Below are 288,358 nucleotides of genomic sequence, written 5' to 3'. Positions count from 1 at the left end.
AGCTCCAGCAGTGCCAAGGAAGGTGCGGTGACCTGTGCCAGGTATTGGATATTGGCCATACCTACATTTTCTGGGGGATTTACGGTCTTCGCCTCACTTGTACTGGCTTTTCTAGATGTTTTCTTCAGTGCTGCAGGAGGACCCACAAGTCTTTGGATGTCCTAATGCATCCATGCTATTGCGCTCCCAATTTCTGCCTTCAAATTGCCTCTATCTCTGCCATCAGTATGAGTGACATTTCTTCCACCGCCACCAATGCCTCTAGCTTTATTGGTCCAGCCCTTGCCACTTAGTTCCTCTCAGGAATGGCTAGTAATTACATTTTCTCAAACGCATTCTGAGTTCCCGGTACAATGAGCATTTATGCTTGTCGTTTATGACATCCCCTTTTTTCCGTCTTCAGCAAGGAACACTAAGTCAGCTGGTGAAATGCGATGCTGGGTGTTTCACCTGGCTGTGGCAGAAGCTGTATTTTTAATGATTCATAGAAATACTAAAGAGTTGTCTTGGATTAGCCTGCTACAGAATCAGTTGTTGTGTTCAGAGGGGCAGCAGATGCATTAGTCTAATTAGCAGTCTCCTTGAATAATACATTCATCAGTACTAATAGAACTCATTCAGTGCTATATGATTTTGTCTTTGTGTCATCTTCCATGAAAATGTTCAGGTATAGAATATTTAGGTTTCTTTGGCATTAATAAATAAATTTCTTAGGTCATATCAAAGCTCAGACCAATTAATAATGTTTTTCACAGAATTTCATAGGTGTAGCACATGCACTAGTAATATTTAGATGCATTTGAAAAACTGAGCTATATTCTCTATCTCCCAGGCAAACAGTGCTTGTTCTTTGACCCTACCATGTGTCCAAATCTGAGAGAAATTTTGCAAAAAGGAAGAAGAGAGAACCCTGTTTCACAGTCCTTAATAGTTGTCCTTGTTATATCAGAAAGTATTTCATCTTCCTTCTAAAAAATACCAATTTTGACTATATTGTTATGTTTTTATAAGTGGTAATTATTTCACTGGCTACTTGTGTTGTATTTAGAAATCTTGATGAGGCAGGGAATTTTCAAAACAAAAAAGATCAGGATTCTGCTTCTGGGCCATGATGTTTTTTTCATATATATACTGTTGTTTTACTAGTGAATTATTCCTTAAAAACTTGATTCAGAACTGTTTGAGTTTTGTGAGGTAATACATCCTTGAAACTATTTGTAATTCCTACATTTTTCTGATGTCTCTTGTCTCTCAAACTTCTCTGTTACCCAGCTGCAGGTATAGAAAACCTTCCTTCCCAGTTGGAGAACAAACTAGCAAGAAAGCAATAAATACTGTGTAGTTCCTATAAGTTCTTTTCTGTTAGGATGAACAGGAATATATGGGCACAAAACCATTTCTCTCTTTTTCCTTGTAGGTCACCTTTTGAGAAAAATAATAATAATAATAATAATAAATGGGTGCACCGAGTGACAGGCTTGTCTAACATAAGACTCAGCAGCTGTCAAGATTAGCCTGAAGGCCTGGAGGATATGGCCTGACATATGGGTTTCCCAAAACTCTAGCTGTACCTATTTCACCATAGCAGCAACAATAAATAAAATGCTGATGGGAAGAGTAAAGCACTAATGACTTGAGTTCTGAACTTTACTCCTTTACAGCCAAAACTTTACTTTCCATTTCTAGTAAGAAGTCATCATTCAATGAACCTTCAAAATGTTTTTCAGGTGTCTAAAGCAAGCCTTTACTGAGTTTAAATGTAACATGGGAAAAAAGCTGGAATGTGAAAGGTCCCATCCATGTGTGTGTGGTGAGTCACATGGCAGCACTTTTGTATTTTGATATGAGTGCACACTGGGAACTTGTAGCTAGCACCATGGTCTAACAAGAGGGGAATTTTTAGACATCATTTGTTGTGGACTCAGTGGTACCAATGGTATCTGTCCACAGGGGACAGGAGAAATTTCTCACTGGAGCTATTAATCTGAGGGGCCCAGTACCTTCAAAAGTTTACTGTAGCAAGCTCCAAAGGAAAGGGAATTTTACATTTACTAAAAGTAAAATGTCCTCCTGTCCCCTTCTTTCCTTTCTTTCAGTTCCTGTGAGCACCTGGATTTCTGGGGCTGGGCATTTATTTCTTTATTTCTGGGCAGGAAGTAAACACTCTGAAAGCAATACAGAAAACAAACGAACAAACAAACAAACAAAAAAAGAACACAGTTTGCATTGCATAAAATGCCTCTGGTAGTGCAGAATCATTTTCTTTCTTTTCCTAGTAAAGAAAAAAAATATATTTTTTTGCATACTCTAGTTATCTTGAAGCCCTTCCTTTCTTGAAGAGATGAAACTCTGCTGACCACGGTCTCCACAAAATTATATTTACCTCCTTTCCCCCCCCCCCCCCTTTTTTTTTAATTTTGCTTTTCTCTGAATTTCCACTCTTGTCTGCTCCTGTGTTCTCTTGTCCTGCCTCTTTCACCTTTTACTTCTTGAAGTAAATTCAGAGGGGCAGTGAAGACATCAGTAAGGGCAGATACAGATTGGGGACAGTGACTTCACTCATGTTAACACACACTCAGATCTCTGTCAGATTGAACATTAGCAGCCACAGAGGAATTTCTGAAGGACTGCAAAATCTGACACTGCCCATGCCTAGATAGTTCAAATTTAATTTGACATAAAAGAAAAATATGCACAGCTTTCAAGTAGAAATTCACACTTGATTTGGAGAGAGAAAGAAAGAAAAAGGAAGGAAAAAAAAAAAAAAAGAATCATAATCAGAAATCCATCTTGATAGCTCAACTTCATTTCATTCAGACTGAGAGAAGCAATTGTGTCCTTTCCTTGTTTACAATGCAGTGGAAGGAAACCAATCACCCACAATGATGTGAACTGCAATTAACAGATCAATAGCAACTTCCCCTTAATAAAAGCCACAGTTCTGTGCTGGCCTGATGTTTTATTCCTCTATGGCAATCAGCACGATGGATCTTTCTTTAATCACTGCATGTATGTCTTGCTAGGTACATACTTATGTAGCAATAATAGGTGTGAGTCAGACCTTTTGAAACAGGCAGACGGACTTCCCGCAGCCGCGCTCTCAGCACACCCTCACCTCCTTACAACAGTCTGTCTTTCTGCACCAGTGTGTAATTACTCACCACATTCCACTTCACTGCCATATGTATATTCCTAATGATTTACCATATTAATAAATAAGTAGAACAAATCTCCAATGACACAAAATACAAAATGTACATTTTAATCAGGATAATATTTAGAAATCTACTTGGTGTATGTTTATGAGAAAGTTATTTATTTCTAATGACTGAGAGGTGCTCTAGTGGAACTAATTGTGATAGATTATTTTCTTGGCTCTAACAATTTATCTGATTAACTTAGTCTACATTTTTTCTTTGTAAATTGTCTAAAGCACTTGGACTTCTCTAAATATACGTATTATTTGTAATTGTTTGCTAAATTGCTTTACCAGTGGTTCTTGGTCTTTAGATAATTTGCAAGCTGTTTGCAGCCAGTACTTGCTCCTGAATATGAGAGCTGTGTAATTTTATTTGGATTAGTCACATGGGTATTTAACTGTATGAACAGGAATCCTGATGTGATCTACAGCCCTTATGAATTCAGATTTTACTTCTTATGGCTACTTCTTGATTCACTTGTACTTAGTGGCTGCCTATTTTTTTTCCTGCCAATATCATAACTAATATACTTATTTATGGAAAGTAAGCATAAAGTGGACAGGAATACGCAAAGCATATTCCAGACTTGGTTAGTTTTGTTCGTTTGTTTTGTTGATTTTTGTTTGGTTGGTTTTAGTGAAAAAAAAATATTAAGGGTTATTAAAAATAAATGATAGGCAAATACTTAGTCTCCAGAAATCCCTCACTCCTGCTGAAGTATATGCACTGTTGATATGTATTACTCTCTAAATATGATGGTATGGTACCTAGTGCTCTTACATGCAGAATACTCATTGACTTCAACTATCTGGAAAGTGGCTGAAGGTTAAGTGTTTAGGTAAAAGGTCACCAGTAGCCACAAAGTAAGCCAAAACTATTATGACTTTTCATTTAACAACTTGAGAAACATTAAAGTAATGAATTCTCTATTATCCTTTCCTAGTAAATGCATTCTTGTCATGATAAGAGCATCAAGCAATAGTCAAATGTATGAATATAATCCAGATAAGAAAAACAGCTGACACCTGAGCACTGGAAAATGAAAAGCTAACTTTTCCTATAATGCAATTAATTCTTGAAACTGTTAAGCTGTAATTGAATAGGAAAGCATCACAAGAAAACTTTATTCTTGTCATTGGGTCATTTTTACCTTTGTATGAGAGGTGCCATGCTTGATAGAAACCAATTAGAACTGAATTTAATTTTGCAAATTATTCATTTAATCTTTAGTTCTCATTTATCAGTCTAGAAAATAAGGTAATTGAAATGCATACTGAACATGAATCAAAGGAAATAAGTTGTAAGAACATTTTAAATTAGTTTAAGAACTTTTGCATCTTCTGTGCCATCAGGAAGTATCTCCAAAGACCCTGACAGCTGCCATTATTTGATATATATATTTCAAAATCCTGTTTATTCAGAAATTTATTCAACTGCAAAACCTATGTCTTTGTGCTGGTCTTCATACCTGTAAACCAAAGACTTTCCTTGCTTTTACAGAATATAATAATGGTGTAGTCATAATGGTCAGGGATATATGAGAAGTAATTACAGAAGTCTAGATGAATGTCAGTGGATTAAGAGTTTAAAATATTGTCAAGGCATTATGATGCAGTGTTGCATGATAGCAATGCAATGAAAACAAAGTTAACAAAGTAATGGGAGTTTGGGGTAGTGTTTTCTGGAGGGGGGAATTTCAAAGATCACTTGAGGCTAGGCAACTACTTTTCAAATGAGACTGTGGCAACATTGCCCAGAGCTTTGATGGGCCCATGCAAGAGTTCAAAAGATTCCAGGCTGAGCGTTTGCACGTTTCTCCTGCTGGAGAAGTTACACTGAATACAGCCCAGACAAGCAGGATTTTAATAGTCCAAAGACTTCAGGCATGTTGTATTCCTTGTGATTTCCCCAGTGCTCTGGTGTGATAGGTTCATATATGACAATCGGTTTTCTTCTCAGTACTCATACTGGAGTTCTGGCATGAATCTGAGCTCCTTCATGGATAGGGTGTTCTGTCCTGCACCACACGGTGGGTGTATTTATGTGATTATATGTTTTTCCACTTAGGAATACGCCTAAGAAATACCTTGATAATACTAGGAAGCCCTAACCAGGGTAAAATTACAGCTCTATTCAGATGACAATGGCATCCGGTGGTTACTAGAAGCAGAGTTTATGCACTTCCTTAGTTATCATGACACTACCAATATATTACCAGGGTGGGACGGTGATATATCAATAGCCAAACTTCTCTTCAAGCCAGGCAACAACAGAAGGTGAGCTTAGTTGATTTTGTATGTCAGGATACATTCACCTTTCAAAACACAAACCTAGCACTGTTTTAGCATTCTGAAAAACTGCATTGGTTGTGGCAAAGTAAACTAAGTACTTCAGGTTCTCTGAATTTTGAAATGAAACAAGTATTAATTTTGCATTTTGTTATATGTATAATTTTTCATATCATGGTTTGTTTAGGTTTTATATTGTGGAATATCGGCATGCATTTTCTCAATGCTTTCTGTAATACGAATCATGGATAGAAGCCATATCAACAAAGAAAACTCATTTTCCTCTTATTTGCATTTTTATCCTGGAAGAGTAGAAATAGGCTTGAGAGATTCACGTATAATGTTCGTAAGATCTTAATGAAAGTGTGAAGTGATTCCATCACATATGTATACTTATAAGTTCTGCACAAGGTCAGACTTTGTCAGTAGCAATTGGAAACAGAATTAAAATGCCAGAAGTTGTCCAGTTTATTATCAAGCTACTGAAGCCATCTCTTCTCTGATATTTCAACAAAGGAGCCTGAGGCAATCACAGTAATTATTCAGAAAAGCAAATCTCAACTACTTTTAAATGCAAAATTCTCTGTCCTAACCAAATGATTGTTAGCACCAGATTACAACATTATAGAAGACACTTTGCCCTTCCTTATGCGTAAATCAATCTTGTTTACATCTTGCCAAGCAGCAAAGACAAAAATTCAGTCAACAAATTCTAGAGATCAGACTGGGATGCACAGCAGATGATGTCAATAAATATGAAAGAGTGAAAGACTGTTCAGTAATATCCAGTTTTTAGCTGATATCTGAATATGAAGCATCTGTGAGAAATCCATACACTCCAGCAAGACCTGAGTGTATACTACAATAAACTAAGTTATTGATCTTTTCAAATAGGAAAAAAAATCCCTCACATAAAAAAAATTCTCCTATCAGGTTATAGACTTTTCTGTTTTTGTTTTGTTTTATTCAAATTAAAAGAGTCTTGTTTGAAAGAACGTAAATGTATAAAAATTTAATATGGACTCTGACTTTTACAATTAGGTGAAGAAAGTCTTCTTACATGTTAATGGTCCGTAGACTTCAGGTGTGTTGTATTCCTTGTGGAATATGTGGACCATGAATAAAAAATGACAGTGCAAAGAAAAAACATGTTACACATAGCTTGTTCAATGATAGAAAAAAAGGCAAAGAGGAATGAACTGCCTGGCAGCTGAGAAATTCTGGAGGGCCAGGTTCAATAACAATCAAAAGTTAAGAAGGGTTATCCTGCCCATTTTTTAAAAAGGTCTTGCCTGCCTATCTGCAAGGAAGGACTTAGGAGATCTTACTGAAACTGAAATACTAGAGCTGTAGCGAGGAACAAGCTATACAGATTTAAGACATGTGGTCTGTCCTTAGCTCAAGGTGAATTCCCCATCTGAATACATTACATGACACTTTCAGGCTCTTGGAGATCATATTCTGCCTAAAACAAGGTCTGAGCTGTGTTCTTTGGTCAGAGTGTGTTGCACAGGGAAGTTGTGCGCTGCAGCACCCAAGTGCTCTATGCCATGGATGGCCTGCTGTAGTTTTCCTCCTGTAATGAGGCCAGATCTTCTACCTGATAGCACTCTACATCACTCAAGTGACTAGTTCATTTAGGTTTAAATGGCCCTTCTGCCTGAAGAGAAGTGTTGACTGCTGTCTTCATCTGTCATGGCCATCTGCTCCACTCTTTTTGTCTTCTCAGCATGACTAAAGTAACTTACATATAAGAACAGATTGCAGGACACACATTAACCTCTTTAGAGACCATAAATGATCCCCAAGGAGTGTAGAGTTTACTCTTTAACTCTGATTCCTCTTTTCTTGCAAGCACACAAGCGATCTTATACTACTATTCCTACATCTGAATGTCTCAGGCATCTCCGAGTAACTGTCTCTCTAAATTTCTCTTTAGGGCACATTATGCCTTTAGTTTTTAAAGACTTCCTATTGACGTCAGAGAAGGCTATGTGCGTATATTAAGGACAACATATGTCACAGAATCAATACTTATTCTTTTTTTTTGTACTGTCTCTTCTCTAATAGTAGAATACCACTTTGAATCAAATGTGTCATTAAAAGGTAATAATGTGCTAAGACTCTTTGAGCTCTGTCATTGCATTCACTGAATTAACTTGGAAATACACGAAATAGTCATCTCATATACATAGTTCCTTTAAACACAAGGTTGTTTGGAGTGTTAGTTGAATAGGCTTTTAATCTTACTATCAGTGATTCCTAAAATCAGGTTTCATATTTAAGGATGCAAGTGGAAATATTTCCATGTATTAGTATTTAAAAATACAGCATATATTTGGACATCGATCTGTTCCATATGTCTAGATCATAAGATTGTCATGCCAAAAGGATGTTACTTCTTATCAATCCCCTCTTAATCAATGAGTTTATGGTACTAGCAACATGCACCTTTGAAATTTTTCATTTATTAGGTAAAAGCTACGCATTAGTGACCACATATTTCAAGTGTTTGAATCTTATTAATATCACACAGATTACAATGAATTTAGGTGCAACTTTTTAAAAGTCTCTACATGGATCATTTGACAGTTGTGATTTCTTTTAATTTTGGAAAGGCATTTCTGTTAACAAGCAAAACTTAAAATCACACAGGTATCATTCTGGTGCTAAATAAGAAAGTGGTACTTCACTAGATCTCAGATCACCAGAATAACCTCATTTCCTATTAAGACCTAAAATCCTCCCCCAAAAATCACCAAAAGATATCCAAATCTGATTTTGTCCATCACCATTGTTTCTGAAAAGAGAAAACCTTTGCTAGAAATAGCACATTTCAAAATAACCAATTAGTTCATGCAACATTATAAACCGAAACTACTGTAGAATAATGTTTAGTCCTTCACTGGCATTTGCAAGTAATGTAATATCTTTACGAAAGGCTAATTTTTTTTTAATTATTTTTATTTTTGCACTTACACCAAATATTAGCATTCAGAAAAGGGTAGTAGATGTGCCTTCTTTGAAAACCTTTGAAACTTCACTGGAAGTCCTACACAGCTATAAAGGCTTCCACACACACAGAATCACACAGAATTTCTAGGTTGGAAGAGACCTCAAGATCATCGAGTCCAACCTCTGACCTAACACTAACAAGTCCTCCACTAAACCATATCACTAAGCTCTACATCTAAACGTCTTTTAAAGACTTCCAGGGATGGTGACTCCACCACCTTCCTGGGCAGCCCATTCCAATCCCTAACAACCCTTTCGGTAAAGAAGTTCTTCCTAACATCCAACCTAAAACTCCCCTGGCGCAACTTTAGCCCATTCCCCCTCGTCCTGTCACCAGGCACGTGGGAGAATAGACCAACCCCCACCTCGCTACAGCCTCCTTTAAGGTCCCTGTAGAGAGCGATTACAGTCACCCCTGAGCCTCCTCTTCCCCAGGCTGAACAAACCCAGCTCCCTCAGTCGCTCCTCATAAGATTTGTTCTCCAGACCCCTCACCAGCTTGGTTTCCCTTCTCTGGATCCGCTCAAGCACCTCGATGTCCTTCTTGTAGCGAGGGGCACAAACTGAACACAGTACTCGAGGTGCGGCCTCACCAGAGCCGAGTACAGGGGGACGATCACCTCCCTAGCCCTGCTGGTCACACTGTTTCTGACACAAGCCAGGATGCCGTTGGCCTTCTTGGCCACCTGAGCACACTGCTGGCTCATATTCAGCCGACTGTCCACCATCACTCCCAGGTCCTTCTCTGCCTGGCAGCTCTCCAACCACTCATCTCCCAGCCTGTAGCTCCGCTTGCGGTTATTGCGCCCCAGGTGCAGGACCCGGCACTTGGCCTTGTTGGACTTCATACAGTTGACCTCAGCCCATTGGTCCAGCCTATCCAGATCCTCCTGCAGAGCCTTCCTGCCCTCAAGCAGATCAACACACGCACCTAACTTGGTGTTGTCTGCAAACTTACTGAGGGTGCACTCAATGCCTTCATCCAGATCATCGATAAAGGTATTAAAGAGTACTGGCCCCAGTACAGATGCCACTAGTGACTGGCCTCCAACTGGATTTGACTCCATTCACCACAGCTCTTTGGGCCCGGCTATCCAACCAGTTTCTAACCCAATGAAGCATACGCCAGTCCAAGTGAAGACCAGCCAGTTTCTTGAAGAGAATGTTGTGGGAAAAGCCTTACTGAAGTCAAGGTAGAGCACATCCACAGCCTTTCCCTCATCCACCAAATGCGTCACTTTGTCACAGAAGGAGATCAGGTTCGTCAAGCAGGACCTGCCTTCCATAAACCCATGCTGACTGGGCCTGATTGTCTGCTTGCCCTGCAAGTGCCGCATGATGACTCTCAAGATAATCTGCTCCATGAGCTTCCCTGGTACTGAGGTCAAACTGACAGGCCTATAGTTCCCCGGGTCTGCCCTCCGGCCCTTCCTGTAGATGGGTGTCACGTTTGCTAGCCACCAGTCAACTGGGACCTCCCCCAGCATCCAGGACTGCCAATGAATGATAGAAAGCGACTTGGCCAGCTCCTCTGCCAGTTCTCGCAGTATCCATGGGTGGATCCCATCCGGCCCCATCGACTTGTGCACATCCAAGTGCCATAGCTGGTTGCCAACCATTTCCTCATGGATAGTGAATGCCAAATTCTGCTCCCCATTCCCTTCCACCAGCTCAGGGTACTGGGTGTCCAGAGAACAACCGGTATTGCCGCTAAAGACTGAAGCAAAGAAGGCATTAAGCACCTCCACCTTTTCTTCATCTCTTGTAACTAGGTTTCCCCTGCATCCAGTAAAGGATGGAAATTCTCCTTAGTCCTCTGTTTTGTGTTGATGTATTTGTAAAAACTTTTTTTGTTATCTTTAACGGAAGTAGCCAGACTGAGCTCCAGATGAGCTTTGGCCTTTCTAATTTTGTCCCTGCACAGCCTCGCAACATCCTTATAGTCCTCCTCAGTGGCCCACCCTTTTTTCCAAAGATTATAAACCCTCTTTTTTCTCCTAAGCTCAAGCTGCAACTCTCTGTTGAGCCAGGCTGGTCTTCTTCCACACCGACTCGTCTTTGGGCATGTGGGGATGGACTGCTCCTGTGCCATTAAGAGTTCCTTCTTGAAGAGTGCCCAGCCTTCCAGGACTCCTCTGCCCTTCAGAACCACCTCCCAGGGGACTCGGCCAAACAGTGTCCTGAGCAGCTCAAAGTCAGCCCTCCGGAAGTCCAATATAGCAGTTTTACTGGTCCCCTTCCTGGCCTCACCAAGAATAGAGAACTCCACCATTTTGTGGTCACTCTGCCCAAGACAGCTTCTGACCACCACATCTCCCACCAGTCCTTCTCTGTTTGTGAACAGGGCTAGCGGGGCACTGCCCCTGCTAGGCTCACTAACCAGCTGCGTCTGGAAGCTATCTTCCATGCTCTCCGGAAACCTCCTAGATTGCTTTCTCTGGGCTGTGTTGTGTTTCCAGGATATGTCTGGGAAATTGAAGTCCCCCATGAGAACAAGCACCGATGATTTTGCAACTTCTGTCAGCTGCCTGTAGAACTCCTCTTCCATCTCCTCATCCTGGTTCGGCGGTCTATAACAGACCCTGACCAGGATGCTAGCCTTGTTGGCCTTTCCACCGATCCTAACCCACAGGGACTCAACCTTGTCATTCCCAGCCTCGAGTTCCACAACATCAAAAGATTCTCTAATATAGAGAGCCACACTACCACCCCTTCTGTGCTGCCTGTCCCTTCTGAAGAGCTTATAGACAGTCATTGCAGCACTCCAGTTGTGAGAGTGGTCCCACCACATCTCCGTGATGGCAACCAAGTCATAGCCTGACTGCTGCACGACGGCTTCCAGCTCCTCCTGTTTGTTACCCACGCTGAGTGCTTTAGTGTGGATGCACTTCAGCTGGGCCATTGCCTTATCCCCCGGCCTTGCCATTGTTCCCCCTGGCACAGCTCCAACAAGCCTTGTTTCAGCCCCATCCCCCTTCTTACCTAATTTAAAACCCTCTCAATGAGCCCCGCCAGCTCCTGGCCCAGGATCCATTTTCCCCTTAGAGATAAGGACCCATCTGCAGCCGTCAGGCTGGGTGCCGAGTAAAGTGGCCCATGGTCAAAAAAAACAAAATTTCTGTGCTGGCACCAGCCTCTGAGCAACATGTTTATCAGGTGGGCTTTCTGTGTCCTCTCTGTACCCCTCCCTGCTACCATAGGGATGGACGAAAACACCACCTATACTCCCGCTCCCTCCACTAATCGTCCCAGCCCCCTAAAGTCCTGTTTGATAGCTTTGAGGCTTCTCTCTTCAACGTTGTTACTGTCAGCCTGGACTATCAAAAGAGGATAATAGTCAGAGGGGTGAACCAGGTTGGGAAGTTTCCTGTCAACGTCCCTGACCATGGCCCCAGGGAGGCAGCAGACTTCCCTACAGGTAGGGTCAGGACAACAAATAGGGCCCTCTGTTCCCCTGAGAAGAGAGTTGCCTACGACAATCATCCTTCTTTCTGTCCTGGTGGAGGCAGTCCTGAGGCGTGGAGTCGACTTCCTCGCCCTAGGCATCCTCCTGGGTACACTTGCTACCTCATCCTCACCACCAAGCTCCAGGGCCTCAAACCTGTTGCGTAAGGGCACCTGGGAAGGCGGGGCCGGAAGGGGAGGGACCTGTCGATGTCGAGCCTGCGATGTCGAGCAGGGGCCTGTCTCCGACAGCGACAGGGCAGGGGGTCCACCCCCATTTGGGGTGTCTCACCCCAGCACCTCTCCTTGAGGCCCTGCAGGGAGTTGCTCCACCAGTCTATCTCCCACTCACACTCCCTGATAGCCCTCAACCTTTCCACCTCCTCCTTGAGTTCTGCCACCATGTGGACCAGGTCGTCCACCTGCTCGCACCTCACACACACAGTCTCTCTGCCTCCTGCCGATGGCAGCAACAGGCTCAGACACTCCCTGCATCCAGTGACCTGAACTGCTGCACTTTTGGACAGGCAGTTGGTCTGGGTGTGTACTGACTTCCTGGAGAGAGCACCTTGTCTTTATCTTCTTCATTTCTTTCTTTAATTGTTGTTGTCGTTTATGTTTGTATTTGGAGATGGAGCTCCAAGGAACAATATAGTTAGAAAATATTCTTTCCTAATCGGGTCACTCATTGAGTAATCAAACTGAAAGAATATATTTTCTTTACTGCTTTATGGTCTGACTCACAACCCTTGCTCCCATTAAGTGGTGCTTACCACTTACAACCTACTGAATCCTTCACAGCCACCTTGAGTGAATTTCCCAGCGCTACTCAGGAAAATTGAAGGCTGCCAAATAAGACCCACTGTTAACATTTTACCATCATTTTCAGTTTACTATCTGAAGTCCTACTTTTATGTCACAGGGGAAGTCTAGTATTCTTCACAATGTGACAGTTTGTCAGACGCCTACAAATCAACATCATACAGAGGCAATGAAGGTCTTCTTCGTTTGCCTGAAACAGCTTCCAGATGTAGTGCAGGTTAATAGCCCTGTTTGAAGCTGACTAGTTGTTTCAATGTGTATCTGTTTTTATTGAGGATTTATAAGGTCTGCAGATTTTGTGTGGTTTGCTTAGAAATTTAATGTCTCTGCCACTGATAAACCTTAGCAATATTTTTTTTCCCCTTGAAAAGCAGACACACAAGAAATTCATAAAACAAGAACAACAAAGGTGAATGACAGAAAGTTGTTAACACATGGCTGGGGAGCCAATAGTTCTGTTTGTAGAATCAAGACCAACATGAATTTGTCCCTGCCTGAGCCTGCTGATTTATTCTGATTAAAGCACTCAGCCTCTGTGTGTTGTGGCATCCTGATGTGATTGATGAGGTCTCACTTGTTATAACTTGATGTTACCTTTGCTGATCCAGCAGGACTGCACCTAGCAGGGTACCCAAAGCCTGAGAGCTTAGGAGAGCAAGTTCCAATCTGGTTTGGTGATCATTCAGGGTGTTTAGGACAGCTGATGTTAAGCTTGGTTTGTAAAGTATTTAGAAATATTGTGATGAAATATCTGACTGCTTCGCTACTCCTCCCCAGGGCCCAGAGGCTTTGGAGCCAATACAGGCAGTACCAATGCCTACAATGGCATAGGTTAAGCCTCAGATCTGATTTCTGTTCTTGCCTTTTTGTGTGAAAAGCCTGCGTGACTTGTGGGTGCTCTTTTCATTAGTCCACCAGAGTCTGTAGAGCTCACTTTGTTCTTGGCCAGAATATTTTAAATGTAGTTTAAATATTAATGGAGAAACAAAAGAATCTGTGTGATACAGTTGGGAAAAAAAAAAAAAAAAACACAGAGGGAAGAAAATATGAATCAGTAGAAAGGTCTGACACTACCTGTCTCTCTCCCAGCTTGAGTACTCCAGCCCAGAGAACAGGGTACCAATTCCTGGTAGCCACAGGAAAGAAAGAAATGCTCAGGGCTCTCAGGTAATAAAAGCTTTTCCCACATTGTCACTGAATTCAGTGAATGCAAGAGCATGCAGCCTGGCCTTGGGCCAAGCTAGCCCAGCAGCTAATGCTGTGCTGAATTGTGAATCTTCTGCAGAAGTGTGAGAAGAAATTCTGCCTTTCAGGCACAGCCTCAGCTCCAGCACCCTGCTGTGAGATAGAGTTACCAGGATTTGTTTGTACATCCATCAGAGAAGGGAGGAAATCAAATTGTCTGAGATTGAGGTGAGGGCACCATACAAGTTAGTAATAAGTGTAAAAACCTTTAGTGTAAGCATGGGATAATATATTCTTACGAAGACCTCACTTTGTTCTCTATCTGGATATCAGTTTAGTTCCTAAAGCATGAGAATTTTATGTTCCTTGCAAGGTTTGCTTATGTTAACTATTCTAATGCCAGATATTCTTGACACCCCTATACTGCGATTCAGCCTTGGATTCTGGTAAATTTGTGAAAATAAATTTACCTTTATCTCTGCTCCATCTGCCAGTCCTATCTCTGCTCTTAGTGGTGTCCAAGACTACAGTTTGAACTGAAAGTTGTGCTGGCCTGTTGACCTCTCCCACAGCTTCCATGCTGATGGCTTCCATCTCTATTTGCAGTTTCTACATTCCCAGTTATTCCTATTTTATAAATGACACATTACAGCCTTTTAAATAATGTAAAGGTTTTAGATGTAAATATTTCTTTCACCATCTGTACCTGTTTAAATTAACATGTTTGTTTATGTGCTTTTAAATTGCTTTTTCCATACCAGTAATTTACAAATTGATATCCTTGGCATGTAGCTTTGTGTAACAATATTGGTCAGCCCTTAATTAGTGCCTCACAACCACGTGCAAATCCCGTTAACACAGTAAGATAATATGTGCCCTATATGTCTTGTTATTCCTGGTCTGATGAAAAGGAAGCCGTAATAAACATGTTTTATAAATATTATTCAAATGCAAAGAGGCTTGGAACCTATCTTCTAGATAGAGGTGTTGTAGGAACGATAAATAATACTTATGTAAGTTTTCTAAGCCATCAAAATGCAGCCATCCCTAAGCATGTGCTAGAGTAAGTATGTCCAAGGTCAGGACAAAATGTCCTTACTGAGCCTCTCTTTAGCTCTATTACATGCAGCTGTATCTTGAAAACACTTCGGGCCAGACACTGTATTTTTCCATTTGTTTTTGGAGAGCCTGTAGGAGCACTGCAAGCTAAATGATAACTACTTCAAATAAATTTACTGATTTTATTGCAGTCTCATGGGATTTTCCTACCATCTCATGCTGAAGGTGTTGCCCTATTTATTTATTGATTTGGGGAGATCTGCCTTTTGGATATGGCTCAAGGACCATTTTGGAACCCAAGTCAAACTTCAAACCATGACATTATGTAAACTGTTTTATAGGAACTCCAAAAACATGTGTGTTATCTGTACATACACAATGCAGCAGAATTGACAAAAAAACAGTCTGTTGACTTCTTTATGCCATGCACAGGTAGTGAGTCATTTTTTATTCAGGATTAAGTCCATTTTTATGGGAAGCTATTGAATAAATCCTGAAGTAAACCCCTATTGCCATAGCAAAAAAATCCGTTTATTTTTCCCTTTGGTACTCAGTCCCACAGATGCCAGGACAACCATTGCACTGCCCCTGGTCTTAGTGCTGTAGACTACACTTCTCTGTAGGCGTGCAGCTTTTCTGGAAACTTGTCACCCTGTAGCACAAAAAAAAAATAACCTTCAGATGCAGAAAGCATGCGAGGTGCACCTCTGGGTTTGGCCACAGTAGCTTGGGTGTATCTGTGCATTGTCTGTAGGTGCCTTAGGGTGACTGTGCCTGCACTCACTGGGTCACCATTCCACTGTGCTGTCACCACTCTGCAGGATCCCAGCGATGCTCTGACAGGCCCTATGCAGTCAGACTTCCCACAGCACACTCTCATAAAAATTGGTTAACAAGCAGTTCAGTGTGGACTGCCAAACACCTTGAAGTTCATAACGCAAGATTTAAAATGTGATGATTTAGGCAACACCACAGACTAGTGAGAGTCACCTGCAAGCCTCCTTGGTTTAGATAAATTTGGGGAAAGGATTAAGTAGTGGTTCCATTAAGCCATATACATATTCATGCAAGATTTGTTATTTGTATAGTCATTATTTTTTCTGTCATAAGTATTTAAAAAGCTACACCTTTTTTATGCAAATTTCTGCCTAATAATACTTGCCAGGCTTCAAATTAATGAATTGCAAGTATAAATTTGCCCATTACTTTGAATCACAGAATGAATTAAAATTCAGTCACAAAGATGCTATTTATCTTCAGTTTTGCAGTAGATGCTTCTTAGTCCTCCGTGCGTCAGCGTGTAAATATTCGGGATGGAGATGCACAGACTTGTACAAAGAGATTAGTGAAAACTTAAATTACACATAGCACTTATATTCTTGTGTTTACATATACTTCCAGTAACTGTCAATGTGCTGAATATTTTCAACAGATGAATGGGTGTATATATATGTACTGCATTGACAGGGCATCTTGTTAGCACAATGAACAGTATGTAAAATTCCTCCTCCTCACAGATACATAAGGGTTATATAAAGATTGTTGTGACTTAGATGTACCTACAGATATTGGCCAAATCATAGCAAAATCTAAATTTTGCACTTCCTAATATAATAGGCAAAATATGAAAATTCGTGACAAAATTCCCAGTAACTGTGGAAGGCTTTTTCTCAAATCTTCCTTTCCTTTCTAGTCCCCTCTAGCCTAGCTGACAGGTCATTTCCTTGGAATTACATGGAACCTGTTTCTCATTGTCTAATTGCCAGTTAACGCATCCATCAAATAACCTTGGGGCTTGATGCTAATACAATTGAAGTCAGAAGTGTAAGGGAGAGACTGGGTAAGATATGCCTTGTTGCTTGCTGTAAGAGCAATGCATTTGTGCATGCCCTCTTGGCCATGAGGGCACACTGCTGGCTCATGGTCAACCTGTCATCCACCAGGACCTTCAGGTCCTTCAACCAGGAGACGCAACATTTAAAATGTAATGAAGTATATCAATATTACTGGATGTTACACGTTTCTAAATGAAACAATGCTAGTATTGAAGACAGTTCATTATGTACTTGAGGACAGGTTTCAGGCAGGTCATTCTTTCAGTTTCTCAGCTTTAGTTAGTGCTTTGTTGGTAAAGAGTAAAAAAATGATGAAATTGCACTACAATTAATCTTTAATAAGTCATGTGCAATTATTACTCACAGTGAAAAGCAATTTACTAATTCATCCAAAAATAGCATAGGAAAAACCTTATCTGTAAGAAGTTATCATCTTATGCATTATTCCATTTATGCATTAGATCACAACAGCTACTCATTAATTCTGGAAATTGTTAGGCATTTCCATAAAGTGTGTGTCTTGGTAGGATTTTCCACAGTTTGCATTTTCCATTGGTATAAACGTGTTTTTAAGGAAATATTTCTTGCCTGCATCCATTCATTTTCCTACTTTTTCAGTTTTAATCATCTGCTTCAGAAAGCTTTTTGAAATCATTCACATTCTCTTCTGTTTTCCTTCTTTTCAAAATAGTGGTGTTTTCAGAAAATGCGTTCCACTCAGAACCATGGAGACAAAGATTTCAGAATGTTTTTTTCTTAACCTGCAGGATGTTTAAGAGTTTGGCCCCATCTCTGCTTTTCAGAGGTACTTGGGCAGTGTAGGCAGTCCCTTGTAATAGTTTTCTGCAGACAGAGATACTGAAGAGATTTTATTGCATTACAGTAAAGTTCTTGTCTTGCTGCCACAGTAATAAGCTCCAGTAATCTTTCCTCTCCATTGTTATTTAAATAATCAATAGCAGCACCACTTAGTGTCCCCAGTAATAGAGTAGCATCAACTGTTTGAGGTTGATACCAAACCTGTATTGAAGGGCATTTCTATGAGCAATTTATCTTGTATTATACCCATGAGTGTGAAGAAGAATCACAGCAGAGAAATAATCAGCAAAATACTTTGCTTTTGCCTATTTGTCATTGTGTTTGGTGCATCACTGTCACGGACATGGTGTAGTTTCCATCCAGTTAGACTGCATTTGGTGCTGGCTAAACTTTTGCTCTTCAGTCTTGTTCCGGAGCAGTCTGCAATGCATGTGCTGTATGACACAGTGGTAGTTGAGGTGAGTGCAGGTATGATCTACGCATACCTTCTTGCTCTAGTTTGTTTTTTCTCATTCAGACTACTATAATCTTAAAGTCTCATTCTAGTGTTATAACTGTGGATGTTCATACAAAATTAATATAGGAAGCATATATTCCTTTGTAGAGTGTAGGCGAAGGAATTCCATCCATTCCTGGTATGACCTTAAAAATAAGGTCAGGGAGATAGTACTTAAGGTTAATGAGGTAATGAGGTAACGAGGTAAAGGTTATTGTTGTAAAAGACAGCAGTCACAATGACTGTTTTCCTCCTTCTTATTACATACATAAATTGATATTGGAGTTGGAGAAGTAGTGGAGTGCTGTACACCAGCAAAAATTACTTGCTGGAGATAATTACCCATTAAGTTTGTGATTCAATACATGCATTTTCTTGGGTTACATTGGCTCTTAAGCATAGCATATAGAAGCTGTATTTTTAAGTTCTGAATCAAATTTAGAGTAAATTGTAGTAATGTGAATTCCATTAAGTTCCCCAGGGCTCCCTGATCTGTTTGCTTAGTCACATACAGGTGAAAACTTGAGTATCTTACATGCTGAGGCACAGAAAGAATGTATCAGTTGTGGTAGGGAATGACCCTTTTACATGATGTAGTTTTGTGGTGAAATGCTAGTTTTGTTCAGGTTTTTTTCTTGTCTATAACTTGTAAATCTACACTTAAGTTTTTTCTTGAGTTACAACTTTATTGTTGCTTAGACTGCAAAGTTAATAGCTCTTCTGAAAACATTCTCCATTTTGGATGGTAAATCTCCCAGTCACATCTGAGAAGAGTATTTTCAGCTCTCCCACCCTACCATCTATGTTTCCACATTTAATCCTTACTGAGATACTTTGAATTGCCCACTGTGCAGTGGAGTGTAGACTATACAGACTCTATAGACTATGGTATTTTTTTTTCTTTATACTGTTTCCTTTAGTAGGCAACTGAACTCTTCTGGGTCATATTTGGACTGTTTTTGTAGTATTTCAGAACATCACTTAAGTGACTCTTTCCATTGATGCTACTTTTCTTTGTGTACTTTTTTATTTATTTTGGCATGGTCTCTTGAGTTTACACCATCTGTGGTACCAGCTCTCCATCTCTTAGGTATAACATGCATCAGTGATCAGACTTAAGCTGGCCTTTATTCAAAGAAGCTGATTGATGATGAGCTCCCTCAGCAAGCAGCAACTAATAATAAAAATGACCTTACAGGGTGATTTGAGTTACTGCAAGCAACTACTTACCACCTGCAAGCAAGCAGGAGAGAGGGCATAATTTATAAACAAACTGAAATGGAGAAGATGGTAAAGGTGGTGCTATTGTACCTGCTACCTGCAGCTCACCTTCTTTTAGCTTCAAATATGTATTGCAGGGAGAAAGAAACCCCACTAAAGCAGAGAGAACGAAAAAGATCACATGCTCAGATATGTTAATCTTCGTTTATCATTTCCCTGTTCTCAATTTGTTTATTTGACCAAAAACTTATGTTAAATGCACTTCTCTGGTTCCCAGTTAATCAAAACCAATGTTGTACTCACTTTCCGGTTTGTCAAAGACAGGATCTAACCAGTTTGGTAAAATGTTGTGTACAGTAGAATTTTATTCCATGATGATGATTCTGGAAACTGTCCATGCATATCTAAAATTGTTACTTTTTTTTTTTTTTTTCTGCACACCTCAGCTCCTTCATTCACTCTCTAGGAATTACTACTTTTTTATGATCACTTGATAAAGTTTTCACTAGAACAGACACAGCTCTGCCTTCATGTAGTGCCCTCAAGCCTTTAGCCCTCATCTTTGCTGCATGCAATAGTAGTTTGCTAAGTACAAAGCAGTTTTCATTTGCTTTTAATAATAAAAACAAACAAACAAACAACAAAAAAAAAACTATAAGAATAAGGAAGGTGACACTATTGAGGGGTATTTTTGCAGCATTGAGAAAGCTTAAATTACCATTTGTGAGTGATATTCCTAGAGTTTCACACCACACAGATCTGCTTTCTTCAATCACCATCCAAATTATCATACTAAAATGTTAATGATACAGTCAGCGAGTCATATAGAGATGCTGATTTATCAAGTCAGCAGAAAAAATACAGATAATTCAAAAAAGATAACTTTGGAAAGTTAGTTTGTCACTGCCTGTTGAGGAAAAAGAACAGTGAAACAGTGAAACAGAGGCAGAAATAGGTTAATTTTGTAATAACTACAGATGTTCATTACAATTTGTATCATGAGAATTTTGTTCAAACCCTATTAGCATCGCAGCTAAAAGATTGTTATCAGAATTTTATAAGCATTATTCTTTTTTTTTGTTCTCCTTTTTAATCTTTGTAAGTTATGAGTCACCACAGAATTTCAGTGTTCAGTATATTGCCAGTTTAAAACCAAGTCCAAATGCATAACAAAAAGAAAAACTGTGCAAGTTGAATCCATTTTTGTGAAAATTTTAAAGAGTAAATGATCTACTTGTGATAAATTGTGTTTCTGGGGCTCTTCCTGATGCACAATTTTGTAGATTGTGAGGCAGATTGTCACAGGATTCAATACAGAGGATGTGTGAAATATCATTAAAGGTTTATAACGTGTATAATAAGTTATATCATCCATTAAATGCACGCTTGTTAAAGCATCATGATGGATAAATTACCACTTTATTCATGGTAATTGAAATCACACATGCAACTTCAATAATATAGGTTCTGTTTCTGGACTTTAAGGGGCAAAATTACACAAATAATCAAAACTACACACTTCTCTTGGGCACAAAGGACCTGGCAATATGTGAAGGGTCCATATAGATCACAGATCAACCATCCTGGAGGCATCAGAATGCCCACTGGGGAAAAAAAAAAAAAAAAAAAAAAGGCCAGTATTATACCAGAGATAAAGTTGGCCATAACAGGACAAATCACATCTACTCAGTAGGATAGTTATGCATTTGGCAAAACAAGGTGTCCATTTCCATATCAGAGTAACAATGATTTATTTTTACTCTTGATATATTGCATTGACCTCAGAGTGATGATATTCAATATGTGTAATTGTATTTGTCTCTTGGAGGATGGGTTAACAAAAAACATTCTTATGATAAATACATTCAGTCCAATTTGTCGTTATCAGATGATGTGACAACTGTCAACTTTGCAAAGGAAGTGTAAAATGATGACTGCTCAGAACAGCATGTGAACTCACTTTGCACAGGCTTAAGTGCTAAGTCAGGATACAAGGCCATGTGAGTTAGGATCAATATGCTCCTAGGCATTTCAGCTACTTCTATTGTTTCTCTTATTTTATACTTTGCATAGCACAGAATCTGTTATTTAATTTCATAAACAATAAGAAACTATTTATAGCAACCACAAATGTTCTATAATGAAATAATTTCATCCTTAAATTTAAAAGTACAAGAGGTTTATAGAAGCATTTTAGCATTAACTCTTTTATTTTAAATGTACCCTAAATGAGGTTTAGTCATTTGAGTTTGAGAATGCCCTCTAAATTTGGACATCATGAAAAATAGCTATTCTTGGGCAGCTTTTGCAAACAAAAGCAAGAGTGAGAAATGACATAGCAGTCAGCTTAGGAAGTACAAGCAGCATTTGTATCTGAACTGCTCTAACATTTTCTTTTCTTGAGGCTTGCAATCAGGACCAAATCTGAAACTTGTGTTTGATATTCTTTTCAGTATGGAGTCAATCAGGAAACTGCTGAGCACTCAGAATTTAGGCCAAGGAAGTTTAGAAAATTTAACTGCTTCCCACTTAAAAATCCTACTGGCTCCTTCTGTACAATCTACAAAAACTGCTTGCTTTGTTTCTAGCTGAAGACCCCTGGTTTTGTAGAAATTGTATTAGTGACAATATTTTTAAGAGGTCAGGATCAGTCCGCACTGAATGTTATCTCTCTTTCCATCATTATAGTGTGTGCTGTCTTTTCATTTAGTTTTCCTATATCCTTTCTCTGCTGCTGGTTGGTGACATTTGCCTGCTTTGTGTAGTGACATGCTAAGGTCCTCAAGTGTAGCAGTAAATTTTCTATACTATTTTATTAAATCCTTCTGTTATAGACACTAACTACTATCTATGAAATGTTTTTCGTCTCCTCCACTTTTAGAAGGTGAAAGTACTTAAGGAATTGCAGAACAGTAATCCATGGAATTTTTTCAGATTTGCATATACCTTGCACATCAGTTTCATCATGGAAACACTTTCACACTTCTCTGAGTGGTTATGGCCTAACATAAAGGCAAAAATCTACATGCCATCACCACTAATAAGAACTGTTATCATTTTATATTAGCACCCAAAGATTCAGATGAAGATTGAAGCTTGATATAATACAGGTCCACAAGAAGCCCCAGACCTTACTTCAACCTCTAGGCAAAGATCAGATTTTGCTTCTGTTACTCATAGTGAAGAATCAGGAAATAACCTATAAAGGATGATATTTCACAGCCTGAAGGCAAACAAAGAGAATTCTCTTTTCTGTCCTTCAAAATTCCAAAAAGGACACTCCATATTATCATACAATCAGGGCTGACTGTTTCAGGTAATGTAAGCTAGTTCATGAAGAGACCTGCAGATTTCATACTGTTGGTTTAAGTGTTAATGGATACCTATATTTAAGTTCCTTGATTATAGGAAGAAATTCAGTCTCATAAAAAACATAAGGCAAAATTTACTACCCATATTAACATGAATTTAAGGTCATTGCTCTCAGTTACTGTGGAGTATATAAAGAAAAGAGGAGATGTTTTTTTTCAGTGCTGGCACAGCTTATCAACAGCATGTGTCTGCAATAGCAAGGGGAGCCTGCTGTACCCATCAAAGGCTGGGACAGTGTATAAAAACATTCAAGGAACTGGGAGAAGCAGCGGACTCCGTTCCAGCTGAGACAGCAGCTGTGTGCAAGGATGTCATACTTCCTGCTGTAACAAGTAACAATAACAAGCATAAATTGAGGAGGTGGAATGGGAAGCGATTGAGTAACTGAACAACTTAGAGACAGTAATTTACAAATTGTTTAGCTGTTTGGCATACCCTGGTGCCAGCAGGGCTGGATCCAGCCTTGAACATCCCTTCCTGAATATTGCCACTGTTCTGCTGTTGTTTTGGATGAGGGGATGGTGACAGACAAACAGTACTGGGAAGTTGAGCCTGTATAGAAATGGACACAGATGAGACACCTCACACAGGACAGTGCTCATTTCAAGGACTATTCATTGTTTCTGGATAGTCCTCTCTCCACTTGAGACATGGACTGAAACCAAAGATGCATTTCACATAGGTCAGCTGAGAGCCAGCAGATAGAGGTGACCTTCAGGTGTTCTCAATTTGGTTCAGCCCTGTGGGCTAGAATTGAACAGCCTTGCATGGTGCTGCCAGTTCTCTGACTAATACAGTTCTCTGCTGGCCTTTTTTTCTGTTCAAGACCTCATGCTTTTATTCTGGAAAATCTCTGCAGTTCCATCCAGGGAGGGGAAAAAATATATTTTTAAAATATATATTTATTAATAAAAAATAAAATAAAAATAAATATTAAAATAAAAAATATATTTAGTTATATGTATTCAGCAAAGTTCAGAAGGGGAGTCATTCTTCTCTAAGTTATCTGTACCTTCCAGCCAGCAATGAGGCCTCCAAAGGAGCAACTGCTTGAAAGGTAGGCAGCGATGCTGAGAGAGAGAGTGACAGGAATATCAACACCTAAGTTTACAGGTCACCCAAAAGGTTCACCACTCAGGGTAGCCCAGCCTCTATTTAAAGTTAGCCTCACATAATTATGCCCACCTAGAGGAAAACAGGGCAAACAACAGCCCTGTTTCTTGAATGTCTACCTTTTTAAACTTGACAAGAACGTTATATGTCTAATAAATATTTCTCTCATTCTTTGGAGGAAGGAAGAATGCTTGTCACTCAGGACCCAGATATCAGGTCCTCACATTAAATCCCATGGCCTCCTGCAATATACTACAGAGCTTAGAGGCTTGCTCCCAAAGGATCTGTGTTCCCAAACAGCATTTGTTTCCAGAATACTTTCTGTTTTGCCAGATGACATTTCAGCTCCTTTAATTTCCTCCTCTTGTCTTCACAGCATCTTTATGGCTACCGCATTACCTTTTCAGCACAGCAATCTATCAGCCTCACAGAGAATATTTTGATGTATTTGGCCTCCCACAGTTGCACAGAATTCCCTAGTAAATCCCCTCCTCTTTTAGAAGAATGTATAATTGTGCTTTTTTTTTTTTTTTCCTTTTTCAAAACTGAGTTGGATTTACAATAAAGTAGAGCATCAAAGGAAATAAAACCTATTTGTTAGTTTTATGCTAGCAAAAGAGAAGAAGCAGTCTACCTTATCCATGTGGGTGTTCTCGGTCTGTTCCAACAAGGTGCATGCTTTAAAATAAGATTGGGACAATAAAGCTTGGGAATCATTCATCTGAAATCATCAGCCTGCATACACTTGGCAGACTAAAACTCTGGAAAATATCAGGCTGACATTTAGAATGGAGTGAAATTGTTTAAATTACATTTAACAGTAACTTTTCCATAGCCTTCATCTCTTTGTCTTCCTAGCATGAAACCAATGGGCAATTTGCTTGGCAGTCTGCAATATGTGTAGCTGAGATGGTGCCAATCTCACTTGATAATGTATGTTGCATATGTGCTGTGGTGATTCAGTGGGCTGTATTAGACACACGAAAGAAACTTTGCAGAGGCAAGGCATCTTAACCTTTGAAACCCTATTTGGAAGGTATTTTGCAGTATTTTGTGCTCGCTGCTGGAAAACCACCTCAGTTACCCGACTGAGAACCACTGGGTTAACCCCTGGCTGCTGCTGAACATAATGGTGCTGCACTGAAAACTGCCCAGTTATGCTGCATTTAGTATAAACCTTAGCTGGTGCTCAGAAGGCAAGCTTTTCAATCACTATTAGAATGACAAATCAGCTCTTCAGGTTTTCAGAGTAGATGTATCACACAAACAGCTGCTTTTGGCATGGGGCTCCTGAGCAGCCTTAAATGCTAAGATCTTGTTTTCTGTGATTTGAAAGGACTTTGTGCAGTAGCAGTAATTCATGCAGCTCTAATTAAAATTTTGCTTCTTTCCCCATTTTATGCTTGTTATGTCCAAACTTTATAGTTTCAGTGTTGTGTGCCATTTAGAAAGTGGCACTGTAAGGTTCCTTTTCTCATCTTGGCAATAGGTTTCAATCCCAATCTCAAACTCTAACTTCTATGGTTGAAAAGTTCTCGCTTCATTTCCTAACACCGGTGCTAATTTTTCGTGTGTGTGTTGTTTTGTATCTTGTGCTGTAGGTCTGATTAAGGCACATGTGATATTATACAGTTACTGTGATATTACACAGTTCACTAACCCCAGAAACCATGGAAACAAAGCTCAAAGGGACCTCTGGAGATTATTTATTCCAAACTCCTATTCAAAGTAGGGTTAATTTCAAAGTTAGATCAGGTTGTTTATGGCTTTGTCTATTCAAATTTTGAAATTCTTTAAGGAGGGAGATGCATATAATATGATATTATGGTCTTTCTTCCTATTTCTGTAAAGATAGACAGTCAAGGCATAGGCTCATTTTGGCAAAGTGCACTGCAAGGTTTGCTAATTCTTGCATACAACCCCAGAAGGGTATGGAGACTAGTTCTATCCATGAAACAAAGATTATCATTCTTTTATTACAGATTTTATTTTTTAACAAACGGAAACTGTGCCTCATTCCTAGCACGTAAAGAAGCCAGCCTCCATTTCTGTGATTTCTAGAGAAGCATGCCACCTTATGACAAGTGGCTTTGTTAATCCCTACTCCAGACCAGCTAGGAATTGTACAGTTTGTATTATTTTACACTCTCTGCCTCAAATTCCTGGGCTTCTGCACTTGTTCTATTGGGCATTTATACTCTAGGTTTTTAGGCCACTTAAATTTTCAGACAAGAAAAGCTTTAAGGAGTAAAATTTATTGTGTTTGGACAATACCTAGCCAAGATTGTGGTGCCTACCTTGTAGATTTTAAATGGGAGTGAAGAACAAATGTTAAATAATAAATGTCCATTGCGCTCAGAAAAGCAACTATATTAAAAGTATTCATTCTTCAGCTCTCCTCTCCATGTATTCAAGTGGTTTTCCAGTGCAGAAATGTCTCTGTGGTGGATGATTGTCTAATGCTCCCTATAAGCTGTCTAAGGAAGGGCAGTATTGCCTTCTTAAGAGTCTGTTCTCTCTTCCTTGATTAAATTGGTAGAAAGATGCTTAAAGACGTGGAAACAATTAGTGCTGGTTGAAGTATACTGTAGTGGCAGCAGGAGAAAATGTGGAGATTCGTTTACAAAGAATAGCCTTAACAATACATGGAGAATATTAGTATTTAATCACTTGCTTGTTGTGCAGTATTCTACAAGTTGGAACCAGCCTTGCTGCCTTATGCAGCATTACTTTTCACTTAAGGATTTTGTGCCATGCAAATGTTTTCATTTCTGTGGTGGGCAGAACCCAGAGATGGGATGGGAAGCAAGTACTACCTGGCCTTGTGTAGCACAGTTGTCACAGGAATGGCAAAACCTGTTCAGAGGATGCTGCATAATTAGCATTCTCCTCCCAGCCACAGACAGAGAATTGCCAAGAGCTGAAAGCAACTGATAGCCTGAGAGGGAATGAGTGTGCTGCTGTGACTCTTGGGCCGGTCTTGCTCTCCATCACCTAACTCAGGTGACAGCAGGGCACTCAGGCCGTGGTGAAAAGTCATGATGGGACAGTCGTGGAGAGGCTCTGGCTTTCTGGCTGAAGAGGAGCTTAGTAGTTTGCCTAAGGTTTGTGTGCCTCTAACAGGGCAGCTTGCCTTTCTGGCTTCACAGCCATGTTAGTTTGCCTCTGGAAAAAAAAAAAATAATAATAATAATAATAATAATAATAATAACAATAACAATAATAATAATAATAATAATAATAATAATAATAAAAAAAAGAGGCTTTTAGTTATCTAATGGAATCGTTCCTGTGTCATCTTCAAAACCACTCTTCGGTGTATTTCAGTGTTTCACCATATGTCACGTTACTTCTGTTCACCACATGAACAACATTGACTTGAATCCACTAAACAGAATGAAATGAAATCTCATCTATTAACTGTAATGGGCTGGAGTTTATTTTTAGGAGCTTGGAGTACTTGGTGTAGGAGAGCTCTGTTGTTCTAGCAATGTTGTTCTAGCAACTGCATGTGTACCTACCCTCAATGGTAAATCACTGTACTCGAGACTTTCAAGTATCAATAATTCGTTTTATTTCCTGCTATTATAACATGCATAAAATAGTACTTACCTACTTTCAGAAATATAACTATATAATCCTTCATTCAGTCTTTGTTCTTGGTAGTCAGACTTTAGTGAATTTCTTTAACTACAGGCATTTTTGCAGCTCAGAGAAAATGTCAGATAAATAAAAGCATAGCTCACACTCCGCTAAACCTGTAGAAAGACACCTATTGACATCAGTAGGAATAGTACAAAGGTTTAAATGTTTCATCCTTTCTTACTCCCTTTTTACCTTGTACTGTTATCTGTAATCTCCATTAAATACAGTTCACCTCTTACATGATGATGATGAATCCTCAAATAACGGTAAGAGGTATCTATTAATGGACACAAACTAGTTGATGACAGAATCCCATTATAGTTTCATAGCATTATGGTGACATAAAAATCAGCAGATATTCCCCAGAAAAGAGAATTTGCAAGGTGATTTTCTTCCACTTCAAGCCAGAATAGTGTTCTCCTTAAAGATGGAAGAAACACTGGGAGACCTTGCTTCTTTCAAGAACTTTATGACGAACCAGTTAAGTGAATTTGTTTCTTGAAAAGCTTACTGCGTTCTTTTTTTGCCTCTCACATGCTTTCTGTAAAATTTCACATGGAAATGATCAGAGAAGGGATCTTTGGAACCCTTGTTCACCTGAGATATAAGAAAGCATCACACTAAGTATGAGCTGGCATGCATGCTTAAAAAATGTGTAATATTTACATGAATGCATAGTTCAATTCTGATGTCATTTTCAGAAAGATAAAGGCTGTCTCTTTCCTACCAGACTGTGTACAGCAAAAGAAGAAAACCTGCAGCATGTCTTAACTTTAGAAATGGGAATCTGGTGCTTTTCTCTGATTATCTCCAGCTTCTCTTATTTTAGTTTTTTCTCTAGCCATCTGCAGCCCCTCTGAGATCTTTGCCTTCAAAAGCCTTGTAAATTCACATTTGATTAAGAAAAAAAAAAAAAAAAGAGCACGTAGGCTGGGAATCAAAGCTTCAGTAGGGGCCTTTGCTATGCTTTCTCTTGCAACAAAGCAACATTAAATAATTCTCATGCTGTCTTATCTCCCGTTCCACTATGCTTCTTACTCTTCTATCTCCCCAACATCCCATCAGATGTGATGAGTCAACTGCATGTAGAGCCTTGCCTGTAGGACTTCAAAATCAAGATTTAGAATGAAATATTACAGAAATTCATTTTGTGAGTTTGTTTTTTTTTTTGTTTGGTTGTGGTTTTGTGGGTTGTTTTTTTTTTTTCATAATCTGTATCTGGGATCAAGTTTATAGCTTGTTCCCTGAAGGTTAGAATAGTCCCACTTAGAGCTTAGTGCCACAGATAGTTGCGTCTGCCCAGCAAAAGGGAGCAGTAAAGGACAATGGTGAGCAGCAGTGGCCAAGACAGGCTAGACACTTCCAGAGCTGTCCTTTGCTACCTGTGAAATCCTGATGTATGACACTGCAGATAAAAGCATGGGTCCAAAGACAATTAACAGCTGAGTAAATTAGCTGTGACCTTGCAGTTTGTGGCATGTCCCACGGGATCCACTGAAGGGCATGTCCCATGCTACAGTAAATATAAGTCTGCTTACCACATTTCATTAGGAAGGATATCACCCTGTGGTGCTTAGTCCTAGCTAATGGCAAATGTGCCTTACTATCGGGTAACTTACATGCTGTAAGTCAGAAGCTATACTTGTCCTGTTCATCTGCCATATCCCAAGCTCTATTTAAATCAGTGTAAAACCTGATAAGGATCCAGCCATTCCTTTTTAACTCAAATTATTTTTGTCTTTTAAATTAACTTTTCTTGTGTCCTATTTAAAATCCTCCACACATTTTCTCCAGCTCTTCATTCAGTATACTTATCTGCTGCACACATTCTCCAGTGATTGAAAGTGCTGTGCTTTTCACTCTCAGTGCAGCCAAGTCAAGCTGATAAACATGCTTCCCCTTCTGCTGTTTGTCAGTTTGCAGTGTGCTGGACTTACATTTTCATTAACTTGACTTTAACAAAACTTTTCACAATCCTCCAGGGACAACATCTCCCCAGTGTAAATGCTCAGACCTCCACTGAAGTCAGACAACTTATGACAAATTTTGCCAGCTGAGGTCCTGCCTACAAACATTGGGTTGAATCTGAATTCTTTATTCCTCATGAAGCTTGATTTACTCTGCACTCCTGCCCTTCCTGGGGATGAGCTTTCTGCAGGAGGGGGACTGCATTATTTTACCAAATGGAAGTGTGTGAGATTGTTTCTCAGCAGAAGTTTCTGCAGCCATTTCTGTTGCCGAAATGCTGCAGAAAGGTCTTTGAACGAGATTTCAATTGGGAAGGGGAAAGGGAAAGACACCCTCACTGTTTTGAAATGTAATTTTCTTGTTGAATTATTTATCGCCCCTTCTGCTTCTGTTGCCTCAGGTATTCTTTCAGGTGAAATGCCCTTAAAGCTGATCACATCAATGCCACTCTGTCTCTTGCTTTCACTTCTCCATGGTACTGTGTTTCCTTTTTTCTTGCATCTGTGAAGAGAACTATTGCATATCAACTGCAGAGTCTACAGCTTCACAGAGATACCATGCTGGACAGCTCTGAGTTTTGGGAATGTGTCAAGGGTCTTTTCCTTCATTTATGTCTTTTCACAGCACAGAATGCACACAAAGATACCAGTCTTTTTTCCTTTTAGTTACATTACATGATTCTGGTTATCAGATATATTTATGGTCTCATTACCCTCCCCCACCAGCTTGGTCACTTTCAATTTGGTGAATGTCATGTTGTTTGACCCATGACTTGCCAGCCTGCTTGCATATTATAATTAAAAGTCAAGCTCAGAAACCACCACTATACTTTATACTAAATATTTAACTTGTGTCCTTGGCAGGGAGACAAAGCCCTAACCATAGATTTTAAAATGGCCTTCAAAATCAGAAACCATTATCTACAAAAAAGGCTTATTCTCAGTTCAGCCATCTATAATTACGGTACAATATCGAGCATCTGTCTGTCCTATTTATATTGCCAAGATGAAATTATAACCATGGTTTTATTCTCTTTATTTTTATACTGAGAACTAGCATAATCCACATTCTTTGCAAAAATAATCACCCTTGTCATTTAATGCTATTAGCTTTTCAGTTTCACTGAGACTTCAAAAAATCTCTCTCCGTATTAAATTCATTAAGAATTCTCAAACAGAAGTATTTTTAATCTCTAATTATCTGTTGTTCTTACTTTGTATAAATGTAGCAGCAAGAGGAATACTATTTGATTTCCAGCCGTAGCATTAACACTAGGTTTGCTATGCTGGGAGAGATGGGGATAAAGCTCCTGGTGACGAGTATAATTAGCAGGGTCCTACCGAGCAGTGAGGGTGACAGTGCTTAGCTCAGCTGCTAACTAGGAGCTGGTCACTGCCTGCTGGCTCAGGCTGCAGACCGCAGCATAGATTCCTCACATGCGTGCTTCCATTGTCATTGGTGAGATAATTTATATAAATAACATTCACACATAGCTGTATGTTTTCAGGATCTTGCCCGGTAAAATCATCTAAGTGTATCTGCAGAAATGAAAGGAAATTCTAGTTTCTGGTCATGAGGTAACTCTGTCTCCTTTTCCAAAATCTCCAGTTCCTCTCTAACCATATTCTTCTGATTTTATTGACCTTTAATCCAAGCCTTACATCCGTTTCCCTGTGACTTTCATTTCTGATGTTATGCCTTTCCCCCCTCCGTCCATCCCCTAAGCCTGACTAGCAGCAAACTGGAAGTTAACTCTTTGACATCTTCATTTTTTTGATGCTGTGAAGACACAAAATCTGCTTGGACTCTCCTGACCTGCCTTTCCCAGAAAAATCCTTTTTCAAGTACTGTGAATCTCAGTGAGCAGACATCTCATAGAATTTGTCATTTGCAAGCAGGCTGGCTGAGAGTAGATGGGGTCACAGTGAGCTGTTTCAAAATTAGGGATGTTTTTTCACTCTGCGTATGGAGAGAGGTGTAACACTCACTGCCAGCATCAAAAAGACATGCTAGCAACTATAATACTTCTTATAAGCTATTTTTTGTTTTGTTTTGTGTTGTGTGTGTTTTGTTTTTTAATTTTTCCTTCTGAGCTGACCAACTACTTTTGTGAGGATATTAAAATCCAGAGTTTATAAGTGCAACAGCATCAGAGGAACTGGTGACAGAAGCTGTCTGATGTCTGACATAAGCTGTCTGACAGAAACTGTCACCAGCAGACTGATGACTATTGGGATCAGGATTCTCCATGTGAAATCCAACCAAGCCACTGCAATTTATTCCCTTTTGAATATAAACATTCTCAGTGCATTCTCAGTTTTCCCATTTCATGGTTGAAAGTAAGGAATCACCATGCGTAAATGAAAATGTAGACAAATAATTGAAAAATCCAGTTTTAAAACCTGAACTAATTTTTGTTCTAATGCCCTGGCTTGAAAAAAATAAATAATAATAATACAAGTACATTGTATTGTTTCTGCTCCTCTGCTGACATTCATGGGAATATTTTCAACATAGCATAGCTAATCTTAGACAGGGAAACATGAAACTGTATAAGCAAAATTCAGGCTAAAACTCTTGAGAAATTCTTAACAGTGAGGCTGTTAATATCTCCTGAGTTACAGTATTCTCAGTATAGGAGACTACCAATAGAAGCAGAATTTTACTGTGATTTTATTAAATTACAGTACTTTTAACCATGCTAGCATGGTAGTTTGAATTAAAGTTAAGGAAACATTTGAAATATAAATATTAAAATAAGGAGCAACAAAGAAAGGTTAAATACTTTGTTGATGTGTATGGGCCTATAAGATTTGGGAGGGGAAGCAGAGGTTATTTAGCAGCTCATTTTCTTTTATTAGTTTTAGGCTTTCATTCTTTCCAAACATTAGGGGAGAGCAGATGGTATTGATATCTTGCCCACTTTTATCATTGCTAACTGTTCAGTTTGGAATGTGTTTATGTACCCCCATTGTCATGGAAATGCACAGACAAGAAGCCTTAAATCAGTTCAGCCATGTATGTGCTTTTGCAAAAGCACATACCTTTTTTCCTTATTCAGCTATGAATTAACTGGTGTTTTGTTGTTGTTGTTGTTTGGTTGTTTCCTGAACATATATAGTTTTAATATCTGATATTTAAAGAAAACCTGGAGAGGGTGTGGTGACTATATCCCATGAACTGTAGTAATTTCATAAGCACTTCTTGTGCTATTTGGATCAATGTTTAAGTCACAGCAGGAAAGCAACAGAGGCCCTGTTGTGTGCTGATTTTGAGCAGTGTTTCCGATATCACATCTTCTGTTATCACAATATTAAAACCACAGTCTGAATAGTCCTAAACCTTAATTTCATTTGAAGTCATCTTTTTAAAGTTAAAATACTTTAAAAAAAAAAAAAAAAAGCTGTTTATATTAACTGGCAAACCTTCATGCTTCTATACCAGACGGCAACTGTCACTTTGAAATTAGCAAAGAGTAATTTAAAGGTACACATTGAATGATATATGGAGTTTCCCTTTTTGTTTCAGTGCTACTACAACCTCACTTGAGATTATTGCTGTAATTTTGATGAATGTTATGAAGTTATTTGACAAACAAGAGTCTGGACTTTGTAATTACATTTTGTGGAAGCATCCTTAAGTATTATTTTGACGAAACCTTAAGCCAACCTATGGCTGTGAAATTATGAAGTAGCTACTTGGGGCTCATCAAGCAAGCTGCATGATGCAAGGTTGATCCCCTTTTTCTTTTATTTATTGTCTCAGTAAATGCTCTAGAACAAATATCAGCTTGACTTAATGAATTGTGGTAATGTGAGGTCATCTATGACGTGTTAGAATACAGAGAAAATGGGTCTATGTACCTATGGCATGCTTGCTTTGGTCTGCTAATAAGTGCACTGTAATGTTCTAGCCAGACAATGTACAAATACTTTTTTATTTATTTTCTTAAATTTCTGTATTCCTGGACTACCTGATCTTGCTTGATTCATTTCTGAAATACACACAGAATCACACAGAATTTCTAGGTTGGAAGAGACCTCAAGATCATCGAGTCCAACCTCTGACCTAACGCTAACAGTCCCCACTAAACCATATCCCTAAGCTCTACATCTAAACGTCTTTTAAAGACTTCCAGGGATGGTGACTCCATCACCTCCCTGGGCAGCCTGTTCCAGTGTCTAACAACCCTTTCAGTAAAGAAGTTTTTCCTAACATCTAACCTAAAACTCCCCTGGCGCAACTTAAGCCCATTCCCCCTCGTCCTGTCACCAGGCACGTGGGAGAACAGGCCAACCCCCACCTCACTACAGCCTCCTTTAAGGTATCTGTAGAGAGCAATAAGGTCGCCCCTGAGCCTCCTCGTCTCCAGGCTGAACAAGCCCAGCTCCTTCAGCCGCTCCTCGTAGGACTTGTTCTCCAGGGCCCTCACCAGCTTCGTCGCCCTTCTTTGGACCCGCTCAAGCACCTCGATGTCCTTCTTGTAGCGAGGGGCCCAAAACTGAACACAGTACTCGAGGTGCGGCCTCACCAGAGCCGAGTACAGGGGGACGATCACCTCCCTAGCCCTGCTGGCCACACTGTTTCTGATACAAGCCAGGATGCCGTTGGCCTTCTTGGCCACCTGAGCACACTGCTGGCTCATATTCAGCCGACTATCAACCATCACTCCCAGGTCCTTCTCTGCCTGGCAGCTCTCCAACCACTCATCTCCCAGCCTGTAGCTCCGCTTGCGGTTATTGCGCCCCAGGTGCAGGACCCGGCACTTGGCCTTGTTGAACTTCATACAGTTGACCTCAGCCCATCGGTGCAGCCTATCCAGATCCTCCTGCAGAGCTTTCCTACCCTCGAGCAGATTGACATACGCGCCTAACTTGGTGTCATCTGCAAACTTACTGAGGGTGCACTCAATGCCCTCGTCCAGATCATTGATGAAGATATTAAAGAGGACCGGCCCCAGCACTGAGCCCTGGGGGATGCCACTAGTGACTGGCCTCCAACTGGACTTGACTCCATTTACCACGACTCTTTGGGCCCGGCTATCCAGCCAGTTTCTAACCCAACAAAGCGTGCGCCAGTCCAAGTCAAGAGCAGCCAGTTTCTTGAGGAGAATGCTGGGGGAGACGGTATCAAATGCCTTGCTGAAGTCAAGGTAGACCACATCCACAGCCTTTCCCTCATCCACCAAATGCGTCACTTTGTCATAGAAGGAGATCAGGTTCGTCAAGCAGGACCTGCCTTCCATAAACCCATGCTGACTGGGCCTGATCGCCTGCTTGCCCTGCAAGTGCCGCATGATGACTCTCAAGAGGATCTGCTCCATGAGCTTCCCTGGTACTGAGGTCAAACTGACAGGCCTGTAGTTTCCCGGGTCTGCCCTCTGGCCCTTCTTGTAGATGGGCGTCACGTTTGCTAGCCGCCAGTCAACTGGGACCTCCCCCGATAGCCAGGACTGCTGATAAATGATGGATAGAGGCTTGGCCAGCTCCTCTGCCAGTTCTCTCAGTACCCTTGGGTGGATCCCATCTGGCCCCATCGATTTGTGCACATCCAAGTGCCGTAGCAGGTCACCAACCATTTCTTCATGGATAGTGAGGGCCACATCCTGCTCCCCATCCCCTTCCACCAGCTCAGGGTACTGGGTATCCAGAGAACAACCGGTATTGCCGCTAAAGACTGAGGTGAAGAAGGCATTAAGCACCGCCACCTTTTCCTCATCTCTTGTAACTAGGTTTCCCCCCACATCCAGTAAAGCATGGAGATTCTCCTTAGTCCTCCTTTTTGTGTTGACGTATTTATAAAAACGTTTTTTGTTATCTTTAACGGCAGTAGCCAGACTGAGCTCCAGATGAGCTTTGGCCTTTCTAATTTTGTCCCTGCACAGCCTCGCAACATCCTTATAGTCCTCCCTAGTGGCCTGCCCACTTTTCCAAAGATTATAAACCCTCTTTTTTCTCCTAAGCTCAAGCCACAGTTCTCTGTTGAGCCAGGCTGGCCTTCTTCCCTGCTGGCTTGTCTTTGGGCTCGTGGGGACAGACCGCTCCTGCACCATTAAGATTTCCCTCTTGAAGAGCGCCCAGCCTTCCTGGACCCCTCTGCCCTTCAGAACCGCCTCCCAAGGGACTCCACCAACTAGTGTCCTGAGCAGCCCAAAGTCAGCCCTCCGGAAGTCCAATACAGCGGTTTTACTGGTCCCCTTCCTGGCCTCGCCAAAAATAGTGAACTCCACCATTTTGTGGTCACTCTGCCCAAGACAGCTCCCGACAATCACATCCTCCACCAGTCCTTCTCTGTTTGTGAAGAGAAGGTCTAGCTGTTCTTATGCATGCTGTTCTTACTGCAGCTAGAAGTACTAGTTCAGTTTGTACTCAAGAAAGTTGTTTCTGCTTTCTTTCTGCATATCCACTTTGTAAATTAAAAAGAATGATTTCGGTTTGCATTTTTTTTTTAAGAAGTGCACATGAAAGTTCTTTTTGGAACCTTGCTATAGCATTTAAACAGGAGCTAATACAATTACTGGAAATCACTTGGGCATGAATTTGTGTGCACATTAGTTAGTCCTCTTAAGCTCCCCTCAAATCTTAGCCAACTTGAGAAATTTCGGGCACATTACTGAGACTGTAGTTTTAGAAAAAATATATTTTCTTTTCAGAACTCTCCAATTACTATGAATGAGCACCAGCATTGTAACATTGCCTATCCTCTGTGCTTTTTTTTACTGCTAATTCTTAAAAGCTGAATACCTAAGGAAATAGAATATTTCTGCAAAATGTCAAATAACTTCCTCAACTATAAAAAGTGCTTTTGAAAAAGTACTTTTGAAAAATGGTTTTGATCCAATACTTCATTTTAGTGTAGTTGTAACTTCCTGGTACTTAGTAGTCTAACAAGCAGAGAATGAAAAAAGGTCAACAGTTGAACCTAGGTCAGCTTCATGACAAAGGAAACTTCTGCTCTTTTTTCTTCAATTAGAGGACAGATTCCTAGATCTGTGGAGTTTAATTCTTTCATTATTGCAATATAAGTGTGATTACGTGGTTTACATTTCTGTGAGGCCATCTTATTTCTAGTTTTAAAAATTCTTTTACACATACCAGTCAATTGAGATATGTCTCCTCCTGTCCTATGTTCTCTTCCCTTTTTTTCCAGATCATAACTACTTTCAGGTATAATTGGAAGACCTCTCCACCTCCCTATTCCTCTAGAAAAAAAAAAAATATATAGTAAGAATAAATCTGTCAAAACTCGCATCAGATGAAATGATTTTGATCATTTACTTTTTGGAACCTGTACTTAGAATAGGGCACAGGATATGTTGCATAATACCTCCTGGAGACAGATCATTGGAATTATATTAGCAATACTACTCCATCATTTTTGATCTCATGCATACAAATATACAATTAAATGTATAAAAGATGTGTAATCAAAAAAAAAGATGCATAAAAGAAAAAAAAATATATCAAAATGCAACCTTCTAAATGAGTTTCGCTGGGTCCCAGTCATTGCTGCGTTAAAACTGCAGAACTTCCACAAAAATGTACTTTTTAATTATATTTTTTTAAGGGAATAGGTATGGATGTGATAAAGGAAAAGACTTTGTGTCACCCCTGAGTTTTTCTTCTTTCTTCCCATGCACCTTAAGCAGGGGTAGGATGGCTCTCTGTAGAGCCTGGAGTACAGAGCAGCCAACATGACTTGTGGGAAGGCTCACAGATGTCTTTTTCTCAAGAGGAGAGATGGTGCCAGGCATCAGCCAGTGTGTGCGTTGGGACCGTCTGGGATGTGATCAGGGCCCTGCTGTAATCCCCATGTCCCTGCTAAGGGGGTGAGGGGGAAGGTTGGTCACTGTCAATGTGAGGGAGCCTGAGACGCAGGAGTAGCTGGGGAGACTAAGTGGACTAAGTGTTGCCTCCTTTCTTCCTCCATTGCTCAAAACAGGGCCAGTACAGAGCACAGCCACATCCCTGTGCCCCACAAAAATCATCAGATTTGACAGCAAACTCACTAAACGTGCAGATTTTCAAACACCTGAAGAAAGAATCTCCAGCTTTCACCATAGCACAGCTAACATTGTCTCGTATGTATACTGGTACATCAGGGGAGTCGTTTCCTTTCCCCAGATTAACAAAAATGGGAACAACCCCATCTGTGTAACATATCTGTCATGGGTGGAGATCAAATTGCAGCTGCCTACAGAGCTGACAAATGTAACTAGACAGGAGCAGAGATGGTTGAGATCCACTTTGGCTGCCTACAAATGCAATCGTGGCTACAAGCCACACCTAGGACAGCTGAGCTGATGTAAAGGCACCTATATTCCAGGCATAAAGTTTTACACAATTGCAGGTATTCAACACTAATTGAAGCTTTTTTAACACACTTTTTTTTTTTTTTTTTCATGTTGTAAACAAAGCATCAGCAATCACTGTTACTGCTGTATGATAGGCAGTAACTATCAACCCATAAACTAATTTTCTTGAGAAGTGACAGCTCTGCTGAACTACAGAATTTGTCTGGTGTGTTCAGTGAGAACCTCAGGAAGAACAAGGATGCAGTTTTACCCAGCTTGCTGATTTCAGGAGAAGCCAGGACTCAAAATCAATTAAATCAATAGAAGCCCTTCCTTTGATAGCAATATTTTTCACTGTAGAACATCAGTGATATTTCAAATATGTCTGTATTATTGAGATGTTTTTATTTTTATTTTCTGTGCATGTTTACTAGACATGTGATCTCCTTATTAGCCTAAACAAGCTTATAATGCTCCTCTGAGAGAAAGGAAGAAAATGAAAAGGAAGGAAAAAGAAAGATCAAAGGCCAGGAAACTTGCAGCTGCACTGTTGAATGGGATAAGCATTTAAGTACACAATTATATGTAAAAGGTAACAAAGATATGTAAGGGTAATAAAGTCATCAAACTTCTGCCATTATAAGGGAAATATTTTTACAATTAGACAGAAAGACCGATCTACTTATTTTGCTATAATTACAAATATGTTAGGCTGAACCAAAACAAATTCCAGGAGTGTGCAATGGTATCACCAAACAGAAAAAAAAAAAAAAAAAAAAAAAAAAACACAAAACAACAGCAGTGTAAGTGCATTACTATGCTCAGTAGTCTTAGTGCATTACTACACTTTATAGTTCTCTTGTAGTGATCAGACTATTATTTAGTAAAGCATGCAAAGAAATAAAGCAACATGTTAGATGCACAATGGCCAGTGAAATCTCCCCAGTACACAAGCCAGAATGCAAAATACTCCTATTTTAATGTTAATGACAGTCATTTCAACTATGTAATGCATAAAGCAGTAGATCTTATTCAGTAAGATACATCTATTTCCACCAGATCTTTATCTTCCCATTCATGTATATCCAGCACAATAAAACTCAGGCTGTGAAACCTTAATTATAGGGATGTATAAGCACCATTTTGGAGATGGTTCATTATATTGATTGTTCACTCTATTTACCTCAATATTTAATAAGAATAATAAAAAGAAACACAACAATTACCTCGGCTATGATATTAAAACCACTTCACACTGTGCTCTCTTAGTCCCAGAATTTCCATTTTGTTTTTTTAGAATGACCCTTGTTCATTAAGTGGGAGCTAGGGCGGGGGGGGAGCTTTTGTTAGGCTTTTTATTTGAAACAATTCATTTTGATTTAAGAGCCTTCATTTTAAAAGAAAATTCATTGGGATTTTTGTGTGTTCTGAGACAGGTACAGGAGTCTGAAGAATAAGTGTCTTTCTGTAACACAAAATACTGCTATTTCATGTACTAGTTCTGTAAATGAAGCCAAACATAGCCAGTGAGAGAAGAAAATTAATTGAAGGTATCTTCAATTTGTAGGTAGGTTATTCAAACAGCATCTGAAAATTAATCTGGTCATCTGAACATTACAAAGCCGAGCGTGAGATTACAAAACTGTTGCATGTATCAATGTATCAGAAAATAGGTGAAGAACATTTTCTGCAGAGACTGCAGTTGGCTGGATCAACACCTTCTGAATGTCACTGCTGGTGGAAGGTGTCCCTCAGCCTCACCTCGCTGCCCTCTTTCAGTGCTCTGAGATTCAAAAGGGCTATGATGATAATATGGCAAAGAGTGCTCTGAATCTGATTCAGCAGCACTCACATCTTTGAGTGGTAAATAAAACATAACCCCTCTGTTTGTGCTAATGCACAAAAGAGATGTAAGCATTGCAGCCAAAACAGATGTAAACTGCATGCCTTCCTAGAGACACCTGAGTACTAATGTGCTGTCTGCTTAATAAGGTCATGGGCTATAACACCAAGATAAAACTGTGCTGAAATGATCTGGCTTTGTTAAATATCTGTGACTTTATTTTTGTTTGAACTAGAGTTCTAAGAAAAGCATCTACTTTTGGTTTTCAAATTGCCATTGATAGAATTCATCACAATCTTGATTAAATTGTTGCAAGGTCTGATAACTCCTGCTGTTAAAAATGTGCGTTCTATTTTTAGCCTGAACCATCTGACATCCATATCTAACTACTGAGCCTTGCTAAAGTTTTGTTTATGGAGTGAAGGCACTGGTGTCAGAGTTACGTTCTCCACATTGGTCCTTATATACAATTGTCTTCTTTCCCCTGCATCTTCTCATCAGTAAACCAAACAGACTTAGTTCCTGGTGCCTGTGCATTCTTTCATCAAGCATTCCTGTCTCTGTACATTTAGCAAAAGCCTTTTGAATGGTAATTTTCCAGGATAGGTTTCACCAGTCTCAAATAGAGTAATAATATTTCCTACTAATCAATACTCTGCTGTTTATATACTCAAAGATCTCATTAATCATTTTAGATTCAGCATCACACTCTGATGGTTATCTACCAGGATCAGCCAGCTTTTGTATAGTTAGTGCTTCTGCGTTGGTCTTCTGTCTTGTAAATATGTCTTGACTCTAGATGTAGGACCTCACTTCTGTTTGTGTTACATTTTTGTGTATCTTTTTATATCTTAGGATGTAGCCCAGCACACTTAGGTAAGTAATCTATTTACCCTATATATCAGCAATTTATTTCCACTTCAATTTTAATAACCATTACAGTGTGCTCATTTTTTATTTGGTCTTGGAAATCTTAACTGCAAATATGTGGTCCTCATCCCTGAAGATATTCACTGAAGACACAACATACCTGCCAAGGAGTCACAATGCTCAATTATATTATAAGCTTTGTACCTTAATTGTTAACTGACTTACAGTGCACAACACTTGATATTTTCTTAATCATGAAGGATGATTGGATATATTGTAGAGATGGTGTGATCCAGTGAATGGTCTTTCTTCTCAAATAACTTCTCACAATTTTTCTTCCTTTTTTTCTAACACCTGCGTAAGAAAGCATGTATTTGTGTCCTGTGCTGCAGCCATTGACTGGCAGTTCGAGCAGTGTGGAAAAAAAAAATGTCTCTGAATATAACTACTTGCTCTATGGTAATGTAAAATTATAAGAAAATAGAAGAAATTGTATTTGTAGGTTCATCACTGGTCATAAGTGTCTACTCAGCACTACATCTCAAATATTTGGGTTAAAGGAATAGCTTCACTATTTGCTCTCCTACTGTCACTCTTGTTTAGCTATCATGGACAGGGAGAAGAGAACCATAAGGAAGCTGCCCTGATATTCACAGAAAGCTTCATTATCTCCTTAAATATGCCAAGTTAAATCTATCTTAAAAAGCTAGTGGTATCAGCTCACCTCAGAGGTATTATCTCTTAGCTGGTTCTCCTGTTTCAAGAAGACTCTGAAAATGCCTATGTTCTATAGAAAAGACTTTTAGCCTTTTATTACCTCTAATTGCCAAACTCTGATATAATGAAATGATCAGCTAAGGCTCTGGGCTGAAAGTGTATTTTAAACTGTACTTGAAAAATTTTAATGCATAAATTGCATTAAATAAATGCATAATGCATAAATAATTAAGGATTTATGCTTTGTGTTGGTTTATTTTTCAATTCAAGAAACAATTCCTGATGCATAGTGATCATCCATAGCAGCATGCATCTCACTGGGCCATTGCATAACAAAGATCAAAGAAATGATCTTGTCTTTATTTTAGTTAGTAAAGTTTAGTGCTTTGACTGCAGTCCGTAACAGCCCTCTTGACACACCATCTATTCTGCTTGTTAATGTTCACTTGCTTCCAAGCTATTGTCCTGTAAAGGTTGATTGCTGGCAACTCCTTGTCTCTTAGACTTTTCAACTTGTGGCCGAAAGTCATCAAAGGCAAATAGATGATTCCAAGGATTCAGGTATCTGTTGAGTTTTTGTTAGAACACTGCAAGCTTCTTAACACTGCTCTGGATAATCTGATGAGGAGCACATTTGCTATAGGACAAAAAAATGAGAGATAAAGCTTTTCTGGTGTATTTATCATTTTAAAATGTTTTCTGACTGCAAGTGTTCCTATCTGTCAACATTTCTTGAGGTCAGTTGCTGGAATAGAGGGTCAGCTGGGACAAGAACATACTGGGGAAACAAGGAATCAAAGCTGTGTAAAAGAAAACAAGGTTTTCCTATAGCACTTCACAAAGTGCTGTTAAGTCTCTTCTGCTGCTTGGTTGGCTTTACAAGCTCCACTAGGTGCAAAAAAAGTTAAGTAACCTTTGTGTTTAAGAGAGATCTCTATTTTCAGGGACTTTTTATAGTGGCATGTGGTTTAGGGTTTTTTAAGGCAACAGTGGCAGAGAATCTTAAATCATAGCAGAGCTTTGTGTCAAATTACACAGTACTGAGTTCTATGCTTCTGGGTAGCTTCTCTTAATTATGCTTATTAAAATGTGTTTTAGAGTTGCACGTTACGCACAGTGATTTACAGTTATAGATCTTGTTTCTGCTCATAAATAAGAAACCTTGCCTCCTTCCTATAGCTGCCTGGCCCAGTAAATACCTGAAACAGGTATGACATCCCAGTAAGTCATTTAGTTCATTCCCTAAAGGCTGTTACCAGATGTGCTCTCAGACTATCTGTTTTAGGTGTTCTCTAAGACCTATTGTCCTAGTATCACTGTGATTCTTCACTAAACTAAATCTACATGAGGAGAACCCAAGGACTTTCTTTCTAGTCAGTCTTTTAGATGTTCTGCCTCAGGGCAAACCCAAACTGCAGTCAATGAAGTCTGAACCATATTGGATATGAACCTTGTCTTCTACCTTTTTCTTTTGCATGCTCCCATGGCTCCATTAAAAGTTCACCTCCTCCTTGTTGTTATTGAAAGAACTCAAACTAGAAGCCAGCCTTCATAAATGTGGCACTTTAAGCCTCATAAACATCAATCTTAGAGACTTGTCTCCAGGTGAAGTGAAAACCAAGCACTTTTCTTATTTGCTATGGCAAACCAGGAGCAGTTTATAAGAGGAATAATTTCAGATCTCTATTCAAAAGTTCTATCCGAATTACAAGTTCAGAATTCAGTTTAAAGGTTTTGTTTTCCTGTATAATTTATTCCTTTAGTATGTACAAATATTGCAATTAAACTCTCTGGTGTTTTCTTTTTCTTTTTCTCTTTTTCTTTTTCTCTTTCTCTTTTTCTTTTTCTTTTTCTTTTTCTTTTTCTTTTTCTTTTTCTTTTTCTTTTTCTTTTTCTTTTTCTTTTTCTTTTTCTTTTTCTTTTTCTTTTTCTTTCTCTTTTTCTTTCTCTTTTTCTTTCTCTTTCTTTTTCTCTTTCTTTTTCTTTTCCTTTTCCCTGTATGGGATGAATTTTGCTTTGATTTTTCTTAACTATTCAGAACCCCAACAGAATTTTAATACCAATATTTTATTGAAAATATCTGTTCTCTAGGACTTGTTGTAGAAGCCCTGTACATGTTTTTATTTAAATATTCTCCAGGCTCAATTTCTATAAGCAACTTTTGCCTGGTGCATATTATATTTTTACCAGTACAGGAGGAGAATTACATGTCCAGTTGTCCCTTCCCATGCCTATGTTTCTCAAATGTTAAGCAAGTTAAGAAATGTTAAACAAGTTAAGTTGCAGGTGTTACTCTTTCTTTGGTTTTAGAGATGTGTTTCTTGTCTCTGAGGTGTTTACTTGCAATTGTATTTACTGCTCATGGCCATGCATGTACACAGTCATTGCAGACCACTTCGAAGCACTCTTTTTCCCAATGTAGATTTGGGGAGGTAAAGCTCAGGAAGACAACACACAACTTAGAGTCGCAGGCCAGTGCAGAGGTACAGGAGCAAACTCTGAGGAAATTGCTAGATCTGCACTGTACAATACAGCAGCACAGGCTCAGGTGCAAGTAGAAAGACTGAAATGTTGCATGTTTCAGAGGCAGCTGGTTTAGCAGTAACTCTAGGATTTCTGCAGGATGTTGCATCACTAAATATAGACATGCTGAATTTGATTTCTCTAAGGTTATACAGAAACAAATCCACATCTTGTGATAACAATAATCATGAGACCATCCTTCCTCCTGTTTTTCATCTCTCCTGGGAATGCAGATTGGGAGGACCAAGAATGTCTGACAAAATATTCTGAAAGATTCACAAGCTCCTAACTGGGAGGGAAGCAAAGATACCCAGTGTTACCCAATAGATCAGAGACAGGTGGAAGAAAACATCACCCACCACTGCCATAACCATTAGACTATACTGTTTCAAAAATACATTATTATTATTTTGTCTGTTTCTAGTTTTTAAACAATCTGTTCTTAGTGGCAGAAAGAATGTAAATTCCTGACTTATTTTCAAAGATCCACATTCTTCAGTTATAGCAAATGTCTTGAAATATTTTACTTAAATTAAAACTTGCCTATAAATATTCAATGAGTTCTGCTGACCAGAATAGATGTACTCATTTATCCTTCTGGCAGGGATTTTGGAGGGTCAGGAACCATTATGCTTACTTGGGGCTTGCTCCAGAAATTGCACATCTCAGTCAGTACCAAGCTTTCCTATTGCTCTGGGGCCCACCTAATCTTGATGCAAAATTATGTGTAAATCCTGTAACAAATTCACTATTTTTTCATCCCATTCACTATGCTGAAGAGATTACTTTCTTCTTTAGATTTCCTCTCACGTATCTGAACTTGGTTTCATGTCTCCCTTCCACAGTCTCTGTTCTTTTTGTCTTTGCTCATAGGCTGTGTTTCCTATGCTTGTTTTAGCATCTCTTCTCTGATAGGACTGGCCAAGGTCTGCAGGAAAACTGTTGCCAAAAATCCAGGACCTAGAATTCCTAATTTCCTACTTGCTGCATATTGGACTCTCCTGGCTGGCTAAACAAATATAAATATACCATATCAGAGTGAATGTAGTAATACTTAATAATGCTAGCTATAAATTATATACATTGTCAGTGAACATTGGAATTTGCTAGGATTGTGAACATGGAAGAACAAATTATTGTTTGGTAAAGGATTCAGCACAGCTGTAACTAAAAAGAACTGAAGCTTTGGGGAGTTCTTTTACCTTGTATTTCACAGAATCATAGAATGGTTTGAGTTGGAAGGGAACATTAAGATCCTCTAGTATTTATTTTACAGTATTTATAGAGTCAGACCTGAAAATCTGCATAAGAACCGTTAACAGCGTATGTTATGTCAGAAATAAGAGAGACTGAAAAAGGACCAAGCCAGTTTTATCTCTGGCCAAACATGGAAAAAAGAGGTGGATGGGCAATCTTTCCAGAATACAACATAAAATGAAATAAACAGGTTACAGCCATTTTTACATTCAACTCCTTCTTTAGCTGTGATCATGATTTAGCTCCAACATTTTTCCTGGATATCTCCATAAATACTGTTTTCCAGGGTAAAAATAGTTTTAACTAGGATTAGTGCCATTGCTAACATGATTTCTGACCACTGTATTCTATCTCACTTCATACAGCACAACACTTTCAAGCATACAGACACCTAGGCTGGCAAAATCATATTACCTAAGATGATCAGGTTTTGCAAGTACTTTTCCTGAGTATGAACTATAACAGAGCAAATATCTTCCCTGCTATTGGAAAGACCTTACATATTTGTGATCAATTCAGATTTTATAAGAGCTTGCTAAATTCCATATTTGCACAGTTAGCCTGAATTTGCTTAAATGTAATGAACAATGAATATCAATTAAATGATTACTAATGAAAACCTAAACTAGCCTAAGCACAATTAATTTCTGTTGAAATCTGATCTCTTAAAATTTAAGTAAATTGACTTGTTTCTGTTTTAATTGAAAGTGTTTTTTTGTTTGTTTGTTTTGTGTTGTGTTTTTTTTTTTAATTAAATATTTTAACAAGCCATATCAGTTTTATAAAACAGGGTGTCCAATTGCAAAAGCTTCCACTTTAATTTGTAGATGTATACATCTTGGAAAGTTAATGCACCATATATAATGAGAAAATTCTTCAAAGTGATTTAAAAGCATATATAACTACTTGTACCCAAAGACCCTGTCTTAAAAGGGACTGATCCTAGTATCCAGGTTATACTCTGCAAGAGAAAAGACTTGCTCCTCCAAATTTCTAAGGAATAATATCATCCGATCTCCTTACCAAGACACATTTAAATGAGAGCATTTTCCCTAAGTGTTTACTAAGAGCACTGCCAAGAGAAAGCACCAACAGCAGAGGACCACCAGATTCAGTGTCCATGGATCTGCAATATTAGTCCTACAAATCCCTTTCAAGACATGTTGATGATTGGAGATGCACTTCTTGTTGCTTAGCATGTTCTATCTGGATGGTCCTTGAGAGTTCAGAGTATGTGAAATAAGTGGCATCAAATCAGGTTTGTTCATTTATTTCAACTTCCAGTGAATAAATTGTATTTCAGGCTGTTGTACCAAAATGTCTGAGACTTGGGGATATTTCTTAGATCCGAACTAAGTTTTGAAGTGTTTTTGCCATACTAAGCTCAGGGAAAAAGTTTGCCCTGGAAAGCTGTATTTCCTCTCAAGCCATTTTAAGACAAACACAGGAAATAAAGTGTTACAGGAGTTACCATTCACTTCTAGTAACTCACCAGTTCCAGCATTTCAGCTGAATATGTAAGATGCGACTCAAATCCCTCAGGGGCTTGTACCAGAAGGCTGGATGACTATCCTAATCTCATAGGTCTAAAGTCATTCTTTCTGTCTGTCTCTGGGGGTGTTTAACTCTATCAGGTCAGTGAAATGTGGACAGACCTCTCCCTGCAGAGATGAGGCTGAGGAAGCTGCTTTGCCCTAACACAGCAAAATTAGGACAAATCAGAATGGCAGACAGTTAGCGAAGTCCTCCAGGATCCCACATCCCTAATATTTTGTGATAACTGTTAGGCTGACTACAGGCTAATTGTAGATCTACCACTTTCATCTTCCAACTTAAGAGTATGTGTTGTAAGCAAATTAAATCTGTGAATTTTGGTCACTAGCAGTAGCCAGCATTTCGGCAATGAGCAGCAATTCAGTGGTACCTGTTTCAGTGTGTTTGTTCATTTTGTGCTTGAATTTAACTGATTGCTTCACTTTGGAAGGAGTTCTGAAAATCAATGCAATAAATAAATACCAGTATTAAGTTCTATACTTGTTTGTTATGAAATCCATCGTTTTAAATGAAAATTTCAATATGCTCACATACTACAAAATAGGATCATTGTAAATTTTAACCCAACATTCACATACTGCAGGGTACACCCATAAAATCTGTAGAGGTTATTGGATTTTTTTACTTGTAGATTTCTTTAATATTGATTTAAAAGCTGTTACCCAGAAGGCTCGCTGATACTAAGCCTTTTTTTTTTTTTTTTTTTTTTTTTTTTGCAGTGAGGAAAACCAGTCAGGACTCTACGTTTTCAGACACTGATAATATGCATAATTTTGTGCAGCCTTTTAATAATGCAGCAAAAGGATATGTAAATCTGCCAATTTCATTTACAGAGTTGAAATCTGCTTCAATAATTTTTGTGAGATAAAGAGATAAACTATATGTATTCATTTGCATCAAAAGTTCATTGACAGCCTGCCCTTAAGAATAGTTCTGGTGCTTTCTTTATTCTAATGTACAAGGTTGAAATTTTATTTTCTAATAGAAAAAGAACAAGCAAGTGAAAATGGCCTCTTACATAATGGAGCCTTCCCCTACCAGGCAGCCTGCAGTGGGGTCTAGCTAGAGTCTCTCTTCTCCAAAAGCCTAGAGAAAATATTTTCTTCACCAGACATTATCTATGTATTTCTTTTCCCACATCTGTCAGCCAGTTTGGAAGTAACAGTCAACACTATATGTTGGGAATTATAATGTATGATCTTAAAAAAAGCAATCTAACTGAGTTTTATTAATGAAATTGGAACACACACACACACACACACACACACACACACACACCAGAAAAATAACTGAGATACAATGAATACTGATGATGATACAATGAATACTGAGATGAAGCTACCACAATGCAGCGAGATAGTCCTTGAGAAATCTGATTCTTTCCAGGTGATCCCCTCAAAAGTATACACTCATGAAGCAGTGGTAGTATATAAGCTTTAAATTGTGACAAGGATATCTGGCACAAAATGGCTCACGGACAATTTGCTAATATCCAGGTTAATTGTCATCTACTGTTAGCATTTAAAAGATCTACTTTTAGCAGTAAAAAGAATGAAGTATCAGTTGTTTTGTTAGTTGAGACATTGAGTTTGGGACACTATGTTTTGTTTTTCTTTGCTATAAGAAATTGATTCAACCTATGTTTTACAGAGGAAAAGTTCAAGTGCTGTAGCTTTGCTTGCCTAGAGATTAACCAGCAAACATACCAATAAGAAACTTCTAGCCATTTTTCTTGAATTGAGCTAGTTATTCTCCAGGGCACAATCATACCACAATTCTCATAACTAACGACACCTGCTTTGCAAGCTAGTTGAAAGAGTACTTCTATAACTGGTCTGTTCAGCATGGCCCTGGGATTTCAGCACAGCAGCAGCTCAGGGAGACAAAGGACAGTGCCAAATCACCAGTGCCGCTCCTGCAAGAGGACTGAGTCCAGGGTCCCCACTCAGCTGAATACCAAAGGGCAGGCAGTGCTTGCTTACTTTCTCAGCACAGATAAAACTCAAGTAAATGTGCATGTTTCACAAAAAGACAAACCTTCGGGGCTGTAAGAATGCTTGATTTAGCCTCGCACTTTTTTCTTATTACAACCAAGGCTGAGAATTCTTCATTAAATCTGATTCTTTTGTTTTTTTGGTTTTTTTTTTGTTTTGTTTGTTTGTTTGTTTTTGTTTTGTTTTGTTTTTGTTTTTTTTTTTTCTACAGTAGAAATATACATATTTCTATTTTATTAGAAATAATAAAATTATTTCTACTGTTATAAAGCAGCTACAAGCCGCCTGTACATATTAATACCAGATGATTAACAAAGGCCAGGCCACCTATCATTGCTGAGTTTTTGTTCCACAATAGTTTATTTTCTTCAGATGCTACAGTAGTACAATTTGCTTAACACAGGTAGCCAGTCAGAGAATCCCAAATGTCATTGGTATTTATCTTCTGAACACACAGCTGGACATTCAGTGTGTGCTAGAAGAAGCTCTGGCTGTGTTCTTTGTCTGGGGAAGATTCCTGAAACTGACATTTTTAGAAATTTCCCTCTTAAAATAAGAGAAACTATGAGGAAAAAAGAAAAAATAAGCAGTAGGTTTCAACGCATTTATAGGTACTGCCATTTTCATTCTTAAAAAAGGCATGCCAAGGACAAGAGGAACTGGAAAATTTAAGGGGAAGCCAGGATGTTTTGCAGATGCTGGCTAGGTCTACTGCTGAAACTACATAAAATATTTAAAAGTACTGTAAGAGGTCTAGAGTAAAGTACCTCTAATGGTGCTGTTTAAGTTATGAATTTATTATGAAGACTTAACACCTGGCAAATCTAAAAAAAAAAAAAAAAAAGAAAAAAAAAAAGTAAGGAGTAATTTCTGGGTCTTGACAAACTGACAAACGGCAAATAGAAATAAAACATTTTTTCCTTGATCTAGTTCAGACTGAAACTTTTAATTCCCATCCGATTAAACCTGGTTGGTAGAACAACAGGAGTGTTGGGAAAAAAGAGAAAAAAATGGCAGTGAGTTATGTGGTCTTGATCCTGTAGCTTATATAAAATGTTCAAATTAAGCTGAATACTGAAAGCTGAGGCAATGAGACAAACATGAAAATATAAGATAGCTCCTGTCTGAGTTTCATAGCAAATTATCTAATTAACTAACTTAATTTCTCATAGTCAGGATCTTAATTGTGAAGCCTTCAAAGCTCCGGTACCCTCTGAATACTGAGAGAACTCCGTCACATTACTGTAGCAGTTTAAATGATTGGTTTTGTGTGTCTCACCAGAAGTTACCACTTCCTCAGAAAAATACAGTGGGAACATCCACCAGAGTCTTGGCCTTGCCAGTGCCTGACCAAGTGTCTTAGGTTAACCTTAACACAAATGGAGCTGGACCAAGTTGGCCAGATCTGAGCTGGAGTCACGGAAATGTGTGCATTATCTGCTGAACGCTGTGTGGGTATTATCTGTCAGCAAAATGCCATGAGTGGACTGCTGGGAATACTACTTTCCTAAACTGACCAAAAAAAATTATCCAGAGCTCATGTCATTCCCTTTTCTACATCTTCATATTTGTTTCAGGGTTACCTAACCCTAAATGTTTGACTATCGCCATAGCATCTCAGCTTGTAGGAAGCGGCTAACTTCCCCAGACTCCGTAAAATAAAAAGCTTCTGGGAAAACATGACAGATCAACACATGGATTTTCTTTTTACTCTTCTACCTCCCTATACTAGCAATTCACACAAGACCCTTCAACTGATTTCACAGAAGTATAGTATTTGCATAAATATGCCTACTATTCTCCATATAAGCCTCCTATTATACGCACATTTTAAAGGAATATTGCCTGCAGGTGTTATCCAGGAATTGAAAATGCACCAATTTGGGCTTTATTTAAGCAATAATGACTGACGGAGAGGGTGTTCCTTTTCAGTTAAGTGTTCCAAGACTTAGGTTTTGTCGTAATTAACTGCTTTGAAAGTCCTCCCTACCAGTCATCATTGCCTAAGTATTAGACGGGGTGGAGGGAGGGAAGGTTTATCATTAATCATTAGAAAATGCCAGACAACTGCTGTTTTGCTGTTATGGAACATGTAAGCATAAAGAAAAAAAAATACCAACAGTTACTTTTTAAGGTATTATAATCATACATTGGCCTACAAGTTGTCTTAGTTATAAGTTATTTATGTATAGCATTTAGAAATCAGCATGGTAACTTATAAGAAAATAGGACTATACCGATTTTGTAATTTTCTGTACAATGGCTGTTGCACTTGTTTGCTTTCATCATGCTTTCAAGTGAAAAAACAGCAACATTTTCTAGGGACAGGTGTGCACCAACTCTCAGACTGGAAAGAACTCAAGCCATCAGCCACAGCTACAGTAAGGAGGCTGTTGTGAGCGTGCAGCAGGATGCTCATTTGGTGTTTGTCTGCTATGTGCTTCATTGCAATCTATATGAAGTACAATAAATATGAAATATAGCAGTAATTATGCATTACTAATATACACTTCACATTTATATAAATATCTATATCTTTATATAATATATAAATGAGAATTACATAGATTAATGTTGTGTAAATATGCTAAAACAAACTAAACAAATATAACCTATGACATAAACAAAACATGACAAGATGTCTTATATTTCCACACAGGAGAAAAGAAAGCTCAGTTCATGGTTGTCTGTGTTGGTCCTTTAGCTCCAGCTATCACAGTAACAGTGCATGGACTCTCTCTCTTCTGTATAGGGAATGTTATTACACTGCTGTATTAAGATGAAGCTTGACTTCTACAGCCCTAAACTGCTCTGTAGAGGTACTCCTGTATATCAACACATGGATGTAGTCCTGCCCTCAAATATTTTGGTCCTACCACGAAACCAATGTGGGCCACTGCAACGGATGCCAAGTTACAGCAGCCCTAAGAACGTCTACACTCAGAAGTGAGTGTCCCTTCAGCTGGGATCAAAAGGGACTTTGGTTACACATATTATTTACATTTGCCTGTCTCAGGAATGGGTGAAACTGAACCCTGTCTTTCCACCAGAGCACAGACATGAGATGAGTACCGTGTCAATATGCTCAGTTTCTGCTTGCCACATATTAGAGACCTAAACACTGGCTCTAATGCTTTCATATTAGGAACCAATAGTCACGCAAAAGCTTTTTTCCATCTTACCAAGAGTGATTCACGCCACTGTTTTCCCTTTTCTAACAGCAGTATTCAGTACCAAGTAGTCTTCAAAGCAATATACTCCTGAATGAACAACCAGCTAGTAGAGTTTAGCATGGATGCTTTAAATTTTACTAGCTTTACATGCTGGTGCACATATGGACTGAAATTCTAACCTTTGTCAGTTACTACACTGTGATCAAGACTTCACCTGCTATATCTTAAAATGTAAAATATCACCATACATGTTGGATGCAGAACCCTGCCTCTGTGCTGTACCTTTGGCAGGTATGCTATATAACAACAGCAAGATAATTTCTTACATGGCTTATTTTCTTGAAATATGTAATTTCAATGGAATTATGTGTATTGATGATACCCAGGTGATAGTAGCTGTTTCTAGATATATTGCAAAATCTGTCTAGTTTAAATCCTAAGATTTCAGAACAAGAGATCTAATAAGGCTTATTGAAGAATACAATGGCACAGCAGGCTGCCTAGGGGCAAGGAAGAACTAACAAAGCCACAATATTGATATTTTAGCCCAGACACAAAGCAGACTTAGTAATTTGATGCAGACATATTCCCCTCTGCAACAAGATTGGTGTGCTTGCCTATTATACACCATTTGTAGCATATTGAATAGTTCCCTCTTGAGAAAATCAACCAGGTTGCGTGCATACTGTGTAACACCCACAAAGATTGTGCCATGGCTGGAAGACCACCCTAGCAAAGAGATGAGAACGGGAGAATAATTCAGCAGACAGACAGCCCATATCAAGTAACGGAAAAGACGGAAGCAGTGATTCAGAACGTTGTTTTCCAGTACCAAAGGATGATTTTAAGTCAAGCAGAACAAAAGAGTACATTTGTTTATGGTACATATGAATCGGAAGGCATCTTTTTCGGCGTAATCATAGATTGCATTTTAGGGTTAACAGGCAAAGAGAGAAACAGGCATAAGAAAGTTCATATATCACTCTACTTTGTTGCAAGTGTGTGGTTTCTTGAATAATTAAATCTTTTCAGACATACATATATTAATGTTACAATTTTTCACAAAAGTACCTCTCCATGATTTTAGGACTAATGCCTTGGATTGGGATACAGGAAGGCAAAGTATCAGTTTTATCCTGGCACCTACTCTCTCAGTGATTTTCAGCAAGTCCATTTTTCAGTCTCAGCTTTTTACCTGTAAAATGGGAATAGTTATGATAGCACCTTTGCTCATCTCATCTATTCATCTCTCTCACATGCGCACAGCCTTCTGACTTTAAAAAAAAAAAAAATGGTTTATATCATAAACAGTAATATATGAGCCTTGGTAATGTCTCTGAGGAAGTATTTATTTTCTTTCTGGATGTACTGTACATCCATTATTCCTTGATCTTGTATGACCACACTGCTAATATATAAATGCTAAATAGCAATGCTTGTAATTGCATAGAGTCAGTGTGCAAATGAGACTTTATTAAAGACATCTAAAAAAGAACATTTGGTTACTGAGGGAAAGTTAAAGAGGAAACAATTACAATAAGCCAAGCTTATGTTTCTGCAATGCAGAAAAAAAAATATATGTCTAAAATGAACTTATGTATATGTCTAAAAGTTGGGCATTTCTCTGGTGAGTAGTTTACCAGTTTGTTATCTTGCTTTGAAACCTTTTTCTAGTTATTTTCAATCTTGATAGGTTCTAATTTCAACCAGGACTTAATTTTAAGTTATATTAGCTCTTTTGCCATGCAACATTTTTGTATAGTCTTGTTTTTTTCTTATTAAAAGCTCTCATTTTTTTCTACTGTGTTAGAAGTATGTTGTGGGTGGTTGTTCTCGATCATCCAAAAGTAAAGGAAAGGATATGCTGCAGTTATTTGCATGCTTCTTATTTTAGAGCTCTTTACTATGAGGAAATTAAAATTACAACTGGTTCAAAGAAGAAGCATTTAAATGAAAAGATCTGTGTTCAGTTTCAGTTATCCTCGAGATATAATCACATTGCTTATCATTTTATCAATACTATTATATAGTATTGATATATTGATATATTATACTATATAGTATTGATATATTGATATATTATACTTCTTTAAAGTAAGAGGTACCAGAGAAACTACCACCGTAATTTTTTTGGTTTGTTCTTTGTTGGCTTTGTTATGAAAGCCTTTCAGGTACTAAGAGTAATTCAGGGTGGTCAGTTGAGGGTTGGTTTTGTTTGTTGGTTTGTTCTGTTATTTACAAAAGCCCTTAAGGGACTAAGAGTACTTTTGGTTTTCCTTTATCAGATAAATTCTTAGAAATCAATTTATGAAGGAGCTGGATTATTCTAAAGCTAAGCAAGATTGAAGTTCTACTGGCTGTCACTGGAAAGCACTCTGACAGACCAGCAGTCTCCATGAGCAGAAGGCACAGAGCCACACTGGCCGGTTTGGCCGGGACCTCAGGTGTGTATGTGCTTTGCTGTTAGTGCTGCTGTCCAGCATTCCAGCTTCTGTCAGTGTCATCCTCTATTACCTCCACTTCTGCACCTGATGGTCCATAACATAAAAGCACTGCTTCATTTGTGGGTCCAACAAGGGAGTGAATTAGAGAGCTAGCCATCAGCTCAGCTCTAGTCCAGAATGCAGTATTGCCAGGAGTGGAAGATTGTATGTACATCTCTTGCCTGTTATTATTTCTGAAGCAGCTTCAGATTGCCTAAGAGTGTCACAATAAGCAAATGAAAGATAAATGAACTCAATTAAATTTAAAGGGGGGAAGGAGGAGCTGGATTTTCAAAACTGCTTCTATGATTTAGAGCCATAATTCCTGTCATAACTCTCAACTCACTGGGAATTGACTGCTTAAATCTTTCAAGCTCTTTTGAAACTACCACCCAATATTTTTTTCCCTGGGCAGATATCACTAGCTGTTTATTTTCCCCAATGAGATAAGTGTATGATAAATAACGTTCAGCAAAATTAGTCCATAATATACACTTTTTATGTGCTTTTATACACTTTCACAAGGGTAAAATAATATCTGTATAAAAAGTTAAAATTGTTTAGTTCTGCTATGGATTAATACATATTTAAACTGTAAACTGGGGTAGCACTTTCCAAGTCTGTCTTCCATTTCAGTTTGGTTTAAAAGATCAAAGAAGTTCCATTACCTAATAAGCCCAGTAAATCACGGAGACTGAAATCTGAGATTCAAAATGAAGTGTATCTAACGGCTAAAAAAAATTATATTTTTTTATTATGTTAGAGGTATTATGTTAGAGGTAGGTAAATACTATAAAACGTGAATTCACCTCACTGAAATAAAACTTGCATCCCACTTCCATGGCCTACAAAGTTTATTTTTCAGTCCACGTGAACAAGAGGCTTCTTCAGTTCCAAGCCAAGCTGAAGTTCATTGAATGCTTTGAGAAGTGTCAGCACTTGTGAGTCTGCCACCTGTTCCAGCAGTTAATTACCCCTGTAATTAGGGGGTTTCCTACTCCCATGGTTTCCCTCCACTTCTCATAAGTGGTTTTAGCATTTCATAGATGCCAGGCTCTAATACTGTTCTTGCTATTGCTGTCAAGAAGGATTAGATAGTTTGATAATTCCTCCTCCTCTTATTCATCCAAGGATATTAGATTACTCTGCTCAGAACAGCAGTGAGAGCTCATTTGAAGTAACTGTGTATAATGACTCAAGAGTTTCTCTGCATGGGGTGAACAGAGATGAAGTTCTTAATCCCTTTGGTATCATTTACATCCATGTTCTAGATATGTGGTTGCACGTTTGGTAAAAATTAAAAATACTGTGTTGATTTGCATTCGTTTTATCAGGTGAGTCACACCACACTGACAGAGCAGCCTGTCCTTATTGACAACTTTGGTGGTAATAAAAATACTGGAGTTTATTGGAACACAAACCAGTCCTTGAGTGTTACCAACAGGTGCAAGAAAGTTGATATCCCCTCAGTAACAACTATATTTTGTGATCTGTCTGTAGGCCATCAATCCATCTAGTTTGTCCTGTTTTATGTCACTGTAATAAGCATTTTTAAAGCAAAACTTGATGTGGTACTAAGTCAGGTGCCTTGAAGAATTCACGTACCCTACCTCCAGGGAGTTGCCATTATCAGCCAGGCAGACACTCCTGCCAAAACAACAAGATCTGCCTTCAAGGAATGCTGACTGGCATTCATTTCATTTTTGGGTTTGGATGTTTGCTGACACAGTCCTGAATGCATTGATATCAGATGAACCAATCTGTTATTGTCTAGATCATCCTTCTAATATATCAGGATTATGTTGGCAATTTCCAGCTCTTTAATATTTTCTCAGATTGCCAGAGAGTGTTAAAATAAATGTTAATGGTTGAGAAAGAGCTCAGCTACTACAACCTGTAAGACTCCTGGGCTGAATTTCTCTGTGTATGGTGGTCTGAAAACATATCAAAACATAGAATAAGCTTTTCTGGTTTTTAAGTGTATTGTGTGAGATATTGCCCTCTTAATTGATACTAGAGTTTGTATTTTGAGCATTTCCTTTAGAAATCCTGTAATCCTGCACACTGTTTGCTTTTCTCATTGGAGTAATTCCATTTATGTGTAAAGGGGGTCATAAATACGAGAAGCAGTTGATCAAGAAGACTTCAGGATGCATTTCCAGAACAAATAGTACCTAGCTAGAGAATCAGGATCTCATTTATCTGTGAGTTATCTCTGTTTTATAGATGTATATGTACAGGACTTTGATCTGATATCATACAGATACAGGTGTATCACTTTAGTATCTGATCTTCCTTAGATGTGAATATATTTGAGCAAGGTCAAGCTTATATTGGTACCACAGCAAAGACCTTACCATTCTTATCTTTTCTACAGGAAAAAAAAAATAAAAATATATGCATGTATGTATGTGTATATATACACATAACATATATGTGTATATATATACACATAATGTATAATATATAATATTATATAAAAATGTATATATACTTCTGATTCTAAAGCAACAAAGAAGAAAGAGAGAGAGAAGTACTGGCCAAACTTAACTCGCAGATTTCTATGGCTGATCAGAAATTTTAGAATGAGAAATTGAAAATGTATCAAAATTCCATCCACTGTTGGAAGATATTTGTGGAGTAAATAGCCCAATGTGTCCAGCCATAAGGCAAAACAGGTGTTTTGAGGAAGCAGAAATGTTCTCAGAGTAGATTCAGATTTCTTGTGTGTCATCCTTATTGTTCCTCAGCCTTAGCACAAGGTGGTATTTTAAGGGAGGAAGCAGTGGGATCAGAACTAAGAGCTTTCCAGCTTGAACATAACAGTTGCCAAATGATTGTAAGATTTACCTATGTATGATAACAAACCAAACAGGCACACTCAATCATGAGAAAAGAATATTAGAAAGGTTGATGCATTGTTGTTATTACAAAATACAGAGCAAAAATGCATCTGAAAGTAATTTTTTCCTGTTTCATTATACTTTACAATATGCACACTCAATACTGGACATTAACAATGCAAATCATATATACTGGCTGATATAATGGCTTCCCACCCAATCCTAAGCAGAGCCATTATGAGCAATTTTAGTATATTTTATTGAGTCAGTGAAAATTTTATTCTCTGAAAGATTGTAAGAGAATGAATTGCTTTATGAAAAATACAGCATAGTTCCACATGCGGTTGGAGGACTAGTGATGTTCCCTGACTTTAATAAGCCACCTGAGTTCAGGAGCCACGTGCTTCTCCTCTGTATGCAGTACCAAGGAATGACATCTCTGGTAATATTGTAACACCTGTTCCAATGTTCAGGGTCTCCAGAAGGCTTAAGACAGATAGGTTCTTCTGCAGTTGAGTTCTGCAAATTTCAAGCAAGATAACTTGTTAGCTGCTGCTTGGTAAATGGCTATTTCCTGTCAGGTATCTCCTTGTCTGGAGCCTCCAACGGAGGAAGGAAGAAAGCAAGTACTAAGGAGAGCCTAAGAGTCCTTCCTTTCCATCAAAAGACCAAAGGTGTGGTGTTTTTTCTTTGTTACTGCTTTTTTAGGTTGAGGTGTCTGTGGTGTGAGTGTGCTGCTGAGCAAGGCTTCTCTGATCTGTGCAAGGCTTCTCTGAACAAAGGATCTCCTGGTGAGGCAAACGTGGAGGTACCGCATGGTGCTGGGTATTCTCTACTCCATTCACAAGGTGGTTGGGGTAAGACTAGGGTGAGCCTAGGGATGTATGAAGCAGTAGCCAGATCATATGAGCTGATGTGTCTCAGGTTGTTATAAATGACAGCCTTGATCACAGAAGTCTGTATACAATGCTTTTCAGGCTTTTTCATTATTGAGGCCCTATACACCTTTCAGAGAAGCAGACATTTCTGTAAAGATAAGCCTACTAGTATTGGCCTTATTTTTTTCTTAGTTACCTTCCTTGGATATCTTACAGACCACTACCCTTGGGGCTCACAAACCATAGGTTGAAAACCACTGCTGTAAACACACACACAAATCAAGCAGTGGCCCTGCTATTGTTTGGAGGCTGTCGTTCATTTCACATTTGTTTTGTCTCTCTGGACTGCAAGCTTTTCAGAGTAGGAACTTCCTTTTTCTGATCAATGTAATATATAATGCTCAACACAGCAAGGACTCGATTTCAAGTGACAATACCGGAACCCCAACAATGAATAACAATAGTGAATGAACACAGTGATTGTCATCTAGTGTCAGGAAGGATTCCTCCACAGAAACCCAGTAGCTGAAAGCTGATTACAATGAGACAGAAGGAAGTAAGAGAAACTTTCTATCCCATTACTGACTCAGTCATTTGCTTCTCTTTGCTACTGTTTTATTGGCACAGCAGGACAAAGATGTCAGCCTATTTCAGGGTGTAACATGCATTTTCTTCCTATAGTATTGTACCTGCAATAGTGCAGTATAGAAGGTTGCAACCATGCTTGCTCTCTTACATGTGACTGTCTAAATACTGACACAAATACTGTATCCATGCTGTTCATTCCAGAAATCTGACATTTCTCAAGATGAGGCCAAATGTGTTTACAGATAGATTGCTGAGTTTATTCAAGCTGAAAGGTACTTCTCATCTTTTGAAATGTCAGGCTGCTGCTCCAAGAAAAATGAGCACAAGAGATAGGACCACTGTTGCACAGCTCCATTTTTAAATGAGCAATATATGATTGAAGATCCCAGCATTCATACAGCTAAGTGCTTTGCTGTGATATTCACTGCACTGGCAGAGTTTAGTTACTTGTGCCTGCTAATTACTCGCTTTCAACTGGACTTCCACAGCAGTCCCAAAATTCTAGTATCCCTTACAACTTTTATATCTATTTCAACATCTGTAGTATCATCTGAGGGGCTGTACCTTTTCAATGATCCTCTTAATAAGCTAGAGGGCACAGGTTTGACATAGAACTGCTCTGTAGAAAGGTAAGGAGAGGCACAAGGAGAGCATAATGTTGTTGAGTTTCACTGTGAAACCGCTGTTAGCAGACTACCTGTGTATGGCAAAAGCAGGCTGGGACCTGCAGGACTGAGGACATCTGAAAAATGTTGATCTAACATCTCCAGCTCCAGCTACCAGTGCCAACAGCTTTCATTTCTCCTCTATATCTTTATATCTCCTCTATACCTTAGGGTTCTCTATAAAATCCATGTGTAAAATCTAAGCAATTATACCATACTGTTCACATACCTTCCATATATATGCTGGATGGAGATGTTTTTAAACAGGAATAATCTGTTCAGAGTCTGGAATGTGCTATTTTATTTTCAACCTAGATGAACTCAATAACTAGCCATGACTATTTGCCTCAAAATTGTTAGGATATGGAGAATGCACCGCTCCAGAAAATCGAACAGAAGAGCACAACATTCAAAAGCTTAATAAATCACACATCTGTGCCATCACTTAACTGTTATAAAACCCCATTTGGTTAGGCTGGTAGTGCTAGAATCATATTAGAGCCTGCTGCAAGGTAGTAACGTCAATTTGCTATTGCTGTTGAAGCCTCAATTGAACCTCTGTCCCAGAGTACAAATGATCTAGTCTACACTGAGCATTGGAATCACTTTGATCCAGATCTCTACTAGAGCAAGAATAATTTTGTTCAGTTTAATATTGCTCAGTACAAAATTAAAGGTTAGATTATCTGCAACAGCTGCAAAGTTTAAACGCAGCAGAACCACTGTGAAGGATTGGGTCACCTAAATGGTAATAAAAAGTGAAGCAGCTTGGAAAATCTGCCGGTAACTTTTTGTTGTTTGTCTTTTAGGTTTCCCTTTCTTTTAATTAAGGTGTCTATTGTTGGCACATCACCCATTACAAATCTCAGTGCTCAACATAAGCTGTTTTATTTTCACTTGTCTCTTCAGACAATTTCATCACAGTCTCTCTTTTTTTTCCCCTCCTATGGCACCCTTCTCAGAGAACAAATATCGACATAAGATCTTTTCTGTTTGTATGGAGAAAGGGAGGTATAATGATATTTAAATGACTTTTAAATAAAGCTAATAGTGCTGCTTTAGACAAGGCATAGATATGTGGAATTTGTTGTACAGAATCTTTCCTATGGGAAATTTTATCAGATTAGATTTCTATGAACAGACATTTATCTAGCTGTAAAAAAAATCAGTCCTAACCCATACAGAGCTCTGTAGGAAAGGAATTCTATGCAAAATTTCTGGATACCCTCCATAGGCATGGGAGAAGAAAACCAACTTGCAGTCACTCTGCTGTGGTGATACCTCTCTACCTGAATTCTTACAACATCTTCTACAAGTCTGACTTCAAATGTCTTCCTTCTGGAGACACCCATGAAACTTGCTGGGAAGACTAGCTTTATGCAACATGCTGGGTTAAACAGATGCTAGAGAGACAAAATGTTCCCTTCTCTCTCAACTTTGGAAAGCCATACAAAGAGGGAGGCTGGAGGCTGTATGGTCAGGAGATGCTGTCTCTTAGGCCAATAATTTTCTGTTGAAAGGAGCAAACAGTGTTCTCTGTAACAAACAGCTATGACAGCAATGTGGCACTCAGTACTCCTCATAAGTGTGATGTAAGTACTATCACAAACCTAGGCAGCAAAAGCTAGGCCTCCCAGCCTCCTTTCAGTTCATACACCCAGGCATTTTCCTGGTTCAAATGCTTATTAATTTGTCCTCGTGGTCTCATGTTGACTTATTGTAAAAGTGACTAGTTTTCTAAACAAACAAACAAACAAAAAAAAAACCACACACACACAAAAAAAGATTTGTATTAAGAACAAGGAGGAAAGGAGGAGGAAAGACAAGGAGGGATTAAACTGCAGAGTTCTCAATGCATTATCAATGCCTAGTAGTATTTTCCTAGTGCATTTTTTATTAGTAGAAATGATGGTATTTTCATATAAAAGGGAATACATTTACAAAATACATGAAATCTGGCATCAGGTATAATTTTGATACACACTCCCCTACACGGAGCCTCTCAGAGGATCTGTCTAACATTTATGAAGCTGTGTTTGGTAGACTGAGTTTATATTTGCTGCTGCAGCAAAAAGCATTCACGCCTAATGATGACAAGTGTTATCTTCTTTATGCCATAAACAATTGATTTTCAAACAAAGATAAGAGATTTATATATTATGTATTCCATCTGTAAAACTAATTAACTCCTTTGATTTAGCTGAGAAAGGTGATGTTTTCTGAAGCTCAGCTTTACTGAAAATTGACCTTTCGATCTACAAACATACCATTTAATTTACAAGAGAAACAAAACCTTCGGAATTATATTTACTCAGTTACTTTAATAAAGGTCAACCCTTTTCAGAAACAATTGTAAATGTGGCATTTAGCTTTTCATATTTTGGAAAGTGTTATTTGAATCTCCACATCCAAATAGAACATTGCTTTTGAATTAAAAACAACTACATAAATAAGAACAAAGAAATTTTATTAAATTGTCTCTGTCTAAGGTACTGTAATTAACCCTTAGCTTTTATACTTCCCTAGGACTATTTTATTTCTCCTGTGACAAAGGTCAACTAATTTTCAATACATATAATACAAGTACTAAGAATGAATATAATGTGCTTTCAAAGGTCCCCCAAGTTCAGCAGAAAATAGAAGAGGCCTTTTCTTTGACCTTTAGGAAGGAGACTTGCAAATTCATCGAGGAAAAGCTTTTTTGTCTGAGATATGGAGGCCCCAGTCCAGCAAAGCACTTTACTGTATGATTGAGTTTAAGTGTGAGTAGCCCCACCACAACCAGTGGGTCTACTCCTGTGCTTGAAGGCCAGCAGCAGCAGTTACTTAATGAATGGATTGTAGCTGAGCCCTGGGATGTCCAGCTGGAGCACAGCCCTGCTGTGTACTGAACTTAAAAAATACAGATCAATGGAGTATGCTAAAAAGTGACAATTTCAATGATTTGTTTTGTATTCAAACTTTCTGAGATCAAAGAATCTAATTGTGTTGGTTTCGAGGTATGGAAAGTGGCATCAGGACAATTTCCTTGTTCCTTCAGTCTCCCTTGTATACCTGCAAAGAATGAGTCTTTTGATCTGCCAGTTCTCTAATAGAAACTGCAACAAATGAAAGCCATTTGGATGGGAACTATTTAAAATTTGTACAATCTACAGAGCGAATGACCAAATAAAAGTGGTAAGAAAAGCAGAGATTGAAAGCTATTCTTTTTTGCTCCTGGTTCCTCTCTGAAAGTGTACTCTGTTTAAGAGCTGACAGCGCTAAAGATTGTGGTTAGGTGGAAGGTTTTCTGTCATCTCATGTGAAGCTATAATAGGAAGAAGGATTGGAAGTCTGCAGTAGACCAGAAACAGTTATTCTGAAGCTTGGATTGCTGAAGAAAACCTAGACTCTTACAAGGTATTTGTGATGTTTTTCAGTGTGTGGAGCAACTTAAGCAACCACAGATCCCTTCCAACAGCTTCAATGAAGAAAGGATTTACATAAATCCAATAAAAAAGCTTACATTTGTCATCATATGATAACATTTCAAACTAGCATGTGGAAAAAATCTGCGTAATAGAATTAGCCTGAGAATTGTACTGCCCAGGACATTTCAGTCCTGATTAATGCTAATCTTATACTAATTTACAGCATGAGGAAACTTTCTCTACAGAATAAATACACTGGAGCCAGGTCAAAAATGTTACTGTTGACTTCAATGCTGCTACACCTGGATATATTGAGGTTGTCCTCCCATGTGTCCTTTTCTACAGTTCTTGACCAACATTTAGTCCTGCTGCCTTTAAAAGCCTAAAATAATTGTGAACGAATCCCAAAGTGATTGTTTGATTTGCTTCAAAGTTGAATGCTAATCCTGTGTTTTGTGGACTGAGCACTGTAGGCTAAAATTTAAGTTTGAGAGCTGCTAGAGCAAGAAATTGTTTTGCAGAGGCAGCATAAAAAATCCTCTAAAACAAACGCAGTGTACGACCTATAACAAGGCTAAGCCATAAATATCTTGCTAGGTGCAGAAATGTTCTGGATTGCTGAAGTTCACTGTGGTTTCAGTAACAGGTTCAAAAGCGTCTTTCCTATAAAAAGCTTGACCATAGGTGAACCAGATTCCAGCATCATTCATTCAAAACGATCATAGTTTTCAGCTTTGCTGTCAGCATCTGAGCTAAGCTTCTAGAGGTTTGAATCTCATGAAATATCTCAGTGAAGAACCAGCCTCAACCATGCGGTGCATTACCTTGTGTGACAGACTTTGGAAAAACCCTTCACCTCACTACAACAAAGGCCCTGAGGAATGAACCACCTGAGCTTGCTCAGAAAAACAGAAGGGAAACCAATTCAAACATCTCAGCAGATAAAATTAGAAAAAATTAACTAAAAATGTTATGTCCTAGCTTAACAAAATGAAACCTGTCTAGCCTCAACTAGGGTAAGTTTGTAGCAGCAATTTCCATGGAGACCTATTCCCTCTTTGGTCCCATTTGGTCCAATTGGTGGACCAATTCCACCTACTGTCAGAGTAGGTAGATAATCCAGAGACAGGACAGGTGAAAAAGACAGTTCTTGGTTCCTGGTGCATGTCTTATCCTACTGAAAGAGGAAGAAAAGCGTGTTCATCTTTCCTTCTGCTCTGTAAGAGTAAAAGCAGCTTGTTGGAGTTCTTACAGCAAAATGAAAAACAGTCAGAAGTCTTACCAGACCAGGAAAGAAGAAAGCAGTACCTAAAACAAAGTATTAAACAATCACTGAATGACCAAAGGTCCTTGCTTTAGCTGCACTATACCTTCTTTATTTGGTTGAAGTTTCCAGAGAATTCTCCCTCACGGTTTTTGATGCAAGCTACATACAAAGAAGAGGCATTTTCTGCATCTTATCCAGTCCTAAATCTGTGCAGTTTTTCAAATAGAGGATTTTGAAGCCTCAGTTTAATTCAAATTTTGCAACTCTCACCACAGTAACACAGTGCCAATAGTACTCTCTCGGTACTGTTAGAAATGGTCATCAGTCAAACCATGAATGGTGTATGATAAGGAGAAATTGCAGGTCACCTTGTACAGCTATCAACCTTAGTAGCTACAGGTTCTTAGCCACATGTTTCCTTCTAAACCTGTATGAATTAATGGTTACAATAACAAAACACACTAGTGGAAGTCCAGGACAGATTTTTCCCTGTAGTAAAGACCAGTAACATTTTGACTGTATGAAGTATTTATCTCAGGACAGAAAAAAAAATTAAATTCTGCTTTGTAGTGAAATGGTTCTAAATATGGGTTGACAATACCAGTTCAGTTCTTCTTTCCCACAGTCACTGTAATGCATGCTGACCTCCATAAGCTGACTGTATTCTTTCAAATCATTCTGAGTCCTCTGCAGTGTTGTCACAAAAAAATGCAATCTTACTCAGCACAGTAATAAATCTCAAAGCCATCTGGGGAACTCTTTGTAATGTGTTTTAAGTGACACTTCTGTCTTGTTGTGTGTCATTTGGACAGTAATGAAATGGCAGTGGTTGGCATGAAGTTGATCAGACTGTATGTATTGGATCAGGCAACATGTTCAGCTTCATTATAACATGCATTTTTGGAATATTATATTGTGGAACCTGTGATGATAATAAAAATAAGGCAGACAAATTAGCCTGTTCCAGCCAGGTTCAACAAGGCTTTTAGTACATCCTTTTCCATTTTCCAAAACAAATTATCTTCTAAGCTCAAAAGGTGAAATCATGATGTTCAAAAGACTTGTTGCTTTAGAAATGAAGTACAGCATATCAAAGGTAAATGGAAAAAATATGTGAACATGGAACATAGTGGGAAAAACATAAATACTAACATGTATGTCAATACATTCAGAAACACTGAAAAATGTATTGTTTATCTTTCTGATTTTAATTCTGAAAACAAATATTTGCAGCTTTCAGAAACCTCAACACTAAAGATTAAGATTTGACAGAACTTACAATGTTAAGATAACATATTTAGTAATAAGCACTGCCTAAGTAAAAGCAATCTGAGAGCAAATACCAAAAAGGTTCTTTTACTAATGAAGGATCTCCCTAACAGAAAATTCCACGAGACAAATACTTCCACTGTCAAGCACCAGCTGTGCTGGAGTTTCATGTTTATCTCGTAGAGACCTTGGTTGCTAAAAATGTGCCCTTCACTTTTTCACACCAGGCATAAATATTTCAGTAAAGGGAATTCTGAACATCCTTCCTTTCTTTTCTTGAAAGAAGAGTAAGAAAAAATCTGTGTTTGTGGGCAAATCCTCAAATATTGCAACATTATTTGTTTTTTGTAATGATATTTTTGAATGGGATTTGTGTTTGAAGACTTACTCATAAGGGACTTGCAGATATTGCACTCCTAAATGTAACACTTCTGGCTACAGTTCCAACATAATAGCAGCATGTCGAGGGGCTGCTTGGGAAGCGTTTGGCACACAGCATTATCTAGCTCTGTTCACTCTCCCTCATGTTCTTCTCCTTCCTCCCAGGTTGACACAAATTCCTCTCACAGTTTAGAAACCGAAGAGAAAAAATAACAAGTTCCCATGTATTCCTTAAATATTCAGAAGTCCCACTGATCATAGTGGGAATTTTGCACAAGAAAGGATGACAAGGTTGGGTTGTAACCAAAATCCATATTCGAAAACTGGCAAAAGCTTTTTCTCCTAAACGTTAGAAACCGTTAAAATGCAACAGTCCCCCATTCATATTCATTTGCTATCCTAATCTAGATAGCTGGACAGTATAAAGACATAAAATAGACCAAAAGGTTCTTAGTAAAACCCCAAGCTGGGTTATATTGCTTAAGAGATTCTTTGTTCTTTTTTTTTATTTTATTTTTCATATCAGTTCAGAAGAATTAAGCAACAGAGGGAGCATTCTAACAAAGAACAGCATGTGAAGAGCAAGAAAAAATGAAGCTAATCATTGCTATTTTGTTGATGCTATTTTGTTGATACTCAAGCACTGATATTTTGTATCCCACTTGTGGCTTCCAAGCTGCTTCGAACTCCTTGCTAATATTTGATTAAAACCTCACATGGTGTTCTGAAGATTGTATGTCAGCTGTCCCCAGGCAATTTGAAACAAAAAATAGAGGTGTGAGTGCGCTCACACACATATGAACTTTATTGACTTACCCAGAACCAGTCTTCCAAGATGGGCGACAGATAGACAATGAGTCCAGGTCTTTGGCTGTGCTCTGAAAAACACTGCTCCTGGCTGTGGATTTTGCTGACTTGTTTGGAGTAGTGTATTAACTCTCGCATAAAATGCCTGTGCACATTTCTCTATTTTAAATGCGGTTCATTCTTTCATGGTTTTGTGAGCCTCTGTTTGATGACAAAGTAGCTCTTAGCTTGTCAAAGGCTGAATGCCACTTCTGTACAGCGCTGGAGCTTTTTGTGCCTAGCTATCAGTGCATGCCAGTGTTCAACAGCAAAGTGATGAATTCATAAAATGTACTAGCTGCTCAGCATTAAAAATTCTGCACCACAAGGATGCGATAATCGCACTGACTTTTGAGAAAATGTTTTGGGGTTTGGTGTTACAAAAGGTCTCTGTGTCTGGGAGTTGATGCTCTAACCCCTAGTAGTACAAGGAGACTTCTGCAATGCCTCCGCTCTCTCTAAATAGTGTATTTGCTGATGTGCTCAGCTTCAACCTGGAAGTACTAGGGAAGGCTTCCTTACCCCTTTTATACATGCTGGTGACAGAATAAATTTTCTTTCCCTGAGACTGTTTTTGGTAAATAAGATATACCAAGGATTTGACCAAATAAGCATTCTCACTGGAAATATTTTCAAAGCTGTTTGAAGGAGGTGATGTGTTTGCAAATCAACTAAAGCAGGATCAGAAGAAATGGGATGTGACTGGGGTGACCAGTGACGCTTTCAAAATCAAGAGCCAATACTTAATTCATTCAATATATAAGGAAGATGGATGGTGCCTTTAATTCCTCTTGAGGGTTTTTCACATGAATATGTATGCGCGGGCCCTGCTGTTCGGTTTATAGATTTAAGTTTAGAAAAATGAAGTTTGTTATTAATGCTGAAACTAGAAGGGGAAAGTGCAGCCATTGGCTATTTGTGGTTAGAAAGGACCTATGCTATTACCTGCGGTCATTAACTTGCTTACAACTCTGAATGTAGTGGTAAATGGTTATGAAAACAATCTTAGTTTTCCTTTGCTCTTACAATGTTTCTCAGGTTTATGTGATCCCATCAGTTAGGATGTGGGCTCCTAGAGGTAGATGAAGGAATGGCAGAAGAATTAGAAGAGTTCCTCTTATGCACAGTTGTTAAAATTCTCTAATGTAGAGGAGCAAAGATAGGCCCCTCCACCTATGTCTCACCACAGAGTAACCAGGCTTCTCAGAGTTATAGAGCTACTGCTGCTTTTACTGATTTATATTGTTTTCAGGTACGTAAATTAGAGACTTGATGTCAGAGGGTATTATTCACAATTTAAATGCAATACAAAATGCAGCTATTTAGTGCAGCTATTCTGTCTGCTGTGGCAAAGTGCTCACATGTAGACTCAGTTGCCTAACTGGGGAATCAGAGTTTGTTTTTTCACCTCTCTGTTTCAGTTTCTTTCTATCAGTCAGTCATCCCTGGTTTTGCAGACAAAAAGAACCGCTAAGACCTTTTTTAAAAAACATGTATCACATAATGTATTCTTTGAGGGTTTGAGCCTGTGCCCATTGAGGTCAATAACAACGCTTCTATTGACTTCAGTGGTACAGAATCAGGCCCTGAGGCTCAAAGAATTGGTGTACTGTTAATCCCTTGGAGCTAGGAGGGAAAAAGGGCTTGTAAATGCATATCCCACTGCCAATAAATGGATGCCAAGCAGTTAGCATTTCTTGCACCAAAAGCATATGCAGTTTATACCCACATAGGTTTTTAGAAGTCTAGATGAAGGATATTCCCTCCCTAGCCTCCCCAAAAGTCACATCACTCCAGTCCTTAATAAACAATGTCAGCCAGATGCATTCTGAAAGTAAGACATAATTTCCTAAGAAATAACAGAGCTAACCTTTCTACCTTCTGCTTCATTAATTAGCAACCCAAATTGTGCTGAATTAAGCCCAAACACAATTCCAGCATATTTATATCTGGAGCAGAAGTATTGGCTGCTTGTTTTATTATCTCTGCCATCATCGATCATGTACAGTACATTTTATAGAGTAAAGTTTTGAAATGATTAACTGCCCTGTTCCCCCATAGTACTTCGTACATTTGATCGATTTCTAGTCATTTCATTCAGCCCTGACCTTGCTGTGTAACAGTCATTTCTATAGCCCCAAATCCAGTTAATCTGCGATTAGTGTCTGAATTTATCTCTGAACAACCAAAATATTTCAATATTAACTAATCTTTGCTTGTGTTTATATTCCTTTCAGCTTCCTAAATTGTTGTTATGGCATGATTTCACTACTCTGCATACAAAATGTGGGGCCAGATCCTGAGGTCTGTAATCCTGTTTTTAGGCAGAAAAATCTTCTATTGAAGATGAAAGTACAACCCTAAAATTTTCTCATTCTCCTTTTTAGAAAACAACTCTATTTGGAGGAGAGTACCTGTCCATGTCTTTGAAATAACAAAAAAAAAAATCAGGCAAGATGGGTGAAGGTTAGGGAGGATATAGACAGTTTTCTGACAGTCTGAATCCAGAGGCAGGAAACATTATTCCTGTGTTTGTGTGAAAGAACTTTCCTTTGCATGCTGCTCCTGGAACAACAGAGCTGCTTTTGTGATCAAACTATCTTTCATCTCCAAATAATTTTGGGTAAACTGAATCGTGTAGTCCACTGAACAGAAGGAAAAGTTGTGAAGCCACAATACCTGCTAACCCTCACCTAAGCAGTTTTGCCCAGAGAGGGTGGTGTTTATTGCACATCCTCACCCAGCAGTCCTGCTCAAGACTTTCAGGGTTCAGAATCAGTTATGCTGGCTTTCACACCAAAATCAGGCTTTTGCTCCTCTCTTTCTTCTGTTTGCCAGAAAGAGCAATACATCTTGCAGGTGCTGGCTGGATTCTTATGAAGTTTCAAAAGGATTGTTCAAAAGTTTCAGTGTGTTACACTTGATAAACCCCACTGACAGGCTTCAAGCTGCAAGGATGTCACTGGGGGTACAATTAGAAGGCAGTGGTATTGCACAGAAACCATCACACGTCTTGTATAGTGTTTAAAGACTGTACTTGGTTGTGAGACTGGGAAAATGTAACCCAACTCTGAAGGCCCAAATGAGTTAGCAGAACTGAAAGCTTGAAAGTGCATTTTTAATCTTAAAAGGAATATGTTTGATACAAGTAATGGAGAGATACTTGGGGCTCCACAACGCTGTTTTGTTACAAAGATAGTGGGAAGTTTTTCATTTCAGGGTCAGTTTGAAGCATTCCAACTTCTGAATCAGAAATATATTTCCTCTTTCAGGGAACGTACACATATATGTGCTGCATGGTCTTAAGATGTCATTGTCCTAACCTTATCAGAATGAAATTAGAATAATGCTTCATCCTTCTCACATTTGTGATCTAGTAACTCAGAGTCTAGTGTGATGTCCACTCAAGTCACTGAGGGTTTGTACTTGGAATCAGAAATTTGTCTCAAGGTTACATCTTCATATTTCAGGGCCTAATGACTCTGATGACCTTGACAGAGTCTGTGAACTTTGAAAAATGCTGTTGCTACTAAGAGCTGCCATTCAGTTTCTCTTTGGCTTGACTAGCTTAAATGGTCTGGTGTGTTCCAAACCTCAGTAATTCAGCAAAAGCCTTTTGATGAACACCAACTAAATTGAAAGCATAGATCTCTCCTGATGAACCAATTTTGGAAATTTTAGTTATGTTTTATCATCAAAAATGAACATTGCTGACGGATGTGAGAAGTGCTGTCAGCTGATATGTGTGCTTTTAGCTTACAGCTATAGTTCTGAGGAAAGAATTATTTTCATGTATCTATTTTAGAAGATCACTATCAGCTTATTTGAAATGTATCATAATCAAGGCATACATGAGTATAAAGTTGTGGGGACTCTGCTATTTGACCAAATGATTCTTAGTAAATTTAAGAAATTCAGGAATAATTTCTTATGATTTTTGAAAAAGCTGGTTCATACATTTCATACTGAAAATAAACAGAAATTAGTTGACTTTCAGTTCGTTATTGTGCAAAGTATGGCAAATGCATTCATTGAGAACAAGTAAAACAGCTGGATTCTGGTCTTGTTTTAAATGCAAATTTCAGCACTCTTATGTAAAAGTTCCCAATGTCATTTCCAATGTGAAATAGCTGTTAGCTTAAGCAAAGCTCCCATTGCAATCAGGGAGGCCATGGCCTGAGCTAAAACTACAAAGTATATCTGGAATACATGACCAAACACACAGATCAAGGCCTATGTCCACCATGGCCTGACATTTACTTGGCTTTGCCAGTAGGACTGCAAGGCTGTTTCTCAGGCTTCTTATTGTGTCACTGACTTGAGTTTCTTTATATATTGTCTCTTGGAGTATTCTAGAACAACAACTGTTTTTCCTGAATTACAGTTCCATCCTCTGGCCTTTGTGTCATCTCCAAGCCTCTTTTTCCTTCTCAGACAGGGTTCTCTACCCAGAATCATGTGTGAACTGGCATGTTCGAGTGATATCACCAGGCTGGTAATCATAATTTATCTGTACAAAGAATTCCTATTGACTGCTGACTGAACAGGAGCTGAGGGAGCTCCTGACACTCTGAGGATATTTTACAGCTAGCCATTTTTGTATCTACAATGCAGCCTGCTGAGGTGGCATCTTTTAGTATTCTTCTGCAAAAAGATTCAGAGCATGTGGAAAGAAGGGTTAAAAGCTGAGTAGAGGTATATGAACTGGCAGGTAGTTTCTAGCAAGAGCCAAATGGGAGACAAATGACTCAGAAACTACAGGGTCCAGGAGTCGTTATAGTCCAATTCATATAGAATTAGAATAACGCTCTGTCTCCTTCTTGCTTATGACAGGTTTTATTTGCTTTCATGCTTAAATACATTGGTAAGTCTGTAAGAGAGAGATTTATTCTCCAAACTGAATCCATAATCCAAGCAGATGTATATAGCAAACATACGATTTCATGTGTGCCCTAAAGCCAAACTCCTCCTTGAAAACTTTATAACTGGTGACCTACTTAGAAGTTGAGTTGAGCTTTAATGGCATAACCAGATTCAAAATTCATGTATATCTAGGCATAAGGGCCTGTGCGATGCTGTGTGGAACGGGGTGGCCCTAAAAGCATGAATAACTTTGCAGTGAAAACATGGCCTTCGGTACTGCTGTCATTGGCTTTCACCTTTGACAGCAGAATGTTTCCCTAAAAAATAGTGGAAATAAGTGCTTTCCAAAAGATTTCCAGCATGTTGCTTTTCATATGTAGTTAATACTTCAAAGCCTTGTAACAGCACTCCAGAAATTTACAGCACCAAGGAGCCCTATTTGGCAACACCTTTCCAATTAATCTGCTTTTTTTTTTTTTTTCTCCAACAGTATAATTATGTTAGAAATAAGGAAAGCAACTGTGTATTCATGGTCCAATTTAATGGGCCCCAATACTTTGCTAAAGCACTGCAGTGGATCAGTTGGAGTTAATTATTATACAAGATTAGACTGCAAATAACAACAGTACATCAAAGTAATGTGTAAGGTCTACCATGCAACACAAAAGCAAGAACTTTCAGAGTTAAGTCTAAAATTATGTGTTTGCATTTCCTCTTTAACTCACTACATCACACTTAGTGTTTGCACCCCCGATGAAACCTTGTGTAAAACCGGCCACTTCTTACCTAACACTTCTTATGACTGTGTATAGCCACCTAACAGGAAGGTTCTAAGGTCAGTTCTGAATTGTCTTGCTTTCAGAAATTTAATTAACTGATTTATCACTGTGAAACTAACTGTTGGATTGGATGCTTCTCAGACCCAGAGTGTCCATAACCTAGATGTAGGTGGCAAAGCTCCAGTTCCTGAAAAAGAGTGATTTTATGTAAACAGATTTCAAGGTAGAACTACAAGGTGATGTCTCTGTGACCTTCCCCCAAAATAGAATGGTCCGTACTCTAATTTTTTATACTTTCTTTATATTTAATTTTATACTTTCTGATGTACGAAGAACAAGTAGCTTATGAGAGATTTGAAATAAAAATTCTAGTCTTGCCTCTCCTCTCCAGTCTTGTCCCTAACCTCTCGTGCACCTCAAGAATATGGATATGGCTACATATCCTACAAAATAGGCTATTAGCTTTATTCAAAGACCACTGAAGTCAATAGAATGATGTTTAATAAGTGTAATGGTTTTTAGATTACACTCTAGGCTACTGCAAGTACCAGGGAAATAGCATCTCACTCCTTTAAAGGAAAGATTTTACTTAACTTACATTTATTGTTTTTCATTTTTTAAGGTACACTAATGAACAACAGAAACAGGGTGACTTCCTAGACTTTGCCAGTCAATAACACTGTGAAGTCTGCTCATGAAGTTTCAGCAAGCAAAACTTACTGAAAGCAATGGCCATATATACAATCCAGTGCTTCGTCATCAAAAATAGGATGTTTTAGCAACATCTTTAGTTAGACAAGCTTCCCATAAATGGGCAGTCACTGATAGCAGTGACCTTGTTTGTTAGTGCTTGAGTGCTTAGTTAGTATTGGGTGCTTATAAGGACACAACAGAACTGAAGTAAAAACAGGATTATAACAGTTTGCATGTTCAACATTGGTTTCCAGATAATCTGATACTAAAACATTTATCAGATGATAATAAATAAATATATCTTTTCTGCAAATCAGGACTGTGGACTCCTTGGGGCTCATGGGATACTTCTGAAGCATCTGCAAAATTAATTAAGAAACGTAAATCTATTGTCATTTGACTTCTATTTGATGCATAAGAACCATGGCAGATCTACTGGAAAATGCTTAAGACTCTTCAAATTGATATAAGGTGAGAATTGCTACTACAAAACCATTTTGCAGAGTTGTTTTTTTTTTTTTTTCACTTCTGATGTCTTTTATTGTGCTGAAAGAGCAATCAAATAGTCAATTTCATACTGTAATTATCAAGATCCAGCACAGTTGCTATAAGGTGTGAGTTACAAAGCCAAACAACTTTTAATTGGGACTAGAAGTTTTATAAAGCATGAGAATGCTTCTGTTGACATTGGCTATAATGTTAATATAAGATCTTTTCAAATAAACTACTGAGTTTCTGAAGGGTTTGCTGTCTCCTGAACACTGCAGATTATTAGAACTACATTGCATTATTCATATCAATGTAAGTATACACTGTAGTCATTTTTGTACTCTCAGTTAATCCCACTGAAATCAATGAAATAAATCATGTTAGGTGGAATTCATCTCTGTGCAGAAAGACAATGCAAGCCCTCCACAATAAGACAAAATATGATTTAAAGACTGTGGATTCGATCTCTTTCAGTATACAAGGGTCAGAATCTCCAGCCTGTGGGTTAGACTGTGATGTTACAATAGGATATATGTCTTCTTCCTATGATTTTTCTCTACTATCTTCTTAGGTTCTGGACTGTTCTGTAAATTCCCTGTATTGACACCTTGCTAGCAGCATTGGCATTTTTCTTCCAGTTATTGTCTTGTTAGACCTTGAGATGCTGTTGGAATTAGATGGTAGGTTAGGTATCTAGGTGAGAGAAAATAAAGGTCTAAAAGTAGCAGAGCAGCTCATTCCTCTCATGTATGCTCTATGTACCTCTTTCCTCTGAGGAAATGCTTTCTTTTCATGGAAGTTGCACAGGGAGAGTTTTTTTCATGTTCAAGGTGACTTTTTTGGGTAGTGACAAAGCAAGGGAGAGACAAACACCCCATAGACAATATATTTCCTAGGACTAATGAAGACAAAGTTTAAAGTTCCTTTTCTGTCAAATTTCATTCCTGTATTAATTAATATCTTGTTTATATGAAGTGAATGGACTCTTTAAAAAAAAAAAAAAAAAAAAAAAAGCCTGATTTCCTACCTTAGTGCTGCAAAGGCTCACTCCAGAAGTAAAAACACAGGTTCTTTGAAATTAACAGAGGGGAATGTCAATTTCCTGCATAACTACCAGACCACTTGCTTAGGGGAGGAGAGGGATCTCTATCTGATCAAGTGGAACAGATCAAATCCGAAATCCTTAAACTTCAGTGAAAAATGTACATTCTTATTGTATAGACATCCCTTTCCAAGAATCAGTGAGCTTTTTCAACAGATATTTTCACTAAAAACCACTACTATAGATCTGAACTGAAATGAGTCATAGTAATATACAAAAAAATACTGGGAAAAAAAGTGGACTTTTGATTGGCAAGCAGTTATCGGAAGTCATTATTCACTACTTGCAGCTAAAGGAGATTGTCTTTAATATACTTCAGTAATTATACACAGAAATAAAGTAGTGGTCAGATTCTGAACAGAGTTCTAAGTGGTTTAAAAACTGGTTTTAACTTTCAAGATTGCTTGAAAACTGTATTTATAGGTATGAAAGAAAAAGAGAGAGGATTCATTTTATTAACACTGTATACGGGATACTGTTAGTTTTTTGATTTACTTTTTCTTTAAGTAATAAATATAGATGCACTCAGCAAAAGGGTTTAAATAAGAATTGCAGGGTTATGTTATGCCAGCAGTGCCTAGTGTACAGTTCATCAAAAAGCAGAAGGTAATATAAATTGTTTCTGACATTATGGGACTATAATAACCCTACACTTCCACCACCCCCTAGCTCTTAGAAGGACTAGTAATATGGATTCTTAAGATACCACAACCTCAAGAAAAATAAAGACGTTTGTACATGCTGTTTCCACATTTGTATTAGTTGTGCAATTGTATACATAGGTTGTTACTGTAACAATCCATGCTCAAGTCTGATAAAAGTTGATGCAGGAATTTGCTACCTAAAGTTGAATGTCTCCAATAACAGAGTAATGACTTATTTGTCAACAAGTTTCCTCATTGAGCCTGTTCCTACACAAATCTTGATCACCCTTCCATGTGCTAGAACATATTTCTATATGCCAGACAGCATTATTCTGCCACGGTGTAGTAGATAAAATCCTAGTTCCGATGACAGAGGTAACAAACCTCTGTTGTTCCAGGATTTCACCTGTTGACTATTCTTAGCAAAAAAATAATAACAACAAATCAGTGATTCACCCAGTCTCCTATACAGCCTCTGCAAAAACTTTCAGAGAAGGTTAGACATATGATGAACCCCCATCATGTGCAGGAAGACCAGGTCTTCTTTGAGGCATCTAGCAGCTACTTTCTGCCATGAATTATTAATCCCAATAGCTTTTTCATCTAACAGATTTACTCTGCTAATTCATATAAATTTTTAAGGTTTTAAAAACAATTATTTTTGCTAAGACTAATGTGTAGAAGGTAGCTTTATAGATTAGCTATAAACTGCACAGCAGAGTATTTCTGTTAAACTGTCTCTCATCTGCTGCTTTTTAATTTAATTTTATGTCTCTGTTACTGCTTGGTAATGAAAGGTAAACAGGAGAGCTTCAACAGTTTTTTCCATGCCCACTCGTAATTTAATCAATTTTAACTAGATGTCCTTTGACTTGTTGTCCGAAATATATGCAACTATACTGTCTATATTCATTCTCCCTCTTTTTATACTGTACTTTCCCTTTGACTGCTGCTATCTGTAGTTTCATCTTCTCCTTGAATCCTTTTGTCTTTGCTTCTCTCTCTGCCTATCACTTTAACTGTAAACTGTCAGTTGCAGAATTAATCGGTTTAGCTAATGAAAATGCTAAGATTAACATAAAGTTTGGTTAATCGTATCTCCTGTTTTTATGAAGAAATAGCCGGTTAAAATAATTTTTAAAAGGCTGTAAAACACAACTGGCAATTATGATCTAGTTAGGTTGGTAGTGGGAGAAGCACAACGATTTCTGGAAACTCGCTGCCTGTACTCCTCTCTTGCAATTAAAAACTGGGAATCACAGAAGTGCTAAAGTCAGCTTAGTGCAGTAAGGGTGAAGTTTGAGCCAGAGAATCCTGGTGTAGATTTTGCCATGACTTTATGCTAAAACCATGGATTTAGTCTAGTAACATCAGAAAGCTCAGTGAGAACGCTGTGTCCCAAATTCTCTAGCATTTTTCTAATCTAGTATTAGACATCACAATGAGAACACATTAGCTAATTATAAATCATTACCTCCTCCTGGCTCAGGTAGATAGTACTCAGAATCCCCTAGTGTCCCAGGCCACTGTAAATCATCTGAACACGAAGCTCTGATTATCCTGCAAAATCTTGGTTGTATTTAGTTAGGAAAGGTTTGGGAAAGCATCTGGTATGACCTTGGTTACCATGGAACTCATTAACTTGAGTCACTTAACTTCCAAGTATGTAAACTATTTGTAAGGCATTAATATTCACATAAAGCCAACTAGTATCATACTATTTTGTCCTAGGATAGATTGGGTTCACTGTAAGAAAGAAACAGGGATGTAGTCTCTTTGGGATTCTTCAAAATCTGTACAGGATTGTTGGTGTACCATTTGTATATAGAAATATTACCATGAAATGCATAACAAAAAAACAATGTGTTTTGAAAATGTTAATAATAATGTGAATGTTAGGGGCTTCAGGAGGAGAAAGGTGATAATGAAAATTTAGTTGCCTCTTAGCACAGATTCATTTTAGATTATAATGAGACTCTCCATTTTGAGATGAGGCTGTGAAGTACCATTTTACTTGGGATCAGGTACCCATCCTACTGGCTATCTGTGAAAACGAGATTCTGCTATATGCCACCTTCATTACTGGTTATTTATTTTTTTTCCCATATGTCCTAACATTTATAACATTAAACATAATTTCTTTCATATTTTTTCAGAACATCATAATCAGGTGTGTCAAGTGGGGTCAGGCTGGAATACACAACTGGAGAAACAGGAAGAAGAAATTTGTGGGAGCAAGTGCACAGGAAGAAAGCAGGGCTGCTATGAAAGGACACATAAAAGAGGACTTGGATACTATGTGAAGAATTTGTTAGAAATGGACTGGAGGTAAGTAGAGTGGGGAAAGAGGCATAGTTTGCAACCAGAAAGACAACTTATTAGCCTATAGGAACATGTGTTTCACAAGTATATTGAAAGTCTAAGTTTCACATAGCTGTCTGTAACTTTCAGGTCTGATATTTTTACCAAAGGACATTTGAGAGAAGAATGCTCTACAGTAAAGCCCAGCTGTTGCTCGTAGTCTTAATTCTAGATCTGAAACTTCCTGCCTAGGTGAGCTGGATCAGTTGCTTTCCCTGATTCTTACATCTGTAACAGAAGAATACAATCCTGCTTCATAGGCATGTCGATGGTAATTCATAAATAATATTTGTACAGTACTTTGGGCTAGAAGAGTGCTACTGATATAAAGATATTCTCCACATATCTCTACAGAAAACCATTTATTTCTTTAAAGAGCTAAAGTGTCAACTGCCCTCTGAACCTAAAGCAGGAACATTCCCAGCCACCCTACAGCCTGATCTCTACCCTGCCTGGACTGGAATTGATTCCATCTTCTGGAAATGATTTTTCTAAAGGAGCACGCATATAGCAAGCAATGCATGCACCTAGGAGTAAGCAGGAGTCACACATGTGTGCATAAAGTCATATATGTGCTTAACAGCTCTTTCTGTGTAAATGTGATGCCCTGTTATTCATCTGTGCCTCTGGCATCCTTCAAGAGTAGTGGTTTGAAACTGCATGTGTGCAGTTGTCTGCTAGTCTCACATGAGTACTTACATGAAGCTACAGTCAGTATCACTGGCTAATTATATTGCAAATGCAAAGCCAAGTGCTTCTGATATTATCCCTAACTCAACTGTACATAGACCAAAAAAAAACTACCAGCCTGAGATTAGCAAGGAGGGAGGAAAAAAAAAAAAAATCAGAGGCAGACCAAGGAAAAGTGGTCTGCTGAAATCAAAAGAAAAGAAAACATCAAGTGTAAAACAATCTTCCCTGGGCCTAGGAGATGGACTGGGTGACCTAGTATCTCTTTTCTGTCTCCATTTTGTACAGTTCCATGAGCCTCAAAGCAGCAAGAAGAGAACAGAGCCGCAGGCTCCCTACAGTGAGACGTCAAGGAGAGGGATGCAAGATCAACACACCAGAGAACCAAGTTTCCAGCAAAAGCACAATCTCTCCGTACGTGTCCACAGGCCAGGGGCATAACAAGATTGATGCTCAGCCAAGAGGTGGGTACCAAGAGGTACGTGGGGTACCTGACACCCGTCTGCCTGCTCCCTGTGGAGATCTAGCATCTGTGCTACTCCGGGTCTGTCATTTTCCACAGCATAAGGGGCAACGGAGAGCCTTTGCTGGATTTCTCCCTTTTAGAGGAGGTTTGGAAGGATCTAATATTCCCTTGTGCGGGATAAATTCGTCCTGACGCCCCTTCCCACTGCCCTGTGCCACCCCCGGCCCTGTCCCTGCCCTGCCGCCTCCCTCTCTCCCCTCAGGCGGGCCCTCGCACTCAGCCCTGGCCCCCCTGCTGGCAGCGGGCCCTCACGGCACCCCCTGCACCCGGGCCCTGCGGCTCCTCAGCCGCTCGCCATGCCCGCCCAGGACCCCGGCCGCATCCCCTCACCCTCCCCGCGGCCCTGCGTCGCCTCCCCCTTACCTCCCCTCTCCTCCTCCCCTCAGGCAGCCGGCCGCACCGCACTCTCTCTCACACACACACACACACACACACACACACACGCACACACAGACACACACACACACACACACCACACACACACGCGCACACACACACCACACACACGCGCACACACACACACAGACACACACACAGACACACACAGACACACGCACGCACACACACACACCCCGCCCTCGTCCAGGCGATAAAGCTTTAAAGGGACCAGCCGCAACCCCTGAGGCCGGTCAGCTGCCGCCGCCCGTAAGCCCCTCAACGGGGGCCGGCGGAGGCCGAGTGGCTGCAAGCCCGCCCCCCGCCAAGTTTGATCGATCTCCCCCTCCCGGCCCGGGCGGAGCGCCTCGGCGGCTCCGCTCCCCACCATCTTTGGGGGAAGTCCCTTGCTGGGGGGGGGGGGGCACTGATGGAGACAAGGGGGGGAGAGAAAGGCAAACCTCGCAGCCAATGAGCCCTGCCAGGCTGGGGTGAAGACAAGAGGAGAGGGATCTGAGGGGAAAAAAAAAAAAGGAAAGGAAGAAAGGAGGGGATCGTCCTCCCCGCTACCTCCGCCAGCATCAGCACCACCGTTGGCTGCTCCGAGGCTCCCCTCGCGCCCATGCCCGAGCCGCCCGCTTCGTGCTAGGGGCTGAAGCGCAGGGGCTGAAGAAAATGGGGCAGAGCTTGCCCCGGACCCTGCTGCTGCTGCTGCTGCTGCTGGCGGGGCTGCTGGGGGAGGCTCGGGGAGGATTCCCCAACACCATCAGCATCGGTAAGCGGCACCCAGTTGCGCCGGGGCGGCGGGGAGAAGCCAGCAGCAGCCGGCCGGGGAAAAGGGGCGAGGGCGGCCGCGGCTGCTCGCGGGGCCAGCTCGGCTCCGGCCCCTTCCCGCAGCCGGCAGGGAGATGCGGGAGCGGTGCCCGGGCTGCTGGGGCGGCTGCTGTTCACCCCGGGACCGACGGGAGGCTGGGGTCCGTCTCCGTGCGGGATCGCAGAATGGTTTAAGGAGCGGCAGTGTGAAGCGCAGCGCTGTGCCCTCAACCTGTGGCCAAGGGAGCCGTCAGGCTGCGGGCGTGCGAGTGAAAAACTTGGGGTTTTGTGCCTTTTTCTTTTTTTTTTTTTTTTCCTCCTTCATCGTCTGTCACACATCGAGCCCCGCGCCCTGCTCCTCAGGCCGGGGTCTCTCAGCCTTCCAGGGGTAGAGGCTGGGGCTCGGGAGTGCCGGCAGCCACCTGCAGCCCCCCAGTGCTCGCCCCCTCCCCCCCCCCAAGGGCTCGGGGGGGCTACGGGGTGCTTCGCCAGCCGAACTTCGGGGTTGGCATTTCATGCGTGTGCTCTGCCCGAAGGATGATCTCACGCCTAGGCTGCTAGTATGCAAATGTAACTTACTACCGCTGCTTTTGCTAACAATTCATTCTGAAATACCTTCTATCCCCCTCTCCTGTTTTTCTCTCTCAACCTAGGTGGACTTTTCATGAGGAACACTGTTCAGGAGCACAGCGCGTTTCGATTTGCAGTGCAGTTATACAACACGAACCAAAACACCACAGAAAAGCCCTTCCATTTGAACTATCATGTAGATCACTTGGACTCTTCCAACAGTTTTTCAGTGACAAATGCTTGTAAGTAAATACATGGTTTTAAAAAATACATTTCTTTGTTACCTGTCTTTACATTCGATTGCTTCCTGGCAGCCTTGAGTACTTGTTCATAGGATACAGTGCAACAAATGTGTGTAGTGACATGAGGCTTAGTGGATTTACAGCATAATGTGGTTGAGTAATACCTTGGGGAAAGTTCTCTCACCACTTTTTCCAATCCTTTTAGTTTTGTTTTCCAGAAAAACAGCCATGTTGTTTATATAGCAGCACTGTGTAGCCATGATCAGTGATTTGCCACTGAAGTAACATCCCTTTTCTGTTAAGGCTACAGCCTAGCCATGTGAAGCAGCATAATTTGCAAATAATACCGTAGAGAGGAGTAAATCAGAAACAGCTGTTCACAAGTGACCTTCAGGGGACAGAACTAGAGGGGCTTCCTTACCTCCTCTGCCCTGAAATACTGCCTTGTTTTCTTACAGTGAAAGTCCTGTTAAAAACTGAAGAGTCTGTCAGCTGATGAATACCATTAGAGCTGAGGGGAGAGAAAATGGAATCAGAATGCTCAGCATTATGAGAAATAGCTGTGCACAAGCAGTGCATATGCATAATTTGAGCCTTTACTAACAAAAGAGGCAAAATAGAACTTTGAGTAGTATTATCATGGTGTTAAAATGCGAAATCCCTTTCTGAAAGACCAGTGCGTGTTCTGCATTTAAAAAAGCATTCCTTTACCAATAGTGGCTCCTGAATATTTATTTTACTGACATGTCCATATTCAGTTTTATGCAGCTGTTATCATAAACCTCTGAAAATGAATGGAGTTTTCTTGCAAGGTAGTTGCATGCACTTTGCAGTATACAGAAATATGTCTGTACATGGTCTAAAGAACCTCTGAATGCAATGCACTAACTCTGTGGTATGAACAAGATTCCTCTTCATATATTCACAGTATAAAATTTTCAAAGAGGAAGCATTGTATGAAAATACCAGAGTATTGGTGAGTTGAGAACTACTGTGTCCTGTTTTAAAACAATTTCGTGTTTTGAATATCTTCTTTCTGTTTTGTTTGTTAGAAAGCTCTTATTACTCTCCCTTGAGCTACATAATAGGAAGGCTAGAGGAGTAGATACTTGATTCTTCCTTGGATTTCGCGTATTTTCTGAGAAATGTGGTGATTAGAAAATATACAATAAGGAACTACTTGGACAAATTTGGGGTTCATATTCAAACATATCCCCCATGTGACTGCTTCTTGTTAGTGCAGCATTACACTTTTTAAAGGGCTTTGAAGTAGGACCTTTGAAAGTTGGGGTTGGGTATAATTATATCCAATTAAAATATTTTGTAAAGTGGGGGAAAAAAAGGGTAAATAAGCGTGTCTGTACTTTGCATCTTATTTTACTAATCCTATCCTGCCTCAACAGCTCTTACAACAAACATCTGACTATTAATCCTTAATCAGTGTAATCCCTTCAAGAGGGCTGTATCTCAAACATAGTTTCCTAAATATCAGTTATATGGATTTAAACTAAAGACATTAAACTGCTTGGGTGATTAATTATTGATTGTTTTTTTAAAAGTTCTACCAGCACTTCTTTGCAGATCCCACCAAGACCAGTGAACCACATGTTCATTCAGAGGCAGTCAATGTATTATTTAGTCAGTGTGCTTCTCATCTTCTGACATCTAATGATTTTTGTCATTGCTTAGTGAAAGCTGTGGTGATTTTAGCAGGATGAGCTGCTGTTCTGTAGAATAGGGCTGCGTATTTCAACATATATTACCAGAGTAGTAAAATTTGTAAAACTTAAATCTCTGGAGAAACCATAGATCGGATAATACCAACCTACAGTAACCTATTCAAAAACAGAAGATGTGAAAGAAGAAAAAGGAGAAAGAAAATGAAAAGGTGACCTTGTCCATAGCTACGTCAAACATCTGGTAATACTGTTGACAGAAAAATAATACAGTGAGTCCAAGTCACTAGCCAGATAGGTCTAAATAGCTCAAATTAAAAAAAAAAAAAAATCTCTTTTCAGATTTGCAAGCAATTATCTTTGAAAGTCAGAATGCTTGTGAATATTGATACATCAGGATGGACTAATAAGCTCCTCACACTGCATGGCTAACATTTAAAACATTCCGGCCCACACACCCTTAGGCCCATCCTCACTTCCTAGTGGAGTGGCAGATAATTTCAGGGTGCTGCCATGAAGGAATTCTTTCCACAATATTTTTACTTCTCTTGAAGATAAGCATAAATTGTCTCCGGTGCTGTCACACAACCTTTTGATCAATATTTGCAATTGGCAGGGATCCATATGCGAGAAAGCTGCAGTGACTGTGGCTGCCTTCACCAGCGAGAAAGACTGTGACTGACTTTGTGGTGGGATATATAAAGGAACTGAAGGGAAATCAGAGAAAGCAGCATGTATAGGTTGAGCCAAGTGCCTGTACTGGTCTGTATCCATAAATTAATAATTTTCATTCTCCTTTGCTCTGAATTATTTGATAGTGGCTGTTATAAGTGTTCATGTGTGTAGGAATTGAGGAGGTCTCCGCTTAGAAAAGACTTAGCTTCTTACTGTACAACTGCACATCCTACTTGCTGCAATCTGGTGCATTCCAGAGGCAGGAAAAAATATCTTTTCTGAAGTGTCCTCATGAGCCAGAGATAAAAAGCCCACCTCTAGTAGGCTTGATTTGGCAATATCCCAACATGAGAACAAAGTTGTTTAGAAGCAAAAGAAAATTCCTGCCCTAAGCCCCTCCTTCTCATTCCTTTTTCAGTTAAATGATGCATAATCTGATTCATGTACATGCATTCCCTGCTTCACTGCTAGCACTGAGCCTCTCTCTGTATATTTAATTTACACACATGCATACGGTATTCATCCACTCTGTGTTTATCTACCCATCTATTTATTTAGGTGTATAATATCTTCACTGAGAACAAATGCAAGCACAGAGGAAAATTCCAGTGTATTTAAAGGCGAATTAAAGTTTATCAGTTGGCTTTGGCAGGATTTATTATATCTCTTAAAATAGGAAGCTTTTTGCCATCAGAAAAAAAAAAAAAAAAAGGAAAAAAGTTAAATTGAGCTGTGAATGTATAAAATGAAGTAAAATATGGATATTTGGATATTTTATCTTTTCTTCAAAAATGCTCACATAGAGAGTGAGCTGCCTTTTTTTTTTTAATAATAAGAATATAGCAACCAAAATGTATAAATCCATTGCTAGAAACATCTTCACATTTTTATTGTAACCTCCGATGAAGGATGTTAGTATTAATGTTGAATTATGCGTACAGTTCTGTAGATCATATTCCCTAGAAATAACCTACGTATGTCTTTCTGCTCTGCATTTGTAGTGCACTATACTAACACTGCTCTAGCCTCTGCAGTGTCAGCTCATTAGCACACAGATCTCATATTCCCTCTCTGCACTGTCATTGCAAAAAATTGCTGTTGTACACCTTTGCAGCCAACAAATGTGTTCATGCATTACGTACAGTTTTCAAGAAATATTTAGAAAAGCAAAATCAACATTATACATAGTCCCCATGGAATTTCTCAAAAGAAAGCATTAGCTTTCATAAAAATCTGTTGATCATGTAATGATAGTGATGGGATGTGTACGGGAGAAAGGGAGTTTGATTGCAGAATCTAATTAATCTACAGACAAATTCCTGCTCTCAGCTCTACCTAGCCTACTGACTACAAATTCTTGTCCTATTATTTTTTTCTAAGTCATTTCTCATATATCTTTTGAACCTGGAAGGCTCTTTTTATATTTTACCAAATTTTGGTATAATGTTTTTTCCCTAGGCACTCATTCTCGAAGAAAAAAAAAAAAAAAAAAAAAAAAAGGAAAGAAAATGTAATTACATGCTTACTTTAAGTTGCTAAAATCCTTTAACAGATCATATGGGAGTCAAATTTCTGACTTTCTTTGAAAATCTTTCTTTAGCATCCTGCAGTCCTTTATTTAATGTTGAAAATTCAGGAAGATTTTAATTGAAGAAAAGCCTGTTTATTATTGTGAGAATGTTACAGAAAATGATACCACAGGGCTAGTAGCAGACATTTTTTTCGGTTTAACTGTATTTATTCCTTTTCACAAAGCACAGTTTCATATATATATAAATATATATATGCTCACGTGCAAACTCACACATGTGCATGCATGCATACATACAGTTTTTCCTTAGGTGCTGCTCACCATTTCTTTTTGCCAGTGGGTGGATAATTTGTTTCCCTTGCATCTGTGTACTCTTTGGCCAGCTGGCAAAGGATGCTGATGCTGAAAGTGGTCAGTTCCCTTCTGCCAAAAGCATAAGCATGTCTCTGACAGTCTTGCCAAGTTTGGGCCATGTATCAGTGGTTTTGCTTAAGTAGAAACCGCAGGATAGGTGCCCAGCTCTCCCAGTACAGATTGCACTGTGGTTTCTCCCAGTATTCCATAGTAAAACGCCTAGAACCGTGCTTTCCACACTGTTCCGTTAATTACAGATCCCCCAAAATGCCTTTTATGCTGTGGAATTTGTTAAATATTGTATGTTACTGCTGTATGGCAAAGTAAATTAGCTGGCTTTAGCTTAGGAGTCAAAGCTTTTGCAACATTGGGATAGATGAAAAGGTGAAGAAGAGCATTCCAACTAAAGTTTGTGTCCAGTTCATGGCAGAGAGGTGATTTGTCATTACAGCAAAAGTGATCTCAGTGTTGTCAGAAGAAACCATATTGTTTCAAACTAGTTTTTGTTATATCTTAATTTTTAAAAAAGTTGGCTTCCCTTTCTCTTCTCCTCCACTACATACAAAAGCATTTAGATGTCGTTTAACTGTTAGGATTAAATTTAACTTGCACTGTAGAGAAAGTAGAAAATATCATACGAATGGACACTTTCTTAAAGAAGCTCTGTGAATTCACCACATGGATGAAGAGTAAAGTATGATGAAGAGACCCATATACTTGTTCAATTTCAGAAAGATTTTGTGCAGATGCGGAGATCAATTTGTTCACTTTTCCTATATAGCATTGGGTTTGGATGACCCATAAGACTATTGGCAGGGGTTGGAGAGCTACTGATTAACTCCAAATCCCACTAAAGTGTGTGACAGCTATAGTTTATCTCTAGGAGGAAATGGAGATGCCACGATAGGAAGCAAGCATGTGTCAGCAGCTTTTAACAACAACAGAAAAGCACAGTTTTGTTGAATGCTGACTTGGGACCTTGTCCAAAAGCCACAGAAAACAGTGTGTTTCTTTCCTCTGGGCTCACTGTGCTCACTGTCTGGGAGGTGGGAGGCCATCACACTGCAAGTGTGAGATTGTTATGCAGGAAGGTGTGAAATAAGGCAACTGATGTATCTTTAGAGATTTTTTATTGTCACCATCCAGCAATTCAACATTTTTCCATTTAAAGTACATATTTTGTCATTACCCATTCTGCATTGCTAATTTTGACTTTGTAAGGTGTCCTTAAAATGTTATTAGAGTATGTTATTTTTAAAGCAGCGACAGTTTTGTTTCATAGTTCAGTTTCAAATCAAGACAAACAATATAATTGAAAGCTCATGTTCATTTATTGCGAAGATGGTGTCTATGTTGATTTTGTATTTGGCATTTAAGATTCATCCTAGAGTCAGTGGTTCCTGTGCTGCTGTAAAGTACAGAACACTGGATGGCCGAGGCCTTTGTTGTGAGAGAACTTGTATGTAATAGCTCTGCACCTATTGTCATAAAGCTTACATTTGCTATACAGGGGCTTTTACTTCCACTAGAACAACGTAACTATCCAAAAATAGAAATAGAAAAAAGATTGATCCAGACCAAACCAGTTTCTTTGAAACTCTGTGATGATTGCAATGAAGCAATTTCCAGATTTCATCCATTCTTCTAAATGTGTTTGTGTTGTTTTTTATTAGAGTCGTTTCCTTTAGTTATATTACCAGCTTTGTATTACTGTTTATCTTCAGAATATCAGATGCCTTAGAAACCTCAAAGTTGGAATAATCTTGGAATTTTTCATGTGCAGTCCTACCATGAGGACTCTGAAGTAGGCATCTCCTGTTCAGTTGTTCATAAGCATTGCAGTGGAGGTTGGCAACTATCACACAGCTTCACAGTCAGTACTCTGGCTTTTCTTCATTTTGGGGAGTTTGGAGATAACTCTGTAGCACCAAGTGTGTGTATTGGAGATCATTTGTCACACATATCTATATGTGAAACATTCAAACACTGTGTGCATTTTTAGTTGACAGCACCAAGATGTAATCATTAGGGGTAAAAATATCATATGTACACAGAGCAAGAGAGAAACAGGCAGGAAGGTTTCAGTGTAAAGAAGAGTAAATGTAGGACGGAGTTATATCAATGAATTCACCTAGCAGCCATTCGTGCATATCCCTGTTGTGGAGTCCAAACCACTGGATGTGCTTTAATTCCTTAACTGCTTCTAAATTAGCGAATGGCAGCGTGCAGCCCTCTGCACGCACAGTGCATGAGGCACGGAGGCCCTTATGCATGAGGATCAACCTGCAGTGGCACTGCGTTGTGGATAAGTTGCCCAGGCACTTCTAAAAATGTGAATCACTCTCCTAGAATTGGATAATAGCCCAAGTGAACACCCTGCTGCTGGAGTGGAGTGACCTAGCTGATCACATAAGTGCAGTTGTTTTGCTAGACTATGTGGATGCTTCAGATGGGCTGAAAGTTGGTTTTATTTATTTATTTTCAAACAGAATTTACAACACGTTCACTTGTACATTACATGATTGCATTTGGATGCTTGGTCCAGCCCGTGTATTGGGCTTGCATCTGTTGAAGTTTAGTCAAATGTGATGTTTGAAATTCTCATCAGTTTTTTGGTTTTTTTTTGTTTTTTTTTTTTTTTTTAAAAAAAGCAGGGCTGCACAATGACGTCACTGTCTTGAATCACTTTTAATGCAAGAACTGGGCTGCATGATAACCCCCTTGTCTTCCTTGTCTTTGGTCCATTTGCATACAAGAACTGTCTTTAGAATGTTATGCAGGTATCTGGGAAATGTGTATCCACTGTCTGATGGTGTATGTTCCACATGTGCTTGCTTTATTTTCATTTTTATTTTCATTCCTCTTTCTCCTGGACTGATGTGTGCTTTCTGATTTCACCAGTTTTGTCATCTGTACGCATCATGCATTTTGGGCCCAGGCCACACCATCAGGGGGCTGATCTTCAGAAATTTTGGGGTGTCTGATGGCTCCTAGCATGATTTGGAGTAAGTCCATTTGCTACTTCTGGTAGTACAATTTCGGTATTTCTTGTACAGGAGTAATACAATTTACCTGTACAAAACAGAGATTGTGGGGCTGTTTAGAGTAAAAAACTTGGAAAGTCTTGGCTAAATTGCCATTTAATTGATCACTTCTTTTATTCCTAGCCTTTCCTAAATATACATGTATATATATATATTTATATATACTCTTCATGCTTCTAGAAAGTTAAAAAATAAAATAAAATAAAGAAATCAGCACTTACTAATTTGCTGTCCTTGCCGGAAGAACACGTTCCCACTGAGGGACCTAGAACATGTGTCAGCACTGTGCAGCAAGCCGATCTATCACTTTACAAAGGAGAATTCTTCAGCTCTTTACCTGAAAGAAGCACAGCAGTTGGAAAGAAATCAAGTTTTAATATTGGAAAAGTACTTTGCCTCCTACACATGCTGGATCTTTGTTATAAGTATGGTCCACACTTCTACAGCACAGCATGTGCCTGATTCTTGCCAGTCTGACCCACGCTCAGATTTGAGTGGGGTAGGATGAAGCATCTTTACTGGAAGCAGTGTTGCCTGTTGATTTCTGTGAGGTTTGTAGAATGTGTTGTAATCGAAATCTCACAGCTACTAGTTTTTCCAGTAAGTGTGAACAGTGCATTTCAGGGGTTGTTGCTCCCATGATTTCGTTGTGTGCTTTCTGTATCAGAGATCTGAGTCCAAGAGATATGGTGCAGCTCCCTTAGTGAATATACCTTGTGCATCATGGGGTTGCTGCATTGTGCCACAAATCCTGATTGGTCTTTGCACACTGATATGTATGCTAAATTCCGTAAAACTCTTGCTGTTTTGTTGCTGTTTGGCAGCACCATAGATGCAGGGAGAGAGATGGTTTGGGGAAAAATGGAAATTGATTAAATTTTTTTTTGAGTGATGAAGCCTCTCTACATGAGAACATGGTAAAATATTGATTTTTATCAGTTGTAGGAGTTTTGTCTTCTTAGGCTTTACCACTTACGTCACCAAGTTTGGATTCTAATGAAGTCTGATGGTCAGAAAGCTCAAGTTCAAATGCATTCTTTTGTCCTAGCAGTTGGATGAGAGCTAATTAGTGTCCGTTGATCTGTAAAGGACTCACCCAGGGTCTAACGCTGCATTGAATCTAAACTGGTCGGGGATTTAAAATTGTCTTGCAAGTACTCAACCATCGTTCTCCAAAGAATTTGTTTAGTGGTCTGGTGACACCTCCAAGGTGGCTTCTCTTCGATTCTGGAGTATGTCAAAAGGAGTTGAACCTGAGGAAACATTAAATCACAGAAGCACAGAATCATCTGGATTGGAAGAGACCTCCAAGATCACCTAGTCCAACCTCTGACCTAGTACTAACAAGTCCTCCACTAAACCATATCACTGAGCTCTACATCTAAACATCTTTTGAAGACCTCCAGGGATGGTGACTCAACCACTTCCCTGGGCAGCCCGTTCCAATGCCTCACAACCCTTTCAGTAAAGAAGTTCTTCCTAATATCCAACCTAAACCTCCCCTGGCGCAACTTTAGCCCATTCCCCCTCATCCTGTCACCAGATACATGGGAGAATAGACCAATCCCCACCTTACTACAGCCTCCTTTAATGGTCAAGCAATCAGCATATCTGCTATCTTACTTCTGATTTTCTTTTTAAAGCATTGCTTTTTGTGCTTATTTTATTATAACTTCTTCATGATTAAAAAACAATGCTAAAGAGAAAAATTGTGCATGATCATCCCATGCCAGCAGATCCTGTCTCTCTTCTCTGGTAGCTGTGTCAGAAGAGCGAAGTGCTGTGTCAGCATGACCGAAGGCAGTTTCCACCTGCTTACCTCAAGCACCTTGGACAGCTCAGGCCATGTTGCTCCATAGCGCTGTTCTCTCACTGCACTGCTGGGTGTCCCCAAATGGATTGTATGTCCCAGAGCATTGCACTGCATGATTTCAGAACCACGTATGATCAGGAGTGGTGGCAGCTGTGTCACCTGCAGGCCTTTCATTTCAGATGTAGTTGCAAAAAGGTTTTGATGATTAGTTTGGGATCAGCCAGAAAATTGGAGAATTGAAAGCTTTTTAAATAGTTTTGGACTTCAAAAAATTGACTCAGTTTCAGCTAAAGCCAAATGTTGTGTTTTGAAAATGTTGATTTCTGGGTTTTGTACTTTTTCTTTTTCCTGACTGAAACAATTTGGTGAAGCCTATATCAGGTAGCACAGTGTTTCTGCAGACAAGAATCTACCTTTTTCAGTGTAAGAGCACCTGTTGTGTCCAATTTTTTTGATGACATACAGATGATGGATGTGAAAATTGTGTGTGTGTTTGTGTGTTTTGGAAGAAGCTGTTTGCATTTTTCAGGGTAAGTAGTTCAAGCTGCGTGTGATGGATTTTATGGATAAACAATTTTTGTCAGTTCAAGTATGTATAGCATGTCTTTCCACACCATCTACAGGCAACTTACTTTATTACCTGGAGAGGCAGTGAGATAAGTCCAAAATTGATCAAAATGAGACCAGTTAAACCTCCTGAAGTTTTCTGCTGTTGCAGTTTAGTACTTCAGGTGCAGAAGTTACCTTGGTTAAAGCACAAGTCAGTATAGCTTTACTACATGCGGAGTGTTGTAAATGTAGTGAAGTTTTCTATGATTTGAATGTCTTGTTTCAAAAACATGCCTTCACGTGCATCAGGTGTGCTTTGCTGCCGGTTGTTTTTTGTGCTATGTAACATAAAAAGAAATCACAAGCGGTGATACGTGGATATATGTGTATCTGCAGTGACCACTGGGACTGTAACATTTTGATGCTTTGTTATTCTACCCTAACATGAAAAAAAAAAAAGCATTTTTGTATCCCATATAATAAATATAGACAGTTATGATATATAATGAGGTCTTATTCAGATCAGATTTACACCATGATGAATTTGGAGTGGCTCTGTGGGAGTTCGAAGGAGAGAAGCCAGTGAGGGGTAAAAACAGAGTGGTCCTTCGTGAGGTATTCCTGGCTCTAAGACACCGGGTAAGTGGGGGTGCAGGTCCCTGGAAAGCCCATAGATACTTCAAGGGAGACATGGAGCATCTTAATCAGTAGCACACCTCTCCCCCAGGACTGCCCAGGTAGTCCAGGCTCTTTACTTCAGCAGCCATCTGAATGTCCCCTTGTGTAGCATCTCACATAACTTCCTCTTGGAACTTTGGGAAATTTAAGAAAACATTCACGTTCAGCAGTAATAAGAGTCCCTTTATAAATGATGCTGGGTATCTCAGAAGTATCTGTAATGGACTATGTAGAGCAGAATCTGCCAAGGAAAGATTTTGTTTTTCAGTTGAAACAAAATAGAGTAAATCAAATAGTCTACAGTGCAAAGTGCTGACCTTGCTTTTAGCAGGAGTCACTTATACCATCTCCACTTCCAGATTTTTATTTTTCTTTTTTCTCTTTTTCCCACATACATGTATTTTTGTAGCTGTGAACCTTTCACTACTTTTCTGTCTATCTCTGCATCAGTTTATGGATTTTGCAATTCTCATACGAATAGAGGCTGGGTGACATTAAAGACTGTAGATTTCCCTGTGAAATTTAACTCATTGTGTCTCTTGCATGAATAATGGTAGTTCTGATTGAAAAACATGGCACCTTTCTCTGAGTCGCTCTAGAGCTAATTCAAGAACAAGTCTGTGGCAAAAGAGGGTCTTTTGGCTGAAGTGTAAAGCTAACACTTTAACCTACTTTCATCTATACAAACACCCCATTATTTTTCATAAGTAGCGGTGCTGCTAACCCCTGCAGCCTGGTCAGGTTCCAGCCTGGATCGCTATCAACATAAATCAGTTATTCTCTTGGAAGCTTTATTCAGATAAATTATCTGCATTTCCTGTCTTAAATTCTTACTGTGTTGTTCTGCAGTGGGAGCCCCTCTTTCATATAAGATGCGTTTGGGTTGAAGCAATCTCTGCATACACTGGTGAATGCAATTTGATATTAGTTTTTCCCTGCAGGTTTTTCAGAAAAGATTTTATATTTCCTTGATAATATCTGGAGATTCTCTGTGTTAATAAGAATTGCTTTGTTAATTGATTCCAGTGTCTACTGCTCTGTAATACTCTGCCTTAATCAGGATCTTCACATGAATTTAAAAATGGCATCTTCCTGGACAAAATTGCAACCAAGATTAATATAATTCTTCCTTTCAACCATGTGGTCTCTTAAAATGCTTATATCAGCTCTGAGTAATTTTTGTGCATGTTGGGCTGAATTCAATCTATTGCAGGGTTCTCTTTAAGGGGATTGAAATCTCCTTGGCAATAATGTAATCAATATTGATTATTAATTGTGTTTTCAAGAAGGTTGGGCAAAGGTGCTTGTAAAATATGAATCTATCACTTCAGTTTCCCAGAAATTCAGCCGTGTGATTCAGTGTATGTGGAGTGCACTTGCAAAAAATATCAGAAATCCCCAAAGGCAGGAGGTTTCCTTCTGCAAAATGGGTGTAGCAAGGGCAATAGCAGTTCAACATGCTCCCATGCTGTCCTGCTTGTCTCATTCCTGGATGATAGATACCATAGATGTATAAAGCATTGAGATCAAGCCTCCTGGATGACCAGGACCCTGTGACTTTGCTCAGTGTGGCAGGGAAAGGCCTGCAGTTCAGATGCTGCCGGCTGCTGCTCTGCCAAGCCTGCCAGCCAGAGGGTCATTTAGTGCCGCTTGCAGGAGCACGCTCTGTTACTAAGGCCACTTAGGGCTCTTCGTTTAAGCTCTTATTCAGGACTTTGGGCTAATAGTGGGGTACACTGCTGTCTGACCATTTACGTGAAACTGAGAGACTTTGTTTCACCAGTTTACACAGACTGGGTTTTGCTAGTTTTGTGGCCAATTTCCACTTTGAATGCAGTCACAGAGGAGTATAAAAGCATTGTGCTGTCTTGATTACAGTTCAAGTGTGTAGAGTTATTGCCAACATAGAGAAAAATAGTAACTTTAATATATTGTTGATCCAAGCAATACAGATCTGCAGCTTGATAAATTCACCCATTCTTAAGAGCTGGCTCTTTCTCTATGAATGTCCCGCACACAGTTCTGCTTCAAAAATATTATCAAGGCTTTCATTTTAAACTAGCCATTGACTTCTGTCTGCAAAGGCAACTTCCATGGTGCAGCTTGTCTCGCTTCACAGAGGCACCAAGTGGGCTATGAGCTTCCCCTTTGTCCACTCGAAAGTGTACTCTGTTACAGAAGAAGTTAATGCCATTAATCTTTTTACTGTTGACCATGGCACTACAAACACACCACTGAAATGCTTTCTTGGTGTGGTTGGATGTGCCAGTCGTCCTTCACATCTTGTAGTGGCAATAAGCTTGTAAATAGGTTAATGCTACAATTTAAATGTTGTTTTAATTGCCATAAATATTTGGAACAACAGGCTTTAAGAGTGAGCAGGGTTTGCAGGTATAGATGGAACAGTGTGACCTTTTAGCTTGGCCCAGCAGCAGTTTGGTTACCCAGACAAATGCTCCCTGCTCATTAGTCTGTTCAAGGGGCCTGGGCACTTCTGCAAAGCTCATCTGAGAGAGTTTCTGTGAAGCTTTGCACTCTGTGAAGGAGCTGAGGTGACGGAGGCTTTGGCTCCCATTCATGGTATCCACAAAAAAGAAATTGCTGCAGTCCGTGGTGTATTGAGCTCTCTGCAGTGATATCTCATGGCAGCACAAACCCTGCCTGGAAGCAGATGAGTGCCAGCCTCTAGCTCCTTGGGAGAATGATCATTCATCTGTTTCCCATGGAGCACACACCAGGGATGTTATGGCTCCTATCAGCTGAAATAGGCAAGAAAGCCTAATAATACTTCCCAAGAGATCATCCTGTGGGAACAGGACATGTTTTCAGAGCTGCAGACCATCTTGTGGATGGGAGAGCAGTGGTGTTGCTGCGGCAGCCCAGAGACCCAGCCCAGCTGCCAGGCGGGGCAAGTTGCCTCACCTGCAGCAGGTGGATCCATCTTTGTGGGTTTGGAAGTCTTATTTGGGATCTGGACCCCACAGAGATGTGTTTTTTCCCTTTAGTCAGCTGCCTTTGTTCTTTTTCCTCTGTTCTCTGTGCCTGCCTTGCTTTGAAAGACAGCAGCAGATAGAGCATAATTAAAAAAAAAAAAAAAAAGAGCTCTTTCACTTTATGGAGACAGTGAACAGGCCTGCAAATGGCACCGTCTGTTCCCTGTCTGCCTGGGTTCACCTCGTCACCTCGCACCCGTCAGCCTCAGCTTCAGTCTCGTTCCCATTGAGCTGTGAGGTATATTTCAGTCTCAAAACCTCTTTGGAGAGTGGGCAGGTTTAACACTGAAGTAGTTAAAAATCCCCAAGTCACTTAGGTTTCCTCAGATCTGACATCGGTTACCCTCAGGGTAGGCTTACTCAGGTCATTGGAGCTTCCTCTGAATCCTGTTTGACTTTGAGATGGTCATGACTCCTTGGGACCATGCGAATTCCCCGCAGAGCTGGAACTGCTGCAACAGGGGGGGGTTCTGGTGCTTTCAGTGGAGCCTGTATGTAAATACAATAATTGTGTAAATGAATAAACAACAGGAAAATTCAACATTTCTTCAGTTTCTTGAAGCCTGCCATGCCTTTTGCTCTGATATGAGCCTTGTGTAGTTCCCAGTGATGAACCTCCTAAAACAAACAGCTGAGATTAGTGTTATTTATAGATAACCACAGAGATCATTCATTCATCTCAAGCTGTTTATTTCTGGGCAGCCCAGTGAAACTGATGAAATTGCCAGTTGTCTGAAATGCTTCTGCCAGTTGTTTGAATGAACAGTATTGATTATAGTTACGGCACTATTCATCTCGTACTGGCACACATACAATACATGTATTATAAAAATGTTGTGTCTGTTGACAGCTGGGTTATGAAATGGTACACTGAATTATCCTTATACACCTTATACATCCTTATACACAATGTATACATAGTCTTTCCTTAGTCCTAATTCAAGAATATTAAAAGTAACTTAAAGGAGAAGAGAATGGAATAGCAGACTCTGAAAAATATTATAATGGCTTCATTAGAAATGATCAGTTAATAAATTTATGTTGAAAAGAGATGAAATGGTGAAACTGCAGTGTCTGCTAACTGGACTAAATAGTCTTCTGCTGTGGGGACGGAGAAATTGCTATTTTACTAACTTACTAAAGGATTTCTTAGAAGATGCGGACAAAAAAAAAGACCATTTCAGTCTACTCTATTACCACAGTTTTGGTTTTCTGGCTTCAGAGCAAGTACCTTCATCTTTCTTGGTTTTTATATTAAAAAAAAAAGAGTGATGCAGTGATTGTCTTTGCCCACACTTACCGTCCAAAGTTTTTCATCCTTCATTCTGTCGCTTAGCTAATGGTGTGTATCCCAGTTGCCTGGGTGTTCCATCACATCCTCCTTTTGCTGAAGGAGGGATTCGCTGCTGAAGCTGAGCAGATGGCCCCTCCATGCATCTTCTGTCCCCTCCCTGGAACAATCTGTTGTTCTAACTCAGTGCTAAGCAAACCCCAAAAGTTGAAAGAAAAGTCCCTCCCTCATTTTATGGGATGTGGTCTTTCAATGATGCATTGCTCTGTATTTTCAATGATTCATCTTTTGAAAAACTATGGTCATTAAATAAAGATTAGATTTTAAGTACTTTAAAATATGTGCTTTAAAATTTCAATGGTCTTGCTTTGTAGTAATGAGTGCTCAAAAACAGATTAAACTGCCCAGAGCATTTTTTTTATTTTACTAATTTTCATTTGATTCCATCTGAAATAATATCATCGCCTGTAGTTGTCTCGAATTTAGACTAGTGCAACTGACCTTCCCTGAGCAGACCTTCCCTATATTTAGCTGTGTTAATTGGTGCTTTGAACATAACTTGAGTGGTACACATGGTATGGTGACAGGTGTGACTGCAGGATGCCTGGGTGTGTGTTTTTAACATATATTTGAAATTGTAGCAAATTTCTTAAATTGCTGCATTTAAGGATTCATAAAATATGTAAATCCAGCCTCACACCTGGAGCAGACTGACTTACTATGTGCGGTTAAAGTGGATGGAAGCTGATTTACATCAACATTATTCTTAAAATGGTATTTAGTAGTTAGTTCTTTTGGGCAATATAATGGATAGAAATATTTACTAATTTGTGTGTTGGTCAGTTCCAAAGGATCATATTCTTCAGTTTGCCTTACCTATGATAGTTTTCAAATGGAATATTTTTTAACTTTAATTGCAATTTTCCACAGTGTAAACTACTAAAAATCAGTTTCTTTCTCTTGATCATTTTTCCTTTTACTTCGTACTCTGAGATTTTCCTTACTAATATGTAATACATGTGTAACAATGAAAAAGCTTCATTTGAGCATCTCTTGCTATTGGTGCTTCAGATCCTAGCAAGATCCATCTGCTTCTTTCTGCTTTCTGCTTTCTTTCATTTCTGCTGTAATCACATTAATTGATGGTGAGTTATTTTTTTTAAATTCCTCAAATTTCTCAAAAAATTTAGTTTCCCATTATGAGACATGATATTTATATGCTCATTTATATGCTCATTTATTCTGCTAACTCAACAAAAATGTTGAGTTAGCAGAATAAATATCCTATTTGTTTGTGGGAGAACAGCTCCCCCCACCACCACCCCGTGCCATCAGCACACACAGTGAGAGATGGAGTCTTCCAATAATTTGTGGAGTGCAACAGCTGGTGAGATACAGTAGGAAGGATAAAACAGTAGCTTCTGCACTTGCCAAAATTTAGGGGTCTCTTCAGCTGTGAATGACTCCACTTAATTGTTATCGAAGCCTCCCCTGCTGAAATTATGCATCAGAGCAGCACAAGCTGAACACTTGTGAAGACTGAACCTGCTCCTGCTGCTCATGAACCAGATACACTGTAAATGCAAACAGTAGGTGCTCCCCTTATCTCTAATTAAAGCACGGATGTAAGTTTGACTATTCAGTTGACTATTTCAGTTGAAAAGCAGGTATTTTTGCTTGGTATGTATTCTCAACAGCCTTGCTTTTCTAGTTTCCTCAGTGGTGGAAAGGACAGTCTGATAGGGAAATCTTTAGTGGTGAGTCTCTCCTCTCTCTCTTTCTCTCTCTAAAAAAAAAAAAAAAAAAAAAAGAGAGAAAATAAAACTGGGATGCTTTATGCCGTTACTTCAGAGTACAGAGGAGAATTTCTTGGAAATCACAAGGAATTTCCTGCTATTTTTTCTTTCTTCTGCGGAGCTGCAATGTGATTGATTTTGTCCTGCTTGCCTTTGTCTGGCTGTCCAGTGCACAAGCCTGCAAGCACAAATATTACTAACTTTGCCCACATGACAGTTTTCATGAAAACTGAGCAGAGCTGCCTTTGTAAGTTAAGCATGTGTGTAAGCACATGGAGAATCAAGTCTCCTAAGTGTAGGGCCACAAGCCCCAGTGCGTAATTCTTTCTCTTTCTAATGCCTATGCTGGTACCGATAATTTATTTTAAAAATACAAGGTCATTTGTGGTAATAAGGATTATATGTGGTGGCCACCTGTACTCTTAAGAAAGCAAAGGCAGAGGATGAGATAGGGAAGGGCAATATTGTCATTTGCGAGGATGCATATATACGGCTTGTAGCTTGTAGGATGCATATATATGGTTTGTAGTCTTTATGCATGATATTCTTCAATATTCTGTGCACTTCTTCATATACACATTAACAGTTCAGCTGTATGAAGTGCTGCTTGGATGCCCTAATCTAGGCCCATGCTTTGATCTTTATTAGTCGCAGTACCCACTGTGAGCAGCCTCCACTGTCACCTTCCGTCAGAAGTCAGGCAGATCCCAGCTCCTGGGGTTTTGTCCTGTCAGACAGGGTGAGTATGTGGGCTTGCTTATCAATAAGTGGCTGTTTCTCAGAGACACTGATGTAATTCTTGGTCAGAAGCCCAAGCTCTTCACCAAGTCTTTCCAGGGTCATCTGTTCGAGGATCTTTTTTCTAAGCTTAGGCAGCAATTTAACTTTTTGAACAAAGAAACCCCGACTGTGCAATTTTTGAGGAAGAATCCTATCTTCTGAATCATATTTCCTTGTGTGGTTGATTTTCCTTTTTTTTTACGTTTATTTTTTTCCTTTTGGATTTTATTTCTTTGGTTTTGTTGTTTTTTTCTTTTCCACTAAAAAATGCTGTCTGAATGAAAGGCATCTCTCCTATTTTTACAGACATCAGCTTGTATCAGGGACAAAATTTTAGACTATACATTCAGTGACATTGTAGTGTAATATTACTGTAATCAGTAATATTTCTTAATAAGCTACACATGATATGACTGCTTGATTCATGAGAAAAGTCTCACAAAAATGAGTTAAGTTATATGGTGTGGGATAATACTCACTCGTTCCCCCCATATAACCCAAACCTGACATTCAGAAATAAATCTTTTAGGAGAATAATTTAATTATCTTGCGTTTCCCACATCATTGAGTGTAAATAACCAAACATGCTTTGGATTCTCTCCCTTTTTGGGAAGTTTGACTGCACTCTGTAGATGTAAGAGTTTTAGAAGTAAACTTCAGAATATGGTTTGTCAGAAGACTATAGCTCTGTACAGCATTATTCGTTTCACTTATTTGCTTGACCCATCACATCTGTTCTGCTTAGCTGAAGAAAATGTGAAGACAATCATAAAAATATCACACTGTACTCATTTACATTTGCTTGATTGTTCCTTTTGGTAAGAGAAAATATTTTTATTGTGTGAGTTCAGTGGTTTCTCTTTATTCCCTAAAATTATACTTCATGATATATTTTTATTCAAAGTTAATTTTGTGATAACAGGACACTTTTTATTTGAGAATAGTTTGGATCTGGGGGCTGGGAGGGGGAAGGAGAGGGCCAAGTACATAAATGGAAGCCACAGCTTAGAAGAGGATCCAGCATCAAGAGAGTTATGTTGCACTTCTTTCAAAGATGTAAAATTTGTTAAGTGCTCCCCGCTAGGGCACAACCTTAGTGTTTTTGCTGGTGCTGTTTTGAAAAATTTTTGTTGCATCGTGAGTAGATTTCCTGGAAAGGAAGCTTTCTTTCCGAAAACCAGAAAGTAAATCATACTCATTCCATTTTGCACTAATATGTAGTGTATATCCATATATTCATGGTTAGTGAATTATTCTGCTTCTGGCAATCTCGCTTTCTGTTCCTGTAGTTCCATATAGTTCCCATAACAAAATAAGAGGATGGATTAAGAGTATTTCTGACTCCTCTAAAGAGGAAGCTCCTGTCAGCTGGCCACTACCTGAAGCCATGTAGAACACATAAATTTTGAAATGATTAAAATTTTTTTTGCAAATAATTTCTTCCTTTTTTATTTTCTAATTTATTTGCACATGTAGCAGCAATTTCTGATGTTGCAGGATTGCATCTCTGTGTTAGTTCTATCACTTTTTGCCTTCATTTTTATACAGTAGCAAGGAAGAGAGGAAGATCTGTTTATAAAAGCATGCTGTTAAATCCATAAAAATTCTTGAGAGATCTGGGTTGAATGCAGAAAACTACCTTGAAAATGACCCTTAAAAAATGACTTTGTAACCAATCAAAGATGGAACAAATACATTAAAGAGGATGAGAAAAAGAAGCTGGAATAGCACGAATTTACTACTTGAACAATAAGCACTTCCAGTACAGTAACTCAAATCCTGGTTGCTTTCCTTTGCAGGATGGATTAAATAGGATTTCATTTAGGACCAGTTGCACTGAGCTATAGAAAAATGGAGAGTCAGACAGGGTTGTTTTGTGCATGTGTTGTTGTTTTTTAATGCTTTTGATGCTCACAAAATATTGGCATTTTCTGTCCTTGGAGCTCAACATTTGGTTTGATTGAGTTGTGTAGGCCACACAACTTTCTGAAATACTGGATTGGCTGTGTTTAATTACAACCATTGACAACCTAACTGTGTTTGCATTTCTGCAAGTTTTTGTAAACTTTTCCTAGTTTAGTGGAAAACTTACAAAGGTCAGTAACTTGCCATACATCCATACAGTAATTTCAGGGTTCAAAACCATTCTGCTAACCAGAAAGGAAGTTACAAGTGTATTGCTATGATAAGGAAGATTATAAACAAATCTGGAATATTTTTAAATAATTCATGATTACTTACCGCAGATCAACAGAGAATTTAGCCCCAAAGACAAAGAACGGCGTAACAGAGAGACTTGATGCCCGTTTTTCTGTTATAGGTGAGCTCTGTAGACCAGGAGGTAAGAAACAATGTCTGGGCTTCTTCGGGAAGCTTGGAGGGGCTGATGAATACATCAGTCCTTTCTGTGCTGCTCCACTGGAGGATTTGAATCTTTGTGTCTTCAGTGTATTAGATCATTGTAAGAATGTCATTCTGTTGTTATCAAATTCATTTTCCTCATGCAAGTTTCTGTATTATTTTTGTTATAGGAAGGTATTGTCTTGCTGATAACATTGCCAGTGGGAAGGAGGGCCTGGATTAGCTCACGTAAATGAAAAATATACAGAGACAATCAGAGTACAAACAAGTCTTCTGTGCCTATAACTGACGTTTCTGGGAAAATGGAGTCTCTTGCGCCTTCTGTTATAGTCTGGAGAGTCACTTCACTTAGTCCATTAATCTATCTGAGAAGCTATACTACCTGAGTTCACCAAATAAATCTATTCGAAGGCCTACAAAATTTTTAAAGTCCAAAAGTAATCTGTCAATGGGCTGCTTTAAAAGAATTGACACCATCGATCTGCTTGAAAATCAGACTAGGAAAATTCAGTAACAATAGCCTAGCGGTGCCTTCACACTGTGTATTAGTTTAAGCAAATACAAAGACATTCTCATAGTAATTCCTGTTGTCTGCTGTTTTGATAAGCAGTATAGAATTACATCAGGTGTATATATGTTTGGGGAGAAAGAAAGAGAGAAATCTCCTGTTTTAGGCTATGTTTGTGATGAGCTGCTTTTTGTTGGATGATGTGAATGCTTCCCTTGATGACTGTTATACTTGTTTTAACAAAAGAAAAATATTTATTCTAATTTTAAAATGCAATTGGCACTGATTTGCAAGTTAAAACTGGGAGTCATTAATCTCTAAGACCTGGAAGATATTGTTAATTAATGTAATGCATTTATATTTGGTAGGACAGGGGTACATTTTCACCGAGTTCTTGATACAGTTCCTCCAGTGGTTATGCCTGTGCCAGCTGGGAATGAGAGCTTCCCTACCTACAGAACCAGTCTATGCCACCCAGAACTGGCAGTGTTTCTCCCCAGTTTATCTCTTGGTAAGATTGCTCCCATCCTTTGCACAGTTTTATTCAATGACACAGGTGGTGCTGCAGACAAGGGATAACCAGCAACAGGGACAAGCCTTCAAGGTGGCAATGGCCTGCTATAAAGAACTCATCCTACAGCTTGCCACACATCAACAACTCTACCATCATGCAAGAACTTTTCTTAAGACAGGGAAGTTTATTGTCATCTGTCATCCAAACTACTATACTTAAACTGTTTGGTGGTGGTAGATTGGCTATAGGAACTACAGTCTTAGAGGTACACACTGCTATTTCCGTGCCATTTCCCAAAGCGCTGAACTGATCTGGGTATTGCTGGATTTGCACAGTTGTGTTGGAGACACTGGTGAGATTCATATGCATGTTCCTCGGCTGAGCAATACCCCCTAACGGGGCAATTTCCTTATGGTGCCACAAGGAGTGATTAAGTGCTGTGGAAAATCCACTGCAGTGGCTTATTGAGGGAGGCATCCACAGCTCTTTTGAAATTAATACTTGTTTTCTGCCATAAGGATTAGTACCTTTGTTCCATGACCAGAAAAGACTTGAATAGCATTGAGAGTTCTTTGCTGTTTTGGACTTTTCAGTTTTCCTCTCTCTACTGGGTTTACAGTGTTTTTGCGGGATTGTTGAAATTTGTTGATGTTACTAATACAAGAAAGGTATTATCAGATTTAGTGATTGTTGTGAAAAGCCAGAGAAGAGCACTTTTTAGATACTTCTAATAAATGCTGCAATCACAAAGGGATTTAGAGTAAGGTTACTGATGCATCCATGAGGATGGAGCACCTCTGTGAACCAAGAGGGCTGAGGAATGAGTTGGAAAGTATGTCTGATATAGATGATTGAAGAGTTGAAAATATACTTATTTCAATAGCAACAAAGTTGCTTGAATGTATATTTTATACACATGCAAAAAAATGTTATACAGAAGTTGGCCTATGTTTGAAATACAGTACACATGATTAAATCTGGTCATGTACAAAGGAGCTCAGAATGTGAAAACACTAAGTTTGCAGTGAGCAGATTGGTTAGCTGAACATTTGAAACAACAAATACGCAGCACACACGTTCTCTGTTTTCAGTCAAAAGAACTGCCAGGTACTGCAGATGTTGTTTGAAGTAAAGCTTAAAAATAAATATTTTTTTTTAAAAAGGGGGGAGCAACGAAGATGCTTTAGCACATAAAGCTGTAAAATTTCTCTTTGAGCCACTTTAGACTATATAAGCGGGCATCAGTAGTTCAGGCTTTGGAAGCCTCTTGGTTAGGAATATGTGGATACAAAGCAGTTACTGTATCCCACTGATGTTAACTCTACAAAAAAGTTGGAGATAGAGAGGTGGGAGAACTGGCAGTTCTCTGAAGTCACAGATTGGCAGGTGCATTTCTGCTAGCAGAGATTTTAGTAGGTGACGGTAGAGAAGAGACTAGTCAAACCTGGAAAAGCCATGATGTAAGTCGACTAAATCATGCAAATACCCCTAATACAGCTAGACTGCAATACAGAACTGAAGGGGGACCTCTTACCAGTTGAATCCTACCTCTTGGGTCCACAGCTCCCACTCAGTCTTGTGCGCATACTTCAGTGTGTGCCTCTTCACAGAAACACTTAGGTATGTGCCATTCATGCACACAGCTTTGGGATCCAGGACACTTAGCAAAATCTTGCTGCTATCAGTGAAGCAGCTCTGTGCGTGCAGAGTAAGTTTGACCAGGCTGAAGTTCTTCAGCTGTTGGCGGTTCTGCAGAAATTCAAGTGCTGCCCCATCCTAGTGTCTCATAAAACACTAGATTTCTGATGAGGACTTCTGCGACCTCCTGAGTAGGACAAAAGCGCTGCTAGTCTGGCTTTGGTACGAGGCATGTTGCTCTTCTCTGTAAAGAGAAGATAGGAGGATTCCTACTCCTGACCACAGTAAAGCAGTGGAGTTGCACCAGGTTAGCATTTTACTATGCTGCTGGCTGACAGCAGGGTTTGAATCAGTATTTAAAGCTACAGCAATCTGTCCAAACCCTCCAAGATTAACAAATAATTTCAAACATGGTCTGTTGTCTCACTTGGCCACTTTCTCCTTCTCTGAAAGGGCAGAACTCGATTAAGAATTAACATGTGGCAATGTGACTTTTCTTTCACAATCAGGCTTTTGCTGTATCATTTCTATCAATTTTGGCTTTCACATTATTCAGCTGTGCACCAGACAACTCTTTTGTTATGTGCCAATTAACCCAGCTTGATAAATAGTGGTTATGCATAATTTACACAATAATATTCTTGTTGTTCCCTGTAAATAAGGCACTGACTTAGCTGAGGGTACTGATCTGTGAATTATTGTCAGATGTGATCATGAAGATCCAGGGGGCTGGTAACAAAGCCTCTTTAGACAGCAAGGCAGATAGATGTGATATAGAATATAATAAAATGGGGGAAGTGGAGGTGTTTTTAATTTTTTAGGGGATATTGGGATTTAGTTTTTGTGGTCCTGTAGTTTGCTCTTTCAGTGTACTGAATGGGCCTCACAGTGCTAGTCCACCGCTCGCTGAAGTTGTTGGGACATTTTCCAGTGGTGGGGACTTGGACTGGACTTGGACTGCTCCCTAAGGAGCATCTTCAAATGATTTTCCTGGCTGCAGAAGCCAGGTTTTCACAGTTCTTTCCCCTTTTTTGCGTTAGCTGATGTGAAGTCTCTCAGACCAGTAAGCTGACAACTGAAGGACACAAGGAGCAGGTGAGAATTGCTTAGCCCCATGAAGCTTGAGTAAACAACAGGAGGAAATGCAGTAACCTGAAATCTAACCCATTCATCCAAGATGCACATATAGAGACAGTGCTTGCTGGAATAGTATTGCAGAGCCTTCAAGAAAGTATTAGGGACTGTTGCTTTGGGTAAAGTGCGCTGTCAGTCAGCCAGTACCATGCTCAGCATCCATAGAGCCAACTGGAAACTGTCCAGAGCTGGAGGCTGCACAGCTGCTGTGCTGGCAGTCACATCCCCTTTCCCCTTGGACAGCCTTAATCCAGGCCTTTACCTCATGGTGAATTTTCCCCAGTTCATTGATTCCAGGTGTGTTTTCTGTTTTGTCTCTTCTATCTCATATTCCATAATATATCCCCACAGGCCTATAAGTGGTACCACCTCAGCAGACTCAGCTCATCTTTCATCATGCTGCCAGAGTCTTGTTTTGATATATTGCCTTTCACCACAGTGGCCCAGAATGAAGTCAGCTTCTCAAATCACATAGAGGAGGATCTGCTGAACAAGCATACATTTAATAATATGTCTGTCTTTCTACTTCCTCTGTGCTGGGATGTTCCAATAAAATGAGTAAGAAATCCCTTTAGAATATCAAAGTGCTGTAGCTATCTGGCCACTGATTTGCAGATCTGATTGCCTTTAACTATTGGTACTTTGTGGTGTTCAGTTTAATGTTCAGCATAACAACCCCAGTCTGCAAAATGCTGCCATTTCTTGATAGGTGTGTGGGTTTTTTTTTCCTTCATGCCACAAAATGCTTGCTTCTTTCTTGCCTGCTGTGTAAAGTATTGATGAGATATATACGATACACATCATGTCTGAAAATGATGATGATAGATGATGACTAGGATATTCCCTGGTGTACCAGATTATGTGGAATTCACATTAAAAATGCTTTTTATGGCATGTCTTTTTCTTCCAAAGCACTGTGCTTAATGTCTTGCAGAACTCTTGTTACTTCGAAAAAAATTATAGAAACATTCATGTTTTTATGTTGAGCTATCAAATGTTACTATGTGTTTATTAGAATATGCATATTAGTAGAGTATATTGGCTGTTTATAAGTAAATTGCTGCTAAATTTCTTGGTGTTTTATAACTGAATGACTTTTGAAACAACTTTTTTCATGTTTTTCCTCTCACCAACATTCTTAGAAAAATTGCTTCAGAAAATGCTAGAAATAGTTACAATCCAAAGTAATTAGACTGGCGTAACATACTAATGTAAAATAAAAAGCATCTTAAATGGTAAAACAAATAGAAAACAGTTATTTAACTCAAGTGCATGGTATGTACTAGCGTTGTGTGCACAATGTCCATGTTTCTGCAGGGAATGGTCATGATGCATGAGATGGAGTTTAAGATGTGAAGTACACAAGTTACCATTGTTTACTGTGAATATATTTAGACTCTCCTGGGGAAAACTGGAAGGTCCTCTGACTCCCTCCCACAGGTATTAGCTTATCTTCTACATTTCAGGGAGAATGGAGAGTGTGGTTTTCTCAAAAGGCAAAAGCTCAGTGAACTGCTTTATATCCATATGGTAAGGCTGTAACTCTCCTTGAAGTTAAGGCCAGTGCCCAAACTATAAACATCCAGGGACATAAAGCTGGCTATCAGGAGCAGTGTTGGCTTTGCGCATAGTGCTGTTGTTGGCAAGGCATGGTTGTCCTGGAGAAACTGAGCAGAAACATCTCTTCATCAAATACTGCATATTTGAAAGTCATGCAGATACCCAGTGCCTTTCCATTTCTCTCCAACTGTGAGTTTAACCACTTAGAAAGAGAAACCTCTTGCTGCACCTCCTCCTAATACTTCCGTTGGTGTCAGAACCAACATGGGCAGTAAGGGGAAGAGCTCATGAATAACAAATCCACAGCATTTATATCTGAGCTTTGCAGCAGAGTTACAAAACATTTCTAAAAGCCTTTTATTTTAAACTGCATGGTATGTAATTGATGTCTTCCCCTTCAAAACTTCAAAACAAAGGAAACCTTGTGAGCAGCTTGTGGAGGTGGTGGGATTGGGATGGAAAGGGGACTGTTAACAGTATAGTACTGGAACAGGCTGCCCAGAGAAGTTGTGGATGCCTCATCCCTGGAGGTGTTCAAGAGCTGGTTGGATGATGCTCTGGGCCACTTGATCTAGTGAGCGGCATCCCCGCCCATGGCAGGAAGTTGGAACATGATGGTATTTAAGGTCCTTCCCAACCCAAGCCGTTCTATGATTCTGTGATTCTATAAGAACCATCCATTGCCTGGATGTGTTTGAAAATAAAAAATAAATCTGTAATGTTGCAGTGGCTGATCTGAGAGTTTCAACTCCATCTTGTAAAGGTACAAGCAAGATAATGTAGTATTCTGATTAGCACATATTTAAGTATAGTCCTCGAAAACTTAATATGTTTTTTTTAAAATCATGCTCCAAGAAGTTCATTGATTTGTATGGCATGTCATATCTCCTCTCACCTTTAATCCATTTTAAGCTTTAAACCACCTATTATGGTTCCCTCAAGCTCCAATAGATTATCCTTCAAACTGAGCCATGCTAATCTGTTTAATATTCTTTCAAAAGATATATTCTTATACAACTCTGGATCCTGGGAATTTTAAAAGATCAGTGTGTGGTATTGATTCTGGTTAAACAATGTTTTCGGAATTGGACCTACTGATAAAGGGCTGACACTTTTCCTGCACACTGGATGAGTTGACTCCCATGTTTCTTCCACCATCAGAAATGTGTTGTAAACATGGAAATTCTGAATATAATGTGTTTTTTTCTTTTTCTTTAAGAAAAAATGAAACATTTATGATAATTTAGTAGGTTTGCAAGACAAGATACTCACTCTGTGCTTGAGTTTAATCAAGGTGCTACATAAGTTTTGTTTTGTTTTTTAGCTTTGTGGCCAGTAACCTGAAAGCAGAAGTTGTGTAATGGCTCAGATTCTACATAATCTTAGTCTTGGAAGCAGCATGGGAGCCAAACAGTAAGCGTATAGGTAATAGCAGCAAAAGTTCATTGCGTGTCCTAAGCCACACAGGTCATCTGTGTATATTCTCTGAATAGAAGAATACCTTTTACAAAGCTAAGCACATCTTTCTCAGGAAAGTCAAAGTGGTGTTTAGTGTGACTTTCTGTCCATCTTACCATTTGGTGCTCACAGATGTCATTGTTAATGACATTTAAAGTATGCTAGCTGTTTTTTTAATTACCAATATTTTATTTGCATATACGTCAGTTTGGCAGTTTAGGGACAGAGGGGGTCAGGGTTTACCTCTACCTGAGTAAAATTATGCTAATGGCTGAAGTACATCAGACCTAAATGAACTTGCTTCTGAGTGCTTTCTGAAAGTAGGCCTTTCATCAGCCTTCGTGTCCAGAAGGATTTGACGTTAGATACACATTTCTTTCTTAAGAGCAGTCGTGCAAGGCTCAACTGGCACCTCTTGCCATGATGGTGTGCATGAGAATCAGCACTGTTAGTGCTCGTACTAGCACTGTTATAGCCTAAGTGGCCTATTTTTATTGTTGCAAACTGGTATTTTTCATACACTCGTAAAATTCATGCGAATGTTTCAATCAGTGTGAAGAGGAGATCCAGCATGCAGCAAATTCATGTACATTGTTAGTTTTATTTGGCTATAGTAGGATATACAAAGGCCAAAATGCATAAAATTTAATGAATGGAGTCATGTAGGTCATAAATTAATAGGCATACTGAAAGACACCAAGGTTATGGAAATGTATTTGTACAACACCCAGCACCCAGGAGGTGTGATTGTGATCAAAGCGATCATGAAAAGTGGATAATAAATAAAGGCTGTTACCTAATAGTGTGTAATGGGGTTGTGATGGGATGACAAAAGTGATCTTGAATAGCATCTTGACCAGAGAGTATTTGGGGGTGCTTGTATCTGGACATTCATTTTAGATTGCTTTCTAGTAAAGGGCTTGTAAAATATGAATTGATTAATCCTTATGCCTTTCATTTGCAATTTAATAAGTCCTTCACTCCCTCTTCACCCAGTGCCTGAATATGCTGTTTTTATCTTATTGGCTCTTCTAAAAAGAAGTACAAACCAAAGGAAGTGTCTTTGTATGAAGAAGGAACTAGACAGAGCAAGTTGAGCAGTGTTTTATCAAAAGAATGGGATAAAACGAACTTCAGTGATACCACTGAGAAAAATGTTTGTTGCCATAAATGAAGTAACAATAGTAAATTATAATTTTGTTTTGCTTTCTGCTGTGAGGTTTCTTTGTTTTTGCAGAGCATTTTTTATTTGTAATGGCACATTCTTTATTAAGTAGAATGAGAACTGATGTTATGGTCAATATCTCAGGAGGATTTGGATCCAATTCTCAGCTGTAACTTCATTGGTTCACTCCCAGCTCCATGAATATTCACTGTTAACTATCTCAGAAATGGATGTTTTCATAAATGCTTTTTTTTTTTCAGCTGAGTTTTAAACAATTCATGGAATCTTTTCTTCTTGACAGCGTTCAGAGTCTTAAGAATTTAATGTGAAAACTGATTTTATTGGCAACAGATAATTGTATTTCATTTTAATTTTCATTTTAAATACAGTGACTTTGTCTTTAAAGCAAGTTCTCAAGTCTGATTGCCTGGAGCATCCTAAAGTAGCTCCTTCTGCATTCGTGGGCACTGCTGTGCTGATCTCCTTGGGGCTCAAAATAGAGAGAGGGTGCTTATTCATTCAGGGTATTAAAATGAAAGAAGTAGAGGCATTGTCAGTCTCTCTAAGAGCTGTGTGAAGTGGAATTAATGATAACTCTCATATTGTTATAGCAAGGAAGTCGTAAGATGGAGACTCTAAATAGAAAATAGCCAGGACTCTGTGATACACTGTGTATTATTCCAATATAAAGTCCCCTTAGTCCATTGGCAGAGGATGTCAGTGAGAATTGTGTGGAATCCAAGACAGTTGGCAGAGGAAAGTGGAGGGAATAAAATTATTTCACAGCTGAGGGAAATGCACAGTACAAAACTGAGGAAATGGTATGAGCAACACACAAAAATGTCAGTTGTCATTGTACTCCTGCAGAGAGTTTCAGCCCAAAGAACTGCTTAGTTATCAAGAAAGCAGACCTTACAGTGCCCCTTTGATGTAGGTTAATTATGTCAGACCCATTTTACAAGATACTGATGTGAACAAGATGGAAATTACTTGTCCATATAAACAGTGATGAAGAGGGAATAATGTCTAAAATACTGTAACCTCCAGCCCCTGACTACAAAACTTCCAGGCTCCTGCTCCCATGGTCAGAAATGTGACAAGTATGAGGGTCACGTGTAACATAAAGTCCATTGTCAAAGACATCATCTGGTGGAAATGGCATATTAAGCTCCATCCATTAACATACATGTATTTCTTTTGTTGGCTTTATGTGTCTTTTCTCTAAACAAGCAAAATCCAAACCTTCTTGTAAATGTCCCTAGTAATGTTTCAGTTTTTTATAGTGAGAACTGGAATAAGAAATAAATAAATAAAATAATAGGTGTCAGAGAATATTTGACATTAGCTTGCAGGCAACAGATAGTAGGGATGTCAGAGCCTATACAACATTGCTGTGTCAGCGATATTCACGGTCACTAAAAGGTAGAAAAAATAAATACAGATAGAAAGCAAAAAATAAATTTAAAGAAGATGCAAATCATCTAACAACTTGTATGAGATGGGGCATCTTTTGAGATTCTGGCCTGGAGCATTCCTGGGGACTGAGTGAAAAAAATCACATCTGGTTAGTCTTAATCTGGTTAAATTTCTGTGGCAGGGCTGATTTGACTGAAGAAAGGATGGATCTGCTAGTAAAACAACCGAAGTCAGGGGTTCAGTGAGTTACACTGAGGTTTAGGAAGGTTCAGCTGCTATTCCATAGAGAAGCAAGGATTTTTTTTTAATTGTTTTTGGTTTGGTTTGTGTTTTGCTTTTGTTGTTCTTGTGTGTGTTTTATCATTGTTTGTGGGTTTTGTTGTTTTATTATTATTTTAACAAATCACTGTTATTTAAAAAAAATAAAGTGATCATTATGGCTCAGAGTGTTTCCTTTCCTTGGCAAAAAACAATTCAATCCCTCATGACCTGGAAGTTCCTTATCTTCTCTTCACATGCTTGAGAATTCCCAGGCTTCTGTCATATACCCCTGCCTCTGCTGAAAAAAATACTATGTGGCAGCTAACTTACTCTGAGGACAAGCCCAGAGTTACGTCTCCATTTAAAAAGTTGTATCTGTCTTGCATCTAATGCCAAAATAATGGCTTATTATGGTCCACCATTAGGACCAAAAGGGGTCCACCGTTAGAATAAAAGCTACTTGGGACCTTTCTCCCTTACTTACACAGGTTACAATTTTTTCGGATCAGGCAATAAAGAAACTTGGTTGTGTGCTGTCCTTGGAAACAGTATCAAAAAAAAGAGCTGTGATTAAGAACAGTATCTTAAAGATATATCTCAGAAAAAAAAAAAAAAATTACTGTTTTTATGGAATGAATGGTTACATCAGGATTTGTCCAAATCATTTCTTTAATTGCCAAAATATGTGTTTGACCATCTGCATTTTTTTAGGAGGGAAAAACAAACATAAATCAACTGTGATGAATTAAGGAAAAATACCATAATTCTTACTCTAAAATGAGGATTGTCCTGTTGTCAATAGAAGATAGTTTATATAAAGAGCTTGATGCTAAGGTTTAGTTACCTAAAACTAAATTTACCTAAAATTAAGTTTTGTTTTCTTTTTTAATTTTTGTTTACAGATTCGTGGTGTTAGAATGGTAATGTAATTAAAATAAGTGTAATGATGTGTTTGGTTTTTGGAAACCAAGGAGCAGTATGGCCATGGCTTTGTGGATGTTCAGCATGTTGATCTGACCACATGAGATTGGGTCACAGAGTAAACAAAAGATATAATGCTACAAAGTCATAGGAAAATTGTGAGTTCAAAAATGCAAGTGAACATTGAGGACCAAGATAATTGGTCTTTTATCTTCCCCTTATAAAAACAAAGGTTTATTTGCCTTTTAAATGGACCAGTAAAATTGCATTGGCACACTACAGTGCATGCAGATTAGATAGTCAAGAAGAAATAAGGTATAAAGAAAGAAGCATAGAAGCTTAAGAGATGAAGATATTAAAAACTAATACAAGATAGATAGCCTGTAAAATGTTAAAGATCTGCAGTGAATACAAACCTGAATCAGAATATAATACTGGGCAGGAGTCTATGCTTGTTGGAAGATATTGTTGGTGATCCTCTCCTCTCACCTGCACTGGGATGCCCCTTGTTGGGATATTTCCTGGAATACACTGACTTACTCTTTTCTTCTTTCTCCACAGTAAGAATCTGCACAAAAGCTGGTAAACTAGGCCATTAATAAATACATAAAAGAAGTCTAATCTGTAAGGTACTGACTCAGTAGATGTGAGGACACTCAGCTCTTGCTAGCCACTTCAGTGGTTATTCCCATGGAATTAGAGATTTTATGTCATTGAAATGATTTGGAGACTGCTAGCCTTTCTAAAGTAGTCCTTATTTTTCTCTTTTTTTCTTTTTTTTTTTTTTACCTGTAAGTTAGTGCTTTTTTTTGTTTGTTTTTTATTTCAGTGGATAATCTTTATGGTAGCTTTTCTACTTTATATTCTGCTGGTATATGGTTTAACAAAATGCTTTTTGAATCTGTGTATTTAATTCCTTGGTCATGCCTCTGGGAATACATTCTAGCTGTATTATAACTTCTTTTATATCTTTTCTCCACTGTGGTTGAGAACTTCTTCAAACTTTTCTTTCAGAAATCAGTATTTCTTATTCCCTCTCCATGCCCTATCTGCATCTGTTTTCTATATGCCAGTTGTTATTTGCTGCTGGTATCCACTTCTGGTCATGTCCTTTTACAATATCTTAAACGCTTAAATAAGTTCTTTAGTAACCTTTCTATTTTTGCATCTGGACCTCCAGGAAGAAAATGAAATTTTCACAACTGAGTGTTGTGAAATGTCGATCTGCTCAAGGGTAGGAAGGCTCTGCAGGAGGATCTGGATAGGCTGCACCGATGGGCTGAGGTTAACTGCATGAAGTTCAACAAGGCCAAGTGCCGGGTCCTGCACCTGGGACGCAATAACCCCAAGCAGAGCTACAGGCTGGGAGATGAGTGGTTGGAGAGCTGCCAGGCAGAGAAGGACCTGGGAGTGATGGTGGACAGTCGGCTGAATATGAGCCAGCAGTGTGCTCAGGTGGCCAAGAAGGCCAACAGCATCCTGGTTTGTATCAGATGCAGTGTGGCCAGCAGGGCTAGGGAAGTGATTGTCCCCCTGTACTCGGCTCTGGTGAGGCCGCACCTCGAGTACTGTGTTCAGTTTTGGGCCCCTCGCTACAAGAAGGACATCGAGGTGCTTGAGCGGGTCCAGAGAAGGGCGACGAAGCTGGTGAGGGGCCTGGAGAACAAGTCCTACGAGGAGCGGCTGAAGGAGCTGGGCTTGTTCAGCCTGGAGAAGAGGAGGCTCAGGGGCGACCTTATTGCTCTCTACAGATACCTCAAAGGAGGCTGTAGTGAGGTGGGGGTTGGCCTGTTCTCCCACGTGCCTGGTGACAGGACGAGGGGGAATGGGCTTAAGTTGCACCAGGGGAGTTTTAGGTTAGATGTTAGGAAGAACTTCTTTACTGAAAGGGTTGTTAGGCATTGAAACAGGCTGCCCAGGGAAGTGGTGGAGTCACCATCCCTGGAAGTCTTTAAAAGACGTTTAGATGTAGAGCTTAGGGATATGGTTTAGTGGGGACTGTTAGCGTTAGGTCAGAGGTTGGACTCGATGATCTTGAGGTCTCTTCCAACCTAGAAATTCTGTGATTCTGATTCTGTGATTCTGTAATGAGCTAATATGGTGGTGAAACCTTTTCAAAATTACTTTAACAGGCTTTGGTGATTCTGAATAGCATTTATGTTAGGAAATGTTTCATGATGGTACTTGCAGAAGTATCTATGCTGTATATTTCTGTGTAGAAGTTATGTCTACTTTACCAGTAACAACTTCCCCTTGCTTTCTGCAAAGTACACAGTGTTTTGGCAAAAGTGGTTAATGGGGCTAGTTGGAAATTGGTGCAAAATCCAGCTCTTGACAAGTGGAATTGTTGATGCTGAGTGGCCATTTTTCTTGGAAACTTGTTTTTCATTACAAATGGGACCTGCTTATCCCTGTGCAGAAAGGTTTTGATGTAAAGTGCTGCTGTGCTGTAGTGTGCTTCATCTGTGTGGTGATAACCATCCTTACTATAGAGCTGAACCTCTGCATCCTACCCGTGAGGTTTCTTCAGTGTCTCTGATGCAGTCTCTCCACAGGAAGAACCCAGGGCCACAAGAAATTTGTTCTGTTCCTACAGAATTGAACAACAAAAAACTCATTCTCCCTGCAACTTCCACAAAGTTGACATTTCTAAATTGAAGTACTTTCATTTTTGCCCAAAATGGTCATTATTCAGATCTCTATAAAGTCTGGGAAATGCAGTGTTTCTCCAGATAAGTACACATGAAACAAAACACCTCTGGCTGAGTTTTGTGTCCTGACACTAGATGAGTTCCTCAGGTCACCAGCATGGTTAAACACTAAAAACCTCCAGGTTAAACAGTATCAATGTCTGTCACATGAAGCAACAATAGGTATTCTTTATATTGGTAAGCCATACACCTTCCAAATTGCTTCTGAACATTTTAGTACTCTATTAAGAAGTCACCGTAATTTCTCATTGAAAAAGACCTAACCCAGGTTTCTTACAGGGATTTCAGAGTGATGGACTGTAAAGAAATGAAACACTGAGGTTGCTTTGAGTCAAATCTGAATCAGAGTGGGATGCTGGGGAAAACTGCATCTTAATGTTTTGATATTTAGGCAGACTTGACATTTGTTGTGTAACTGCTAACAGAGCTCTCAAGGTGCTACTCAAGGGAGGGAAGGTATTTTACAGATAGGCAATGTAATCCAGTGTTTGTTTCTTAAGGAATGTGGAAAGATTAGCGGATTATAACAATGTAGCACCACAATTTGAATTAAAAATATACTCAGACCAGTTTAATTGTGACAGAAAGTTTGTACAACTCACAGGTACACTGAAATTAATATATAATATCTCACGAATTCATTCCATCTACTGCATCATACAAAACAACTTCAGGATTGCTTAGAGGGCTTACTTCAAATATACTTCAAAAAATTGTTTGCATTCATTTTATTTCACATTTTAACCCCTCTGTCTGTTTTTGTTAGTCTGTTCACAGTTTTCCAGAGGCGTTTATGCCATCTTTGGATTCTATGACCAGATGTCAATGAACACACTAACGTCATTCTGTGGAGCCCTTCACACTTCCTTCGTCACACCCAGCTTCCCAACAGATGCAGACGTGCAGTTTGTCATCCAGATGCGGCCAGCATTAAAAGGAGCCATCTTGAGTCTCTTGACCCATTATAAGTGGGAAAAGTTTGTGTACCTCTATGACACTGAACGGGGTAAGCACCATTGCTTTAAGTGCCTTTGCTATTTTATAACTTGCCACAAAGTACTACCAGAATCATTATGTGAAGCCCACCCCAAGTTGCTTCTGTATGCAGGTTGCAAATGCTGATTGTCCTAGAAATTTATTCTGAGGGAACAAAAATGATAGGATAGATGAAAAGAAGGTATTGTCATATTACTTCCCATTTGTAAAGACCTTATGTTAGGTGTGTAAGCATTCAATTTGGAATAAATGGTTTCAATGGAACTGCAGACTCAACTCTTGCCAGGGTTTCTGAGTCCTTGCAAAATGAATAAAGTCGGCACTATGAAAAAGGCTGTTAAACAAGACCTTCCACTGTGTGTGACATTGCAAATCCCTCAACACTTTGCATAAATGTGTGTTTCTCCTGCCACTGGACAAAGACAGTCAATGCTAAGATACACTATTCAAATGTCCAGGCATCAATGACAGCCTAAGAATATAATGCATAATATGCTTTATGGCTCTGCTGGAGAAAAGATGTTCTAGATATGTCACATGGATATTCAGAGGTGAATTTAGATTCATGATGAGAGTGACCAGAGATATATTTTACAAAATGAAAATATAATAAAACCAGTGTTTCCATGCTTAAGCCAATTGCTGACTAATTGATGCATCAAAGGTAGCAAATCCTGTCAAAGGGAGATCTGTGCATCAGAAGCCATTTACTGTGAAGAATCTTGCATGTTTCTGAGGAGTAGCTGTTGCCAGCTGCTCTGAATATACTGACTTTGCAGAGCTACAGTTTTTACCTGCATAGCAATTTTTGCATCAGGTAGATATACTGCTGTCTTTCTTACCCATTTTATGATTAACAACTCCAAGACCTTCAAAGGAGTCTGGAGAGAGCCAGATAAGCTCTGATTTCGTTCCCAGCTCCCATTACAAACTTCTGATGACCTGGGCTACTACGTATTGGTAAACATCAAGTCTTCAGTGGATCAGCTTTTCACACTGAAGATTAATAGCATTGCCCAATAAAGTATATAGTATATGTTCAAAATAATGTATAAAGTACCTGATAAAAGTTGAATGCTTGCTCAGCATTTTTTGAGTGATTTGGAGATGCTGAGTATTGCTAACTTTGAAAAGCACTAGCTATGAGGTCAGGTAGGAAAGTATGGAAAATCTTAGAGTGCCATTAGTTTTTAAAACTTTTAAAACCACTATCCAGGCATCTTATTTTGTGATTTAGTCCACTTTTAAATGAAAGCTCCTGTGACTATGACAGTTATCTGAGTAAGGAAGGTTTATGTCATTTGATGTTATTTGTGGCTAGTATGCATGTTATGCTAACCATATGTTATGTCAGGCATTCAGACTAAGTCTACCAGAATGGGGAATCTGAATTAGAGAACAGCGTAAGTGACTCTAGGATTATAACATGTAGCTTAGGGTTAGAAGGTAAAAGACCTGTGTCTTCAGGAGGGAAGAGGCATCAGTACATACACATAGCTTGATGATGGTCTTTGAGTTGTTTCTTATATGTGTGTGTTTTGAGATACACTTACCACATCTTATCTTTCCTTACTTTACATATATGCTCCCTGCTGTTGCTTGATAAAATATTTGCCTTCACTAAAACAGGAACAAAACTGAACAATTAATTATGTTACTGTACATTTATTTGGGTTATAAAACAAACTGGTAGCAGTTTTATCAGAACTATAATTGCTGTGCTTTTCCAAAATTAAAATAAATTAAGAAGATACATATAGGAGGGAGCAAAGCATTAGACGCTGAGAAATAGACATTATATTCTTTTGATGGCAGTAATGAGGAATGACCACACCTGAAACATTTGGCAATCTCAGTAGCCTGACTGATCTCTTTGATAGGCCTTCAAATACAAAAAACATCCCAAGAACTTCTACAATAATAATGGTGAATGACTTTTTGTATCAGATAGCAAATAAGACTGTATATATTCCTTATGCTGAGATACCACTGGAAACGAAAACACTAGAGCTGTTCCAATTTTTAATAATTCATGTCTTAGATACTTAACTGCTTTGGGGCACAAGCACTGTAGAGAGGTGTTAAACAATTCACTTTCCATTCCTAAAGTGAACTATCGTTATTTTGCCGGCTTTCTAGGAAGATTATTGTCATCTCACTGGTTTGTTCTGAGAATCTGAGGATTTTCAGAACATGACACTGCTCTTTCTTATATTGAATATTAGGTAAGGAGTAAATTGTTCTTGCGAGTAGTTTTACAAGGTTCTGCTAAATTAAAACACTGCAATGTATTAAACATTACATTTACTATTGATAAATACCACAACATATTGCAGGTGCAATACAAAACTGAATAAGGCTTATTGTGGTTTTATCAAGCTTACTGAACTATTTCAATTAAAGCTTAGGAGAATGGAGAATCATCTTCTTTATAAAACTGCTCTCCTTAAGCAGTGCTTTTTTCCTTCTTCGCTGTCAAACAATATAATCATATGGTTTCCCCCTCCGTGACAGTAGGCACAATACTGTGACGTTTGGCTTTTGCAATGAAGACAAAAGACAAATCTCAAACAATAGAATAAAGTTAAGATCTACAATTATATGGAGAGGTGGTGAAGCTTTTAATCTGGTGAGTTAGTGTGTAAGTGTCGTACATGTTTATAATTGTAAGTACTTTATTTTCTGTTGCTATGAGATGACTGAGTGTTGCAGATTGTGCTCTCAAATGCATATTTATGTGCAGGTGCAAAATAAAGTTTCTTAAAAACAGGAACTTTGTTGCTAAAGTGCACAGAAAGAAGTATAAAGTGTGAGATTTATGAATTCCAGCAGCAAGACTTATGTCTTATTGCTTATTTCAGCTGTTGGACTTACACTTCTGTAAAGAAACTGAAATTTAAGAGAAATATCAAATTGTATGTTCTTCTACTACCAGCAGAAAAAAAATAAATTATACTTTGCAGAGAGTAATGATGCATTAGGAAAAGATTGTTAAGGGAAGAAAGGACATTAAGCAGTGCTTAGAGGATATAGTCATACGTTCATTCCATGCCACATGCTTTAGTTCATGTGAAAGGGAAAGGCAGGGCTGTTTTCTGTTTGTATTAACTCAAATCAGTAAGTTGACACTGTTGGTTGCTGTGATGCATGCAAAATATCTGATTAATTATATGGTGCTAACTGCCTCAGTAGGCATCTCTGCAGTAGAACTAAGACTAATTAAGATTATGTCAGGATGAAATGAGATCGAGTTACATGCAGAAATCCATTAAGAATTTGGATATCACTTGTCAGGAAAGTCACCTTTTGTATCTCATGCTTAGGATTATATTTCACCAAAAAAAAAAAAAAGTTTATTTCCAGTCTTCAGGTCTGTTTCTCCTCTGGCTTTGTGTTACTGTAAGTCAGATATTATTCTGCTGAAGCCAGTGGACTGGAGTAACTCTGGTACAAATGTGCGGAGAGGTAGGCTTGTAGGTTTCATAGTCTTCTTAATATTGTGTGAAAGTGTGAAGCACTTCTCTTCATTTAATTATAAAATTGGTGTGTTAGATTGCAGTACTGAAGCTTTTGTTTATTTAAATTTCCATATTTTTCTTAACTAACATTTCAGTTATTCAGTTATTTTTGTCAGAGAAACACTGTTTTGTGCAGATTGTTCACTCCCCATTTGTCAGCACAACACAGGCATTTTGTCTTAAGTTATTTTGATTTATCATATCTACTGTGCACAAAGACACTATTTATGTCATGCAGATCATTTAAACAAAATAGCATCAAGTGATTCCTGCAATGTGCGTCAAGTTTTCTTCCTCTTCCTTCGGATCATAGTAGTCATCCTAAAACATCAGCCTTGTATGGCTGGAAAGGGGCTTTCTTTATGTTTGTATAATGACAACTTACACAGTGGAACCTCAGTCCAGACAGATATGCACATAGGCTTTATGGTATTGCAACCACATACTTCTAGAGACTTAGAAGTATTAAATTCTTCTGTCATTTAGTTTTCATTCAGTTTGTCAGTGGGTATCTAAGGATACTGAAGATCAGGAAGAAAAGTATTTGGTAAATAGGATTACCATTGTCTAATAAATATTTTTTAATGGGTTGACATTGGCAAGGTGAATGGTGAGGCACAATAGCGTGTGTCTAAAGCTCTAGGTTATGTGGTAAGAAGGTTTCAAAGTATCTCCTTTCATTTCTGAAAGTAATTATATCTTTAATCCTTACTGCCACAGAAACACAAAAGTACAACCTGAGCATAGCTGATGGGTAAGTATGCAGGAGGGCTGAAAGTTTACTTCCAGAAAATATGACGTGTACCATTCATCTTCACTGTGAAACCTTATGGCACCCAGTTGCATAAAGAAATGCCAGGTAATGAGACAAAAAAGAAAAAGGAGAGAAAAAGAAAAAAAGTTGCAATTGTAAGCTTCTTGATGATTATGCATAAGGCATTGCGTTTTCTTAAATTGGGTTCAGTACATGACAATGAGGTCTGATTCTGTGCTGCTGAAGACAAAGAATAACTCTTCTGTTTAGTTCTGCTTTTACAAAATGAGGTTAGTTATCTATTGCTATCAAAGGACAAGTCACTTCTGTGCTGCTTTCCCTGGGGAATAAGAGATTTGAGCTGATAAAAGAAGAGGCCTGTAGAACCAGTCTCATTATATCTCCCACCAAATTAGAGTGATTTTTTTGTTGTTGTTGTTGGGGGGAGGGGAGAAGTGAAATAGGTGCATTGAAAAAAATACTGCTATGTAGAATGTTTCATTTTTTGCAGAAGTTTTTGGGTAAGATTATTTTTTGTGGAATCCAGCAAGACTTTAATACCTGATGAATTCTCGGGATTTGGGAATTTCAGGTGCTGGTATGGCTTTTCTGTGCAGATTGAGTCTCTGCTGTGATGAAAAATGTAACATAGAATAACCAACTCCTGTTTTTAATCACCTTCCTCCAGCAGACAGATGCAAAAGAATTCTTCTTACCACATAGCTGGTTTGTTAAACTCTATGTTGTCTTTCTGCATGTCAGGAACTTTTAGCTTCATTTCTAAAGATCACTCTTCAATAAAGGGGGAAAAAGAATATGGTGGTAGCAGCTACACCAGGTTTAGCAAAACCTGAATTCAGCACCTGCTGAACAGTCAAATGTCAGAAGAATTGATAGCTGAGCTGTTCATTACCACGTTTATTCTCCAGAGCAGGGGAGCTATGCCACCAGCTGCAGAGCTAGTCTGACTCCATTGCATAAAGGAAAATGGATTTAAAGATGACTCACATACAGTTTTCTTAGAATTAAACATAGGATCTTTCACTTTGCAAATGATAATTCTTGTTTGTAAGTATGTTTATACCACTTGAATACTTCACAGTTGCTTCTTTTGTAAATGTATTTTCCTTGCACTTTCAGAATAGTGAAAGGATTTAAAATCTTGACATTATCTTCTTAAACATCAGTCTGTGGCAAAGAATAATGGAGCATACAAAGCATGTTTGGAAGCCTATAAAACTCCATGAGAGGAAAGAGTTACTGCCTTGATTCATCACCTTGATTCTATTGAGCTTTTTGGATCATTTGCTGGAGTGTTTTGGATAGCAGCCCAGGATCACATGCATGACATGTAGGCAGTAGCAGTTGCTAGCATTCAGACAGCAATGTAGAATGTAGAATCACAGGATGGATCAGTAGGGACCTTGAAGGTCATCTAATTCCAACCCCCATGCCATGGACAGGGATGAGCTACCATGTTCTCCTGCCCCACTTCTTTGTGCACTGGGAAATGCACAATAAGAAATAAAATCCTGGCAAGACCTCCAGAACTGAGGCTTGGCCTCCATATCACAGAAACAGATGTCACTGGTGTCTATGCATTTGTAGAGTAAGTCCTGGTAACTGCCATCCAGAAATTCACTTCTAAGTCACAGCCTCAGCAAAAGGCAACTTGCAGCATGGCCACAAAATGTTGCATGTTTTGCATGGCTTTCATTGAGAGGATGCGATGTAGCTTCAGGTTTTCAGGCTCTGGTAAATCTAGCTTTTTAGTAATCACCTGCCATTTATTTCTTCTGAAAACTGTAAAGTGTCATACAGACTTCCTTTACCTTGGTCTCTGTGGTATACTGATACAGAATAAAGCTCTTTGACTGATCCTTCCCCAAACAAATGTTGAGACCCTGTGTGGGAGAATGGATGCTCGCTGGTTTTTTGGTGGACTGCAAGCCTTAAGCATTTTTCTCCTGATCTTTCCGATTAGCTGCTGTTTGTTTAGCTTACCCCGGTAATCACTTAAACTATTTTTCGAGCTTATGAGCAAAAGGAGTGAATTGACTTTGAAAGTCATCCAGCATGACATGTATCATACTGGCAAAACTAAGATGCAGCTAGAGACCGCCAGCATACAGAGTTCATCCTGGTATTCTGTACTGAAGCTTTGTGCCAATGCAAGTTTTGTGTGTACACAGAGCATTCAGTTTGGTGTTGAGATGCCCGGGCAAAATGCCTGAGCATCCTTTGAAGCTGCTGGAACACGCACTACTGTCAGCAGTATTTTCCAACAAGTAGAGTAACTGCACATGTGCAACAAACGTGTCTTGTTTCATGGAGCCCCTGAGGAAGCATAACAGCCCAGCCATGAAGGAAGGCAGGAACACCAGAGCAAGAGCATGATATAACAGAGCCTTCATACTGCTCGTGCAGTGATGCTGTGGTGTTGTTCATTCTCCTATCCACACATAGTGGTATTGGGATAGGGGATTATGGCAGCCTTGCTCATGCTGAGTGTGAATCTGGTTGTGGCTGAGAGAAGGACAACCAGAATCTGACCTCAGTTTTTGTGAAATCAGCTTGTAACAATATTCAGGTATACAGTATATGAGCTGGGAAAGTCCTGGATAAATAATTTCTGGAATCCCAAAGCAGAATGTGTGTTACACAAGTATCCCTAAAGAAAGTGACTGGAACTCTCAGGCATGTGAGCTGAGGCCTGAATATCATACACGGTAAACAGGAGAACAAACTCACCCATGCCATAGGGATGCAGTTCACAAGTCTTTGCATTTATAAGCTTATTTGTGTAAATGCATGTATTTGAATAGATAGCTTTTCATAAATATGTATGCTTTATCAACTCTTGGTATAGCCATAACACATTTAATTTTAGTGTTATTTGTATTAGTAATTTAAGCAGCAGAAGCTTTTGTTCTCTGTTGATTTTCTGTGTGTCAGCAAGGCCTAAATGGCCAGAGTCTCACATTTCCATATTCCTTGAAACAAAGGTAAAATTCAGGACAGCTTCCAAGTAGAGAAGGAGGGGGGAAGGGCTGAAAAGATACCTGAGAGGGGTTGCTGGCCCTTTTGCTATGAGACAAGGGCAAGGACTTGACACAAAGCCAAGCCTTAGAGTTAAGGAAAGGCTTTGCTTGGAACCGGAAGAGACAAGGTAGAATCTGTTGAACTCAGGGAGGTGCTAGGACTTTTTAGACTAGAAAGAAAGGCGAGGAGAAAGAGTATTGACATGCAAAAGATTGAGCACACTTATATCAAACCTATTTATTAACCTATCTCATCCAACAGATCAATGAGTTTACTTAGAGCTACTTTGAATGTATTATTTCGTATTGATGTATATAGCATAGCTTTTTAGACTGGAAGAAATAATTGTCTTTGGCATGTAGATGCTCGGAGCAAAGCAGGCTAGCTTTACCTGGGGACTTGCGCTGATTCTGTTCTTGGAAGTGAACTGTCTTGCTTATTAAAGTCTCTGTAAAAGGGGAGGTACTTTGAGTAGAACTGAAGAAAGCAGGACTGTTTAGTGATGAGCCTAAGATAAAGAAGTTCTGAAGTATGTATCAAAAAGAGACAGATGCATAATGTTGCAATAGTATGTGAACATATTTCAGTGGAGTTGCCTGTTCTGGTTATCATACGTTCTTCAAAGAAAGACATTTTGACATCATATACCTTAATGCAGTTACAATAGCAGTATTTAGCATTTTTGTATTCTTACAAGTTTGTGTATTTTATCACTCTTCATTGGATCTTGACTCCATGTTTACTCTTCCTGTATGTATTTTTCCACCTAGAAATAGTTTATTTTAACCTGATCAAGATGTATTATCGGTGGCCCATGATATTTTGTGGAACAATGTGTGGTTCTTACTCTGAGTGAGGGAACAGATTCCCTACATAAACCACAAGAGACTTCACACTCTTGTGAGTGTGATGTGATAGCAAGAAGATCTTCAGTTCAGGCACATGAACACCATTCACCAGGTGAAGAACTTTTGTGGCGTGATCACACGGTGTTGTGGCTTAATGGAATGATATAGGAGTGACTGTAATAAGTACAAGTGGTAAAAAGAACAAACACAAGTGAGATTACTTCAATGTTTGAGAAATATAAAACTAAATTGGAGCTTCTCAATAAGCAGGGAAATCAAAGCTTCTCCTTTCAAAGAATGGCATCAGCTAAGCAATGACATGTTCTTTTCTCACTACCAAAAGAGGGGCTTCATACGCAGTTTGAATTTCTTTTGATAGAGGACTATATTGCATGCTGGATGAATGGTGTCTAAGAATTTAGCTTTGTTAAAGGCACTTTGTGCTTCTGGAATGATTTCTATTTGATTGTCTCAAACAACAATGTATAAAGATCAGCAGCATCTGTGTAGTGCAAATGAGAGTTTTCAATCCTGTTTTTCAGATGGAAAACTTGAGGCACTGATCAGGCTAACTGCCTGATCTTCGTCTACTTACATCTATGGAAATAGTTGTTGAGTTCAGAGCACATCGAGCTATAATTTAAGAGACATACAGAATGCCAGACTGGCAGCCAGCGGCTTGGTTACTGGTGAAAAACAGATTTTCATATTCCTGCACAGGATTCACCTTCCCTTAAATTTTACCTTGAATTTCCTTTCTCACATAGAAAAAAAACTTGAGCCTTCAAAGAAACTCTTAATGGACTACTAAGAATCTTTGGATTTAAGGTACTTAGTTAAATTTGGAGTTTGTATGAAACATACTTTAGTTACAGCTTCAATACCTTCGTTCAGGTACAATATCTGACTGTCTTAAATGTATTTCACTCCTTCAGACTTCACAATTGACTAAACTAATTTGACCATAAGCCTTTTGCTTCCCAGAAAATATGAGCTGTCTCAGTATGCATAAAGATGACTCAGATGCTTTGTAGGAAGAAAAATAAACGTGAATGCATTTATGATAAACCCACTCATCCAGCAGGTGAAGTGACCTCATATTGTATTTAGGTTAAGGATTTTTTAAAGGAATTTTCTCTTAAGGATATAGGTTTTTCTCTGGTTTCTCATGAGACATTTATAATCACACTTTTTCTTTTTTTTTTTAAACTTTTCTCCTTACAATTCCCAGCTTGACAGCACTGTGAGCATGCATTCCAGAATCTATGGAAAACAGTGTACTACTGTAGTACAGTGGAACGCCTTCATTCCTCCATAAAATGATAAAGTATTAATCTCTATGAAAAAAAAAAAAAAGGGAAAAGTTCCTGACATGAATTTTATACGCCGTAACAAGCGATTATTCATTCCTTCAGCTCTAGATGCATAGCTTTTGCTGGCCAACTCTTTTGCTTTGATTCATGATGCAGAGAAGAATCACTGGGAGAGAAAGGTGACCCAAAGTTTTATTCCTCCTGATCCTGAGCTCATCATTTTCACAGCCTGTTACTTTGCACTTAAAAATATTTCTGACTTATCTTGGTTGCTAACAGCCCAAAGAAACAGATCACCATCCAGTGATTTGCAGAGCATAGCAGCATTCATTCAGAGCTGTTCTTCAATTTATTAAAGTGATTAAGCACAAAATTTTCATCTCTTGCAATGACAAACTATCCCCTTTATTGTTGAGTGGTTCTTTGATTTTTAGGGCCTGATTCTTCAGGCAGTGCTCTGCAAACTGGGTGTACCATGGAATCTGGATTTGCATGAGAAATAAATCTGTGCACCATCCAGATGAATGGACAGGGTCTAAGGAAGCTGAGGTGTTTCTGCCAAGATAGTCATCATTTAGTGAGCAGCATGGGCTTATGCGTCATGCCTGAAACTGAGCAGTTTTATAAACCAGACCTGTAGCAACTGGAAGCATGGCTCCACTTCTGTTCTGTGCCCCAGTGCAGTGATCTGTGCTGAGATCATGAATGTTTGGTAAGCTACAAGCATCGCGGTTCCATGCTGTTATGATAAAACAGCATCAGTCTGGAAAGGTTAGCAGTTACCAAGCAGTTGTTAAGTTTTTTTAGCAGCTTCTAAGGTGGTGTTTGCTTTGGGGATATTTGTGTCAATGGTGACAATAATAATATGCAGTGAATTGCTGGGGCTGTACACACACCAGATATGGGAGGACTGCTGTTATTTCTGCTGTTACTTCCATAAAGTGCTGAACTTTTATAGTGTTGTGTTGTAAGGAGCATGGCCACACCATACACTGCACTGAACCATACCACCCTAGACCAAAGACAGATCCAAATTGTATTGTTTGTTATAAGCACTTAATGTCTCATGAGCATTTAGCTGAAGTTCCTTTCCCCTTTGTAAATTAAAACCCCCTTCCAGCTATTCTAGTATAACCTAATGAAATTTGTGAAATGTCTACTAAAGTCTTTCTGCTCTCTATATGATGTGGTATATAAACCAGTCCCAAAGACAGTGGCTCTGGTCTGTTCTTAGGCTGTCTAGATCACAAAGCCATAGTTAAGAAGACTTTCAAGAGAAGAAAATACATGACAATGGTATTTAAAGATTTTCTCAGGGTACTTCAGAATATTTTAAGCACCCTGAAGCCATCAGATAAATGTAGTTAATAACACAGCCAGTTTCAGGTGTCTTTTAGCAAGGTTGTTCATGATGATCACTCATATTATTGCCATCCTTGTAGCAAAGGCTATGTATGACTGTAAATTTCTACTGTGATCCCCTTGGTGATATAATAATAATGAATGTAGTCTCAGAATTAACATGGGAAAGCATTTACTAAAACTCTTAAGTCAAACTCTATTCAGTTTGACTGGTATCATTCATACCCAAGTATGGGTGGTTCTAATGGGAGAATATATCAAATAAACTAAAATGTTGGGTAAAGTTATGATATAAACAGTATATTTCCTCTATTAGATGTAATTTTCAATTGCCATTACATCCTGCTGAGCAATCTAAAATATATGGAAGAATCCATAATTATCACTCATCTTTATGAAATGTCAAAGTCATATACTCCATCGACCTCAATCTGTGTGCATTAATTCATGAAGAATTTAATTTAATGAGTTTAAGTCAGAACTGCAGTATAAAAGCCTTTCAGTGCAGTTTAATTATTTTGCCAGCATTATATACACATAACACCATCATGGCCTAGACTGGATTGTGTCACAATCTGCTCCTAAGACTAAAGATTTTGTAAATGTGTTTCTAGATCAAATAATGCTATTTACTGCAATCTTATTTCTCAATGATTTTTCTTTTACCCTACTGAAAAAAGGGGAAAGTACAATTTTATGCGAAAATATTAGTCTTCAGTTTGGGTAGTTTAACATATCTTTTATTAGCAAGATAAGGCTTTATTCTTTAAAAATTAATTAATTAATTAATTAATTAATTAATTAAATAAATAAAGGTTAGGGGGAAAAAACTGTTGTCTGACACTGACTGAGCAAGATCAAACCTTTGAACTGACTACAGTGGTGTCAGTAATTGCTCTGTAGGTAGAATTGCCTATTGCTTAGTGGTATTAGCATCATCGATCAGTTGTTTTTGTCCATGAGCTGACAATGATAAACTCAAATTAGATCAAGGTTTTATTAAAGGAAGAAAATCAAATTATGCCTGGCTGTAGACAAATAATAGTGAGTTATATGAGCACATAGTTATTGCAATAACAGTTTTTGCAGAGATTTCTTGAAAATAACCCCCCAAACCCTCCTGTTTCACTCATATTTTACACTGCTCTGCCCCCCTCACGTACACAGCAATGGGCAAGCCTACATGCTCATAATGACATTGTTACGATAGCCACAAAGAGCGGGAGAGGTGGCGGGGGGAGATCTGGGCTGTTCTGTTAGAGAGGAATTCCAGGGGAGGTATGTGAGGGGGTGAATACAAGGATGCATAAGTTATTGCAGCCTCAAGGCAATGGTAATTTATGCACTGACAGTTTGAGTTTCATGCTATGCTATTTTAGAAAAGCCTTGCAAAGTAACTGCTTCTGTTACATTAGTGTATGTGTTGGTTTTAGAGATATTCCACTTCGTGGAGACAGTTTGAACACAAACATTTGAAACACATTCATCACAGTGTGTTGAACCACAGTGGTGGTTGTCCTCCTTCAGCAAGAAAAAAAAATAGTAATATAACAAGGATAGTTATTTTGCACATTCTAACATGATTTTGAATGCCCTGAAGGATTCTTCAGGGTTGTTTCATTGCTTATTTGTTGGTTTGTAGATATGTTGATGGAAGTGAAAATTGTGGCTTAAGATGATGCATGTGCATTGTATTAGTGTAATAATTATTTAGTTGTCCTTTCTGGCACCATTTTGCTGAGCTTAAAGAAAGCAACAAAATGGATGTGAAAGGCATACATTAAAATAATGACCATTGTGGTTTGCATGTTTTCCTTATGCTACAAATCAGAAAAAAGCCTAGCTGCACACAGGATCAATAATACCAAGCAGTGCTTCCCTTTTGACATGAACAATATAATAACATTTATACATTCATGGACAATTTCCTTAAAAGGAAGAATTCAGCCTGGCTGTTTGATGATGAATTCTCATTTAGATAGCAACAATTTCAGTGAGTTTAATAGTGGAACTATATATCTGGAAGAATAAATAAAGAACAGTGGCTTCAAAAGTGTAAAATGACTAGAATTACACTGAGTTTGCATTAATAATAAATATGAAGCCAAACGCAGTGAGTGTAAGCAGCTGTAGGCCATTACCATTTAGATTTAATTTAAGTAATCTCTGAATTGACCTTCTTCAAAAACTGGTAGACAATATAAACACATCATCATCTGACTTGTAGTGAATTTTACATGCCGACCGCATCCTTATAACATTTTATTGGGTGTCCCATGAAAATTATGGATAGAAAGCTAATGGGAGCCATGCTGTTATTTGTTCCTAAGTTTTAAGTGCTACTCATTTTGGACAGATAGAATCTTGGTTTACGGGACATTCATTTGCATTTTTCTGCACATAATGTTTTTGTGGCTTCAGTGACCTCCCTCTGACTATACAGCTGGATTTTGTCAAAGTGCTTTTAACATTAAAACTTCTACTGTAAGGGATTCACAGTGCTTCTGAATGTAACCAAGTTGGTTCAGTTGTGTAAAAATCAGAATATGCCTCAGAGTATAGCAAAAGCCATTCACTATATTTCTTTGAAGTGAAGCATTGTATGTTTGCAACAGGTAAAGGTTTGACCTCATGTATTTTAAAATAGTTTCATTACAGGTTCAGGGGAAAACAGCAACAAAATTGTAACACAGAGATAAAAATCATGATTATAAAGGAAGACGAAAAATTCTCCAAATTTTTATATTCAAATGTGTTCTTTTTTCCTAATCCCAGACAAGTGATATATCATATAAATAATGCTATTTAAAATGTTTGATTAAGAGCAATGAGTTAGTTGTGTCAATAATGAGAATTTTTATTGTGGGCCACTTTGTAGTATTCTGATGGTTATTTTTTATACCTCTATTGAATTCAGATGGTAAAAATCCACCTAGCTGTTGTATTTAACCTGCAGTTGTTACTGGGAATGGGAAAGGGATCTCTTCTGGCCTTGTGTTTTGGCAGCTTCTACCATGATGGTGGTTCTTAAGACCTACTAAAGGAATCATTGCTGATTATTACACCAGAACAAAGGCAAAAAGATGGGAACATTTTGCCTCAAAATTGAGAATTAGTTTCAGTTTTACTACTTTAAACATATTTATAAGAGTTAAAATATGAAGCATAGTGGCCTCAATTGTCATACAGACCACAGAGTCTAGAAGCAATAGACACAGAAATTGCTGGGTCATGAGGGAATCTAGTTTTCCATAAACTAATAAAAATAATGTTCTAATAATTTCTATGTGATTCTTCAAGGATTTTTAGGGACTGTTTTGTTGTCTCGTTTTCTTTCCAGGGCTTTCTACTTTATTCTGGGGTAATATAACAATAGGTTCTTAAACATAGGTAATAACTGTGCAGTTTCTCCTCTGCCTGTCAGAAATAAAGCTTAGAAAGAAAATTTTGTTCAAGTCAAGTAGAACCTGGGAAGGAGTGGGAAATGTTCAGCAAAACAAACATTACAAAGTTCATTTCGAGCCACGTTGAACAATTTTAGTTTATCTGGAAAATTTGGTTCACACTATTTTGAAAATAACCTTTTGTTTAATCTTTGTTCAAATTTTGAAATGAGAAGTCTGGAAGAATCGTTTAAGAAATATTTTTCTTCATTCTTTCAGCCAAAATAATAAATTTAGCTTGGAATGAATTAACTTGTAGCTGTGGTCCTCTCCCTTCCTGAAGCTCTATTCTTTTAGTAAATGTACTGCTTATTGGAAAAAAAAAATAAAAAATCACCAGTTCTATTATTGAACTAATATAGTGGAAATTTCTAACAGGACAGTTCTCTAAACAGTAAATGAAGTTCTGTGCCCATGTGTGATTCATTCAGTGCATCAAAGAACATTTTTAATTTATTTGAGAATGGCCAATGGCCACACTATGGAAAAAAAGACAGCAGTAAACACACTGCTTTTAACCAAAATAAGTGCATTAGGACCTTATTTTGGCAATCTTCACATCTCAGTTAAATATTATGATATTCTGTGCAAAGATATGATTTTACTGAGACTAGAATTATGTATATACCTGCCTTCATTTATTATCGTCAACACTTAATTTTGTTGTATTAATATTTTTTTAAACTATGGTTATGAAACTGTAAACATATTATAAGTTTTGTCCTGTGCTAAGTTTGCTCAAGAAGCAAAATTACTATTTGGCAATGATTTTTAAATCATTAAATTACAGATTTACTGCCTTTCTACATTATGTAAAGTTATTTGGCATTCATCAATCATTTGTAGGTATAAATGATTATTGTATATAGATACGTATTTCCCAAATAAAAAACATGAAATTATCATTAACACTTTATGCAAAGACAGATTCTACAAAAGTTTTGATTACAATTTTTCAGGTATGGATCAGACTATTTTAAGTGTTTATTTTCTGCTCAGTGCAATCTTTTCCATATGACTTTTATGTGCTTTTGTGCAGTGTTGATCATGTATTATCTTTGTAGAATTCATGAGCATTGTTCATTTAAACAGTAAGTTAGCAAGGTGACTAATAGCATACTATTTTATTGGTGTTTTCTCTTTGCCCCAACTGTTAGTTTGTATTTCCATAAGGAAAGTTTATCAGGCACATATGTCTGAGCTGCACCTATCATAAGGAGCCTCATCTATTTAAGAGCTAAAGCTGTTCCACCCAGACACAAGAAAACCCTCAGACAAGAAGCAGTCAGCTTTACTTAATGTCATATTTCTTGCAAGGTGCTTTTCAGACAGTCGGCCTCATCTCTGTTATTTTTGTCTCATCTCTTGGAGATGAATGGTGCTGTGGTACCGCAGGGGTCAGGTGAAGCCATGGTACATAGTTGTGCCTTCTAGTGGTGAGAGTGCTTTTGCAGATGGAGTAAATGAACACAGACAAAATCTTGTGTTGAGACTGTCTCATCTCTTAGCCCTAATGGCATGTATCACTCATTCTCACATCGGGATTGCTGAAACCCTCAGAAATACTATGGTAAAAATTCCATTAAAACTGATGACAGCTTTTTCTTTGTCCTGTTCAGTTTTCAAAGCAAAAATCCCAAGCATCAGAATAGAAACTCCAAAATCCATTTAGCTAAGTAAGAAAAAATTACCTTACCAGAAAAGCAAGCTGTTCTGTACTCCTTGTGGAGGATACAAAAGTTGGTATTTCTTCCAGAAACCTGATCACAGAGGAGTACTGCATGCTATTACATTCTAGCCACTGGCTCAAGAAAGGAGCTAAATGCCACAGTATTGTAAGGAGAAGTTGCCCCTGTTCCAGGCCTCTGGTCTTTTTAGACATGGTCAAATAGTGAGGTAAAACCAGCTTCTTCCTCTACAGTTTATAGCAGTGTATAGTTTAAGAGGCAAGCCTTTAACTTAGTCTTAAACAGCCTCGAGTTGTGCCAGGGGAGGCTTTGGTTGAATATCAGGGAGAATTTCCCCACAGGAAGCATGATTAGGCATTAGAACAGGCTGCCTAGGGAGTAGTGGAGTCGCCATCCTTGGAGGTATTTAAGAGACGTGTGGGCATGATGCTTTGGGACATGATTTGCAGTGTTAGGTGGAGGGTTGGACTTGATGGTCTTAAGGGTCTTTTCCAACCTCAGTGATTCTGTGACTGTATTCTAACTTTATGTTTTGGAGCCTTATTTTCTAACTGTGCCTGAAAGTTACCCTATGCAGCAACTCCAGTTGTTTTTCCCATAGGATTGTTGCATTCAGCTGCTAGGAGTTGCTTTGAAAATGCCCAGTGGAACATCATCTTCTGTGGGGGAAACACAGTCAGGGTGCATCAGTTTCATTGTTTAAAAGCATTAGATTTGCTGACCATTCAGTATAAAGTCAATCCTGGTTGGAACAGAACAAACCAGCCGGAAAAGTATTATACAGATTCTGCCCTACCCTGGGAACCAAAACAAAACAGAACACTTGAAATAGCCAGTTAGCAATGCATCACTGAGGTCAGTGTGTGTATTTCAGATACAGGCACTGTGCTTTTATTTACTACTCTGTGTAGAGGGATGCAGTCTGTACATCCAGCAAAGGAAGGAAGAGCTGACTTCCATCACATTCCACCTGGATGTGGGACTGTGCTTTAGCATAGTCTGGGTGCTGCCACATCTGAGGCTTTCTAATCTCTTGCCTTCCTTTCTGCTAGTAGTGGTATGCTGGAACAGTTGGAAGAGGAGCCACAACCTGGGTCCTGAGATGCCAAGAAGGAAATTGAAGGCATTATCTGAAAGACAGCTGCTGCAGAAGCTCCCTGGGTATTGCAAGGCACTCCCACAGTGCTAGAGGTGGATCCAGTGTGTGTCTGAATATCGGAGTTGTTGCTCTGAGGAGCTACATGAAGGATACAGGAAATGAAGCTTCAGTAGGGAGTGAAACCTTTCTTGCATTGTCAATACCTAGTGTTTATTTAAGAAAAAAATCAAAACATTATCTGATAGCAAAGAGCTTTCCTGTGCCACGCCGGATGTTCAGCTGCATGCAAAATTCCTAGAGAAGCTTCTGGGAGGTATGTCTAGTGTATTAGGCATTTCCATGCTACTTGAATCTCATGTCTGTTGACCGTGTACCTGAAATGCTGAAATCAATGGACCAGAAATGCTCTTTGTGACTTTTTAAAGAAATGATCATTGGTATTCAAATTTACCCTTTCTTTGGCCATTATAAAAACAACTGTTTAGAAAGATCTGTGTTACTCCTGATAAGCCTTGACAGCTACATGCTAATTTCTTGTTAACAGACATGAGTTTCCACTTTGGTAAATGCTGCCGGTTCAAATTAGAGTCCTGGTGTTTGAAGACATCTGTCAGGAGGGAGCTAAGAAAAATGAGTTGAAGTTTATAAAGCTGACAAATACAGGTGATGAGGCTTGCCTTCCATTTTTTTCTATATAACAAAATAAAACATAATTTTGCTTCTTCTTTAATGTACTGCAGATGGCTAAGTTAATTTTAACTTTAATTTTAACAACTTAATTTTTAACTTCAAGAAACCAGCCAGTTTATTGCATTTAACATGAAATAATAAGCCACTAGCCCAGTGGAAAAACTACAGCACATGTGGTGCAAAATCACATAATTGTCTTGCTGATACGTGTTTAACAGTGTAAGCAGTTTGACATAGTGCTTGATGCCATTCCCTCTGCAGAGAATGGCAAAGCTCCCTGGAACCTGGTGCTGTTGGAGGGGTGTTCAGTGATTGGGATTAGGTGAATTACTTAGTGATTCCTAAGTGTGCCTCAAAAGAAATATTTGCAAGTCTAGACCGTAAATGAGTTCTATATAGCTGTTGACAGGAAGCGTTGTGAACCACTGTGTGGCCATGGCCTGATGAGCAAAAGCATTACACAAAAAATGTTGCAAATTGCTTGCTTTTAAGTTCTGAATGGCATGAGGTCCTTTTTGTATTTTGGATACATATGCTTAGAACTGAACTCAGTCTTTCTGTGAACCCTTTTAGGAGCAACACATATAACCTCAGCAGGAATACAGCTGACATATTCAGAAGTGTTCTCAGAATTCCCACAAAAATTCCAGATGTCTCTAGCTGAAGCATATTTAGGCTTGTGGTCACTGACAGTGTTTTAAATCTTTTTCTTGTATGGGGAATGGAAAAGAGCTGATCTAGAGAATATATGGTTGATTTCTCTCTCTCCCTGCTTCACTCCCAGGGTGTTATTGTTCCAAGATGTAAGAGGGAGAAGAAAATATTCCTGTATGTGGAAAATGAGGTACTGGTGTTACATGTAAGGCAGAGAAACTGGAAAGCCAGGTTGTTTCTCTTCTGCTGTTCAGGAATAGATGATGGCATAAATCTAGCCTTCTATGGAGTCCTAAATACAAAGGACATTTGGGAGTGTGCTTAAATTAGGCTGAAGGTCTGCTGTGGCAGATCCGCTAATGCTACATGGTAGGACCATAATCTCAGCTTTGAATCTTTCAGTGTGCATTTGTTTTTAATCAACCCTCAGTTCCACATCATCCAAAGTGATAGCAGCAATTCTGCCCATCATTATGGGCAAGTAAATGAGCAGAAGACATGAAGTATAGCAAGGGAGTCAACAACAGTGGTATTTCTGGTAGACAGGAGTGAAGACAGCAACAAGATTTCCATTACCAGCAGAGACAAAAGGGCTATCCAAAGAATAAGGGCAGAGATGCACAGTGTAGACTTTTTTAAATAGGGACAAAAATTTTGCTGCTTTTGTTAACAATAGCTAAGGCAAGTGTGAACTGGTCTGTGCAGTAACACAGAATGTGATTCATGACCTCTTGATACACTATAGTTTATAGCACAGTCATAATAACCCAGTGTTTAAAGAATATGCTTTTAAAATGTTTCCTTTTCTTTTTTTTTTTTTTTCACAGAAAAAAAAAAAAAAACAGTAGAACAAAAAAAAAAAAAAAAAAAAACAGTAGAACATTTTCCTGTAAAAAGAAAGGTGTTGGCTTGATATTTCAGTACAAGGAGAGGGTTAGCTTTGAGAACAATCAGAGGAGACCAGCTCCCTGGAGTAATCACTACCATTATATTTTGAGCCTGGAACATCATTAATAATTAGTCAGGATAGATGGATTTTTTTTATTGAATTCAATACCAGTTCCTCACAAGCGTGACTGACCTGATTTTCCATTGCTTTTCATACCTGCACAGAGATTATTACAGTGGCACAAAAGGTTAAAATAGATCTTATTTAGTTTACTTGGGGAAAAAATAATGACTAAACATCTAACAACAAGTGCCACCCAACTGAAGGAGGCAGTGGTGAATGATAAACTTTTGTTTTTAAGCATTCATCTGTGCATAACCTTTACAACCTTCCCATTCTATGTATCAGGGACCTCACTTGTTCTGTGAAACTTTTCTCTACCTGAATGACTACAGTAATGATAAATTGAGTGATAAGGACCGTGTTTGTGCTTCTAGCTTTGTGCACCATTCACGATATAGTTTCTATTTCAGATTAGATAATACAAAACTTTTTGCATGTTTTATCGTTGTAGTTTGCTAAGTATGCAGTCAGATTTGTGAGGCTTTGGAGTCACAGAAGAGTAGTCATGTATCAGGGTAATGTCAAAACAAATGAAATAGAAGAGTTCTTTTTTTCCACTGAATATTGGATTGAATATTCAAATAGCATATAAACATTTTAAATAAGAGTAAACACTTGGCAGTGTAATTGGGTGCAAAGCCCAAAGTAATTGGAGTACTGAGGTTGACTGATCCCAAGGATGTTTTTGTTGCAGCTTCCTAATTTTACGAAACAGCTCTGAGAAAACATTGAGAACAATTTAGTTTCATATTATGAAAATAAAGAGCTTGTAGTTTAGATGCAACCCCTTCCTTTTGTAATATGTATTCTGCCACTCTGCAACCACTGATAGTCTTTCTCAGATAAGTGCTCAACCCTTTTAGTCAGGTAGTCTGTCTGTGCACTTGTTGAAAGTGTTGCAATGAAATAGCTAATTAACAGTGTATTCTGTAGAGAGTTCTGTGCCACTTTCTAAGCAGGCTACAACGTACCTATTCTGAAAAGCGCATATCCTATTTTCATAAATTATTTCCAAAGGCATACAGGACAGGTCTTTCAGAGGTATTTAGGGTTTTAGCATAAATGTAGGCACATTTCCAAAAGCACCTTAAGCACCAACATGCCTTGAAGTTAAATCAGCAGAGTGCAGGTACCCAACCTGTTCAGATGCTTCAGCAACTGCATCTTAATTGCCTCAAAAATCTACTCCTACCATCCTACCCGGGTCACTTTTGAGATGAAAGACAGATACGCATGAAAATGTTACCTACATTGCACTGTGATATGCGCTTTTCTGAAAGGATCACAGGCAAAGGCATGATTTTTTTTTCACATACCAAATTGTTTCCATTTCTAGATTATGTAAGTCTTTACCATTTACCATGGGCACATGGTGAATGAAGCACTTGTAACCTTTTATTGATACTGTTCCATGTTCGTGGTGATGCAGTAGTGTACGTTTATGCTAATATGGGGACAAATTTTGAGGCTATATGCCTGTCTATTGATATGTCTTTTATGTGCAGAATCAGTTTTGTCTAAGGTAGGTTGATATGGTAAGGTTGAGCTTTTGTTGAAATTGCCTTTGAAGTCATATGTTGTTCCCTGAGTTCTGTTTCTCTATGAAGCCAATCAGATTAGTCTTTCTAACCATCAGTTATCAGAGCAATAAGTTAGGCAAACTCTGTCCATGCCTAGCTAATGTTACTTTTTTTTTTTTTTTTTGATAGTTCAAAATTGTGTTATGCCTTCCTGTGCAAATTCTATTTGTGGAGCATAAAAATGAAGGGGATGGCACCACAGAGGAAAAAAAATATCCAATCCCTGAACATAATGTCTTGGAAGGAGGTATGCTGTGATCACAAACTAGAAAATCTGGATCTGAAACCCAGCCCTTGTTAAAATGTGGAGCCAACCCCAAGATTATTCTCGTTCTCCTTCCTTCCCCAAGTGAGCACATCAAAACTTGGAAAAGTGGAGCCAGAGCTAAAGTTTTGAATCACAATCTTGCCTTACTTTAGTGAATATGTATGCTGGAATGTTCACACATTTCCATTTATTCCAGCATAATATTTCATCTAAGCTGCCTCCATGAGCTAAGTTAGGAATAGCATACGCAGTAACTGCCCACAGATACTTAAATCTGTGTTTTCCCCCATCTAAGTATACTGACTACAGCCTCTGTACTTAGAAGTTGCAAAATACAAAGCAGCAGCCAAAAAAAAAATTTGTGTTAGCAGAGAAGGGATGTCTAATGCTAAAATTGTTAATGTTTTTGTTGTTGTTGTTTTGATATAATGAAACAGACCTCTAATATTCAAATAGGATTATAAAACTGCATATTAACAGGGCATTGTTTCCCCTCTACTATCTTTCTTCAATAGCAGGTAAAGATCAAGGAATCTCCTGACTGACAATTGGTAGTTTCTGCTCTGTAGATGATGTGAACCTGTTTTGTGTCACCATCCTGCAGAATGAACCAAGTCTCTTTGATGTCCAGTGCACGATGGTGCAGGAAGTAATGGTGTTGGGCCACTGAGCCCATACAAACTCATTCTGCCTCCTCATTTGTGTTAAATGTCTTGAAAAGTAACTTGTTACCCCTAAACTTTACACTGGGTCAGGTGTTTTGTTGTATATTGATGTCATACTAACCATCTACTAACTTTGTTGTCATACTGTTGCCTCACTGTAGCAAGAATCAGTGTAAAGGAAGGTACGTGATACATATCTGGTGCTCTGGTCATTGCAGTGGAACTGTACTTGTGTGTTCAAGCCCAGTTCAGGCCAAGTACTCAGGGAGGTGTACAGGTCTGTCTCAAATTAATATGAGACCTTGTAATTAATGAATACGTACTTGTTATAAAGAGAAATGCTTGAACTGAAAAAATACAGGTAACAGTGCTGTATAAAAGCTCCATGTTGCTAGCTGTTGGTAATAAAAAGGCAAAAGTAATAGAGTGACTGAAAAGAAACACACATGCAGGCTGTGAGTATGGATCCATAAATTATCATTTATATTATCATAAAAACTCATTTAAATTTCAGAATATTTTTAAAATCAGCGCTCACCCTTTGATTGCTATATTTTTTTAGTGTTCAGAATAAATAAAAGGAAATTAACTTACAGGCTGGGACATGAGATGTATTCCAGATGCAAGGGCAATTAAAATGCTGGATACCAAAGGGTGAGATGTTGATGAAGAGAGACTTTGAAAGGCTGATAGCATCTGTTAACGAAAATTCTCAGAGGCAAAAGATTTGTTTGCTCAGGTAGTTTGAGAAACAGAAAGTATAGATAAAGGTTAGGGACAGGAATAAATATTTTTCTAACGATTGACTGAAGGTCAGATAGAAATAACAATTTTACTATGTTTGAGGATAGTTCAACTAGCATAATTCTTTCCAAGACATTTATCTGAGGTGAACCTAGTTGTTTTTTGTGATGAATATGTATTTCAGTTCAGTGAATACATATTTCAGTCTGATTACCATAATCTCCTGTGATTGTTTCTTCAAAGGAATAAAATTTATCATTTCTTAGACTCAGCAGCTCTAGACGTGTTTTTAAGAGAAAGCAGGCAGCAATGCTCTTGAATGTTCGTGCTAAAAACCCCGTATGTATCATGGCAAAGAATTAACTTGTGTTATCAATAATTTTAAGTTTGCAGCATACATTGAAAATACATTTTTAGCTCTTTAGATTAATGCAGGGATAAGTGAAGCCAAGTTTTAGCTATTTTCCAAATCCTCTGCTGTTGACAAGTAGATAAGTTTCCCTATTCTAATATATCAGAATAAGTGCACTAATATTCTGTTTTGGCTAAAGAAGTTATTGAAGATTAAAAACGAATTCATTTTTATTTTCCTTTCCCAAATGATAATTTCACACAATATTTTCCTTTTAAGTTTATCTGTAGCTGTGCCAAAATTGTGCAACTTTACCCTCAATGATAAACAACTCTTTCCATCAGTATCCCAGTTCAGTAGAGGCTAGGTAGCTTTCTATTTATTCTAGCAAATAACATCAGATACAAAATGATTCTGATATAACATAATGATGGTTTTACTATGTAATTTCACTGGCTACTGTGTTTGTAGGCAGTATAAGAATCTTTAAATGTATATGTTCAACTATGTTATCGTTTGACATAAAAATAAATCCTAGATGAATGAATCAGGAGAACATGAATTTGAATTTTGGCCCTATTACTAATTCTCTTTATGGTACAGGACAAATATTTTTTCATTCTTCATGAAATTTATTGTTTGTCTATTTCATATGGGAGTGTTGATAGTAAAACTTAATTTGCAGAGTTTAGAGATGTATTTAATATTAACATTATTAATAAATTTTTAAGACTTTTTCTGAAACTGAATGATATAAAGATATCTCCCATGATATGCACTGCTTTGTGTTAAGTATAGACTCTGTGGGAGATAAATATCCGTGGCCCTGTGCTTCTGAAATAATGAAGCTAGGCTAAAATGTGTCAATGAGGCACTGATAGATCAGGAGTTCTGCAGGTTTATTGAAGAGAGGAAGGAAGTCCACGTAGCTGTATCAATGCCAATGGGAAGGTCAGTATTGTGTACATTGTGTACAGGAGCAGACCTTTTGTTTCCTAAGTAAAATCAGTGTTCATCACACCACCCCACTCAGATCAGCCAGTCAAGCCTTGAGAAAGGTAGTTCAACAGCTTGGCTCATCACCGAGCAGCAGCCTGCTGTTGCTTTATTGTAGCTTTTCATTTCCCATTTTCTCCAAGTGATAAAATAAGCCAAATATATCCCCTCAAAGTCACTATTGTCATCAGAAACTGAGTTGGATTCACCATGTGTCTTGTAATATCTTCACATGCTCAGATTTTGGCTTTTTTAAGCTTTCCCTTTGAGAACTGGCTTTACATGGAGTGTACTTCGGTTGTCTTGCAGACAAGTTAGGTTTTCTTTTCCAGCCTGGTAATTGCTAACTATGACTCCTAATTAGAGTCTTTTTGCTGAGATAAATATGTAAACACAATTAGGTATGTATTTTTAAAGTACAGTAATTAGCCTCATCAGTTGAGTGCTAGTCAACACATTGGGATTTTTGTTCTCATTTAGTTTCTCAATTGCAGGTACAGGTTGTGAGTGATTCCTACAAAATGATGCCTTACAGTTTCATGTCTGTGTTATCTTCCACTGATTTTCTGTGTTACAAACATAGAAAAATGGCACTGCTTCTGCATGGTCTCTCTCACAACTAGAAAGAAAACCTAAGAGGTTGTCATCCAAATGTGCCTGGAGTTAAGGACAGACCATGGCCAAAGCATCTCACTTAGGCCTGACTTTGGTCAACTTGATGGCATCTGACATCAAGAGGATTATGGCTGAGGTTCTGTCCAGGGTGGCCAGATCTGGTTTCTTCAGTAACCAATGGATGGGAGTAATGACAGAACTCAGCTTTAGTTGTCTGAAAGAAGTGGTTGGTAATATCTTGATTTCTCCATTTTTGCCCCAAAGAACTTCTGATTACATCATTCAAAGGCTACCCTACAGCTGAAGGCTACTCTGCAGGCCCCAGAGCATGGTGTGGACACATTCCAGCTCGCTCCCTTTAGAGGCAGTAAATGAGGCTCCAAAACAGTATGATCAAGGGATAGAAGTGGTCACAGGTGAACAGAATGAGTGGAGCCACTACAGAAGGCTGCATATAGACAAGGCTATGATACATGTTGTTGGTTTCCTGACACCAGTAGGATGCTGGATGGTACAAAACAAATGGTTTATTCTGAATTTGCTGATGTCAGTTGGAGTGTGTCGTTTCTGGACAGTTCAGAGCACTCAGGGAAATTGGTGTTGGGCAGGAATATCATTGGAGTTAAACTCCAAGTTTTGAATCCCACAGTATTTATGACAGCGTTGTGCTTGCTTCATAGTTTCAGGCTTTCAGGTCTGCTGGAGAGAGACCTGAAAGCCCTGGATTTGGTGTAGAACTTGGCAAATGAAATCACTCTGTATTTAAGCAGTGTAATTATTTGTATGAAGATTTCTTGAAATTTGGAAGTTAATTATTTTTAATGTTAATGTAGTTTTACCATTTCACCATTTGCATTTTGTAAAAACAGTTTTCCTTTTTGGAGGGCTTTCCTTCCCTACCCCTAGGCCCACACCTCCTCTGGTGACAGCATGCTCTCACCACTACCTCTGTCAGCCTTCTGATAGCATCAGCATCAAAAGTTCTTAATAATAAGTACACAAATGATACCCTACAGCCTATGCCCACTAAACAACAAATCACTCTTCACCTTCTGTCACTTCTCAAAATACATTTTTTTCTTTGATCTTCTGTGCTAGTTCTTCTGTCTTCTCTGCACAAATGTTTACCTGTTATATTTTCCTAAAGCAGAACATAGTCTCGTTTTAAAATGTCTCTATTTCATCTGTTTTCTGTTACCCATCTGCATCCAGGAGACTATAATAGCTCAAATATTATTCTTCATTTGGAAAAATTGAAATAAAGATTGGCATAGTAAGGCTAAAACTAGAACACAGCTGTTTCGATAAACTTCGGATCATATTATTGTATTGAGGTATACCTATCTGTCATAGGCTAGGAGACCTGCCAACATCATTGTGAAAGTCATATGTAAAAGTTCTCTTACAGAAGTGACAGCATTGTTTATGGCATCTTTATGTCTGACCTTGGTTATTGTGCTCTTTGGTTCCTTACTGCATTACTCTCATTTTACAATGCCACAGCTGCATTCGAAAACACTGAGTTGCACTGACCTAAACCTTGAGTAAAATGTGGGGTGAATTAGATACAACAGTGTTATGGAAGAATGGATCAAGGTGAAAAGCATTCAGATTTTTTTTCTTTTTATTTAAAAAACAAAAGGCTTTTTCTTGCATTCAGCAGGTCTGAATTCCTACGTATTTAGCTACATCCCATCCTGAACAAATTCAGACCAGATGGTTCCTGTACATTCTCCTTTAGAGCCGGGCAAGTTCACATTCACACAACCAAGCTGACATGTCTGTTTGTATAGTTTTCTGTGTTTATGGATGACAGTTTGCAGTAATATATGTGTACAGGGTAGACTAGAGGTTTACCGAATAGGAAAAGCAGAAGAAAAAAACAACAATAGAGTGTGTTTGCAACTGGGTCTAGAAGGTTGTCTGATACCAGAATATCAAAGTGCAACACATCACATGTTGCTTGCCAGATAGAGGTGATCAGATCAAAAACAGATGGAATGTGTTTATTCAACTTTTATTTAATGATTAGAACTTGCACCTGTTGGACGAGGGAGCACTCCAGTGTACTACTCGTTTGCTATGTCTCTTCCTGGTGACCAATTTTAGCAGCTTGTTCATTGCTTTTTCCACCACTGAAAAATCATTACATGGACACAAGTTAGGCAAAGGATACTTACCTAACTGACATTTTTGGATTTTGAATGATGGCGTGTGTTTTGGGTTGAGTAGATGCTTTTTAATCATACATAATACGTTGAGCTGTTTGCTTTTAAATTAGTGCTAGGCCAAGTGCCAAACACACAGAATATGTAAGTGTATCTCCGCTTTCAGACCTCTGGTACACTTTAATGTAAGCTGGCATCACAGCATTTGTGTTTGCTTGGAGAAGTACTTGCCTTGATGACCTCCTTCCTGGTGAGTTCGTAGTGCCCTTGTCAAATGTGAGTCCACACCTAAATCCCCAAAGTTCATTCATGAACCAGAATCTTAGTTCTTTGGATCATGTCACAGATTGAAAACTTAAGTATTTGTATCAGCACTGATGTTCATTCAGCTGGCACAAACGTGCTGCCTTCCGGGAAGATACCCGTTTAAGATCTTCAGTACTCAGCAAGGCAAAAGAAAGAGGGACTGCAAGCAAAGATTCTTTCATTTGTAGTAGGAGTTTAAGGTCCGAGATTTTACCTGGAACATTCAGAAATGAAATTATTTACATCACTCCTAATTTTTTCTCAGTAAGTGCTTTGGTGTCACTTGTGAGAGCTCACATGATGCTGCAGACATTCCAGTGTGGTCATTTGCTCATGAAACATTAATGACTGCTGTTATTTAAATAAGTTTAGTGATTATATATGTAGAATTTCATCTGGTTGAGCAAATTGCTCAGATGAATTTTGCTTATGTAGATGTGGGAAAAGTTTCATGAGCTTCAAAGCCAGATGAAAAGGAGTAAAATGTCTTCTTTGCCTGTTTTAGTGGGGTCAGTTGAGACATCCTTGTATCAGAGGAATGATTTGAAAGACAAAGATACAGGCTTTTGTTCCCTGGCAGAAGTGCGAATATACTGGATGTATGAGTGGCTCAGTTCAGCTGCAGTGAGGACTGCCAAGAGTGTAATTCTGTCTGGGATGTTTAATGCACAGATACAGCATTGCAACAAATGATATTTTCCATGTTTTGAGGGAAATTAATATTAAATATTTTCCCTCTTTTGCAAGCCTCAGTCAGCAAAAATCAAAATACTTGCTCCAGTTCACTAAGTGGTGAGCTGGGCACTTGTTTTTGTTAAAGTTTTATTGCTGTAGTTGCCTCCAGCCCATCATTTTGTGGACTGTTTAGATGAAGGCTAGCTTTTTTAAATCATCGCTCGTTTAAGAATAAGCCAGACAATGACACACTTGAATATTAAGACCAGGATTGCCTGTGCATTTTGTAGGTGCAGATCAGATTGGCTTGTGTGATTGCATTTGACAATCACAGGTAGAACCACTCCCCAGTACATGGCTAGAAGGAACCAGAATATAATGTGGGTCTTTTATCTGACCTGGCAAGTATGGACATTGCCATCAAGTGACCAGACATAACTGTAAATCACTAATGCCAGCACATTAATAATGTAGTGCAGCAAAGGGATGTGGTGCCATCAGAAAAGGCAGCATCAGAAACAGCTCTTCCAGAGAAATATGTCTTCCGTCCTGTTTCTTTTGCACATCCAAGGTCTGACTGAAAAAAAGAGTTTGAAGGATCAGGCTGGAGTCTGAATGAGTTTTTCATCTTGTCTGTGTTTATATTAATGTCTGCAGAATGAACAATCACTGAATTTTAGTAATGGTGTCATGAGCCTGTTGAGATGCTGTCATTGCCTAGAAGCAAGTCAGTTTTTCTTGCCTTACCTGATATTTTCTGGCTTTAGCATTAGAATTAGTATTAGAATTTTGCATTAGAATTAGTATAAGCCAGCGACAATATTAACAAAAACCTTTCCTGCATGGCTTCTTTGCTGGCCATGCATTATCGGTCCTTTAGCCTTTTTGAATAGATCTGATGCAGACCATAGAAAAAAACTACAGAACAGAGATAGTTGCAGTAGCTGGCTGGTTTCCTGTAGGGTGAATGAGATGAGAGGCACTCATGAGAGTTCAGCACCTCCAAGGTGCTCAGGGCAAGCATCTCTTGAGAAGCAGTCACACAGTGTTTTTACGGGAGGGCAGAAAATGGAAAAGTTCATTGCACAGGTCTGGTCACAAAACAGGGAGTACGATTTCCCCTCTATTTACCAAAGCAGTGCCCGAGAACAGGCACAGATCGCATTGTTGTGTTAAAGAGTGAGAGAAATTCACATCTGAAGATAAAATGGTCCTTTTATTTATACAATCATCGCAGCTTATGTAACAGCACTCTTAATGGTAAAGTACAGCTGGAGCCTGGAACGTGTTGTTTACAGAAATACTATGTAATAGGTAGCAATGTAAAATGTAGTAAATGGTGCCAAAGGCAAGCAGCATAGAGAGAGATCAGAGCCTGGGAACTGGGAACATGCACTAGTGAAGAAACAACTTGGTTGCCTCTCTGAAAGCAGGAAGTGTGGACAGTGTTTTTGAAAAGAAAGAGGAATGGGCTTTGGGCAGGATCAAAGGACTGGCCTTCCTAGAGGAAGAAGTCCCATGAAAAGCTAGTTGACAAAGTACAGACGGTGACCACACGGGAGATTTCAAGAACTGACGAGGATAAAGGGGACTGTGGCTATAAAGCTTTCATGTGACAAGGAAGAACAGGAGGTAGAGAAGGCAGAAATGATGAAGCTCCAGAACTGGTTTTATCACTAAGACTTGTATGGTTGTATTTTCATGCAGAGAAATGCTGCTTAGTAACCTTGCTCTTCTCTTTCTTGAAATGCTAACCAGTGACTAATACACTTGTGCAAAACCACCCCACTCCACAAACACACACGTGCCTGGTGACAGGACGAGGAGGAATGGGCTAAAGTTGCACCAGGGGAGTTTTAGGTTGGATGTTAGGAAGAACTTCTTTACCGAAAAGGTTGTGAGGCATTGGAACGGGCTGCCCAGGGAAGTGGTGGAGTCACCATCCCTGGAGGTCTTTAAAAGACATTTAGATGTAGAGCTTAGTGATGTGGTTTAGTGGAGGACTTGTTAGTGTTAGGTCAGAGGTTGGACTCAAAGATCTTGAGGTCTCTTCCAACCTAGAAATTCTGTGTGTGTGTGTGTGTGTGTGTGTGTGTGTGTGAAAATTAGGAAAATTGCCCGCTTTTCTTCAGAGATATACAAGGCTTGAGAAAATGAGCTCTGACTCGAAAATGTTAACTGAACTCAAGGTACATGGCAGTCAGTCAATGGCACCTGCACTCCAGCATGTTCATTTTCATTTATTTCCTTTAGACAATTCATAATTTTGTATGTTACTAGTGAAAAACAGAACTATTGATTTTCTTTGTCATGTTTTTATAATCCTTTGAACCATTTTATTCAATTCTGAGTGTAAAAAATAGACTTACCATGACACGTACTTACACATCACATGAATGATGAAACAAAGTTGTAAATATACATTGCTTACTGGAATCACTTCTTTTCAAAAACATATCTTTATACTCAAAGTATTTGTAATTCCCCATTAGTAGTATTTATGCTCCCACATCAAAATTCCTCATTTGTAGCCAACCAAGTATCTTAGGCTTAGATCTTCCTCCTACATGTAATGGAATCATAATGCTGTCAGAGACGTCACAGCCATCTTTGTAGAATATGATGTTAAGGAAGACTGAGTTCATTGTACTATACATATGTAAATGCCTCCCTTTTAGTAGTCTCAGGGGAAAGAAGATGCCAGAAAGAATTCTCAACCAGCGTAAGTATTGTCACCACCTTTCATGGGATAGTAAAACACATTCATACGAGGAAACACATTAAGAATCAAGGAGGCTGCACTGGGAAAGTGAGGACATTTGAGTGAGACTTAAGGAAGTCACATGGTAAATTATAATAATCTAACTGCAGTCTAGAAAATCACCTTCTTTACTTGTTTGTATCCATAATGATGTGACTCCTGTCTTCAGACAGTCACGACAAATTTAGCACTGTAGCCCTACAATGACACCTGAGTTCAGGATAGCAATTTGTACAGTTTAAAACAGGGAATGTTTTGTTTTTGTGGAGCTCAAAGTCTTTTCTGTTTTGGGAGCACAGGGAACTATTTATTGCAGAGCACAGTGAACTGATCTGTTGAGCATGTATATTTATGAATGTGTTTGTAGGTGTAAAGTCATTCTTAGCTTCTCAAGCCTGGCTGGAGAAATTTACAGTATGACTAAATGATCGGACTGAAAGTTCTGCATATAAATTATCTGAACAGAAACATAGCTCACATGGATGCTTCTGTACAAATAAACCACACTGGAAACAACTTTATCGGTTTGAGGTAGATGGACTCTTGTTTACTGGCATCCACCCAGATCAGAAAAATTAGAATGATGCAAAAAATTGAATTTCCCTGAATCAAAACAGGTAATACACCAAATTCTCATACATAGAATGACTTGAAGGTTACTGTTCCCAGTTTCACCATCTTTCACTTGGGGACTTTATTTGAGTTCTATCTGCAGCCCAGGCACAGCTGTTCACAAGAAATAAAATGCTGTTGCTGGTATAATTCCTCACAGTGCAGGCTTTGGTGAGTCCATGCTGCTTCTCTCCTCTGTTTCAGGTGCTAAATGAATTGGTATTACCTCAATGTAAGCATTGAAAGTGTAGTTAATACTGCTACACTATGTATTTAAAAACATTTTTTGAAATCAAATTGAACGTCAGTAAAATATTCTCCTCTGGTTCAGGGCTCCAATAACCAGTACAATGACTTAATTGGCATTCTTACGCAGTACTTGGATCTTTGCCAGTTAATGACCCATTGCTGCAGTCTGCACAGGCAAATTACCCCTTCTGTCTGGCTCTTGAAACTGATGGACTTTTGCCCAAGTAATGGCTGCAGGCTCCTATTCTCAGCTGGCATGGACCCCAGCATGACCATAAACATCCCTGAGAGGGTCATAATATGATATATTGGACAGATTTTGATATGCCTCACAGTAATATACTGACGAACAATTCTGCTGAATCAGTGACTTTGGCAGTGGCATAGCAGAAATAAGACACACTGTTGCTTTCTCAAGTAATGAAGCAATTGTAGGCTATTAGTTAGTCTGTGTCCCTTTAGATGGAATAATTTTTTGTGAACCCTTTGTCAAACATCCAAAGTAGTTCTTATATTTGTTCTGTTTTTAAATGGCTGCACTGTCTCTTCCCCTACAGGATTTTCCATTCTCCAGGCAATTATGGAAGCAGCAGTTCAGAACAACTGGCAAGTGACAGCCAGATCTGTAGGAAGCATAAAGGATGTTCAAGAATTCAGAAGAATTATAGAGGAGATGGACAGGCGACAAGAAAAAAGATACTTAATTGACTGTGAAGTCGACAGAATAAACACCATTTTGGAACAGGTACATTTTTAAGTTTTCCAGGCATTGTGGTCTCTATATAACAGATTTCCTTTGTGTTTCAAGAAGCATCTATTTCTAGAAATTAATTGAATGTTCATTGAGATTTGAGTTCCAGTGCTTGGTCAGTTACCTAGTAAAATTAAAATTCTTCACCGATGCTCATAGCTGGTTGCAGCACTTACATGTAACCTACAAGGAAATGTCTCTGTGATATTTTTTGCAAAATGTTAATAATGAATTATTTTTAAGTAGGTTAAGATCCTAAAACCTCAGCTGACAGAGCAACATTACTGGCAGCAGGGATTGCAAGACAGGTGTGGTTTGTTAAGTGGAACGTGAGACAGGAAACAAAAAGCCAGTGAAGTAGTTCGAATCATGTTGAAGAATTCTCAGATGGAAATATTGCTAATGAAAAATTCAGCTGGTAGTACAAACTGTTTATTGGCACTCTGGGGGACATTAATCCCTTCCGTTTTCACTGGTATTACTGTTGACAGGCTTAAATTGTGGGTGATGCAGTTCAAACACCTTTACTGGGGAGGACTGAGTTTGGGGTGACTGGTTTGCTATTGCACAGCCTTCTAAGTGTTTGATTTGCCTCAGAGGAATGGCCATACCCCAACCATGACAGGGTGCCCCCAACATGCCTGCATCACTGTCTGTGCTGTGCAGTGTGCTGGAAGAGATCGTATCATAACAGAGATACAGACACATCCCAGGGAGCAGAAGCAGGACAGGTCCCTGCCGCCTGGCTTGAAGCAAAGGTGGGGTTGGTACAGAACCAAGTCCATGCGGATTGTTTATTCATTAGCATGCGGGGATTTGCTCATATTAAGACTGAAAGGCTCTCTGATTATTGCCACTTCATAAATTTAGTTGTGGGTTTAAGGTATACGTGTAGAGCAGATCAAAAGTAGCAGTTAAATTTCATAAAACTTTAGCATGTCTTTTAGAAATGCTGCATGGTAAACTAGTAGCAACTGACCTCGCTGCCATAAACAAAGCCTAGAAAATGGAAAAGATTTATTTATTCACTGAGTTTTTTCTCAAGGTATTCAGTTCCAATCAAGCCTTAAGGTGTATCACTGATGTGCATCTTTTGAAATTAGTTTTCATGAAATATTTGTCCTAAATTGTCTCAAATATTTCTGAAAGATCTTACAATTTTCTTGCAGTTGGATTTTATGACTCAACCAGTTTTAGCCAAGCAATTAAATATAATCAGTCCATTGCTTTTCAACCAAATCCATAAGACATTTTCACACACAAACTCTATGTCATGTATGTTGCCTTACAATTGTAATAGGATTATTTCTACTTAATTTAATTGAAGGTACCTCATGAACACAATTGTTTGAATTTGCAGTACCAAAAATGGATTTACAACTTTTTCTTTAGGAAACAAACTAGGTAGTAAAGCAAATCAAACATAGCATCTGAGATAAATACTCTAGTAGTAATCCTGTCTTGTTAGCAGTCATACAAGAGGATTCCAGTTATGCAGCACTTTCATTGGAGTATTTTCCCATTTATTTCACTGGGACCATTCACTTCAAAGAATTGTCCAAGCAGATCCCAAGCCGATGCTTCTTATGCTAAAAATACCTTCTGGCAACAGTTTCCAGAGATATTTTTATTAATCTGGGACCCTAGAGCACTGACATGAGTTTCTGCAGGGAAAGTCAGTGCTAGTGTACCCCAGGCTGATAGCTGAACAATTATTGGTTTTAGGCTTTTCCTTCTCCCTCGCCTCTGCTTACCTTGTTATCTTCTCATAAGGTAGCTAAAAGAACTCACAAGCGTGTGCAGTACTTAAATCCAGCCAGCTAGTTTGCTCAAGGGAGTGGTGAGTTGTCTTCTTTATAGCCAACTGTGTTTGCTGATAGCATACCATCGAGGGGAAAGATAACACTGAATTTGCATATTTCAAATCTCGTGCTTCATGGCAGTTTAGAAAGTCAAATCAGTGCTTTGTATGGAGTCTAGAAAGTCTGCTCAGCTAAGAGGCAGTACCATCTGCACACGTTAACAGCATGCTGACTGCACAGCTGCAGGTAGCCTTAAAGCTTTCTACCAGTGAGGGCAAGGGGAAGCCAGGCCTCCCTGCCTGTGATGGCAAAGCATGGGAGGACAAATTCTTCCCACTGAGCTGGCATAAGTTTAACCATTTCTTTCCATCAGGGACAACAGCAGCACTTGTCAGAGAACCTGGACTTGAGAAGCATAAACAGGACTTACTAAAGAGCAAAAGTAACAGCAGAAATAAACAGTCTGGAAGGCACTAAACAGTCTGCACACATGCTGAGCTCACTATTAGACTTTCAGGCTCCTGGCCAGGCCATTCAGCGAGCTCGTCAGTTCTCTGCTCCAGAAACTACATATCATGGCTTCATGTTAGTGCTCAGATTAAATAAGAATGACCTCTTCTTCTGTGTTAGGCTGGTCAGTTTGTACAGTTCTCTTCCTTTGATGCTTTCTTCAACCAGCTCAAACTAGGGTGCACGTCTCTTCCAAAGGTGTAAGTTTATCTGTTTCTTTTTTTTCCCTATAGTTCTATAACCATGTGGATCCATATCCCTCCTTGCACAACAAAACTATATTCAATTTAATCATCTAGTGGCCTCTCAAGCATACAGATAGCAACATGCAAAATTCATAAGCTCCTCACACTTCTTGTCCCTTGATGCTAAAATATTCCAGTATTCCTTCACAGATAGATATAAAATTTTGTCCTCATAAACAGAACATTTTCTTCTGAGAACTAACAGTAAGCTTTAGCTTGTTCAACCATGTATTTAGAGACATGTTTTTGAGTTAAGAAATGGGTTTTTCTTATTCCCAAGATAACAAACTGTATTTCAGACTAGACTGGCTTTGTATCCATTTAGAAGTAAAACTCCTGAGGGAAAATAAGGAGGAAGAAACTCCTTTTAGGATCAAAATGGTGAAACTTTACAAAAGACCTGATTATTCCAGAGACTACATGCTTTTATCAAAATGACACTATCTTTAAACATAGTCATATAGGCTAGACTCCAAGGCAATCTCTACTGAGTGGAGGCATCTCACAAAGCAGAAGTAATATTGTAGTAGAGAATGCAGTCCCCAAAATTTTACAATGACAGGCAAACCGCTGAAGGAGACTTGAAGTAAAACATCCATAAGATTAAGGGTAATCTGATTGACTGAACTCTGTCCAGTGCAAGTACTGACTATGGCTTGACCTTTGAGTCTGTGATTTCGAGATTAAGATGCTGTTCAAGTTTTCAGTGCAGCCACTGCTGCATCCGTCTGCAGAGTGGTTCAGATCTCAGACGAGTTGGTTCCCTGCACAAGAGCTTTCCCATTTGGGGTGTAAATACAAAACAGCAGCGTTTCATTGCACCAACAGACGTAAAAAACAGCAACGATAACTGCCTATAAACACAGTGGGACACTTGAAGGAGAGAATATCCAATATGTACAATGTTGTGTAATGTCACTCAGAAAGTGGTACAGTTCATTTTTATGTTTCCAGTGAACTAGAAACTTAAAATTTAGGGCATTTCTTCATTAGGTGCCCATGAGTATTGTTGAAACCAGGATCTAAAGCAGAATGACAGGTCACTTCTTTCCCCTCACATCTTCAGGTTTGTATGGGCATGTGGGGAGGAAAGGGGAATTACTTGAGTCAGTTACCCTCAGGACTGAAGCTCGCAAAAGGTAAGTAAAAAATGGGCATATGTCAAAACTGACAGCTGTATCTGCCTGAAGGGCCTACTGCTATCAGCTATAAAACTAATAAAGAGCCAGAGATGCATTGCTAAAGCAGGGAGAAGCAACATCTTGGGTTAATCTGCCCCACGTATAGCACATTTCACGTGTAGATGGGGATAGAATTTCTAGCTTGTAAATAGTAATACCTCTCCCAAGCTGTCATCAAGGCTTCATAATGCAAGGCAGATTCCAAGTGACAGGAATTTAACAGTTTGAGTATTAGTCATCCCACAGAATGACTGAGGTAATGGCACACACATTTTAAAAATGTTCAAGATGCATTAAAGCACAATTTTAAATGTAGTTGATCAGTAATAATAATAATTAATATGAAATGTCCCACCATAAATGCACACACCGCAGCATGCGGAAGACTGATGCTAAGCAAATCTGGTTTCTTATGCCAGAGGCGTATGAACCTGAAGTCACCATTAGAGTTTTTAATTTTCTGCAATAGTAGCAATTACTCATTTTATGTTTTATGATAATTCATGGGATATAAACACACACACCAATGCACACAAATGCATCTGCTTTTGATATTTTACGTATTTTTATCACCACATTTGCAGTATGCCTTTATGAAGTTAGAGGCATATTTATAAGGCAACCTCTGCATTACCTTTAAATGTACAGTGATCCACAATATTTTCTCAGTTACACAGCTGCAAGTATAGAGCCAAACATTATCCCGGAGATAATGTTTAAATTGGTACCATTGCACTCAGAGATAGACTGTCTTTGCTTTGAATTTCAGATAATAGGTAACTAAAAGCACATTTTGCTGCAGAGTTTGCCTTCCTCTGCAGCTTTTCAGCACACAGAATTTGTGCATTTCTGTTTGCCTTCACAAAGCCCTCAGAGGGTCCCACTCATTATTTAGCCTGTGTCCACATCATAGGAGCTGCTTCTGAGCTTGGCACTAATTGTTACCCTTGCTGACAGTCTCAGCAGAAAAGCCAAGCCTGAGGGCCCTTTGGAGATAGCCTCTCACTCCCAAGTTTGATGTACTCTGGAAGGAAATGTATGCATTGATGCTTCCCATGCGATACCTGGACTGTGGGGACAGGAGTTGGTTTTTCACTACTTCCACAGATACTTTCCAAAAAACAACATTCACAAGAAATCTTTGGAAAATGCAGAATATTTGTGGGGAAAGGGAGAGCTTGCTAGAACTTGCTTGACATGTGATCTCATTTTTTTGTTGCACTGTATTTAAGCATCTTGCCATCCCTAGCAGCTCTGGGAATCTTTTTTCACCTCTTCTAATCCACCGTCTTATTTTAAAATTGCTTGCTCACATGTCTAGTCCAGGTTTTAAAAAATCAGTGTTGTACAGAAGTTGCTTTATTTCAGTCCTGGCATTTAATGTAGTTCTTTATTCTCTGTATAAAGGATAAACCCTTTCATCTTGGCAGACATTACCTTAATTTCTGCATCTGTCTCTCAAATAGTTTAATGCTTGAAATTCTGCTTCTAACCAAAGGCTTTCCTTAATTAGTTTCCAAGGCGACCATCTTTGCAACAATTCAGATGAACCAACTGCAGGGAGAGGAAGGAAACACACCATCAAAATTAAAAGTAATAGCACAATACCACTGTGCAAACAGGCATTGTATATCACCAGAGACAGCGTGATAGTCCTGGTGTCTCATAAGTTCATTTACAAGGGAAGTCCTAACTCAGTAAAAGAACAGCCACACAAAAGTGTACGTCTTTTTTTCCCCAGCTGACGAAGTCAGGATTAATGGCCTCAGTGTGTTATGAATCACCCTGTCTGGGGGAGGAAGAGGACCACTGGTGCTTCTCAGGGCTCCTCGTGAATCAAGATGTTTCCAAATGCACTTCACAGAGCACCGAGGTGCTGCAGTTCCAATTTCCAGAGTGGGACTTTCTTCTTTAGCCCAGAGGTTGGCAGTGTGGTATATGAGACAAGCAACTGACAGCTACATCCTAGTGGGGATGTCGCTAATATGAGGTCCCTAGGCATGATCCAGAGCTGCAGTGCCTCTGCTCTGGACTACAGATGGATTTAGATCAGGCCCTAATACAGCAAAGTAACATCCCAGTGAAAATCACTCGCTGCTTGTAATTGCTTTCATATGCAATTCCTTTCTCTTATCCCACCTTCACACCAGAGCAATGCCATTAGCCTCCCTGGAGTAAATTAAAACTACCAGGGCTAGCCTAGGGTAAATTTATAAAGAACCAGGCCCTATAAATCATCAACTAAGCCTGAAATGTCAACATGCCACAGTATTCAACCAGTAAGATGGAAAACAACATAACAATTTTAGAGAAAATTAATGTTCCCAAGCTTTAAAAAAGTTGATACTACTATATCAAATTTATGTGTGTGAGACCATGGATGTGCATGCATAGAAATAGTGGAGTATGTACTATTAAAAACTCAATCCTCCAAAATATGTAATGAATAAAATAATATGAAATATGAATATACCTTTAAAAATACCTTGAGTATCTTTTATCCTGGGGAGATGCATGTAAAGGATCGGAAAGGAAAAATATTGCTGCAACTTTATTACCTCATACGAGTAAAAAGACTTCCCCTGCTGCATAGGCTAAGCCTAGTAAAAATAAATTAACTCTTTGTAATCTCTTTTGGTTCACAATTTATGCACCAAGTTTTACAGGCAGTACTGCAGAGTACTGTTTATAGCAAAGCAGAATAAACCTTTCAAACTCCTTCAAAGCATTGAAAAGAGCAAATTGAATGCAATTCTTGTCACAGTAAAATTCAATTTACAGTAAAAAATATAAGAAAAAGTAACATTGTCTTTCCTAGAGAAGGTTGCACTGATTTTTTTTTTCCCTTAATTTCATAGGACATTTAAAATGGAAAAGAAATGCTGAAAAGGGAAAAAAAAAGAATGGCTACTATTCAGTGTTTTTCAGTCTGCTTGAAGGCAGTGTTCTGCAGTAAACCCCCCCCTCCAAAAGATTCTCATGTGAGCATTGGGACTGAATTACTGTGACACTTCTGGGTTATATCCACATAATGGTTTGAAGTGATCCTGACATGCAGTAATGGTTTATATAAGCAGAATTCTGTTTCCAAGGGCTCTTGTTCAATTCCGGGGACTAACACAGGTTTGGCTTTGACATGCTGAATAGAGGTGTAGAGAAAATGAGAAGTTTATGTATTTTTAAAATGAAAACTCTGTGTCTCAGTTTACCTAATTTTTTCTTCTCTTTCCACAAACTTATATACATCCTATTATATTGAGAACAACTATGACTGGGGGAGTTTCATTTCCCCTGCAGAATATGAGAAGAAATAAGCATCATTCAAGTTTGTCTGTGATTGCAAGAGTATACTCTTAAGAACTATCATCATACAATTTTAGAGAAACCCCAAAAGAGACCCAGAAGGCATAAATATATATCATTTTTGTGTCACAGAAATGAGGCATTAAAGGCCACTAATGAGCTGCTTGTTAATGATGTGGATATGCCTTTACACTATATGATTGGACTGAAGTATTCGTGATTCCTGCAGAGTTTGAAAAATTCTGAGTAAATGTAAGATGGCTATTGTTAATAGCATTTGTGAAAAGGGCTTTAGATGTTGTGAGACTTAGTTAAGGAGGATAGTTTGGAAGTCAGTTTTGATTGTGCTGAATTAGATATATTTAATTTGGTCTTGTAGCTCTACAATGAAAGGATCCACAACCACAGAGAGGCAAGGGGGTAGCAGGAGTAAAGAGAATATCTGCAGAGTTGGCCATGAGAATGTTATTGTGATGGAACCCTATTATGTTGGGATAAGAGCTGGTTACCTTGTGGACTGAAGGAAATCTAAACATGAATGTTGCTAGGTAGGGGCAATTGACTGTAGTGGCACGGCCACATGCACCTGTTTGCTTAATTTTTCAGTGGTAATAATTGACTAAGAAACATTGGCGTCTTTTAAAGAGGTGTTTGTGTCAGTGCGAAGCATGGTTACCAAGAATATACCTACCTGAGCAGTTAACAGAAATTCCTGTTCTTATGGGCCGCCTAGAATACCAGAGTAGAGATAGCAACGCTACATATTCATTCTCAGGTTAGCAAAACCTCATGTCTCTTCTCAGGTGCTTGAGCAGCAAGGGATATATTTCCACAGGACCTTGACTAATGCGCGAGACTTGCCCTTGACTAGGTGAAATGCAAAAAAGTTAAGTATTTCAGAATTTATCAGAAGCAGTTTACAATATCAGAATACAGAATACAACAATCTTTCTCTGTGTATGTTTCCTATCAGCTTATATATAGTGAAGTTTCTTTGGAAGATCCATGTAGAGAAACAGCCAAGTTGCGGAGTCCCAAATACAGTACCAAAATAATTGTCTTCAAAAAAGGTCATTTGAGCTTTGGGAGAGGTTGCTCAAAAATTTTACAGTAAGTCACCATTACACTCTTCAAAAAATTCCAAAGTGGGGTGTTGCTAAGAATATCAGAATTCCAGAGAAGACATCAAAAAGCATCACTATGATCAAAAATATGATTGAACTTTGATGGCAAGAGTCCATTGAAAAGCTTCAGACCCAGGTAATTGTCCAACATTACACCAAAAATATGTCAGATCAGAGAACATAACTTAAACCCTTTCATGTCACAGTTGCTGACCTTCTGGTAGTGGCTGACCTGAGAAGGATTATAGCCAAGAAAGGGGGAGGAAGACAAAATATTGACCCAGCAGGACTGGAAGGTGCAACTGATGAGAAGAGTACCACTCCCTGGTTTGCCAGTGCTGAATTAAAGGAATTCTGGCATTCAAGACCAAAAGCTTATTGTGCTTTGACATTTCCTGTACATGTTTTCTTTTGGTTTGTTTTCTGTGAGACTAGAGGTCTTTGTGAAATTTCATGTGAGTTTTGAAATTAAAGTTTCGCAGAGGCTTAAGAAAATACTGGAATCTCTGTGAAATTACCTTGCATTTCATTATTAAACATCTTTCAACATAGGATCTTTCTGAAAGAAAATACTAGAACTATGGGGAAAATTAAAATATGGACTCCTTCCTAAAATGATGTGTGTGTGGAAATCATGGCTGCAGATTAACATATTTCGTTGATTTACTTCCCTTTATATATAACTCCAAAAATTCCTCTGGAACACAACTGGATTTTTACAGTTTAATCTCACTCCAGAACCCAAAGAATTCACTAATAAAAAATTCTGCAACACATAAATCTCTTTGGAGAAGCTCTCTGTAGGAACAAATTGAGAACCTCTTGAGAACCTCTTGGCAATTATTAGGGGCAAAGGTCTGTTGGCCATTTTGGCTATCTCTTTCATACACTACATTATTTAATTTTTTTTGGTAGTTTTAAAAAGTGCTGTATCTGATCTTGGATTTAGCAGAATATCTTTAAGTGATGAATGATAGCTTAAGTTTTGATTGATTTTTATGTGAAGGTCTTTGTACTGAAAGACATGACTTGTGAGGAGAGATGCAGTCCTGAGAGATACAACACTGTGCTCATCTGTCAACAAATGAAAACAAAGAGATTTTGATAGAAAGAAAAGGTTATTTCATGAATTTTGTTTGGCTTAAAGAGTAAACAATTGTGATTACAAATGTCAGTTACTAGGGATTGCAAAACTCTGCATCTCTGCATCTCCAGGGTCTGATGCTTTTGCAGTATATGTCTTTTAATAATAACTATGCCATCAGATGAGTTAATCTGATAGTATTGTTAAATTATACCAAGGAAAATGAATTTAGGGAAATCATCACAGGGCACAGAAAATTCACAGAAAACTTTGTTATCACACGAAAGGAATTAGAAGAAAGTATCACGCCCTCAGAACCTATGTTGCAGTTTGTAATATTTTGCAGAAATAATTTCTTATATAGTCTTTTCTGCATGACTTAAATGCATGCTCTACTACAGCAGTCTTCAATTAGTAAATGTCATATTCATTATGGGGAAAAAAAAAAAAAGTTTAGCTTTCTGGAGAGAGAAGGAAGTACAATACAGCTTCAGATGTTGCCTTTAATTACCCTCCAAGGACTAATATGCATGATCATCATCTACATGGGGATGGCCTAAAAGTAAAATTTCATTCTTGAAGTGACTAATCATCAAGGAGAAGGGCAACAGAGAGAAAGACACAGAAAAGAGCTAAAGAGGGAAAAACTGTATTAAAGTGCTACAGAAGTATCTCAGGTCCTTGCTTATACAATGCACATTTTTGTCCCTTCCATTAGGAGATTTGTGTCTTCTAGGAGATTATCTCCCATAAGAGATACATTGTGGTAAACCTGAAATCTGTTTAGAGAAAGTTTTACAGACACATACTAATGATCTGTGCTATAGAGAAAGGTAGGATTATGGTTTTGAGGTGTGGTTAAAAATGTAAATGATGGCAACAGCATACAAGTAAAATTCTTAGATCTATACACTGCACAAAAATACAAAACCCAGCAATCCAGACTGTACATGGATTTGTGACATTCCCTGAAGGACAGGAAGTCTCTGAAATGGTGGATAAATTAATCTCAACCATATATGCAGTTATTTTTATCTGCAACAAATAATGTGTAAGTAGAATCTTCATCTTAATATTTAATACATTCTTCATTTAATATTTAACTCAAATTTAATATAGTATTGATTCTTCATATAAATGAAATAATTGTTTACTGCATATTTTACAGCATCACAATCCCTGGTGCCCAGATTCTCATACCATTAATATTAAGTGAAGAAATAAATCACCTTCACTGGTTTTGCACTATGGTTACTATTATGAGGTTCTGGCCATTTGTATGAGGAGAGCCATTCCTACTGTAGATGGAAATGGGTTTATTTCTGTGGGATTAAAGGCAGGATAAGTATTACCTGTTTGGCTGTGGCAAGGCCACTACTACCTGTGATCTTTTGCCACATTATTCTTGTTCCTCTGGAGCTTCGTACATTTGTGCTGGTGCTATTGGTGTGATAGAAAGAGACAAAATCGTAACACCAAAAAGGTGTCAACATGCTATTTGAATTTGAATTTACTCAGGGAAGACCTCACCTTGTCTTCTTGTGCTTAGAATCCTCAAAGTGAACTTGCTTATTGTGCAGGAGCTTGCATGTGAATGGGAATGGGGGGGGAGGTGGAAGACACTGCAAATTTACAGCAAAATGGAGGTTACAAGGGATCTTATTTTTACTTTGGCATCTGGTTAGATGAAGAAAATCATTTTCACTTTTAAGAAGAGCTTCTATTTTCTATTCTATTTATCCTATTCCAGTCTGGAAAATTTACATGACAAGGGGTGACCTCTGCAAAGTAAACATAATGAGGAATGATTATGTATGACTGTCGAATGCTGTTTCACCAGATCATTTGCCCACGTGGCAACAGTGTAGACAATAACGTTGGTATTAACAATGCACCCTCCTTAGAGTACCAAAATGTGTTGGCTGCAAGCCCCATGGGCAGCTCCCACACCACAGCAAGGGGTATGTGAGTGGGAAGGGGGCCAGGAGAGGACTCTGCATTCTCCAGCTGTAGGACGTCTTCAGTTTCTTTTTTTCTCGATCTACAGAAACAGAGCTGAGATGCAGTGCATTGCAGATGACACTCAGCATAAACTAAGTATCCTTGGTAACATACTGATGAGAAATTTAGGGGACTTGACTTCAGCTGTTATTGAACTAATTGGACTGTGGTGCTCCTTTCTGAAGTGGGTCTTGAAGACTAAATTAGCCAGTGCCACTGGTCCAGTAGGGTTCTGCCACAACTTTTCAATCATTTAATCCAATATCAGGTAGGAGCTGCTCAGATCTGAGATGAACTTGAAGTAACTCCATCCTTGGAAATGCAGTGGTGCTATCAATAGGGATACGAGCTAGAAAACATCTGACCTGATCACCAGGAGATCAGGCAGTGCTTCATGACAATTTAGGTTTGCCAGACAGTTGTTGCCGTGCTTGACATAGCAAGGGCCTGTTATCGATTCTGTTCCTACAAAGAGCGATCAACACTGATAGCTGATCCTGATGATTCTGTTGAAATTTTTTTAGACCTGTGTCCATTTTTCTATTTTGCTTGTTTGCTGCTGAAAAGCAAGCATCATGCCATCATTGCTGGCATTTGCACACTGCTTTGAAGGCGAAGGTGTCACAACTGGATTTTGAAAGCAAGTCCTAGTGGAACATTACTGCTCATGTGGAGGTAGCTAAGCTCTCCCATCCTCAGAAACTTACATGTATGCTTAAAAAATGAGAAGACATGCTAACATGCTTGAAGTTAATCGTGGGCTTTTTGCAAAATTTGGATCCAAATTAATGTATGAATAACCTCAACAAAGATGACAAAATCCTTCTTTACTCTGAGCTTTTAGGAAATCTCATTTTTATTGCTGCCTTTCTAAAACCTAGGAAAAAAAAAGAGTTCTGGACTTAAACTGCCTTATTGTTCCCAGATACATTAAAAAAGGAAAGACACAGTGCAACAGGTCAGATCTCTGCCTGTCATTCCATTTAAGTGGCATATTTCTGCAACTTGTCAGGAGTGAAAAGCACAGGAAAAATCTTTAGACCTTCTTTGTGGCAATACTGCCTGTCAACATCAGTATTTTATGTTATTAGAAGATCTAATAGACTCATAAAATATCAGGGTTTTGAGGTAGTCTGTAGTTTTGTAATTTAATTTCTTTTCTTTCTTCTTTCATTTGTAAATAAAGGATAATAAATAGCTTTGATTAAAAATACTAAACTGACCAGATGGCAATGGATTCAAATGAAAGGAAGATGAGCTCCAAACAGGTATTAATTGGACATAGTAGTTTTCCTTTCACTTCTGCCAAAATCATAATAGCCACTTCTCTACATAAAAATGCAAACATATCCTCTTAGCTTGTACTTTTCAATGACTCCTTTCAAAATCAAAGCCCACAGAGATGCGACTGCAGTAGCATTTCTAGACCTTTTCTGATTTGGCATGCTTTAGTGTAGAATTCCAAAGATAATTGCCTTCTTCACCTCTGCTTTTACTGGTGAGATTTGCCTTCAGGAATCCCAGGTCCCAGTGGCAAAGTTTGGAGCAATTAAGACTCACCTTGGTAGAGGTAGAGAAGTATCAAGTTAGGGAACATTTGGGCTTGGTAAGTGGAGATAAAGGTGGCTGAAAACTGACCGAATTGCTGGCCTTTGTGATCAGCAATACAAATCCAGCTGGAGGCTAGTTACTAGTGGAGTACCCCAAGGGTACTGGGGCCAGTACTGCTTAAACTCTACTAATGACCCAAGTGATGGGACAGTGTACTCTCAGCAAGTTTGCAGATAATACAAAACTGGGAGGAGTGTTTGATAGGAAGAATAACCCCATACACTCTGAGTAGAGCCTTCCTGGCTAGGAAGCAGCTCTGCAGAAAAGCATCTAGAGATCACGTCAGACAAGTTGAATACTGCAGGGGTAGTCAGACACTGAAACAAATTGCCCAAAAGGGCTATGGAATCTCTGTCTTCAGGGATATTCAAAATGTAGCACAGTCATGAGCAGCCTGTTCCAGCTGCCCTGCTGTGAACAAGGGTGTTGGAATAGACATTCTCCAGAGGCCCTTGCCAACCTCAGCTGTTCCGTGATTTTCTCCATCCATAAGTGAAAAAATATCTTTCCCATCCCTGAATCAAAGACAAACCAATGATACTTTAAAAGACAAAATATGCCTTCCGGCCCACCTGCCAAGCTTGCACTATTCTTTAATTGCTCCTTTTCTTTTGAGCCCACAGACTCTTCTTCCTTCAACCTATTCTTTCCTTGCCTCTGTTCTTTTAGTTCTGTTCACCTTCATGCTCTGTACTTTTACCATTCCAGTTCTTCATCGGGTCTTTGGAGGACTGTTCCAGCACAACCCTGGGGTCTCTGTTACTACCATTTATAACAACTTCTGTGCCTTGATCTTCATCTAAGATCTCGCCAGTCTCCTCATCTTAAGAATTCGTCTTATATTGTTCCCTTCATCCTTAATCCCAACATTTAATTTTCATGGCCAAGAAAAACGCAGGTTCTTGTTCTAGACCACAAAATAGCTGTGGTTGTAATTTGAGTAGGGAATAAGTCAAAAGGTAGCAGAGTAATTATGGGGTTAGTATCAAAGATATTTCGCTTCCATTTCACTATTATTCCTCTCTGACATGTGTATAGCCTTTGCACTACATCGTGAGGGAATCATCACTATCGCTTTAGAACTGTGACAGTGCTCATACCAATTTAACATTAGCCAGTTCAGCTAATCTCTATAATGCTATCTTCAAAAACTGTACCAAAAAAAATTAAAGCTAAGGGAAAAAAATGTAGTTGCCTATTTGTTATCATGATGACTGATACGGTGAAAGCCAAGTTGTCTTTATGCTTTCATTCAAAAAATTGCTTCACCAGGGAAATGAAAGCTAAAATTGGTGATGCTGATTTAATTTCTCAAATCTGGCATATTGTTCCATACTTCCAGTAAGCCTGGTGCTGGCCACAGTTTATGCCTTTTATTTTAAAACGAGATACATTTTAATTATGTTCCCTTTGGACTTTCTTAATTGATTAGAAACATCCAAAGAGTTAATTAAAAATACAAACTTTTTTTGCTCTATATCAAATCTGACATTATGATCTTTTTATCTACAAGATGAGAATTATGCGTGATCAGAAGTCTGAATTATTCATGGTAGTTTCCAGTCTTTTTTTTTTCCTCTTCCTTTGTTCAGTATTAAATCTTATAAGCTTTTATTTCAGTCAAGGTGAAAGCAATATTAAGTCTTGGAAGTGAAACTTACCAAAGACATGTAGCTCTGTGAAATCCTTGTCCTGTAATCCTGGCTTTCTATTCACCACCACTATTCAATATCCCACTTTCTATATAAGCTTCACAATATATAAGCAGTTGATGAGATTTATTTGTTATACTCCTGTTTTTCTTCTTCATAAAAAAATCTTTATCCATCCCCATGTTCCCACAGGAGTAACCCTGATGGCTGTGGTTGTTTCTGCTAGGCTCGCTAATCCAGCAGCTCCCTGCAAGATGCTGGGCAGTTGCTAGAGGGTGGAAAGTGAGGGGGGAGGAGAGTCATCTGCGTTAAAATTTAGGGCAGCATGTGTAGTGAATTTTAAAAGCATTGTTAAGATCCAGTTAAATAATTATGAACTAATGTGGTTGATTGTGTGAATAGAAACCCTAGCAGGTCATTTCTGAAAGATGCTTTTTGAATAAAAGCTTGACTGTAGTATGTTGGACCTCTCTAAGGGACTAAACAGTCAGAATTATTTCTGGCCATTTTGGAGACATGATAATAGAGGAGATGGAAGTTGAGTCTGATGTATGCTAATGAGTCCTACATTTCCTATTTGCAGTATTTCTCCAGATGCCTGTAGCAGCTCCATGTGTGTTTTCCTTGCAGCCTCTGACTTCATCTGTCATGGTATTTTCTCTTAAATGAATGCATTTATAACATTAAATGCATAGAAATGTAAAAGTTTTCGTATTTTTTATTAAGGTTAAAATGGTAAAGAACGCTGTTGTTGTCTTTAACCTTTAAAAAGTAAATCACTGCCTTAAAGGTGAAATTTAAACAGACAGTTCAATATGCAAATAGCGCACACACCAGATGATCTAAAGGAAGACTGCACATTTCCATAGAAAACAAATGTGAGTGTAGGAAAGCAGATGTTTTCTACCAACAGAGTGTACATACAGTTCTCAAGAGGACCTGAGCAGCAATTTATTTTCAGGCTTCTGGAAGTATGCAAATTTCTACACAATTAAATATGAACTTGAAATAGATGTCATCTATTAAGAACAAGCCAACCCAAAGAGACAATTCGGAACTTAATAGTTTAATCAAGAACTTTAAGAGGCTCCTCAATATATCTAAAGTAAATGACTCAAATGTCATCTGATTTTAGTAAAAACTTAAGTGGTCCATTAAAAAGCATCACCTGATCACTTGACCTGCTCTTAGTGATACAGTCATGGTGTATGGTCAGAATTATGTTTGCTATTTATAACTTTTAGCAGTTTACCCCAGCAAAGTCTGAGTAAGTTGAATTCTGTCCTGACACATACATAATGACCACAATTATTAATAAAATTCTTGCTGCTGGACATTATTCCAGCAGCTGTGGTACTGTATGGATGTTACTGAGGTTATAACCTGAAGAAGGGAATATTGCTAAGTGCAGTGGCATAATTTTGTACAAAGGGTATTGCTGGTGAGCTGACAGCCAGCTTCAGGAACATGGGGAGTGTATTTTTGTCTCCTTTCTGCAAAAGCACAATGGTGACATGAGCACACAGGATGGCAGAATTCCATCTTCCCACTCATCCCCTTTATCTTTAGAGAGTCTGTCTGCTCAGTTCATCCTACTGCTTTTTGTCTCTTTGTGATTCCATTTAATGGCTCCGTTTGTACACAGACATAGCCAAGTGGGGTCAGGGAGGGCAAATGTTAGTTTAGTGGACTGTGCAGCATCATATTTAGTACAAATTTTGACTAAACATATATGGTCAAATGCGTCCATTTACACTGGAAATGACAAGTTTTCAGGCTGTCAAAAGGTAATGAAGGTCACTGCCTATAGTTTTAAGAATTTAACTTCAGTCATGGATACATGGCAAGGCTTGGCCAGGGTTCTACTGGCAGGGAGCCCCCAGGACAAGTTGTGCTTTCAGAGCCCTGGTGTGCTGGTATGGTTTAATAAACACTGGACTGTCTCACATACTCCACAAACAAGGAGCATAAAAAAGAGTCTACTAAGTGGGTAGATGTAGTGCTGCTTCATTTCAGAGCAGAAATAATTGAAATGATAACAAAAATGAGCATAGTCAGCAGGGAGGCACTATGATGACAAGGGTGAGATTGCCAGGTCATCTCTGCAAGAGGAGTCATCTCAGCCTTGAGAGTTACTCTCTTTTGTACAGTGCCCATATGTTTTAAAAAACACAAATGACTACATCATGTCTCTAAAGTCACAGGTCTGTAATATTCATGCTACCCTTTGATTGGGTGTAGAAGAATGCAAAAATTTTCATTCTCAGGCTTATTTTCCACTAGTTGAGAATTATCCTCATACACTGAATAACATGTAACTTTTTTCTTCACACAGGTTGTAATCCTTGGCAAACATTCTCGAGGTTATCACTACATGTTAGCTAACCTGGTAAGAATTTTTCTTCATTACAAATATAGCTGAGGTTGAGAGGGTAATATATGCTGCTCAGTTTGTGTCAACCTTAATCAGCAAAAGAGTAAATGCATGAATGAGTTCTTGGATTTTGAGAAATGGCTTCAGTAAATACTGGAACTGGTATGTTATAGTTACTTGTACTCAATTATGGTCTTCATTTTATCTAAGCAGCTCATATCCTCCACTAATTTTAAAATAATAATTTAACTATATGTTTTCAACTAATTTGTGTCCTCATAAATAAGGCACTTGGTAATTGTAGTCTTCTTTACAACATTTGAAAATGAGGCACTCCAGGAAAAATAATTGTAAAATATGTATGTATAATATAAGTGTTGAAAAGCTGCAAATGAAAACAATAATTCCATCAAGTAAAATGGCTGGATGGATTTAGCCATTCTTTTGTATTATAGTGTGTAGGGTGGTAACAGTGTATGTACTGACCTTCCAGGGCAAGACAGCAAATTTTTATTTGTAACAGAACTTCTGGCATTGAATCTGAAATTTACTTTCAAGGATGTTTATAATGCCTTTGAAACAACATCTGCTAGATTTCCTTAGAATAAGTATTATATTGTAATCGATACTTGCAGAAAGACTAATTTTTTGATTTCTGTGTCTACGGTGAGTAGAAAAATACTTTTCCAAAGATCACACACTGACGTTAGCAATCCCACTTAGCAGAATATTCTCTATAGTCACGTTTTGGTGTGATTAAAACAGAAAAGACTAATTTTTAAATCCCCTTATTTAGTGTAAGTACTGTACAACTTTAAAATGTGTCATTTTGCATTACAAGAAGCAGTCATGATCTCACTGATTAGGCTGCAGAGTGTGCATAGAAATACAGGCATTCTTATTCTGGGTTGTCTTTTAGCATGTGTAAGCACTGATACTGAGATAAACATGACTGCAATCAAGTCATGCTAATCAAAAAGACACCAATTTACTGCCACAAGTATAAATAACAACAGAGTGGGAGAGAATCACACCATTATGTTTGAAAGTGAAATGCTAAATGATGCTGTGACTGACAGCTGCTTGCCAAGGAAGTGCGTTCTTTGCCTCCCCAGAACAATACGTGTGTTCAGTGGTTTTCTGCTCCCAACATTGAACCTTTGCCATACAAAGCTCTTGGACAGGTTTTCACCATGATGAGAGAAGTGGAAGTAGTACTTCAAGCTTCCCCAATGCTTTCTTTCTGACCAGTGAATGTTATATGCCACACTACAACAGGGCAGTTTTCCATCGCAAAGGTCTGAACAAGAAGATATTTTAAAATTCTTTCCTATGCCATTATCACAATCCCACGTGCTGTCATGATAGCAATTGTCTCCTTGGTAGAACATTTTCAGCTAACAAGAAATAAATTCATCAAATTATTTTTTGCTAAGTTTTTAGCAGGTAAAACTGAACTAAATAAAAGAGGCTTTGGATGACAATGATTCCTTTTTACTACATGTGTCCTCCCAGGGTTTCACAGACATTGTGCTGGAGAGAGTAATGCACGGAGGTGCCAATGTTACTGGATTTCAAATAGTTAATAATGAAAACCCAATGGTTCAACAGTTTCTACAACGCTGGGTGAGGCTCGATGAAAGAGAATTCCCAGAAGCCAAAAACTCACCATTAAAGGTATTTATTTTACTTGGACGAGATGAAATGGGTTGCTTTTAATAATTATTTAGGGTTTTTTAACCCCAGGTGTGTAAATGTGTGTGATACACATCCCTGACTGGAATATGTTGCATTGCTCACGGCAATTCCAGAAGTGAGAAAGAAGCAAAAGTTGTCAGTCAGACACAAGTGCCCACCTCATGAGAGCAAAAAGTAAAAGGCTTGATCTTGCAAATCCTATCATTGTGCAGTGGGGATAAAAACTTATAACTTGAACATTTTGAACCAGTCTTGGGGTGCAGGTGTTAGTAATTAGGTTAGTTTTTCAATGCAAACTGTGGGCTGCTGGTCAATTTTAATGCTAACAGAAATTTTTTTGTAAAAAAATTAAATAGCTCTGGATTCACTGAAGGGCCTCTGCTGCCTGCTAGTCACTGCTGACTGTTGCTCTCATAATCTAAATATGTGTCTTCACTGCTGTCCTTTACAGAAATGCTCTGGATATTAAAGCATTTAACCAATAACATTTTCCAATACAACCAGTAATATTTTCCAAATTTGTTAAGTCCCAAGTTCACTGAAACTGTCCTGGATTGGATGAACTAAAGGTTACTATTATTAGGAGACATGCAACATGTTAATATCTCCCTCAGCAGCTATATGGTAAAGGGGGTATGTTATTCACTGTCCAATCAAGGAGTGCATCAAGGATGCTCTGGCCAATATTTCAAGTCATAATATCTTTTAGGATCACTGCATATTATTAATATTCCTATTACATCCTTTCCTTCTCTTTTTCTTTTGATTAGACCTGTTCTTTTGCACCAATACAAATAGTTGAACTAAACCAGGAACTGGTAGGGGATAAGAGGACCTCAGACTACTGGTGGGTTTTCAACAGAAAGCCTGTACAGCTGGTAGCACCAGCTTCTTGGAAGAAGTAAACCAGGGAGAACAAGCTGAGAGAGAATTGAAAAAGATAGGAAAAAAAAGTGTCACTATGAAAAAGGGTAAAAATCCCTCTTTTTAGTTTTAGTTAGTTTTAGAAGGAATTGATGAATGGTATGTGGTAATAGTCTTCCAGTAAATAGAAGGTTGGTAGAGAAAAGAAAATAATCAGCTACTTTCCAGAATTTCATCACTACCATAAGCTAAACAATGCTAGAGACTGTTCTCCAGTCCTGCCACCAAGAAACATGGTGTGTCTATGCCCAAGCTGTTAAACTGGTCTAGCTATACCCAAGCTGTTAAAGTGTCTTAGCATCTATAAAGGGTGGCTGCATCCAAACTACCTGTTGGCGAGTCCTGTCCCATGCATGGGAAGCGGTGGGATGCAGGCTGGGCTGGCCCAAACCACTCCAGGATGGTTCTGGTCACCGAAAAACTGTGGTCAGTTGAGTTCAACTGCCCTCACCCAAGTCTTGGCAGAGTTCAATTCTGTAATGTAGGCATAACTCAAATGTCTGCCAAGACAGGGACAGGAAGCAGTCAGCTGAAATTGCAATCAAGATGATTTGTAACAAGCACAGAAGAAGAAAAAAAAAAAGGGGGGGGGGGGGGGCGTTAAGCACAGTAAAATGTACCATGGGAGGTAAATGGACCCCTTTGATGGTGAGTTTAAAAGCGACATATTTAAAAAGCATGTTAGGGATAGTCTATTCTGAGTGGTCCTATTTCAGAAGTGTTGGACCGGCTACTTCACTGCAGTCTTTTCCATCCTAGAGGTGGATGTGAGTTCGTTGGGGAAGGCAAATTATCTTAATCCCACGCCATCCCACAGCCTTGCTGGCATTTCAGAGAAAGCTCAGAAAGGCAAACGAAGGCCCATAATACTCAGTGTATTGTTCCCTGTTGATTAGGAGCTAGTCTTGCTTTCTAAAGCTTCCTAACAGTGAGGCAGAAGCAAAGATAAGTATTGCACTAATCTTTAAAGCTTGGAAATATATAAAGTTATCCTGGGAAGATTTTGTTCCACTTGAAAGCAATTTACCTTAAGGGAAAAATTATTCTCTATCCTTAAAAAAATAATCTTAAATATATGGTACAAACACAGAGATTACATTACCTTTCCACAAATGTACCACTCATTATAGAAATGTGCACAGTGTTTGTCAATCAGACAAAAAGCATACTTAAAAGTTGATGTACAATATTTTTGATTAGGAAATAAAATTGCCTAGAGATTAAAGCCCTGATGTTTAATTTATTCTGTATTTTATCAGCCTTTCCCTTCCCTCTCTCTTTTTTCTCTTTGCATGCTCATGCATTTATAAGTAGAATTCAAATAAAGTAGAAAATCAGATAGCTCTCTTGGCATGACTTGGAAGGGACTGCATTAAGGTTACTGACAATTGATGCGGTCTGCTGAAAAAAATTATCACTGTCTAAGTTTTATGTAATCCTAGATTGGACAGCTATTACAAGATTTTTTTTAAGACAAGAACAAATAGCTGTTAAAATCACTATCTGATTCCATATTGTTGTGTGGGATGTGACATACAGTCTTTGATAACTTATTAAAGAGGAGAGGGTGAGCATTGCAAGGCCAGCACCATGAGTACTAGGTACAGTCAGAGCAAGAACACCCCTCACACACTGAGTAAGGGTTTATAAACTGTTGTCATTTAAAACTCTGTAAGGAAGGCTCCTGTAAAGCCTTCATAATGCTACCTTTGTGCTCCTTTTTATCAGATCTGCTTGTCTTGATCTGCACACACAGGTATGCTTTGTTCTGTTCAGATTTCCTGAAGCTTTGTATCAAACTGAAGATCTTGCAATAAGATGATACACATTTTTAAGAAATTCAGACCACTACTCATGCCGACCTGCCCTACAGGACAGAACTAACTGCCTCAGAATTTAAGTCTTATCCACAAAGAGAGTGGCTGAGTACATACATAGGCAGAAGAGCAAGCACACCAGTACACACAGATAACTCTTCCACTCATCTTTTATTTCCCCTCTTCATTCTCATAGAAAGATGTGGAAGAAATAGAAAAAAAAAAAAAAAAAAAGAAAAAAAAAAGCACCCCTATGATATTTTGTAGGTGCTATTAAATTTATGGCATTGGGAGATGTCACCAGATACATATGTCAAGCAATGGATGAAGTTGACAGCAGCATAAACAGGTTGTAAAGGAGTCTTGGGGTTTTGTTGAAGACTTGTTGCTACACAAAGCTTGTCACCTTCCTCAGATTTACTGTGTGAGAGAAGTCAGATGGGCAATGTCAGATGGGCCAAAGAAATGTAATGCCTAACATGTTTTTTGTGATTACTTGCTTGTATATCCGTCTACTAAAAAAAGTTATTTGATCTATTTCCAGCCACAGATGCTACCTAATCAGGATTGTGGTCCAAACAGAAATGATTTATGTTACCTTCGATTCAAAACTGTCTTGGCAATCTTGTTAAAAAAAAAAAAAAAGTTTTCCAAGCAAATAACAAATATGAGCTCTCCTTTGCTATTAGTAGCAGCAGGGTCCAGCACGAAATTGCAGATTTTTGTAGTGACCTCATTTAGATGAGCAAGCTTCCACTTAAACTTCATGCAGCTGCAAACTAGTTTTGTTATTTTGCTGTTCTGTACTATGCAAAATGAAAATATTTTTTATTTACTTGAGATAAGTGGAATGGTTTAACAATGTAAAGCATCTGTGGCCAGACAGAGTGCAAGCAAAAGGGCTTGTATGCACAGTTCTTCTAAGAGCATTTTAACTAGAGAAGGACCAGACCTGATAAATCTAGGATGATTCTAAGATTGCAGTTTGTCACCATGTTTTATTTGGATCAATTTTAGTATACATCTGCACTGACCCATGATGCAGTCCTAGTCATAGCAGAGGCTTTCCGTTACCTGCGAAGGCAGCGTGTTGATGTCTCCAGGAGAGGTAGTGCTGGAGACTGCCTGGCTAACCCTGCAGTACCGTGGAGCCAAGGAATTGATATAGAAAGAGCGCTGAAAATGGTAAGGGCAAACATATTGTGGCTATGGGATATATTTACTAATGTAGCATTGCCCACACACGTAGAGATGTTTATTAAGTTCAACATTCACAGTAGTTAAAGAATTTGTACCATCTGTTTGAACTTTATGGCAAGTGAGACATTGAAAAGCGTCTTAAAAAGAGCTGCATTTTCCCACCAAAGATAGAAATAAATTAAATATGAAGTCAAAAGGTGTCAAATGCACAGTGCTCATGTCTCAATACACACCAGGATGAACCTGACCTAACAAGCTCTGCTGAGACATACAGTCATTGTTGTATTAAGGTAGCAAGACAGCTTCCAGCAAATGCCAAAAGCAGGCACAGCAACTCCAATCTGGCTGCAAATTATATGTCAGCGACCCTGCAAATGCATTCAGTCCACAGTTGATAAAACCTTTTTAGGGACAGATTTGGCTTTCAAAGTCCCTTGCACATCTTTAGGTTTTTGGAGATGGGATTAACTTACATATTCTTCCAGACTCTTGAAATCATAAACTGTTTTACAAAAGGTTCAGATCCACTTACTACGAATAATTTAAAAAAAATACACTACTACACTACTTAAATGTCATTCTTAATTTGTCTCACTGGATAATTTGGGGTCCAAGGAATTTTGACTGTTTTAGGGAGTCCATCCCTATCCATCATTACAAATTTGATTGCACCATCTCTTAACCATAATTAGCAGATCAGTAACCAGCCCTGAACATCTCCAGGGACCATGATTTCAGAGTTTCCCTTTGACCAATTTTCCATTAGTCATTCTGTACCTTCTACAGCATTTTGCTGAATATTAAAGATAATTTACCCCTACTGCAGTTTCAGACTGTTACCCCTTTGCCTAAGATGACAGCTTGTCAGTGTTGATAAGGGATAAATGGAAATATCTTACCCTTTCATACTGGGAAATAAGAAAGATTATTTTCTTTGAAACAAAGTATTTCATACTTCCCCTTAAAATGATTCATGTGACTAGGTAATGATAATGACTTACCATCTATATACCCATCCATCCAGATTGAGACCAAAGCTCCATAAGCAGTAGAGACAATTGTCTGTGTTCATTCAGAGAAGACATTCATTCCTTTCTCCTACGCTGGGACTGATCTTAAAATAAAGCACTTCCCAGAATGAGCAACGATACGAGAGTCTGGTCCATATCACAAATCACTCTATGCCATACTGTGAGGGGTTTAATGGCATTGAGTTGTTTCAGGTGCATCACTGATACTCCATTCTGTATCAGCAAACCCAGTGTGACTAAGCATGGCAGAACCAGTCTTTCTTACATTTAACATACATGCAGGGATAATTTCACTTACACTTAAGTGCAGCTCACTCTGCAGTAGTGAGTCACCAGCTGAGTACTAACTAACAAAGAATAAGTACAGCTGAAACTGAGAGAATTGGGGCTTTTTTATTACAAAGAATACCACTGGCTGTGTCAGAACTGCTACACGTCTCTCAGATAGATAAAAATTGTGCTGGAGCTAGTGAGTTCCTGTAAAATGTAACAGAGGAAAAAAAAAATAGAGTGATTCTGTTATTAAAGTGTTTTGCTGGTTGATTTTTTCTGTTTATTGCCTTAAGGTGCAGGTTCAAGGAATGACAGGGAACATCCAGTTCGACACCTATGGGCGGAGAACAAATTACACAATTGATGTGTATGAAATGAAGGCTGCTGGATCAAGGAAGGTGAGTTTCATGATAGGCATTTAAATTCCATACCTTCAGAAATATTTATTCCAACAAATTAATGGAACTCAAAAATACTATGCAGCCTCTGTAAAAAAAAGGACCCAGAGGAATCCCTACCTTCTTGCTGTCCTCCAGGAACCTTGTTCTATTTTGTTCCTGAACCAAATCACTCATCCTGCTTAATATCTTCATAGGTTTCCATTTCAACTTCCAGCCCCACTTCTTCCATTAGAAGCCACGTGGAGCTTTTCCACTGCTGAGCATGCTACCTGTTGTCATGTCCCTGTGCTCAGCCCAATATCGTAAACTCCTCTCCATCTTCCCCTTCCTCTCCATAAGAGGCATCAGAGCAATAGGGAAGACAGAGTAAGTGTATTTTAGAAACCTTCTGAAATTAATAGAACATAATTTGAGTTTTAATTAGGATTGTCACTACTTGTTCTTGTCTCCTAAATAAAGTATAGATCGTAAGTGGTGTGGTTGGCTAGGTCCCTGTTATAAAAGCAATTTAGGGCAAATTTTCAAAAATAACTAGATAGGCAAGCTCTCAGGAGTATCGAGAGATGAGTCTGAGTGTATGAGACAGAAAAGTCCTGATGATAGACACCTGATGATAGGTACCTAACCTGTTTAGTCACCAGTGCGACTCCTTAATCAATTCTTCACATACTTGATAACAAAATACCTCTGGACATGGCCCAGCCATTCAGCAAGGTTTACAGCGCAGACATAAGTGTTACTGCTATATTGTGCAGAAATATAAAAAATGGTGTAATAGCATAGCAACGTAGCCACAGCACTATGAAGGTCAGCACAAGTCAGATGACAAATAGTCACCTCATACTAACCAAGGGTTTTGTAACCCACCTCGACGATTAAGCTACTGTGCCTGCATTGCTAACAGTGGCTGTGCATCTACTTGAAAGTTAGTTCAGACACATCTACAGGTACTGTATGCACTGTCTGAACTGCAGCAGAATATGGATAAATGTTTCAAAATCAAATAATTTTACTCAAAGTGCTATGGAGTTTATTTTCCCATTTATAGTTAATCCTTATCCTGTGGATAGAGAGGAACTTATTCTACAGGCACCATAACAATGTGAACGTAGATAGTGAGAATTTAATATGTATTTTCACTTAGATTCAGCTTGTATTTATTAAAGCTCATGTAGCCCTGCATAAATTTTACAAAATCATATATTTTGACAGTTCTTGTTATAAATTAATGCACCAGAGTCCTTGTAAAAATATGTAATGAGATTAACAATCTCCCTTTTTATAGTCTGGTTATTGGAATGAATATGAAAGATTTGTGCCAGCATTAGATCAGCTGCCCTCTAATGACACTTCATCCGTGGAGAACAGAACTATAGTAGTCACTACCATCTTGGTAAGTTTCATGTTCTTAGTGTGTTTGTGTTTAGGAAATAAGATGCATGGCTCCTGAGATGTGTTAGACACCTCATCAAGAGGCAAATGTTGAACGCTAAATGACTTCAAGTGACTGAAAAGTTTGGTATCTTCAAGATACGTGCTGAGGGCTTGACAGTGTAAGCTTCTATGCGTATCAGTAACTTTACTCAGAGGAGTCCCACTGAGCTCAGCAGTGTGCTTCTCTGCTTCTCAGACACTTGAACTCAGTCAAATGCCTCACATAAGTGAAGTTATGCCTGTATGTAAATGATTATTGCAGGGTCTGGCCTCCCTGCTCTAAGGTCACATCTTGCACACCTCACTCAGGTACAGCTTCTGTAAACTCAACCCCTGTGGACTGAGGAAGGGAGGCACAAGGAAGCCTGTAGAGAACAGGAAATGCTCTAGCACTGGGAGTAAAGCTATCTATACCCATGCACTTCCAAAGGAGTAATGCTCTTCCTGTGTCTCATAAACAGCAGCACCTGTGTCAGACCTAGTGCCTCTACCAAATGTGTTCTGTGCAGCATTATTTGTGACTTTTATGCCTGTTACAATTCTATTAAGCATGAGCTGATTTTTGCTATTTCCTGAAGCACTGTATTTTATGCTCCTATGAATTTAGTGAGATATAATCAGCATTTCAGCCAGAATTTTCTAAGAAGGCTAAGGGAATTTAGTGACAAAAAACCACTGCCAAGGATTTTAGCCTAGCTTATCTTAGGCTGCTTTGAAAATATCCCCATCAGTGCCCCTTTCTACACCATGGGGGCCTTAGAAAATTATTTTGATGCTGCAGGTGTTGGGTATGTCACTTCTTTAAACACTAAAAACAGAATTATTACTGCAGTGATGCCAATCAACTGTCTAATAACGTAAAAATTAGGCTTAATCTTACAGACAATAATGTAACTGTTAAAGTTGAATAGTCCTGTTGTCTTCAATGGGTCCATAGTAGGAATAAAATCTGTAGTATGTGTGACTGTAGGACCATGCCAAGGATTTTCAGCCTAAAAAAGTCTGTCTTCCTGATCTCTGTACCAAAGTAAAGAAATATTGTAAATGTTTACCAGTTGTATAAAGTAAGGATAATAACAGCTCTCGTTTTGTGTGTTTTAAAGTTGTATTTTAATTCATAGACTTTTGATCTTTTGTTTCAAAGGAATCACCATATGTAATGTATAAGAAAAACCATGAACAACTAGAAGGGAATGAGAGATATGAAGGATATTGTGTAGACTTAGCTTCTGAAATAGCAAAACATGTTGGAATAAAATACAAACTGTCAATTGTTGGAGATGGGAAATACGGAGCTAGGGACCCTGAGACTAAGATATGGAATGGCATGGTGGGTGAACTGGTCTATGGGGTAAGTTTCTCTTAACCTTCATTTTCATGTTCTCTATTATAAAAAGTTATGCTCAAAGTTAATAAACTGCAAAATAAAGATCGTCTGTTTGAATACCACATTTAAAATTATAGGTATTTCTTTCTAATACTGCTTTTATAGCACAGTTTTTCTAACCATTTCTTTGTTGGAAAGTGTCACATTCTGTCACTGTTCTCCAAACCAGAATCCACAAAATGTTGAGAAGTAGCACTGGGAAAAATTCAAATTCCTTATGTACAGCAGATTTTCCAGTTTTCCCTTCATGTGCTGCTTTTTTAGTTGCAATGTCTCCTTTTTCTCTCTCAGTCCTGTAAGTGATGAGGGTTGCCCCTGCTATTAAAGGTCTGATCCTATGATGTTGAGCCTCACCGGATCACTGATGTCAGATTGTGTTTGACTAAAGGCTCAGTTATCCCCATGCGTGCTTTTCAGGATAGGAAGCAATGCAGGCCTGAAATCACCCACAACTTTTTCTCTTTAAACCCTGGATTTGTCTTTTAAAATGAGCTGTCAGACAAAAAAAAAAAAAAAAAAAAGTCTAAATCATTACATTCCTCTTTATATTTCTATATCAGGTGTACATTGCTTTCTTTAGTAAGAACAAAAACAGCAAAAACAGTCCAGAATTGCCATTTTAGAAACTTCTTTGGAAATGTGAATTTTGGACTGCTGATACAATAAAGCAGATGGAAGGGGGAGAAAGCTGGCTTTGCAGAAAAGACTTTACAAGCTGATATGTCATCTTTGCTTTCTTTTTTTTTTCCCCACAAATGCTAATAAGGTGATTTGTGATTCCGCCCAAACTTTATGGTTTATTTTTAACAAGCTTTCCTTTATTAAGAATATCTGAGCAGAAGTGATGTTTCCATTGCCTCCTTTTGTTCCCTTGCTGAGTGTAGTTTCTAAAAGTCACCTCAAAATTCCTCTGTGATAACATCATATCATCATCTCTTGCAAAATGTGTGGTGGGATAAGTCTTTTCAAATCAGTCTTTTTTAAAAGTAGTTGCTGGATTTTCAAAAAGTTTTTTTTTTCCTCCTCTGGAGCAGTCAGTCCTAATCCCTTTTTACATACTCTGTAGCCTATTCAATTTCAAAAGATTTTATACAAGCAACAATGCTTTTGTGGTGTTGTGCTAAGGGGAGGGAGGGAAATCTCCCGATGAAAGTAAACAGGGGTCTGGAACCCTGGTTTGTATCTTCACTTTCCTGTTGCATTGAGGTTTGACATTATGAAAGTTTTTTGAACATCCAGTGCCTCAATTCTGTGATTCGGGAAAAGTGTTACCTCTCTTAGAGAACACAAGTCTGTTGAGAACTTCTGAAGGGAATGTTTAGTTTAGTTTCGAGCATGATTGCATTGCAATGAAAACAGAAATCCTCAGTTTCTCAGTGTGTAGCTCAAGCAATATCAAGGGTATTAGCTGTAATTGTGTCCTTTTGATATATTTGTGAGTGACAAGCAATGAAACAGTTTATTCACTTAAAAGAAAAGTCATATCATACGCCAAAAAAATAAATTAAATAGAAATTAACAAAGGGAATATGAAATTACTACTAACAGCCAGGGCACAGGGACCATCTATGCCAGAGGAGGAAAGGTGTGATACAGGCCACTGCCTCCATGACGTGAGCCAAGTAAGACTAGGCTGTGCAGCTGCTGAATGATGCAGAATCCATCTGTATTAAGGGCTCGCAGACCTGAGCCATATTCCTATTTCAGCCCAGCCTTTGCTTGGATAAGCAGGTTGGTAGCAGCTGCCTTTTCTACAGCCACTTGGGATGAGCCTCACTCAGGAATCTCTGCCTCCATAGCATCAGACTGAGCCCAGGCCACTTCTCAACCCAGCCACACCTGTGACCTTTCCACACCAGCAAAGTACAGCCTCAGGGCACCATCCGCCATGCCTTGAAACACCCCCGCCATTGTCATTTTTCCCCACAAAAAAAAAGGTCTGTTCTTTTGTATCCTGTCCCAGAGTTTTCATCTGTGTTTTCTCATTAATGAAAAATTGAGGAACATTTCCCTCCCTGGCCTCCAACAGCTCTTCTCTGCACACTGTGAGCTTGTTTACCCAGCCTCTTAACTGCAGTCTCAATTATTCAAAGGTCAGCTGCATCCCTCAAGGTTTGACTGGAAGCCCAGGTTAATGCTTGCAGATTGGCACTGCTGGGCTAGCTCCCCATCCTGCTGAGCTGCGCAGAGATCCACCCGGCTTTCCGTAAGCAGGGGAACAGCCCCTGAACTCAGCACAGAACTCCCCAGCCCTGTTTGCCAACACCATGGCCTCTTTCTCCAGCTGTTGAGAGGGGGCTATGTACACAACTCACAAGGATGTGCACAAAGCCCTTTGAAGATGAAAAATACTCTAGAAGTGGTAATTATTTGGAACAAGTGCTTCATTCATGTTCTGACTTTCCTTTATCTCTCAGGGGCTCAAAACTCTATTAGGAAATGAAAACTGTACATTTCCCCTAATACCCCTGTGAGCCTTGTCTGCAAAATGACTGTCGTATTTGGCTCCTTCGGATTCCATTTTGGGAAGACAAGAGGGAGATTAGATTTAAATGCCTTTATTAGCATGTGTGGAAGACAGACATGGGGGAATAAAAGGGGCCTGATAGGTTTTGGTACCAGTTATCCAGCAGCTGAACCGAGCTGTGGCAGCAAACACACATCTTCTAGATTGCATTTGTCTCAAGTGTTTCCTATGTTAAATGCAGCATATTCGTGGCCCAACGAGCTTGTAACCACCACCTGGTTCTGCTGGGAAGTTTTACCAATTTTTTTTTAATGCTGTGCCCTTTTTTGCATAGCCCCATGCACACAACACTTACCTAAAACTACTCTTAGCACAGTCACAGGAAGTGAATGGCGTGGCATTTCAGTGCCAAAATCCTCATTAACTGTAATTAACATTTAGTGTGTGCCAGTTCTTTGCTACTGTCACTCTTGCTTCCTGTAGGATGCAGTGCAGCCAGGTCCTCACAGCCTCTGGACACTGCAAAAACTAAGAGAAAGTTCAAACTCAGAGAAATTTGTAAAACACAGTAGAAACTTTTAACAGTAACAAAGCAAGTAGTTAGAGCTTTTTCCTGCACATTTCTATTTAGAAGAGTATTTTTCATTCTTAACTGAGACTTAGAAGTATCAGAATAAGTTTATTAAATACTTCTGTTTCCAGATCAGTAATTTCTTTTGTTTTAAACTTCCCTGGTGAAAAGTGGTTTCTCGTTGCTGTCATCACCAAGTTCATGCTTCTGCGTAACCAGGGTGCCACTTTTTCTCACTGCTGTGCAAGCCTAAAACTTGACTTACACATGAGCCATATTCCCCATTAAGATTTAAGGTGCACACATGTTGAGGAAGCTAAATAGCCATGTTATTAATACATAAATTGATTTATGCTCCTTCTAATATCCTGAGATGAAATAGGGAAGCCAGCCTATACTGATGCAACACAGTGAAGCTCACCCAAGGACTGGGGACTGATCAGACAGACGCTTGCCTTCTGTGTAGTTAAAGCAGTTAAACTCTCCTCAGTTTGCACGAGTGAATTGCTATTTAAACCTCAGCAGCATGGCAAGCACTCCCCTTCCGTGATCCACCCGCTAACAACCTGCATGCCTCCAGCACTGAGCAGGCAGAGGCATGCATGGGACTTTGTGCCTGCCGCTGCTGTGCTCCAGACAATGGGCTGCTCTCCTGTGCAGGCTTTTATTGCTTCTTCCCCTCTCAAACTATGCCGTTGCTCTTCCTTCAGTGTGCAGCCAGGGAAAGGCTTCCCTCCCCGGGCCTGATGCTTTTCACATTGCTGAGGCTAATTGGCAGTAGGTTTAACATGTATCTTAATTGTAACTACAAGTGCTTTGGGAGTGGGAAGAGCAGACGGACCTTACAGCCTTTAAAACTCTCCTCAGGTACAAAAAGGCCTTTATAAAAACCTCGGAATATGTAAAACACTGTGAAGGAACAAAGCAGGGGTGTAAAGGGAAGGCAGTCCCCCAGCTGTGCGCAGCCTCCACAGTCGGTCCGAGTGAGACCATGTACACATATCCCTGCCCTGAACGGGCTGACCAGCCGCCACAGCCCTCAAAGCAGAAGCAAAAAGACCACGTGGACAGCTTTTGAGTAGTAGCTGAGAAGACTAATTCCACTCCTCAAAAATATTCCCTCATGCTCTCAGTCAATGGCAACATTCCCTGCACAGCAGGCAGGAGAAGCCCTCCACCCACCCCTTGCCGCTGATTCAGGCAGTAGCAAAGGCCAGGTACAAACACCAAAAGGCACTAGGAGGTGTCACACCAGTGGCGCTACCAGGGTTCAGCCACCGTGCACCCCGAGAGGGAGGCATGAGATGAAAAAGCAGATGTGTGCTGCTTTTTTCCATTTTCCAAAAACAACAGTAGTATCTTGGGAGGAACTGTGGGCATCCTTTGGACATGGAAAGTACTTAACAGCAGATGAGGCCAACTGCAGTTTTAATACCAAAATCATTTTTTATGTTACCCAACTAATACACAGTAATACTTCAATGTGGCTTGTTGCTGCTCCAATTTCACCTGTTGTTTGTAAATAAGTGTTAAAAGCACAGTATCCTCATAATCTGGCCCCTCAACACACCCTGATATCCCTGGGTATAGTGGACTCCATTCTCAAGGTAGCTTTTACCGGCAGGCACTGCAGGTGATGTGTTGCTCTGTCTGACACCCTGTCCGGGCACCTGAAGACCTTAGTGCCCAAATGAGTCATACACTGCTCAGAGTCAGTTGTCACCCCAACATGGTCTCTTTGATGCCACTGTGTGCCTGCATTCACTTTTGGGGTACCTGATGGAAATCGGGCAGTCAGCACCTGGCATGGTGTCCCTCTGCTTCAGTCTGAACATAGGTGCATGCTGGGGGGCACCCTGTAGCACAAACCTCTTGCAGAGTGACCATAGCCCAGACCCACTTCTTGAAAAGTGATGCACTAGCAAAGAAATTCTTCAGCCCTGCAGACATGAACAACCAGAAAACACGTACCGGCAGGAGCCTAGCTGGTATCTCTTGCTACCTCTAGTGCATGTCTTTAAAGATAGTAAGGCTCATCTTTAGGTCTGTAAGCAGAAGAATTCCATCCCTCCTTTTGGATTACAGAGGTGGAACATCTTATCATTTTTCTTTCTCCACGCAGAGGGATATTTCCATTTACTTTTTTTTTCTTTTTCCCTCCTCTTAAGAGTCTTGAGATTTGCAGCCCCCTGGGGTCAGCTTTGAACAGAGTGGGCAGTGCCTCTGTGCTGCATGTCCTCCCTAAATCCATCTTCCCACACTGGTAGGCAGAGACAGAATGAGCCTCAGAGGAATCCATGGCATTTCTCTCCCGGCTTAAATGCAGTGAATATGATGTTTGAAACACCATTAGTCATGAGTGATTAGCAAAGCTTAGTTGTTGAGGTTCTTAACTGCCCCCCCTCCACCTCTGCACAGGGAAGGGCATGTTTGTGGTTGTGTTGTGCAATTATTTTTTTTAATCTAGTTCAATTTTTATGGGTTCAGCTTATCTGCAGCCATAACAAGGAAAGAGATTCACAACCATGCTGCAATTATTAATAATCCGTTAGGGGTTCTTAGAGCTCTCCATAAGCTCTCTCCATTTCAAATATTATATATCTAAATAAATAAGCAAAGAGTGGTCTGATTTTAACCTCTCCAGTGTAACTAACACTCAAGGAAGTGGTGGGGAATGGGGCTCAAGTGCTGGATTTTTGCTGGGCCACTTTCAGAGCCCATGTTGTTGATGGTTTCCTGAGACCCTATATCTGACTTAATTTCATTTTCTTCTTGTTCCCTTTGCTGAAACAATTGCCAGCATATTCATTTAAGACATGAGGATGTTTCTTGGTGTTCCCAATATGTAGAAGTCCCATCAAATATGGTAGGAAAGCAGGAAGACTGAAGTGTTTTAGAAAAATAAATGTTTCTATCCCTAGTAATATTAAAACACAACTTAAAATCATTTACAAAGAAATGCATGCATGATACAAATGAGAACATGGTAAAAATTGGGCATTTAAAAACTAATTTGTCAGTGCTAAACAGAGCATCAGCTTCATCCTCTGAAAGACCCCACAGGAACATCCCACATGAGCTCAGCTGCTCATGAAAGAGCTACAGGCTTTATTGCATGCTGCATCAGCACTTAGGAAGAGCTCCACTTTGGCTATTAAAATATTACTTTGGGAGAATTAAATTTCTCCAAGTCCAGGAAAATGCTACAAAAAGTAAACATGCTTATAGCTGATCCAGCCTCTTCCTGCCTCGACAAGGTGGCTGTCCATGTGCACAAGGACAGGTGGTGAGGCTCCCACCTCCCACCTCAGCTCCACTTCTTGTGGAGTCATTGCCAAGTCTCTGCAGGTGTCCTGATTCATTCAGCTTGCTCTAATAGGGATTAATTTGTAAGTACCTCATTAGTTCAACATGAAACACAGTAGCCATGGTCAAAGTGCTTAGTCTTCCAGCCAGCAGTGGACTCTACATTTAGAACTGATATTCTGTGTGCATCTCATACCTACTGACTGCACACGTTTAACATTTAATAGTAGTTCAATAAGCAGTGCCTAAAAGACAAATACACATTTGGGAGGAATTCATCAGTGAGCAACTTCCAGAACCATCCAGTCCCTTTACCACACTCTACCCATGTGCCCCCAAGTCTCCCTAATACTTGGACAATTAACATGTTCATCTGCAAAGCCAGTAAACACCCAACCATTCAACAGCAACCAGTACTTTCAGTCTCTAGATGCACGCTATGTTAAACTAGATTTTTGCAGCATGATCATTTGTAGGGTTTTCTCTTTGAGGAAAACATTCACTCAAGGGGAAAGGCAGTGTCCCAGCATGCATGAATGTCTAAAGGTGCTGAGGGGGGCTGTAGTGATGTACACCATGGGCTGTGTTTTCCAAATGGCTTCCTTAAGTACACAGACATGGTTCATTTGATTATTCCAAGCAGTGAAATTATTCCAAACCTCTTGGTTGTACACACAAGTGCAAACTGTTAGGAGACATTCCTGAGAGGCTGGAGCAAGTCTGGAGGTTGTGTGCAGACAGAGAAGGCAGGCAGGGCTGCTGTCAGCCCCAGCCTTACGGCACTGAGAAGGTGCCTTGGGCATGACTGCCCAGGGACTCTGCGACACCATCTGGTACAGGGTGGTGAGGCTGAGGTTAACTTTCCAAGAAGCCCTTGCCATTGCTGCTTATTAAACTTACACAAACAAATAAATAAATAAGCAAACAAACAAAAAAAGTAGGAAGATCAGAAAATCAGTTATTATTGAAAGTCACGAACATCACCATCAGATTTACATAAAGGCGTATTCAATTATTTTATGGCAAAGATTTTCATCACTTCTTGACATTTCCTTAATGTTTCACTTTTATTCAAACTTCTACTTAATAAGGTTTTATTTTTCTGTCAGATACATACTTACTAGTTAGATATAGAACACTGATTTAAAAGGTGCACAATGGCTTGGTTACTGCTAAGTTAAACTTTCCCTAAGAATCACTTTTTCTTTATGAAATTCTTAATTATGAATGAAAGGCCATCTTGAAAAGGACAAATATCACAAATAATTATAGGCTGCTTAAAAGAGGCAGAAAATTACAAACAAAAAAAAGGTATGTAGAGTCAGAATAATTAAACCATTTTCTTAATGTGCAAAAAGACTTTTTTTAATTTAAAACAACAACAACAACAAAAAACATCCTAGTCCCCTCTAATTGATGACATCAGCTTGAGTACTTTGCTGAATCAAGGTTAGGTTATCAGGTTATGACTTGACTCCTTCTGGTACCAAAATAAAATTAAAATTAAATATGTTGAAAATCTATTCTGGAATGCTATTTCTAATAAAGTAACTAAGCATTTTTTTTATTTTTTTGTTTACTTCTCATTCTTACCCTCCCTCGGAATCCAGCAGAGATGTAAGGATTGAAAGGAAGGGGTTCCAGGTATTGCCTCATTGCAAATACCAACACACTGGTGAATGGTAGATGCAATGAGATGAGATTGTGCTTCCATATGACCCATCCTCAGAGAATGGTCTATGTTACAGATCTATAGAGTTGAGGTTTTGTATAATAAAACGGCATAGATTATACTCAAAACTGCTATTTCGCATTTTGCTCAGATAATCCAGGCTATTTACTTCTCATGGACTCACAGATCTGTATTACTGCTCTTCAGTGACCTCAGAAAGGATGAACTGCCTGGTTCTATCAGCCCACTATTCTTCCATCATCTATCCCTTATTGCAGTGGAGTTCCAGAGCAATATATAAGGGGTAGTGCCCAAATCCAGCTGAAATTCAATGACTAATCACTTCTCTCAGGTTCCTTTTAAGGACCCTGGACTAATCAGTAAGGGAGTAAGAACTTGCTTTAAGAATGAAAAAGAGAACATCCAGATATAACAAACCCATAATTTGCCCCATGTCCTCAAGACAGATGGATGGATACAGGCTATTACTACAAAATGATGTAGGAGTCAAGAAGCAAGCACTTGCCATCACACTGTGTCTATCAGGCATACAAGGATAAACCCATGTAAAAGGGAAAAGGGCATGCTCACAAACTAGCCCTAGAATTATTCCCCTTCTCCCCTAATGACTCCCCTTCCTGGAATTAAAAATTGACAATGTCAAAAAACTTTTAATGACTAAAAAGGAGATTTAAAAGCCATCAGTAATCCACCTGAACTTGAGCACCAAACACAATCATTTGTTGTTTCATTGTGTTTTGTTTGTGGTTTTTGGTGTTTTTTTTTTTTCTATTATTTAAGTACATTTGTATGTTAAATACAGTTCATTACTGATCTGGACTTGAAATGACATTCTATATGCAAGTTATATTTACTTCATATGTTATCCCGGAAAATATAGCTTTAGTTGTAGTTTAATGGTCCAGTGAAAGTAACGTTTATTTATCCATTGACTTAACAGAAACATAAATACATGTTGGTATATATCTCCCTCTGTCTTGAGGGCCTTGCACAGACATGTTTGTATTTTTTCTTGTTAAAAATTTTCTGTCCATGTAGTCCTAAAACAACTTCAATGACTGCAAAATGGGCTGCAAATAATGTTTCCTACTCATTCTTGTAATTCATCATCTGATTCATTAACGTCAGACTCTAGATTGTGGTCATGTTGCAACTGTTCTGTAACTAACTTGGCTTTGTTTTCCCTTTTCAGAGAGCAGATATAGCTGTTGCCCCCCTCACTATAACGTTGGTGCGAGAAGAAGTCATAGACTTTTCCAAGCCCTTTATGAGCCTGGGAATCTCCATCATGATCAAGAAGCCTCAGAAATCTAAACCGGGTGTATTCTCTTTCCTGGATCCTTTGGCTTATGAAATTTGGATGTGTATAGTCTTTGCTTACATTGGCGTCAGCGTAGTTCTTTTCCTAGTCAGCAGATTCAGCCCTTATGAATGGCACTTGGAAGACAGCACTGAAGAGCCACGTGACCCTCAGAATCCTCCTGACCCTCCAAATGAGTTTGGAATATTTAATAGCCTTTGGTTTTCCCTGGGTGCCTTTATGCAGCAAGGATGCGATATTTCTCCAAGGTTTGTTCCATACCATTCCATTACCTTTTTGCATTTTATGGTCATTTTTGATGCCATGGTGCATATATGTTACGTTTTCAATTTTTTTTTCAATTGCAAATTTTTGTTTTGACATCCCATTCAATGCTAAGCTTCATCATCAATCCAATGTTTGCTAACATTCACCTCAAAAGTGAGTGTCATTGCCTTATAATGCCACTTATGCATTTCTGCCAAACTTATATACACCATGTTGAGGCTGTAAAATGCATGGGGTTTTCTGTTTTCAGCAATGCTTGGAGGGCTACCGTGTTTTTGCTGCATATCTCATTTTACGGTCATCTCCTTGGTGCATATAACATATTATGCTTTGCAAAATCTGAATTATTTATTTTTAAAAAGCCACATGCAACAGCACTTTAAAACACCTTCACTCCTGCCAAGGCTTCTGCTATTTTTGCCTGCTTTTTTTGTCCTTCATTTCTCTAATTTTGTTCTTGAACTATCTTTTCATCTATTAGTAATTTGCTTACTACCATGTTCTATACGTTCAGGTCTCCATGTGTGCTCCTCTAGTAGTTATGGTGTGTATCCTGTGTGTGCATTGTTATTTATATCTGGCCTAATGCATTTTCCCTGTGTTCATAGTCAATATGGTCTAATAAGCATTGCTGGTTTCCATAAAGATTTTTTTTTCATTCAAGAAGGCAGTCTTTCTGAATAAGGCTTTAGTAAAACGTGCTTGGTATTAGTTCTATTTTAACAGCAAGCACTGCTATTAACCATTGTAGAATTGCATTTCTTTTTCAAAGAAGCATTTTGAAAACCACCAGAGAATAGTAAAGTTCTCTCTACTTGAACAATGCATACCTCAAATATTTTTTAGTAATACATATATTATGTTCCCACCTATACACTGTTAAAATACTTCAGTGATGTGCCTGTGGTAAGCAGTAAAATTATCTAGTTTCTTAGTGATAGAACAGTAATTATATTTTTTATGAAAATATTTTAAAATCCAGTTTACAGCTATTTTAATTATTAAAATACCTGTTTAGTACAAACAGGATGCAGTTTTTCCCTTTAACAAGGTTGCTAATTAAATCAAGAGAGACAGATATTTTCTGACTAAGCACTTATATTCAAAATACACCTTAGTAATTTCCATATTTGTGTACCTTTTGCAAGACTTATATTATTCAAAAGTTAACAAGTTTTCCTGGTCTAAGAGTGAAAAAAGTGACAAAACCTCATGGAAGGAAGTTTCATGGAAATGATCATGATCTTGCCTGTCGTAATCTAATAATGATCCTTTAAGCTCACAGTCATTGCACATTCAAATCTGCTAATGACTGCAGTGAGGTCCAGGATTTTCAGAGATGCCTGTCATTATTTGATGCACATAATTCATATGTTTTAGAAGTCTTGATAGCAGCAGGTAGATACCATATGTAGCTGACAGTTGCATATACCTCCCATATAAAACATACATGTGATATTTTTGCCTGGTTATGACCCCACATCACAATTCTCAGTGTTTCAGTGTGCTGTCTCACTGTCCTGCTACAGCTGCCAGCCTCCTTCTCCTGTTTATATGCTCAATCTCTGCTTTATTCCCAAATTCTGTAATGAAACTTTGCTTGCTGTTAAAAGTAATGGGTAGTTATAACATTTAAATTGCTGTTGACCATGTGTGTGCCTAATATAAAGGACCGGGAAATAAGCACTGGGACATCACATGGAAAGCTGTAGGCATTATACAGTTTCTGCTAGGTCTGTTTATTGACAGCAAATAGCAGTGCATAGGATTTTTGTTAAGCTCTCGTGTGACTCTGACATGCTCAGCCATATATAACATTATATAACGAGTGGAACATACTCTATTTTTTTCAATATTACTATGATAAGTGCCTTGGAAATACCTACAAAAAACAGAGAGAGCAGTAAACCTATTTATTTTATCTGTCCATCAGAAGCTGTTAGGTCAATATTAATTCATGGTCCTCGTTAGAAGATACTATCTGGCTGTTTTGTTATCTTTCATGATAACAGATTCCAGGCAGTTATGTGCATTGCTACAGGAAAGACACAGAGAGAGAGAAAGAGAGAGAGAGAGAGAGAAAGAGAGAGAAATTTAATACCTTGGTTTAAATTCCAGAAACACCATTCCTTTGAATGATATGTTGGTTTAAGTTGATTTAATGCCAAATTTCTTTTCCATAGAAGGGACTATTCCCAAGTATTCCATCCTGAATCCGTATCTTTGTAAGGTTATGCCATTCACAATACATCGACTATATGAATGTTTCATACTATTCTATTGCCATTAAAAGGGGCTTCATTCTTCCATTGTGAGTTTTGTCTGAATAAATGTCTTATATGAGAGCATGCAGCACTTGTAGAGAGATGCCAACAAGCAGTCTGGAGAGATCACTTTTGTACTTGCTGATAAAGGCTCTTTCAGCTGCCTTTGTGCAGAACAGCTGTGACATCTAATGACTAGTTAGATCTATCCTTGGTGAGTATGCTGTGTGGATATTCCAGAGGATATATCCCTATACTCTCCAATCTGTATTTAATAGGAGTCATCTCAGCTGAATCAGAAAGCAGCCAGAGGACGGTGGTTAGTTCATCCTATGATGGAACCGACACTTGTTCCAGTAGTTTTGTTCTGCTATCAAAGGCTGCTGTATTTTTCTGCATAGTGAGCTAAAGTATTGAAAATTCACTTTTGATGGATCAAAAGTGGATTATTAAATTTGATTAATGTAAGATGTGTATGGCTAATGGAATCAGGAGGAAACAGTCACATTTGTAACACCATTCCGAGCAAAAGTATCTTTGAAATCTGTATGAGACCGCATGTTTTAATTTTGTTCTTTATTCTTGTGGAACAAAGAGGCTAGATTAATTAATAGCTGATGGAAAAAGACAGGGGGGTCATTAAAAGTTATCACAAGAGCTTGGTCATTTAAGAGGCTATATTTCTAGACCCATATTTTTGCAGCAGGTCTCAAGAGACTCCTATTAAAGGCCATGGGAATGACTTAGTGGGAGTTTCAAAACAGCAATGAGAGCTGGGTAACTTGATGTTCCTGAAACTCCCACTGCTGGTTCCTATGACGAGAGAATGGAGCATCTGAAGGCAGAGCTTTAGATGCTTTTATTTATTGTATTCTGTCTCAACAGCCTAGGTGAGTGCCTCCTGGCCAAATGAGGCCAGCAGGAAAGGCAGAGGTTTTGCTGGGCTTATGAGCAAAGGACTGAGCTCCATGCTTGGCAGGTACCCTGTAGCATGAGCTCAGAGTGGAAAGGGGGGGTCTAGGCAAGCAGATTTTACCCTAGGTTGTTCAGGGCTTTTCATCAATATACCAGCTATCTTGTATCGATCATAAGAGCCCTATTAAAAATTAAGTAGTGTGAAAAGTGTATTATTTCTGTTTGTTATAGGAAATCAAATATGTTTTATGGCCATGAGTAGAAACTTTAAGCTATTTTGTTAAAAAATGGGATTTTGTTTGAATGTAGCAACTGAATGTGAAATTGAGTATTTATTTTCTTTTTCTTGTTACTAATTTCTTTCTCTTGTTACTAATTTGCTCTCATTTGACTCCATGCTTCCTTTTAAATTTCCTCTCAAGGTATGCACTCTTCCTGTTTACTTCCTTTTGAAAACACCATCTGACCTTGTTTTGATAATTGTGTAATAATTCTGCTCTCTCTTGTTTGTTAACACTAATTCACTTTAAAATGATGTTGTGCAATGTATCGATTTATTGAAACAGTTTGGAAAACAACACATTAGGATAAAGCATTAGTTGTTTGTTTTCAAATTACAACACTGCACACTTGGACAGGTACATCTTCATCAGAAAAAGTGGTATTGGTATTAAAAGCTGTGATTGATTTTTCTGTAATTGTTATCTGAGTAATGGAGAAACATTTCTGTGGTTCGCAGTACAAAACAAACAAATATTCTCTTATTACCAGCCTGGTGTTTATATACTAACCCTTTTTCTCCCTCATCCCTCTACACCAGCCCCTGCAGTGGGTATAAGGAGTCTTCGCATCAGCAGATGGACTGGGAGGATCTGGGGTGCTTTTGGAAAAGGAGGTTGCCAGGCCATGCTCAACTGCGTTCTTGTTCTTTGATTTTGTCTGTCTGTCTGTCCTTTGGCATCAGCTTTGTGGTTTGTTTTGTTTTTCTTTTGCTCCATCCTGTGCTTGACATCAACTACAGCTATGTTATCCCAGAGCACTTCATGGTAGCAGCTGTTTAATCTTCCCTTTCATGCTCATTGGAAGTCTCTGGGAAAAACAACTCAGTAGTGACATCCGTTTCTCTTTCAAGTGACCTCAACTCTTCTGATAACTGCTCTGGTCCTCCTCTAGCAAGACCCCTCTCTTGCACGTAGGACCTTTGCCTGGGGAAGTGCATTCCTCTTCAATGAATCCAGTCATGCTCACCTCCCCCTGCTCTCAGCTGTTCTCCATTTTTTGTCCTGTATCTGTCTGCTTGGGTCATGCAGGTTGCAAAATCTCAGGGGCAAGATATTTTTACTGTTCTCTGTGCATAATACACTGTATGAACAGGCAGCTCGACACAGACGTTTTGTTATTGCAGCAATGTGGGACTGAGGTTTCACTGGTTTGGAAAATGCTTCTCCTCCTGCACATCTTCACCTCAGCAATGCATCTGTCCTGCAAGCAGAAGGGGCAGCTTCTGATGCAAGTAAGACATTTCCTAAGGAAAACTGTAGGGAGAATGAGCACACACCATTTTGTTCCATGAAATTTGTCCAAAGACCCTGGCAAGTCTTTTATTCATCTTCCTATTTCAAGAGGTGCTGTAAAGCAAGAGGGCCATGGGACCCTAGAGCAGCAAGATAAAGCTAGTTGTAGTGTGTGCAAGTGAATGTTTAATCTCCTTAGTCTGGCTCTGAAGCTGTCAACCTCACTGCAGCGAGGAGGAATTCAAATCCAGGCCTATCTTCATCTCAAAGATGGAAAGTATGTATTGAAAGAATGAATGAAAGAGGAATGAATTTCACCTGACATAGCCATGTAAAAGCAGTACAGTGTGCTCCAGTCAGGAGCACATCTCACTTCTCTCCATACTTGTTGGAGACAGATGGGCATCTTCAGATCTGTCCCACACTATAGCAAGTGAGGTAAATCTTGTTCGAGGGTGTCTGTCTCCTTTCTGTCTCTGCGATGGCTCCAAAGGGAGCCTTATTCAACGAGTTCAGTTGGCACTGCTTTGTAGATGGCTAAAATTAAGTTTTAGCTGATGTGAGAGTTTGATTTGGTGTGTAGGTTATCAAGTTTCACAAAGCATTTAAAGCAAGACCCTAACTAGTAAGGGAGTTGGCCAACAAGGGCCTTAACCATCAGGCCCAGTCAGCATGGGTTTATGAAAGGCAGGTCCTGCTTGACGAACCTGATCTCCTTCTATGACAAAGTGGCGCGTTTGGTGGATGAGGGAAAGGCTGTGGATGTGCTCTACCTTGACTTCAGTAAGGCTTTTGACACCATTTCCCACATTTTCCTCAAGAAACTGGTTGCTCATGGCTTGGACTGGCGTATGCTTCGTTGGGTTAGAAACTGGCCGGGCCCAAAGAGATGTGGTGAATGGAGTAAAATCCAGTTGGAGGCCAGTCACTGGTGGCACCCCCAAGGCTCGGTACTGGGGCCAGTACTCTTTAATATCTTTATTGATGATCTGGATGAGGGGATCAAGTGCACCCTCAGTAAGTTTGCAGACGACACCAAGTTAGGTGCATGTGTCAATCTGCTCGAGGGCAGGAAGGCTCTGCAGGAGGATCTGGAGAGGCTGCACCGATGGGCTGAGGTCAACTGCATGAAGTTCAACAAGGCCAAGTGCCGGGTCCTGCACCTGGGGCGCAACAACCCCAAGCAGAGCTACAGGCTGGGAGATGAGTGGTTGGAAAGCTGCCTGGCAGAGAAGGACCTGGGAGTGATGGTTGATAGTCAGCTGAATACAAGCCAGCAGTGTATTCAGGTGGCCAAGAAGGCCAACAGCATCCTGGCTTGTATCAGAAACAGTGTGGCCAGCAGGTCTAGGGAAGTGATTGTCCCCCTGTACTCAGCTCTGGTGAGGCCGCACCTCGAGTACTGTGTTCAGTTTTGGGCCCCTCGCTACAAGAAGGACATGAAAGTGCTCGAGCAAGTCCAGAGAAGGGCAACCAAGCTGGTGAGGGGTCTGGAGAACAAATCTTATGAGGAGAGGCTGAGGGAGCTGGGTTTGTTCAGCCTGGAGAAGAGGAGGCTCAGGGGCGACCGTATCACTCTCTACAGGTAGCGAGTGGGGGTTGGTCTGTTCTCCCACGTACCTGGTGACAGGACGAGGGGGAATGGGCTAAAGTTGCGCCAGGGGAGTTTTAGGTTGGATGTTAGGAAGAACTTCTTTACCAAAAGGGTTGTTAGGCATTGGAACAGGCTGCCCAGGAAGTGGTTGAGTCACAATCCCTGGAGGTCTTTAAAAGATGTTTAGATGTAGAGCTTAGGGATATGGTTTAGTGGAGGACTTGTTAGTGTTAGGTCAGAGGTTGGACTCAAAGATCTTGAGGTCTCTTCCAACCTAGAAATTCTGTGATTCTGTGATTCTGTAAAATCCCAGAAGATGCTCACTTGACACCTGCAAAGAATGTAGGGCGAGGTAGATTTCTTGACTTGCTCCATTATTCTGGTGTTATATTTCTGGAATTTACTTTTGCAACCATTCGGTAGCCCTCTGTTGAACACTGCTGCAGCACAGCCCCAGCTCAAAACTTGGAAGCCTTTTAACCTCTTGGGAGGCCCTTGGGAAGGGCAGAAATGCTTCCTCTGCATGTTGGTGATCCATCGGACGTGTGCCTGCCCTGAGGAAGCACACACAGGCCAGAGCGACGGCGAGTTCTCTAAGAGTTCATACCTTGAAAGTCATTGCTTCCTGATGGACATAGAGGTGATGCTTTGCTCCTTAAGCTTCCTTAAGCCATGTAACCATCTGAACCACCTGGCCTATCGGTATGGAGCTAGTGCAGCAGTCCCTGGGGCTGGTAACCCATAGGAGCCAGCCAGAGCCTGCCCCTCCAGTGGGAGCAGAGGTTCTGTGTCCTGGGGAAGAGGAGAGTGGAGAGCAGTTGTGTTTCACCGCTTAGCTTAGATCCACATTCCTCTGGTCTATTCCAGACAGCACTTTGTTTTGGTGGTGTTGGCAATAATTTTCTTTGGTGTGCTCTTTAATGTTGGATGGATCTTTCTTTCTTTCTCTCTTTCTCTCTTTCTTTCTCTCTTTCTCTCTTTCTCTCTTTCTCTCTTTCTTTCTTTTTCTTTCTTTCTTTTTCTTTCCTTCCTTCCTTCCTTCCTTCCTTCCTTCCTTCCTTCCTTCCTTCCTTCCTTCCTTCCTTCCTTCCTTCCTTCCTTCCTTCCTTCCTTCCTTTCTTTTTCTTTCTTTCCTTCTTTCTTTCTTTCTTTTCATATTAATTTAATGAGATCTTTTCATGGCCCAGGCGATCTCAGGCTCTGGCCAAGACTAGGCAGATTACTGGCCAACCCCCCTTGTGTGGGCAGGGTGGGGACCCAGCACCAGACTTTTGCTTTTTTCCCATCTCCATCTGTTGGTAGGACAACTTGTACCCACTGTCTGGGGATGGCACTGAGGGGCTTGAAGGAAACAAACAAACAGGTAAGAGTTTTCTTGTTTTCTATTTCTTCCCTTCACACAAATTGAGGAGTGCAACACCCAGGTTCCGTGGATTTTATACATTTTGGATTGAATCTTCCTCCATTGATATGGGTAAAGAATTAAGGGAAAACATATGAAATAGTTCTGTCTCAGCTCCTGAAATGATTCCTGATCAACATGCTGTGTTTGAAGAATGTGCACTGTGCATGGCAAGCAAATTCCCCACCCAGCTGAGCAGAGTGGTGCTGGTGTCCTTCAGCCCCCAAAAAACATTTTGAGCCTGATGTTCAATTGCTTTAAAGCAGCAAAGAGCTTTTATAGACACACAGTCTAGATCTCCTAACTCATAGGTGTTTTGTAATTGTGCATTAATACATAGGAGGGTTTTAGTCCTTCCGGTTTTCTTCTTTGAAAAAATACATATATATATTATTTTTACAACTTACTATGACATTGCTCTGGTGGTTAAAAATCTGGAATATGCTTGATCTGGAACAGTGGGCTTTAGGCATGCAAATTTCAATTAATATAAAGCAAATCAGTTTCTTTCCCCACTTCAATATGCAGATTCAGTGTGTAATCCCTGCTAGGCCATGATGCTGGATCATACTGGATCATTTTTATTATATTAAATTGGGTGTTTGCTCATGCCTTTTTGCTGTTCACCACATCTTACATTTTAAGAGTAAAAGGTATTTTTTTCCTTATGGCTAGTCAGACCCCAAAGAGGCAGTGATGCTGATATGCCACAGCAGGCAAATCAGTCAAGGGGAAAGGCTGGCCAAACAGAGAAAACAAAAGTCTTCTGGCAAAAGACGTCCCCAGCAAAGAGTCTGTAGAAGTCAGAAGAACTTCTTGCTGCCTGAGCCTCCAGATGGAGTGGGCTCAGAAGAACCATTATTTCTTTGTCCTTGTTTCCACTGAAAGACTTAAGAGGGTTTAACTAATTAAGAATAGGTACATGCTGAGCTTGCTCTCCTGAGGAAGGCTATCAGGAGCCTCTCCACAGATGTCTGAAGGATGAGGACAACAGGGTTGTGCATGTGAATTTCTCTTCAACAACAAAAATAAATCAAGGAATATCTTCGACAAAATTTGATGATATGTGTTTTTCCATAGATCTCTCTCAGGGCGAATTGTCGGAGGAGTCTGGTGGTTCTTCACTCTCATCATTATCTCTTCCTACACTGCTAATCTTGCTGCCTTCCTTACGGTGGAAAGGATGGTGTCTCCCATAGAGAGCGCAGAGGATCTGGCTAAACAAACGGAGATAGCCTATGGAACTTTGGATTCAGGCTCAACCAAAGAATTCTTTAGAGTAAGTTGCATGCTTTAAAGCAGTTCTGTTAAATCTCCATTAGAGCTTTTCTAAACTGTATGTGCCTGACACACAGGGTCATAGTTTTCAGTCATTTGTTTCTACCTACCAGTAAAGCTGTTCTGATGAAATCTGCTTTGTGCAATCAGGGCAAGCCTGTGTTCAGATTTTAAAGATGCTTTTTAAAAGGCATTTTATCAAGAATTGGTTGTTTTGCTCAACCTGAAACATCCTAAGATGAAAAACCTGACCTCTGCTATTGTGGGAAAGGTTTCTAACACCAGTTTCCAAGCCTTGCTCTGATGAGCAATAATGCAGTCATTAGCACAATATTTAACAAAGAAAACTCTTGGAGAAATGACTCTCCTGACCTACTTGTTCTGTTTGCCTAGCTGGCAGCCATTAATGTCATCCAGCATCGGTGTTTACTTGCCAGAATGAGAAGGGGGTGGGAAGCATATGTTGCCATTTCTGTGTGGGGCACTGATTGCTGCTGTTGCTGTGTCTTCATTGCTCATGAGTGTCTGGCTGTGGCTGTATCAAACAGCCAGGAGTGAAATAATTGTACCTCAGCATGCTATCGTGTGTTCACTTTGCTGATAGAAATGCTGGGTTTGCAGTATTTGAGGATGGGGGGGAGTATGTACATTTATTTAAGATCATCCTTTCTTTCTCCACTTGCCAAACCACAAGCTGCATAGGAGGTCATTAAAAACTTCATAGGAGGTTATTAGAACTTCTAAATAAGCCCTCAGACTACTTTTTTGTATCTAGAAATGCCTCCAGACCTTTTATTTCTGGTCTTTCCAATGGTGAACTGAAATGCTCAGCCCTTTCAGGAAGCTCCCAGCTCTCTCTCAACAGTGCCAATCAAATGCCATTCAAACCAGCATTTATTTGTATAGAAAAGTGGTCAGTCTAATTATTAGCCAGCACTAATTAGTGCCTATCACATATCCTGGTCAAATGCAATTGTGAGGGAAGAGGGAGCAGTAATACCCTTGCTGCTGTAGGCTGGTTAAATATTGATGGCTCTTTGAATTTGCTTAAGATGTTGAATGTTTAGGCTACACATAAAAAAGGAAGTAGCGAGCAAAGACTGGAAAAGCTGAGACTCTTGTAAGATAAATAACATCATCAGAGATACAAGACTACACACACATAGGCAGGTGTGTATAAATCTGACAAAAAAAATAAAAAAAAGCCAGCAGTGAATACAAAGATATTTTATGAATTTTTTTGTACTCAGCCTTACCTATATGTAATGTCTTCCTATAAAAATGGGTACTTGCTAGTTCTTGTTTAGCCGTGGTGGCAGATGCATTACAACAGCTTCTCTTTTGTATTAAAAACCTGTAAGATAAACAGTGACCTTGCTAAGGGTGACATAAGTGTATAAAATTTTGTATTCGGATTAATTGTCATCCTCCGGCAGTATTATCTGTACAGGAAAATGAGTTGAGTGGACCTGTCAAAAAAGGTGGTAAAATTTGCTTAGAAATATTGGTGCTGTTTACAGGCACCGTCGTGTGCTTAGGGGAAAAAGATCTTCCTAGGAGTATCTCGTTACATTAATACAGGAAGAGCGATTGTCTGAGGGTGTTTCTTCATTTCCGTAATAGTTTGACATAACATGGAAGTCTCTTCTCACCTGGAGATCAAAGGAATGAATGTTTCTTGTGAAAGGATACAAAGTCTAGTGAATGTGTGAATGCTTTGTTGTGCTGGTAATAGTCTTGGAATGAGCTGTGACTATCATGGTGCTTGGAGAAAGTGGGGCTCTACATGAGGATGATCTGTCAGGAGCTGCCAGCTCCATCAGGGCAGAGGAGGATGAGGTGGGGAGAGAAGAGAGCAGAGCCCTGGTGCAGCAGATCCGGGCATAATGCCCATTCAGTGAGGTCCAGGTGGGCCAAAATGGGGAGGAGAATGGGCCCCAAGTTATGCTTACTTTTTTTTTCATTACTTTTAAAATTATATTCAAACTGTGATTGTTTCTTCTTGACAGTCTCAAGGCACCCAATATCATTTCAGTTGTATTAACTTTTGCAGAGTAATTAATTTGAGCAGAGTGATGCAGCCACAAAACTGTTGTAATTAATCTTCTTCAGTTGATTTAAGAAGGGCAAAAACTTTGCCATATATTAAATACATACTCTCACATAAATACTTCATTGTATAGTCTTTATTAGCTACCTAGTAAGGTGGTAATAATGGCTGTAACTTGAAATAACTCTTGGAGGACACTTGGTTTCTGAGTGCCTGCTGCACAGAGGATGCTCAGTCTGTGCTTTGGGCTGTTTTTCTCCCTCTGAGCTCTTTTTGCACCGCTTCTGGAGCACCACTGGGAGTGATAGTGGTCTGAGCCAGAAAAAGCCTTGGGTTCTGCTGGGTTTACTGTAATGTTTATTCCCCTTGCAAGGGGAATATCCTCATCCTGCCATTCCCCACCAGCATTTAACCAATTTGAGAACAGCTGGCTGAGTGGGTCAGGATCATAACTATTCAGCGAGAAAGGACGATTATAACTGAGGGGATAGCTACATGAGCAATTTAGTGCAGTGCTTATTCTAATTTCCCATACATATGTATGCACACTGTGGCTGTGACACGTGAGAGGTTGCTAAATCTTCCCAGGTGATGGGAGAAGATACCTGGATGCAAGCACGTGCATAGAGGCACCAAAAACAGTAACTTGGCTTTGCAGCTGGGCCTTGGCTTCACACAGGAGGCACAGGGCAAAGGCTGTCCCAAGAGCCTGGAGAAGAGAAGGCTCTGGGGAAGCCTTAAAGCAGCCTTCCAGGAGTTAAAGGGGGCCTCAAGGAAAGCTGGGGAGGGATTCTGTGTCAGGGAGTGTAGTGACAGGACAAGGGGGAACAGTTTTAAACTAAAAGAGGATAGGTTTAGATCAAATACAAGAAATTTTTCAGTAGAATGGTGAAGGTGGTGAGGCACTGGAACAGGTTGCCCAGAGAAGATGTGGATGCCCCATCCCTGGAGGTGTTCAAGGCCAGGTTAGATGGAGCTTTGAGCAATCTGGTCTAGTGGCTTCCAACCCAAACCATTCTGTGATACTAAGATCCCATCGAGAAGCTTTTCTGGGTTTATCTCTTAATAGAGGTGTAATGCTAAGACATTTCTTAAACAAAGATACTGATCAGATATTGATCTTCATGCCTTTTGTTGGCCAGTGAAAGGTGCTAGACTGACCACAGTGAGGGAAAATCTCCTAATGCATCACAGAAGGATATCACATAAAAGAGCTTCATGTACCCACCATCTCATCTACACAGTTTTAGAAATAGCTTCTTTAGATCCTTCAGTCCATGGCTCCTTTCTTCCAGCTGCATTTCCAACTAGGATCACTTTGGAATGTTTCTTTTACAGTGTGGATACCTATCTACATGGAACTGGACCGATACCAGCCCCTCATTTCACATGAACAGATGGTAATGACTTCTAGCCGCTTCACAACTGGTCAGATTCCAGCTAGTGACCTATTTTGTAGTGTTGGCTGTTTCCCTAAATGTCACAGTGTCTCCCAGATAGATGCTAACCCAGCAATGTAGATTAAAGCTAGATACAACATTGCTGTTTCGAGCATGCATGATGAACACTTGTCAGTGTGACATTGCTCTTACAGTTAAAACATTAGAGCATATTTTTTGTAACATTTTCACAGCAGGCTCTGTTCACTCTCCTCAGTGGTTGGTGACTCTCTGCATCAGGGTATTTGTCCGCCAAGTATATCTAAGAAACAAATGAGCCTTCCTATGTTTTTATGTTTGTTGCTCATTTCTGCTCAGAAACATTTTATGTTTTGCACTAATTAGCTTATAAAAGCATTTAAATGGCAATCAATACATTACACCAATTCCCTTTTGGCTTTCAAAGGGCATTCATCCATACTGAAAATGAGAAGAACCTCTTCTTAGATATTTACTTGCATAAAGTCTCAGATTAAAGGCTCAAAAATAACCTTCTTTTTCTTGAAAACCAACGAAGGACTATACTAGAAAGCAGTTACAAATAGCAACATTGCTCCTTTAAGGACATATCTTTTAAAATTAATATTTTCTAATACATTCAATTAAAGCTTCAGCATATATGAGCAGCTCATCAAATCAATATAACATCATTTAATCCAAATTCAGCACTGAACCTAAGTTTAATACCACAGTCTAATAGGTTTCTGACCTCCAGTATGCATTTATTCAAAAGGCGTGAACTTTACAACTAATTAATAATTCTTATGTAAACTTAGCTGTATTTAAATTTCTGTAGAAGAACATGTTTCTAGACATTTAGAAATAGAAGTTGCTTTTCAGTTTATTGTGGTTTCTTTTATATAACACATTCTATAACGTTCTAACATTCTATAACAGATATCTGTATTAAGAGGCTTTTGAAAGGTTTCTTTAAAACAACTCATATGGTAGGTGTTTGGTCATTAGTAAACAGCTGACCAACCAGTACACTTCACTGAAAACCTGAAATTTCAGAAGGTATCCTTGAATTTTATGTAATATGACAGGATGAAATATTGAGATAGGTGACATTTAGCAAGATCTTCCATTAGGTCTTTTTCTTTTTTTGTGGGAAACTGAAGCATCTCATATCATACCATTGCCAATGTAGTTAATTACTGTTAACTAAAACTCAGAGAAAAAAAAAAGGAGGCCTCAAAGGACTGATATTTTATTGTACAACTTTGTATTTTCCTCAACAATGGTTTTAAGGATGTCCCTGACAAAACAACTGCTATCCAACAGTTCGCCAGTGCCTCAGATGAAATGACTTGCTGTTCTCAAGTCAGTTCCTTTTTTTTTTTTTTTCCTGGAAATGGCATCAGTTCTTGGGACTGTTAGGAGTTTCTGCAGAAAGGCCAAAGATCCTTTGGATATGATGGTTGTTCTGCTACAGCTGGTTACTCCTGCCTGGCACTGATGTTCATTAGTAGGGGACAGAGAATTTGACACTGAAATTGCTTGTGCTGTTGATAAAGACAATCATAGAATCATAGAATATCCTGAGTTGGAAGGGACCCTTAAGGATCATCAAGTCCAACTCTTGACACCGCACAGGTCTACCCAAAAGTTCAGACCATGTGACTAAGTGCACAGTCCAATCTCTTCTTAAAGACTTCAGGCTTAGTGCCTGGAGAAGTCAAACAGGATGACAGCCTTCAAGCACAGCTTAGATACTTGAGATACTATTTTTAGGATTTGTTTTCAACATTGTATGAAACTCACAGCTTAAATTAAACTCTCTGTTACTTCAGGACACACGGGAGCAATAGTTGAGTTGAGGACATCAAAGAGCCAATGAAACATGCTTTTCTGGTGCCTCCTTTGGGAAGACTTCACTTCTCATTGCATTTGGATACCCTACCCAGACACTTAGTAGTATCTTTCTCTTAATTAATGTTGTGCTAGGAAGCGATACTGTTCTCTTACTTCTTTGCAGGAATACTCAGCACTTAAAATTCCTTTTCAGCAGTTTTCTCAAAAAGTTGTTCATTCTGAGTCAGGCTCAAATCCAAACCCTTTCTGGACCTCATACATACACAAATATATGATATAAAAACATTTTTAAGATACGAAAAGTCATACTAAGAATGGGCCTAAGATGGTCCCCACCTTCACTTTTCCTCTCTTCTTGGTTTCATGAAGTATGAATCAGCAAGAGCAGACAGAAAAGCATGCGATGTCCTGGCAAGATGCTTTGTGTTTCTTTTAAAAAGAACTTTAAATATAACTTGTTTATCTGATAAAACTAAATCTGATATAAAAATATATATATTCAAAAGATTAGTGCCAAAGCAGAAAGTAAACATTTATCTGAAAAAATAACAAGAGAACAAATAAACAGATCAACCCCAAATTCCTTGGAAAAAACAAACAAACAAATAAAAAAACACTTAAACTCATCAAAAGGATTTTGAAATACCTTCCATTAAAAGCCCTTTGGGTGTCTTTTCTTCAGGCAGTGCTTTGTAATGAGATGAACAAGGTACAGCTGTGGTGACACCCATGGGTCCCTGCTGGATGCAAAGAGCCAACTGCCTACGGTGATCCCAACCCAGCCAAAAGAGTGCGAAGACCCTGAGACCCTGAGGCCCTCAGCGTGAGGGTGAGCTGTGGCCAGTGAGGCCAGTCCCTCAGGGAGGAAAGTCAGGTAGGCAGAGGCACAGCACAATCCCAAATCCATTAGGGAGAGAGGGAGAAATAATGACTCTAATAGGCTCTGAAGCACTAGCATATTATGCACCAGTTAGAAGATAAAGAGCTCATTGCTTTCCTCTGATAAGGTTGTAGGAAGACGAGAGGCAAGGGAAATAAATTCTACCAGCAAACAGTTTAGTTGAGGGAAAGCCATAAATTACGACCCAACAGTTGCCATGTGATTTTTGTGCATTTTGTGCAATCAACAGTACTGAGACCATCATTAAAGCCTATTAAAGCCACCATTGTGAATTCTGTACCTGCAGTGCAAAGGGTTTCATTGTAGTTAAACTCCTTGATTTTTAATTTCAAAATTTATTTTGCCAGTGAAGATGAAGGACTTGTTTCTAACACAGAATTCATACACATTTTCCTTTTGCCTTTGGATAAAACTATGATTAGCACTTTCAAGCTTTCAGTATTCCTGGCACCGAACAAAACAACACAGTGATCATAACAAATGCCTGACAAAAATATTGAAGTGTGGTTGTTATTTATGGACTTTAAAGAATAGAACATCACAGAAAAGTGATAGCTTCAAATATGAGCTGCGTTGATCTTTGATGCGCAACGTGGCAGCAATTAATCAGAAAAAGAGCTATGTTTTAACTGCTTTTCAACACAGAAAATATGAAAAGCTTATTCACCCATATATTCTTCTCTCCCTTCCCTGTTTGACATAGGTGAGTGTGTGAATGGATACTGAAATGAAAGCATGTGTGCAGGGAGTTCACCAGCTCTCCATTGCACAGTGAAGCACGGTCTACTTGTAGGTTATTTTCTCTTAATTTGTCGAGCCTCTCTTCTGCCACATGGATAACAGGCAGTTTTAAAGATGACAGGAAATCAAATGTGACATAATTATAAAAGAAATGGTTTCCCATTAAGTGATCTAATGTCCTTAAGCCTATGGATTGGAAAGGAAAATGTATCCTTATGGGAAGTAAAATTAGCAGCTCATCCATCATCCGCTCCTTGGCAAAGGATGTGTTTGTGTGTAAGCAGGGGTTAAGGTACCCGAGCCATTCTACTAACTTCAAAAGACAAGCCAGGATTCAGTGAAGCTTTCAATCAACATTTAGTAACAAATATTTGAATAAATCTCTCCTTATCTTCAATAACAGATGGCATTTTCCTATCAGCTCTACTTGTGTTCCTTGTTAAGGCTTTCCAGCTCACATACATCTTGATCCTGTTCAGAAATTGATTTCTCCAAGTCCAGGGTTGCCAACTGCATTGCACAGGGGAATTTTGTGCTCGGGTCCAGCAGTGAGCATGGAGCCGAGCCCACAGTCAGGATGAGTGCAGTGGATAGCAGAGGGTTAATCAAATAATCATGTCTGCACTAGAGGAGGAAGCAGGGAGTGCCTCGGGGGAAAATCACTTGCTGTTTGAACGCTCTACTTCTTGGAGAACAGCTATCTGATAATGATAATGACATTGCTCAAGACAGTGAGGACCCTGGGTTTTCAAGTCTCTCCTACCTTATGTAATGTGACCATGTCACATTAATACATGCTTGTTAGGGATTCATTTAAAATACATGGGTGCTGATAAATTACTTATAATGCTGCTACTGTTATTTTTGCATAATTAGAAAATACATGGAGGTTTAGAAACTCTAATGACGAGAATATGAAACATCCCCTCTTGCAGTCCGCTGGGGTTTCTCCCTCATTGCCTGTATATTGGCCTGTTTTGTCTGGAGCTGAAAACTCATTAGGTCTGACAGTGTTCAGCTACTATGCTGGAAACACTGTTCTCTGTTAATTTATTAAGGGCTGAACCCAGTGCAGGGCTGGGGGCTTGCTTGGTTGCCCAGGCAAGACAAGTCTGCTAAATGTGTCATGGCTGGAAGGATGCCCCTCCGCCTGACGTAATCCTGCCCTCCAGCCATTCATACACCAGCCTCCTGCTCCTGGGGCAAACAGACAGACAGATGGACGGACGTTCACACAGCACAACCGTACTGGTCTGCAGTGGTGCCACCAGCCCCGTTTGTCGCCTCTTCCTTGTGGTGAGCGCTCAACGTGCATGGCTCCGACCATGAATCACAGGAGGATTCACAAAGACAGCTTGTCTCCTGGTAAAGACTTTCATTTTAATTTTCTGATCAGTGTTGCAATGTGCAGGAATGGATGGCAGCAATAAAGCGAAGAGATGAATCTAGGCACAGGCTGAAGTTAAATATTGTGCCAGGAAGGGAAGTTTTCAATCTCGATTTACATACTGCTCCTCAGACTGTTACTGACATGTCAGCGAAGTCTCGTTGCAGCCAGAGTGACTGTTTGCTCGCCTGTCTGTGTGAGCGGAGTGCATCTGAGACAAGGTGTCTGTTACAGCAGCTGCCCACTGCTAAAGCCCATGTTTTCAAAATGACCATGAAGCACAGGAAGAAAGCCTCAAAAGAAAATTCTTACATGCTATTTTTACAAGATGGACTTTTCTCTTGTAATTGGGACACTGAGTGTCAGGTGTGGAAAAGCAGGAATGCTGCTGGAGCCTGGAGGATTTTTTGCAGGCTTCGTCCCCATCCCCTGCATGTGCAGTGCTGATGATGGGCCTCCCTGCACACCTCCTCCACCTCCAGCTCCCTCCCAGGCTGCAGCCAGGCTCTGCCCAGGGGTGGAAGCAGCTGGGGGCTCAGGGGTGACTGCTCCAGAAAGTGCTCACTGTCCTGACAGCCCCTGTACAGGGCCTGGCCAAGCCTTCGCTTAGGGGACCCTAGAAGGAAACAGAAGGCCCTTGGCTTGTGGGCCTGATCCACCAGCTCTCTGAGCTTCGTTTGCCTCAACTGGGAAAGGAGATTACTACTTCTAAGCAGAAGTTAGAACTTCATTAGCATTGGCAACAAACCACCGTGACAGTGTCTCCCATCCCAAACTTGACTGTGAACTATTCACCCTTTCCTTTACATTTATGCGTACGTTTTGTATATTCCTGCAAATATAAGGACTAGTTCACATACACGTGCTTTAGCCTTGCTTATCAGCAGTGTCCCCCAGATCCATATGCTGTGGATAGGGTTTGGCAGATGTGGGGGCTGGGCTTGCTGAAAGAGAAGCACCATGTGTTCACTCGTGGCTTCTGACCTACTTTCTTCTTCCCAGAATGTAATAAAAACAAGAGGTTCATGTAATGATGGGATTGATTTTTCTGTCCATATAGGTAAGTAAATTGCTGGCATCACAAGTTATCTGTGGCTAAAAGCTGTGACATCGATCTATTAGACTGTGCCCTACGACCTTCAGTAAATGACATCCCTGCCTTCATGTCCACAGCTGGGAAAGGAGACTAATGTGCCCTCGGGCCTTCTCTGAGACCTACTTTTTCCTTCACAGTAAAGAGCTTGGAAATCTCAGGCAAAGGCACCTTAGCAATAATATTATCACATTGATGTTGTCAAAGCAGCAGTGTTAGGCCAGGCTCCGCCTGCTTCAGAGATGGCATTTGGCCAGGGGCACCGGCCCCTGCCTTGCACTCCTTCCTGAGGCTGCTCTGCACCACGCTTGCAGGAGCAGACAGGCATCCATCCGATCAAATCTTGTCCAGAAGACCAGGACAGTGGTAGCCACTTGGTTGTAGTTTGCCACACTGGGAGCGGCTCCCAGAACCAGTGTGTCTTGAAGTGATCCCAAAGCCAGGCAGCAGATGTGGTAGCAGGGCAGTCTCCCGGTCCCTTTTCACTCCTGTTGAGTAACTTGCTTTTTAACGGTTCATAAGCTGCTGGATTCATTACCTGCTGTAGAAGAGCTAATTGTGCATGTGGAAAAAAAGCGGTGACGGATGATAATGAAGCTCAGGTTCACACTTAACTACTCCGGTTCATATCAGTGAGGTGTGAATTTATATAAAGGCAGCATGCATTATTCAGATTAAATACCTGCACTGTTTTTAGTATGGACCTTTGTGTTTTTGTGTCAGTCTGTCTGACTTAGGGCTATTAATTTCCCTTGTTAGAGAGCTATAATGTGGTGACAGGGCTGGTATAGTAGAAGAGCATGTGACCTCTGCTGCTGCAGGTCCTTTATAGATGTCCCTGCCTATCCCTGTGGTCAGGATGCACCATCCAGTTTGCAGCAGTCTATCTGACATCTGCTGCGTGTCCATGTTGCATTTACTGCATTTCAGTGCATACTGACCTACTCAAAAGTATATAAAGCCTATATATAGCCTGGACCCAGCCCTGAGACCAGGCAATAGTAACTGGCATTCTTCTGAGTCTTCTCCCTCTTCAGCCCACCAGTCCCATTTGTTACATTAGCACTGTGGTCATGAAATGTTCTCCCACTTGTCCTTGGTTACTGTGGGCATCTTTTCTCTTTCTCAAGTCTCTTGTTTCTTTGTTCCTCTCTCTCTGTTTTGAAGACAGACGTAAAAAATGTGAATCAGTATGGTCTGAAATGTTAAATGTACAGACTGAAAAAAGAAAGAATGTGCAGTTTATTTTAAAAGTAAAATTGATTTAGGTGAATTTGGCTCATGACTGGATTATCACCGGTAATCATCTGTTAAGAGAACATTTTTGTGCTTGACTGCCATGAAATGATTTCCTGGTGCCCATCAGAAGAAACAAAGGTCCAGTTTTGATCCTTTTAACAAAATATTCCATTAGCATGCTAGAGGAGGGAATTTTGAAGAAGACCTGCATGTAGCGGAGGAGGGGGCAGAAAGGGCTAAACTATCTGAAACAGGCAAAGGGCAGCTCTGTAACAGCCTTCAGCTCTGGAGGAAAAGCACTGTTGCTTTCAAATACAACAGCTTCATGACACTCAGCAGTGGAGGAGCTGACACAACGTCACTTTTAGCCAAAGTGTGAGACAGATGTCTACAAGGGTGGAAGGTAATGCAGTCAATAGGATAAGGCTTCCGCCACAAATATTCTTTAGAGGTAAATTTAACCAATGTCAAATAACCCTGTGAGAGGTGCTGGCTTTTGTGGTATCTCTTCAGGCAGTTTTGAGTATGCAAATGAGGAACCAAGGTGTCTGGTCAGAGCGCTGCGGGGCTGGGTCTGACGGTACTGAGCTGCTGATGCTGGAGGGTGGAAGTAGTAGGTTGCTCTAATGCCATTCTGCCACTGTTCTGCCATCAACCTGCCACCATCCTTCTGCTGTCCTGCTGCCATGCAGCCACGCAGGGCACACAGGCCCGGCCTAGGTCATGCCACACATCTTGACGCTGGTTCTTGGTTTGGTTATCTGTTGAGGTGCTGGAGCCAAACCTGCTCAAAAACAGGGAGAATTGCAAGGCAAAATTAAATTAAAAATGTGGATGGCTTGACTTGGCACTTCCTTTGATGATAAGCCCACTGCCACCTGGAGGAGGCAGGTGTTTGGGCGTTGGGTGGTGACAGGCCCAGCAGGAGCTGCCAGCCTGATGGTGACACCGTGGCCTGGTGGCATCAAGCACTGCCCTGTGGGTGCATCGCCTGGGGGGGGGAGAGAGGCTCTATTTATGTCTGCAGCAAGGGTCTAATCATGGAAAGGCGCTTTAATGTGTCCTGAGGCCTAGATGAAACACTGAAAGTGTTGCTTTTCAGAAAAAAAATATATACCCTTGAAATCCCAAGGAAATGTGTGTGATGTACTTCTTGAGAGCAATATCAAAGAAATAGGAGTTGCAGAGCACAGGGAGTTATTGCAGTTAGGGGCTTTGAATTGGCTTAAATCTTTGCTTTTAAGCTTTTTCTTTTTCTTTTTTTTTTTTCCTAAATATCTCCTTAAAAGTAACACTTTAATGAGAGGGAAAATGTTTTACTGACACTGAACTCTACCAGTGGTGTAGATCTGTCCAACCTTACTCTGTGTGGGAGCATAAATCCTTTGTGTACCAGGCACCTCTGTGGCCAGACCCCCTTGCAGCTGTGACTATTAGGGTTTCTGGTTTGGTTTGTTTGTTTTTTTTGTGTGTTTTGTTTGGTTGGGTTGTTTTTTGGGTGTTGTTTGTGTTTTTCTTTTTGAGGCAGCTAGAAAATCGGATAAGCATTTACTCCAAACACCATCTATCATTTCATCTCTTTGTGTGTTTGACCACCTTTAGCCAAATAGCTGTTTCATTGAGTGGAGCAGGTGCAAAATATGGTCCCTAGGGCAGGCAAAAACACCCTGGTGCTTTCCCAGATGCCAAGCCCAGCCTCAGGCTGTGAGAAGCAGCACCAGCCTCACAGAACACAGCAGCATGGAGCCTGCACAGATCCCGTCCCCGCTCCCGGGACCTCAGCCAGGCCCTCCTTCATGGACTCTGGCCCCTCCAAAACCAACTTGCCTTATGCATTTTTTTTAAACTTCCTAGCTTGCACATTTTTGTCTACTTAGATCAGACCAGACTGCTGTATTCATTTAGTTAATTTGCTAATAACAAAGTACTGCAAAAGTCCCACTTGGCAGAAAGAGGTGTGGGCAGTGATCATATAGAAGTGTCCTGATTTTTATTAACTAGATCATTCAGAAGAGTAAAATGAAGGTAGCAAACTCTTAAAACCTAGTTTATTTGTTGAAGTTTAAAATAAATCTGTGGCTTTATATTTTTGAATCATGGAATTTGGGTTTTTGAATGATGGATGATGATGTTCATTCTTTGCCCTTGAAGCAGGGACCATGCTTTGCTCAGACCATTTGCAGCTCTGAGTGTGCTTGGCACTCATCAGATAACTGTTATTATTAACAGTGCACAGATGTATTGGCAATTGCTTTAAGGAAGGCAGGCCAGCTGGAAAGAGCATGAAAGAACTTATTAAAGACGCATTCCAGTGTGAGTTAGAAGATGAAAAGGAAAAGAAATTATGGTTTATCTGTGTAATTAAAGGCATGCTATACAGAGGAAAACAAGCAGAAGCATACATAGTATCTGCACTATTTTTGAAGCCAAACTACTTTAGCTGGCTGAGAGATTTAAGAGAACCAGTAAAGCCAAAATTTTTACCTTCCTTTTGTCCTTTAGATGCCCATTTCCAAATATAAATGGGCAGGTGCATTTGTATTATTTATGTTAAAAGAAGATTAAGGTTGTAGGGACGAGCACCTTGAAACTAGGACACAGCAGAATTAGCATTGCTTATGCAGTCCGTGTGTTGGCCAAGCAATCTGTTTCTATTACGTTTCTGCGTGAGCAGATTGCATGAGTAGAGCGGGCAGCTCCGGCCGTGGTCAGCCGCATGCTGGGGGCAGTGGCAAGCTCTGCACCTCACACAGCTGTGCACAGATGCCCATGGGGCACGAAGAAGGTGGCAGCCACCACACCAGTGACATGCACCACCTGCGGACAGCTCCCAGAGCCCCTCAGGGACACGCCTCCTCCCCACATAGCCAGTCTTCATCCAAGGGGTGTTTGCCATGCAAATCCCTCTGGCTTGCTCTTAGCATCCCGCCCAGCCAGCTAGCTCCTAATGAAGCCACATTGCATTGCCGTCTCTCCGATTTCCTATTGTCAATGGTGCTGATTTTAATTGGTTTGCATTTTTCAGCTCATCAAGAAGGATAATTAAAATAAAATCTGCTCTCTGTCATAGCGACGCTAGCTGGGTATTTTAATCTGAAGAATGGTGAAGGCAGGATTTACTTCCCATGAAATGTTTGCAGGCTGGCTGTTAAGCATTGCATTATTCAAAACACATTAAATTGTCCTGAATGAGGAGGAAACGTGTCTTGATCATCAAGCTGATGGACATTAACAGTCTTCTGCCACAAGTTTGTTAAATTTGAGCTAGATTTAGCTACTGCATGTTTCATTCCCATTCTGCGAGGAAGGCTGTGGACAGGAAACTGGCAAGGAGTAGGAGGCATAAATTCAAGATAAACACAGCCTGGGCTGAAAGCCTTATATAAATCCTTGGGATTTCTGGACTGGAGAGCAATACGGTAAGTGTTACTGCCTTCTATCGACCAAGGAGGGAAGTTTAACTGGTAGTGCCAGATAGGGACACCTTGGAGCCTTGAGGTGGCTTTAACAACTAAGGGTGGTTTAAATCGTACTGGAGGGGAGGTGGGAGAGGGGGAAGTAATGCATTTCTCAGCATTTCCACAGTCACAAAACCTGTGTGCTGATCTAGAGGCTGTTAGCAATGGCTCAGTCTCAAAAAACAGGACAAATTTAAAAAAATATGTACATGGCACACAAGCAGTTAATCAGCAATTACTTCAGCTCATTGCTAATATTTGTGTTTGCCATCTTTTAGGAGAATGGGAAACTGAATTTTGAAAGTTTGATTATTACATAAGAAAGGCTTTTGTTACTGCTATTTATATCCCTCATGCGAGCACCACTGTAAGAGGCCATTAGAGCTGTTCTTGCTTCCTGTATCATAAACCTTACACTGCTGCTGTGAAAAGCAGGCTCCTGCTTTGCTGGGAACATTTAATAAGCAAGCAGCAGTGTTTCCTAACTGTGAGTGAGCACAAAAAACATTGCTGAGGAGATGTGTGGAAAGGAGAGGATGCTTCTGCAGCTGTTGGCCAGGGCTGAGCATCGTCCCCTTGGCTGGGTGGCAGAGCAATATGTGTGAAGGCAAACCCACCTCAGGAAGGCAACCACAGCATTTTTTTCATTGTGACAGAAATTAGTGAAAGAAATGCTTGAAATGTGTCCCCCCTCCCAAGCCCTTCCATGGTTTTGTAGTGCCCAGGTGGTTTTGCTGATGCAGCAGCCCCAGGTGACACCACGCATCCCCGGTGTCCACGTTGCTCTTCATTTCCCCCCTTTCCTGTCTCCCAGAGATCAAAAATTGCCGTGTATGAGAAAATGTGGTCGTACATGAAGTCAGCTGAGCCCTCCGTGTTCACCAAAACCACAGCGGATGGGGTGGCGAGGGTACGCAAGTCGAAGGGGAAGTTCGCCTTCCTGCTGGAGTCGACGATGAACGAGTACATCGAGCAGCGCAAGCCCTGCGACACCATGAAAGTCGGCGGGAACCTGGATTCCAAGGGCTATGGTGTAGCCACCCCCAAAGGCTCAGCATTAAGGTGGGTGGAATAATATAACAATATCCATGTTGTTATAGTATTCCACCTACCCTGATGTATTGTGTTGTCATTTTCTTTCTTGTGGATTTTGAGGTAACTTTTAAAGTTTAAAAATCTTCAATATTCCATGGAGTTAAATAAGACGGTAAATTACGGTTTTGTTTATTTAATGCATCCATTTTTTTTAGTGTTCTCTTCGTGTTGTCCTTTCTGATTGTTTGTTGCTGTTTTAATTTTACAGTTCGATGGCTTTTTCAATTTAAATGGTAAAAGCCGAGTTAACCTGTCATATGTGACAAATGTTAGCTGCATGATGTGGTGTTCTTGTTACTTTTTTTCTCAAAGACGATTTCCCCATCCCGCACACTTCAGTTTTGAGCAAATGTTATCCTCCATGCCACCTTCCAATATTTAACCCTGTATTTGCTGTACAAACATTTTTATAGCTCCACGTTCTGTGAAATTTTAGCCAATTTGTCCTCTTGTGCTCCTTTTTTTATACGTTACGATTTCCTAAGCATTTGTGCATTTTTCTTACAAGTTATGTTTTATCGTTTCAAGAAATGCTGTTAACCTGGCAGTATTAAAACTGAATGAGCAAGGCCTCTTGGACAAATTGAAAAACAAATGGTGGTACGACAAAGGAGAGTGCGGCAGCGGGGGAGGTGACTCCAAGGTCAGCCTCAATGTCACCACAATCGGGTACCTTAGTGGAGAGTAATCGGCAAGGCTGTTATTGTACTCGCCAAGGAAAAAAAAACACAGATCAAAACCATCAGAATAATTGTGGTGGGAAAAAAAAAAAAAAAAAAAAGCCATTTGCTTGCCCAGTAGCTCTTGCAAAGAAACCATGTTGTTTATCGTTGGCAGCAGTTTTGGTCAAGCTTGGAAACCTCATTGAACTAACAGAAAGAAGCTCTGTGTCAGTGGGACCTGCGCAGCCAGCACTTGTGGCTGCTCAAGGAGATGCGATTGCACCCATCTGTTATGTCAAATCCTGAGGATGAGGCTTTGGGACCTCCTCTGTGACTTAGCTGTGGGTTAGAAGCATTGCTGAGAGGCTTTGTGTGTTGGAAGGGGCTCCCTTCCCCTGGACTCTTCTGGAGACAGGTCCTCAGAGAGCCCAACCTGGGATTTGGTGGCAAGACTGGTGCCAGTGGGTTCTGTGGCTGAAGTATGGTCTCCAGAGCTGGGCTGTGTGCCATAGCTCAGGGAAGGACAAGGTGGCTGCTAGATCATGTGCAGTCTGCGGTCACTCAGCACTGATCACAGTAGTGGCATTAGCTAGAGCAGGCTGGATATTATCAGTCCTCTTGGGTACAGGAATTATCAATGAATTTAATTTCAACTATGGAATGCTGGAAGTTAAGCAGTGATGGTGGTCACCCATTAATGGTAAAATACTGGCAATAACAGCAATGTGTAAGGAGTTAGCACTTACAGTGGGTGAAGCTGAAACAAGAGATGTTGTTTGCAGCAATGCAGTGTATTAAAATGATGCAGTAAAGTAGAAATTCATCTTAAGGAAAGGTTTGGGTAGTTTTGCTTAGAGTTACCTTTTATATGACAACTGCCACAGTACACAGGAACAATACACTTGCATTTGCTGTGGTTTTCAAGCATGGTTTAAAACCCCAGCTCCGGTGGCACCACTGACAACACCGCTATTGCCTTTTGTGGCAGAGGGTCCCCTGCTGCACCCAGCAGCCGTGCCGGAGTCATGCTCCTGAAATTGATTTAAGATCTTGCCCGTTGCAGAAGCTGAGTGCACTTTAGTACTGCCAGCCCTACCCTGTAGAGCTAACAGGCAATTTCAGGTGAAGAGAAGCTGTAGCTAGGACAGGTTGGACTTTCTTGCTCACCTTGGTACAGGAATTACTAAGGAATTTAATTTCAAATACATTGTTATACTGAAAAGTACTGAGATTAGTTTTCACAGTGACACTCTTACAGCTAGTAAATCCAGTTCCTTAAGGAACAGTAACTTCTGATCCCCCTTATAAAAATGCTTCAGCTTTGGTCCAAGATCAATAAGAATAGTATTTTCAGTAAACTGCAGTTTCAGACAATTACTGCAAATTACTGCTGTGTTCTATTAATAAGAGTTGCTTACAGTTGGTTCCTTTGAAGTTACTCAGCTCCTCATCTCTGATATTAGCAAAAGGAAGGAAAAAATCTCCCATTCAGGCTTGTTCAGTGCCTGCTGTTGCAGTGCTCAGCAGCAGCCTGCAGATGAGTACGAGCTCTTACATGTTTTTTAGCTCTGCAGCTCATCCTTCATGCAACGTGTTTATATAATGTTATACTTGCTGGTATATTAAATGTTTAATATTCTCCTGGGATCCAGCACTGCGTTGTCTAATACCACCTCCATGAAAGCAAACCCTTTGTACCAAGCAGCGTCAATGAACTTCATTGCTGCAAGTTCATTGAATTAAAAGCAGTCAACTAACGCTTACAGCCCTGAGGAAACTGAGAAGGATTTTGAAAACGGTCAAAATTAGGAAAGGGTCATCCTTCTGCTTCTGCTTGTGCTGAAAGTCCTTTGAAAAAGAGTAATACCACCTATCAGCAAGCTCTCGCCCTGCTCAGTAGATGCTGGGAGAGGTACACCAGGACAGAGTGCCCAGCAAGGACAGAAGAGTGAACATGAAGGGCAGGCAGGGAAGGGGTTAGTTGTTATTTCTAGCAATGGCATATATCAAAGGGCTTTTTTATGTCAAAATGGCTTTTCCTTTGAGGCAGCGTTCTGTAGGCACTCAATCCTGCAGGCTCAAGCTGTGCAGCACTTGGACAGACAGGCAGACAGACATATGGATGCCTTCCCGGCAGATCACACTGATGTCCTCAGCCATCGCAGTGTCATGGCCATGCCATCCTCAAGCCCTTCCATCCACCCTGCTCCTCTCCCTTCCATCCTCCCTCCAGATCCTGCACTGATCTCATCCCATCCACACAGCTAATTGCTCATACCAGCGTGGCTTTATGAGTAGAGAATTCCATGCAAATTGCTTCAGGGCTGTTCTTTTTTCCCTTTTCCCTGGGAGAAGGCTATACCTGGGGGAACTGAGTGAAGGAGATGGCACCTGGGGGACCAAGTCGCTGCTCGGTGGGTGCACGTCATGGGGAGGTGATGCAGAGGGTCCATTGCTTGCTCAGGGCAGCTCTCTCTACCGACTGAGCTGACAGAGCCCCTCTCTCAGCTTAGCCAGTAGAGGCCCAGACTTGGGGAATAGCTGCCCTGAATTGGCAATCAGCCCTGCCTGCTTCCTGCAAACGAACTGCATGCAGAAATGAATGGTGGTACCAGCATCTTAAGCAGAGCTATGAAGCCAGGGGTAAGTATGCCACCTGTTGGCCTGTGCCAGTGCCCACCAACAAAGCATGAAGGACCCCGGTCCCTCTGTGTGTCCTCCCTGAGCTTTGGTGTGCAGCTCACCTGTGTCAGGGCATCAATAATGCCAAGCTGTATTTGTGAGTTCTCTTCTTGCTGCTACATGTTCATGGCCACTGGAAGATTCACCAGTGACTTGAAATTTCAGAAGGATTTTGAGGCTTACGGTAGGAATTGGAGAAGGTATTGAATGGCCTTTCAGAAAGTTTCTAAACCTACTCCATGACAGGAACTGTGTAAGGTTAGTCCTATGAGCATCCAAAACTCCTGTGGCCACTTGTAATTGAAGACTAAAGAGACTGAGCTAGTTCTCAGATGACAGTTCAGTGCCATCACGATGTGCCAGCTCAGGCGGGCACAGCAGGCATGGGGCTGCCCCGCAGCATCCGGGCTTCCCTCTGTCAGTGCTGGGTCTTGCTTAAAACCAAAGGGAACCATGCTCCATCCATATGTGACGTTAATACGTGTAGAGTGACTTCGCTGACACAGGCATCCTGGTACATGCATCAAAATTTGCCCATTTTTCTCTCTTAAATGAGCATGAATTTAGTTATTTAGTTTCATCCATTGGCTTCATAGCACAATTACACTGTATTCACAATCTCTTATAGGTGTCACCTGAGTTTGATATTGTGAGAGAATGCAGAATAGCAGTTATTATTAAAAAAAAATAAAAGTAAAAAAATATTCCAGGAAATACGTTACAGCTTATTACCAGTTTGGAAACTAATTATTTTGTTTATTATACAATCCTATCATCTCAGAGCTGAGTGACGGCTGAATAGGAATTTAACAAGAAATAGAAAAAATGAGATGTAGACAGCAGGATGAGTGACTTTAGGGAAACTAATTATTCAGTTGCATAGGAACAATTTTCTGCTAAGATTAATTGCTACATTTCTGCTGTTGATACATTTCTTGTATTCTCGTACCTTCACAGGAACACTGAATGACAGCCAACACAGGAGGAAATTGTTGGAATGTAGCATTTTACCAACTTCACGTGGCAGGGGCCCTTGCTAATTATTTGACTTAATTTCTCTAACGTATTCTTTTTTAGGTTGATATCTCTTTTGGAAGGCATCAGTGAAATGATACATGATGCAATACCACTACATTTTTTGGCTGTTTCTTTTTAATCAGAGGATGACTTTTCCAGAGAGCTAGTTGAATTCTGTCCTCTGAGCCACACATCATAAAGCATCGCATTTCTGAGTCCTTCCGAGATGAGAGCAGGGCCATTAGCAGATGGGATTCATTTCCCCCATTTCTCAATGGTATTTTGCTTTGATACATTTGCGGTACAGCAGTTAGCATTTGTGGCATAATTTTTTAAGTGGCATATTTTTAGAAGAAATCTGTTAGGCATCAATTTAGATGATACCTAACATCTAAAGAGCACCACCGCCAAACGTGTAGTGCTTTATAGAGAACATCTGGGGAAATGGCGGGCTTAAAAAGATGCAGCAGAGTTTATTTGACCAATTTGTTTGAAATTATGTTCATCGGCATGAATTTACTTGTTACTCGTTCTATAGGCCTGGGTTATGATCTGGAAAAAATAAAATGGCTGGTCAGAGCCAATGGTAGTAGCACAGAGCTAATTCATGCTCAGACCTAGGAAAGTAATAGGAAATTATTGTATTGTGCAAATGAGTGACAAAGCAAAATAATAGTTTAAAAAGCGAAATAATGCTTTCAAAGGAAGGCATTGAAATATGTGTTCAATTGACAGCTATTATTTCATAGCAAATTAGCAAATAAAACTGTGTATGTTTTGTACCAATAATGAAGTCTTAACACTTTAAGAGCTCAGTGGAGCATCTCATTTAGAGCACTGCCAAGAAGGGCAGACAGCCTGCCTTGGTTTGCAGAAATGTCTGTCCTTTGAGGATGGTTTTGGGAGGATGCAATTAGGAGACTCAGGACAAGGACTAAGGACAAGCAGGTTTCCCAGGCTAGGAAGGGGCTAGTGGAGTCAAGGCTGGCATCTAAGGATTAGGAACTGCTTCGTTTTGCTTGTGTAACTTTGGTGTAGCTGCCATGGGGACTTGCTTTGCTCCCTTGACATGGAAGTGTGCTTGTGCGGTGCTGACTGCAGCAGAGCAACTGCACGTCCTGCCTTCACGGCCGTAGGAAACCTTAGTGAAAGGCTTGTGATTCATGCCTTCATTTTGATAATGCCTGTGATGCTTAAGAGTTATTTTCCATAAATTGCTTGCATGAGTCATTTATCCTGCACTGTAAGCATCAGGATCAGAGGAGCTGAGGCTTGGTTCCCTGGGACTGCAGAAAGGACAAGGGAAAACCAGCAACCTCTCCAAGGTGGAGAACAGGGCCCCTGCCCTGAGCATCTGTATGGGTTTCCAGGCTCGCCTGTTTCCTCTCCATTGTTAATGACTGTCATATAAAATACAAAGGGAAAAATAAATGCCTTTCTTTTTCTTCTTCAAAGTAATTCTAACCTTACAGCACTGAGCTCAGATGGACACAGGCACTTGTGCGCTCACCAGCGCTGTAATCGTGCTTGGGACATGTCTGGTTTGCACCAGCGACGAGGCTGTTCGGTGAGGGCCTTGTGGGCTTCCGACTGTGCAGCACCTGCCCACAGTCGCCTGAGGAGCTGAGAGCAGGAGCTGCAGAAGAGGCCGTCACAGGAGGAAAATAGATCATAGAAGACGGGGGGAAAAGTGGATATGTCTAGCAAGAGAAAGAGAAGGTGAGGGGATAGCCTGCACTCAAGGTAAGTTGAGCCTCTTGCTTTTATCACCCAGGCTAGGAAGGATCCAGGTAAACCCAGGAAGGGCCCACAATGCTGTTGGAGGCACTGTGGGCCAGAGCGTGACCTTAAGCATCTGCCATCCTGCTGCTGAGCCCTCCTGGGCTGCTGCGCCACCTGCCCTCGCCGCAGCCCTATCTCAAGTCTCAGGCACTGCTACAAATGAACTACAATGACTTGTTACAGCTTGCATTTCCTAATCCAATATGCATGTATTATTGCATTAGCACTTGGCACTTCTATTAAATTATGATCCTGTTAGTACAGACTTTAATTTGTTTGAGCTACATTTATGAAATGTATAAATATACTTTCCTAGAGACAGTGGCTGCTGTACACAGACTGCAAACTATCCGCAAAGCATGGAGGAACCTGCGGTCACAGGCGGTGACACATCTGGCTCTGCACAGGTCTGTTCAGCATATGTGTAGGTGGTGTGATGGCACCATGCGTCTGTGCTCGTCTTCCATGTTGCAGCAAATACAGCACCAGCTAAAACCTGTTTTTAAAATGCACACCTAGTTCCTGCAAGGAAATCCCTACAGGATTCCACAAGGATGCAGTGGGTGCTCTGACCTTCCTCTAAAAAAGCAAGAAACAAACTGTCCCAGGCTCAAGGGTGCCTGTTCAGTAGGAGGAGTCCTCGCAGGCTGCTGCACCATGTAAATACGATAGAACATGGCACTGCCTGTGTTCACCTCCTGGCTCTGCTGCTGGCAGTAGGACATCATAAAAAATGTTAAAAATTCATTTACATCTTAATGCAAGAGTCTTGTCATCCCATGACACCATTCAATACACAAAACAGGCAAAACATGCGGCAATCTCCCTGAACCTCCCAAGTCAGCAACAGCCATGGCTGAGCCTGCAGCCAGCGCCTGCAGCAAGGGGAACTGCATCTGGTTGTGCCGTTGAGAGAAAAAGTGAGAAAAAAACCTTCTGTTGGAGGATTTAATGCCGTGATTGATGCCTCTGAGTGCAACACCAGCCATCAGCATGTGGTGTATTTCTTTAGTGGCTTGGGGATGTATGGGGCTCAGGGTGCCTAGTTTTAGTCTCCTGATATTGAAGGCTCTCCGTCTTTGCAAACGAGATGGCTTTCACTTCTACCCCTTCCTCTGCCCACCCGCAGAGCATTCCAATTCCTAGCATGTTACATGTTTGCACACCTGCGACTGCTGGTTAACACAGGGCAGAAAGAAGTGACAAAGGTCAGAAATGGTCGCAGAGTGCAACCAAGTGTTCATTTCTTTAAAAAAAAAAAAAAAAAAAAAAAAGCCTGCTGCTGTTTCTGTGAATATGAAATGCTCAGTATGAAATACAGAAGACCATTCCTTGAAGCAAAAGGTAATAAAGAGGAATAGCAAGTGACTGTATTTCAGGGCTCTGTTTACGCCTGCTTCAAGTACCATGCAACTATAGTCTTTAAACACATACAGCGAGTTTTAATGATGAGTCCATTTCCATCCTAAATCTTCCCTGTCCCTGACAAACAGGTGCAAAGCAAGACACAAAGCTGTGGCAAAGAGACTTCACTAAATTGGTGAATTATGACAGGCCATATCTTGAGAGAGATCTGATCTAGGAAAGAGCAGAACTCTTGGGCAATACATTCACCCTCCAGCTTTCTATCTAGTCAGAAATTATTTCAGAAATAAGATCTGACAAAAAGTCCATTCAATAGTTACAGATCAGGTTGGGATTTATAGAGCTTGGGGGGATAAAGTCCCGTATTTGATTTAGACAGGTCTTTAACCTCAAGCAATGCCCTCTGGAGAATAGTGCTGGATTTGGTATCTCTTCCTGGATTGTTTCTATCTTTATATTTTAATGATGCCAAGGTGGTTGTTAGTTAGATCAGTTTGGTGCCCTGTCAAGTCGAGCAGAGAGCTGGGGCTTGACGTCTGCTCTCACCAGTGCCCTTCTTTGTGATGTGCAGGAGCTGCCAGGCATGGTGTATGGGGCAGGGGCACTGGCTGCTCCCCTTGGGACGGTCCTGGGGTCATTAGGTTCCCAAACAAGATCTCGGGGCAGCTGTCTGGGTCTTGCCCTGTCCCCGTCAGCTATTTGTTGCTTGGGTCATGTGAGAGGCAGAACTTATCACATCTCTGCAACCAGCTTCACCCCGTGTCCCCCGATGTGAGTGAAGATTTGCCAGTGACACCAACAAGAACAATTAATTCAGTGTTTTCAGTGGTTCTGCCCCAAAGGGTTTTAAGAAGCTTTCTGACTTAAGCACTTTGCTTGTTTGCTTGCACCTTATTCTGCTTCCCTTTCCTCTGTCATTATGAGATGGATTTTAGAAACCCAAATGTTCAATGTCTAAACTCTTTGATGTTACAGCTCAGTTGGCTGGGTTGTGTTGACATCAGCAACTCTGGTGATGCCTCAGCCAGCAAGGACAGCTGTGGTCATAAGAAACAAGAGAAAAAAATCATGCTGCAGGAAGTAGTGCTCTAACTATGTCAAATTCCTAAATTAAAGAGATTAGTTAAGAATAACAGGGATTAAAAATAAAACCAGTGGGGGAAAAAAAAAAAAACTTTATAATGTACTCATGGAGACCTGATGCAACGTTGGGCTTTTGCCTACTTAATGTCGCTGAGATTTGCACAGGAGGTGAAGGCCCTTTACAAGGCTGTGGCTCACAGTCTGCCTTCATGTTGCTCAGCAAGGCTTGCACATTAGTGCCAAGCGAGGATGCCATTCTTCGTTAATCTCTCAGTCTTCAGAGGGACAGATTTGCCAGAAGCCTCCTGTGGCTTCTTGTTGCTCTGAGCCCACAGATCAGCCATAAATCTGGCCTAGCCAGATATTAAACCAGATTTACAACCAGCGTGGTGTGACACAGCCGGAGCCCAGAGGTGCCCTTGGCTCTGTGATGTTGCCTACCCTAACGCACCCCAAACAGCCAATGCCAGGGTAGACAAACAGTTTTTCTACAAATGCCACATCCCTGATGTGCATGTGTGCTTCCAGAGGACTTCTCCACCCAGAGGTATTTGGCATCTAATACACTGCTGGAAGGAAAAAAATAAAAAATAAAAAGGCTTTCTATCGACTCTTCAGGACTTCACGTTGTAGGAGATGTGGTTCTGAGAACACCAGGAAGTTGTGTCTTTGGCCCTTCAGCTAGGGGACAGGCTCCTTCTGGTGGCCATGTGTACCATACATTTGGAGCCAGCGTCCATCTGCCTTGTGAGGAGGATCCCATCGCCGCTGCTCCCAAATTTCTCATCCTCAGCACTGAGCTAATGCTCTGTCCTCATGTCAGACAGCAGATGTCCTGCCCAGGTGGGCACAGGGGATGCAGCCCTGAACACAAATAATCTGAGAAACATCAGAAACTGGCTGCTGATGGGACCGAGGAATCCCTTATTGAGTGCCATTAGTTGTTGTGCTTCTTCTTTACAGCTTCCTTTTTCTGAATGATTGGGTGTGAAAATCCTGAATTAATTCTGAGCAACGTTTCATCAGGTTTGGGGGGAGCAGAGTGCTGTCTGCAGTGTTCATTTGCTATCCTTGGCAATGATCATTTTGGGGTATAACATTTATATTACATCCATTAGAACATAGAATGGAATATGAATTATCCAAAGCTGTTCCAGTCACCACTTAAATCTTTACTGATTGCAAGTAATAAACATAACTACAGTGTTACAGAGAGTTTATGCTACTCAGACACCGGTTACATGCAGCTGACAAAAGCCTAGGGGTTAGTGGGTGAGATTTTCCTGTCCCAAAGTGACTTTTGCTCCTGAAGCTGCTGAATGCTCAGCAGCTCTTCCTTCACACTTCAGTGTCTGAGGGCCAAGCCAAGCACGAGGGCACAGTGCTGCAAACATCAGTATGTCCCAGTTTCTTCCTGGAAAATGTACTTTCCTAGCAAGGCTGGCACCGGAGATGCTCTTCTCGCCAATTAACAGCACTTCTGCCAAGAACCTGCTTGGCCTCTCCTGCACAGGTTATTCAGTGACACGGGCTGCTCACAGCTCAAAATATTAGTAAGTAGTGGGAATTGGTCACAAACAGCACAAATGTGACAGCTTTGGCAGGTATACGAGGACCTTCAGCCTGCTGTGGCCTCCTGAAGCCTATAGAAGCTGGAGCAATGGTTTTGCATATGAACTCTGGTTTTGTGTATCTGCTTTATAGAGGTGCAGGTGGAATCATGAAAATGAGCCCAAAAGGTCATTAATCAGATTTAAAACCTGTTATGATTTATAATTCGTGAGGCACATGAGTTATACCTGCTAACATCTGGGACTGATAAAGAACTGTTTCTTTGGTGATTAATTTACTCTTCTACTTCAAACTCATTCAAGCCAGAAAGAAAAATCATCATGCCACAGCCTTTCTTAGCAGAATAAAAATTACAGCAACTAACATGAAATGTTGTTGAGCTGCTGCAGCAAAAGGAGGCCAGGCGAGAAATCCCTCAGACAGGGTGACAGTGTCATGAAGAGAAGGAATGAGAGAGCCAGATGGGTTCTGTATCAAAGTGTTCCCTCTTTTCTGTATTGATGGCAAGGATGGAAAATAATCAGATAATGAAAGAGAAAAGCAATAGAAGCTCTGCACATTGCACATAGCAGCTCTTTCTTCTTAGGGATTATCTCACATGTAAGCAGGGGGAACATCCTCAGCCTGGAAGCAATGCTGTATCTTGTGGAAGATCACCTTCGTGACAAGGAAGTGCCATAGCAATTCCTACATTGAGAGGAAGAAGAAGTCAGGATTTTTAAACTGAACCAAAAGCCTGGGGGACCTGGTTCTGGTGTGGGATTTCAATGAGTGAAAGCTCGGCGCCTCTCAAAAATCACACCGTCAGCATTGTCCCATCTACTGAGCAAGCAGCAGCAACTGGCACCTCTTGTTCGCTGGCCGTAAGGGATGGATGCCCACACTGACAGCACCCAAGTGGGGTCTTCTAACCAAGAAGAGAGAAACCAAGCTGCTGAAACACCAGTGAACAACCTCTCTGTCCCAGGTGTCAAACAATGTTTGTAGCACACTAATAAAGTGAAGGCTGTGAGAACTGCTAGGCACCAATCTTCTTAATGGCATGCCTCCCTTAAATAAATCAGCCATAGCAAATGGCTTAATTTGCCATTGGGGGCAATATTAGTCAGTATTAGGGTATTGGTACCATTTCCCTTGACTCAAGTCTTCCAGTCCTATGTAAACATCAGCCACCAAAATCTCAGTGGCGTTTTGTGAAGATGCCCAACACACCCAACCTCACGTGGTTACACCAGGATCAGACAAATCTAGGTTAAAATAACAAACAACAGAACAAAAAGTCATTCGGTTATGGTGAGGAGGAAAACCACAGCAAGTCTGTGCCCCAGGGCACTGTCCTGTACCACAGGACCGCCACTGGCCTTATCCCATTCACCGCATCTCACCTTGCTGGGAGTATGAAGCACAGCAAGAGCACAAGATCTCAACACCTTAACATTTCACTGTGATAAAAGCAACCAAACTAATCAGGAGCTGTTCTCGAAATCACACAGGGGAAGATGAAAAAGAATCCCATCATAAATTAAAGGCAGAGGAAAAGCAGCCAAAGCCACCAGGGAAAAGGCTAAGGACCTCACTGAGCAACCCATATAGCCCCTGATCAGAAATCTAATTTTAAAAAGAAGCTGGAAAGTGCAAAATTATCTCAGGAAAAAGATGAAGAAATGTCAGTCTTTTGAGAGATAGACCCAGGAACAGAACAAAGGATCCCCAGAGCCGCTGGTGGGGTGGCCAGGGGGTCAGCAACTGGGATGAAGCCATCCCACAGGTCACAGGCAACTCTCTGGTCCATAAAAAAGCCCTCAAACAAACAGTGCCAGGGCAAGCTCTGAAAAGTCACCTTTCTGCAGCAAGCACGGAAAAAAACCTCCCTTGCCTTCAGTACCAGGACATTGGTCCAGCAAGAAGCACCTCATGCTCTGTGACACCCAAATTTGCTCCTTGTCCAGCACCCAGGGATGGGCTGTTGGCTCAGGGGGGTGCTCAGTGTCCCCGGCCCCAGGGTGCTGGAGCCCAGGTTGCCTGCCCACCTGCTATACCATAGGCAAATTCCCCTCTCTTTAGTTACGATAGTTTACCTTTTTTTTTTTCTTTTTTTTTTTCTTTTTTTTGGCAGTTGCGTGTGCACAATTAACTGCAATCTTGGCTTTTAAAAAAATAATAAAGCGCCCTAATTAGTATGTTAAGCCTCCTCATTTCCCAGTACTGTATAATGTTGTGAAAGCTAATCTATAATGTATTGGATGTTATGCAAATTCTCCATGCTCCGTAAGGGGTTTATAAAGGCATGCAAATTAAAAATAGTGTTTGGAATAGGACTGGGGGAAGGGAGCATTTGCACGATAAAATATGCAGAGAGCATGAAAGGTGTTTATAACCTTCTCCCTATTGTTTCTGTATTCTCAGCTGCACAATGCTTTTTCAAAGCGGAGAGATGTATTGCATAAAATCTCTCCAAACTGGATAGTTTTTAAGTGAAATTTAAAATTAGAGCTGTTCTCTCAGCAATCATCCACGCTGCTCTTTCTGCTGGGGCTCACAGCAGGTGCCTAAAGGGGCTGGGCTCTCCCTGGCTGCACATGATGCCTGGACCTTGTGCTCATCCCAGCCAGGTCAGGGGGCTCCTGGGAGGGCTTGGCTGGGACCCAGCCAGTCCCTGTCAGCGCAAACCCGGTGCCAATCCCAAAAGGTGGCACGGCATCGGCGAGGTTACAGACCAATGGCCCACCCTGGACATGCAAACCCAGCACTTTGACATTCACAAAGGTGTTTCATACAGGTCTGCACATCCTGATTTTCTGCTGCAGCTCCCCAGGGTGCCAGCTGTGTTTGGGATTCTTGGGGCCTGGCGGCTCAAACCCACACACTGCTGTCTGCTGGGGCTTCACTCTCTGTTAGTGCCACAGGGGTGTCCTGCTGGACCAGAGCCGCTACCAGCCACAAAGCTACTGCCAATGCCTGGTGCTGTGCAAAAGTGGGGATTTGGCCTTGCTTTGTTTCTCCTACCTTCATTTAACAGTGAGTGCCGATTACTCAAAGCGATATGGGCAGGACCTGGTAATATAGTGTTGCTCTAGCATTAACTTAAGGGGATGATCCAGTTGCCTGCAGTGTAAATACTTTGTGGCCAGGAACCCTGCTTTATCGCTTTGTATAGTTTTAAAGTAGTTTAAAGCTTGAATAACATAAAATAACATAATATAATGTTATTTATGTTATTTCCCACGTGAAGAACTCCTGTAAACCTTGCAGTATTGAAACTCAGTGAACAAGGCATCTTAGACAAGCTGAAAAACAAATGGTGGTACGATAAGGGTGAATGTGGAGCCAAGGACTCCGGAAGTAAGGTCAGTCGCTGAAGGTCTTTTCGTACTGATTAGAAATCACATTTTGACCCACTGTTTGTGTATACAAAGAATGACTTTCAAAAGATGCTATTTACATTTTGAAGGCTGAAAGAAAAGAATAGAATATATATATATATATATATACTGTTTCTGAATATGACAGCATTTTTCTTTCATGCAATAACAAACTTAAGTTGTAAGTATGTTTTTCTATTTAGTATTTTGCTGGACACACATGGAAGGAGAATCCCCCAAAGCCCTCAAAGCTGCTATCTTCATTTGAATTTCCAAGTTCCACCACAGCCAGTGTGTATTATTCAGACCAGCATCTTTTTTTTTTTTTAATTATTATTTTTTGTTTGATTGAATGCCCCCACATTTTGTTGCAAAATTGTAAATTAGATCCTATACAAGCCAGTTAGGAAAACAGTCACATGCTTGTTAGGGGTGGAAAGTAACAGGGCAGACCTGTTACTCCAGCATGGGCGGCAGTGGCTGCATCAACCACACTGGATTTGCAGCAAACATTTATTTATGCTGCTAAGTTAAAAGAAAACAGAGTTTTGTTTTGTTTTTTTCTATACTGAAAGAGGCATTGAGCATAAAAACACCGATGTGCTGTGCTTGTTGTTGGAGTAAAGGATGTTTTCAAAGGCACCTATAGGATTTCTCTTGCTGAAATCAGTTGCAACCGAGTGCCTAGCTCCCTGGTGCCTTTGAAAGCACTCACTGTAACAATTCCCACAGAAAATGCTTCTGATTTAAAGTCTCCTCCTTGTATCAGGCACCATTTCAAGTTCCAGCCCAGCCAGCAATGAAACACATTGCTGTCAGCTGGGCTGGAAGCTGCCTGGGGCACAGCCTCGCACCTGTTGCATGAGATAAAGCTACAATCCCAGGAAGTCTGAGCATAGCCGCTGCAGCAGCAAACCAGATAATTGTAAGGGGGTACACATGAGCAGTATTTTCAGAGCTCATAGCAGGCTGGTTGCTAAAACTGCATGCATCTAAACTGCCTGTGAAATGCACAGACACTTAACAAGGTAGACCCTCTTTTATTCTGAGTGCATGAAGTTTGGATGCTCCTGGAGATAGTCATAGTAGGCATCTGCAGTAAGCCCAGGCAGAGTGGGGCTGGCAGCAGCAAGGAGGCTCACCCAAGGAGGCTCACCTTGCCCCAGCTCAGATAAGAACCACTAATACCCTTTTCTGTGGCAGCAAAAGGATTGAACTTCTATTTAAGCTCATTGCAAAATCCCATTTTTAAAACCAAAATCTTTCTCCCCCATCTGTCACGTCCTTCAAGGATGCAAACCCCAAGCAGTACGTTTTGTTCAGCTGGTCGCTGCAGGTGCTGGGTTAGCTTAGGGCTCTCCAGCTGGACCTTAACCTAGCTGACCATCTTCCTAAGGCTGATTTTTATTTTTTTAAAACCTGTTGGAAAAAAGGTAGAAAAGTATAGCAGCATCTCATTAATTTTATCCACATTCACCAAAGCCAGGTGTCCAGTGGCTTGTTTTTTTTTTCTGGTTTTAGTTTTATAAAGTGAGAACCTGCTACTTTATGTAGCCCAGTCTGCCTGTTAGAGTGTCCTGAAGGTGCCATGGCCACTAGTGGTGCCCAGCTGTAGGCAACTTTTCTGTGGGACAGCAGAGGCCTGGGGAAGTCAATGGCAAAAATCTTATCGACTTCCACACGGCCAAGATTTCGCACAGCAAACAGTTGCTGGATGGAGCAGCCCCTGCTGCCGGCCCTGCTCCATGGGGCCAGTGGCACCGACGAGCGGGTCACACAATGTGACCGCCGTGGGTAAGGCTGTCGGGTCATGTGGGGGTTTGGGGAATCTGAACTCCGGATCAGAAAGTGTGTATGTGTGGTCATTGTGGCTAGGACTGAGTGAAAAGTAACCTGTCTTCTGTCTGCCTTTTTCTCACAGCAAAACTAATGGTGTGGTTCGTTTCTCTTAGGACAAGACCAGTGCTCTGAGCCTGAGCAATGTGGCCGGGGTTTTCTATATTCTTGTTGGAGGCCTTGGGCTTGCCATGATGGTGGCTTTAATCGAGTTTTGTTACAAGTCTCGGGCAGAGTCCAAGCGAATGAAACTCACCAAGAACACCCAAAACTTTAAACCTGCTCCCGCCACCAATACCCAGAATTACGCTACGTACAGAGAAGGCTACAACGTGTATGGCACAGAAAGCGTGAAAATCTAGGGGTACGAGTACAGTTCAGTCAACTAAAAATCTTTTTTTTTTCTTTATGCTTTAACTTCTGTGTGTTCTTTTGTTGTATGCACTAGAGGGCTGCTGTAAATGGTCTTTAAAAATGCAGACCAGTGGCAGTATCTTTTCCATGGTGTGGGCTATTGGCGATTTAAAGTTCTCCCCTGCACAGAAGCAGGCTTGTCACCAGCCTGCATTACCAACGGCGATGGTGGGGTCATGCTGCAGTGAGGACTCCTCTCCCAGTAGTCTGCTATTCCAGCAGCTCACTGAATCCAAATATTTTGTTAATTAAAAAAAAACAAAATCAACTTTGTTAATTTAAAAACAATCCAAAATTCACACCTCTTTTTCTTGAGACCTCTTCCCCATTATTTTTAAAAGCCATACTCAGATCAGGTAAGCGCTTTTAGAAATCATGATATGTAAAGCATGCAAAGCAGAACTGAATTGTTAGAGGTGGCTGTGACACCCTCACTAGCGCCACAAAGCACACAGGCTGCATCCTGCTTCTGCCTGGCTACCAGGGAGCTGGTTTGGAGGCTCATTTTCAATACATATTATATATACCAGCTGCCTACAGGCTGCATGGGGCTTGGAGGCTGCTGCCAAGCAGGCCGTGGGCACCCAGGGGAGAAAGGTCCTGGGAACACCCCAGCAGCACAACATCTCATCTGGGCCACAAGCGAAGGAGCGGAACAAGTTGTTCCAGCCTCACTGGACATTATTAAAGCTCGGTGCCGCTCATGCTGCCTCCTTTCCTGTGCAGGTTGGTTCGTTACCTTCCAATGAAAGGCTCCCTTTCAGAGGAGAAAAATGAAATCTCATTGTTTTTATTACAGATCCTCGCTCTGACAGCACACAGGAGGAGAAGCAGCAGAGAATGTGGCTACTTCACGGATTCAGACCACCTGAGCCAGTCAGTCGTACTCTAGCCAAGGTGTCAGGCATGACACACATTGATGATGGTGCAATGAACTTTTAACAGGAAAAACTGATTTTTTTCCTTCAGTGCCTTATGGAAGATTCTGAGACTCACAACAATGCAAACCATCACTGAAATATTCTTGCTTTGCTTGAAAGAAAAAAAAAAAAAAAAAAAAAAAACAGAAAAAAAAGGGAGAGAAGAGGAAGAGGGAAGAGGGAAGAGAGAAGAGAAGAGAAGAGAAGAGAAGAGAAGAGAAGAGAAGAGAAGAGAAGAGAAGAGAAGAGAAGAGAAGAGAAGAGAAGAGAAGAGAAGAGAAGAGAAGAGAAGAGAAGAGAAGAGAAGAGAAGAGAAGAGAAGAGAAGAGAAGAGAAGAGAAGAGAAGAGAAGAGAAGAGAAGAGAAGAGAAGAGAAGAGAAGAGAAGAGAAGAGAAGAGAAGAGAAGAGAAGAGAAGAGAAGAAGAGAGGAAAGGAAAGGAAAGGAAAGGAAAGGAAAGGAAAGGAAAGGAAAGGAAAGGAAAGGAAAGGAAAGGAAAGGAAAGGAAAGGAAAGGAAAGGAAAGGAAAGGAAAGGAAAGGAAAGGAAAGGAAAGGAAAGGAAAGGAAAGGAAAGGAAAGGAAAGGAAAGGAAAGGAAAGGAAAGGAAAGGAAAGGAAAGGAAAGGAAAGGAAAAAAAGAAAAAAGAAAAGGAAAAGACTGGTAATAAGACATTAGTATGTGGACAAAAAAAAAATCTTGTAAAAAAAAAATCAGTGCAACAAAAGCCATTCTTTGATACCACTGCACAGTAACTGAACTCATGTCCTGAAAGCAAACCACAGCCAGTGCCATCAGCCACATCAAATTCTGAAACTCTTCCTGACGCCCAGCCTCAGATCCTGCTGTGCATGCACGGCCTGGCCTGGCACTGCTTCCTGGGCTGATGGCAAGGTGGTTGAAGTATTTACTTACCGGTGGTGTGATTGATAGTTTATTTTTTCAAGCCACTTTAAACTCTCCAGCTAATTTGAGCAATTCTGTATATCAGTGAATAACACCTGAAGAAAAGAATATGTGCATTAAAAACAATTAAGGTCACTGACTGTGAATCTGTAAATCCAAAAGAAAGTAATCTGTGGAACTGCATGTCTTGCTTCCAGATCAGTAAATTAATTTTCTTGACAAGGTAGCTAAGTGCAGGCAGAAAATATTGTATTACTTATAATTTATTTTTTTTTCTATCATCAGGCATACCTACAGGTGCTTTATTAAAATGACATTGGTGGCTTTAAAAAAAAAAAAAAAAAAAAAAAAAAGCTACGTGCTGTTTAGTTTCAGATCATATATCTCTTTTCTTGCTGTGCATTTGCATTTTAATTCTATGTTTAATATCAAGCAATGAAGCAAGAGAAGCACAGGTTAGTTTTTCTCAAGCCTGCTTCTGCTTCACACCAATTTTCTCAAAACTAGCACTGTGCTCAGCTAATGCTTCTCAACAGTTGTCATTTTAAAACCGAAGTACGGTAAAAAGGTAGTAACTCCGATTAGAGCCGCAGTTCCCAAGTATTATTCAGCAACCTAAGATGACTACTGCTAGCATTGGTAGATTATAGCAGCTCCTGCCAGCTCTGGCTCCGTGGCTGCTGGCGGGAGGATGCTCCCATTCCCTCCTGCAGTCCAGCGCATGCTGCAGGGCTGGCTGGTACCCACCTCCATCCCACAGGCAGCTGCAGCAGCCTTTCAGCCTCAACCCTCTGTCTGGAAACTGCATAATGTCATCTTTAAAAATAATTAAAAAAAAAAAAAAGACCAAAAAAAAAAAACACCTTTAAACATATTGTCAATCATATGGGAAATAGTCAATGAAATATCTGCATACTAATTACCTCTAATACGACAATATGTATTTTCTGTAGTTTACTGTAGGGTTTTGTTTCATCAGTAACATACTATGAAAAAGAATCTCATTTAAACCAGTCTGACCCTTAGGTGTTTAGTTTGCTGATGATAAAGTTGAACTTTTAATAGGATTTAAAAGGAAAAAAAAAATACTATATGGGCAAAGTCTTGTTAAAAATAAGTATTTCCAACAAAATGTAATATAAAATCATTTTAAAAGCTCATCAGAGAATAATTTATTGTTCAAGTTTTTAACAAGCTATTGAACAAAAAAGATGTTTGGTTTTGTTTTGTTTTGTTTTATGAAACTGTGACTTTTTTCAACTTCTGAATGCAATCACGTTCCCAGCAAGGGATAACCGAAGCTGTGCAGTTATAAGTTGCATTTAAAACAAACATTTTTCTTAAAAGCTGTATAAAAATGTATGTTTATCAAATCAATTTTTAAAGAGTGGAGACTTCAGACCAGTGAAAGGAGTTTGGTAAATGGTTCAATATTTTTTAACCTTGCATGTAAAGCTAAAACAAAATGTGTTAATTGCTTACAAATCCCAGCTACCAACTTCAAGCTATCGGAAGTTCAGCAGTAGTCTCACAATGACCTGGTTTGATATATTCTTTTCCTTTGTTTTGCTTTGGGGTTTCTCGTCTTTTTCTTTTCTTTTCTTTTCTTTTCTTTTCTTTTCTTTTCTTTTCTTTTCTTTTCTTTTCTTTTCTTTTCTTTTCTTTTCTTTTCTTTTCTTTTCTTTTCTTTTCTCTTTTTTTTTTTTTTCTTTGTGTGTGTGTGTGTGTGTATATGTGTGTAATTTAAGTTCCTATTTTTGGTTGTTGAAACTGCACTTCAGTGAGCAGAAAAATTGCCAAGCAAACTAATGGCTGTAAAAGCATAAACTGCATGTGTGGACATCAATTACTGAGCCTCATTTTAATGAGGTGTTGTACAAAGAGTTTTAATACATTTTGTAAATAAAACTGTAAAGAAAAGAAAGAGCTGGCTGATGTTTTCCCCCAAGGAGAGCTGCTGTCTGCCTATGGGCACCACTGTGGCCAGGCAAGTCTGTCTCTTTTTTTATTTAGGACCAACAATTATTTTGTTTAGGGAAAAGCTTTGGGGCACGATGCTTCTGGGAAATAAGAATGTGGGGGTTGGCACCCTAAAAACAAGCTGTTTTTTCTTGGTGTCATTCTGGCAGAGTGCAACAGGCAGCAGGCATGGAGGGTGGGAGCACGGGAAGGGGCAGATCCGGGCCAGCAGTGATGAACCAAACCAACAGTGGCACCAACCAGCCTGTGTTCCCTGCAGCAGGCCCAGGGTAATGCTGCTGGGGGGGACTCCATCAGAGTCCCCAACAGCTCCCACATGGCTCAGCCTTGAGGTTGAGCAAAAACCCATGGGGATGGCTGGGAGTGGCAGGCCAAGGAAAGGGGGAAAAAAAATCAAGGTACATCCCAACATCCCATGTGGGTAGTGCTGCTTCAGAGCTAGTAAGCTCGGGGCAAGGGGGATGGGACCAAAAAAAAATCCACACCTAATTCATGTAGCTTGTATGCTGGGGATGTGGCACTTGTAGATGAGACACAGACTGAGCCCCTCCGCGCACTGCATGGTCAACGTGCAGCAGTGGGGATGGAGTCTGGGGTGGGGGCAGGCTGGTGCCCCAGCCTGTATAATGGCCGCACCGCATTCCTCCAGCACCCCTCTGCTAGGCCTCACCACTACAAACCCCACAGTGCTATAAAGGTGCACAGCTGCCTTGCCGCGGGTGGGTGCAGAGCACTGCAACTTGTTTTTTTTAAAGTTATTGTTTGTGTTTATTAAAATAATAATGCATGATTATTAAAATAAAATTACAAAAATTATTTGGTATTCATATTCATCATCTCAGTCTGGAAAATTGAGTCTATTTTGCAGGCAGCAATACATAAACAAGCTCTGGGTAATGATAGATCTTTTTAATTAAACTAAGGAATTTAAGTACAGAGATAATATTTTCATAGATACTATAAATTTCAAAGCACTATTAATTGAGAACATGACACAGCCACAACCACTACAGGGGAAAAATCACCCACAGCTGCTACCACACCCGGCCCGGGGGTGGCTGCAGCCACATTTTGCCATGCACTGGTGACACACACCACAGTGGGACCCCTCCAACAACCAAAATCCAACACCAACATTGCATTTTCATTAAACACCACTAGAGTGCAGGATTTCAGGATGACAGGATGAACTTGGAGCCGGTGGCCTAGCTGTGCAGCCATTTCTGAAGTTAGGCCTGGAGGGGTAAAGGGGCCAGGGCAGGAGACCTGAGGTGCAGGGAGCATGGCTGCCAGCTGAGGTAAGGGGCTGCGGCAGTGGGGACACCCACAGTGACCCAAGGCCAAGTTGTAGCAACTGCTGAGGCTGGAAATACAGCTGTGCGATGAGACAGCTGAGCTGTGGCACCAGGCCTGCCCCAGGAAACAACTGACATTTGCTTTGCTGCAGGGTCAGGTTTTACCTCATTCTGGTTTCCTCACAGGAGTGAGGAGCTGAAGTCAGCAGTGCTAACCAAAAAAAAGGCCAAAGGGAAAAAGCTCTAAGAAAGGCCCAGAAAACAGAAGACACAGCAGGGGGCAGTGAGGCCTGCACTTGCACCTGTGGCCTCAAAAGCAGGCCCAGGTAGGGTACATAAAACTTTTAAACATGTGATACAAACCCCAGACACAGTGCTGGTAATGACTGGTGCAGTAGGTAATGTTCAGCATATAAATAAAGTAATTGACCAATTAACAAGCACGCAGACAATGGTTGGTATGCTGTAAACAGTAGAAAAATGTATGATACAAAGCAAGGATTTGATTACACAGCCACTGCCTGCTCTCTGCTCACCAGCAGTGACAGGTTTGGATTCAAGGCCCCAAGCACAAGTGAGGGACAGTGGCCAGGTCCCTGCCACCACATCACAAACACTGAGGAAGCTGAGAGGCTTTGCCTGCACATGGTCACTCTAGTTGTTTGGAGCAACACTGACATTCAGTGGCCACCCAGGCTGGGAAGCACCACTCACAAGGCCAGGTAGCCCCCAAAGGAGCTGGGAGGAGCTGGGGTTCCTCACCCAGCTCATAGCCCAAGGGGGGCAGCTCCCTGGGGAGTGAGGCCTTAGGGCAGGGGGAGCTGTCCTGATCAAGCTCTCAGCACCCTTCCACCAAGTCACTGCACCCACCCTGCCTCAACAACACAGACCAGGACTGAAGCTGGAAGGGCGAGGTGAGTGTTGTGTAAATGCTGGGATCGTATTTTAATGTCATGCAAAGCTCTTCAGCAAATATTGGTTTTGAATTCCAAATATGGGCTGAGCAGGCTAATTACCAAAAACCTACAAAATTAATGAGCTGAGACAAATAAATATAAATGGTATTTATTTAATATTCTCCTGCCCTTTAAACAAGGGAAGTTTGCTATCTTCAGCAAAATGGCTTATTATAAAGTAGCTGAAGCTGTGACCTCTCACAGACACCATGGATTACACAGTGCAATTAGAATATTACATCAGACCTGCCACGCTGAAACTGGGCTTTAACAACTTTTTCCTCAGGTTTTCTCTAGCTACAATGTAGGGTGCGCCACTCAGGAAGCGCAGTGGTTCCCATCCCTTTTAGGTGCTGCTGTCCTGTTGTCCTTAGCACCCAAGGGCAGGTTCAGTGTTGTTGTCCCACAGCCTTCACTGCCACTGCTATCAGAATGTACCAGAGGTGGCAAGATAAACATTGGCTGCTTGAAGTATAAATAACTGTTCCAATTCATTTTTAAGTGCCTGAGCTTACAGGCAGCCTCCTGTTTTTCCTGAAGACCACAGTACACTCAGACCCTGGTGTCACCTCTCTCCACAGCCTTAATCCCATTTCTGTGCAACAAGCTCCCCACAGCAGCTGGTACATCCCCAGCTGGTGTCATTTACACAACCAGCAGGCCAAATCCTGACCCTGTTTGCATTTGTGCACATCCCAAGGAGTGGAGTGACAGCAATGGAAGTATTTCATTTCATATCACCCTAATGAGTCAATTAAAAGTGCCTATTTAGTTCTGTTACTCTCTTTTTTAATAATTCCTCCTCACCTCTAATTAGCCCAGTAATCCTTACCTGGTTCCCTTTCCCATGTGCTTGTGTCTTTGCTTGTGTCTTCTGTGCACAAGGGACAAGGATTCATAGTCTTTCCGATTCATTTGGAAATAACCTCTAGTTAATAAGGACAATTCTAACCACTAAATTTTAACTGATGATATCTATAAGCACTGCAATTTCTTAATCTTTGCTTTCAAGTAGAGCCACAAAGATGCCACCTGCCTGTCCCACATCCCAGGTGACTGAAGACACAAACTGACCTTCACAGAACACCAGGGATGCACCACGTTTGATTCAAGTTCTATGGATTATACTGAAAACAAACAAAAAACAACAAAGCAATATTTAAAAGAGAAGTAAGCTCCTGGGTTTAATAGTATTAATATTTGTTGCAAGAAGGTCTGGTTTTTACCATTGCAGTCAGCAAATATTCTATTAGCTATAGGTTTGTTTTTTTTAATGTTAAATCAATGTAAGAAGCATTTCTATACACTCTCAGGAATAAAACAATTTTCTTTGTGGACAGTGCCTGTAGGCCAAAATCTTCTTTTGCAATTAAAAAAAATATAAGTATATGTCTAGGTTACAACTCCTTGCAAAGCAGTGGTTTGAAGCAGGTGCATACTCAGTCTCCTCTCACTCCTATCTGCTTTTGTATCAACAGTAGCAGGCACTCCAGCCTGGAAATCCCAGCTCCCCATCACCTCTGAAAACACCCAGGTTCACCACTTGGGCACAGACACTTAAACTGAAAAGGAAAGAAAGTCTAGAAGGGGAAAATTACTATTTTGCAGCTATTTTAACAGTCCTTATGTTGCCAGTGTAATATTTTCCCCCAACACGTGTCACATTTTGTGAACTAATGGAGAAAAAGCAAATGTTCTTCCTGTTTTAAAAGGTCAGGAGCAGTGACTGCCACTGTGCGATGAGCCTGAAGCACAACAGCAGCACAGGAGCTTGCAGCCCACCTGGCACTGTGGCTTGGGCACAAAAGGGAAGGCTTGCCTGTCCCTTTGTCCTTCTGATGGAGCTTCAATATGTGAAACACAAAACAGTAGCAATCACTCTTCAGAGAAGTTAATGCATGCTTTGATTCAGGAAAGGGAAAAATAGGTTACACTAATGATTTGCTGAAAGTATTTCATAGCATAATGGCCACCGACAACCAAGGCCTGCACATGCAGGATCCTGTCGGAATGAGGGGAATGATCAGCAATAGTTGCTCACCAGTTAAAGCAACTCACAAGGCAGTTTTACTGGCCCCAATGCTGTAAAACATAGTATTATTTTAACACAGTACATGCCTTACATCTCTTACTACTTTCAAATTGTCAATGTAAGCAAATTCTGAACCACCCCGACAGAACTTCACAGAAACTTGGCCTCTCAAGGTAACACAAACCTCCTGCATCCACTTGGTCTGCTATTGAAGGCACACAGACATAATCCTGTCTGTAAGCAAACACAATCCGATGTAGTTCCCAATGTAGTTCCTTGAACAAGTAGTGTCTCAGAAATTAGAGCTCTAAATACTTTCACCTAGCTTCATATGATTTTTTTGGACAAGGTGGAGAGCAGGGCAGGAAAAAAAACACTACAGGTGTGACATGCCACATACAGAATAACTGCAGTTGACCACAGTTTAAAGGAAAAAAAAAATTAATCATTTAAAATTGCAAGTTAATATCATTCATAATTCCTTATGAGCTTTTAATATAACAGCTCACAGAGTATTGAGCATTTAATTCTATTAAGCATGGCTCTCAGACAGATCATTAAAAGTAGTTTACTCTGGTAGAGTTGACTTGTATACACTTCCTGTGAGCAAACTGTGTTCCAAGGGTGTTCGGCAAGGATTCATTTCCCTGCATTAACTTCAGTTGTTTTGTATCACTTTCAGTAATAAGCATCAAGGAACCTCTTTGTCAGAGGACAGGGCCAACAGAAGCAGTTACGAGAATCATTGCTGCCATAAACACACTGCTTAGCAAAGGTAAGCAGAATAAAGGCAGAAATTGATATGGAGCATGGCTGGCAGTAATACAAACCACAGCAGTCCCACAATCTTCTGCTCATCAGTCCAAATCTGTAACCTTAAAAAATGTGATCATCCTTACCCTTTTGTTAGAGATCATAAAAAGGAGACACTCCTTATGAAATCCATAAAGGACTGTCAATACAATTGATACAATTGTCAAGAGGATGTATCAGGCCCAGAGGAAGTTGTACTCATGAGGAATTTCGGTCTTGTCAAGATCACCTCTTTATAACACTTAAATCTTACAAGCTACTTAGTTTCCAAGACCTCCTCTAAGGAAGTGGTCTTAAACTGGCATAGCTACATCTTCTAAAAATAACTACTAAAATTTAAACAAGCCTTTTAAAAATAGGTGAAAAATTCACTCCATCCTCTGCGCAGCAACTGTGATAGCTCATGATGCTTCCACTCATCTTCTGAAGTTACATGAGGACAAAGACTGTCATGTTTTATGGTCCTGCTAATATTTCAGTCTTGTTGAGTATCTCCCACTAACAGCAGATCTTCTTCTTCACGCCCAACACCTTTTTATTGCAAAAACTTTGAAAAGACAGCAGCAGATCCTTACCAAATGGATGAGAAGCAGGATTTTAAAAGGAGACAGAAGATACAGTAAGCCTAACGGCTGAAGAGGAACTACATCATGCAGTGTGGTATTCCAGTTCAACTGATGTGATATTTAAGCGTCACCAAAAGGTGAAACTGTGAGCAGAGGACAGCACATCTTGTTCTACCATAGCTACTGACTACAGAAGCAAAGGACTTTGCTAGGGTTTACATAAAGCTGCATCACAATGCTCCTGCAAACAGAAGTGCATTCAGTTTCAGTCAGTCCCATGCGTGAATCTGCTGTAAAAATAAGTAAAATGGATGCACCACCTCCAAAATTTACCAAGAATCTAGCTATGACAGCAGTTCCTGCTTGTCAGTGAATACCCATTCATCGGGTATTTAAACTGCTGTGCCCAGGGCAAAAAAGCTCAGCTTCCAGTTACACCTTTTTAAACTTTAAATAGTGAGCAATGCATTCAGGAAAGACATAGTTTTAGGTTAGATGTTAGGAAGAATTTCTTTACTGAAAGGGTTGTTAGACACTGGAACAGGCTGCCCAGGGAGGTGGTGGAGTCACCATCCCTGGAAGTCTTCAAAAGACGTTTAGATGTAGAGCTTAGGGATATGGTTTAGTGGGGACTGTTAGCGTTAGGTCAGAGGTCGGACTCGATGATCTTGAGGTCTCTTCCAACCTAGAAATTCTGTGATTCTGTGATAGGAATTGCCTCTTCTCCAAATAATACAAATTTATATTTATCTTGCAATCCACATTTTCCTAGTTTAAACAAGCTATTCATCATTTTTACTTAAGAAAAATCCACAGCCTCAGGGAACAAAAAATTAGTTACAAAAGCAAAGTTGAAGACTTCTAGACATGAAGGTTCTTACCCAGGTGAAAATCTGAGCAGTATCAAAGTGACCTACCATGCTATGTCAGAAGTCAGGCGACATCCCCCCCCCTTTTTTTTTTTTGTTGGGTATTAAACTAAACTGCTGAAACTAAAGACATATTAAAGCCAGTATACTTTGACTCTATCAGGAAACCTAGAAAAGAATACAATAGCACCAAAGATTTTAGTGAGCTTTGGATCACAGACAAACATCTCAAGAGAAAGATACAAACTTGACTGAAGGCACAAAAGCAAATCTTAGCCTTCTGCAATGCTTTCAGGAAGCTCAACACATTTGTCATTTTACAGTAGGCAGACATGCTTGGCTTGTTGACATACTATATAATTAACTCTTTCAACATGATCAGCCAGCAAGTACAGAAGACTTGCAAGCTAAGGCAGAAAATACCCTCCCACAATTCCAACTCCAGTATCAAATTTTTGTAAGAGTACATAAAGTAATAAAGCAACCACACACAATGATTTACGACCCATTGAGAAAACTATTGTTTATTTAGAAAAAAGGTTACACTGGTAGAATTCAGCAGATAAAAAAATTTTTCATTTTTTCTTTTTTTAAAAATGTCATTGTGAAACTTTTCAGACTAAAGTTCAGCGATAAAAAGCTCCTGTAGCTGTAATTGAAATTTAATTTATTTCAGTTTTGAATAGAGCATTTCCAATTAATCTAAAAACAGCATGACAAACAAAAGGTGTGGCAAGGGACAACTGAGCACAGGTTTAGGTTGAGATGGAGGGGATAGGGTTCATTCTTTGTTTCTTTTTAAACAAGTCAACGTTGTACACATAATATACAAATAATTCCTAAGCATTGCATGAAAACAGTGCTCCCACTTGGTTCATTTGTTTTAGTCACTGATATTAAAAAACAGGCCAAGTAATAAATAAAAACTGAATTTAAATGAGGTAAATTCAAAAAGGTTCAATAACTGTTTATTTGTGGTTTTCAAACATCTAAAAGAATGCATTTCAGATTGAAAGAATTACTAAACTCAGGCAGTATTTTAGACAACCTAAAGTGGAACTCTGTACACATGAAACCTCATTTGCACTATGGCAACTGTTTGTTTGCAGCACATTGTGCTAAAATATGGAATAGGTAACACTTTCAGCCAGGTACTGAAAATAAATGTGTAAGAAACTAAGCAACAAGTTAAAATACAGTAATGTACAACTCAACAATTAAATCTTCAGCATGGGGTAATAAAGCAGAGAACTGAATAATTTAAGGAGATGCAGATGGGTCCTCTTCATTCACAAATTTCTGTGCAATCTACACTCTGGAAAATACATTTCTGGTCACAGCTGGATATCTTGCCATTTTAAGCTCACCTACAATGAAGTGAAAATAACACAATTGGAGTTAGATGCTGTTTAAATGAATACCCATCTCACATTTTGTTCCATTCACAATTCAAAGAATGAGGGAGAAAATGAAACTATTTTCAGTCACATATTTCATGATTCCAGTTTATTCCATAAGAAGAACTATGTTAATATAAGCATTGCATTGTAAATACTGAATACAGTGTAAATACTAATTTAAAGATGAATAAGAAACAAGTAGTCATCTGTCAAGGTGAAAACTGTTTTAGAAGTACAACCTCCTCAAAACGTTACTATATCTAAATTAAAATAAACGCAGTTTATCAGATGTTGTACATGAGGCAGAATATTATAAGAGATTTAACAAACAGGAGCAGGAGATTAGATTCCATAACCATGTCGCTACAAAGAGTGTTTTTTCATACTTCGCTATACAAATTACAGGGTATTGTCAGTATTTTCTACCAGATGCTCCAGGCTAGCCCACTGCATGCTTGACATGAATTTCAATGTGCAATTGCATTCACCTAAGCATTTGTTTAAGTCACGAATACTTAAAAAACACTTGTGCTTTTAAGCAACTACAATCCTCCCTTTACACTGAACTGCTGGACAAGGTAAAACTTCACGTTTCTGTTGAAGAAGCTGCAAGTCCTCAGTAATGAGTTTCATCTGCCAAGAAGCACTCCCCCCCCCGCCCTTTTTTTTTTTTAATAAATACAACAAAAAATAACATTTAAAGAAAATGACTACGTCTGAGATCCCCTCCAAAGAGTGTAAAGTATCGGTACAAACTTTGTTACACAAAACTCCTCCACACATTTGCCTTGGACTTCAGTGGCAAAGGAATGTCAAATGATCAAGATCCTTTCTCCAAATAATCTATCCCTCCAATCCCTCTTTGAGGCAACAATCCAACTGTGGAGCCAAGTTCAGAAGACACTTCTAGACAATCAGAAGATTTCACGAAGGTTCTTCCCCTACTGAAGCTGCATATTGGAGAAGAGAAAGCAGCTTTCCTGCAACATTGTATTTCCATGTCTAAAGCAAAATTCATTTGCCATCCTTGCACAGCTTCTGCTCTGAACTGTTTTGATTTGGGGTTTTGTTTGTTGTAGCGTTGTTTTATTTTTTAAGACCCAAGCAAAGCACAGCTGTACTTCTCCTGCAGGGGACCTCATCATTCAGGTTTTGAATACCCTCCAAGCTGACAATCCCGTACCTCTCTGAGCAACCTGTTCCAGTATTTCACCCCTCTCAAGAGATCTCCCTGGCTTACTTTTTAAATATAAAAAGGTTGTTTAATAAGAAAAATCTCTGCCTTATATGTTGTTCTTTAATCAGAACAATATTACTCTGAGCAAATAGCTCAAATAGCAAATAGCTCAAATAGCAAAAGATACGCAAGTGAATTAAAAATTTAGGTGAAATTTAGTTTGTAGGTTCTTGAGTATTCAAAGGAGACACAAGGACAAATGAAGTAGAAACAATTCATCACTTCTAAATAGAGAACAAATAGGAATTATAAAGCATTTGGACAAATTGGAAATAGAAGCCATATCCATAGTTTTGAAGAGTAATTATTTTCAGATTTACCCAACATAAACACACTGGTCACCCACTGGTCTATGCAGAAAGATTAGAAGTGAACAAATTTTAAATTCAGTGGGGCACTTCCCTCCGCAAATAAGTGAAAATGTTATTCTTCCTCAGTTCTGATCAAATTACAAAGATTAAGTGGAGATGAAGAACTGACTTACTATACTATATAGCGATTTGGTTTAATAGTTATTGCTCTCCGTATAGATAAAATGAAAGAATGAAAGAATAAAAAAAATTAAGTTTCCAACACATTAGGCAAAGATCTTCTTAATCAACAAGTAGACTAGCAAGACTACCAGGATCACAGTGATTCATGCTTGTTTTTGTATGGCAACTGGTCTTGGAAAAAGTGCCAAACATGCAACTGCACCCAACACTGTCAAACACCCCATCCCACCTGACCCCTTTTTTGGGGGGCCAAATGAGTTTGAGCATCTATTCAATCTCTACACTGATGACAGGGAAAGCTATTTAGCTATTTCTCTAGGACAGACTTTTTAAAAACTGTAGTTTCAGCCCTTTCACACACTGGCTGTTTTATGTGTATATCCTTTACCAATCAATAGGAGCCTCAGGAGCTATCAAGTCAAACATGGTAAACTTTTTTTTTTTTTTTTACCTTGACTAGAACATTCTTCATTATCTGTGCTTGTCTGATGATTTATGAGTAAATTCAGGATTAAGGAAAAATATACATATATATATTTATCATTACATATAATAAAAAGGAAGCTACTTTTCTGTATCCTTCCTGTAACTTTGACATGTAAAAGGATATTGTTTCTTTTCTTCCTTCCCTCCAGCACTCTCTCGTTTTTCTTTCTTTTCTGTTTTTTCTTTATCATGTCTTGATTCCTTAAAAAAAAACAAATGGGAAGTAGTTTAGAATATACACTAGACAGTCTGACTAAAAGGATTAAATTAGTCACATAGGTTAAAAAATCACCAGTCAGAATGACAATAGTCAGCCTCTGTGATTTGAGATTTACTTAACTGTCTTACAGCTCAATGATAATCTCTATCACTGAAGAGTTACAACTAGGAACTATTATTTAATGTAAATATGACGACTACATACTTACCTGATTTCATAAAGCCTTAATACACGTACTTGACAACACGAATACAAGCAAACTAGTTTATATTTAAATGAGACTTGCTTTTACATAGTTGCTCACCAAACCAGTCTGAAAATGCACTTTAGGTTTCGGATACTCTAGCAATTTCTGAATTTTCCTGGCTAATATCAAGAACTATTCCCCTAATTTATCCTATCAGGAGCGACCACTGAAATATTTAGAGCCAAAAGGCACCAGAAATTCCAGAAGCATTTTCCTACATATTTACACTGTATTTTATTAGGCCATAAAACAGCATTATAATGGAGTGAAAAGAATGAGCTTATTCCATTGAAACCAACAAAAAATGAAGAATAAAAAAAATCCCAAATGAAACAAGCAAGAAACACCACCACCAAATAATCTAAATGATAGTGGCTTGTTTTACCTTTTTGCTACCAGAGGAGCTCTTCTCCATCTTTTCTGCTTTGATTGAATCACCTTTTTCCTTTCCTGAAGATTTTGATTTGCTCTTCTCCTTCTCTTTTTCATTTGAGCGAGGAGAATCAGAAGGACTTTCACTTTTGCTATGTTTTGAAGAACCAGCTAAAAACGCAACAAAAAGTTTTAATTCACAACAAATAAAAAAGCTTAATACACATACAAACACAAAACAGAATACTTACTTGTCCCATTTTCCTCTTTGCGTCGTTTAGTTGAATCCTGTGGTACCTCTCGGTCACTGTTTGAATGATCCTGGCACCAAATACACAGATATTAGTAGATCAATGCATACTCCTAAAGTAGGCACCTGCTAATAGTGTTATTTTGAAGTACTATTTTTTGAATAGTTAAAAAGTAATGGAGTTATTTCAGCTTGTTTAAGCTACCTTGAGATAAGTTTTGAAGGGAAAAAGTTTTGAATGCATTACTCTAAGCCTACCTTTGAAAATGCAATGAAAAAGAAAACAACCCTAATATGGACCACTTCTACTTGCACAGGCTACACCACCGATTATTACCGCATGAACTCCAAATAAGTAAGCTTTCCAAGTATATACCAACTTTTTCTATACTAGTTCATAGAAGTTTCACCAACCCTTTTTCGGTCTTTCCTGTCCTTTTCCTCTTTCTTCTCTCTCTCTCTGGATCTTTCCCTTGATTTGTCCAAATCTTTCTTGTCCACTTCTCTCTCTTTACTCTTGGACAGTGTTGGAGTAGTGTGGTTAATGTAGTGCTGTTAAATTAAGGCAATATCACCAAATATTAATATATATATATTCCTAGATGCATAGGAACGCAAAGTCTTACTCTAACATAACTCATAGCTCAAAGAGCAAAACTTAATACTTTGATTAGAAAAGTGATTGAAGACACTTTCAAACCAGTCATATGTAATTTAATATACAGCTTTGTTTTCTCAGCACTGAAAATTCAAGAAACCTTTCACTTAACTGGAACATATATTAAATAGACACAAAGTTGTTTACCAGTATTGTTTGATACATCAAAACAAATCAGCAGTACTGCTGATACAGGATATGCAGATTCATGGACTGACTTAGCACTTGCAATTCTGTCTGGAATGAATGAATGGAGTCAGTTTCTTAGACAGGTTCTAATTCATTTTTAGAGAATAAACTTAAACCAGAAAGTATTTACAACAACTTTAAATAATGTGTTTTTCAGCTAAAGTAATACAAAACTCCACCTTAAACTTCCAATGATAAAAGCAGCTGAACACAAAATTCTTTATGTTAGCTCTGTAATGTGTTCTAGATTGTTACTGCACTCTCTTCTAACCAATTTTAATAAACTGTAAAATGTATAAATATTCAGCTTCATGAAAGAAGTAATGTTAACAGTAACATTAACTTAGTGAGGCAAGAGGGGGGACAGAGAGAAGAGTAAAAATCACAGTAGCATCTTTAAAAGAAGCACAGTAGCATCAGTTGAACACTCTAGAATCCATTAGAACTAACCAAAACACACAATTTCAAATAATTTTGTTTTTAAGTTAATCCTGTCCTTCTACAGTTCTGATAAATGAGTAACCTCAGACCAGTAACCTTAAGTTTTGGTAAAAAGCACACCAACAGTGTTGCATCCTTTTTCCTTTTATCACTTACTGGAATGTTATCACCTTTCTATGCCAGTGACTGAGCCTTCAGTATCCCTTTCTGTGTTTTCCCCTTATTTTTTTTTTTTTTTTTTTACCTGTCACCTCCCCACCATATTTATTCCACAAATTTATCCTTGCTCCCTTGTCTGCTTTCACCTTTTAACATAACTTGGCAAATACGTTTTCTCTAAGCAGCCCCACTTAGCTGTCTACCACAGATACTTTCCATGTAAGTAAACACTCATCTTTCCTCCTATTCTGCTTCTTACATTCACACGGCTGTTCAGGTCAGATTCCACTGCTCTTCTACTGTTCCAATGCAGAGTTTTGGAAAATTTTACTCCCTCCACCTCTCCTTACAACAAAAACATGTATTTGGCTTGTCAAGCTTTATCAGTTTGCTTCTAGAAATGCTGTTAGCTGAAACCACATCAAATCTGGGGCACTGCCATGCGTTGTATAACTTGGGCAAAGGCCAAAACAAGAATAACACAAACCTAACTCAAGTCTGGCAGCATTTATTTTATAACCTGCAATGTAAGACAACGCTTTAAGGTCTGCCCCCCAAAAAGTCAGGCAAAGATAGGAATAAAGAAAGCCTATAAGTACATAATGGCACTTGACTTCAGCTTCCACTGAGAGTTAGCAGAACTCTGAAATCTTACAAGCTTCTGAGTATCACATCCTTTTCCCCAGACAGGTACGTGGCAGTAAAGAACACTTGTCCTACACCACATATGGGGAACATAGTCAAGAAATGTGAGTACAAAACAAATGTCAATTTTTTTTCTAATTTTAAAGTTATAAATATACAATGATATATTTAACCTATAGACACTATAATTTCATCAACTTTAAAGTCTAAGAATCAAAGGATGCCTCCTAGGTGGACTCCTCATATAAACAGGTGCAGATGGCACTGGAAAGATTCAATTTTAAAAAGCTAGCAAGTATTGGTTATAAAAATCAGAGCTATTTTGAATTAAAACACAAAGTGCTCTGAACACTTTGTTTCACAAAAGGGAGCTACAACTAAAACATTAGTTCAGTGTATAATACAGAATAGAACTGATAATTTTAAATACAAAAATGTGATGGATTTATCTAGAATCACATATATTAAGTAAATACATGTAATTCTAGATAAACCTACATGTTATCCAGAAAGCTCAAGTGTTCAACGTTTTCCAACTGATAAGCATTTGTGCTATTTACATACTGATACTGACTTCATAAGCTAAAATCTTAACAGCAACTATGGAAGATTTGATCCATTTCCAACCATTAGTCAGATAAAATTAAACATGTATTAAACGTGTTCAAAAAGAAGCAGCAGAAAGCTCTCGATATATTGGTAAGTTCACAGTATTTGTTACTGTCACTACGTAAGTGGTTGAGCTTTAAAATAAAAGCAACATATTAGTTGCAGAATCTACCTAAAAATTTAATACTCTAAAACATTATTCAAATCTTGAAAGCATTTTTAGTATGTGTTCCCATAAGTTTTTGAATCTGAAGTGTGTTTACAGGAAGCAAACAGATATGATAATAATTTAAGAGGTTGCCTATGATGCTTAGAAATACAGTATAACAGTAGCATAACATAACAGTTGCAAGGTAAAAGAGTACTGTTATTCCACAGATAATTCTCAAGTATTTTTTGTTTTAAAATAACTGTTTGTTGGTTTTTTTTTTTAATACTGATAAAAAAGAAATACTATTCTAACTATTCTATTACCTCTTGAGACAAATAAAAGGCTTAATCATAAGGAGGGTTCTATAAATGTGCAAGTATCAGTGAGGACCAGAAAACACGTTTGTTCTGTTCAGAATATCCAAATAGCCAACATTTTTGTTTTGCAGTTTTAACTGACTATTCAGATGTGTAATCTTGCTTACTTGTTTGGAATTAAGTGAAGCCAAAAGACAGTTGTGCTTCTTTTTCATTCCTTTCTACAAACTAAAACTGAAGAAGTTGTCAGCTATGAAATAAAATCTCTTCGAAATATTGAGAGAATGTTAAATTCAGGGACTTTTCTTAATGTTGCTTTCACACAATAACTCTCCTTCTCTCCTGTACGGAAGTTCTACATAGCAAACTGGAAAAAATTCCCTCCACTACTATACTAGTATTTACAGGAACGAAATTTGAGTTTTCAGATATGGTTTGCCCCAAGATCAAGGCTGTGTTTTCTATGCAACAAAACATGAAAGTAAACTTTGGTGGTGTCTAAAAGGTTCAAACCTTTGCTGAAGAGTCCTTGAGTTCGTTGAGGTTGTCCTGTAGAAAATGAATGGAGATGACACGTAAGCTGGAATAGTTTTCAGAAACCAGAGGAACTTTGGGAAGCATGGTCGTACCCTCGAAACAAAAAACAGCTACTCCTTCTGGAATAAATCTCATGTTAATACTTCACACCAAATGAATCTACGAACTAAAATATTTTCTTAAAAAGGAAGAAGAAAAAAAAGACATATCTACTCTCTAGACCCAATTCTTATGTGAAATACAAAATGTATTTATACCTAATTCTCCATAAAACACTGAAAAACCACTCTCCCACCATGACAAAATGTTAAGAAAAAAGTCTTAATTACTGCTTTAATACTGCTGAACCACAATTGAAATAGGCTTAAAAGGTTTTTAAACCTGCATATTCTCCACATTCAGTTAAATGTGACAGAAGTTACTCCACAACAACTTTTCTTGCCCATTTATAAAAATAGACAAGAAAAACTAATTACATTTTGAGTAGTTATCACTGTCACCTGCTTCCTCAAAATTAATAAAAGCAACTTGAGATCTCCAAAATTAGCCTAAATCTTTTAAGTAATTCTTACATTGAAAAAGATGTACTCTTCAGGGAAAAAAAGAAAAAAGAAAAGCTTGTTCTAAAGTTGATAAGATGGTGAAATTTAAAAGCCCACATAATTCATCACAGTGCTCTTGATGAAGTATTAGTAACTTACAGTTTTAAATGTTCAACGTACTGCAAATTCAAAGATTCCATGAACATAGATGGTTTAGAAATAAAACAAATATGGAGCAAGGAATGGCTACCCTGAGTCTTCAAGTAGGCTACGCCCAAGGTATTGTGCTGCGCTTGAATGCTTGGGGTTTCTCTTTGCTGGGTAGTAGGCTTGGTTGCCACATCTGGTTTTATCGTACTGCAGGGCTCAACATGGTGGGAACCCATTGGAAATAAACAAACCTCGAAGGGAAGGTACAACAGAAGCTGCATGCTCACTGATTATACACAACTACAGGAGAACTGATCACCAAGGAGACTTTAAAATGGAACTCCTTTCAAGACTCCTCCTTAGAAGGCACATATCGGTAAGATGCTCATCAAGAAGCCTGATGAATTCAGAAGTATCGTACATCCCGTATCATCCAGGAATCTTCAGTGCTAGAGATTCTTCAATAGAAGTGCAGAAAAATATGCTCCATTCTGCTGCAAAGACTCTTTTGCTTGTAGCTACCATTGCACTCCAAAAAAACTGACTGCTTAAAACAGTGAGGCACTTCTGTGTAAAAATTCTCTTGCCATTTCCAAACACTATTTACAAAATTTGTGCTAGGTCCTTGAAGCTTTACTTTGGTTAATTAAAAACATATTTTTTAATAGAAAAAAGACAGTCCGCCAATAAAGAAAAGGAATGCATTTTCTAATGCAACATAAAACCTCCAGTGGCTCCAGTGTATACTTGGCACAAAACTTGAAGGAAGTCGGACATTGGCATCCCAAACTTGTGAGCCTAACATAGGCGCTGCCTTCCTCAGGCTATACTAACCTTTACTGTTGAGGAATGTGATGGAGAAGAATGGGTATCAACTTTGCGGCGTTTTTGTTCTGAGAAAAGAAGAGAACAACATTATTTAAACACATTTAAAAGGAGACAACTAATAATACGGCTCTCTGAAGTACCAAAATCTAAGTTACAATTCAAGCTTTTCAACTGTGTAGTTTTTTCTTAAGCTACCTAGAGATACCAGCATGCTTTGACCTCGTTATGCAAGCTTGCAGGAAAAGTTAAATGTGAAGAAACTGCCACAAAATTACATTTATTTCAAGCTTTTAATTTTGCATAAATTTTTATCTGAAGAGTTGAGCAAAATAGAAGGCATTCCAGTCCTCCTTTACTTGGTTTGCCTAAAGCAATACAATTATAAAACTCAACATCAGCCTCTGTTTATGAGGAACTTAAAATACCAACATTTATCTTATTAATCCTTAATATATGAAAGAATCAATAAGGCTTACTAAGTCCTTCTTAAGGAGGGAAACCTTCTACATCCCTTTTTTTCGGTTCAGAAGTTAAGATCAAACCCTGAGTACACTCTTCAGGATATATGCAAAATTTCTAAGGTCATAGTTATAAAATATATTTTAATAAAAGGCCATTTAGAATTATATCAAAAATATCGTGAATGTCAGCACAAAACATTTACAAACTGATAGGCTTAATGAAAATCAGCAATCACTGAAGGGAAACTTCACACATTCATGCAGTTCTCATTTTGGAGATATCCTGAATAGGTACTTCAGGCACTGAAGATGTCTGCAAGTCATTGCTAGCATGGCTACATAATAGCTAGCACTTTCTCTCACCATGGTGGGTGTGAGGTGTTGGCTTTCAGTGATTTTCCAATGACATGTCCTTACTGTTCTAGAAAATGAGAGAAGTTATACCAACAGACTCACCCCTCTCAGATTCTGATGTTTCTGATCGGGGAACAGGAGACTTCAAGGACCCAGCTACTGGAATCTTTTCTCCTCCTTTAGTAATTTCCTTGGATTTCATATCCTTCACTACATCTTTTTCTCTGGATGGCTCCTTTTCTCTCTCCTTTTCTGCAGCTGACTTTGACTCAACAGTGGTAACAACTGTCTTGGATTTTTCTTCCTTCGAAGCTTTTTCTTCTTTCTTGGCTTTTTCCTTCTCCTTGTCAGATTTTGGTGTTTTCTCCTTGATCTCTCTTGCTTTATCATCTTTGTTCGCCCGTTCTTCCTTAGGTTTGTCTTTCCCATCCTTCCCAAGTGCCTTTGTCTCTGGAGTGGCTGCTGTAATCTTTTCTTTTTTTTCTTTATCTTTTTCCTTCCCACTTTTTTCTTTATCATCTTTCTCCTTAATAATTTTGCTGCATCAAAAATAAAAAGACCAATTGGTACATAGAAAGCTTTTGTTTTGTAATCATGTTTTACTCCTGATGATTTGATAGAATTACCCAAAGCAGTCAATCACATTATTTTATCACTCTATTAGAAAATCATCATGCAAGCGTAACTACTCCGTTTATCCTTATTAAACTAAAATGGAATGCATTGAGCAATTGCATCAGCTCAGGACAGCTACATATTTTGGCAGAAATGGTACGTGAAAGAAAAGGTTTGTGAGTTTAAAGACAGATAATATCAAGGAGTGGATTTCTCACCTATTAGAAGCACTGTTTCCATTGCTTGTTGTCACCTTTGGTGTAGTGTTGGCAGCTTTATTAATAACTTTCACAGCACCCTGAGACTTCTCCTTTAGTTTTTCTGTTTGAAGAGAACAATTTTATTTCAACAATATACGTCTAACTGAATGAAACAACTGTCTAAGCACAGTCATGCAAAAGCCATGTAGCTAATAGCCAAAATAGGTAATTAGATGCAAAACTCCCCCGCAAAACCAACCTCCAACCAACCAAAGAACACACATTGACCCTATTTAGCATCACATAATTTTTTTCTTTCATTTTAAAAAGCCAAGTTTTGAGAGAATAGGTTTGCAAACAAAGGAATTCTACTAAAAATCAGGTTTGTTTACCAGTCTCTTCAGCAGTGCTTTCCTCCAGTTTAGCTGTGTTTATTGTGAGAGATGTAGGCATACCAGCACCACCTGGCCCATTTTGTACTGTTGCAGCTACAGCATTCCTGGCAGGTGGGTCTTTGTGGTGGAATTCGTTTTCAGGTATCATGAAAGGCTTCCTACTTTTCAACTGCCCAGAATAGCTGCAAGTCGCACAGATTGTTAAATATGCACAAACAAAGCAAAATATGGGTTGAATTTTAAATGAGGATTTAATCTAACAGTTCGTCTGTTATTTTTCACAGTTTTTCTTAACTGATACGCGGTTTTTCCCCTTTATCAATCAGCTCAAAAAAATAAGAATAGGAATGAAAAACCCTCACACAACAGAAGCCCTACCTCGAAGCCCTCTTTGCTGCTACCACCACCACACATGCACACATACAGCTGTCAAACACAAAAAATGGCCTACTGACAACACCAGAAGGGCAACCTGAACTGTCCCTCAAGCATCCATGGATGATTCTGTATTCATCACAGAAAGATGAAAACCATCATTAAGCATTTTAGTTTAACACTTCCAAATTGTGTAAACTTCCAAAATCTATGCAGTTTTGCAACAACAACCCTTGACTTTCTTCATTTTACTCTCCCTTACATCTACTTGCTGCTATATTATTTCTCTACAATTAAACTATGCTCTTGTGAGTGGAAATCTTTACTATAATATGTGTTTTACTAGAGTCTTGTAAAGGAATTAGTGATCATCCAGCACAAAATGAAAATTCTCATTCACACTGCCAGCCCTGAGATGCAGGATAGCAAAATCTTCTGTGATAAGGTAAAAAATCAAATGTGTTAGGACTGTAACAGTTCCAAGTCTTTAGAAGCCTTTCATGATCCACTTTTAACCACTTTCTTAAAGTAAGGTGTTGTTACCCCATAGCCAATGCATATAGATCAGGTCTCTTCTCTTTCTCTTCCTGACATATCTTATGTACTCTTCTTTCCAAGGCTTGACCCAGGTTCAACACTTTCGGATACCATGGGAGGATTTTGGTCAGCACAATCAGGATGTTTCTGATATGCGTATATTCACCTGTTTCAAGGCAGTGTACAGAAGCCTAGAAGACGAATTAAATGCAATCAATATTTTTCATTAAAACTTCCAAAAACCATGAGATTTTCAGCATCCTTATTTACCTTAGTTAATTTATAATGCCATTTGTGTACCACGTGTCTAAAATTCTCATAATCCAATTGATCAGCTTTATTTCCACCATCAAATCCAGTTGCCCGTAATATAGTTAGGAAGCCTGGATAGTTACCGCATTCCTGCATGCACACAAGAGACAAAATAAAAATTAAAAATATTATTTTTTCCAGTAAGCATAAAAACAGGAATTCTGCAGAAGTTAATATAACTGGAGCTCTTGATTATTGATTCTGCTAAAGACGTGAACAAACTTTTTACAAGGCTTGCATACTTTTTTAAAAAAAGCTTATTTATGTTGAAACTTTACTTGTAGGCAAGAGAAAGTGTTACCTGGACTTTATCTAGCTTTTGTAAGAAATATTATGAGGGTTTCCATATGCTACCTAAATTCAAGACAGGCTTTGAGAAAGTTGGAACTTCACTTTTGACACTACACAAAAATAACTTAATGACATTAATTACAGAAACTGTTCTTACGTGAGGTCATCAAACTATGTTTTTGTTTTGTTCAATGTTTTTAAAGCAAGTTAATGATTTCACTAAATCCATTTTTATTGGGCCAAATTATAGAAGTGATTGTTATATAACACTTTTCACAAGTGAAAATGTTTTAGTAACTTTACATACCTTTTCATATATGACTCTGTCACTGTGCCATCTAGTTACAGTCTCCAGCATACAGCATAAAAACCTGCCATATCTACTAGCTTCATTTTCAGTGCAACTTGCTACTGTATATATAATATCAGAGAAAACCTGCAAATAGTAGCAATGAAAAGTTACTTTGACTTTACTGAATTACAAAGGAGTAAGAACCATCAAGAAATTCAAATTCCCCTCGTTTAATCCACTGTTAAATTGTTTCCTAAATATAAAGGAGGTCAAATAACAGAAATATCACAGAAATATCTGGAAACCATGGCTATTTGATTGAACCAAATTACGTTCTACTCAGAAATTAAAGGTAGGTTTGTCTACAGATGCTTATCAAGTATTATTTTTTTTTCCCCCAAGATTTTAATTATTAGACCTTTATACTTAAGTCCAGAGTTTAAGCTCTGCATACATCTGCTACTGATACAGTTTTCCACATGGAAAGTGTCTTCACTGACATGGAACTGTGTCGGTTTCAAACTGTTAATTGAGTTGAACAGGCAAAAAATAAACACACAGAACACAAGCAGAATAAGAATGCTCTTTTGGACCCATGACATCAGAGCTGATCCCAACTTCAAGTCTCAACTCAAAGAGAAACAGACTTTTTAATTGAATGCTCATATAAAAAAGTTATCTTCACCAGTCTTTTACTACACAGTCCCATAGAAATCCTCTTAATCAAAGCTCATAGTCCAATCTATTGTAAATACACAGATGATGCACTAGCTTAATTATCTGGCTTCTTAACAGCAGGAAGTGCCAGAAAGGTTCTGATATCTGCAAACAGTAGAGTCAGCTGGTACCACTGGAGCTGAATGCATCCTGCAAGATTAACCCATTTAAATTCACCACCTTTTTTCTCTACAAGAGAAAAAAATGGCTACATGAACTGTGAGACATGTCTGAACAAGCACCTCCCCTGAGCACCCTGCTTGACTCAAGAGTCAGGCTACTGTGGCTATCAGAAGTGCTCCCTATGGCATTGTATTCCTATGTTTCAGCAGTGATACAAATTACTCCCATGTCTGTCACGAGGGTCTGTCAGAAGGCTTAAGGATGCTACTTCCTGGGGCAAGCTTAATAAAGCTGCAACAGTACGGCCACAGAGCTCAAACAGGAAGGTTGGACAAGGCTGTAGAAATGCAGATCAATGCAAGACTGCAAAATGTACGCAACGTGTTTGACTAATGACTTTGCTCTTAAAGTCTAGATTCGTTACGATAAACCAGGAACAAAACGTATTGAAAATCTTCTGAAGTGCTAGTAAAGCTTTGTTTGTAGAATAGGAAGCACAAAGATAAACTTTTGATTTTCACATAGATTTTGGAATTAAATGAACGTAAAGATTTTGTTGAGATCTCTTTTGGGAGACAGGTGGGACTCTAGTCTTCCATACCTATAACAAAAATACATATACACATACACGAAGTTCTAGCTACTTACTCTATCATAGCAGAGAAGTGTGGAGAAGTTGGGTGTTTTTTGCTGATGCACCAATTCTACAAAGTGAGCGCAATAAACCGCATCGATTGCCGAAAAAATGCAGCGAGGAAATATACATAACTGCAAAAATTTTGTGATAGTCTCATTTTTGGTAGACTCTTCAAAAATGAAATTGAGAGAAAAAGGAAGAAAAACAGTAGATTAATGGGTTAGCACAACTACTCTTCCCAGTAAATTCAGTATTGCACATCCATATTCTCCAAATAACTACATTTTCAACACTACTTAGAAAAAAAAGGTTTTAATTGTTTGATGTACATGTGAAAGTGTAGAAAAGCTGTTACAGCAGATCTTCTGAAAATAAACATATGGAAGACTGAAGACTGTAAAAGAATGCCTTCAGAGGAAGAATAGTCATGATCTTTGTAAGGGCAACTGATGTCACTATGCTGTGATCCTGCACAGGCTGCAGAGCACCAAAGTCACAGATTCACCAGAATCACAGAATTGAAGGGGTTGTAAGGGACCTCGAAAGATCATCAGGTCCAACCCCCCTGCCAAAGCAGGTTCCTTAGAGCAGGCTGTCCAGGTAGGTGTCCAGATGGGCCTCGAGTATCTCCAGAGAAGGAGATACCAGTTCTTCTCTCCTTCCAGAGAAGGAGATACAGGGTTCCTGTGCTCCATCACCCTCACCGTGACAAAGTTTTTGCATGTTGGTAACAAATCGTAACAACCAAAGTCATTAACAACCAGAAATTACTTGCTTCAATTCTGTGGTGCTCATGGAATAAAGCTTGTTCAAAAAGAACTGTCAGCTTTTATGGAACTAAAAAAAAAGTTGATTTTATTAAATTTTAGTACCTTTGATGCTTTTTCAATAAAAATGACAAGTCACAATTGATTGTTCTATGAGCTATAAATTTTAATCTAAATGCAAGTTAAGCAAGCAGCCACAGCAGAATAGCTAGTTTAATTATTAGAACTACAAAAGCCTAGTTATTCTGCCAAAATTAATGTTAGTGATGTAACCACTGTATCAGACGTGTCTACAAGAGTCAGTCTTGACACAAACACGATTTCAAATGTCAATAAGTGATAGTACTACAGCGTATGTATTTTTCAATTTCCTCATATAGCACAATTACAAATACCTTTTTTCAATAGTTTCCACGTTGAAATAAATTATCTATCCTCACACTTAATCTCAGAAAACAACTTGTAGCTGAAGCTTGAGCAATCAAGAGCCAACAATAAGGTATACATCTACTCTCCCAGAAGTCATTAGCTTTAAGAGTACCTGTTTATATATACATACACAGTATCTACACGTGCAGTTTTCTACATGCTTTTGGGTACTTCCTTAAATTGACAAATGTAGCAGTCAACTCTAGACCAAGCCACAGTCAGGTAGTAATTTTTCAACTAGCAATTTTACGTAGCTGATTAGTTCTCTGTACCACTATGTTAAATATTTATACAGAAGAATCTCTCTTGATGTAACCATCAACAGTTCCTTATTATATTGCTTAGGTGTATCTGGCATGAGTTAGACAATAAAATACTTTTCCACTGGATCCTTGGGCTCCTTGGGACAGACAGACAACCATTTTTGCTTAAAAATGAAAAGTTCCTCCAGAGAAGAAAAATGACCAGAAAACATTTGGGGTTAATCATACTAGTAATGCCTCATCCATAAGAAACACTACCAAAGCGCTCTCAGAGAAATAAGTTTGTTCTGCCTCCTTATGAAACATTCAGGTGGTGTTTTATCTGATGTTGCCAGTAGACTGACACAATATTTATCTTGTCATCGGAATAGGATATATATTGTTGGCCAAATACTGACACATTGTTCTTAAACATAGCACTCAAAGTTAGTTAAATCATTGGGAGTTCACGTTCCTATTCCCTGCAATACTACTAAGTCTGTAGAATTCTACCTGCAGAAACTGACCTGCAAACCATCTTGTAGCTATACGATCACACCTAGTCAGTCCAGCTCATATTTTCTAAGCCACCACAAAATTAAAAGACATCTCGACATTGCAAGAAATATCTTCTTGAAACCATCTACTCAGCATTTGCAAGGACACAAAGATACTACATTCTAACTAAAAGTTTATCTTGCTGGCAGACCTCAACATAAAGAGAGAGATCAACATTTAAAGTACTAGTGCAAGCTAAGCTTTCAGTTCTAGGGGCAGTGCTGACTACAAAAATATCCAGAATGTGTCACGTGTCCCCCACACACACTTACTTGCCAGAAGCCAGTTATCCTTCTCCAGTTTCAGTCTCTGTAGAACCCTTTGCACATGCTCCAACTGCTTCTTCTCCTCTTCAAGGAGCTTGTCTTGAAGAGCTGTGCAACGTTCTTTTTCTTTTTTCTTTTTATTTGGAGGCTATAAAACATCAATAAACTCATCTAATATTATACTAACACTTGCTGTAGACAGAACAATGACATTCCTGGTAGTGCTAAAAAATGTGAAAAAGCTGTTTCACTAAGTAATGTTCTGCTCTAACAATCACCTGATTTTATTTATGAACACTGGATAGCTAGTGACAAAAGTGATCACCTAAACTACATATACAGGTGTCAATGATTGTTTTCCAGAAGACTGATTTTTCCAGTAATTTTCACTCAGTGGAGCCACTCTTGTGTTTTTAAATGGAAATTATAGGGAAGAGTCAAATTAGATGACTGAGAAATCAAAATGGTGAGTCAGGTGACAATAAAACTCTCCAAATGGACCAACTTACTCAGAATTAAGTTTACACTTTGGTAAGCTTAACATAAAAATCTATTTACATAAAATAGATGAAACAACAGTTAAATGATTTAACTCAATATGGTACTTCAATATCCTGTCATTTACTGCAAATCAGTAGTTGATTTTTCAGAGATTTTTATCTTAAAAAAAAAAAAAAAAAAAAAAAAAGCCCACACACCTCCACGCAGTCTACCTCACTCCATGGAAGAAAGTAAAATTTAGACCACAAATTATAACGTGCATGCATAACTTGCAGTTCCAGGAAAAGTTTTGTCCCTGCTGGCAGACAATCAATAATGGTATCATCACAAGCAAATAACACCCTCCTCCTTAGCACTGACACATGCATGCAGAAATATTCATATAACTTTTAATTCTGTATTTGCTACAAAAACTAATATCCAATACTACCCAAGGTGGAATAATCATGTCTTCGGAATGCCATTTTGAAAAGTACTAGTTTGAAACAGTATCAGTAAACAGACTGTTGCTCTTTGTTTATATACGGGATTGGTCATTAAAAAAGTCTCAATATAGCATTTCATGAAATAAGTCTTTCAAGGTTAAACAAGCATAAAAATGTACAAAACATACCATTTCCTGATTGTCATCTATGGCTTTCATCTGGACTTTAAGTTTATTGACTTCTCTGTCATAGCTACTATGTGGGACAGCAAGGTCATACATTGTCAAAGACCAGAACGTAGCATAGAACTGAGGACTGATATCATCCCAGACCTTGGGAAGGTGCAGAGAGATCACAGCATCATGAACAGGTGCCATTACCAGCTCGCATGATGTAATGTATTTGTGAACCTTGTGCTGCTGTTTATTTCCTTTTTCAGCTTTTTTTAGTTCATCATACTTGGACTGTGGATAGAAATCAAAAGGTAAATATTTGTAATCTCTGTACACAAAAATCATTCAACTTCACAAAAGCTCTTCTATGTAAGAAAGATTTACATAAGAGATTTTATTTATGTGCATAAAGAAGTGAAGAATATCATACTGGACCTTTACTGGATTTATCATTCTTCAATGAAGTTACCATCTTTCAACTCATCTGTTCTTACAGAAATAATTCCTCATAAGGCTTTTGCATATTTTATTTAGCAAACTTTCACAGGAACCTAACACAAAGTAATAAAATGTAGAATAGCCTCTCTAACAGCAGACAAATTAAAAAGAGCTTTACTTACTGAGATATGGTGTGCATACATAGGTCTCGAGAGAAAAAACGCAGCATCATGAGGTGTGTGAAATTCATTACAGAGAACGTCAATTGAAGGCACTCGCTTAATATAATCCTCTGTGCTTAGATTGGATGCTAGAAACCCACCAAATTGTACCAGGGTGTCATGGCACTATGTGAGAGACACAAAGAGAGAACAATTTGATTTTGTTTGGAAATGAATCTAGGGAGGTCTTGAAAGTCTGTTTGCTTTTTTGGTTGCTTTTTCTTTTTCAAGGATTACAACCACATACTACACCAAGAAGTTTCTCATGGGGGAAGAACTGCTTAACTTTCCATGCTACATACTTCTATCACTCAATGCTGACTCAACTCTTTCTGCACCTAAAGGAAAGCCTTACAAGAGTCAGCAGATCTGTAAGAGCATTCTGTTCTACTAGAATGAAACTCATTCCCACTGCCTAAGGCAGCAAAGGAATCAGGCTGATTCTTAAAAAAAAAAAAAAATCCCTCTAACAAAATAAGATAGAAAAACTCTATAACCTACTTTAAAATGTAAGTCCTTACTTTCTATGACAAAGGACACTTCAATCTTTCACTCAGAAAGATTATAAATTATGTTGGCATTAGTGTTATAACAATGAAATCACTGCAAATTTTGAAAATTTTTATATATTGTGCTGATACCAAATGCTGACACACTAGAGGTTACCAAAGAAAAGGCTTATAAATGTTTTTAACTTACCTGGTCATACAGTTTTCCCACCAGCTTCAGATGTTTTTCCCCTCCCTCTTGAAAGATCACACCATTTCTCTGCTGAGCCATAAGCAGGCACAGTGGAAGGGCAAGGTCATGGTCCAATAATGCGTCTTTCAATCTCTGAGAGGATTTTTTTGTATTCCTGATTTGGCCAAAGTATCCACCCTGCACAGTACAGGAAAAAAAGTTGCCTAAATTTTGAAGCAGCGAATTACAATTTTAAACCATACATGCTTCTGATCATGACATTACTGGTGAATTAACATTGATACAATTTCTTGTGTGTCAATAAAAAATTCTCCTTGGATCCTGTGTTGCAGGATGTAATATAGTATTGGAATAAGAAACAAACATAAGCAACATGTCTTGCATGCTGTTAGTTTTCTACACAGTAAATGCCACTTTATCATGGGCATCATGACACAGCATCTTTGAGCAGATCGTTGCAGACCTAGGTTTGTCTCCTATGATTCAATACAGCTATTATTCAATTCAGAAACTTCAGAATTTATTTATTATTCTAGATATTCATCTGCCTAGGGAGTTGAGTCTAGGTCAGACTCAACTAGGTCTTCGTAGCCGAGGCTGCAACAGCTTGAACCATTAAGATGGCTTAAGATACTACTCCACTCAACAGGGAGTTGCCACACTCAGAACTGGGCTAAAACAGCAGGACTGCACAACATACAAGCTCACTGGCTGCTGTAATTTGCAGTCTGTCTTGTAACAGCAGACAATGAAGGCTGCTTTCATTAATACAGGGATGCTGTGAAGCACAGCAACTAAGGCTTGTATATACTTTATCTTGGCTGCCTGTCTGCAAGGTCTGTAAGCTCAATAGAGAAGGAAGGTCTCAGACAACAGCAGTAACACCTTTCTCAGCTATACTGCCAGAGATCATGAATCAAGAGTCTTCAGGAACACCATTAACAAGCAACAGCCATTATTAATTAAACCTAACATGAACACACCTCAGCTTTTAGTTGTTCTCCACCAGTCATGGCTTCCAATTGCTCCATTGTCATTTCTTCTGTGATTTCTATCCCTGCCATTTTTTGTACTACCTCTTTTAAAATAAGCAAATCAAAGCTGCACAGAAAAGTGGGATAAAAACAAGAAAAATTGCTTAAGAAATGGAAGCTGTGACATTCAATACACAGTAGAAAGCAACAATGATGCATGTTAAACCAAATGACATCTTAACTGTTTTTTGTGGGGAAAAAGCATGATAAGCACACAAAGATTTCTCTATTCAGGTTAAAAGTTATTTTAAAGCAGCACAAACATTCAAGAGCTGAATTTTACAGTCCCTTAAGAAAAAGGGATTTCATTGTTTTTGAAAATATTGAGTGTAGTCCTATTAGCTTTAAGTATCAACAGATTACTCAAAAATGCATTGTTCTCTTTCTGTTGTTTTACATGCTTCATACTGTATCTATATTGTTTCACCTACTGTGAACATGGAATTCACAGATATTTTTCTTTTTCAAATTTCTGCAACATGACACGGGTTTTGAAATTTACTGGCACAATTAGTCAATGGAGCTGATGTGGAACACAGGAAACTGATATTTAAGACAAGAAAGTACAAAACACTCCAATAATTATGCCCTCCAGCAACCAGGCTTCATTCCATGCTATGAATTCTAAGGACGATGACTAATCCTCAACAGAAGTACAGTTCAGGTATTTCAGAATCATTCAAATAAGCAGTATTTTTTATCTTTTGAAATTTGTGACCTACTTAGAAAAAATGCATTGACCCATGCAGTCTTAAAGTTGTGCATTTAAATAATTTACACTGTTTATAGCTGGAGAAACAAGTAAAAATACACGTTCTGTTTAGGAACTGTGCAATACCTGCATATACTCTAATCCAAACACTTGGATACTGCAGTCCTATGGAACTGGTCACAGTGGTAAATCCATTTTATTTCTAACATCAGAAGTACTAATATATAAATACGTTTGTTTGTTGTTGTTTTTTTTTGTTTTTTTTAATATTCTGGGTTTGCGTTTGTTTTTTAAATACTTAGTCTTTATATATAAGTCTTGGTAAAGACAAGAAATAATACTTACCCTCCTTCTGTAGCTCAATGTGATTGTATCACCATCAGAACACAAAACAAATTGGGGACAGGGAAGCACGAGAAAAAGCATCTACTTTGCAGGGAAGGGAAAAAACTAGAGTTCTCGATATAAATACCCTAAAATAACATGCTGCGTTATCTCCTGCTGTCTTTCAGTAAGCATATGGGGATTCATAATAGAATATAAGTCAATATTCACCTATGCAATGAGAAATAATCCATTAAAATTAAATAAGGAAGCAGTAATACTAAGTGATGATGGCAGAAGGACAGAAGAACATAAAGGAAGACTCAAATTGCAAACCTTAAAAAAATTTGACTGATAAATATAGATATACCAAGAAGCAATTGAACAGTCATTACATAAATCAAAGTATTTAAAACACTATAAAAATCTTTAAAGATCCCTACAGACAAGACGTTACAGGAAAGAAAAATCTAAAGTCTGAACAATCGCATCCCTCTATATCATAGCTAGTTTTCATTTTCCCTTTTTTTATGTACAATAATTTCTACAACAGTATTGCAGACCAGGAGGGCTTTTTTTTTTGCCTGGTTAGGCAAGGAAACTATTAAAATAAGTTACAGATAAAAGACCAGTGCTTCAAATAGTAACACAGCACAGCTATACAATTACCGGAAAAATCCAGCAAACGTATTATTTTCTCTACTGAAATTTCTTAACACTTCTGGTAATATAAATGGAGCATTACCACTACTAGAGTAACTACTAATTGAGTGTCGTATATCAGCAGAAGAAACATCCAAAAAAGACATTGTGAAAATGGAGTATATGAAGATCAGTTGTGCAAGACTTGCCTTTTCCCAGCTTTCAGCTGGTTGGCTACGTATTGAAGTAGGCCAGCAAGTTCAATTGGGTATTTCCTGAAAACGGCACCACAAAAGCTAGCCAGACCTAAAGCAAAGAGAAGCAGAAGCTGTGAATGAATCTTGTTATACATTGCTGATGTTCTATGTGTATTTGCTTAATGCATATATATAATTTTTTGTAATACAAATAAAAATATTTTTCCATTGATTAAACTCGCCAGCTTTCCGTTCAAAAAAATAGCTGGCAGATTCAAGTGAAAGACTAATCACAATGATCAACGGCATAGCAGATCATAGTGACAGTGAAGTATTAAATGTTAATGTAATAAAAATACTAACTCTGAAGCCAGCTTGAAATAGTTGTGTCGTCATGCTTCATTCTCTCCTTCTCGGGATTTGCCAGTGCTTCAATGATACAGTCTTTAGTGGAGTTAAAGAGAATATTTTTTCTCATTTTGTCAAAACAAAAGCTATACAGACATTTTTTCCAGCTCCACGATTTGTAACGTATGAATATGATATATAAGTACAGCAAGCATGATACAAGGGATCCACTAAAATATAGTTCTGGTGGGAAAAAAAATCATGAAAAAGGTGACTTAAGATCTTTAACCCATTATTTACAGGTTTGCTGCGCCTTCAAGAACAGTGCAAAAACAGTAAATCAACTTCAAAGTATAATTTTCGGAGTATGAAAGTAGTGAAGAGCAAGTAGAAAGTATTCTGTAACCCTGTAAGTGTAAAAAAGGTATTCCAAAACTTCACTAAAATTTCCAGAAAAAAGCAGTAACCAAACAGTATTTACTGACAAAGATTTAATTAATCTATAACTGCAACTGAATCAGTACCAGATGTATTAATTTACATAAAAGGATACATGCCAAGACATCGTAATTCAGTGAAGTGAGGTATTTCAGTGAATCAACAACTGGGGTTATTAAGTTATCGTATTTTTGTATTTGTGATAAAATCTGAAAATTTGAAAAAGACACATTGAGCTGGAAAACAAACAGCATACCTTCTTTCACATAATAAACCAAAACCATTTAATGACACTCATCTTCAAAACCTACTCAAAATACTTAAAAATACGAGATAAAGCATCTCTAAATTCTAAAAAACAATTTTCTATTAGCATTTTCTTTAAAATTGGACAATTTTAACTTTTAATCCATCAGAAAATAAAAACCACAAAAACATTTCACTGATTGTTTTTTCTGAGACCTCTCAAAATGCTAGACGTTGAAAGCAGCAATAGAAACTTACTGCTATTTTAAGACTACCAAAAAAAATAATTCATGAAACAACACCAACTGTATTAATCAAATTTTAGAATGCTCTTTGCTACATGATTTATACACAAACAACTTCAAGTTAAATACTTAATACTTAAATACAAACAATTAATACTTAAACTTACAAATAACTGGTAGATAAATAATCTGATGCATCATTCCTGAATAACCTGATCAGCACACCTGTGTACCTCAGACCTACCTCAGCTGTCTCAGATATTTCACTCGTACACAGAAGCAATGAAAATTTCAGTGCAGTTTTAGTTAAGGGCTATTGTCAACATTTAATATCTCAATTTGCTGTACTATAGAAACTATCACACTTTAAAATTTGCATCAGAAAAGTAAAAAAAGTTGAAAATAGAACTGCCTTCTCATTAAGACCACAGGTGCTTTCCAATGCTCTGATATCTAGAGTTCAGATAAAAGTCTTTAAGACACATGTAACTACATACATAATCAAATAAAATCGTAGGATTGCTGTGACTGAGCTTTCCAATTTGTCTTCCGGAGGGTTTCACATTTTCCTTAGTTAGACGCCTGTAAAAGAGAACGTTTTTATTGCAATGGAAAAGTTAAAAGAATATTAGAACAGGCTAGATCCAATGAAGAGCTTTATTAGCTGCAGTGATTAAATCCTCACCAGAAGATGCACTTTTAAGAAATCTAAACGTAGAAATATTATTCCTCTAGGAATCTGAAGCCTATAGTCCTAGAATGCGTAGAAAATAAAAACAAACCTATTGTCCCCGTGTTGCTATGGACTGAATTCTAGTTTCAAGTTTGAGCACCTTGCATTTTGAAGTTGTCAGCAGGACGGATACGGCTTACAAAAATAGCCCTTGACACTGTTAGTTTCTCATGCAAATTTAAATTAGCCACAGATTAGTCACTTAGCATTCATCACCCTATTTACTGAAAACAAAAAAGCCCCCCACGCCTTCCACATCATTCCTTAATAAAGATAAAAGCTTAACACTAAATCTGAGGTTGATCCATGAGTGTAAATTGTACACATCAATATTGAAATAGAAAGGCAACACCTCAGCAATTTCAGCTTCACTTGTCTCCAGTTCACACCCGACAGATGTTTAAGCACCATTTCTGCCTCAGTGATCACAACAGTACAACACTATCACAACTTCTAGTACTCTGTCAAAATTTTCAAAGTGGTCTTTGTTCTGTACACATCTTCCAAGAACAGCTCCAACATGAAGAAATCCATTGTAACTGAATCTGCAGAGATTTTGGTATGTAGCAAGGTTTTTGGGAACTACACTGTTCTATTTGTTCTATAGAAATTGTACTTCAAACTTCCAAATTATCTGAGTTCCCTGTCTCAATTCTCTACCCAGAAAAGGAACATTACTTTAAATTGGATAACACCTTTAAAGAGTTTGGCCAAAACGATCATACACAAACAATTGTACCTTAGTTTTATTGGCTTTTCATAGCAATCTTAACTGCCAGCAGTGTGGCTCACCTGCCCAATAGAAATCCACTGTACAAGAAGGAACAAACTTCCAGTCTTCTCTAGCTATGCTCCAAGTCAGAAAAGAGAATCATAACCCTATCTAGATTTCACATCTGCAAGACTAAAGTCTCTTAGCCAGTAACTATTATTCTGTCTTGCCCAGGTAGCAATTACTGTCTTGTCATTAAAGAACAAGTTTGCTTTTAGCCCAAGCTATACAAAAAGAATCCATATCCCTGAGATGTCACGTTTAAAGTAAATCTTCATGCAACTTCAAACAATTTAAGATGAAAACAAACCTTTCCATTTAATTCAATTTACTGCTCTACTATGAAAACTACAGAGAAAAACTGGGACAAGACTTTTCAGTCTGTTGGGATTAAAGAGCCTGCATACGTAGAGAAAATTTGTTGCGCTCAGACATTCCCATAAGCAAAGCAGTTCATCAACAGCAGCATATGCATAGAAATCTTTTTAAAAAACATTTTATGGGTCATTTTGCAGATGAAATACCCTTATTGGTGACAAATTAGTCCATTTCACTACTTACTTTACAGTTTTTAAGCATACTACATTAAATATTTTACAAACAAGGATCATCAATGAAATTGAGTCATTAGAAAAGGAATGTATATGTCAAGGTATTTTTTTCCTTCAGCTGGTGAGATGCAATACACTGCATCACAGTTGATAACTTATGGAATTACATAACTTACTTCATAATATATTTGGCTCGGTCTATGGTTTGAGCTTTAACTTTCACCAGAAGTGGATGACTATTGTAGGTTTCGTTCTTCCATTGCCCATAAAGACGGTACCTTGAAAAATAAAAGGAAAACTATTTTTAGTATTCATGGTTTATAAGAGGCCACTTCCAAAGAACAGAAACAAGTTATTCTACTCACCGGTACTGGTATGGAAAAGTTTTGAACATTCCCCATAATTCCTCAGACATGCACGCATTGCAGTCCATCAAAGAAAGAGATGGAAGCAAAACTTGATCGGTAATACTCAGCAAACAGCTAAACAGTATCTCCTGAGATAAAGACAAAAACCTCAGGGTTACTACCATGTGTATCAAAAACAACATGAATTTCACATTTGCCACAAAATTATGACTTGTTTAACAAGAACAAAATCTAAAATGACTTAGCTAATAAAAGACTTATGATGTGAGATATTATTAAATCAAGGACCACATACACTGTCAGTATTTTATTTGCCTGTATAAAATCTTTTGCTGACATTTAGCTGACATTTTTCCAAGTGTTATATTCATACTACAGAATCAAATACATAAAAATGGATAAATAAGGGACTTGTAGGAAACACAACATCAGGAAATAGATTTTGGCAAGTAACTTCAATGGATGAAGGTACTCCTTGCTTTTACTTAAATTTTCAGAATTCTGGGTTAAAAATCTAAAGGCATTACGTGTTCCCAAGGCACACAGTAACAGTTTCCATATTTTTCAATATAAACTTTTTTTTACATAGTGGTTGTTCTAATAGCCCAATGGGAAACAAAAGTTTAAAAAAAATTATTTCAAAAGAGCATCATCTTAATATGGTATCACATGCTACAATATAATACATAAAGACTAAAAGAAAGTCCTTGTGTTTTTTCACACACATAATTCACACTTCCATGTATGAGCAGCTATCCATGTCTCCAGCCAAGATTTTTTTGCAACATGTAACTCAGTCATGGATCCAACAGCCTTAGTAGTCAGAACTAATTCTCAACTGTGCACTCTATTCACTTCTACGCTGCAGTTCCCTTCTAGTGAGGCATAACCAAACCGTTTATGCACTACTTAGCAGTTTCTTTTGACTCTCACTTTACCCACATGACAATCTCCTGCAGAAAATGGACAGACTCAGTCTGCAACTAACTCCCTCAAACACACTTATCTTTTTTAACCCACAGAAACTTTCTCAGAGGTAAGAAAGAATGGGATAAACAAAGCCTACAGAACAGCAAACATCTGCAGAAGACTGCATGACTCATCTGCAGACCATGGATCACAGCTGATGATCACAGTTAATAAGTTCTTCAAAATTTTAAGTTATTCAGATCAAATTGAACTCTTAGTTCAATTAGTTCTAATTATTAGTACTTTTAGAAACAGTTCAGATTTTTTTTTCCCTCTCTGCCATGATTCGAGAAGTCATGAAATCATGACAAGTGAGAAACTGAAGTAATAAGAACCTGCTGAAAACTACACAGACTTCATACTGAAAACTTGCCTGTTCATAAAAAGACTGATCTCAGTGGGATACCTGGATTTCACTGTGGCCCATCTCGAGTTAGCCAATAAACCAAAATTACCAACTGTAGTGGAAGTACCTACCCTACTTTTAATTTCTCATTTTTCTATGCTCTTAGGCATAAATTATTTAAAATACAAGATGCCACCATGACAGTGGTATTTATAGGACAGAGAAGCTCTGATTCTAAGCTGACAGGTAGTAAAATGCACTAGGCTATTAGAACAATATTAATTGTGAGGCATCTGTGGGGAGAGAGGAAAACCCAAAGCAATACAAAAGATTGTGACTGGCTCAAACCTGCCTATAAAGTCAAGACAAGTCTTCAGCATACATTTGGTAAAGAATTAAATTCTACAGAGGAAGAAAGGCTGCACATTTATTTAAAACTGAGTCTCAGTTCAACTCTCAGAAGAACTCCTTCCTCCTCAGAAGATGAAAGAAGTAAAATTGACAACACAAGTTCACCTCCACAAATAAAAATAGACTGCCATTTTACCAAACTAAAATATGTAATAAAAGCAGTGTGCAGGAAGAATGAGATTATAACATTTAAAGCTCTGCCAAGAAATAAGTAAGAATTAGCTATACTAGAAATGTTACGTTCATTTTCAGATCAAAGGTCTTTAAGAAACTCACCATTTTCTCTCTATCTTCTTGCTTACTTCCATCAGACTGAAACTATAAACAAAGACGATGTTAATTTCAGAAAAATTAACATAACAGTTACTGTTTCAGAACAAGGTTACCTCAGCAAAAGCACACACCCAATGGGCCACATGCCTAGTAAATGTTTACTTTTCCAGAATGGTTAGCATGAAAATAGTTGCAGGCCTAGTGGGTGGAAGGACATATAAAGACCTACACATATCCTCCCCAATCTTCATTAGCACCATCTGCTGCAGTGTATGCTCTCAATGTTACACGCTGCAGCGCTTTCATCTGTTCAGATAAGGCCTCTTCCTCTTCCATCCAAATCTCTTCATACCTACTTTCATCATCTCTGAATTGTGTATAGGACACAGCTAAGCCCCATGCAGAAATCCTCCCATTGATCTATTCTGCTGTTCGTGCATGCAGCATTTGCAACCCCCGAAGCTTTAAAACACACCTAAAAATCCATAGGATAAAGACTTAATAGTTCTTTTAGAAAAAAAATATACAATACAGGGAAGAGTTGAAACCACTAATATTTGATCCATTTGGGGAAAAAACATCAGGGTTATAAAGTTACTTTTGCTTCATTTAATACCTACCATGAACATAAGATTCATTACTATCTTGTCTATCACCATAATGTAAAATTTTGACTCTAACTTACACATTTACACTTGATCAAGATCTCACCTTCTCTAAAGCATACTTTTATCTAAATTCGTTACTAGGTACTAAAATTGTGTTTGACTGTCAATATCAGTATTTGTTCTAGAAAACACTGCAAATTATACAACATGAAATGAATTGCTTATTTAGAAACATTCTAACAATTCAAAATCAGATGCCATCCTGCGAGAAAAAAAAATATTTTTTCTAGTATTTTCAACAGCTTTTAAAAAGCAACTCAGAGTATTCTCAGCACTACACATACATGGCTCATGAAATTACCTCGCTGATACCATGTGTTCTTGTCTCCCCCAAAACCCTGAAAAATGAATACTGATCTACAATTCAAGGTCAGCAACTACAACTTTACAGGATCTACGGAGGTAACCAAAAGAAGTTTTAGGTTCATATGGAAGCTTGCTGTATTTAGTTGTACTTGTTTGCAAGTGAATCATTTAGATATCTATCTTGAAGTCCACTATGGAACAGAAAATGCCTGAGCCCCAGTCTAGTGAGCAGGTCAGCAGCAGTATGTTGTACTATGCTGCGGTATAAATTTATAGTTTCTGGCATACAAATTAAAGCACAATATTTTATCAGTTGATAGGATTTATTGTCAATAAGAAATATAAAAAGTATACCCAAAGATTAGCTACACAAACTCCTTGGTGAAACTGGTAATTACTAATGGAGTTTACCAAAAGCTTCTAAAGAAAATTAATATATTTGAGAGCTACTTAGTTTTTGTACGCAGAATCAGCAGAGAAATAGCAAAGCATTTTCATTATTTTGAACAAAAATTCAAATGCATAAATGAAATATATTGCTTACATATGTGGTGACACTGAATGCTTACGTTGAAAAAGATAACTCAAGCATCAAGGAAATTTAGTAATACATATGAAATACTGTTTTCTTACTGGAAATAAAAAATAAATGCAACTCAACTTCTACCTAAAGAAGAACAGGACTTCCAACACAAATTACCAACAGCTATAGATTATTTTCCCCGTCATTCTCTCACAATACCCTCTCAAGATTTTAATCATCATTATATATTTCCTTTTTTGTTCCACTCACCATAAAACACATAAGCTAACACACCAGTAAGTGCATGATTATTTTAAAGCTACACTTGAGCACAAAAGCTGTAGTGCAGTGTTAGTAGTTTCAATTTTAAACTACTGAGTTAACTTAGTCAAATCACCTCCAGTTATAAATATATCTGTGTTACATATAGGTTTCTTAACCAGAACATGCTGATGGCAGTAGTGCATTAAAAATAACTTTCCCTATGTTACCTTAACCATTCTGTCACTGATGAATTTCTTCGTAGTTCCAACCTAAAGTAAATAGCTAAGATGTTGCTCATCTTTGTCATGAACACATTGAACTACCATATTTATATTAATTGTAAACCAAGTGTATATATATATAAATATATAAACCAAACTATAATCAAGTAATCTCCATTCTATTGCCCACATCCGCAGAGAAACAAGGTCTTACAGATCTTCAGTACTTGAACTTAATTACAAAGTCATCCTAAACATCTGCTGACAGCCGCAATATGAATTACTCCCTTGAAAATATGATTTCCATATTAACTGCACTACAATTGCAATACAGCATATCATTCAAACACCACTCTTCTCACAGGCCAGCAAGAAATAAACAGGAATATTAGCCACTAGGGAATCTCATAGTTCTGGAAGAGAAGATGCTGGAAATTAGACCACATAGAAAGATAGAGAAGTAGGAAAAAGATTAAAGTGCTTTAAGTTACCATGATTTACAAGAAAGACTACTAGGAAGTCCAACTTAGTGTAGGTTCTGTCACCCCATCCTTGAATTTTGGGAACTGAACATAAGAGAACTCACCAAAATCTGTTAAGTTAAATAAAAACATCTTCAATCCTAACATCTGAATTCTTACTTGTACACCTCCAAATACAGCTGGACACCAAGTACAGCTACCCCTCAGCTAGGTACGTTGACAATGTACACTCAGGACATTCTAATGTTTGTTAGCTGTAGCCAAAATCAACAATATTTTTATTTGAACTTATAGAACTGAAAGTTTCCCCCCTTGAATACTATTTAAATCAACCAATCATCAAGTGTTTCACTATTATAAGTTAAAATAAAAAGCTGGGAAATACAGTGATTTTTAAGGTATTTTGTTTTGTTTTTAATAATAAAAAAAGTATTTCAAAGACTTTGAATTCTGAAGTTTCTCAGAACTGCTATTAATTAGCAAACAGAGAGAAACCTCTACTGTTGACTTGGAAAATAAGACAAAATGGTTAACCGAAGAGCAAGTTGCCAGAAAGGTAGCTAAATTCACTAGCCTCTGTCTGAGCTTTTAATTATATTCCAATGGAGTTCAGAACAACCTAGCAGCCTTTTAAAACAGGTCATATGACCAATTCTTGAACTTGTATGCGGGAATGTTTGTTTTTTTGTCTTACTAACCTCTTTCATAAATGCTTTTCCGAGGCGCACCACTTTAGCAAATAAAATGGGATCGTGGGACAGGTGAGGACCAAGGTAGCACAGCATGTTGAACACTTCCTTTCTCAGGTCTTCAAAGCTGTCTGCTTGTTTTGGTGCTCTCTTGTTTGGCAAAGAAGAAATTGGTGACCCTTTTGCCCCTTTTGGTACACCAACCCTGAAAATAAGATGTAAGGCATTTTGCATGAAAAGTATTTAGACATATAAATACAGTTAGGCTCACTAATGAATTCATGGTTGTAAGCTTTATGTAGTTTTCGCACTCTTTAGCAACAGAAAACTAGCTTTTACTTTACCTGCGGTACAAAGGTTCAATTGTCACATGCACGAGCTGGCAAAGGGCAATTGCAATAGGCTTATGTGAAGTAGAATAAAACGGAGGCATCTGATCCATAATACTTTGTGCATGCTGCCAATCACCAATCTTTAATAAAGCTTCCAATAAACCAAGCTTCTGATTATCTGGCGGCTGCAAGACATACAATGAAAGTCTTTCCATAAAATCTTTTTCCTTAGGTAGCACACAGCTGTAGTCCACAAGAAATCCCACAAAAATATTATGCAGATAAAATACTAGTTCATATATATATATATATATTTATATATAAAGTAAAAAGTAAAAACAAATTTTAGATATTTACACAACAAGAACAGTTCAAAAGCAATAATAAACCAGTCCACCTGGAATCTAACATCTTAAAAAAAAGGTTGAAAATGAAGTTAAAGACACTGAGCTCCAAAATACGTGTGATTATGTACTTTTCAATATGTCATAATCTATTACAGCTTGGTTCTTCACATGACATTTTAAGAACAAAGCAAGCATGTCAAAATCCTTGGCATAGTATGTTACCCTGGATTGAAAGTACGAATTTAACTTTTTCCAATTTAATTAGCACAACTAGATTTAAAAACAAACTTCCATGTCTCTTAGTTTGCTCATATCCTAAGTTTCACACTGCCACTTAAAACTAGATTCTTCTAGAGTAAGTGCAAGACTACAGAAAAATTTAAATCACATATTGTTTGCATGAACTTCGTTTCCTTTTAAAACTATTTATAAAACTTACTTGCAAGTGTTATAAACAACTTTTTCTGATAGTTACCAAAACATCAAACAGTATAGTATATAACAAACAGAGGAAGTTTTCAGAGCAAAAAACGTAGAGGTCTTCACAATACTCATATTGAAATCACACAGTAACGCAGCTTCACTTTTTCTTCAGGAAAAATATATATCCATACATCAGAACAAGATCAGCCTCTTGAAGATGAAAAAGGTACAGGCGCAAACAGAAATGCATACACTAGTATTACTTCACCATGCAACTCCTTACCATGCAATACCAAAGTTCCTCTGATGCCAGGGCTTGTATTTTTAAAATCATTCTACACTGTGTTAATAAAAGGGTACACTGATCCTTCACTGAAACATGTCAACACTTTGCCTTGTTCAGTATAAGCAGGAAGCTTGAAATCCACATTCAATATTACTTCTTAGAAGTCTTGTTTAAAATATAGTAGAGTCATAATTATTTAATTTGTATTACCATAATAAAGTTTGATACTACCAAATTGCCTTGTTGGGCGATTACCACTGTGCTGGAAACCATGTTTCAAGCCACACAGTCTTTCTATGGAAATGAATATTGCTTCATTTCCAAAGCAGGCACTGCTTACACATACACACTGCTTGACTGGGTCTGTCCTTAAATAAGCGTGCTCTTCCATAACATACTCTCCAACAGCAAAAGCACACAACAGAAAAGAGTCAGTCTAGACTTGCTGTCAAATCTCATCATGCTGTTGAGTTGTGACCTTAAGATATTTTTATTTTTTTTTTTTATCTCCCTCTCCATCTGTTTTCACTATTATTTGGTTACACCAAATGCATCCCAAAAGGCAAGAGTAGATAATGCATTTGACAACACTATTCATATTAAGAGTCATGAGACAATAAAAAATTTTACTCAAAGGACAGAACTTCATGAATTTAAAAAATAGTTAAGCCATAAATTGTAAACATTTTTCTCCCTTATCCAGGCATATATTTCACAGTACCATATCAAAAATAGTATGTTAAGACTGCATACTGGATAAAAATCACTCATAATGGGACTGCCAGTGTTGGAACCTGTCATTCCTCATTGCTACAAATTGCATAGCTAACATACAAAACTATTACAGAACCAAGCCTTTTGAGAAACAGCATGCATTCAGAGAAATTCAGTCAGAGACACTGCTTAAGTACAGCTCTTTATTTTCCCACCACAGACTCAGACTTCATTACTCGTCACTCTAATCCTTCAAAAAAAATGTTGCAGTTTTTGGTACAGCTTAAAATTCCCTAGTTCTTAAATATAAAGCTCAGCTGCAAGAACACTGTCTTAATTCTTCTGACATTACTGAGCAACGTATATGCTCCCTATGTCCAATCAAGAGTTCAATCTTCCATCAGAACATTATGACATGTGAGCTTCAGAAAATGCCAGGCAGCTCATCTAATTGTAGAAAAGAGACCAAAGCAATGTCATTTAATAAAAAGCAATACAGAAATAATGAATGGGGAAAGAGGTCAAAAATTAACGCTAGTGAAAGGAATCAGTTTAAGCAGCAGATGTGACTGCAGTTGAGCACCAGAGAGAGGTGACTTTATCAGCTGCCTAAGGAACAAAGAAATTAGCTTTTCAAGCTAGGCAGAAAAAAAAGAGGAGGAAGGAAGGTCAGAGAGACAGATAATCAAAGTAAGGTAGAACAAATGGGAGTAAGTAGACAAAACAGCTGGATATAATGAACCCAGAAGGATACAGAAAATTAAAAGCAGTAGTTACCAGTACTGATGGACTTGTCCACCCTTTCCATTACTCAAACTATCAAATGAAAGTAGCAATTTTTTTTTAAGGTAAAAAAAAAAGATACTTCAGCCATGGTTACAACTCTGAAATGAAGAGGAAAACAAGCTACCCAGAAATAAAATTTCTGTTTTTCAACTACGCTTAAAAACAATGAAGCAAGCTATACCTAGGGCAACACAGACAAGACATGACACAGTAGCACCTTAAGTAAGAAGTACACATTGACACAAAGATACAGGTCTAATGGAAAGCACAAAGGACAGTTTCTATACAATATGTACAATTAAAATGTGTTTTCTACACTGGAGGCTAATTATACTGGCATTCTTAAGTTTAGCAATTTTTTTCATCCTAATTCTTGACTGAGAGGAATAACAAATGCATTTTACGTCTGCATCCCGAAGGTATCGACTATGATTATAACGTAAAACCTAGAAGACACAGTTTTTAAAAGACTCTGAAGTACGTGAATGCCAGTACTCACACTGGGTAGCTGATACAACGAAGAGGAGTCATATTAATTAGTCAAGGAACCAAAAGCCTAAAATGTACAGAAATCCAGAACAAATCCCGAAGAACATGCTTGCACTTTTAGCATAAATGAAGTGCTATCAGAAGATAAACAAAGCCTTCCACGAACAGATACTTGGATACCTGTATTTTTATATTTGTTTGAAAAAATATATTTTCGTAACAATGACTATGTTCAGTTTAAAGTTGTTTTCTTGGAAAAGAAGCTACTCACACACACTAACCTTTTCAGTTTTCTCCTCCTCTTTTTCTTTTTCCTTCTCCTTTTCCTCAGTCTTTTCAGAGGATAAGACAACCATTGTAAGTTTTCTGACAATTTGCTTAGCTTCCACTATCTCTCGCTTGTGTTCTTCAATGATGGCATTATCCCCTGGAAGAAGCTAAGAAAACAGAACAAACATGATTTCTGAAAATGAGAGTTAGCTACTCACTCCTGCTTTTCATAACCAGAGACCCAAGCAGCACTTGTGTCCTTCCTCGATACTAATCAGATAAAACATTCCTTGGGAGATTTTTCTCGTTATCCTAATACCAACAAGGAAGCATGGCATTAACAGACTTCTGAAATCAAAGACAGATGAAGAATAACATCATTCACACCTTCCTCACAACAATTGGTTGCATAAGCTCCCCTTTTCCACCAACAACATAGAACTTGGGATTCTTTCTTCTCCCACTTGGAAAGGTTTAAAGAGTTACACCTTCCTCATTTAATAACACAAATCTATTAAGATTCACCAAGAAATACATGAAGTAGAATGAGAAGTAACAAATCACATCTTTAGGACCTAATGCCTGCTACGTACATGTATTTGTGCATAAATAAAAGCAAAGAACGGTTCTTGCACGACTGTGGGGCAGGGGAGCAAGGACATTCTTGATGTGAAGTGTAAGCCTGACAGCTGCTGTTGTACAGAAGCTGCACAATACATACCACCACATATATATAATGTACATACACACCATACACCATATAATACATACCATATAATAATACACTGTGTAATATATACCACAATGCTCAGAACGTCTATGTTAATTATCTTCATGAAACTCTCATATCAAGTGAAATTAAGCCTGACTGAAAAGAGGAAAATGCCATAGAGAACACACAGTCAAAGTTAGACAGAGACTGGCAGAGAAAATTCTGGAATGAAAGCAGATTGCAAATGAGGCTGAGAATCAATGTGACTAAGGGTGAGCAGTACAAATAGATGCAGAGGCCGTTCCCACCGCAAAACTGGCAGAAAACACAAATACCTATACAGGATCCGGCTGAGATTGCACAGGTGGGAATAGAGGCACTTTTTGTAACCTCACCAACATTCCTTAAACTAGCATTACCATCACACATCTCTTCCTCCATGCTGATTGAGATACTCATTCCCACTCCTCCTCCACCTGAGGTATTTTTAGCCAAAAAAATAATGATGCCAGAGACAGTAATTGACAAGTCAGATTGTGAGTGACACTATTAACTGCCACACAAATTAACAGCAGAACTACATTCCAAAATTTCCATAGCTGTAATTAAAGCTCATTTCCTTGATTTCAGTGGAAGACTTAAGAGCCTTGAAATATATGGATATTCTGAAATTAAAAATTGGTGCATAATGTAAAAATATTTTGATAACTGTAACATTCTGTTTACCATCTGTCAAATTAGTATGCTGGTTGGTTGACAGAGTGCCAGACTGGAGAGGATAAATCTCTCAGATTACATCTGAGCCTGCAACTCCATTTTGCTCTTGCAGGATAACAATTCAGAATTCTTGTAGGTTAGATTACAGACTGATTTGGGAATATGTATATATGAGTTTTTTAAAAAATATACTATTAAGAAAAAGGTAAGCAGTTAATCATCCTATCACTTTTTTCAAAAAATTTCCCAAGTGAAAACACTCCAAGAGTCTAGTTCTTAAGGAAGGTTACTCAAGGCATTTAAAACCAATCTCTTATCAATTACCTCCCATCTCCTAACTCAGGCAGGAGGTTAAACAAACCTGGAGGATACTACACAGATCATTCAAAGAAGGCCTATCAGTTTTAATACTTCAGTGTGTGCTTGTCTGAATATGTGACATTACAAAGTGTTGGGAAATTTAACAGCTATTAAATGTACATACACAGCTACTACAAGGTACATGTATGTCATGAGTCTTAAGCTTTAGGAATAGGACAAGATATCTAGCACACTTCTTAAAAAAAATTTTTCTTTGTTTTTGGCATTTGACCAAGTAGCACTGTCACTTACATGGACATAAAGATCTTCCAAATCTATCAGATTATGTTGCAACAGGACAGCAGCAACTCGGTATAAGGAAGGAGGCGTCTCACCACTTGGATCCTAAAGGCGGCAAGATTACAAATTAAAAAGAAAGGAAGACATGAAAACAAATGAAATTACTTGAAGCTCAGTTCATCAACACAGTTCTCCTTGCTGCCATGTCAGTTACCTGCTACTACTCCAAAGCCATACTGCCTTATGGCTAGACTTAACTGCAATAAGCAAACAGATTTTTCAGAAATTTTAAGGTTTAATCATCTCCGCATCTTATGGTGCTTGTATGCAGTTCTATACTATATTTCAAAAACTTACTTGAATATTCTCTTAAATATTAACCACCTTGTAAACATGCTCTTTACTCCTGTGGACAAGTCTTTTGTTTATAAGGCACAGTTTCTTTGTTAATGCCAGTCCTTATATAACTATACTCCTTCAAATGGAAGGTGTGATGATCAAGATTGCTGACCATAACTCAGACAGGCAGCTGAAAGCATCTTCCTCAAAAATACATCATGAAATTCTATTCAAATCATGAAATTGTTTTTAAAACTGGAACTCTACAACATATATTAATTTCCATACTAAAAAAAATTACAGCAGATGTCTGTTGTCACTGGCTGCAGTTCATCACTTAACCAACCAATGATGAAAACAATTAATAAATACATTACCTGATAAAATTTGAATTTGAACCCAAGAATATGGCATAGAGTTTGTGGCTCACACATGTACATGTATGACTCTATCAGTGGTACAAAGAAATCATCATACTCAGGCCTGCACTCATAGACTTCTAGGATAATGTCCAAAACTCTGTTAGGATCAAGGTTAAAACATCCTAGTGGAAAAGAACAGAGCAGAAAACCTTAATATCACTACTTTTCATTTTCATTCTGTTACTAATCTATAAATGCATTACTTTTTGAAGTTTAATCAAGGCGAAATTTTAACAGAAAAGAACTACATACAACAAAATAATTTGGATCACCTCCAAATACACCAATCATTTTGACTTGTGTCTAGTACTAAACCAGGCAATGACATTCAATGGGACTTTCAATTCAGTTTACACAGAAATTTTAAGTTACCCTCTTATAGTCAACATTTGAGAAGTACAAAACAAATCTCACTAATCCCATAGTGCCAGCAGAATGCACAGACTTCTCCCCTTGTGTTGCCACACGTATTCATGCAGCTGCATATAAGAACCATGTAAACCCAAAACATTATTTTACACCCCCAGGAGTGTTCAAATTTGCAGCTAAATTCTGACCCATCTGGTTACACTGTCATGCCAACTCAGCACTGCTGCTAGCAATGAGAACCGCTTGTTTATTTTAGAGCAAGGATATAGATCAACTTAAGCCAGTGTTGAAATAGTATCTGTATCTCACTAAACTTTCTCTGCCACAAAATAAATACTATTATTTATATCAGAAGAATCCATATCTACACTACTTTCTTCTTTGTACCATAAGAAAAGAATGTCATCCATGCACATCCACTATGCAGCTATGTAATTACATTGGTCTTTCTTTCCCTAGAGGCTGTTTCTACTATGTCAGGACCTCCTGCAAATCAGTACTTTAGAAAATTTGATGTTTTATGGGAAGTCTATCTGCAAATCCTAAAATTACAGAAGACAGAAAAATGCTGTTATAAAATTCCTCAAACTGAATGTGTATTTTTTACTGTAATAACCACCAAAAACCATCTTATTATCTAGCTCTCTTCCAAAGCAAGTAGTATTACTACAGGGATTTGCCAGTCTCAAGCAAAATTCTGTGATAGATGGAGAATTATCCTTATAAAATACTAGCACATCGTTTGGACCATGACTGCACTGGCACTGTATAGAACAGGAAATAGTGCAAACATTAATATTATAAAACTTTGTGCAAAAAGGATGTCTAAAATATGGAGAATTACCAACATCTCCTATTTCAAATATATTTTGCAATTTTATTGCAACCCTATTACTACTAAATTTAGATATATGGAAAAACAACACAAATTGAACTAGACAAAGGAGAAATATTTACTACTACTGTCACTTTATAGAGAACCAGTTGTTCAGCTCCTTCAAGATTAAAAGGATATTCACGCATTGAGTTCAGTACCTTAAAACAGCAAAAGACATTAACTTGTTACTTTCTAATCTTCCTGCTAACAGATGTCAGAACATCCTCAAAAAACACTACTCTTCGAGTGGCTGCTGAAGTTGATCATAGTCACATTTGGGACTGTACTATACATTTAGCAACTAATTTTTAACTACACAACATTCCCAAAAATCAACTTTGCCAAAGAATCAGGAGCATCCAAACTTCATAATCCAATCAAAGATGGTCTGCCAATATGTTACTACCACACTACATGCCTGTATCATGTTATTTGATTCCCAGATGATCTCACACAGCAGTCGAAGGTCATCCTCTGGAGTTGCACAACTATTTAAGAAAATCAGTGCCCATATTTCTCCAACAAATTCCTTACCTATTAAAGATTTGATATTTTCAAGGATTAAATCACTAGTGATATTTCCAGATAAATCTTGCCCCAGCTCTGCAATCAGCTTTGCATAACCTTCATTCTCCTCTCTTAACAAATTAAATTTCTGTTGCTTATAACTGCAAATAAACAGAAATTAAACACTATTAATACATCCACAGTGAAAGCTTATTCACATTCTTATGAATATTAAACTTGCTATACAAAATGATAACTTCAAATATATTTTCAAGAACTTGCAATTTATATCAGCTATTGCAAAAATGAGATAATGCAGTACAACAAATATCTGCAAGGCAGCAAGTATTCTTCAAATAAATCCATCTCTTTTATTTCAAATTCAGACCATTTAAAAGCTAGATTGTTAGCACTAACAAAAAAGCTTGTTCTTACATGCTATACTGAAGAACTGCTCAGCACCTTATCAGTCTGTGAGTAAGGACCTATTCTAGTTTTAAATGCTCTTCTTTAATATAGAGACTGAAGCATTGGATGCAAAGGCAAAAAATATACATTCACAAAAATCTATAGTGTTGCCAAAATTAACTTAACTCCATTTGCTTATTTATGAGAACATCAAATACATGTACCTATGCTTAACTGATGTAACAGTAAAAAAAATATTTGCTCATACTTAACAAATTTACATTTATTACAAATAAAATTAAAAAGTATTTAATCTGTACATACAGGATACCTGTAGCAAAGAAAAGGTCATAGCAATAAGTGAAGTTAAAACAGGTTTTAGCATTCACATGCTTGAGAAACGTAAGAGGGCTAATGATGTTCTATTATTGTCAGTGTCTTGTTAGAGTGCAATGAAACATTTTTCCTAAAGAAAAGACAGTATTTTATTACAGTAAACATTTTTTTTTTTAAGTAAACATTGTTACCAGATTAATTAGCATTGCCCTTCCCCACCCACCCTCTAGAAAACCCTTACCCCAAAACTTACAATAGCTTTGTCTTTATTTTAACAGATTTCTGATTGAACTGTTGAGACTGCTTGATAAGTCCTAGTGATTCCAGTGTTTCTGGATCTAAACGCTCCTTTAGGACAGTATCAGATACAAGATACTAAAAAAAAAAAAAAGACCAAAAATACACATCAGATTTGCTAGTTATGAACACCTAGAAACATACATATATACCCTTATAGTAAGTTTGAAACAGAATGCATTTACAAGTGAATACAACTGAGAAACTGAACTAAAACTAGAGTTTTACAGAGGTACATTTTATATAGAGAACACCTTGAATAAACAAGCTGTAAAGTCTAACTGCTGGTTACAAAGTATACACTGCTTAACATCTAGGGATGTTATTACAAGAACTGCATATTACAAAGCTTAAACCCACTCTCTCATACTCTGAAAAAATGCCTTATTTTCTTACACTGATTTTTCCTACAAGTCAAGCTTATTCCAGATGGCTAGGAATGCCACTTCAAAAGGCACAAGTAGGTTGCATAAAGGAGAAATTTAACAAAATGTACTTCAGAAGCAAAATTTGTTTAACCGAGAGGAAACTTACACTCTCTCAAAACTACTTCCTTAAATGATTCAAACAATGAGACTACATTACTCTACCCATAACGCATGTGATAAAGGTATGTAGAAAGAAGTACCAAGTCAGCCAATGCAGCTGAAAAATACAGAAAGAAGAGAACTTTAACCACTTCCTGATTAATTAGTCTAGTAAGATATCTGATTCCCAACGTTCTGCCAATACTTCTCTTAAACAAAATAATAATCATAAAATATGTATAAGTTCTCATTAAGGAAACAAGAAGAAAATCAGCATACATGCTTTTAGGAACATTTAAAGTTTAAATTCACATTGCAGGACAGAACTCTGGATCGAAGTTACTTGTGTTACATCTCATTCCTGGAAACACAGTGTTTGTTTCTGATGGCATGTATCATATCTGCAAGTGCTCACTTCACCATTTCTTGTCTCCATGCTATAATTCTTCCCCAATCCAACAAGTATTCATTAAACAAACAATGCAGTAGCCTTACTGCATGAGTTTGTTTGGTCACAGAATTCCTGCATGTCCCTAAATATTTTGCACTGCATTAAAAACAGGAAACTAAACGAACTACTCACATACTTTGCATCTTACAATCCTGAGCTACAGTAAATTTGTAGGTCCAAATGGCCGTAACATTAAAACTGAAACGATGTTTTTTGAAAATGGCAAAGTAAATTTTTCTGGTTGAGCTGCATCAGAACTCAAGGTCAACAGCAAGAACAAAAGTTACCAAGATACATACATACATACATATATATATATATATATATAAAAAAAATAAAAATGTAATTTATTTTCTTATGATGGATAAAGCTAACCTAAGGAGACCTCCCTGACCAGATTAACAATATGGAAGATACAAATGAAAAGTTTCAATCACAGGAAGGAACAGACTGACTGCAATAAAAGAGTATTATCAGCATTCAAACTGCTTAGCCATCTGTTATGAACTGTAGTCAATAAGAAACAGTACATATACAATTTTCTCCTGAAATCAGCTGAGAAAATAACAAGCTCAGTGAGTTAATTCCTTTAAACAAGAACCCAAAGGTTGGTCTATCTGGTGAAACAACAGGTCTACCTACACCATTGTCTAAAAAATTAAAAACATGTTCAGCCTGAACTATCTTGTCAGCAATACAAAACAGCCAAAAAAGTACTTATTCGTGTATAATTTCTCAAGCTGTTAAAACATTTTAACAGACTCCCTCAAAAAACAGAACTACAACAATGTAGTTTTAAGAATATCTATTTAAAAAAAAAAAAAAAAAAAACAGATTTTGCCATATACTTTTACCAAAAGAATTTGTAAGTGCAACTGAACTTACCAAACAGGCTAAGACCAGTTGAGTAAAATGATCCCTCTTACTTTTTTCTTCTAAACAACTTGTTTCAATATCTAGAATAAAGGAAGAGGGGAAAAAAACATGATATTTGTGGAAATTTGCCTCTGTTATCTTCACGGAATTTAGAAGTTTATTCTGTTCTTAACTATTGTGTTAAATGCTCATGACGACACAATGCGAAGTAGCTTGTTTTTAACACAGTAGCCACCTGTAACAATGCAGCTACCTATTCACCTTGAGATCCCCGTAATATTTCAATGACCAACATCACACATGCACAAATCCCACAAAAAGGCAGAATAGAAACCAGAGGAATATCATAATCATAATTCTTTTTCCTTTCTTTGTTGGAATGAGGTTTATGGCAAATATTAAGAATGAATAATAAGCAGGAAAGAATAGAAATACAAATTGCTGAAGAGAACTGGGTGACCCTAGCCTTAATATCACATTGTTCTAGTCTCTTTTCCCTTGTCTTTAGAGTAACTGCTGTTTATTGCCCAGTCTGCAGTCTTTTACTAGCTGTAATTCTGTATTTCCATTCTTTTTGCATTGTCAACAACTGAATGCAATTCAGAAATTCATTCCTGTGGGAAGAGAGGCCATAAAACAAAGGAAGCATGCCTGTCTAAAGTAGCTTAAAAAAGAAAAACAGAAAACATTACAGGAAGCAGGGAGCTGCAAAAGGAGCAGAAAACTCCATAAACAAAGAATTAAAGGCAGACATCACCAAAAATAAGTACGTACAGACACAAGCACAAAAATACACAGGAAAACTAGACCCACAAAGTGACAACAACAAAAATCAGAGGAAGAGACCCCCGAACAGACTAGAAAACAATGATGTAGCAGGGTAGCAGCAGAGGAAACAGACATGCCAAATCAGTCCAGACCCCTGCACCCAAGCATCTCAGCCATGAAGGATCTGAAGGAAAAAAATTAGTTTAAAGGAATACAGATTAGAGGATAAAAACAAGAACCAAAGTTCTTATATATTGAGACACAGTAACTGAGAGAAGGCTCCATTAAAGGGGGAAAAAATGGATCCTGGTAGCAGCAGACAGAGCTTAGAGTGGAAGAAGTGTTAGAGGAAACTCATGGAAAAATAAGCAAATTATACCAAATTTTATTTGTCCCCAGAGTAAACTTAGCTCCCAGTCATACTAGATTTACTAGCAGCAGAGAAATAGTAAATGCAGGACAGCTGTCTATATAATTTGAGGGGGGGGAAAGCAGACACACACTAGTTTCAGTTATTCAAACAGTTTAAGTTCAAGGAGCAACCCATTAAGTTTTCTAATCCAGCTCTAACCTATTATAACCCAGCAAAGGGTATCAGTAGGATACTACAATACTGCACGATAAAAACTATTACAAAGAAAAAAAGATACAAACACAGAGTGAAACATTGTGAATGAAGTAGTCAAAAACGTATCAGTTCAGTATTACAGAACTGAGGCTGCACATACAAATCTGATAGTCTGTGACAGCCCAGAGGACCCTAGACACCTTCAAACCAGTGCCTGTGATGAAGACTGACAGCAAAATTCACTGATATGTGCTGAAAAGAACAAAAGGACATAGAACAAGGAATTAAAAGTATGATCTGAAAAAGTATTTGGGATTGAAATTCCAAAAACGCGCCAGAAACAGCTTTGGATCAACATTATACAACACAAAAATCTGGAAGTTATTACCAGAACAAGAGGCATGCATCTTTAAAGCCTGCTCCATTTGCAGATAACTTGGCAAGCAATTCCAGCTGCCTTTAGGTTTCTGGACAGCTAGTACAAGCTCCATTTCACTAATGATGACAATGCAGATAGAATATTTACCGAATGCATTCTGAGAACAAAAGACTATGCACCGATTTATTTAAAATATTTGTAAGAACGATAACTACATTAAATCACTGACTCCATTAGCTAGCATCCAACATTCTTCTTAACTATCTACTTCAACTTTTCTTGTCTGATCAATTTCCACTGCCTTTAGTAGGTGAACATATAGGAACTGTATCAGAACAAAGCAGAAAAGACACTAACTTTGATACAGATACACCGAGAAAGAACCAACAAACATTTTGTAAAGGGAAGTAATGCTCTACAGATCTAACGAGTTTTCCTGAAGAAGTGAGCTATTAAATTCACAAAGCATGTATTTTTCCAAATCTATCACAATGCTGAAAAGGAAGGGAACACAACTCACCTAATATGCAGAATACATCGGCTAAGATGGAAGGCATGTCTTCCCGAAGCTCCTAACAAGGAAAAAAGAACATACATAATAAATACAATAATTCCAGTGACTACACTTAAAAGAAAACAGTGACTCTAGAGGAGGCATCCTACTGTTGAATACCTTTCTGCTTAATATGGAAGGGTAATCGATTTATAGCATTAAACCTGGCATCAAACCAGTAACAGGCTTTTTTCTTAAATTATAAATGGATAGTTAGTTAACCCTTATCACAGGTCTGCACTCATCCAGGAATAACTAATTGGGAGAACAAGTTCTTAGGTATATTTGCCCTTGTCAAAGCCTCTATATTAAGCAAAAACCCTCAAAAATTTCACAGCAAGATGCAGATAAATTAGAATCATCTTATAAGAAAAAAAATTACAACACTAAAGCTTCTCTAGAAAAGCTGTTATTCCTTCCTGTAATTTCCAGTATCCTTCTACATTAAATATGACAAATGCAGAAGATGAAAGGATTAGAATTCTGGATGTATGAAAGGAACTTAAATTACATTTAAAAGTATATTTATACTATATAAATATCTGCACCCCAATATGTTGCATATAGTATACATCAATAATAAAAAACAACAGCATCAAATAGGGGCATTATTTTAACCATGGTCATGGGACTTGAACATCTCAATAGTAAAATGGTAAACAAGAAATATAAATTACGAAAACCAGTAGGTGGCATCACTGCCATGCTGCATAAGCAAGTTAAATCTATTTTTAGCATTTATGAAAAACTTCAGTCTTCATATGCCCTTAAAAAATTCATTCATTTATGCTAAAATGAACAGAACTACTCCTCACCACAAAAAGGAGGGAATAAACAGAAACCCTGACAGCCTACAGACACTTCAAGCACCCAGAAATGAAGGAAAAGGACTTGACAAGGACAACTTCTTAGATGTAAAAAACAAGTTTCTCAAATATCATCCTGCTTGATTTTCATTCTGACTTTTTAACTAAATATTAAGTCTAAAATTAAAACAAATATTAACTTACTATAACATCACCAAGAACATTAGAGGCTTGATCATGCTTTAGGTTTCCTCTGATAACATGATATGCAAGCTCATACAAAACCTGTTGGATATCTGTTGAAACAAAAACAAAGCAGATGATTAAAGAACGCAGTAGGTAATCCTTGGTTTAACTTTCAAAACCATGTGTACAAGAATGCTGTAGTCTTCAGATGCTTGACAGGTAAAGAGGACTTGAAGATAGGGATTATTTTACTGATGCTGACAGATTAAATCTGAGCATCAATGTGTAAGACTTCGCATAATCAGGTAGTAAGAGATGATCTACTTTCCTGAGAGCTTACGAAAACAGTAAAATGGGATGGAAAACTACAGTCCTGAGCATAACAACTTGAGTCTTTGCAGTTGGTTTAACACACAACTTACAATTCACGTGAATATTATATATTTCAGCTCAGAATTTTTTCTTCATCGTCTTGTATATATATACTTTCAAAAGCCATTTCTGTAGCAGAAAACACAATTTAACTGGGGAAAAATGTCTAACCAGGATTTATTACTACTACCACTTATGGAAATCCCTCACAACCAAAGTACAGTGTTTTACAAAAGCTTACATTACACTGAAATACTAAACACAGGTGCATTTGAGAAAAATCTTGCAAAGTTAAATATGGTGTTTGCAAAAACAGCTATGGTAAACTTACAAAGGATTGTTCTTTAACAAACAGCAATGTTGATCTACTTCTTAATATATGAAAAAATTAAAGTCCCATGCTTTCAATTTACAGTTGTACCACACTTTCCTCAACATATAGTATTTTCAATGGTCATAATAGTTGAAGTCATTAGTATTTTAAATTATCATAATCATTTAAACCAACTAATTAATAACTTGGGGCCTGCAGACTATTGTCATTTCACTATATACAGATGATAATAAAAAGACACATGTTACTTGTACTTATAACGATGCTTTTGGCAAAGAACAGTAGATGCACAAGACCTGAATATAGTAGGATTGGTTCCTACATCAGTTCTATGTAAAATACCCTTACCACTTTGAAGGCCAAGTCAACAGCACAGCTTAGGGCAGTACCAAATTCAAAGATTTACAATGAATCCAAAGCAGCCATAATCGCGGCCTTAGTCGTCTCTCTGCAAGCGGCTTCGCATAGTGGAGAGAATTTGTTATGCAGGTACACTGCCAACCCTGACCTTGCCTCACAGGCCTGTGGTATACTGAACTTAAACAGATGTCTTTCTGGAACTAAAAGGCAGAAGTGCAAGCGTCAGTGTACTCTTCAACAGGATCCTAGTTACGTGGACTCAAGTTCTCAGCAGTCAGCAACTCTGTACTTCAAACTACAAATATTTTCAGTTGATTTTTTTGTTTGGTTGGTTTTTTTCTGCCCATCACCAGAAGGATTTCAACCCTTTCTACTGTCTTATTAATTTCTTCAAAACAGCTACTGTGTGTATCTAGCCATTCCCACTGGATCTTAGATTCTGACAGCAAGTGCAAGAAAGAGAAAAAACATAGGAATTGCCAACCTTGGTCTAGAATAATGAACATCTGGTGAACATTCTTAGAAAGCTTTGGGAATAGCCAGTTTGCTTTACTAAACAAATTTTTCTTACTGTTACTTGTAAACCAAAACATTTCAATATAAATTATCTTCTCCGCTATTACTGCCATCTATGACTATTTTAGCAAGAACTCAAACCACCACCTAAACAGTACAGCAACATTTGCTGTCTTAACAATATGGAAGCTTTTCTCCCAGTATAATCTGCAGAGCAAATCGAAATGTAGTTTTTCTTTAAAACTTCAAAAAGACTTCCTGAAGTGAGAATTTAAAATTTGAGGACAATATTGCTTTTCATTAACAAAGGGGATAGCGTCTATAACACAGGTATTGTTAGAATTACTTTCTGCAGTCCTCAATCGTATTTGCAGGTATCAGTACTTACATAATTTGCTTTTAGAACAAAATCTAGTGGTATATTGAGTTTGCAAAATGGAATTGTATTTTCTACAACTTAAACCAAATACTAGCTGACCTTAACACTGGTTACTACTGTCCCGATGAGAGATCACTTGGACATCTGAAGACAAATCTAGGTGTGGATTCTCCTTTAGCATGCATTAATTGTCAACGTATACGAACATTCAAAGCAGATACATACATGGGTATCATAATCAACTGTTTCCAGGCTTTCTTTTCATTTAACTTGAAGGAAAAAAATAAATAAATAAATAAACTCAACTTACCTCTGAAACCGACATTATCATGGCTTTTGTTTTCACTGAGAGTGCGACACAGTTGCAAACTGCAGTAAAAGAAAACATAAAAAATATAGATATTAGGATATTAGCACTGAATAACCAGCATATGTTTCAGGGCTCGTTATTCTGGCTAAAATAATTTTAACTCTGGCAGTTTAAATACCTGACTACATTTTAGTTTTCATAAACATTTATTCAGAGGAGTTACACAGCAAAGAAATATAAGACTTCTAATATATCAGATACTTCAAAAAAACATGCTTCCTAACATTACATGTGCTTACACATAGAAAAGTCAGAAAGCTAGGTGATATTAGTAAGCCTAAGGAGCCACAGAAGTGCTAGCACTAACCTACTGTTAGACAGTGAGGAAATGTTCATCTATTTCTATGACTTGCCATCGCTTCCAATCTCTGACCTGCAAAATTGTTAATGTTAAACCACCTGCATGTCTTCCAAATGCAGTCTTTGCACTGATGAGACAGAACATTACCTGTAAGTGCAAATTCTCATCACCAAGGGAAGCCACCATAGGCTGCAAAGACCTGTTGTGATGACTTCTTGGCTACCATCAAGGTCTCCCTCAAAAATGTCAGCCATGTAAAAATTACACTAAGCACCACACAGACTGCAATAAAATAATAGTCCATTGCATTATAAAATAAATGCTTCTATAGCAGTAGGCTTCACTACACAGAAGGCATAGAAATAGACGTACAACCCAAGCTGCTGAGGATTTTCTCTCTCCCATTACATTTTCACTACAGGATGAGGCTTCAGAAACAATTTCACATTTAAAAAGCAACAGCATTCAAAAGAGGTAGCGGTTTGCCTACCAAATTACAGACACTAAGGGAAATCATAAGATTTTCCTTCATATTTGCAAGTTTTCAATCAAGCTTCACATTTTTCATCGTAAGTCTTTCACATGCAAAAACGGAAGACAGTATCCGAGCTAGTGTTCCTATGTAAGATGCTATATAAGTCTACAGTTTCCTGTGTGAGTGATTTATAAAACAACATTATCTAATAAAGCAGGTATGTACAATTATTATAGAGGCTTATCATGGAAAAATAAATTGTAAAGGATTCTGTAGCAATCCATCACTCATTCTATTTGCATCCTGTATAGATTATTACCTCTCTAGCGGGAGTGAACAGCTGTTCCAGGAATCAAAGGACAGAATTTAGCAACTACAAGGTAAATGCACCTTTTAAAAACAACTGGAAAATGTGCAGTTTTACGTATAGGTATAATGTAATCAGCAGAAACATGCAAGCTCAGCAAAAGTGGGGGTATGGCTAAGATGTTCTTAACGCTACTGAACAAAATGCAACATGTTTTGAAATAACCTGAACAGACACAGCAAAATAGAGGACTGTACGTTTATTTTATTCTTCATGAATTGTAAATGCACTTACTTTTCAAGTGTGGATGGATTTTCCCTGCTGTTCTTGGGAGTATTAATTTAGAGTCAGATTTTTCTACATCTTAATGACTACTCCTCCACGAAGTTACCCTGCTCTCATTTCTAAGCTCTGTATGCAAATAACAGGAATGTAAAACAACTGATTCTACAAAATTATCTTCCGAGATGCACATCATGACCCCTATGACTTAAGATGATACCATCACATAGGTTACAGTAGCAACAGCCCTGACTGCTTGGACTGAAGATTTCACTGAAGTACATGTTAATACAAAATACAAATTGTAACCCTCTTCCAATCCCATTTCCAGCAATACCAAAATACTAGCATATAAACTTCATAGTAACACAGGACCTGTTTGATCAATGTAAAAAGTCACACTAAAGATCAGCCTGTAAAGCAATCTGCTTTCCATTTTTAATTACATTTGAAAAAATAACTTAATTTGGGAGATGGAGATAATAAATTTCCTTAGGTCTACATGGGAACTTTGGTGGTAGAAAAGAATGCGCTGGTATTCATATTTGGATATAAATTAATATTTGTGCTTATATTCTCCCATACAGGTAGACAATCTCTACAGGTGGATGACCTTCCCTGAAGGTACTGGCAGGCAGTGCAGCTCTTTTGTAGCTCGCTGGGGAGAAACGAGAGCACACGTTTGCAGCTCCTTCATCCTTTCCTTTCTGTCCTTGGTCACACAGTTCTAGCTCTCATTTCAGTTAAATCAGTTAACTCAACTGACAAACCCGGTGGAAAACTAGTTAAGAAACAAGTCGTCTGCCACTTTGCAAGCTGAATCAGCTCACCAAGAGGTCAGATAAACACCAAAGTCAATGATGCAGTGAGGTATGAAGACCAGGCCGAAGCCCTCCCATCCAGTACCATCAAACCATGACATCTAGTCTTAGCCAACTACCTAAGTTAAAAACCAGAACATTTGTCTTCTTAGTAGAATAAAACCCATCAATATTAGTATGATTAACAAACTCAAGCAAAAAAAAGGCACTACAGTATTTTTCCACCTAAACAATGCCCAGAAAATGGAAAATTGTCCGTTTGTTTTCAGTTTAATATCCCAAACATAAAAAGCTCCCTTGAAAATTTTATTATTCTAACCTTAGAGCTTATTTCTACATGTTTAGGACACAGAACTTCTCCATTCTACCACAACCTAAATCCCTTTTGAATATAAAATTATGTAATAAATTTGAAATGTAATAGATAACAGGATAACCTAGAAACTAAACATTAAAAAAAAAAAACAAAAACAATCACTTCTGAAAAATCAGTCTCAAAAGCAAATTTGTTTTGGACTAAGATTGGGTAGATTTGTTTAAACAGGAACTATGAAGCTGTGTCGATCACCGATAGAACAAGATGGCATAGCAGAGCCAGAAACCCAACCTAAGCCTCCCAACTCACACGCAACGTCCTATATACTCAGTTACACTCCCACGCATGGTCTACGGCAGTAATTATCATGAAGCGCATGTGCCTGCAAATATGGAAGTATATGCATAACTTAACTGATGTGGGTAGTTCTTTTGTTGTGCACAATCAAGTGCATTTTGCAGTCAGAATGGCACAACTACAACCAAGGTCTGTGTTCCTGACTCTCAGCCCTTTAATTGCTCCTCATGCTATGACATTCCTCATGCAAGCAAAGTAACACACCGGGAGTGCCTCAAAGAGGTTTCCAAATTTCACATTTGCAGAATGTTGAGCTTCTCCAGTTTATCTTGCAACATAAGATAGTGCAGAAACTGCAAGCTCAGTGGTGTGCTTGGCTGGACTTCCCCTTTGAAGGGGGTCCTCGATGCATTTGATCCATCACAAAAAAAAATTTTATATATATATATATATCCCTGTAGCAGTAAGTGTTTGCCATTGCATGATTGTGGGCGCGTTATCAATGGCCTACAGTCATAGATGAACACCTTATTGTGGAAGCCACTGGAGAAAGTGATGTGATTTAAATACAAAAGGACAGTAGATGGGTACATAAATAGGTCTAGAAGAAGTCTAGACTGATGAGAATAATAAAGCAATCACACAGATGTCAACTCCATCTCTCTTTTGCAATAGCAAAACTAATACAGATAATTTAATAAAGTGTACTTAGACAGAGAAGGGTCTGAAAAAAAGATACAAGGTGACCACATCCTGACCAATTTTTCATTTTGGTAACAAAGAATGCATGAACCTAGCACATGATCTGCATTCATATATCTGTATTAGATATTATTACACATTGGTAGCTGGGTTAATTAAATTGAAAGCATTTACAGCTTTGAAAAAAAGAATTAGAACAATTCCTACAAAGTAAATGGTCACTACTACTTCGCTTCCAGAACGCTGCCTTATTAAATGGTTCATTTTAGAAAGATCACAGTTTTATTTTCCTCCAGCAAAACGGGAGATTAAAAGCTTTGGAAAAAGAAAGACAAAGTTAAACACTAAGAAGCACTCTCAGGAAAACTTAGTTTAGTAAAAAGTTGTCTAAGATATAAAGCTACAGATACATTGTTTTGCTTCCAGAAAATACTTTCATGCATATTCCACATTTATAAAACGAACACTGTAAAAATTGATAGCCTTTATCCAAGCAATCACATTTCCTTTAAAATGGATGGCTTCTTCTGCCAACTACTGATAAAATCACGTCTGGAACTGCATTTAAGCAGTATCTGGAATAAATATTTTGGAATAAATGCCACAAATACAGGAATCTAGCCTATTTTATTGGCCCACAACAGGTTATCATTTTCTCCCTGTTCATCTGTACAGAGTACCACTGGAGGGGAAATGGAAGGCGTTAGCATGGCCTAAAGTTCCTTCCACTGTTGAAGTTCCAAGAATTCAATTCAAACAGTGCAACCGTCATTACCAAATCAACTATAAAATTTCTGTCCTCATGCGATCTTCATACTGTCTCCATATCCATAACAATGAAGCTACAAAAATCATCATCATATTTGAAATACATAGGGCAAAAAATGACTTAACCATTATAGAAGGAGACTAGCAAGTGGATTTCACAAAATAACACCATACAAAACCAGGGTCTGTTTTATTATAGCCACTTGTGCATTTTTAAGAGATGTATCCATTTATATACTTCATTCTTTGTTGTTCATTCACTCAAATTCAATCAAAAGGCTCTACTTGTTGCCTAAATATCGTTCAGCTATTGCCATAAAACCTACGAGTTTTATGAGAGAGACTGAAAGGGTATCAATATGAACTTCAGCATCATCTGGGGGCTCCTGAACACGTAAGTTATTGCTGTCAGAAATCCAGCTATTGAACGGACTTCCGTTCACCTTGCATCATTCATATCAAAACACATTAAAGTGACATGACAACACAATAACTGTTCTAGCACAATTCAAATACAACAATGGCTAGAGAGGGGCATCCCTTCACTACAAAATGGAGGGTCTAAGGAAAATACAGTTTTGTGCAGAGAGCCTCTGTGTTGTTTATTCCCTACAACGCTACCTCCTTCTTTAAGATCATTACCCTAGCTGTACAACCTTCTAAAATAGATGAACAAAAGAAAATAACATAAGTAGTGAACATCCAAAAGTGTATCTCATATAGTGATCCTCCAAATGCCTATGTTTGAAACTTGATGGTTTTTTAGTTACAACAAGAATTTAAAAAAAAAAAAAAAAAACTGAGCATTTACGGCTATGTGGTTGGTAAATAGAACACTCTCGTCCAAGGTAAGGTAATAACAAGAAATTGACGAAGTGGTGAACAACCCCCCGACCCTTGAACACAGCAGGCAACATGGCTAGCAAACCTGCCGAACAGCGATTGCTTAAGACAAACAGAAGGAAAGCCCTGAAAAGGAAGCCCCTAGCACACCCAGATCGCTCTGGGAAGCTGCAGCCAGACCCTCTGGCATCCAGGCGTTACCTCGCAGGATGACTGGGGCCGGCCAACTGACCCCACCTAGAGCGAGCCGCAGAACGCAGCGCCGGCCACCTGCCAACGGGCAGTAAAACGGAACGGGGGCCGAGGCCCGGGCCTGACAGGCCGTGGCGGTGACAAGGCTCCCGGGTGAAGGGGGGGGGGTAGGAGCTGGCACCCGCTCACCCGGCCCAGCGCAGGAAGAGGGCGCTCGGGCAACGGGCGGGCCGGGCCCGGCCGGCGAGGGCGAGCTTCGGCGAGGCCCGGCAGCGAGCGGCGGAGCCGGGCCCAGGGGGGCAGCGGCCGGGCCCTCCGGCCCCAGGAAGCCCACAGCGCCCCCCGCAGCCGCACTCAGGCCCAGGCCCCCCCTTTTTTTCTCCCCCCTGCCCCCCCAGGCCCGCGGCCCCGCACTCACAACTCGTTCTTGCCCGCTTTCTCCCAGTTCTTTATCCACTCGGCGGGGAGCGCGGCCGCCATCTTCCCCGTGTGCCGCCGAGAGCCCGGATGGGGGAGCAGCGCCCGCGGGTCAGAGGGGACGCGGCGAGCCGCGGGGCACGACGGGAGCCGCTCGAGCTGTGCCCTGGGAGACGGCGCGTTCGCAGCCACTGACGCATGCGTGGTTGCGAAGCCGCGCCCTAAGCGGGCGGCCTCGCCCCCCTGCGGCTGTGGCCCCGTCCCCCAGCGCTCGTCCCGCGGGTTGCAGGCCGCTCAGGCCGCTCAGGCCGCCTCCTCCAGTCCGCGGCTGCGGGCACTGCTCAGCCGTCCCCGGCCCTAAGGGGGGCTCAGGACGGATAGGGGCGGGCCCCTCGGTAATTCTGTGGAAATTAATGTAGGCCGTGGTCTCCTAGAGACGGAGCTAAGGGATCGTGCGGAGATGGCTGGTTAGAAGCGTTAAATGCACGCGAAACGTAATTTGTGGGCTGTGTCCTGTATCGTAGGCTCTCAATTCAGATTCCAGATTCATTGATGGCAGTAACACATTCAGTTTTCTTCAGAAAGTAAAGCATGTTCTGGAAAGGGTATGAAGGACTCCTTTGTGCCACTGCTCCCCAAAACGGTTGTTTTGAACTGCTGTTCCCCAAAATCATCACAGCACTGGGGGTAACTTCACCTGGAGTCACAAGAGAAGAGACTCAAGGGTGCGAGTTAACAAGCACACGCAAACAATCTGCTCGTGCCTTTTATTCCAACAAATAGATTAAACATTT

General features: G+C 39.0%; 2 protein-coding genes across 13 annotated transcripts; one reads left to right on the top strand and one right to left on the bottom strand.

Moving 5' to 3' along the window:
* Window positions 1-77,208: 77,208 nt before the first annotated feature.
* GRIA3 (glutamate ionotropic receptor AMPA type subunit 3) lies at window positions 77,209-225,313 on the top strand. 8 transcript variants are annotated; one of them, XR_011100979.1, is made up of 17 exons: window positions 77,209-77,234; window positions 78,246-78,421; window positions 80,325-80,483; window positions 114,077-114,316; window positions 146,278-146,465; window positions 163,320-163,373; window positions 164,874-165,035; window positions 168,815-168,982; window positions 170,595-170,699; window positions 171,988-172,095; window positions 173,281-173,487; window positions 182,753-183,129; window positions 191,918-192,116; window positions 207,053-207,300; window positions 207,862-207,976; window positions 220,729-220,843; window positions 222,811-222,951. XR_011100979.1 is itself a non-coding variant. In XM_068696822.1 (17 exons), exons 1-16 carry the CDS (start codon window positions 77,224-77,226, stop codon window positions 223,054-223,056), a joined length of 2,763 nt encoding a protein of 920 aa, XP_068552923.1. In that variant the 5' UTR covers window positions 77,209-77,223; the 3' UTR covers window positions 223,057-223,058; window positions 223,908-225,313. The 8 variants fall into 8 exon arrangements, 6 of the variants coding, with proteins under 6 accessions (XP_068552923.1, XP_068552924.1, XP_068552928.1 ...); XR_011100980.1 differs by having other exon boundaries at window positions 220,729-221,886; window positions 222,811-222,925; XM_068696822.1 differs by lacking the exon at window positions 207,862-207,976 and adding an exon at window positions 223,908-225,313 and having other exon boundaries at window positions 222,811-223,058.
* An 8,626-nt stretch (window positions 225,314-233,939) lies between these two features.
* Window positions 233,940-287,742, bottom strand: THOC2 (THO complex subunit 2). 5 transcript variants are annotated; one of them, XM_068697651.1, is made up of 39 exons: window positions 287,566-287,738; window positions 281,784-281,842; window positions 279,531-279,622; window positions 278,488-278,539; window positions 276,262-276,332; window positions 274,355-274,476; window positions 273,385-273,518; window positions 271,560-271,726; window positions 270,856-270,948; window positions 268,826-268,981; window positions 265,512-265,684; window positions 265,177-265,372; window positions 264,003-264,044; window positions 262,018-262,059; window positions 260,013-260,143; window positions 259,824-259,925; window positions 258,089-258,173; window positions 257,216-257,309; window positions 256,678-256,758; window positions 256,327-256,423; window positions 254,389-254,506; window positions 253,403-253,582; window positions 252,665-252,829; window positions 252,060-252,335; window positions 250,952-251,093; window positions 248,695-248,852; window positions 247,222-247,350; window positions 246,582-246,713; window positions 246,318-246,502; window positions 245,397-245,581; window positions 245,023-245,125; window positions 244,292-244,728; window positions 243,381-243,439; window positions 241,831-241,866; window positions 238,563-238,700; window positions 238,150-238,219; window positions 237,912-238,069; window positions 237,025-237,260; window positions 233,940-234,809 (listed from the first exon to the last, which is right to left on the bottom strand). In XM_068697651.1, the coding sequence occupies exons 1-38, from the start codon at window positions 287,625-287,627 to the stop codon at window positions 237,138-237,140; spliced, it is 4,845 nt and encodes a 1,614-aa protein (XP_068553752.1). In that variant the 5' UTR covers window positions 287,628-287,738; the 3' UTR covers window positions 233,940-234,809; window positions 237,025-237,137. The 5 variants fall into 5 exon arrangements, with proteins under 5 accessions (XP_068553752.1, XP_068553751.1, XP_068553753.1 ...); XM_068697650.1 differs by lacking the exon at window positions 264,003-264,044 and having other exon boundaries at window positions 287,566-287,739; XM_068697652.1 differs by lacking the exons at window positions 233,940-234,809; window positions 237,025-237,260; window positions 237,912-238,069; window positions 238,150-238,219 and having other exon boundaries at window positions 238,562-238,700; window positions 242,556-243,439; window positions 287,566-287,742.
* Between the last annotated feature and the right edge of the window lie 616 nt (window positions 287,743-288,358).

The sequence above is a fragment of the Anas acuta genome, chromosome 13 (assembly GCF_963932015.1).
Source record: "Anas acuta chromosome 13, bAnaAcu1.1, whole genome shotgun sequence".
NCBI lineage: Eukaryota > Metazoa > Chordata > Aves > Anseriformes > Anatidae > Anas > Anas acuta.
The sequence above is the reverse complement of the archived record's forward strand: the minus strand, read 5'-3'. Positions and strand labels throughout refer to the sequence as shown.

Bases quoted from the DNA above. Each gene is read 5' to 3' on its own strand.
- THOC2 (XM_068697651.1), bottom strand. From the start codon at position 287,627: ATGGCGGCCGCGCTCCCCGCCGAGTGGATAAAGAACTGGGAGAAAGCG. The intron at 264,045-265,176 runs GTTAGTAAGACA...TATTTACTTTAG, and splicing joins GAAAAGCATTTATGAAAGAG to GTTGGAACTACGAAGAAATT. The intron at 238,070-238,149 runs GTAAGTATTCTG...TTGCGTTTTTAG, and splicing joins CAAAGAGGAAAATGGGACAA to CTGGTTCTTCAAAACATAGC.
- GRIA3 (XM_068696822.1), top strand. The intron at 172,096-173,280 runs GTAAGTTTCATG...TTTGTTTCAAAG, and splicing joins TAGTAGTCACTACCATCTTG to GAATCACCATATGTAATGTA. The intron at 192,117-207,052 runs GTAAGTTGCATG...CCTGTCTCCCAG, and splicing joins CAACCAAAGAATTCTTTAGA to AGATCAAAAATTGCCGTGTA.